Source organism: Dasypus novemcinctus, chromosome 9 (genome assembly GCF_030445035.2).
Source record: "Dasypus novemcinctus isolate mDasNov1 chromosome 9, mDasNov1.1.hap2, whole genome shotgun sequence".
NCBI classification, from domain to species: Eukaryota; Metazoa; Chordata; class Mammalia; order Cingulata; family Dasypodidae; genus Dasypus; species Dasypus novemcinctus.
Genome location: NC_080681.1, coordinates 96,589,616 through 96,857,007, shown reverse-complemented (window position 1 = coordinate 96,857,007; position 267,392 = coordinate 96,589,616). Strand labels below are relative to the sequence as shown.

Genomic DNA, 267,392 nt, shown 5'->3' with positions numbered 1-267,392 from the left:
GTTTCTGTCCGTGGTGCTCAACCCATCAGATACAGCTGAACCAGGGGCTTCTCTGAGGCCGTGTAGCCCAAACTACCACTTCAGGCTCCACGACTCCTCATATAGCCCAAATCCAATGATTTGAGTCTCCAGGATCCCAGCAGCTTTCAGTTCCTAGAATAAAAATGGAGAGGTCTGGAACCCACATGGACCTCCTGTGCGCCCTTCTTCTCCTTCCAGTCCCCCATTTAGGTAGTAGAAAGGGAGTGTTGCTCTTCCTACACCCCACTATCTACTAGGATGGTGGAGACAACATATGTTGGGGCCGAGCAGATTAATTCAACCCCCAAATAATTAAGAAGTGGTCTTCCAACGGTCAGACCCAATTTTGCTGCAAACTTTCAAGTCACTGAAAATTACAAATATAGAGGTTAAAAAATTTGCCTCTTGGTGGCGGACTTGGCCCAGAGGTTAGGGCTTCCATCTACTACATGGGAGGTGCGCAGTTCAAGCCCCAGGCCTCCTTGACCCATGTGGAGCTGGCCCATGTGCAGTGCTGATGCACTCAAGGAGTGCCCTGTCACACAGGTGTGTCCCCCATGGAGGGGAACCCCACGCGCAAGGAGTGAGCCCTGTAAGGAGAGCAGCCCAGCACAAAAGAAAGTGCAGCCTGCCCAAGAATGGCACCACCCACACAGAGCTGACACAACAAGATGATGCAACAAAAAGAAACGCAGATTCCCATGCTGCTGACAACAACAGACGCGGACAAAGAAGAAAACACAGCAAACAGACACAGAGAACAGACAACCGGGGTGAGGGGGAGGGAAGAGAAATAAATAAATAAATAAATCTTTTTTAAAAATTTGCCTCTTTATGTTGTGCAGATGCAGAAAGCAAATTAAGCCTGGCTGGACATGGAAGGTTGACTCCTCCATAGAGAAGACTAGGATTGCACTAGAGTAATCAGGGCCAAGCCCTGTTCATAAGAAAGAGGACAGAGAGGGAGGAAAGAGCAGTTGGGAGCCCTATTGTTCAAAAGGACATCTCCAATTTTTCTCTTTCCTATTCCACTCCATCTCCCCCTTCCTAGTCAAGAGATGGGCTTATTTCTAGGACAAAAGACAAGCAGGCAACAATAACATGGCAGTTATAAATAAGATTTTAAACTGTATTTTTCTTAAAGGAAATATAAACATTTAAATTACTGCCTTTGAAAATTAAGCTGGGAAACCCTTTAAAGTGATCATATACTACTATTTAGTTTTTGTAAGTCTCCACTTCCTGTTCTGTAAAGTGGGGGTGAAAATAATTTTCAGATACAACAGCAAGCAAGAGAATTACATCCATCAGCCATATGGGATCAAAGCCCCATCTCAATTAGAGGTGGACTGGGCATCACAATCCCAGAATCCTCAGGATTGGGGAATAAAATATGGACTAGAGTGGACTTACTGGTATTCTACTATAGACTTATTGGAAGAAATTACATCATTGATGTATAGACAGTGGCCACTGGAGGTGTTGAAGGTAGGGAGAGGGAAAAAGAGTGGAATATGGAGACATTTTCAGGACTTAGAATTGTCCTGAATGACATTGCCGAGACAGATACAGGACATTATATATCCTGCCATAACCTACGGAATGGAGTGGGAGAGAGTGTGAACTACAGTGTAGACTGTAATCCATGCTGTGTGAAAATGCTCCAAAATGTGTTCATTAATTGCAATGAATGAACCACACTAATGAAAGAAGTTGTTAATGTGGGAAAAGTGGGAGGTGTGGGAAGCGGAGCGTATGGGAATCCCCTATATTTTTTATGTAACATTTTATGCACTCTATGTATCTTTTAAAAATAAATAAAAAATATATTTAAAAAAAGAAAATGCTTTTCAGAGATATAGTGCAGTCAGAATATAATTTTTATATATGGCTCAGCACAGTGCCTGGCACATGGTTCTGATATGTATTAGTATTCAACTCTATGGTAATCAAGGTGAAAAAAAAGTCAAAAGAGGAAAGAAAGGATAAAGGAGGGTTTAGTGATGAGATAGGAAGAGAGACAATTAGACAGTCATAGAAGAAAAGACAGAGGAAAGGATAAAGAAAGAGACAGCTCATTGAGATGAATGTGGTGGTTAGAAAGAACACAGGACTCGGAAGGAAATGTGCTTGAAACATCAGGGCAGGCTAACTGACCAGCTGTCAAGTGGCCTTAGAGGTAATGTTTTCCTTGGTGAATTCATCATGGTCCAGACTCATAAAATTGACTTTAACAACAATAAGAGAACCTATATACTGAGAGTTGAGAAATAGATCATATTAACTTACCTCCTACTCTAGGATATGAGTCAAAGATTCAGTGTATTAATTTATGATGAGAAATGGAACTGCCAAGGGGATGAGAATGTTCACATTGCCATGTCCAGGGCATTCTTCCCCTGTAGGAAAATGTGCACAGGAAGCCAATTTCTGATGTGAAGTCTGCTGTGAGAGTGTGAGAAGAGGGAACTGGGTGGTTTAAATATTTGATGGCATCAGGCTCTGATAGCCTTGTGCCTCCAAATCCCCAGTAAGGATAAATCTGCCACTGGCATTTGAGTGACTGTACTAGAGGGCCAGAGCTAAGACTGGATTCTGCCAACATATGCTTCTCTGATTCTGATTTTTTTCTAGTTCCATTTCTGAGAAGCCCAGCTTTAGATCGAAGCACTCCTTTTAAATCTAAATTACCAATATAATATAAACTAATAAAAATGTTACAAGCAAAAAAGTACAGGGAAATGTCTCAACATTGTCAGTTAAGATTTTTCAGTTGTATGTAGCTGAAAACCCAACTAAAACTGGCTTTAAAATGAGAGCCAGTTGGTTCAAGTAACTGAATGAGATCTGTGTAGAACAGAAAAATTTTGCTTCAGGGTTATGGTAGAGTGCTAGCTCAGCACCAAACCTGGATATTCTACAAAGGAATCCAGCTGAAATCTGAGAACTGAAAAATACAATAACTGAATTTAACACAATAGATAGGTCTAACAGTAGATTAGATACTACTAATTATAGGATTAGTGAGCTGGATGATAGTGTAAAATATCCAGACTGAAATATGGAGAGAGAGGAAAGACTGGAAAAAAATATATAAGAGAGTAAGAGACATATGGGACATGGTGAAAGGTGTAATACTCATGGAATCATAGTCCTAGAAAGAGAGGATGGAGAGAATTGAGAAGATGCAAAATATGAAGAGTTAATAGTTGAAAAAATTCCAAAACTAATGAAAGACATCAAGACATATATTCAGGAAGTGCTATCAATCTCAAGTACGATAAATGCAAATGAAAATACAGAACTTCCGGAAAGATGGCAGACTAGAAAGGCATGGGACTCTCTTCTTCTCCAGAAAAATAGCTAGAGGACAGGCTGAAACTGCCTAGAAAAAGATCTTCTAGGGTTTAGGACACCAGGTGAAGGCTGAACACTGCCTAGAGGAGAGAGGGACAAAGGAGGGAAATCCCAACCACAGAACTGTGAATTGAAACCAATGGCTGTGGCTGCTGGTACCATCCCTCCCTCCCCACCCCCCAACTCACAAAAGACACTTTAGAACTCTCCGGCCTCTGGGCCTAAGACTCAGATAAAGGGGGCTCTGGGAATCTACCACCGCAGGAAAGAGGAGAGAGAAAGACACAGCCTAAGGCTGACCCTGCTTCTGACCCTCAGATTTGGTCTGCTGTGTCCCAGGAGCCCTTCCAGGCCGGGTGGGGCTGCACCATTGTTTGCCTTGGAACCAGAAAGGGAATAGACCCTCCCAATCTCCTCCTCTACTAACAGGGACTGATTATTGAATATATTTCCAACCTGGGAAAAGGGAGGGGGCTGCCACAGAAGGCTGGAGAACAGTCTCAAAGAAAGTTTGAATTACAAGGTTCATATCCTCCAGACAGGAAGGTCTATCACACTGATCCCATCTGTGTTGCAACAAATACACTTTGATCAGGAATAAGACTGCCAAAGAGCACCATCAGCTGGCAGACTAAGGAAGTGCATGTGAGAAAATGAAAAGTAGGAGAGGCTTCTGGCCTCTATAGCCTCCCTCCCCAAGGCCCTAAGAAGTGACTCTACAACCAATTACTGGGTCCAGTGCCCAGTTTTGAGCAACCAGTAGGACAATCCTAACAATCCGGGTCAGGAAGTGGACTTGGCCGAGTGGTTAGGGCGTCCATCTACCACATGGGAGGTTCACAGTTCAAACCCCAGGCCTCCTTGATCTGTGTGGAGCTGGCCCATGAGCAGTGCTGATGCGCTCAAGGAGTGCCGTGCCATGCAGGGGTGTCCCCGCACAGGGAAGCCCACGTGCAAGGAGTGCGCCCCATAAGGAGAGCCTCCCAGTGCAAAAGAAAGTTCAGCCTGCCCAGGAATGGTGCCGCACACATGGAGAGCTGACACAACAAGATGACACAACAAAAAGAAACACAGATTCCCGTGCCGCTGACAACAACAGAAGCAAAGAACATGCAGCAAATAGACACAGAGAACAGACAACTGGGGCAGGGGGAGAAGAGGGGAGAAGGGGAGAGAAATAAATAAATAAATCTTTAAAAAAAAAACAAAAACTAATTCAGGTCAGGCCAAGAATCAAAGACCAGTGAGTACACACAGCCTTCTGCCACTAAATTCCTACAAAAGAGAAAGAAATTGATCATCTGAGTAAACTACATCCTAATCAGATGCCTAGATATTAGTAAAAAATCATAAGCCATACTATGAAAATAAGACATGGCCCAAGAAAAGGAATATGTCAAAGCCTCAGAAGACATGCAGAATTTGAGAGAACTAATTAGCAAGATGCACACAAATTTCCAAAATAAAATTAATGAGTTGAAAGACAATACGGTTAAAGAGAAAAGTGACATCAATAAGACATTGGGTGAATGCAAAGAAGAATTTGAAATCCTGAACAGAAAAGTAACAGAGCTGATGGGAATGAAAGATGTAATAGGTGAGATCAAAAACACATTTGAGGCATACAAGAGCAGACAAGAAATGATAGAAGAAAGAATAAGTGATACCAAAGACAGAACAAGTAAAATTGAAGACAGAAAAGAACACAGAGAGAAAAGAATGGAAAAAATTGAGCAGAGGATCAGAGAGTTGAATGACAACACAAAACACAACAACATACATGTTACAGGAGTTCCAGGAGGAGAAGAGAAGGGAAAGAGTATTTCGGGAAATAATAGTTGAAAATTTCCCAACTCTCAAAAGAAATGAACTTACACATCCAAGAAACATGCCATACTCCAATCAGAACAAATCCAAATAGACCTACTCCAACACATATACTACTCAGAATATCAAATGTCAAACATAAACAGAAAATTCTCAGAGCAGCAGGGAAGAAACAAATCATCACGTACAAGGGACATCCAGTAAGAGCATAGATTTCTCTTCAGAAACCATGGAGGCAAGAAGACAGTTGTATGCCACAATTAGGATACTAAAAGAGAAAAACTGCCAGCTGAGAATTCTATATCCAGCAAAATTGTCCTTCAAATAAGAAGGTGAGTTTAAAATATTCACAAACAAACAGAAACTAAGAGAGTTTGCGAAGAAGAATGCACATTTGCAGAAAATATTAAAGAAAGCCTTAGAACCTGAAAGAAAAAGACAGGAGAGACAGGCTTGGAAGAGAGTATAAAAGAAAGAATAGCAAAAAGGGAAACCAAAAGAGTAAAAAGGCAGACAAAAATAAGATATGACAGATGGAAACCAAAGAATAAAATGGAGGAAGTAAATAGTGTATTTTCAGTAGTATCATTGAATGTGAATGGATTAAACTCCCCAATAAAAAGATACAGACTGAAAGAATGGATAAAAAAATATGAGCCATCCATATGCTGCTTACAAGAAACTCACCTTAGACCCAGTCCCACTCATATCATTAGAAAGAACAAGTAGACAGAAGGTCAACTAGGAAACAGAATTTGAACAATATGATAAACGAGTTAGACTTAACAGACATATACAGATCACTGCATTCAAACTCAGTGGGTTATGCATTCTTCTCAAGTGCCTATGGATCTTTCTCCAGGATAAACCACATGTGAAGGCACAATGCAACTCTCAATAAATATAATAAGATTGAAATTATACATAGCACCTTCTCTGATAATAATGGAATGAAACTGGAAATCAATAATAGACAGGAAAAAAGAAATTTGCAAATGTGTGAAGACTGAACAACACACTCCTAAATAATCAGTGGGTCAAAGAAGAAATTGCAAATGAAATCAGTAAATATATTGAGACAAATGAAAATGAGAACACATCTTATCAAAATTTATGGAATTCAGCAAAGGCAATCTTGAGAGGGAAATTTATAGCCCTAAGTGCCTATATTAAAAAAGAAGAAAGAGCTAAACTCAAAGACTTAACTGAACAACTAAACTAGAAAAAGAATAGCAAACCAGTCCCAAAGCAAGCAGAAGGAAAGAAATAATAAAGATTAGAGCAGAAATAAATGAAATTGAGAACAAAAAAACAACAGAGAAAATCAACAAAGCCAAAAGCTGGTTCTTTGAGAAGATAAATAAAATTGACAAAGTTCTAGCTAGACTAAGAAAGAAAAAGAGAGAGAATATGTAAATAAATACCGTAAGAAATGAAAGGGGGGAAGTTACAACTGACCCCACAGAAATAAAAACAATCATAGAGGATATAATGAGAAACTGTATGCCAACAAATTAGACAACCTAGATGAAATGGACAAATTCCTAGAAATGCATAACAAACCTACACTGATGTTACAAGAAATACAAGAACTTAACAAACCAATCACATTTAAGGAGATTAAATCCATCATCAAAAATCTCCCAGCAGACAACCAACAAGATGGTGGTTGAGTAAGGAACTCCTAGAGTCAGTTCCCACTACAGGGCAGTTACTGAAGCTAGCTGAAGCATCTGTTTGGGGGCTCCAGGAGACCAGAAGAGCATCCTGTCACATCCTTGAAGGAATGGAAGGAGGAGACTGCCCATCTGCAGAGAAGATTCATAAGTAGAGCACTCCATGCCATGGAGGCCAGTGCCCATGCTCCACAAGCTGCCTTGGGAGCTGTTCCATGGCTGGAATTGAAACCTCCACTTCCCAAAAATGGGGGAGGAAGAGATGGTTGGGCACCAACTTTGGCTACGAGTAAATTCAGTGAGCTAAAGTATAATCCTGAGAATAGCTAAAGTTTGAGCCTGTCCAAGACAGAAAGAGGCTCTGGTAACTGCCATCTTAACACCATGCTTGGCATTAGGGAAAGCAGGGTGGACTGAAAATCACAGTGCTGGTAGAGACTGGCTTCTTTCCATCCAGATCAAATTGTAGGTCTAGCCTAAGCCCCAGCCCCACCTCTGGGAGGGGAGAAGCTAGAGGGACCTCACCAGCCTCTCTGGGAAATTACTGGCCAAGCTGTGAAGGCCAGTGATTTTCCTACTTTGGCAGTGCAAGCTGCCCCAAGAGCTATTCTGTGGCTGGAATTGGAAGCTCCATTTCCCAAAAACAGGGGAGGAGAAGATAGTTGGCTACTGATTTTGGCTACTGATTAGTAGACTCAGTTGGCTAAGGAATAACCCTAGGGACAGCTGAGATGTGAATCTGTTCAAGTTGGCAAAAAGACCAGTAGCCACCATTTTGACTCCACCCCCAGCCTGAGGGGAAGCCAGGCCTGGAAATCACAGTGACGGTAAGAACTGGTTTCTTTCACCCAGATCAGTCTACAGCCCTAGCCTAAGCTTCAACCCTACCTCTGGCAGGGAGAAGGCTGGCAGGCCCTGCACCAGCCTATCCAGGTAACTTCAGGTACCTTTGGCTGGCAGACTGAATAATCAGAAGTCTACCTGGGCAACTGTGGTCATCTTGGACCCACCCTGCATAGATTGCTGCCCCACCTGCAGCTCCATCCCTGTCCCAGGCAGGGGAGAAAAGGGCATGAAGCCTCATTAGTCTCTCTGGGCAACTATAGTCTAGGCTTGCATGACTTGGATTATCTCACACAGCTGTGACTCCATCCTACCCCAGGTAAAGGAGATAGTTAGAAGAAGCTTCATTGATCCCTGGGGCAATGAGGGCAGCTTGAGCCTCCACAGCTTACAGCACCAACTACACCCTTGGCTCCTACTGCGCAAGCAGCAAGGGAGAAAGGGCAATAAACTAAAGAGAAAAACTGCACCCAGAATAAATATTCTAGTAAACCAGATGCCAAGACACCAACAAAAAATTACAATCCACACCAAGAAACAGGAAGCTATGGTCCAGTAAAGGAACAAAATAAGCCTCCAGGTGACATAAAGGAGTTGAGACAACTAATCATAGATGTTCAAACAAATCTCCTTAATAAATTCAATGAGATGGCTAAAGAGATTAAGGATGTATCATGCCTGTCCCAGAAGGAGAAGAAAAGGGAAAGGGGGCAGAAGGAATATTTGAAGAAATAATGGTCAAACATTTCCCAACCCTATTGAAGGACATAGATATCCATGTCCAAGAAGCACAACGTACTCCCATCCAAAAAAATCCAAATAGACTGACTCCAAGACACATACTCATCAGAATTGCAAATATCAAAGACAAAGAGAATTCTGAGAACAGCAAGAGAAAAGCAATGCATAACATATAAAGGACACCCAATAAGAGTAAGTGCTGATTTCTCACCAGAAACCATGGAAGCAAGAAGACAGTGGTCTGATATATTTAAGATACTACAAGAGAAAAACTTCCAGCCAAGGATCTTATATCCATCAAGATTGTCTCTCAAAAATGAGGGCAAGATTAGAATATTCACAGATAAACAGAAAGTGAGAGAATTTCTAAACAAGAGATCAGATTTTCAGAAACTACTAAAGGGTGTGCTAGACTAACAGAAAGGTGAAGATGGTCAACCACCACACCAGGGAACCGAGAGGACCTACAACAGCAAACAGGAGAATTGTATCCATCATCCATGTGGAATCTAAGCCCCCTCTCAATATAGAGGTGGAATGGACATCTCTATCCTAGGGTCCACAGAATGGAGGAATAATATATGGATTAGAGTGGACTTACTGATATTCTACTATGGAACTATTTTGACATAATGGAAGAAATTATAGCATTGATGTGGAGAAAGTGGCCATGGTAGTTACTGAGGGCAGAGAGAGGGAAGAAAAGATGTGATGTGGGGGCATTTTCTGCACTTGAAGTTGTCCTAAATGATATTGCAGGGACAGATGCAGGACATTATATATCCTGCCACAACCCACTGAATGGACTGGAGGAGAGTGTAAACTACAATGTAAATTATTATCCATGTGGTGCAGCAGTGCTCCAAAATGTATTCATCAAATGCAATGAATGTGCCACAATGATGAAAGAGGTTGTTGATGTGGGAGGAGTGGGGTGAGGAGGGTGGGGGATATATGGGGACCTCTTATATTTTTTAAATGTAACATTTAAAAATAAATAAAGAGGGGAAACGGACTTTGGCCCAGTGGTTAGGGCGTCCGTCTACCATATGGGAGGTCCGCGGTTCAAACCCCGGGCCTCCTTGACCCGTGTGGAGCTGGCCATGCGCAGCGCTGATGCGCGCAAGGAGTGCCGTGCCACGCAAGGGTGTCCCCCGCGTGCGGGAGCCCCACGCGCAAGGAGTGCACCCGTGAGGAAAGCCGCCCAGCGTGAAAAGAAAGTGCAGCCTGCCAAGGAATGGCGCCGCCCACACTTCCCGTGCCGCTGACGACAACAGAAGCGGACAAAGAAACAAGACGCAGCAAATAGACACCAAGAACAGACAACCAGGGGAGGGGGGGAAATTAAATAAATAAATAACTCTTTAAAATAAATAAATAAATAAATAAATAAAAATAAATAAAGAGATCATAAAATAAAATAAAATAAAATAAAATAAAATAAAATAAAATAAAGGGTGTGCTAGAGCTGAAAAGAAAAGACAGTAGAGAAAGGCCTGGAAGAGAGTCTAGAAAGGAAGATTATATCAATAAAAGTAATTAAAAGTGTCAAAAGTGGGGAAAATAAAATATGACAGATAAAACTCAAATAGGAATAAACTTAACCAATGATGTAAAGCACTTGTATGCAATGTTACAAGAAATCAAAAAAGGTCTAAATAACGGAAGAACATTCCGTGCTAAAAGATTGGAAGACTAAATATCATAAAAATGTCAGTTCTACTCAAATTGATATACAGATTCAATGCAATCCTGATAAAAATTCCACCGGCATTTTTTTTTTCATTGAAAGCATGATTATCAAATTTATTTGAAAGGGTAAGGTGTGCTGAATAGCCAAAAACATCTTAAAAAGGAAAAGCAAACTCTCATCTCCAGACTTTAAATTATATTACTGGGAAGTGGACTTGGCCCAATGGATAGGGCGTCCGTCTACCACATGGGAGGTCTGCAGTTCAAACCCCGGGCCTCCCTGACCCGTGTGGAGCTGGCCCACAAGCAGTGCTGATGTGTGCAAGGAGTGCTCTGCCACGCAGGGGTGTCCCCTGCATAGGGGTGCCCCACGCGCAAGAAGTGTGCCTTGCAAGGAGAGCCGCCCCGCACGAAAAAAGTGCAGCTAAGCCAGGAGTGGCACTGCACACGTGAAGAGCTGATGCAGCAAGATGACACAATAAGAAAAGTGACAATGTTTTCAGTGCCACATGACAAGAATGCAAGCGGACACAAGAACACACAGCAAATGGACACAGAGAGCAGACACCGGGGGGGGGGGGGATGGGGAGCAAAATAAATAAAATAAATCTTTGAAAAAAAAAACAATGAGTTATCATTTCACACCTATCAGAATAGCCACTATTAAAAAGACAGAGAACCACAAGTGTTGGAGAGGATGTGGAGAGATAGGCACATTTCTTCACTGTTGGTGGGAATGTATAATAGTACAGCCACTGCGGAGGCAGCTCCTAAAGAAGTTGAGTATAGACTTGCCACGTGACCCTGCAGTACCTCTACTGGGTATATACCCAGAAGAACTGAGAGCAGTGACACGATCAGATATCTGCACACTGACGTTCATAGCGACATTATTCATGATTGCCAAAAGTTGGAAAGAACCCAGGTGTCCATCAACAGATGAATGGATAAGCCAACTGTGGTCTATTCACATGATGAAATATTATGCAGCTGTAAGAAGAAATATGTTGAGCAAAGCAAGCCAGACACAAAAGGACAAATACCGTATGATTGCGTTACTATGAATCAAATATATATTGTGTAACATATTGTATGACATATTGCATGATTTTTTAAAATTATATGTATCCAGTACATTTAAATGAGAAATGTACATTTTATTCAACTATGTTTTTTTACTTTTTAATTGTTTATATTTTCAATTATTAAATGTACACAATAAAGTTAATTAAAAAAAAGAAAATACACATAGGCATTTCATAGAGTTCCAACTATTCTGAAAAACCAAAGACAAAAATATTAAAATCAAATAAAGAAAAAGGGCAACATTAATATGACAATTAACTCCTAGCATAAATAATAAAATGCAAAAGACAATGGAATGATATCCTCAAAGTGCTGGGGAAAAAACACTTAAAGTTCTATTCTCAGTTAATATACCTTTCAGAAATGAAGGCAGAATTAATATTTTTAGACATATCAAAACCTGAGAAAATTCTTCATCCACAGACCCACACTAAAACAAACACTAAAGCAAATCTTCAAGAAGAATGAAAATAAATCCTCCTCCAGAAAAACAATAACATGCAGGAAACAGTAAATACATTGGTAAAAATAAATGAACAATGATGGTATAAAGCAATAATGCCATGTGGAGGTTTTTTAAATCCCACAAAGAACATTTTAATAGAGCTAAATAAACAACATAACATATATACAACATAAAATTTTCCATTAAAATCAAATTTATTGATATATTAGTAAAGCATACATTCCATCCAAAGTGTACATTCATTGGTATGCAGTATAATCACATGGTTGTGCATTCATCACTTCGATCATTATTAGAGCATTGTCATTATTCCAATAATAAAAATAATAATAATACAATAAAACAAAAAACAGACAAAAAAAGCTCCACCCCTTAATAATTACCTCTCAATCTCTCTATGCTTTCCTTCCATACAAAAATTTCTCATTTCAACCACTCTCAAGTATACAGTTCAGTATGCTACCATTGTGTTTCCATTACCAAAAGTTTTCCATCATGCCAAACAGAAAATCTGTACCCTTTAAACATTAACTCCCCATTCTTGTCCCATCCCCACCGCCCCTTGAAGGACAATAAAATTTTGTAAGCACTCTTGACAGAATAAATACAGGATACCAGATGGGGTAAGGATGGAGAGGGGTGACTCTAAGATGTAAATAATCAATTCTGTATGAGAAGTGGAGGTGGTCAGGAATGATTCATAGAGGTGATGTTTGGATTGAGTCTGGAAGCAGGTTAGCAACTCAACAAAGCGATGAGAGAGAGGGGCACTGAGTACTCAAAGACATGTCATGTGGAGTTTTAAATATATGGAGAATTAAAGCACATAACAAAAATAACACACACAGTGAGAGGAAGTAAATGGAGTTAAAGTGTTTTAAAGTCCTTGCATTGTCCAGGAAGTGGAACTTTTATTTTTAAAGAAATAGCTAAGTTGTTTGAATCTAGGATGCCCCAAAGAGAAACAACCTGGTCAATTACTAAGAAAAATGCAGAACTTTTTTCTTTTTTCTTTTCTTTTCTTTTTTCTTTCTTTCCTTTTCCTTTAATTTTCCTTCCTTCTATTAATTTTTTAGATTATAAATATCATTTCTTTTTATGCCACCCCATTACACTTAAACATAGCAAGTACTTGATAAATATTTGTTTGTTTTAAAATACACAACTCAGTGGTATATATTGCATTTACAGTGCTGTGCTCCAATCATCACTATTTATTACCAAAACGTTTCCATTATGCCAAACATAAACTCTGTATCATAAGCAAAAAACATTCCCATCTTTCCCCCGCTTTCTACCCTTGCTCCTCATAACCTGTAATCTAATTTTCATCTCTATGAATTTGCACATTGTAGTTATTTCATATAAGTGAAATCATACACTATCTGTCCTTTTGTGTTTGACTTATTTCACTCAACCTTATCTCTCCAAAGTTCATCTATGTTATAGCATGTATCAAAACTTTTTTCCTTTTTACTGCTGAATAATATTTCATTGTCTGTATATACCACATTTTGTTTATCCGTTTATACCTTAATGGCCACTTAGGTTGTTCCACATTTTAGCTATTATGAATAATAATGCTGCTATGAACATTGATGCACAAATATGTGTTTAGGTCCATGCTTTCTGTTTTGGGGGGTATATACTAAGAAGTGGTGTTTCTGGGTCATATGGTAATTCTATACTTAACTTTCTGAGGATCCGACAAACTGTTTTCCACAGTGGTACACCATTTTACATTCCCAGCAACAATAGCCAATGGTTCATATTTCTCTGCACCTTCAACATTTGTTATTTTCCTTTTTTATTAATAACCATTTTAGTGGGTATTAAGTGGTATCTCATTGTGGTTTTGATCTCAATTTCCCTAATGGCTAATGATTTTGAATGTTTTTTCATGTGCTTACTGGCCATTTGTATATCTTCTTTAGAAAATTGTCTATTTAAATTCTTGGTCCAATTTTAAGTTAGGTTGTCTTTTTATTGTTGAGTTGTAAGATTTTAAAAATATATATTCTGGCTATTATCATACATATGATTTCCAAATATTTTATTCCATTCTGTAGGGTGTATTTTCATTTTCTTGATAATATTTTTTGATGTACAAAAGTTTTAAATTTTGATGAAATACATTTGATCTATTTTTGCTTTTGTGACTTGTGCTTTTGGTGCAAAATCTAAAAATCCATTACAAATACTCCATTACTGCCTTTTTTGGTATTTAGTTCCTTGTTTATAGTGTACCGTTTGGAGTTCCTTCTTCTTTCCTTTCTATATTTTGAAGTTATTTTCCTAGTTGGTTATCTTTGTAATTACAGTTAACGTCTTAAACTAATAACAACCTAGTTTGACTTGTGCCAAACTAGTTTCAGTAGTACACAAACTGTACTACTATGTATCTCCTTCCTTCCCCTTTTATATTGTTGTGTTAGCCAGGGTTCTCTAGGGAAACAGAATCAACAAGAGGTATCTGTCAATAGTATGTGATTTTATAAGTCTTTCATGTGACTGTGGGGATCCACAAGTCCAGGTTCCACAGGCAGGCTGCAACCAGGAGCTCCAATGAAAGTACTATGAAAGTTCTTGATGAGTTCTGGGTGACGTTGGCTGTCAAAAGACAACCTGGGAAGCCTCGCCGCCGCCGCCGCCCAGAGACTGCTGAGCCCCGTCTGTCCGTGGCCACCTACTCCGGACACAGAACATCCAGTCATGGATAAAAATGAGCTGGTACAGAAGGCCAAACTGGCCGAGCAGGCTGAGCGATATGATGACATGGCAGCCTGCATGAAGTCTGTAACTGAGCAAGGAGCTGAATTATCCAATGAGGAGAGGAATCTTCTCTCCGTTGCTTATAAAAATGTTGTAGGAGCTCGTAGGTCATCTTGGAGGGTCGTCTCAAGTATTGAGCAAAAGACGGAAGGTGCTGAGAAAAAACAGCAGATGGCTCGAGAATACAGAGAGAAAATTGAGACCGAGCTAAGAGATATCTGCAATGATGTACTGTCTCTCTTGGAAAAGTTCTTGATCCCCAATGCCTCACAAGCAGAGAGCAAAGTCTTCTATTTGAAAATGAAAGGAGACTACTATCGTTACTTGGCTGAGGTTGCTGCTGGTGATGACAAGAAAGGGATTGTGGATCAGTCACAACAAGCATACCAAGAAGCATTTGAAATCAGCAAAAAGGAAATGCAACCAACGCATCCTATCAGATTGGGTCTGGCCCTTAACTTTTCTGTGTTCTATTACGAGATTCTGAACTCCCCGGAGAAAGCTTGCTCTCTTGCAAAGACAGCTTTTGATGAAGCCATTGCTGAACTTGATACATTAAGTGAAGAGTCATACAAAGACAGCACGCTAATAATGCAATTACTGAGAGACAACTTGACATTGTGGACATCAGATACCCAAGGAGATGAAGCTGAAGCAGGAGAAGGAGGGGAAAATTAACCGACCTTCCAACTTTGTCTGCCTCATTCTAAAATTTACACAGTAGACCATTTGTCATCCATGCTGTCCCACAAATAGTTTTTTGTTTACGATTTATGACAGGTTTATGTTACTTCTATTGGAATTTCTGTATTTCCCATGTGGTTTTTATGTTTAATATTAGGGGAGTAGAGCCAGTTAACATTTAGGGAATTATCTGTTTTCATCTTGAGGTGGCCAATATGGGGATGTGGAATTTTTATACAAGTTATCAATGTTTGGCTTAGTACTTTGGGTACATTGTGGCTTCACAAAGGCCAGTGTTAAAACTGCTTCCATGTCTAAGCAAAGAAAACTGCCTACATATTGGTTTGTCCTGGTGGGGGGTAAAAGGGATAATTGGTTCCAGTCACAGTGTAGTTATTGTGGGTACTTTTAAGGTTTGTAGCACTTTCAGGGCTGTGGTAGAAATAGATATCCCATGGATATTACATGTCAAACCATGTGTATCTATGGAATACACAATCTCAGTGTGCACACCTTTGACTACAGCTGCAGAAGTGTTCCTTTTAGACAAAGTTGCAACCCAATTTACTCTGGAGAAGGGCAGAAACGGTTCACATTCCATTATTTGTAAAGTTACCTGCTGTTGCTTTCATTATTTTTGCTACACTCATTTTATTTGTATTTAAATGTTTTAGGCAACCTAAGAACAAATGTACAAGTAACGATGCAGTAAAAAATGAGTTGCTTGATATCCATTACTTCATGTGTATCAAGCACAGCAGTAAAACAAAAAAACCCATGTATTTAAACATTTTTTAGGTTTTTTGCTTTTGTGATTTTTTTTTTTTTGATACTTGCCTAACATGCATGTGCTGTAAAAATAGTTAACAGGGAAATAACTTGATGATGGCTAGCTTTGTTTAATGTCTTATGAAATTTTCATGAACAATCCAAGCATAATTGTTAAGAATACGTGTATTAAGTTGATGTAAGTGGAATAAAAGTTTTATGAATGGAAAAAAAAAAAAAAAAAGACAACCTGGGAAATTCTCCCTCGATGCTGGAATCACTTCCCCTTTTAAGGCATTCAACTGATTGGATAAAGTGTCACTCACTGCTGATGACCATTTCCTTGATTGATGTGATTGTAATCAGCTATCTGCGCTTTACCACTGTAGTATAGTCAATGGTGACTAAAGTCCATAAATGACCTTGTATTAGAATTACCCAGTGCTTGCTTGACCAAACAGCTGGGCAGATAGCCTAAACATCCCAATTGTTTTTGCCCCAGATTACATCTTTATACATTGCATGCCCACTAACATAGATTTAAAATGTTATTTACATTTGACAGTTAAGGTCACATGGTGGTGGTAATGGTGGTAAAGCAATTAGAAGCGAAAAGTACAATAATACAGGATTTTATATTTACCTATGTAGTTACCTTTACCAATGTTATTTCTTCTTATGGCTTTGAGATAGTGTCTGGTGTCTTTATTTCCTCCCAAAGGACACTCCTTAGCATTTCTTAGAGGGAAGTTCTTCTGGTAATGAATCCTTTCAGTTTTTGTTTATCTGCAAATGTCTTAAAATTTCTCCTTCATTTTTGAATAATAATTTTACCATATACAGAATTCTTGGTTGACACTTTTCCTGGCTTCAAGGACTTTAAACCATGGGTTTTTTTGGTTTTGTTTTTTTTTTTTTGAGTGAATGTTTTCTTTTTTTTTCATGGTTTTATTTATTCATTTTTTAAAATGTTATATTCAAAATATATGAGGTCCCCATATGCCCCCCACCCTCCTCACCCCACTCCTCCCACATCAACAACCTCTTTCATCATCGTGGGACATTCATTGTCCCATGATGCAAAATGTATTGCATTTGGTGAATACATTTTGGAGTGCTGCTGCACCACATGGATAATGGTTTACATTGTAGTTTACACTCTCCCCCAGTCCACCCAGTGGGCCATGGCAGGACATACAATGTCCAACATTTGTCCCTGCAGTACCACCCAGGATAATTCCAAGTCCTGAAAATGCCCCCACATCATATCTCTTCTTCCCTCTCCCTACCATCAGCAGCTACCATGGCCACTTTCTCCACATCAACGCTACAATTTCTTTCATTACTTTTTTTTTAACATGTAATTATAGAACAGAAAGTATCGGTGTGTAGCATTTATTTTTATTTTTATTTTTTTAAAGATTTATTTTTATTTCTCTCCCCTTCCCCCCCACCCCGCCCCATTTGTCTGTTTTCTGTGTCCATTTGCTGTGTGTTCTTCTGTGTCCACTTGTATCCTTGTCAGCAGCACAGGGAATCTGTGTCTCTTTTCTTGTTGTTGTTGTTGCATCATCCTGCTGTGTCAGCTCTGTGTGTGTGTGGTGCCACTCCTGGGCAGGCTGAACTTTCCTTTGTGCTGGGCAGCTCTCCTTATGAGGCTCACTCCTTGTGCGTGGGACTCCCCTACGTGGGGGACACCCCTGCGTGGCCTGGCACTCCTTGCGCGCATCAGCACTGCATGTGGGCCAGCTCCCACATGGGTCAAGGAGCCCTGGGTTTGAACCACAGACTTCCCGTGTGGTAGGCGGACACTCTATCTGTTGAGCCAAGTCCGCTTCCCTTCTTCCATTACTAATCACAATAGTTCCATAGTAGACTATCAATAAGTCCACTCTAATCCATATTTTATTCCTCCATCCTGCGGAACCTGGGATGGTTATGTCCACTCTACGTCTATATTGAGAGGGGGCTTAGATTCCACATGGATGATGGATGCAATTCTCCTGCTTGCAGTTATAGGCACTCTTGGCTCCTTGGTGTGGTGGTTGACCTTCACCTCCCTTTTAGCTAGCTGGGGTAAGTCCAATAAGCCAGAGGGTAGGAGTTGCAAGTCTGCTGAGGCTCAGAGTCTGGCTGTCACATGGACAGTCCAGAGATTCAGGTCTCCTGAGTATACACCAACCCCAGCAACAACCACAGACCCGGTAAAAGTAACAGAAGAGACATGTGTAGAAAGGTCACATCTGAATCCAACTCCCTCACACTCAGGAACACAAACTCCAAAGTAGGGCCAACTGACATGGCATGAGAAATCAGCTGTTAATTTTATTGGGGATCCCTTGTAGGTGACAAATTGCTTCACCCTTGCTGCTTTGTTCATCTGATTAACTCAGGATAACATCCCTTTTAATTAACTCAAAACCAACCATTTGCAACCTTAATTACATTGCTGGGATCTCAGCCATTGCTATATTGTATTGGTTAGATGCTAGTCGCCAGCCCTGCCCACAATCAAGGGGAGGGTGTGGACACCAGGAAATGAGAATCATGGGTGCCATTCAGGGTCTGCATGCCACAGGCAGAAATAGGCAAACCAACTCAAGTGAAGGGGTGAGAAGTTGTGTGGGTGCCAATGCCTCCCCATAATGAACTGGACAGCTTAGTGGGAAATGGAGTTAGGTCTCCAATACTGAGGCAGCTCCTCTTTCCTTTGGGGACCTTATCTTCTTTCATTTGGAGTCAAATGATCTCTTGTTTCTTCTCCTCTTTGTAGACAGGCTGCTTGTCTCAGCCTATTCACAGCATCATAACTTTGGTCTGCCCATCATGTTGACTTGGCATGGCATTTTCTCTGGCTTCCACTGTAGCCCTGACTGCATTGCCTTCCAACTTAATTTTAGCAAATTTTGGAGGAGAAATAGAATTGCCTAGATTGGGATAGATGTCCATTACCGGTCCAAAGAGCTGTGGTCAGGGGCACAGTGTTCAGGGTCACATGGTAAAAGGATGGCCATTTCAACAGGGGAGTGTGGATGAGCAAGCGCCCCAAGTCGTATCTTTTATTCCATTCCACTGCATAAGACCAGGCAACAGGAAATGGAGCTGACTATTCTTGCCAGAGACTTGAGCCTGCTCTAGTAGCTGCTCTGCTTTTTATAGCATTACATGTATGCCCCATGAAGACAAGAAGCTTGCTGGTCTTGTTCATCACTGTATCTTTGGTACCTAGAAGTAGTCTGGCAATTAATATGAACTCAATAAATATTTATGGAATGAATGAATGGACCTAATAGTATGATTCAACATTCCTTTCCAAATCCTCTTTCCTAGAAACTAAAATATCCCAGGGAAACAGTCAATTACTTCCCTTCTGAACTACAAAATCTGATTGTAGGTTTTCCTGCTCCCTTTTCTCAGAGGCAGGGGTCAGGCTGCGGTGGTTAGCATGATAGGAAGGGATATGTGTTCTTGTGTTCTTGTGGGAGTGGGGGTTAGGATAATTGGGGGGATTGAGATGAAAGAAAAATTCGGAGGAAGGGGTGAGATAAAGGAGCAGAAGGGCCAGGGGGTAATGTGGCCTATTTCTGTCTTGGTTGAGACCGGAGTGATCGCTTATTATCAGAACCTAAGGCTGATTCATCTTTTGGCCAACAAATTTGATCTACTGTGTCCACTGAGTCCTTCCAGGCTGGGTGGGGCTGTACTCTTGTTTGCCATGGGAGCTGGCAAGGGACTAAAGAAATCCAACTCTCTCTGTTACCCTCCCTACTGAGTGGGACAGATCGTTGAAGATGCAGAGGGGAGTGAAATTATTTCCTACACGGAAAAAGGGAGAGGGCTTCCAGCAAAGGCTGGAGAACAGCCCCTTGAATTATAAGGCTCTAAATAGCCTTGAGGCAGGATGCCCTGTCACAATGTTGCTGCTAATGCTGCTGTGAACACACTCCCACCAGGGTTTGAACTGAGAGGGCTGCTGAAGAGCTCCATATGCTGCAGATAAAGGAAGTGCATGAGAGGAAACTAAGAGTAAATAAGAAAGGCTTTTTCTGGTCTTTACAACTTCTCTCCCCAAGGCCCTTGGAAGTGAATCTGCAATCCATTACTGGGTGTATGGCCCAGATGTGAGCAACTGACAGAGACAACCTGAAAGACCAAGACCAGGTTGAACTAAGTATCAAAGAGCAGAAGTAACACAAAGCCTCCCACTACTAAATCCCTACAAAAGAGAGAGAAATTATGCATCAGAGTAAACTCATCACCATAATCAGATGCCTAGACAGCAGTAAAAACTTACAAGCCATACTAAGAAAATGTAAGAAATAGCTCAAGCAAAGGACTATATCAAAGATCCAGATGAGACACAGGATTTGAGACAACTAATCAAAGAGATTTGTAAAACTTTCTAAATTCTAATTAATAAGCTGAAAGACAACATGACTAAAGAGATAAAGGACATCAAGAAGATACTGAGTGAGCACAAAAAAGAATCTGAAAAACTGAAAAGAAAACAGACCATGTGGATATGAAAGACACAACAGGTGAAATAAAAAATACATTAGAGAGGAAGCAGACTTGGCCCAATGGATAGGGCATCTGCCTACCACATGGGAGGTCTGCAGTTCAAACCCTAGACCTCCTTGACCCGAGTGGAGCTGGCCCTGCACAGTGCTGATGCACGCAAGGAATGCCCTGCCATGTAGGGGTGTCCCCCGTGTAGGGGAATCCCACACACAAGGAGTGCACCCTGTAAGGAGAGCCACCCAATGCGAAAGAAAGTGCAGCCTGCCCAAGAATGGCACCACACACACAGAGAGCTGACACAGCAAGATGATGCAACAAAAAGAAACACAGATTCCCGGTGCCACTGATAAGGATAGAAGCAGTCACAGAAGAGCACACAGCAAATGGACACAGAGAGCAGACAACTGCGGGGTGGGGGGGAGGAGAAGGGGAGAGAAGTAAATAAAAAATAAATCTTAAAAAAATACGTTAGAGGCATACAACAGCAGACTCAAAATGACAGAAGAAAGAATAAGTGATGCAGAAGACAGAACAGCTGAACTAGAAGCTAGAGAAGAACACAGAGAGAAAAGAATGGAAAATTTTGAGCAGTGGCTCAAGGAGCTGAATAATATGAAGTGAAACAACATATGTGTAATGGGAGTGTCAGAAGAAGTAGAAGGGAAAGGGGAGAGAAAACATATTTGAGGAAATAATGGCTGAAAATTTCACAACTCTCATGAAAGAGATGAGTTTATAAGTCCAAGAAGTGCAGCATAACCCAATCAGAATAAGTCTGCATAGACCTAATCCAAGATACATGTAAAACATCAAAGATAAAGAGAAAATTCTGAGAACAGCAAGGGAGAAGCAAACCATCACACACAGTGGACTCTCAGTAAGACCTAGTGTGGATTTCTCATCAGAAACTGTGGAGGCAAGAAGGCAGTGGTATGATATAATTAGGATACTGAAAGATAAAAATTGCCAGCCCAGAATTTATTATTCAGCAAAATTGTCCTTCAAATATGAAGTTGAGTTTAAAATATTCACAAAGAAACAGAAACTAAGAGGGTTTGTAAAAAAGAATCTGCCTTTGCAGGAAATATTAAAGGGAGCCTTACAGGGGAGGTGGGGCAAGATGGCGTCTGAGTAAATGTGTATTTATACATTTATTTATATTTATACACCATCATTATCTCTCTTACAAGGAGGTGTCTGGACATTGATCTGGTGAGACTGCAGCAGAATTGGTGCTTGCTCAAGGTAGAACTGTGGGTTTTTAACACTGAACTCAGAAGCCATGGGAAGGTAAATCCCTTCCCCCTAGGGCTAAGAGCCACAGCGTTCACTGAGAACTTCCGGTTGTGGGGCGGAGTTTCCAAGCCCTGTGTTCCCCAAACAAATGAACCCCAAGCCTGTGTCCCCTGAACCCCCACGGCCCAAGTTTCACAGACCTACATACCCCGAGTCCACATTCTCCTGGGCCTCTGTTTCCCAAGCCCAGCACTTCTGGAAATCTGACACTGCCGTACCCCTCTGGATGCGGACTAACTCCAGTAGTGGGAGGGTTTAGGTGGGAGGGCAGAGGGGCCAAGGAGGGCAGGTTCAATTGTCTGGTCCCCCTCTTTTACTGAGTTTGGAGGAGCATATCAGCTGACTTGGGGAGAGCCTAGGAAGAGAGGAGAGGCGAAATCTGCTGAGAGCCCAATTTACCTAAACGCCCTGGGATAGGAAACTTGGTCTGGAAGAAGGTGGAGTCAGAAAATTAACCAGCCCCCCAGTAGCACACCTAAGGGAGAGGGACAGTAGGACGTGCTTTACAGGCTTCCAATGTCATATTTAGGGTTCCTGGCAAGGGATGGGTGCTCTCTCAAGAAATGAAGAGTCATTATTTTCTCAGGTGAGTTGGTTCACCAGGGACCCATTTGAATTTCCTACAGGAGCCCTCATGCAGCCTTCCTGCTGCCTTGGGAGAGAAGGAAGTGAAGAAGGGAGAAAGGGGGAAAGTCAGACTCCTAAGCAGTTTATTCAGTTGCAAAGAGGATTCTTCGCCTGAGGCCTTGTCTGGTCTTTTTTGTTGGTTTGTTTTCTTGTTTTTTCTTCCTCTTTATCCTCTCCACTGCCCCCTTTTTTTTCTGTTTCTTTTTTCTTCCTTCTCTTTTGCTTGCTCTGCATTTTTTCTTCTCTCTTTCTTTTTCCTTTTCTTTCTTTTTTTTATATATTAGTGCTGCAGGCAACATTTCTTATTTGCTGTGCTTCCTCATCCTCAATTTTCTCCTTTCTGTATGTACTGATTTTGGCTACCGGCGCTATCCCCTTTCCTTTACATCATTCTCTCCTCCATCATTTATTGTTTCTCTTATATTCCACCTCTTTCTGTTTAGCCCCCAATATTTCTGGCTTTTTATCTCTAATATCTCTAATTTGTTTTCTATCATTTACTCACTCTTTATATTATTGTCCTCTCTTTTCTTTTTCCCTCTCTCCTGACCACACTGACCTTTTAATTCATAGTGTATTCCTCTCCATTTTTAGTTTAATATCTCATTATAGATACTTCATTTTTTTATGGTTATAGTTATACACAACTTACATGAGTTCTATATCCATTCTCCTAGATTTCACATGGTTCTTCTGCTAACATTCACTACCAATACTACTGTTACATTTTTCTTTTCTTACCCTTTTTACTTTCTCTGGACCTAATATTTTCCTTCAGGGGAACTTAGCCAACAACAAGGAAATAGAATAAGAAGAAAAAAGTGACAAAGAGAAGACTTAACATGCACGCAAAAACAACTAATTAAACCACAAGACTAGATGAAGAAGATAATCAATAGAATAAACCCAGCAAGATAAAATGATGACCAGACAGCAATAAAGGAAGCCTTACAACCTGAAAGAAAAAGAGAAGAGAGAGAGTGTAGAAGGCAAGACTAGCAGAAAGGATAAGCAAAAGATTAAAAAGGCAGATGAAAATAAGATATGACATATGAAACCAAAGAGTAAAATAGTAGAAATAAATAATGCATTTACAGTAATATCATTAAACATGAATGGATGAATCAAGATGTAGGCTGAGAGAATGGATAAAAACATGAGCCATCTGTATGCTGTCTACAAAAGACTCACCTTAGACTCAAGAATACAAAATAGCTGAAAGTGAAAGGTTGAAAAAAGATACTCCATGCCAATAGTAGCAAAAAAAGAGCAGAGGAAGTTATACTAATATCAGACAAAGCAGACTTTAAATGCAAAAGAGTTATAAGAAGGCCATTATATATTAATAAAAGGAAAAATCCACCAGGAAGCAAAACAGTCACAAATATCTATGCACCTAACCAGGGTACCCCAAAATATATGAGGCAATCTCTGACAAAACTGGAGGGAGAAATAGACATCACTATAATAATAGTTGGAGAGTTCAACACCCCACTCGCATCATTAGATAAGCTCAATATGATAAATGAGCTAGACCTAATAGACATATGCAGAACATTGCACCCCCAAATGAGTGGGTTATACATTCTTCTCGAGTGCTCATGGATCTTTCCCCAGCATAGACACATGTTGGGTCACAAAATATGTCTCAATAAACATAAAAAGACTGAAATTATAAAAGCACCTTCTCAAATAACAAGATAATGAAATTGGAAATCAACAAGAGATAGGAAAGGGGGAAATTTGCAAATGTGTGGAGGCTAAACAACACTCCTAAACAATCAATGGGTCAAAGAAGAAATTGTAAATGAAATTAGTAAATATATTGAGATGAGTGAAAATGAGAACAAATTATCAAAACTTATGGGAAAAAAAGCAAAAATGAAAAACAAAACAAAAATACCTTATAGGATACAGTGAAGGCAATGCTGGGAGGGAAATTTATAGCCCTAAATTTACATATTAAAAAGTAGGAACAGCTAAAATGAAACTGAACAACTGGATAAACTAGAAAAAAGAACAGCAAACCAATCCCAAAGCAAGAAGAAGGAAAGAAATAATAAAGATTAGAGCCAAAATAAATGAAAAGGAGAACAACAACAACAACCAAAAAAAATAAAATAAACAATAGAGAGAATCAACAAAACCAATATCTGGTTCATGGGGAAGATCAATAAATTTGACAAACCCTTAGCTAGACTAATAAAGAAAAAAGAAAAGATGCAAATAAATAAAATCAGAAATGAAAGTTGAGAAGATATGACTGACACCACAGAAATAAAAAGGATCATAAGAGGATATTATGAGAAACTATATGCCAACAAACTAGACAATCTAGATGAAATGGATAAATTCCTAGAAATGCACAAACAACCTACGTTGCCTCTTCAATAAATACAAGAATGCAACAAACCAATCACATTTAAAGAGATTGAAACGGTCATCAAAAATACTCCAACAAAAAAAGTCCGGGACCAGAGGTCATCATAAGTGGATTCTACCAAGCATTTCAAGAAGAATTAACACCAATTCTGTTTAAATTCTTCCAAAAACTTGAAAGGATGGAAATATTACCCAACACATTTTATGAAGCCAACATTATCCTAATACAAAAGCCAGATAAAGGTACTACAAGAAAAGGAAATTACAGCCCAGTCTCTCCAATAAATATTGATGCAAAAATTCTCAACAAAATACCTGTAAAGAGCATATCAAAAGAATTATGCACCACAACCAAGTGGGATTTATTCCTGGTATGCAAGGGTGGTTCAACATAAGAAAATCACTTGACGTATTACACCACATGAACAAAATGAAGGGAAAAAACCACATGAGCATCTCAATGGGTGAAGAAAAGGCATTCAACAAAATCCATCATCCTTTCTTTTTATTTATTTATTTATTTATCCCCCCCCCCCCGCCTGGTTGTCTATTCTCTGTGTCTATTTGCTGCATCTTCTTTGTCACCTTCTGTTGTTGTCAGCGGCACAGGAATCTGTGTTTCTTTTCATTGTGTCATCTTGTTGTGTCAGTTCTCTGTATGTGCGGCACCATTCCTGGGCAGGCTGCACTTTCTTTCGTGCTGGGATGCTCTCCTTACGGGGTGCCCGCCTTGCGCGTGGGCTCCCCTACGCGGGGGACATCCCTGCGTGGCAGGGCACTCCTTGCACGCATCAGCACTGCGCATGGGCCAGCTCCACACGGGTTAAGGAGGTCCGGGGTTTGAACTGCGGACTTCCCATGTGGTAGACGGACGCCCTAACCACTGGGCCAAGTCTGCTGCCCATCACCCTTTCTTGATAAAAACACTTTGAAAGATAGGAATAGAAGGAAAATTACTCAGTATGAAAAAGGGCAGGGAAACGGACTTTGGCCCAGTGGTTAGGGCGTCCGTCTACCATATGGGAGGTCCGCGGTTCAAACCCTGGGCCTCCTTGACCTGTGTGGACCTGGCCCATGTGCAGTGCTGATGTGCGCAAGGAGTGCCGTGCCACGCAAGGGTGTTCCCCGCGTGGGGGAGCCCCACGTGCAAGGAGTGCGCCCCGTAAGGAGAGCCGCCCAGCGTGAAAAGAAAGAGCAGCCTGCCCAGGAATGGCGCCGCCCACACTTCCCGTGCCGCTGACGACAACAGAAGCGGACAAAGAAACAAGACGCAGCAAATAGACACCAAGAACAGACAACCAGGGGAGGGGGGGGAATTAAATAAATAAATCTTTAAAAAAGAAAAAAAAAGAAAAAGGGCATATATGAAAAACCCACAGCCAACAGAAATGAGACAGGTTGACAGCTTTCCCTCTAAGATCAGGAACAAGACAAGGATACCTACCCTCACTACTGTTATTAACTATTGTGCAAGAAGTTTTAGCTAGAGCAATTAGACAAGGGGAAAAGAAGGTATCCAAATAGGACAAGAGGAAATAAAACTCTCACTATTCACAGATGACCTGATTCTATATTCAGTAAATTCTGAAGTGTCTACGACAAAGCTACTTGAGTTAATAAACGAGTTCGGCAAAGTGGCAGGATACAAGATCAACACACAAATTCAGTAATGTTTCTGTACACCAGCATTGAAAAATCTGAGGAGGAAATCAGGAAAATATTCCATTTACAATAGTAGCAAAAGACTCAAACACCTGGGAATCAATTTAACCAAAGATGTACAGGACATATATTCAGAAAACTACAAACAATTCTATCACATAAAACAATTCATCACATAAAAGGGATGCTCAATAAGACTAGGTACAAATTTCTCATCAGAAACCATGGAGATGAGAAAGCAATGGTATGATATATTAAATGTTCTGAAAGAGAAAAACTGCCAGCCAAGAATTCTTTATCTGGCAAAACTGTCCTTCAAAACCAAGGGTGAGTTTAAAGTCTTCACAGACAAACAGAAACTAAAAGAGTATGTCACCAAGGGAGCAGATTTACAAGAGATGCTAAAGGGGGTGCTGCAACATGAAATGAAAAGAAAAGGAAGAGAAGCCTGTAGAAGAGTGTCGAAGTTAAGATTATTAATAAGGGTAAAAAAAAAAAGTGTAAAAAGATAATAGTAAGATAGGTCAATGGAAAGTCAAAAGATATAATGGACAAAGAAAATAATGCCTTTACAGTAATAATGTTAAATGTTAATGGACTAAATTCCCTAATCAAAAGACACAGACTCACAGAATGGATAAAAAATATATCAGCCATCTATATATGCTCTACAAGAGACTCACCTTACACACAAGGACACAAATAGACTGAAAGTAAAAGTTTGGAAAAACATATTCCACACAAACAGTAATTTTTTAAAAAGGGCTGGAGTAAAATACTAATATCAGACAAAATAGACTTTAAATACAAATTGCTATAAGAGATGAAGAAGGACATTATATATTAATAAAAGGAGCAATTCACCAAGAAGAAATAACAATAATAAATATTTATGAACCTAAACAGCATGCTCCAAAATACATGAAACACATACTTGCAAACTGAAGAGAGAAATAGATATCTCTACAGTAATAGTTGGAGACTTCATTACAACATTCTCATCTTTGGACAGAACAACTGGACAAAGGATCATTAAGGAAACAGAGAACTTGAATAATATGATAAATGAACTAGACCTCACAGACATATATAGAACATTTCACCCCAAACAACAGGGTATACATTCTTCTCAAGTGCTCATGGATCTTTCTCCAGGATAGACTATATATTGGGTTATAAAACAAGTTACAATAAATTAAAAAATATTGAATTTATACAAAGCGCTGTCTCTGATCATAATGGAATGAAGCTGGAAATCAACAACAGGTAGAGAAGGGAAAACTTACAAATATATGGAGGTTAAACAGCTCACTCTTAAACAATCAGTGGGTCAAAGAAGAAATTGAAGAGAAATCAGTAAACACCTCAAGATAAATGAAAATGAGGACACAAATTATCAAAATCTATGGAATGCAATAAAAGCAGTGTTAAGGGTAAAGTTTATAGCCCTCAATGTTTACATAAAAAAAGAAGAGAGAGCTAAAATCAAAGGCCTGACTGAACACCTGCAGGAACTAGAAAAAGAACAGCAAACTAATTCCAAGTAAGCAGAAAGAAAGAAGTAGCAGAGACTAGAGAAGAAATAAATGAAATTGAGAACAACAACAACAAAAAAAAAAAAAAGAAAGAAAATAACAAAACCAAAAGTTGGTTCTTTGAAAAGATCAACAAAATAGACAAACACTTAGCTAGACTGACGAAGAAAAAAAGAACATATAAATAGATAAAACCATAAATGAGAGGGAGACATTACTACTGACCCCAAAGAAATAAAAGAGATCATAAGAGGATACTATAAACAATCATATGCCGACAATGTAGACTAAATGGACAAATTCCCAGGAAATGCATGTACAACTGACCCTAGAAGAAATAGAAGACCTCAAGAAACTAATCACAAGCAAGGAGATTAAAATAGTCATCAAAACCTCCTAAGGGGAAGCAGATGTGGCTCAAGTTTAGAGCTTCCACCTACCATATGGGAGGACCTGGGTTCAATCCCTGGGACCTCCTGGTGAAAAAGAAGAGAAAGTGTGCCCACGCAGCAAGCCAGTGCCCACACAAGTGCCTGCATGGTGAGCCAATGCCCTGTGCAAGTGAGCCACACAGCAAGATGATGACACATCAAAAGAACAAGGGGAGAGTCAAGGTGAAGTACAGCAGAAACCAAGAACTGAGGTGGTACAATTGACAGGGAACCTTCTCCCCATCAGAAGTCTCCAGGATCAAATCCCAGTGAATCCTAGAGGAGAGAAAATGAGATGAGAAGACAACACAGACAGCAAAAACAGCAGGGTGGGAGGAGAGGAAGGGGGGGAAATAAATAAATAAATCTTTTAAAAAAACACCAAAATCTCCTAAAAAGGGTGGGAAGTGTAGGGAGTGGGGCATATGGGAATCCCTTATATTTTTTGTGTGTAACATTTTGTGTAATCTAAACATCTTTTTAAAAAATAAAATATATATTTTTAAAAACTCCTAAAGATAAACATCCCAGGACCAGATGGGTTCACAGGTGAATTCTATCAATCACTCAAAGAAGAATTAATATCAATCTCGCTCAAACTCATCCAAAAAATAGAACAGGAGGGAGTGTTAACAAACTCATTCTATGAAGCCAACATCACCCTAATTCCAAAGTCAGATAAAGATAACATGAAAAAAGAAAATTATAGAACCAATTTCTCTAATGACTATAGAGATAAATAAATAAAATACTTGCTAATCAAATCCAACAGCACATTAAAAGAATTATGCATCCTGGTTAAGTGGGTTTTATCCCAGGTATGCAAGGGTGGTTCAACACAAGAAAATCAATCAATGTAATACATCATATTACTAAATCGAGGAAGAAAATATCACACGACCATCTCAATTGACGTGGAAAAAACATTTGACAAAATCCAACATCCTTTCTTGATGAAAACTCTCCAAAAAGAATAGAAGTAAACTTTCTCAACATGATAAAGTGCATATATGAAAAACTCATAGCTAATATTGTACTCAATGAAGAAAGATGAAAGCTTTCCCGCTGAGATTGGGAACAAGACAAGAATTCCCACTATCACTACTGTTATTCAATATTGTGCTAGAAGCCCTAGTTAGAGCATGTAGGCAAGAAAGAGAAATAAAAAGCATCCAAATAGGAAAGGAAGAAGTAAAACTTTCACTATTTGCTGATGACATGATCCTTTATCTAGAAAATCTCGAAAAACTTACAACAAAGCTACTAGAACTAATAGATGAGTTCAACAAAGTGGCAGGATACAAGATTAATAAACAAAAATCAGGAGCATTTCTGCCTACTACTAATGTGCAATCTGAGGAGCAAGTCTGGGGGAAAATCCCATTTACAATAGTGACTAAAAGAATAAAATATTTAGGAATAAACTAAACCAAGATGTAAAAGACCTGTTTTTTTTTTTTTAAAAAGACTTATTTTATTTATTTCTCCCCACCCCCACCCCCTTGTTTGCACCTGCTGTGCCTGTCATCTTCTTTGTTTCTTTAGGAGGCACTGTGAACTGAGCCCAGGACCTTTGATGTGGGAGGGAGGTGCCTAATTGCTTAAGACACCTCCATTACCTGCTTTGTTGTGTCTCTCATTATGTTTTTTCTTGTGTCTCTGGTTATGTCATCTTGTTGAATCAGTTTGCCGTGCCTGCCCCTCATGTCAGCTTGCTGTCTTACTTGTCTTCTTTAGGAGGCACCGGGAAGCTCTGTTCCCTGCTTTGTTGTGTCTCTCATTTTTTTTCTTCTTGTGTCTGTTGTTGCATCAGCTTGCCATGCCTGCCTGTTGCACCAGCTTGCTGTTTTCTTTAGGAGACACTTGGAACTGAACCAAGGACCTCCCATGTGGTAGGCAGAAGCTCTATTGCTTGAGCCACATCCTCTTCCCAATAAATGACTTGTATGTGGAAAACTACTAAATATTGCTTAAAGAAATCAAAGAAGATAGGGAGTGGATATAGCTCAGTGACTGAGCACCTGCTTCCCATGTAACATGTCCTGGTGCAATCTCCAGTACCTCCTAAAAAGAAACAAATAAATGAACAACAACAAAAAAAAAATCAAAGAGACCTAAATAAATGGAAGGACATTCCATGTTCATGGGTTGGAAGAATAAATATCATTAAGATGTCAATTTTTTAAAAAAGATTTATTTATTCATTTCTCTTCCCTTCCCCACACCCTGGTTGTCTGTTCTCTGTGTCTATTTGCTGCTTCGTCTTTGTATGCTTCCGTTGTTGTCGGCGGCACAGGAATCTGTGTTTCTTTTTGTTGCGTCATCTTGTTGTGTCAGCTCTCCATGTGTGCGGCGCCATTCCTGGGCAGGCTGCACTTTTTTTCGCGCTGGGCGGCTCTCCTTATGGGGCGCATCCCTTGCGCGTGGGGCTCCCCTACGCGGGGGACACCCCTGCGTGGCAGGGCACTCCTTGTGTGCATCAGCACTGTGTGTGGGCCAGCTCCACACGGGTCAAGGAGGCCCGGGGTTTGAACCAAGGACCTCCCATGTGGTAGACGGACGCCCTAACCACTGGACCAAGTCCACTTCCCTAAGATGTCAATTTTACCCAATTTTTTCTACTAGATTCAATGCAATCCCAATAAAACTTCCAACAGCCTTTTTTAAAAAACAGAATTTGGAAGGCCAATTATCTAATTTATTTGGAAGGGTAATAGGTTCTGAATAGTGAAAAACACATTAAAAAAAGAAGAACGAAGTTGGAGGAGTCTCACTCCCTAACTTTAGAAATAAATAAAAATAAATATTAAAAAAATAAAGTATATTACTTAGCTACATTGTTATAAATAGCATGATGCTGGCATAAAGATAGATGTGTTGAGCAATGAAATAGAATTGAATGTTCAGACATAGATTCTCAAATTTATGGCAAAATGATTTTTGGCAAAGCTGTCAAGCCCACCCTACCGGACCAGAACAATCTATTCAACAAATGGTGCTGGGAGAACTGGATATCCATACCCAAAAATAAGAAGGAGAAGCCCTATCTCACACCTTACACGAAAATTAACTCAAAATGGATCAAAGACCTACATATAAAAGCTATAAGCACAAAGCTCTTAGAATAAAATGTAGGAAAACATCTTCAATACCTGATGGCAGGTGGTAAATTCTTAAACCTTACACCAAAAGTACAAGCAATGGAAGAAAACATGGATAAATAAGACTTCCTCAAACTTAAATACTTTTGTGATTCAAAGGACTTCGTCAAGAAGGTGAAAAGGCAGCCACTCGATAGGAGAAATTATTTGGAAACCACATATCCAATACGGGTTTGGTTTCCATTCTATATAAAGAGATCATATAATTCAATAATAAAAGAGCAAGCAATCCAATTTAAAAATGGTGGAAGACTTAAAAACAGACATTTCTCCAAAGAGAAAATACAAATGGCCAAAAAGCACATGAAAAAATGTTCAATATCACTACCTATTAAGGAAATGCAAATCAATATGACAATGAGATATCATCTCACACCACATAGAATGGCTATAATTTAAAAAAACGAAACAATAAGTGCTGGAGAGGATGTGGAGAAATGTGCTTCACTGTTGGCAGGAATGTAAAAACGGACTTGGCCCAGTGGTTAGGGCGTCCGTCTACCACATGGGAGGTCCGCGGTTCAAACCCCAGGCCTCCTTGACCCGTGTGGAGCTGGCCCGTGTGCAGTGCTGATGCACGCAAGGGGTGCCCTGCCACGCAGGGGTGTCCCCTGCGTAGGGGAGTCCCATGCACAAGGAATGCGCCCTGTAAGGAGAGCCGCCCAGCACGAAAAGAAAGTGCAACCTGCCCAGGAATGGTGCCGCACACACGGAGAGCTGACACAACATGACGCACCAAAAAGAAACACAGATTCCCGGGCTGCTGACAACAACAGAAGCAAACAAAGAAGACGCAGCAAATAAACACAGAGAGCAGACAACCGGGGTGGGGGAGGGAGGAGAGATAAATAAATAAATAAATCTTAAAAAAAAAAAGAATAAATGCATGGAGTTAAATGCATGGAGTTAAAACCTAGAGAATAGGTTGTTGGAGATAAGAGGAGGTGAGAAGAACTACTGATGCTTAATGTGGTATATAGGAGTTTTAATTAACTTGACTGTAAATATATGGATAATGGATAGAGTTGATGGTAACACATTAGAGTGAGTAGCAGCTGGTTTATAAATGGGATTCAGCTGAAAAGGGTAGTCTAGTAAATGTCAATCGAAAGAAAGCTGGAGAATAACCTAGGGACTGAATAATACAGTGTACCCAGAGGTGGATGAGAATTGTGGTTAATAGTACAAATGCAGAAATGATTTTCAAGAACTAGAACAGACATAGGTCACTATTGCAGGGTGGTGGGAATGTGGAGGAGTGTGGGAAAGATGCAATGACTGTAACAGATGGACTATAGTTAACAGCAGTACTGTGATATTCTTGCATCAATGCCAATGATACACTGTATTAACAAGAGGGGTTATAGAAAAATACACCAAATGTGTGCTATGGACCTTAGTTAGTGGCAATAGTCTGGTGATCTTATCTCATAATCCGTAAGAAATGTTCCACAATGGTGTGGTTTGTTGGTGAAGGGTTGTTGTATGTGAATTATACACATGTGCATGATTGTTTTGTAAGTTCACAACTTCTTTAGTAAAAATATATTACAGGGAGCAAAAGTAGCTCAGTGGTTGAGCACCTGCTTCCCATGTACAAGGTCCTAGGTTCAATCCCTGGTACCTCCTAAAAAAAAAGTGTGTGTATATATACACACACACACACACATTTATATATACACATATATATGAAAGACATAAATATAAAAGCTACAGCCATAAAACTCTTAGAAGAATATGCAGGGAAACATTTTCAAGATCTTGTAGTAGGCAATAATTTCTTAAACGTTACACCCAAGCATGAGGAATGAAAGAAAAAATAGATAAATGGGACCTCCTTAAACTTAACTACTTTTGTGCTTCAAAGGACTTCGTCAAGAAAGTGAAAAGGCAGCTTACTCAATGGAAGAAAATATTTGGAAACCACATATCCAATAATGGTTTGATATCCATTTTATATAAAGAGATCATATAACCCAACCATAAAAAGACAAGCAACCCAATTTAAAAATGGGGCAAAAACTGGAATAGACATTTTTCCAAAGAGGAAACACAAATGGCAAAAAAAAACACGTGAAAAATGTTTATTAGCTATTAAGAAAATGCAGATAAAAAAACTACAATAAGATATCATTTCACACCTTAGAGAATGGCCATTATTACAAAAACAGAGAACTATTAGTGCTGGAGAGGTTGTGGAGAAATAAGAACACTCCTTCACTGTTGGTGGGAATGCAGAATGGTGCAGCCTCTGTGGAAGACAGTTTGGTGGTTCTTCACGAAACTAAATATAGAACTGCCATATGATCCAGCAATCCTGTTAGTAGGAGTATATTTAGAAGAACTGAAAGCAAGGATGCGAACTGACATTTGTGCACTGATGTTCATAGCAGCATTATTCACAATTGCTAAAATATGGAAACAACCCAAGTGTTTACCAACTGATGAGTGAATAAATGAAATGTATATACAGGGATGTGGTTGTGGCTCAACTAATAGAGCATCTGCCTACCATATGGAGGGTCCAGGGTTCAATACCCAGGGCCTCCTGACCCGTGTGGTGAGCTGGCCCATGTGCAGGGCTGCTGCATGCAAGGAGTGTCATGCCACGCAGGGGTGTACCCACGTAGGGGTGCCCCACGTGCAAGGAGTACACCCCATAAGGAGAACTGCCCCATGCGAAGAAAGCACAGCCCACCCAGGAGTGGTGACGCAACACACAGAGAGCTGACACAACAAGATGACGCAATAAAAAAAGTGACACTGTTTCCCGGTGCCACATGACAAGAATGCAAGCAGACATAGAAGAACACACAGCGAATGGACACAGAGAGAAGACAATGGTGGGGCGGAAGGGAAGATAAATAAATAAAATAAATCTTTTAAAAAATTTATATACATATAATGGAATACTATTCAGCTGTAAGAATATATATGACAACATGGATGAAACTTCAGGACGTTATGTTGAGTGAAATGAGTCAGACACAAAAGGACAAATATGTATGGTCTCACTAATATGAACTAAAATGATGAGTAAACTCAAAGAGGTAAACTCTAGAATATAGGTTACTAAGAAATTGAATGTGGGTTGAAAATGGGAGCTGATACTTAATGTATGTAGGCTTTTTAATAAGGTTTATTGTAAATGTGTGGAAATGAATAGAGTTGATGGTAATACATGATAGTGAGTACAATTAACACACCTGATTTATAAATGTGATTATGGCTGAAAGGGGTTGTCTGTGGATATAATATTTCAATTGAAAGGAAGCTAGAGAATAATGTAGGGACCATGTAACAGTAATTTTGGTGGTGGATGAAGATTGTGGTTAATACTATGAAAATGTCCTTTAACAAAGTGTTAAGTATGTGGTGCTACATGGGAAAATTACAACTAATATAATTTATAGATTATAGTTAACAATAATATTGTAATTTTTTACAGAAATGGCAAAGAAGATATATCAATTCTAAGGGTCAATAGGGGGACATAGGGAATATGGGATTTTTCCTTTTCAAGTAATGAAAATGTTCTAAAATTGACTGAGGTGATGACAACACAACTCTGTGATGAATATGAGAGGCACTGAGTGTACAATTTGGATAGAATGTACAAAGCATGGAACTGCATAACACAATGTATGCTGTGGTGGAAGATGGGCTGTGGTTCACAGAACAAATATGAGAACACTCTCTCATGAACTATAACAAGGATATAATACTAATACAGGGTGGTTTAGGGGGAAAATGCACCAAACGTAAGATACTGGCTATTGTTAGTAGTACTGTTTTTTTTAATTTTTATTTTTAAAGATTATTTTAATCTACAATCACTGTCCAAGATCCATCCACCTTCTGCCCAGGGCCAAATAGATGAGTTAAATGGGGATGTCAAAGAGGTCATCCCAATAGCAACTTTCAAGCCTTTGATAGTGGCAAGTTGATGATGTTTTTTCATAGTTTGCAACAATTGTTTCACAACAATGTAAGGTGTTGGTAGTGGGATAATGTATGGGAACCCTGTATGATGATATGCATGTTTGTTTTGTAAGTTCACAACTTATATTATACACTTATTGTTTATGGATGTTCATGTATGAATGATAAACTTCAACAAAAAAAGTTAAAAAAAATAAAGATTTTTAAAAAGATGAAATTAGTTTAGTGTTTTTGTAGGGCTGGGAAAGGATAGAGGCATTGAGAGGTGACTGCTAAAGGGTGTGGAGTTTTTCTTTTTAGACTAATAAAACTGTTCTAAAATTTTTTTGTGGTGGTGAATGCACGACATTGTAATTATACTAAAAGCTATTGATTGTCTACTTTGGATGGATTGCATGGATGTAAATATATCTCGATAAATTTGCTTTTAAAAAAAGTAGAGTATGGGTTACCAGGGTTGGGGGCAGGTGCAAAGAGGAGGTAATGCAAAATGAGTGTAGAGTTTCTGCTTGGAGTCAAGGGAAAGTTCTAGTAATGGATGGTAATGAAGATAATGCAACACTGTGAATGTGATTAATCCCACTGAGTGTTGTGCTTGGGAGGGGTTGGAATGGGAAGATGTGTGCTGTATAATATATGTTTTCATAATTGAAAAAGAAGGAAAGTGATAATAACAAACGCAATACATGATACTGGATGGGATCTAAGAATGGAGGAGAAAAGGTTCAAAAGGACATAAGAGGGGAGCAGATGTAGCTACTCTACTTTTTTTAAAGAGCAATTTTATTGAGATGGTTTTTAAACAGTGGTCTGAGGACCAGCAAAAACAACATCCCTTGCAGAATCTCAGGCCCCACCCCGGACTTACTGAATCATAATCATTTTATTTTTTTTATTTTTTATTTTTTAAAAGATTTATTTATTTATTTATTTACTCCCTCCCCCCCACGCCCCCGGTTGTCTGTTCTCTGTGTCTATTTGCTGCGTCTTGTTTCTTTGTCCGCTTCTGTTGTCCTCAGCAGACGGGAAGTGTGGGCGGCGCCATTCCTGGGCAGGCTGCACTTTCTTTCACCCTGGGTGGCTCTCCTTGCAGGGCACACTCCTTGCACCTGGGGCTCCCCTACGCGGGGGACACCCCTGTGTGGTGCGGCACTACTTGCGCGCATCAGCACTGCGCATGGGCCAGCTCCACACAGGTCAAGGAGGCCTGGGGTTTGAACCGCGGACCTCCCATGTGGTAGACGGACGCCCTAACCACTGGGCCAAGTCCGTTTCCCCATAATCATTTTAACAAGATCCCCGAAGGACTGATATTTTCGTTAAAGTTTAAGAAACACTGCAGTGAGTCATGCTTGGCTATTTCTTATCTTATTTGCAGCTGAACACATTCTAATGGACAGAGTTGTGCAACAGACATCTTTGATGCCATGTGTCACATCTCCTTGGCCCACCTTGATTTCAGGAACAGCTACTATGGCAGGCAGAATTCTAAAGACCCTTCTCTCCAAGATTCCCATCCTTCGACTATTTAGTCAAACACTTATCTAGGTACTGCTGTGGGCTGCCTTTGAAGAGGTTACTAATCAGACTTAAAATAGGGAGATTATCTTGGGTTGTCTTAGAAGTCCTGATGGAATCTGTGCCCCATTATCTATAGCAGTAACTTCCACAATATACCATGAGTTTGACTTTTCTTTCTTCCTTGTCTCATTCTCTCTTGTTGTCTGGCAACACCTCTCAAATAACCTCCTAGCATCCAAACCTTTTTTCAAACACTGCTTGGGATAGGAAACTAGTAACGTCCACTCCATCAGCTCATCTTGAATAGGAAAAAGTGGGCAATTTATTGGAAGCATATTTCAGTGTTTCACCCTGAAATCAGGCTTCAAGGAAAACTAAAATCAGGTACTCCAAAACCTACAAATTTCTCCTTGTACCTTTCTGCTCTCTAATGACTTCACCTTTAGGAAGAAGTACATCAGAGAGAAAAATCCCAGAGAAGGATTGTAATTGACCACTCTTGGGTCAGTGTCTATAACTGGTGGATAACCCATCTTAGGTCAGAGGTGGTCAGGTGGCAGGGCCGAGTACTTGGGAGCACGGGCAATGAGTGTACCATTGTATTTCAGGGCATTTCCAGAAATAGTGGAATTATTGAGAGCTGGGGAAACCTTCCCACTAGTTTTCCATAACCATCACCACCACTCACAATTATTCCAAACTGTCACCACCTACCCCGACTCTATTTCCTCTTTAATGACTCTCAGTTTCCTTCACAGGTTCTGCTTTCTCTGCCCAGCTATAAATTCTGGTGATTTTTACTCTTTTTCATTCCATGGTAGACATTGTGGTATTCTCCCCAACATTTATTTCATTCCAGAAACTTAATCTAATCCAGTCATGGTAATTTCATCCCCCTTGGCAGCAATTGATTTGGGATGATCAGGTTTAAATCAGATTAGATCAATGAGATTCAAGGTGATGCGTGCTAGGATTTCTGGGAAGGAGAAATCAGTCTCACCATTGCCTGCTGGGTGGGAAAAGGAAGCATGCAGCTCCAACTGCCTATGGAAGCCAAGAGATCTTGTGATATAAGAGGAGCTAGCCTTAGGATGAAATCTTGATGGCAACAGCAGAGCAGTGAAGTGAAGATGTCTTAGATTCCTGATCACATTGTTAAAGCAGAACCAAGGAATCTACCTAGTCCTCCCTACCATTGGACTTCCTGCTTTATGAGATATAGGAAGATAGTCCCACATTGTTTAAGCTAGTTTGAATCAGGTATCTGCTACACTGAGCTGAAAGCATACCACTAATTCGCACTCACTAACATGAATTCTCTCAAACTCATATGTCTGGGCTCCAGGTTATCATCATTTCCCAACCTTGCTCTTCCTCTTCCAGGTTTCCCTACAATTCATTTATTTGAAAAGTAACAATTGGATGCCTACTATTCTGTCAAGGTCTGTTTTAGAACGTTCAGATAGAGAAGACAATGAAACAAAGTGCCTGTCATCATGGACCAGTGAAGGAGGCAGACAATAAACAAAACTATTTCCAGAATGAATGAAGTAATGAATAGCATAGAGTAAACTCAACAAACGTTGAGTGAAAAACGTGTCACTGTTTATGGACTAGCACACCAGAGTCTGGTAAGTACTCAACAAACAGCCCTGGGGACTGAATGCCAGACTGCTCTGGTAGCTCCTGGAGTCTAAAAAGGCGAATAGGAACAGGGGCTGCTCCCTGGAGCTCAGAGTCCAGGAAATGGCCACATGTAGTCAGCGTGTATCTTGCCAGGCTTGATGGGAACCACCTCGCTCGATTCTCAACGACTCCAGGAAGTTGTCCAGGAGAGACAGCCTGGGATGACGGCAGGCGGGAGACCAAGGCAGTCTAGGCGGTGAAAAGAGCTGTGGAGAGCCAGTCCCAGCCTCCTGGCTCAGGCTGGTCAGTGTGACCTTGCGCAAGTCGTGGTCCCGTCTTCCTTCGAGGCTCCAGCCAGTGTTTTAGCGTCTGATTCCTCGGGGTTTCCCGACTCCCTTTCCTCAGACTTCAGAGGCGTCTCGGGATGCGTGAGAGGGGAGCCGAAGGGTGGCGGACCTGGCAGATAAGGGCGGTCAAGGAGATCAGCGAGCGAAGGGTCAGTGAAGTCGGCCAGGAGGGACGGATAGGAAAGACCGTGGAGAGAGGGAAAACCGTAGGCGCTCCCCGTCTCCCCTCTGCCCCCACCCGCTTCCAAGCTGCTGTCCGGTCCTTCTCAAGTGCTCCGGACGAAGGCCATTCTCTGCCCCCACTAGGTGCCTGGACCTCGCTGCAACAATCTCTCGGCGAGCAACGCAGCTGGACTTAGGACCCTGATCCTTTGGTAACGAAATTCGCAGTTCAGCGGGGCTTGGTCTCTATTCTATCCCTCCCCCCTCAGCTCGCGACCACTTGGTCTGCGCCGCCTCCATTCTGTGTGTTGCGGGCCCGCCCGCACTGCGGGGAGAGGCGGGGAGCCGCCCACGCCGCGCTCGGCTCTCGGCGCTCGGCGTGGCCGTCTCCCTGGAACGCGCGCGGGTTGCGCTGGGCGCGGGAGCCGGGCGGGCGGCCATGGCGCGGCGCTCGGGAAGGTAGCCGGGCCCACCGAGAGCGGCGGAGGGGTCGTCATGGCCCGGCGACGGCGCCGCGCTTGCATCGCGCTTTTCCTGGTGCTGCTCTTCGCCTTTGGCACCCTCATGGGCCTGCGCACGCTCAAGGCCCCGGACGGACTCCCGGCTCTGGGCCCGGGCCTGGAGTTGGCGCCTTTTGAGCGGCGCCCGGAGGGGGCTCCTGCGCCCGCCGCCCGGGCTCCGGCCGCGCCCGCCGCGCCCCCGCCGCCGCCGCCGCCGCCCCGCACCGCGGGCCCGGGTAGCCCCCCGGGACCGGACCCCGCGGAGGCCGAGCCTGCCCCCGGGCACAGTCTGCGCGTCTACTCCGACCTACACGCCTTCTACTACTCGTGGTACGGGAGCCCGCGGCGCGAGGGCCACTACGTTCACTGGGACCACGTCATGGTGCCGCACTGGGACCCCAAGATTTCGGCCAGCTATCCTCGCGGCCGCCACAGCCCCCCCGACGACTTGGGCTCCAGCTTCTACCCGGAGCTGGGGCCCTACAGCTCCCGGGACCCCGAAGTGCTGCGGGAGCACATGACCCAGCTCCAGGAAGCCGCCATCGGTGCGTTCCTCGCCCCGGGAGGCCTGTCCCCCAATCTCGCCTTTCTTCCCCACCACCCTAACTCCCGCCGGGCCTGTCAACGGGACACTTACCCCTGAGCTTGGCTTCTCACTCTTTCCTGCCCACTCTGATCCTGCACTGCCACTCGGCACCGCCCCCACCTTCTTCCATTCAGACTCCCCCCACCTGACCCCCTGGCCTTCACAACTCCAGGCCCTTCCATAGGCGGAGCTGCCGGGAGGGCCGTCACAGGTATGGACAGCTAGGATTGGGAGGCAGTATTCATCATGCCTGCTCCGGCCTGTAGGTTTGGCGAGGGCAAGTGAGACCTGTGTTCAGACTTGTCGGGAGTCTGAGCTTCAGAGGAGCAGCCACTGGGCTGGCCTCAGCTGTCACGCCAGGTGCAGGCTGGAGCAGTGGGAAGGGCTGCTCTAGAGGCAACCTCGCCCGCGGTGCATGACGAAGGAGCTTCTTCTCAAGTACCCAGCTTAAAGAGAGTCGCTAAGACCCTCCTTGGCTGGTTTGGAGGAGCCAGGCTCACTTATTTCAGATTCTGTCACTGAGTTCTGCCGGATTTTGTAGTATTTCAGTTTATCTATCTGGAGATGGTTTGTAAGTTAAGGGGCAAAAACAAAACATTGAATGCCAGAGTCAGAGGTGAGAGGTATACAAATCAGGCAAACCTGGGCCATCCTCAGGAGCTTACACTTTAGAGGAGTAAATGTCATTTTCCACGGGAAGCAGGGCTCTTCTCCCTGCGGCACCTCAGAGGTGCGTCTCTTCTCCAGAGGTTATTCTGTGGCTTCCGGGTGGGCGTGTCATTGTCGAGCCGTTCCCCTTTGTTCTTGCTAATACTCTCGAGTGCCCGCCTCCTACCCTGACTTTTCTTGGGCCCCTTCCAGACCTGAATGCGGTTTCCGCAGCTGCTCTTTTCAGCACCGAGGGCGTGGACAGCTCCGAGCGCGCCGCCCTGGAATCTGACCTAAGGAAAGTGAACTTGGCTGGAGCCTCGGTCACGGTTTTCAGAAATCTTTGTATTGTGGTTAACGATGGTTTATAAGTGAGAGGGAAAAAAAATCTCTGTTGAGCGAGGGTATTGTATGCCTCTAGAGCAGCCTCTGTGTTGTGTCTCAGGCGTCCTGGTCCTGTCCTGGTACCCACCTGGCATGGCCGATGATAATGGGGAACCCTCAGATGACCTGGTGCCCGCCATTCTGGACACTGCCCATCAGTACAACATTCAGGTGAGTCTCTAAGAGGTGGTCAAGTGTTCTCTGGCCCACCCAGAACATGTCCCCTCTTCTGTCCTCAGGAATTCTTGGCAGTAAATAAGGAATGACCAATATGCGGGGATTGTGGTAATGGGGGAGGGGCCTAATAAATAGTACCTATATCACTCTTCTTTTCTTGAATTCTGAAAAAAAAATAGAAAATAAACCTAAATATAGGATAAATGGAAGACTAAATATCACTTTTACTAGTTAAGATGGAGGGTAGGTTGGAGGAGATTGGTACAAGAGCCAAACGTATCTCTAAATGAACTCCAGACTGAAGTCAGGCTCACCTTTGTTGTGGGAGGCAGTGCTGGACCTCAAGGAGTAGAGCACAACACGTGCTGTCAGCAGGCAGTCATGTCCAGGCATTTTCCCCAAATGTGCCAATCAACTAAGTCATTTCCCTCTTTTGTGGGAAAGGAAGAAAAATGAAGCCCTACTCCCCATTCCCGAGTCCATCACTGACATGGTTAACAGATTATAACTCATTGACACAGTTTCAGCATTCTTCTTCCCATTATTTCAGGCAGCTAGCACTCATCACTCAGAGCTGGCACATAGGTTGAAACCTATTAGCTATGCTGCAACAGCCCACCAGGAAGATTCCCAGATGCCCTGCTATGGGAGCTGGGCAAACTTCTCATCCCAAAGGCCAGGGCTTGGTAGTCTCTTGGTCCTGAAGGGCAGTGGCTGCCTTTTTCTTTCTTTTGTACCCACATTGCCAGACCCTCTCCTGAACTCAGCCTCTCATCCAGATCATGGTTGAAACATGAGCCTTATACAGTGGTGGCTGCAGTCAGGTCAGGATTGTGGCCCTTGGAAAGAAACCCACCTGACCAGTCAATCCTCTATTTGTGGCAGGTGGCCTTCCACATCCAGCCTTATAAGGGCCGGGATGACATCACTCTACATGACAACATCAAGTACATCATTGACACGTAAGACTGCTCTGGGCTGGGATTTTGTTGGGGTTCAAAATGGGGTGGGGATAGAAAGTTTGGAGGGGCAGACCAAGAGACAGAAGGGTGGAATGCCTGTGTGCCTAGCAGCAGTTTTATATTGAGAGGACTGGGTGGAGTCAGGCAAATTGGGCTTGAATTCTAGTTCTGCATCTTCCAATTTGTGATCAAAAAGCTTCAACCTTTAAATCTTCAGGGTATTACATGAACTAATATATGTGAAAGTAGCTTGCACATTGCCTGGCACATGTCATTAATTCATTCAAAAAATATTTGAGTGCCTATGTGTTTTAGGCACTAAAGCCCGTTATACAGTTAATAGGACTAGTTTACATTCTAGTATGTGTTAGGGATGCAATGGAATAGACAGTAATTAAACAGGAAAAATTAGTGATCCATATTATGAAAAAATAATGAAGAAAGCAGGGTGTTGTGTTAGTGTGTGCCTGAGAAAGTACTTTAAGGTGGGTGGTCAAGTGAACCTCTTTGGGATGACATATGAGCTAGTATCTGAATGAAGAGTCAGCTCTGAAAAGATCTGGGGACAGGCAGAAAATTCCAGGCAGAGGGCTGGCAAATGCAAAGGCCATAAGGTGGGACAAGCGTGGCATGACAGCACAAGAGAAAGGCTGGAGTAGAACTGGAGCAAAGGGTAGGAATGGTAGTAGTGTAGTAAGCAGGGCCAGATCAAGTAGGTGGGACCTTGTAGGTCACAGTAAGGAGCAATCAGATCTGAGTTACATTTTTAAAAGAGAAGAGATTAATCTTCAGTTGCAACAAATGTTCCATACCAATGCAAGGTGTTGGTAGTGGGGTGATATATGGAAATCCTATACTTTATGCATGATAATTCTGTAAAACCATATCTCTAGTAAAGGAAAAAGTAAATATTTTAAAAGAGAGAGTAGATTATAGGGAGGTAGGAGTGGAAGCCTGCAGACCAGTTAGGGAGCTATTGCTGCAGTCCAGATGAAAGATGGTGGTGGCTTGGCCTAGAGTAGGGAAGTAAGACTAGAATAAATCAATGACAGGGCTGAGGAGAGGGGGAAGGGGAACCAGGTTCTTGCTTAGGCATGATGAGTCCACCTCCGTAGACTGGCTGGATCCTAATCTGTGCTGTGGGCATCAGGAAAGATCTCATCCATGGCTGGTTCTATAGCTGTGCTGGCTTCTCTCATCATAGGCTGCCAACTCAGGCTCTTCTTCCTGCTCCTCAGGTATGGCTCCCATGGTGCATTTTACCGCTATAAGAACAGCATGGGAAAGAGCCTCCCACTCTTTTATATCTACGATTCATACTTGACATCTCCTGAGGCCTGGGCCCACCTCCTGACTCCAAATGGTCCCCACTCAATCCGCAATACCCACTATGATGGAGTCTTCATAGCACTGCTAGTGGAGGAAGGGCACACCCATGACATTCTGGCTGGCGGCTTTGATGGCATGTACACCTATTTTGCCTCCAACGGGTTCTCCTTTGGCTCCTCCCATCAGAACTGGAAAGCTGTGAAGAACTTTTGTGATGCCAACAACCTCATGTTCATTCCCAGCGTGGGGCCTGGCTACATTGACACCAGCATCCGGCCTTGGAACAACCACAATACACGGAACAGGGTCAATGGCAAGTACTATGAGACAGCCTTGCAGGCTGCCCTGACTGTAAGGCCTGAAATCGTCTCCATCACCTCTTTCAATGAGTGGCATGAGGGCACCCAAATCGAGAAGGCTATTCCCAAGAAGACGCCAACTCGCCTCTATCTGGACTATCTGCCTCATCAGCCCAGCCTGTACCTGGAGCTGACCCGCCGCTGGGCGGAGCATTTCATCAAAGAGAAGGAGCAGTGGCTGATGTGAGAGGCCTGCAATCAGGAGAAGGAGGTGCTGATGCCCCAGCCTCACTAGATGTCACAACTGGGGACTCAGCTGAGAGGGTGTAGGTGCTCACTTTCTCAGACTCAGCAGCTGAGTGCTTCTGAGTGAGCCATCAAACTTCGGCCCCTACAGAACAGACCCTGTTCTTCAGGCTGGTGTTGCTGGGGTGGTCTACAGTGACAGGAAATGAGGTGATGGTCCAGAGGCAACCACAGAAGCTAGCAGGTGACTGGACTAAGCCCAGGGCCCAGCTCCACATCAGAACACTTCAAAACCATTCTTCCCAGTTCTCAACTCTGCAGGTTGGTATGTACTGGCCACCCACATTGCTGCTTCTGGAAGGGCAGCAGGGTGTTGGGCTAGCATGTACCCTGCTCCCTTCTGCCAGCCTGTGTCTTCTCTTCAGGCCTCCTTTCCATATCCAGTCTGCCTTCTCTAAGGAACCAGAGTTACGATTTTTCTAAAAAGGGAATTCTAAGTTTAAGTTCTTCCTGGTAGATTGCTGAACACAACTACCGGGAAATAATCTGGACATTTGCACATTCATTCAACACACACCAATGGAGCACCTTGCTTTGTGCTATATGCTGAGGACACTTGACAAATAATTGTTCCTATCCTGAAGCTTATAGGATCCAGCTTTCCCTATTTGGTGTGGCCTGTAGTTAGTGCCTGGGCACAGCTGAGTTTTTCTGTACCCAGTGCTGGGAGATCAGTTCTTTTTCCTCTAGGAAAATACCTCTGTGCTACAGAGCCTACATTTTCCTAGATGAACATTTAGCTCCAGGGAGGAGTAGGACTCCCTCTCTCTTTAGCTGCCTAAACTGAATGAGGCCCACTCACTAGAGCCATCTTCAGTGCTACTGTGATTTGTATTAATTAAATATGAAGTGTTTTCCAGTAAGCATTCTTTCTTTTCTCCAAAAGACCTGATTCTGACCCCTGTCAGATTCCATGACAAATCAAGACATGGACTTGGTCTGGCAATGGGACTAGCACAATGAATAGATTTGCTTTAAAAAATCATTACTTTAAATGAGATTTCTAGAGGAATATTTAGCAAACCAGTGCTTATTTATAAACTAAAATGCTAATGGCAAGGACCTTCATTAAAAGCAGGACTGTGGGATTTCTTGGCAAGATTCTTAGGACCTCCTTGAAAATATGCATTGCAAACCTCTATACTGAGAAGTTTATGGACTCAAAACTGACTCCCAATTCTGGGAACTGGAGGGCAAGGGGGAGGAGAGGAAGTGGACCTGGTGGTCACAAGGACACCCAGCTCCAGTTAGGTAACTAACTCTAAAGCCCACCAGATGGATGGGCCGCCTCACTTATGGATTAGTTGGGGAAATCAAGGCAGGCGGGGACAGATGCAAAGGGCTGGAATATTCACCTACAGTAATTTACAAAAGATAATAACACTGAGGCTTCATTTCATCCAAATATAATTTGAAAAATAATTACATCAGCAATTCTCACTCTGCTGATGGCAATTTAACTTGATTCAGTTCTCTTGAAGGCTAATCTGTATCAGGAGCCACAAAAATGTTAATTCACTTTGACCTTAAGGAAATAATTGAAGGAAAAATAAACCATTTACAAAGACATTTAATAGCAGCATTGTTTTATATGAAATAAAAGTCGAGTTCAAATGCCCAACAATAATTTTGTTTAACATTTGGTATACATGAGTAAAGATAAAAGGTTCCTGTGAAAATATTGTATTTAAATAAAGGAGTTATAAGATCAATTAACAATAACTTATTTTATGAATAAATAAGAAAAGCCACTGGCTGAAGAGGATGGTAGAGATTTATTTTCCAATATTCTTTTATTTGGCTCTCCCCTCACGTCCAGCCCCTGCCAACTGAGCAGACTTCCCACCACTGACAAAATGATGATGCTCTCCACGAGGCCATGACAGCACAGCCCCAGCCCCACTAGTTCAGAGGAAATTGTTTGGCCTGTGGGTCTATAATCTTCCTTTTAACCTGGTTCCAGCTGCAGTAGTCCAATCCCATGCCTCTTGTCACTTGAGGCTTTGAAACAACAATGGTACCTCTAGCTCACTTGGACATTAAATGCCACCTACCAGGAAGGAGGCTCTCACTAGATTCCAAATCTGTTATTTAAATTATTACTCAATTAAAAAAAAAAAAAAAAAAGGAAAAAAATGATCTGAACAAGGTCTTCTTAGGAATGTTCTTAACCTATCCATTTGGCTTTTAACTGAAATAGGAAATTACAATTATAAATAGAAGCTTCCCATAGTAGGCTAAACCAGCAACTTCTGGGGCCAGTCTACGGTGTTCAGAAAGACATGCTGTCAAAAGGGTCACATTTTGGAGTGTAACCCCAGTGGCCTCTGCAAACGAGGCCTTGCCAGCCACCAGCCGATAGACACACAGTGTCCAGCACCAGTCCTTGGGTGCCTCCTCTCTCCTGAGTTTCACGGACAGGATCCATCTAAGGGGAGTAGGCCATACTTCTGTTGGAGGATGGCTGTAGTACTTTCCAGGGCACTGAGGAGGAAATGGAGAACAAATAGAGTCTGACTTCTCAGAGCACTGAACATACCAGGTCTGGTGATCAGGGACCTCAGAACACTGGTTTCACTGGTTTTACTATGCTCTGCTCATCAAACCCTTGGTGTAGCCTTTAAAATCCTCAAAGAGCCAGCAAACACCTGCAAACTTAATCTCACTGCATCCACCACATCTCTGAACCTGCTACACCCCCTCAGGGCAAACAGGAGTGACAATCTTCATTTTGTCAAGGCTTGTGATTTGTTTTTGCATCTCCCCAACCTCCCGCAAGTGCTACACCCATGCCAAAAGAAAGAGACTCACCAGCCTGGACGAATGATGCCAAACTTTCCAGGCACAGATAAGTCAACCACAGTTGAGCCAAGGCGATACTCAGGGCTCTGCCCATCCCCAAGTGGCCCTCCATCAATGATCAGGGACAAGTGAGGCCAGAGGTCCTGGAACTCCTGAGAAGGGCAATAGGAAGAGCATGGCTACCATCTTTGGCATCTGCAATGATGTCATCCTGCACATGGGGAATCATAAGACAAAGGCTGCGCAGGTCTAAAACAGGAGACATCTTTCCCTAAGAAGAGGAAGGAACTTCATTTAGCCAGAGCTATGCTAAAGATACTGGCTTCCTAAGACATTTGCAGACACCCCCAATTTGTTCTTCCCACCCTGTGATGAGAGCCTCAAATAGCAAATGTTTAGTAGACCGTAAAGCCTACAGCCTCTTGCTGTACCAAGAGTAAATTCCTCACATTTCTACTGTTGGGGGGGTATTAAGTATAATAATTGGGGTCCTGGATTAGATGTGGGTTCTAATGCTGGACTTTCCACCTAATCTCTGTTACAACTTGGGCAAGTTATTTTATCCACATCTGTGAAACAGTGGGCCGGACTAGATGACCACTAAAGGATCTTCCAGCTCTTGTACTCTGATTCTGGATCAGGGTAGGGAGAGGAAAACAGGATGGACTCTGTAAGTGCATGCACCAGCACTCAATCCATGGGGCTATAGGAAGGATATTCCTGGCCAGAACTGTAGACTGAATTGCTAACCAAAACAGCTCCCCACCCCCATAAAGACAACGCAATAGCATTTAGGCCTAGGAATTTGGGACAGGGGGTCATAAATACCAGTTACTGTGTTATGCAGGTCAACTGCTTAATGAAGAAAGCCTCTTTCTACCCCCAACCCCCCACTCCTGCCTTGAGTATACCACCAGGACACCATGGAAAGTCTGCCATCTACAGACTAAAAACGGACACCAAACCATCACTTTCCAAGGACCGAGCCCACTCTCTAGGTCTGAGAAAGGCATCTCCTTACTACACTTTACATTTAATTTTTTTTCTCTTATTAAATTAAGTTCAACTTCTTTGTGTCCTCATTTGTTCTAAACTATTCAGTCAAGGTTGGATTAGGATGATCCTTTCTTCAACCTGGCTTGTGGCAGAGGTGACTGAACAGGGTCAGAAGTCACAAACTGGGTCTGCCACTTACTGGCTGTGTGACCTAGAACAAGTGATCTACTTTCTTGGAGCTTTAACGTTTTCATCTTGCTTCACAGCACTGTTGTAACTCTGTATGTTCCAACAACTGCTCCCCCTACAAAAAAAATTCTACTTACCATAATCATTCCCATCATAAAGACAGTTGGAAGACAACACTAATTCTTTCCCTGGCTTCTCAAATTTTGTGATAAAACCTTTCCAAGATTCTTTAATTTGGATTTCCCCAACCCCTACACCCTGCCAACTGGACAGACTTCCCACCATCAGACCAAAAAGGAGAGACTTTTCCTACTAGGCAAAACAGAACCCCATTGGTTGAAAGGAAACAGTGTTTGGCCTGGTGACATCACTGGGGAGAGAACTGGGTTAACTCTCACCTTGACATTCAGAGAACTGGCCTGGGAGCTGAGGTTGGCACTGGTGAGAGCAAGAGGTCCCTCAAACACCTGGGCCAAGTCTTGCATGAAGGCATGGTCAGGAATCCGGATGCCTACAAGCTAAAAGACAAGGGGAAAAGGGGTCATCGGAAAGGCTGGAAGGGTGAAGGATGAGTTTGGCCTTGATCCTCCTGAAAGCCAAGTGGCCCGGAAGAATGTGGAGATCCAATAACAGAAAACCTGACTGACAGGAGTGAAGGGGTTCAGGTCCTTGTTGAGCTCCTCCGAACGTTCCATCACCAAGGTAACGGGTCCTGGCAAGAGATCTTTCAAGAGCTCCTTGGGAACCCTCACCCGGCAAAACCTGGGAAACAAAGGAGCATAACTCAGTTCATGAATGAAGGGACACCAGTGTTCCTTCTCCAAACTCCAAGCAAATCCAGAAAAGGGTCCTTGAGGCCTACAATGAGATCCCTTTGTCTCTCCCAGTTTCACCTTCCTAGGAACACCCCATGTTTGGAAACCACAGGCCTACTGTCTCTGGGGCTACAACAGCAGCTGCACCTCTGCTACTCTCAGTGTTTTTATTTTCTTCAAGGCATTCCTTACTAAACCAAGTTACCGTGTTTGTTTACCTAATTTTTATTATGTGACTATCCCCCAGTTGGCGCAAAAGGGCCAAAAAAAACCAGGGATCCTGACAGCTTCGTTCATTGTTGTGTCCCAGCTTCCAGTTCAAGATCTGGCATATGCTAAGTGCTCGATACATATTTCCAGTTCCGGATTCCTTGGTAGGCCTGGACAAGTCCCTCCCGCTCTCTGCGCCTCAGTCTCCCAAGCCTGTCACCGGAAGCCCCTCCCGCGGTGCCGCCCCCAGAGGGGCCGGTTCGGGGCGGCCTCACCTGTAGACGTCGGCCACGCTGCCCAAGCAAACGGCCAGCGGCTTGGCTTTGCAGCGGCCCTTGAGGCGGTAGACAGCGCCCAGTGCCGCCGAGCAGCTCGCCGAGCAAGCCAGGCCGTACAACGTGTCGGTGGGGACCGCTACCACGGCGCCGGCGCGCAGCTCGGCCACGGCGGCCCGCAGCGCCTCGGTCCAGCCGGCGCGCTCGGGGCTCGCGGCCCGCACGGCCCCGCTCCCCGGGAGCCGCAAAAGCCGGGCCCCCGGCGCCGCCGGAGCAGGGCTCGGCGGGCGGAGGAGACGGCCGCTCCGGGAGGAGCCCGTCGGCCCCTCACTCAATCCTACGCTGGCAGCCACGGCGGATCTCAACCCCCTGCACCGACGCGCCGGAGACATCTGCCAAGGCCCGCTTCCGGGAGGAAGTGACGCGAACGACCAGCTTCCGGTCCGGGAAGCTCAGCCCCGTCCCCACGCCGGGCACCTTAAAGAGACAGCGACCCCCAGGAGGATTGAAGGAGACCGGTGGGGACGGGGCGGGGCGCTGCTTTGCGGAGCCCTGGCGCTACGCTGGGGAGGGGGGCGGCCGATTAGGGGGCGGTGGCCGAGCCGCGCGGGCGGAGATGGAATGGGGCCCGGGCTCAGATTGGTCACGGGGGTGAGAGGGAGCCCGTCGGGTGGGAGGGAAGGGGCTGCGACCCGCGCAAGCGCCGGCCCTGACCAGATGTCTGTCTCTCCCTCTCTCCGGGGCAGGGAGGCTGCCGGCGTGGACCGCGGGAAGGCGGGGCTGGGGCTCGGCGGGAGGCCACCCCCGCAGCCGCCCCGGGACGAGCGCGCTCAGCAGCTGCTGGACGCGGTGGAGCAGCGGCAGCGGCAGCTCCTGGACACCATCGCCGCCTGTGAGGAGATGTTGCGGCAGCTGGGCCGCCGGCGCCCGGAGCCGACTGGTGGCGCGGTCAGTGCCCACCCCGAGCTGGGCTTGGGGGGTTGGGGTCTGCCCACTGGCAAGACTTGCCAAGTCCTAGCTTTCTCCAGAGGCTAGAAGAGTGTCCCCTTCGTTCTACCCCTAACCTCCTTTGATCCGGGCGAGAGGCTTTGGAAAAGTTAGGTGGTATCCAAATGCAAAGTGGCCATATCGTTGCAGGGCCTAATCCAAGGCCTTTCCTCTCAGCCTCACTTTTCTTCCTTTCTGTTCCAACCAGAACGTCTCAGCCAAACCTGGAGCGCCCCCCCAGCCATCTGTCTCCGTCAGAGGTGGCTTTCTAAAGGATGCTGGTGACGGAGCTGCAGAGCCCTGACAATCCCTGAGCGGGCGCCCTAACTTCTCTCCCTCCTGGTGACTGGACTCTGAACAACTAACTCCCCTTCAATAAAGGGGCCGGTCTTCACTGGCAGTGGCTGTTACTTGGCTCTCAGCCTGGGGTGGCAGCTCTGCTAGCAACTGGGTTCACTCCCACTTCAACCCGGCCGAAGGCAGTGCTGTGTTTTGAAATGTAGTAGCTGAAAACCCAGTCCGATTACCTGGATTTGGGCAGATCAGTAGAGCTGGCCAGGTTAGTCTGGCCTGCTCTGGGGTCCAGGTGGTGTTAGTCCGCTTGTCCATTTCATGCTTTGGTGGCTTTTAGCCCCACAAACACATTCAGCAGAGCCTTAATTAAAAGGAAACCTGCAGACTCTCCTGGTGACGGACCTTTCCTTTCTATACCCTCTCCAACTGATGGCTGGGAAGGGGAAATGGTTGAAAACTAACAACCATGGGCAGTGTTGGGAAGAAATGCCACAGATACTACCAGATTTAAATAAGCATTTAATTAGGATTTCATTAGTATTTAATATTTAATATTGCTTTTTTCAATTCCAAAAAGTTAAATTTTCACTTCTTAGTAGATATTTTAAAGTACAATATTAAGTTTATACAAAATGAGCAATTAAGCAAACACCATTATTTCACATTCTTCAAAAATACAAATTCATATTTACTCTTTTTTTGGGTTTGGAGGTTTCTTCCTTTGGAAGTACTGAACCTGTAACGTTTTCATATCGCTCAGTGGAAGTCCGTTGTTCCCATGTTTCACACTTAAATAAATTTGATAGACTTTTACATAATCCAAATAAAACTATTTGGGATTTTAAAATTGTCGCCAAAACCACCAGCAAATGACTAGTGTATGTCAAAAAAGAAGGCTCTTGGGGGCTCTTGCCTTTTCTGGCTAGAAGATCTTAGCCAGAGATTCAGCAAAAACCTGTTTCCAGCCACATACCCCAAACAGGGACTTGGAGGAGTTGACAGGGAACAGGTACAGCCATCTTGGACCCTGACCACACCCCCACATCCTCCAAACCACCACAAAGGACACAGACTGCTGAATCCAACAGAGCCCTGGGGAGGCCAGAGAGCACAGGAGGAGAAGGAGCAGGAGAAGCCTCTGACTTGGCACCACTACAAGGATAACAAGGATATTGCAAAAAACACCCCTGGGTTTTGGTGGAAAAAGGTTTTATGAAAAATTTCCCCATAAGAAAAAGAGTAGAAACTGCATTCAGTTGAGAAAGTGACACTACATTATCACCCAATTTTTGGCCCAGCAGGCACACCACCAAAAGGGCAGTGTGTGGTTTTAAACCTTGCTTCCAGTAAAAAAGCTTGTACTATGTACACATTGACATAAAGATCCAGTTTAAGTTGCATTTTTCAATGCAGACTGAGAAGCCCTCTTTTGAACAGGATGAAGTGAGAAATGCCCAGACTGTGATCATCAGGCCAAAGGGCCTGAGAAGAAACCTCCTCCCCAATTCAAGAGGAAACAGGCTAAACTGACTGACCAATCAGAAATACACATAATTCAGTTTTGCTGACCCTCCTCCCCAATTATTAAGGAATGGACAATTTCCTATCTATGTCACAACAAACCATTTGCATAATATTGGACCTATGGAAATCTTTCAACTTTGGCTGAAGTGTATTTTAGAACTCCTATATTAGCCTGAGCATTGAAGATAAAATGGGGGAAAGAGAGAGGGAGAGAAGGAAGAAAGTTACTAACAGCTTTGTTTACTGGATTTAATGAAGATTTGGAGGCCTTTTTGCTTAAGGAGCCAGTACAGGCAGTATGGGGAGTGGTATGGAAATGGCTCACCTTCCCCCGCCTCCCACTACCACCACCACTTCCCCAAACGTATTTCTGCTTGGTGGGGTATAAGAAAATTGTAAATTCCTTTACCAATATTGTTGCAGTTGCACAAATCAATGGTTTTAGTAACTCTGGAAAGTCTGTAAGATTAAGGACAACGGACGTGATTGCAAGTATAAAAGTCTAAAAGGTGGTAGGTTTCTGCCTAGGAACACCGTGTTCCTTCCTTTCAGGCATCACTTGGTTTTGGTGAAGAAGGGAATGACGGCAGGGACCAAGAAGTGATGAAAAAGGGCCTCAACAGTCAGCAGAAATATAGGACCTGCAGCAGTTCTTCAGAGAGCCTAAGGGGGGCGTCCTCGGGACACAAGGGAAGGCTTGCATAGATTGAGCAGTTGCTGAGAATGCATAATAGTGTTTCCCAATGGACAGCCTCAGTATAGGGCTGACCCAGCATTAAAAACGCAGCCAGGCCAGGACCACATGGGACAACGACCATCAAGCTACACATTATTGCACCAAGGTAAGTGCTTTGCTTTTCACACCTCAATTTAACTTTTTATTCTGAGCAAAAAATAAAACTTTGTGGAAAGTATATATATGTATATATATATATACAAAAAAAAATTGCAGCAATTGGGTTAAAGATAAAATAACCTAAAGTGCTTTTTTATTTTATTATTTCTTTAATATACCCATATGAGGTTTTGCAAACTTGTCCCTCTGGACGGACACATTCAGCATTATACAAATTCTCTCTGGAAAACCCACCCACCCTCCATTATCCCCACTGGCCCAATGCCTTGACCCTGAAAACAAAACTCTCCAATCTACCGATTCCCCCAGGGGTGGTGAAGAAAAGAAGCCCCTTGCCTTCTCCAGGGGGGTCTTCTGTACCTTAAGGCCCTTCCTGGGCTTTGTACCATGATCTCCTTCTAAAGGGGAGTGGAATTCAATTCAAGACCCCAGCTTCTGTCACCAAATTAGTAGATGCCCCCACGAGCCTGCCGTGATGAAGCCAGACTCTGCCAAGAAAGGCCAGGCCCCGTTCTTCAGGCCCCACCCAACCGCCTGGGAAAAGCCAAATTCACTAAGGCAGTCTGGCAGTACCAGTCAAATTTTCCTCACCACTGCCTAAGCCCATGAACTCCAATCCCAGGTGCTAACTAGCATCCTTTAAAGGGACACCCTAACTGGAGATGTTAGTGGGAGCTGGAAATAGAAATCTATTGGGTGGAAGTGGTTAAGGGAGAAAAAAAAAAGGTTGATTTCACTGACCAGACGTCTGCAAATCCTTTCTACTCTAGCCCTAGGTTCATTCTGCATTTGGGAAACCATGCTCTTCATGAAGGCCCTTTCTGGCTCTGGTTCAGCCAAGGCTCTCTCTTCTCCAAGGTTCTTGGCACTCTACCCACACTAGAGGCCAGGCTAATAAAAGGCAGGTGAAGAGGGAAAGAGGGCTGGAAGAGGATGGAAGGAAAGACTGCTTACTCTGTGGAATAAACCTGCCCTTCACAACCACTCACTATCATTTTAAGTAGACTCTTGATTTTTCAAAAGCTGACTGGATCTGATAGTCCCCCTTATAATACAGAGTCACCCTCAAAAGGCAGATACTTCAACATCTTCAACTAGAAAAATCAGTCAGCCTAAATGCTCTTTTAAGATGCTTTTTCATCAGCCTCAGTATCTGGAAAGCAGAAAAGCCACTGATCTGGGTGGGGTCCAACATAAGCACACCCTCACTACCCAGGAAGAAGTAATATTTAAGCTGTGGACAGCTTCAAATGGCCTTTTCTGGGCTCCTCTTTCCCACCTCAGCTCCCGGGGAGCCAGAATCCTAGGTGACTGGTATGTGGGGAGGTCATCACTGCCTTCCAATATGAGCTGACTTTGGGATCCCATCTCAGTGCTCTCTCTGAGCAGTTGTAGATAGAATAGCTACCTCAAAGCCTCCTATGGGTGCAAGGCCCAGAGACAGCTAGGGACAACCCATGTTCAGCAGCTGTTTTCCAGGAGGACTAATCCACTGTGGTAATGGAAGATTTCCTTCCTCCTTCTCAACTCCCCTGAGGTCAGTGGTCACCAGGACCCATCAACCTTTTGGGGAGAGTACAGAAGGTCAAAAAAGAAAATTCTCCTGACTAGACTCCTGGAATGAGAAATCAGTTGCTTATACTTAAGCCCATTTCTCTTCATGGCAAGAACAACATTTACCAACACTGCCTTGTTGTCTAAGTCCATCCCTGAACATCCTGGCTAAAAGGCAGGGCTTCTGGTCTGCTCTGGATACTGCCTTGACAGCCGTGAGAATGGCTCAGAGAACAGGACAGTGATAAATGTAGACCTCTTTACCTTAAGGAGTAGACAAGGAAGGCAAAATTATAGCTGCTTTCTGCCTGACATCGTTGACTCTGAAGAGAAGCCCTGTTTGGGAATCCTGCTTTGTCCTCAAAGCAAGGAAAGGTCTCTTGGGAGGCAGTAGGCCTATTCCAGACTCTGGGTCATGCCTAGCTTCTGACCTTGGTGAGCATAGGGGTTCTCTGCTAACACACTCATGACTACGTTAATATAGGGAAGTGTGGATTGTATTTTATAATTTAAGAGGCAATGACTTGGAACCAAAGGCAGACAGATGTATATTTTATACACAATTCCTCCCCCCCGCCCCCGAATTGTTTCCTATAACACAACTTAATGAAACATTCCAAATGAGATAACTTATTGCAACATTTCAGGCTTTTTGGTGGAAGGAGAATTGTTTTGTTTTGTTTTGTATTACCCTGAGTTGAAGATCATCGTTTCATGTTTTTGTTTTGTTTAGAAATCATATGACTTAAGTTTAGCACTTCATCCCTGTTTGCACTGTTCAAGGCTGTATGCAAATTCCAAAGGGGTGAGGAACAGAGGTGGAAAGGGCCAACCAAAAGCCTGGAGAGAACCTGGAACCAGGACACTACTCCTGCCAATTACACGCCACTTTATAAAAACTTTGCTACATCTGCACCTTCTCCTGATAAGCAAATGGCAGCTCTTCTGTTCCAAGGAAGCAAATACAGTTAAAGGGAAGGCAGACCACTGACAAGCTCCTCGCCTAAGCCACATGTCCACTCCAGAACAAAACAGGGATGTTCCCCAAGGAAAACTCACTGTAATCTGCAAGCCTTGGCAACCGAAAAAGATGAAGAATTAGCAAGGCAAAGACTGATCATGTTGCTTGAGCCTGCTCTGCATGCATACTGTCGCCAGATAGCAGCCGGCAAGTTGCCGGCACCCCTGCAGAACCAGATCACCTCTATAGGCTGTGGGGCAGGCTTGAAGGTACCCATTTGTGCTGACGCTGGCTGTGGGATGATCCCTGCACTATCCACCCTGAGCTCCACCAACACCAAGCGCGCAAACAACAAAGCCATCTCACCCAACCCCTGCCCAACTCACAGCTATCTGACCTGCCTTTGCCACTTCCCTCTCTGACGGAGTGAGGGTCTGGCTGAGCAAGCTTTAGGGCCAGATGCAAAAGACACACAGGGAGGAGCAACACCCAACACACTGAACTCTAATGCCCGAACCACAAAGACCCCAGTGCAAGTGATGGGCAGTATCAGATTGATGGAAACCACACCCTTTCATTTAGAATTTTTATGCATACGAGTAACCTTAATTTCCATGTTCACATGACAATAAGCAAAAGTGACATACAGTGCAGCCAAACAGTTCATTTATAACTTAGCTTTTTTTTTTGTTTTTTGTTTTGTTTTTTTTGTTTTTTCCTTTTTTTTTTCATTCCCCCTCCCTCCCCTCCAAGGATCAGTTCCTTAAAATGGATGCTCCTGGGATGTGAATAAAGAAAATACGTCTGAAAGGTGAGGATTTCAAACAGTAGGTTTCTTCATCCTTCAAATTTCTGACCCCAAGAAGGTAGGCATCACACCTTATGCCTCCTGCTCACCCTCTTTTCCTGGAGGTGAGAACATACAGACCCTTCACTTGGAGAAGCTGCCGGTCAGACCCATCTCCTCTTCTCCCTGCAGTAGTGCTTCAATGGGAATCAGATAGGACGAGGTGTCCAGGCTCTGGAGGGACAGAAACTCTGACACATCCATGGCACTTAATGTTTCAGTTTGGGAGTCTGAAGGAGTCTCTTCTTGTCTGTTTTGCTCACAGGAAGAAGGTAAAGTGGATGATGACAGGGGGACAGGGGGTGAGGAAAAAGTCTGTGGTGGTGGTTGCAGGCTGGGCCCATCAGGAGGCTGGGGGCTTGGCTCTGGAGGGGGTGGGGAGGAACAGCCCTTTCTCCTGCCGGCCGCCCGTTCCTTTGCAGAGTCCCGGCATGCACACTGACACTGACATGCCTCCTCTTGTTTGATGATGATCACAGGAACACTGAGGCCAATCTGCTGTACAGAGCTCCCTGCGAAAGAGGCGAGAGAGACTGCTCTTCAAGTAGCTGCAGGGCAAGGGCGTGAAGGACAGGGAATATAGACTAGGTCAGGGCTGAGTGCCACAGAGGCAGGATCAGCAGGAAGGGTGGGTGCCATGTTCCAGGCTTTGTAATGCTTAAAATTAGACCACTTTCCTTCTCAAGCAAAAGACCTCCAACACTCCTTATCCTCTCCAAGACAAAGTCCCCTTTCCTTAGAAAGCCACATATACAAATCTAGATGCACCCTGTGTTTCTAGCTTCATTTCCTGCCATTCTCCCCTATACCCCCCAAATAGCAGCCATTCCAGACGCCTCCCCTTTCCTGATACGTTTTTCGTACCTCTGAGGCTGTGGGCCCTTTCTTCTGCCTAAAGTACGCAAACACTGCTGCTTTCTTGGAGATCTTACTCTCAGACTTCAGGACCAATTCACTCCCCTCCTTTCCTGATGCCCCCAAGCAGGGCTTCCCTGTTTGAAGCCCACACTTGAGTTTCCTGATGCATCTTGGGGGAGTCATTTAATTTTTCTGGGCTCCAGGTTTTTAAACTATAAAGAGTCTGGATAAAAGTACCTTTCAGCTCTATAAGAGTCTCTGACTCAGGTACTATTTCTTCATTAAAAATTAGAAAAGAGTCCAGTGAATTAACAAATGCCCTCTTTAGCATTAAGTTTATTCAGACTTTTTTCTGGCTACATTAAAAGCTGAAAGCAAAAGAACCATTACCAGTTTAAAGAAGGTTAAGCATGGTATTTATATCATTAATGTGCTAACTTTCAATAGCCATGAGAATATGAAATACAATAATAAATAAACATTATAATGTGAAAATTTTAACTGATGTTGTTTAAAGGTTTTTAAAGTTTTAATAACTGAGGAGAAGAAATAATTAACTCAAGCCTCAAGGAGCCCACAGAGTTTTCTTTCTCTTAAAGCTATGCAGAGTTACATACCTGTGCTACTGGCTACTGGTACTGCAGTGGTAAAAAACACCTTCTCAACTTTAGATGCTTGCTGCTGGGGAAAAAAAAATAACATTTATGGTCACTCAAATATGGCAGCCTCCCCAACTGTAATGGACACCCAATAGGACAGAAAACCCTGTGTCTACATATTTTTGCACTGAGTCATGTTTTGTTCATGCTTGGAGATGAGGTCACTGTACTTTTGACATTCAGTGCGGACAATGTAGTCAACATTGTACCCTACTACTTGGCGCCTCCCCAGCTGCCTGTCCAATAGGTTCCGTTCCCACAGGCTCTTCCAAGGGTGCTTTTCTCAAGCTGATGGTCTTCCCAGAGGGAACCCCAGAGCGGGATGGGCTCCCTTCCAGGATCTCCACTCTATCCCCCATCCGCATACGTCTATGAAGGCTGGAAAGTTCTTTATTCCCCTTGGAATTAAACTGCATGCTAAGGGTTCCTCTCATAGCCAGAGCAGCCACTGTACAGCTCCTCATTTTGAAGGCACTGTGTTATAAGCTGCAAAGGTAAACATTAAAGGGCAGACCTCTGGAATTAGTTACATCTGGATTCAAGGCTAAGCTCCGATCTTTATTAATTGTTGATTCCAGGCAAGTTATTTAACCTCTTAGAGCTTCAGTTTCTTCATTCATAAAAATGGGGATGATAACCAAAGACTCTCCCAAAGAATCCTTGTAAGGATTAAATGAGATGATGCACATAGAATACTTGGCACATAGTGAAGATTCAATAAACATTAGCTGTTTAAATTATTAATAAGTAGGACTAGGAAGTCATGTCCATATAATTACCCCTAACACTTTAATATACCCCCTATTAAATTGGCTAAAGGGTTTCTGCTTCCTTCAAGTCTTGTTTTAAAAGGGCTTTGTCCTTTATCCTTTTAAGAAAAGAAATGCCACTAAGGTGAAGTCTTGGAGTGAAATAAAAGCTTCTGGTTTAGTATAGGAGATGACACTATAAAATAATGATGGGGAAATGAGAACCTATTTAAATATAAAAAAATGAATTATGTGTAAAAGGAATGACACTTGTTCCATGCAGCTCCCCAAAGTAGATCCAGAAATTAATGTGTTGTCTCCAGAGGTAGTTGTCACCCTGTTTCTAGCATTTAAGGTCTCTCATTATTTAGCTCTACACTATCTTTCCAGTTTGTTTGATATGGTCATACATCCATCTATACATTATCCTACTGAGTACATCCTTTCTCTATCTCATTCTTACTCATACTTCAAGGCTTACCTGACCAGTATGGCCATGTCTGACAAGCCCTTACTGCCTGAACCTCTCTTCTGGCAGCAGTGTAGTAGCCAAGAACATAAGCTCTAGAGTCAGACTGCTTAGGCTTAAATCCCAGCTTGGCCACTTATAGCTGTGTAACTTTGGGCTAATCAATCTCTCTGGGCCTCAGCTCTCCATTGGTAAAATCATACCTCCATTTCTTAGGATGTGTTGTGAACTGAATGAGACACTGCATTAAAAAGTGCTTAGTTAGCACAATGTATGACATACAGAGATACAGATATATAGACACAGTAAAAAAGATCAGTGGTTGTCAGGGAGCAAAAGGAAGAGGAGAAGGATGAATAGGTGAAGCTCAGAGGATTTTTAGGATGGTGAATCTATTGTGGATGGTACTATAATGGTGGATACATGACACACATTTGTCAAAACCCATAGAACTGCATGGCACCAAGAGTGAACACTAATTTGAAGCATGGACTTTAGTTAATAACAATGTATCAACACAATATTTGTTCAACAACTGTAACAAATATAACACACTAATGTAAGATGGTCATAATAGGGGAAATTGGGGGGAGCCAGAGAGAAAAGGGTATATGGGAACATGCCATAATAACTGCTTAAGAAGACATAAAAAATTTAAAATAATATACATAAAATATTTGATTTAATGACTGATACATGATGATAGATCTTCAATTCCAAAAATGCTTAGCACAGAGCCTGATACATAATTTAAGGGCACAATAAATAATAGTTACTGTTATTGTTATTACTTTTTATTACCATTATTATTATAATTTAGCACTTTACCTATTGGCAAATAGGTAATAGCACTTTACCTATTTAGGCATTTTAGCCTCTTTAAAGTTTAAGTTTTTATGAAAAAAAGATCATGCTTTCACTTTTCTGCATCCCCCCCAAATATCCAGCAATGATATCTGGTAAAAACTAAGCTCTCAAAAGATATTAATTGAATGACTAAGTCATTTCCTCAGTCATCAAGACCAAAGACTCTTAGAAACTGGTTCTACAGTGGGCTCTGGGAACACAGACTACTTCTCTGACTTGGCCATATCGTTCCCTCACAGCAGTCTGGCTCTGCCTTCAAGACAAACTGCTTTCCTGAAACATCCTTGAGCCTCTGCAATTTGCTGATTGCTTTCCTATTTTAGATGGTGGGATTAGATTGAGGATGAAAATATGTGTTCAGTAAGCTTGAAGGTTGTTTCTCTGCCTCCCGATGTGCAGGTACAGATCACAGCATTCCTTAGAATTATAACCACTTGTATTATGGGGGAAATGACTAAGAGAATCACATGTTTCAAGGCAGATATGATAGCCATTTTACTTTATGACATAAAAGCCTCTGAAAATGTCATCCATGTAAACACACTTCACACTGGATCCATTTAAACGTAATACTTACAATTTGTTCTTGGTTTTGCGGTGAACTGGTGGCACCATTTAATATCCATTGTAAGTTCTGTTCTCCCATGACTAAGCTGGGCTGCAGGATAGCTGTGCTGGGAGTTGGGGTGATGGTTATAGTAGGATTATTAGTCAAGACAGAGTTGGCACCCAGGGGCAGAGTCTGGACCATGGCTGGCAGGGGCTCAGTAGTACTTTGTGGTGGGGGTGGTGCTGCCACGGCTGTTGCTGCCGCTGCTGTAGAAGTCCCAGCAACAACAGAAAGTCTTGGTACAATAGGCTGCGGTGCCTGGGGATGCGGAAGAAACTCTTGATGATTAGCAGCAAACTGTGTGCTGTGGGGAACAGGCACTTCTGGAGGTTGTAAGAGAGCAGGGGGGTTGCCAAATGCAGCTTGTTGGGAACCAGTTTCTAGGGAGGGAGCAGGCGGAGGAGCAGACGGCGCTGAGGCTGGTAGTAGAGGCCGGGGTGGCTCGGAGATGCCAGGCTGCAGTACAAGTGGAAGAGATAAAGATGCTGAATTTCCTGTGGATGGCGGAACATCATTGACTGCCTCTGCATCACCATTAAAACTTTCAATCAAGGCAGCTGGCAAAAAAAAGAAATAGAAATATATATACATATCCCAAGCCTTATATGACCCGCAAAAATAGTCATTACTGGCTAAATAAAAGATAGCTGAAGTCCCCTGGGGCCAATTCCTTCCTCACTAGGAGGTTGGCTTTCTGATTTTCATTTAATGATGCCTCTGGTCAAACTATGAGGCTGCAAGATCAACCTCACTTGCTAAATGTGAGACCTATTCTAGGTCTAACCATTACGGCTTTTCTGGAAGAGAGACTAGACATCTTTTTTTGGCATGGCCAGTGAACAGACTTTCTGACCATTGTGAAGAATCTTTACGAAGAAATTTTCATTCAAACACAGTATGATCTATACATCTGAAGCTGGGTTTGTGGTTCCTACCATTCATGAACAGTGCACCATATCAGAAGAAGAGAGAGCTCACAGCTCTTCCCATTTTTAAAAAAGCTAACAAGAAACCCTCCTTTTCAAGAGCTGAGGGAAGGAGGGGGAAAGATGGAATAAAACTAAAAGGCCCATTCTTTCCTGACCCTTCACAGAAAGCCCATTTTATTTAAGCGAATTGAAATATTATTTCACTGTGCCTGTTATTCACTGTGGCAAGTACAAATTCTGTTTCCCAGGGCTGAGACATGAGCAGGAAAGCGTCTCTATTAACACACCTGTCTGTTGAGGATCTTCCTGAATTGCTGTATCATCTGAATTCTGGAACAATGATTCAAAGATGATTGCTGGTGAAATTGTGCTGAGGTCTTGGCCCTGTGTCTGATGAAAAGAGGCAGAAAAGTGAGCCTAGGCATCCTGAGGCAATCTCCAACACGTGAGAACATTTTGGAGCAGAACTAGAATGATCTTTTGATATGATTCTTGTTTCCTACCTATCATCCCTATACGTCAGACGCTGAAGATTCTGGGTCCTCAAATATTCTAAAACAGGGGTTGGCAAAATAGGACTTGCAGGTCGGCCACCTGTTTTCATAAATAAAGTTTTACTGGAACACAGTCATGCTCATTTATTTACATATTGCCTATGACTGCTTTCACACTTCAAGGCAGAACTGAGGAGTTGCGACAGACGGGATGGTCTACAAAGCCTAAAATATTTACTATCTGGTCCTTTACAAAAAAAATTCTGCTCTAAAAGACCAAATCCTAAATATAGGAGTTATTATTTTCTTTTTATGAAAATAGGATTGTATTATATTCATTACCCTGCAACTTGTTTTTCTCATGTAATAAAATATTATGAATATCTTTCAAGATCATTATACGATTTATAATATTCTAATAGTATACATGGTAATAAATCAAAGAATACAAAGAAGCTTACAATGAAAACAACAGGGGTAAACTACACTTAATCAAAGACATTTAAAAATAAAATAAAATAAATTGTAAAGGAAAAAAAGGATTATAATTCCCTGAGGGCCTGGCTGCTGATAGGGACTAAATCCAATGGCCACCTCTAATCTTTATTTAAATAAGGGGAGGAAGATAAAGGCAATTATTTTACCTCCAGTCTACATCTACCTTCCCATTTTGTACAGCAAAGGCAACTCCTAATGGAGGTCAGGCAGGTAATAAAAATAAGTGAAGTAACAGAACTGAAATATATATATGAATGTGATTAAAAGGGGAAATATTAGACTACATATAGTAACAATAAAAGTTTTTAAAAATCCATGGACTATAGAACACATACAGTGAAATCTAAGTTTAACTAATAGTACAATTATAAAAATGTGCTATTATCAATTGTAACAAATATTCCATATCAATGCAAGGTATTGGTGGTGGGTGGTATAATTGGAATCCTGTATTTTATGCATGATTGTTCTATAAACCCACAACTTCTCTAATACATTTTAAAAAACAATAATAAATAAGTGAAGCAGATGGAGGGGGGTAGGGACGGGGATAGGGTAGGAAGCTGTGGCAAATGGGAGACCAATGGCCCGATCTATTTAAAGGCTTTTTAGCTCATTGTGGTCCTGTGAATCTGCACACCTGGTATTACCAGAGCTCAAAAAAGTTCAGCAATTTGGATTTTTATGTGAAATCTGATGTGCAAAATAAAATGAAGTAATTGAAAACAACTTAAAAGCACTGTGTAGACCAAACAAAACTTGTCTTCTGGCCAAATTTGGCCCCAATGCCAACTTGTTTTTTAAGGACATTTTGCAACAGTTTCTGCTTCTAGGGGGCAACACTTTGAAGGATCACTCTGGGGCTTGGTAGAAGTGTGGTGAAGGTACCTGTCCACCAACCTGGAGGTCCCCAGAGATGAAACTGCCCACTTGAGCCAAGAGGTGCCAATTATTCTATCACAATTCTATCAACTAGAAGACGGAGGGGAAGTTCAGTAAATCTGACTGCTAGGTATGATAGAAGCTGTATTAGTCAGCCAAAGGGGTGCTGATGCAAAGTACCAGAAATCTGTTGGCTTTTATAAAGGGTATTCATTTGGGGTAAAAGCCTATAGTTACAAGGCCCTAGAGAGTCCAACTCAAGGTACCATAAGACGTACTTCCTCAACAAATATCTGTTGCCATGTGTTTAGGCAAGATGTCTATGAAGGTTCAGCCTTTCTCTTCCTCTTAAGGCTCCATGGACCCAGCTTCTTCTGATATCTGCTGTAGGTGGAGGGCTCATTTCTTTCCAGGCTCAGCTGCTCTGGTCTCTTCACAAGGTCAGCTGCTGACTATCAGGCTAATGGCTTCTCTCTCTTCCTGGGGCTGAAGGATCAAGGTTCATTCCTCTTCTGTGTCTGTGGAGCTCTCTCAATTCCTGTGTGTATTTCTTCTTCTGCCTTCTTAATTGAGTATCTGTTTATATAGCCCACCAAAGGGGCAGAGACTCAACCCTGCACTCCCTAATGATGTGGTCTAATCAAAGCCCTAATCTTGATTTAAATAAAATAAACAGGGAAGAGGATATGGCTCAATGGACAGAGCTTCTGCCTACCATATAAGAGGTCCAGGGTTCGATACCCAGGGCCTCCTGGCCCATGTGGTGAGTGAGCCCATGTGGAGTGCTGCTGTGTGCAAGGAGTGTCACCTCCACACAGGGGTGCCCCATACAAGGAGTGCAGCCCCGCGCAGGAGGGTAGACCACCCAGGAGTGGAGCTACCCACACAGAAAGCTGACGCAGCAAGATGAGGCAATGAAAGAGAGGCACAGAGAAGAGGCAATATGAGACACAGCGAACAAGGGAGCTGAGGTAGAGCAAGAGAATGAGGGCCTCTCTCCCATTCCGGAAGGTCCCAGGATAGGTTCTTAGCTACCTAATGGGAATTCAACAGACACAGAAGGACACACAGTGAATGGACACAGAGAGCAGACAATGGGGGAGGGAGGATGGGGGAGAAATAAGAAAAAAAAAACAAACAGAAAGTCTTTGAATTTAAATCAATCCAAGGATATCATGCCCAGAGGAACAGACCAGTTTATAAATATAATATCTCTTTTTGGAATTCATAAATAATATCAAACTTCCACAGAAGCTAGAGACAGAAACCTACGCAGAGTTTCCAGCTTCTGGTCCAGAGGGAGTTAAGAACCATAGATTAAGACAGTGGTCTTCAAACTTTTCACTGTGATACAAAGTAGGAAACACATTTTATAATTTATATTATACACCCACATAAAACAAAAGTCTATGAAACAAAGGATTTAATGAACTAAGTTCTTTTGTAAATTGTAAAAAAAAACAAAAAACTTGAAAATGTAAATTCTTATCATACAGAACCATAAATCTAAAAAGTATAATAAATTGGACTGAATCTAACTCAGGGGGATAAAATAAAGTCTATGAAATAGTGTTTATCCTTGCTATGTACAATGTTCTCTGAAATTTTCTATTCCGTTGATGTTTTTAAAGTGCTGATTGCGAAACACTAATTTACAACCCAATAAAGAGGTACAGCTTGAAAAACAGTGAATTAGGAATTACCATTAAGCTGAAAGCTTTGCAACTTTCTCGTGGTTGTTATTTTTGTTCTACCTGTTCATAAGTCATTATCAGCAAAAACACCGTTAAAAACGAATGGGCTTGTGTGCCTCCATAAGAAATGAACAAGAATGTTCACAGCAACACAATTTATAATGACCCCAAATTAGAAACTATCCAAATGACCAACAGTACAAAGGACAAGCTAGTATATTCACTTAGAGAGGATGAATGATCTATAACTAGATGTAACAATATGGACTGATTAAACAAAATGTTACAAGAAAGAAGTTATACACAGATGAGTATGTCTTATACAATTCCAAAACTAGGCAAAACTAATCTTAGGTTGTTAGAAGGCAGGCTAGTGACTACCTTTAGGGAGAGGCAGTAGCTGGAACAGGGGATGAGGGGGCTTCTAGTGTTCTGTTTCTTGATCTGGGTGCTGGTTCCTTGGGTGTGATAAATTTTGACCATTTATCAAGCTATATATTTATGATCTGTGTACTTTTCTTCATATATATTATACCTCAATAAAAAGATTTTTAAGATTAAAAAAAGAGAGAGAGAATTGCTGGGGGGACCATATCTCAGCCACAGCTATGCATTAGGGCAAAAACACTGGGGGAAGAGAAAGTGGGAACAGCTACCATAAGCAGAGGAAACAGGAACAGGCTGAGACTTTGGGGACTGGAGTAAAGAGAGAAAGCTGATTGAGCCATTTCCTAATAGCATCAGCCCTCCTTTAACAAAGTATCTGAGTGAACCAAAGTTCATTTCTATGGACACATAAACACTGTCCAGACATCCAAATGACTATGTCATAAAAATTTTTCATTTCGTTTTAACAATTCTTAACTTTTTTAAAGCGAAGCAAAATTAATCCTATAACATCAAGATATTGCAGCCTTTTGAAAGACTAAATATAAGAAATGCTGGATGCCAGGGGCACAATATGTAATTTGACTTCAAAAGACAGATCTCCTCTTTCTCTTGCTCATAGAAATTGTGGTAAAAAAGGCTTCCCTTTTTATAAGTACTTTATGTCCCCTTATACCAGGATATCTTATCTGGTGACCATGGGGCTCCAGTCATATGTCACAGCCCCAGCCAGGGAGTACATTACTAAGCCATTTAATATAGTGCCAGAGATTAAAGGGATATTATATTCAAAAATTTTACAGTTGTTTAGCTCAGAGGGCATCCAGTACAACCAGTATAGAAATTTCATTAGTTCTGAAATGTGAATGTATATAAAAATAATATGACGTGTTTACTTCATTCTTTTCTCTTTGTACTTCTGATTGGTTCACTTCTTTTTTCTTCTTTCTTTCTTTCTTTTTTTTTTTTTAAGTACTGGGGCCAGAAAGTGAACCCCAGACCTCATAAGTGGGAAGCCGGTATTCAACCACTGAGCCACATTGCCTTCTGGTTCATTTATTTTGATCTATCTTCAATTTAACTGATTCTTTTTTTGGTCATTTCCAATCTGTTGTCAAGCCCATCCAAATTATTATTTTTTAAATTGCAGATATCATATTTTTTAGTTTCAAAATTTCCATTTGGTACATGTTTCATAGTTTCTATTTCCCTGATGAGATTTCCTAATTGTTCAATCACTACAAGCATATTCCTTTATGTCCTTGAGTATATAATAGCTGCTTATAAATCCTTGCTCACTAATTCCAACATCTGGGACATCTCAGGGTTGGTTGCCACAGATTAGCTTTTCTCCTGAATAGGGGTGATGTTATCCTGTTTCTTCATATGTCTTTTAATTTTGAATTGTCTTGGACATTGCAAATGAGATGTTGCAGAGAGTCTGGATTCTGTTATACTTCTCTGAAGAGTGTTGATTTTGTTTGTTTTTTTTAACAAGCTTTTAAGTTAGCTTTTTAGTGGAGAGCAGCTGTAATCTCTATTCTTTAGCCTTAGCAGGGCTTCTTAGAGTCTGTCCCATGCATCTAAAGCTTAGGGGCCAGACAGAGAACTGAGCAGATTTTATACATAGAATTTGGGTCTTCCCTTTTGTGGCTCTTTTTTTCCCCAGGTTATTCCCCCTTACTTTCCAAACACAGTGGTCACTATAACTCTGTCCTTTGGTTATTCAAGCCAGTAAGACCAAGTTTTTACTGAGTTTTGGGCTACCTAATTTATTGACAATGTAGGCGATTATCCATAAAACCTGAAAACCTACACAGTACACTTCCTATCTTCCAAGTGTCCTCTTCTTCCAAGGTTACTCTACAGTTGTTGTTGTTTTTTTTAACTTATTATTTTGAAATACTTCTAAACTTACAAGACAGTTCCAAAAACAACACAAAGTCCATACAGAGAACTTCAACAAAGCCATACCCCAAGATACCCAAAGCCACCAATTTTAACATTTTGCTACATGTATTAGTCTGCCAAAGGGATACTAATGCAAAGTACCAGAAATCTGTCAGCTTTTATAAAGGGTATTTATTTGAGATAAAAGCTTACAGTTACAAAGCCATAAAGAATCCAACTCAAGGTTGCTTTCTCACCAAAGTCAGTTACCATGTATTGAAGCAAGATGGTCACTGATCTCTGCCTGGTCTCTCCTTTCCCTCCAGGCTTCCAGTCCTCTCTCTCCTGGTTAAGACTTCCTTTATCAGCTGCAGACTATCAGATGAATGGCTCACCTCTCCCCAGGGCCTTAGCTGTTTGTGCCTTCTCTTTTCTGTCACATAGCAAAGTTCTCTCCTTTCCTCATGTGTCTTCTTGAGTGAATGTTCATTTATATAGGCCCACCAAGGGGGTGGAGACTCAACCTGAGTTATGTCTTACTGAGTGGTCAAATCAAAGCCCTAATCTTAACAGGTAATTTAATCAAGGACCCCTCAACTGAATCCAATATGATCAAAGGGCACCACACCCAGAATAGATTAGTTTACAAACATAAACTTTTTCTTTTTGGGATTCATAAATAATCTCAAACTGCCATACCACATTTGCCGTATCCCTCTAATTATGACAGTTTGAGGTTCTTTTATGACTCCCCAAAAGAGAAGGATTATGTTTTTGAACTAATCCACTCCTGTGTGTGTGGGGCCTTCTCTGACTGGTCTACATCAGTGAGGCATGAATTTTCTTTCTTTCTTTTTTTTTGTGAGGTACCAGGGCTGGGGATTTAACCCCAGACCTTGTATATGGGAAGCTGGTGCTCAACCACTGAGCCACACTGGCTTCCCCAAGTTGGTTTTTTTGTTTGTTTGCTCATTTTTTGAGGAGGTACTAGGGATCAAACCCAGGACCTCCCATGTGGGAAGCAGGTGCTCAACCATTTGAGTCACATCAGCTCCCTCATTTTTTTTTAAAGATTTATTTTTTTATTTCTCTCCCCTTCTCCCCACCCCCAGTTGTCTGCTCTCTGTGTCCATTTGCTGTGTGTTCTTCTGTATCTGCTTGCATTCTTGTCAGTGGCACCAGGAATCTGTGTCTCTTTTTGTTGTATCATCTTGCTGCGTCAGCTCTCTGTGTATGCAACGCCACTCCTGGGCAGGCTGCACTTTTTTTCACAGAGGATGGCTCTCCTTATGGGGCGCACTCCTTGTGCACGGGACTCCCCACGTGGGGGACACCCTTGCATGGCATGGCACTCCTTGCGCTCATCAGTGCTGCACGTGGGCCAGCTCATCACACAGGTCAGGAGGCCCTGGGTTTGAACCCTGGACCAACCATGTGGTAGGTGGACGCCCTATCAGTTGAGTCAAATCTGGTTCCCTCCCTCAATTTTCTTATCTTCAAGTTCTCTGATTCTTTCTTCTGCCATCTCCAATCTGCTGCTGAACCCCTCCAGGGAATTTTTAATTTCTTCAGCTCCCTTTGGTTCCTTTCATAATTTTTGTCTCTATTATGTTTACTTTGTATTCAGCTATCATTTTCCTGTTTCCTTTAGTTCTTTGTCCATTTTTTCCTTTAGTTATTTGAGCACATTTAGGGATTTTTTTTTTTTTTTTTAACAAGTAATTGGTACATCCAGGTCTGGTCCTCTTCATTGAGTTTCTAATGCTCTAATTTCCTTTGCCTGGGTCATCATTTCCTGTTTTTTTATATGTTTTGTGGCCTTCTGTTGAAACCTGAACATTTTTATATTTTAATGTATTACTGCTGGAATTTAGACCCTGAGGTACCTATTCCTAAGCAGTGTCCAGCTAGTATGACAGAGCTCTCTTTAAATGCCGGGAGCTAACAAAAAAATGAAAAATGAAAAATTTTTAAAAAGGAGGAGGAAAAAGAGACCTGTGCAACTGTTTTCCTTCAGGGCTTATCCATGAACCCGTTTAGAGACTAGTACCAGACCAAAGCATAGGGACCTACCTGATCCTTTCTGCACATGCCTCTGGTCTTGGGCCTACACTTGGCCCTAAGAATTCCCCTGGTTACACAGTTCCAAATGCCCCCTCTTCCCTAGGAAATAGTTTCTTCACAGTCCCAGGCACTGCACTATATGCCCTATAGCCAGCATTCCCTTGTCCCAAGCAGCCACTTGACTGCTGTCCCACAATGTTCTGTAGGAGAGCTTGGTGAGCCACCTTCTACTTGATGGGCAAGTTATGGGACAGTGATCCCTCAGGCCACCCAGAGAGACTGGACCAGACATACATGTGCACAAGGGTTACTCTGCTCCCTCCAGAACCTGGACCAGGTATTGACACTGGGAGCACAGGCTGGCTCCAGGAAGAGCTTGTGAGGAGCAGGAAAGCAGCCAGCCAGGATGCCACAAGTTCCTACTGCTTTTAAGTAGCCTTATTCTTGATTCGGCACTCATCCTGTTCCTTCAGACCTTTAGCTATTTTCTATAGCTTTGAGAAAGATGTTTCTTCCAGTTCCTGTTGGTTGTTCAAAGCTTTGGTAGGGGGACAGGGCCCTGAGTGTCTCATTCTGCCATCTGGAATGGGCCAGGGTTTCAAGGCCTTGCCTGCTTTTGTTCGTTCTCTAATGCCTTCAGGTAGCTGTTTTTTTGTTTTTGTTTTTTTAAATATTTTGTCCAATATGTATAGTTGTTTTCTGGAGAGGGCTTGTTTGTCTGATAACAGCAACTATGCCATTACCAGAAGGAAAATTCAGGCCTTGGAGTGAATAGTTTAAAATGTAGTTTCAGGAAAGCGGACTTGGCCCAGTGGACAGGGCATCCGCCTATCACGTGGGAGGTCTGCACTCAAACCCCGGGCTTCCTTGACCCATGAGGAGCTGGCCCATGCACAGTGCTGATGCGCGCAAGGAGTGCCCTGCCACGCAGGGGTGTCCCCCACGTAGGGGAGCCCCACGCACAAGGAGTGCGCCCTGTAAGGAGAGCCACCCAGCGCGAAAGAAAGTGCAGCCTGCCTAAGAATGGTGCCGCACGCATGGAGAGCTGACACAGCAAGATGATTCAACAAAAAGGAACACAGATTCCTGTGCCGCTGACAACAACAGAAGCGGACAAAAAGAAGAACACTCAGCAAACGGACACAAAGAACAGACAACTGGGGTGGGGGGGGAGAAAGAAAGAAATAAAATATATCTTTAAAAAAAAAAAGTTAAAAAAAAATGTAGTTTCAGACCTCATTCCAGAGACATGGATTCAAGAGGCTTAGGGTAAATAAAGCCCAAGGATCTATATTTTTAAAAATGCAACAGATGGTATCACTGACCATACTTTTAGAACATTCCTGAGTCATTCAGTCTCTGTTAAAGTACTTCCTATAACATCTATTCCTTATTTATTATGCATAAACTTATAGAAAACCTAATCTAATCTGTATTTATTTACTGGGAGAAAAAGAACAAAAAAATCCAGACTCAACAATTAGTGTTGTGGCAGAGTGAAAGTCAAAGATTGTCGTGAAGGAGCCTGAATAAGCTCAGACTCAAAGCAGTTGTCCCTAAGTCACATTAAAAAGTCACGGGAATGGAAGGAAAATTTCCTAACAGAGTGAATCAAAGCAATAGCAATTAGTTCCCTAAGACAGCCCTCTGCTTTAGAAGAGGACTCAGATGGGAGATTACCTTCAAAAACTCAATGCAGTGAGTTCAAGGAAGGGAAATGACTAACTCTGACCAGACGAGTAGGGTTTGAGAAAGTCTAGGAACTGGATTTCTGGCCACATCTTATAGAGAACAAGACATTAAACTCAAGGGCAGACCATTATACCTATTTTCTGCACCACAAGCTTAGCACCTGCACAGTGCCTGTATTAATATGAATACAGAGAGAAATTTTCTTGGGCCTAGAGTCATCAAGTGAGTGACCTGAGTCAGAGGGCATAGGTATCAGAGAGAACAACCTCTTCTTTGAGAGCTCTCATCAGGAGAATAAAAAGAAAAAACTCAAATAGTAATTTGAGTAAAGGAATACAACTAAGCCTAGAAGACTTCAAAGATTGGCCTTCCTCAGTTTTCTCAAGAAAGGGAGTGCTCAATTCCTGCACTTATTTTTCTAAGCAACTATATCACAGGTATACTTACTGTATTAGAATTTTCCCTCAATTCAGAATCCGTGGACAGAAGCCTCAAATCACTCAGACAGAGTGAGTGATTTGTATCCTGTGAAAGAGAAAAAATTCCAATTGAGTCATAAAAATCAGGATTTATAATAGCATATCATGTAATAAAACAATTATAAACTCCCAAAACTTCCAAATGTCTAGATATGCTACCTGGAGAAGCATAAACTATCCAAAATGAGGGCTATATGAGTTATTTCATTTTTAAAATCCTGATATTCTTAGAAGACTCTCTTATATTTCTTATAGATGGTTAAGAAAGTAAGGGTGCTTAAGTTATCGCATGACTCAGACTCCAGAGTAGCAAACGCTACAATAATGTGAAATGAATATCTGTTCAATTGATTTTTTTTTAAAGATTTTATTTATACCCCGCCCCTCTCATTGTTGGACACTTTGTTCTCCATGTCCATTTGCTATGTCCTTTCTGTGTCTGCTTGTCTTCTCTTTAGGAGGCACTGGGAACTGAACCTAGTACCTCCCATGTGGAAGAGAGGTGCTTAATCATCTGAGCCACCTCAACTCCCTGGTTTGTTGTGTCTCTCATTGTCTTTCCTCTTTGTGTCTCTTTTGTTGTATCATCTTGTTGTGTCAGCTTGCTGCACCTGCCCACCGCACCAGCTCACCTTCTCTAGGAGGCACTGGGAACCGAACCCGGGACCTTCCATGTGGTAGATGGAAGCCCAATCACTTGAGCTACATCCACTTCCCTGTTTAACTAACTTTTAACACTTACAAAGTGATTTCATGTGTCCTCATTTGCTATTCATATAAACTTTTGAAACACTTTATATTCCCATTTTAAATATGAGAAAATTGATGCTAACACAGTGGCAGTGAACTACCCAAGGACACATAACTAGAAGAAGGCAAACCCAAAAATGACCAAACCCAAAAATGACCAAAAAACCCATTTTTCTTCCATGATACCATGGTGTCGCCATTATGGGGATCCAAGAAATCCTTAATTTGGATGGTACTAAGGACTCATTATTCAAATATGGCTGCCCAGGCTAAGTCTGAATTCTAATTCTTAGAATGCAGTCATGATTTGTACCCTTTATGTGGTAACCCTTTTCTTCTAGGTATCAGGCACTGTTTCAGGCCAGGGATACAATAATGAACAAAATAATGTTCCTGCCCAGAAACATTATTTCCTCCACATTCTAGTGGGAGAGAGGAACAAACAAACAAATTAAAATAGAGTATGCAAGAAGATAATATAGAGTATGCAAGAGTGTGATGGATGTAAAGGGGACACGGAATGCCTAAGTAGGAGCTGCTTTTTTATTAGTTAGCGAAGGCCTCTCAGATAAGGTAACATTTGAGCAAATAATGAAGAAAAGAGGGGGTGTGCTATACACATCTCTGGGGGAAAGTGTTCCAAACAGAGGGGACAGCAACTACAAAGGTCTGGAGGCAGGACTGGGCTTTCATTGTTCACGGAACCACAAGAGAATATGACCGAAGTGAAGCGGAGAGAAGTAAATGAAGTGAGAGAGGTGACCAGGTCAGATTATGTAGGGCCTTGTGGCCCATTATGAAGATTTAAACTTTTATTTTAAGTAATACAAGAAGCTAATAGATGTTATCAGCAGAGGAAGAAAGTTACTTGCCATACGGTTTAGAAAGATCTCTCAGGCTGATATATGTAGAATAGCCTGTGGCAGAGTGAGGTGGGGTGGGGACAGGAAAAGAGAAAAGATGCAAAGACGACCATTTAGCATGCTACTGCAGAAATCCAGGCAAGTCAGAAACAAAAGGATAAATATTGCTTGGTCTCGCAAATATGGACTAAATACAAAGAATAAATGCATTGGAGTTAAAACCTAGAGTAAAGATTATTAGGAGATAGAAGGGCTGAGAAGGTGTACTGATGCTTAAGGTATGTGGAAATTTTAATTAACTTGACTGTAAAAGTGTGAAAATGGATAGAGTTGATGGTAACACATTAAAGTGAGCAGAACTAATGTAGATGGTCTATAAATGGGATTGTGGTTGAAAAGGGTAGTCTAGGGATGTAAATGTCAATTGAAAGAAAACTAGAGAATAATCTAGAGACTGAATAACACCGTGAATGCAGAGATGGATAACTGTGGTTTAATAATACAAATACAAGATTGTCCTTCTATGAACTAGAACAGATGTACGTCACTATTGCAGGGTGGTGAGAATGTGAAGAAGCATGGGAAAAACACAATGAATGTAACCTATGGACTATAGCAATACTATGATATTATTGCATCGATGCTAAAGATGTACTGTTTAATAATGGGGAGGTATGGAAAAAATATACCAAATGTATGCTATAGATCATAGTTAGTGGTAACGGTCTAATGATATTATCTAATAATCTGTAACAATGTTACACAACAAAGTAGTATTTTGGTGGAGAGTTGTTGAATGGGAATTCCATACATGTTTATGATTGTTTTATAAGTTCACATCCTCTCTTTATAATAAAAACATATTTTTAAAAAATCCAGGCAAGTGATGATAGTGGTTTGAATGAAATGATCCAGAAGTGATGAGATTCTAGATATATTCTCAAGGTTTGCAGGTAGAGTGGATATGGAATGGAGTCAAGAATGATTCCAAGGGAAGCAGATGTGGCTCAAGCAATTGGGCTCCCAACTACCATAAGAGAGGTTCAGGGTTCGATTTCTGGGGCCTCCTGGTAAAGGCAAGATGGCCCATAAGGAGTGCTGGCCACAGAGAGAAGACAATAGGGGTGGGGGAGGGGAGACAAATAAATAAATCTTTAAGGAAAAAAGAATGATTCCAAGATTTTTGGCCTCTGCCCCTAGAAAAACAGATATGCTATTTATTAAGATGGGAAAACTGCAGGAGAAATAAGTTGGAAAATGTTAAGTTTGTGACGCCTAATAGATAGCTGAGTAGAGATGTTGAATAGGTGGTTAAATATACAAATTCTGGAGTTCAGGGAGAGATCCTGGTTGGAGATGCAAATTTGGGCTCAAAGGAAATACAGATGTCATTCAAATTCTTGAAAACAGATGAGAATTACTCCACTGAGGAACCAACAAGACCCAGAGAAGATGAGATCTGAGGTGACCACCGGGGCACTCCAGCATTTAGAGATTGCTGGCAGTTGTCCTTGTATTATTACAGAAACGAAAAATTGATGATCACTTAATAAATGCAGATCAGTAAACAAAGACTCTCAAATCTCCATGTTTTTTATCTGGTTTCACAGATGAAGACCTCAGAAAGCCAGGCCTCAGAGGCTGCACTATTCATAACTAATGCTATTGTCTCTCAACACAGGGGTTAAGAACTCCTCTCTGAAGCCTGACTGCCTGTCTAAATTAGACTAATTAAAAGCTATGGAATCCTAGGCAAGTTATTTAATTTCACTTTGCTTCAAGTTTCTCTGTCAGTAAAATGGGGATAATAATACCTGACACACAGAATTTCTGTGAGTGCGTTAGTACATATAAAAGCACTTAGGACAATGCCTGGCATATAGCAAATATTCGATAAATATTAGCTATCATTATTAACAAAATTACACGGGGTGGGGGGGAGATCATTTTAAAGGGATCCTTTGTTGTTTAAAAATGGAAACCACAAAATTAGAGTGTGCTATCTCTCCCCAAAATCAAAATCATACTACATACTCTAGGAACCTCATTATTCAAAAGACATCAGACTGCTTAAGTTTCTTTACCTGTAAAATGCAGGTTATAATAGTACTCACTTCACAGTTTTAACAGCCATAAGGTAAGTGCTCAATACCATATTAGAAGTTAATAACAGTAAATTTATTGCAAGATTTCTCTTGAATGAAGCTGCAGGGGGAAGGGAAATAGAATACACTTGGTAAAGAACAGGGGAAGCAGATGTGGCTCAAATGGTTTGAGTCCTTGCTTCCCACTTGGGAGGTCCCGGTGCCTCCTAAAACAAAAGAAAACAAAACAAAAGAAAAACAAACAACAAGCAAACAAATGAAAAAACCAACTCAGGGGAGCTGATGTCACTCAGTGGTTGAGCACCAACTTCCCACATATGAGGTCCTGAGTTCAATCCCTGTCCGTTCCCCCTCCCCCCCCCCCCCCCCCCCCCCGTACCTAAAAAAAAAAAAAAAAAAAAAAAAAGGACAAACTCGCAGAGGCTTGTCTTAGGCCAATGGCTTTCAAACTGTTTGGTCAGCAGGGAATCAAAAAAGGCAAGTGACTCTCCCACAGACTGTGCCTGACTCTCCAAAGATGGATGTGTGAAGCAAATTATTAATCTATGTTCCATACTCAAGTACAGATACTTCACTTTAAAGACATGAATAGGAAAACAGCCTCTAACAGCAGCTGGCCAATCCTCTGAAAGCCACTCTGAGGGCACTGGCTTTAAGAACACCTTCTCCCACCATACCTGATGGAAATGAAGCAGAGCTATTATCAGAGGCTGAAGGATAGGGAGCCTGGTGAAATAGCTGTCTTTCACTACCCTGCACAAAGATATAAATCTTGACCCTGATTGCTTCCCTCTCACCAACAGGCATATACAGAATAAATTTTAACCCTTTATTTTGATACACAAACAACTGTTGCTGTTCTGTAGTGATCAGATCAAAGCAAGAGACAAAACACTGCGTACCTCTGATCCATTATGATTTGTAAGTGCATTGTATGTGTGGCCTTTGTTATCGTGACCTTTCATGTGACTTTTGAGACTGTACTGAGTGCTGAATGTTTTCTCACAGCCATTACTGGGGCAGAAAAAGGGCCTTTCACCTGCAAAAATGACAAAGTAGCGTTATTTTGACAATAAAGTCATTTCACTGGATTAAGAAATCTACCTTTTCCCTACAAAGGGAAGTAAATATTCTTAGGATTCAGGTAACAGTTAAAAGATAGATAAGTTCCATGTTAATCATCACAGTCCTAAACTTAATGCAGAGTAATGCACAGGAAGGGCCTATTCCTGGAGAGTCTAAAAAGAAGATTATTCGTTTTCTCAAAGGATCTTTTTGAAGTTATTTCGATATTTATTTCATTTCTTAGACTGAATTCCAGAGTTCAACCCTTAGATCTTTTCACCTCTGAAAAAAACTCAAACATTACTGCAGATTAGGCTTGCTCTCTATATGTAGCTCTAAAGGGCTCAACAGCAACATAGATATTTATGGGCTTGATAAAAGTTAAAATAAAAAATAGCCTAAACTCACCAGTATGTGTACGGACATGAGTTTTAAGGTGGTGGCTTGCTGCAAATGCTTTTCCACAGCCATCGTGATCACATCTAAGGAGATGTTTAAGCAAAGAAAAACAGCAGTCATTAACCAATAGGTCTTTAATCTTCAACATCTTTTTCAAATACAAACTAAAACAAATTTTCAGAACACTAAGATCAAAAGAATGAAAACTGGTTTTATGGATGGGATTGAGATGACCCTGGAAAAGTAAGGTGACATTTTGGGTTATGATCACCCAGTATAAATATTTCTTGTCCTATAGGTAAAGCATAGGTTGAGAGCCTGACAATTTATGCCTTTTCATGACTTAACAAAACTTTATGAAGAGTGAGAAATGGAATGGAAAATCTACTGCCAGTGGAATATTAGCAATATTGATAGTGGGTAGAGAGACTCTCACATATGCATGGGAGCCTGAAACATAGTATTAGAACAGTGATCAGTCAGAATTTTTTGACAGTAAAGACTTATCTATATTCTTCAGTACTGAGATCTATTCTTTCTCCTTTACTTTCTTGGTAACCAAAGCCAGAAGTAATCTTCCCTTTCTCAGAACTCCTAAGGCATTAATTAATCTACATACTTCTTCAATGGCCCCTCTCACTTCCAATCTGGTATCATCTTTATTTGTGTACATTTGTTATCTGTTCTCATAGACTGTAAACTCTTCAAGGGCAGGGTCCATGTAGTTCTTCATATTTGCTATAGTTCTTGCACATAGAAGGCACTCAATAATTATTTATAATGAATGCTCTTCCTTATAAATGAAAATAGTTTATTTCTATAAACAGGAAGTTTCCCTAATGTATGTTTGTTTGTTTGTTTTAGGGGAGAGCACAAACGCAGTCCCCCACTACCACAAATTATGGAGTTGAGTTTCCCACATTTGGGGAAATCACAGGGTCAGCACATCTGGAGTGCAATGGATAAGCCTCGCCCTGGGAAAACCACCTTCGTGATCATGGGATCTCCCCTGCCAGGAAAGTATGCATTTTAATTTTTAATTACATATAATCATGACATCTGAAGTCCCATCTTATATTCAAGAAGAAATTCCTAGTAGTTTTAATCATCACCAAAAATAAATGCATGTGACTGAATAGAAATCAAGAGTCCCCTCAGCAACCTATGGGAGTAAAAGTAACCTAAGCTTCACAGCATCTGGAGAGTAGCAAGCCAGAATCTAACTACTCTTGCTTTTAAAGGGGCCATGACTCAAATTCTATTCCATTTAATTGGCATTGGAGTTGACTGTCCTTTGTTTCTAAGTATTCTAATAAAGAGATGAGTGATTTGAAAAGGGAGAGGTAGCATGTTTATTACATGAATATAACTGTTATCTCCTGCCAATCTTAAAAGGGCAATTTTTCATAGGCCGTTTTCAGTAATACATCTCTATATTACATTTAGGAGGTTACTAACTGATTATCTCACAATAAATGTCATATCATCATCCAAAATTATTTTTGAACATATACTGAAAGCCCAGATCATGTTAGGTGGTATAAGAAGGGAAGAAAGTAGTTGATAACTAGCCTTTCTTTCAAGCTTAGTAAACTTATACATATACCTATTTAATATACTTATTAAATGTAAAATATATTTATATATTTGACATATATAAATAAAAATGGATGATATCCATGTGTGTGTATTCATGTATATGATATTATAAAGCAGCAACTGAACAAAGAATGTAACACCTTTTGTGCTAGCCTAAGCATTTTACCCCTTAATTCCCCTTTCATCCCTCCTCCCCTTGCTCTCTCAGCTCTTGGGTAGGTATCCCTCCTCTGTGCTCAAAGCACTTTGGGCATCTCTCAGTCTCAGATGCTGTCTAGTTACTTGTTCTTTTCTACTAGATTGTAAGGTCCTAAGAAAAAAAGCCTGTGTCTTACTGCTTCTCTAGCACTAATAGAAGAACCTACCACATAAGTGAGTTTCAACTAATGCTTCTTGAAAATAAGGGGAAAAATGAGGCAGAAAGACCATAGTCCATAGAGTAAGGATGTTCCTGGAACCTATCACTACTCCTCCAATCTGCAATAGCTGGTTAAAGCTATCCTGGGGAAGGCTATCACTGCCAAAGAAAAAGCTAGAGAAAGGAGTTTTCTTTCTACTTTGAAAATGTTCAGAGTATATCCAGACACCCAGGTGAACCTGGTTTGAAATAAACAGGCCTGTAGAAACCAGCAAGACCTACCGAAATGGCTTTTCTCCTGTATGGGTTCGAATGTGCTTCCTCAGATCACTGAGTGTGGTGAAGTATTTGCTGCATCCTTCAGATTCACAGTTAAATGTTTTCCCTGTGTGAAGCCTCTGATGTGCTTTCAGCCTGGAAAATATCCCAGAGAAATTCCCTTTGTCATAAAGTACTACAGAGCCTCCCTATGTCAGCTTAATGACATTCGGGGTCAAGTACATAGGAATTCTATACACATAATATATTAGCATCCAATTTTCTTTGCCTGAAAAGAAATTCAGAAAAGCATATTTCAGAGTGGTTATGAGCATGACTCTGGTGCTAAACTACCTGGTACTGAGACCATGAGCTGGTACCAGACTTCTCTGTGCTTCGGTTTACTTATCAGTTGTGAGGATTATACTTAGCACAGTGCCTAGCACATAGGGAGTGCTTTATACATGTTAGCTATTGTTATTTTTGTTATTTTATACTTGGTGTCGAAGACTAATAGAGGTTGCCTGCTATAAACAGTGGAAAAGAGAAAAGGCAATTGAATCGGACACTCCCTATTTCCCAGGGTTATCTTCAAGGTGAGGCAGGAAAAAAGTTTTCTTCAAAGTGAGGTAGGAAAGAAAATTACAGCAGTTACCAAACCACGATCCTGAGCCAAAGAGAGATACAACTCTACACCAAATACTAAAATACCCAGGCAGAATGTCATTCCATGAGATACAAATCTAAACATGGGATATAGATATTTTTAACTAACCCAGTATATGTTAATCTTTAAGTAAAAAGTTCATCTAGTGAATTTTAAATAATTAAGCACAGCTGTGCCTTTTAAAGCCCTGAAAGTGAACATCTCTATTGTGCAGAGGGCGAGAGCTCTGCAATCCTGAGTTGCTTAGGGCTGTGGAGCAAGTGGAAGAAGAGGCTGACCTGTACAGCGTGTTGAACGCCTTCTCACAGCCCTGAACATCGCACTCAAATGGCTTCTCCTTCGTGTGCACGCGCACGTGGATCCTGAGGCTGTAGGAGGTGAGGAAGGCCTTTCCGCAGCCCTCCTGATTACAGACAAAGGTGTACTCTCCTCGGTGAGTCTTCTGATGGGTGCGCAGGTTGCCTGCTGTGCTGTAGGTGCGGGGACAGCCTTCAAAGGTGCACTGGTACCGCTTTACCTGGCATAAAGAGGATTATCTCATCAGGAGGACAACAGAGCTACAAGGGCTTAATTCCCCACAGAGCTCAGGTCTCAGGAAATGTGGACGATACAAATGGATTTTTATCATAAACACAGAAAACAACCTCTAACGACAAAGTTGGGAAATCTTCCCATTGATAACATTTTACTGGATAACAAATGATGTATAAGAGGGAAAAGAAAAACTTGTATGTAGGTAAATATTCCAAATATATATAAAAAAGGGTGTTATCTGACTCTAGTATACATCTGTCCCCTAAAGGTTGGGATATACTGTCACAATTATCTATATCCAAATAAAATCCTAACTTTGTTTTAAGGATTGATTAAACCCCCTGCCCTCTGGTGCTACATGTTGATTGAAATTAACCACCATTACACTGAGTCTAAAACATCCTGAAATTTATATACTTAAATTATCAAGCAATTATTTCCCCAGCATAGTTCCCACTGCAAATTTTCAGGTCTACAAAATGAAAACAATGTATCAAGAATTTCTTGGAATATTTGGAGTATGACATTTTTCAATCTACCAGCCTCTTTGCTTCCTTTTACCACCAAAGTTCTTGAAAAAGCAGTCTACACGTGCCTCCATTTCCTTCGATACTCATGCATACCATAACCATTTGGCATGCTGGTTTCCCTGTACTAAAATTAATTCTTTTGGTCAAACTCTTTCATCCTTCCCTATTCTGTACAATTTACAATATCCCTCATTGATGATGTTTTCTCTTCTGAAAACTTGTCCTTCAACAACATAGCAATATCATTCATCTTGGTTCTTTTCCTACTCCTCAGGGCATTCGTTCTGTCCTTTTCTGAGCCATTCCTTTCCCCTAACTCCCAAACACAGGTATATTCCAGACCTTATCTCTCATCTCCCAAATCTTCACTCATGTCTACAGTGGTGCACTGGAAACAGCATTAGACTTAGTAGCAGAAGACTAAATTCTGAGAAGTGGACTTGGCCCAGGGGTTAGGGCGTCCGTCTACTACATGGGAGGTCCACGGTTCAAACCATGGGCCTCCTTGATCCGTGTGGAGCTGGCCCATGCGCATTGCTGATGCGCGCAAGGAGTGCCCTGCCACGCAGAGGTGCCCCCCATGTAGGGGAGCCCCACGCACAAGGAGTGCGCCCCATAAGGAGAGCTGCCCAGCGCGAAAGAAAGTGCAGCCTGCCTAAGAATGGCACCGCCCACAGGGAGAGCTGATGCAGCAAGATGATGCAACAAAAAGAAACACAGATTCCCATGCCACTGACAACAACAGAAGCGGACAAAGAAGACAAAGCAGCAAACAGACACAGAGAACAGACAACTGGGGTGGGCAGGGTGGGGGGGAAGGGGAGAGAAATAAATAAATCTTTAAAAAAAAAAAAAGACTAAATTCTGGCACTATGGTCAAGTCCTTGAGCAAACTATTTCACTTCTCTGAATTTGAAGATCTTTATTTCTAAAATAGGAATATTAATGCCTATTCTGCCTGTCTCACAGTACATCCAAATGGAACAAAATGGGATAAAACATTTGTGAAAATAGTTTTAAAATTATTTGATGCTATACATATGAAGATACCAGCAGTATCTTCTCTTTAGTCTTTTTTTTTAAAGATTTATTTTATTTTTATTTCTCTTCCCTCTCCACCCCACCCCCCCGACCCTGTTGTCTGCTCTCTGTGTCCATTTGCTGTGTGTTCTTCTGTGTCCGCTTGCAATCTTGTCAGGCAGCACCAGGAATCTGTGTCCCTTTTTGTTGCGTCATCTTGCTGTGTCAGCTCTCCATGTATGTGACACCACTCATGGGCAGGCTGCGCTTTTTTCGCACATGGCAGCTCTCCTGTGAGGCGCACTTCTTGTGCATGGGGCAACCCTACACATGGGTCAGCTCACCACACGGGCCAGGAGTCCCTGGGTACCAAACCCTGGACCTCCTATATGGTAGGCAGACACTCTATCAGTTGAGCCACATCCGCTTCCCTTTAGTCTTAACATCTTCATGTGCATAAATCTCTAATCCTAAACTTTCTCCAAAGTGTCAGTCCATATCTCCAACTACCTTTTTGTTTCTTATTCCTCAACATTTACTGACCTACTGTCTCCCAGGCACCATGCTAGATACCATAGAAAAGAATGTGAAGAAGGCAAAATCTCTTATCTTTAAAGAGCTCTACTTTCCTACTTTTTTTGGCGGTACCAGAGTCAGGGATTGAACCCAGACCTCGTACATGCGAAGCTAGCATTCAAACCACAAAGCGACACTGGCTCCCCTAAGAAGCTCTACTATTAAGGAGACAGGCATGTGCACAAATTATTATACAGTGTTGAGTGCTACAATAAATACATGCCTTGGGAACATAAAGAAGAAAACAACTAACTCTTCTTAGAGAGAAAAGAGATCAGTGAAGCTTAAAAGCCAAGGTACTCTCTCTGAACTGAGGGCGGTTTTTTTTGCTTGTTTGTCTAGTTTTAAGGGATGAGTTGGAAAGGTGTTCTTCAGAAACAGCAGGAAGAGGACACTCCAAAAAGAGGGAACAGCATGGGAAATACAGAGAGAGAGAGATGAATGAATGAGCTGTGTGCAGGGAACCCACAAATACATTTGCAGTATACGAGAGATTGGCAGGAGAGGAATCTAGAAAAATAAGATAAGGCCTCCTTAGTTAAGCTAAAGAGAAGAAGAATAAATGAAGAACCATCTATAGGTTTTAAATAAGACAACAATACAGGATGGACTGGAAGGGAAAGAGAAGAGAAGGGACAGAAGTTAAGAGAACTGAAAGTGGAAATTATGTGAATTTAAGGAGGGAAGAAATGACTGACTGGAATAACTACTAGATGCTAAAGATGAAAGGTGGGGGGGTATAAAGGAGGAGAAGATTAGCTCAACCCCCAAGTTTATGACCTGGATGACTAGGATAGATGGTCACAATGCCAATTTTGGGCTGGATAGGAGGATGCATAGTGATGATGAGTTGGGTATGCTGCCAGGGCTTCCAGGTGAACTGCCTCGTAGACAGTTGGACATACAGGCTAGAAGCTAAGAAGAAAGCCTACAGCAAAAGTCTTTGGTACACAGATAATTGATGACTTTACCTGTATACTAAAGCAGGATCAGGTTCAAGGCCCAGTTCTATTACTTACTAGCTGTGTAACCTTGGGAAAATTACTTAAACACACTAAGCCTCAATATCCTTATTTATAACATGGAGGAAACAAAATCTGTCTTTGCAGGGTTGTTGCAATGATTAGGAATAATGTATATAAAGCATTTTAATATAGTGAGTGGCATACAGTAGGTACTCAGTAAAGTAATAGATCTTACAAGAGGACAAAGGAGTAACTCCTGAAAGTCACCAGACTTTAAGATACTAGTAAAAGAAAGGAAGCCCTTGGTAGATGAGTAGGAAAAAGGGCTGGAGAAGTAAGAAGAGACAAAGGAGAATGATGGCACAGAAGCCAAAAGAACAAGCATCTCAAGGAAAAAGAAATAACTCAAAATTTCAAAAGTCAGAGAAAACAAAGAAGAAATGGGGAAACTACTAGCATACAGGAATTTGCTAATGACTTAGCAAATTTTAATGGACTTATGAGATCAGAAGTCTAGATTAAGTGAAAGGTGAAATAGAGGTAGAGTAGAAACGGAAACTAGCAGCAGAAGTAGACTTTTGAGTTTATTTATTTATTTATGTAAGATAGGCCTCATGCCTATTTGGAAAGGGAAAAGTCCTGGAAGAAAAGGAAGTGAGACGTTGGGGATTTAGGGAAGAAAATTAAGGAGAGAGAGAGATGGGGAGCAGATGTAGCTCAAGTGGTTGAGTGCTTGCTTTCCATATAGGAAGTCCCGGGTTTAATCCTCAGTACTTCCTAAAAAAACAAACGAAGAAACCAACTCTTATTGGGGAGCAGACGTAGCTCAGTGATTGAACACCTCCTGCTTACTTATGAGGTCCTCTGTACCTCCTTTAAAAAAAAAAAGGCCTGGGTGGAAAGAAAAGCCTCAGGTAGGAAGAGGGACATTCCATTTCAGAGAACAGCTGAATTGAGATAAGGATGGGTGTGACTCAGGGGCCCACTCATTTTTTCTGTAAAGGGCTAGATAGTAAATATTTTAGGCTTTGCAGGACAGGCAGTGTAGAAGGAGCTATAGATAATAAAATGAAAAGCATGGCTGTGTTCCAATAAAACTTTATTTACGGACTCTGACATTTGAATTTTATACAATTGTCATGTGTCATGAAATATTAGTCTTCTTTTGTTTTTTTTCAACCACTTATAAACGTAAAAACGATTGTTAGCTCGAGGGCAATACAAAAAGTCACACGGATGCCTCAGACATAAGGACACAGTCAAGTTAAAAGTGAAAGATTGGAAAAGGTTGGAAATAGTAACCAAAAAAGAGCTCGAGTAGACTAGATAAATGTAAAATAACAATATTATAGTATATGAACAATAATTACTCAGTTCAACTAGCAAATTGTTCCTGTGATCAGTATTCTGTAAGTTTCTTCAAACAAAATAAACACTTGCTTTTAACTGAGGAGAACTGGAGAAGAAATATACTTTTCTTTAACCCTTTCTTATGCACACTTGTTAATTAAAATAATCCACCTGGATCAATAATGATTTAGTATGACTATTGTTGAAAAATATTTTGAGTTTTTCTGCTTCATAAAATTATGAGTTGGCATAGTGTTATCTGCTGTAATTCATTATAATAAGATGTGAAGAATTCCTAAATAGGAATTTGATTATCCAGAAAGAATTATGGTCTAAATGGAAATTAAATAACTAAACCAGTAATTTATTTCATTCTTAGAGATTACTATGTCCAATAGTTAGAGCTGTAATATAAAAATTAGAATAGTTATAATTAATTTCTATTAGAATTATTATTTACATGTATAAATGTTGGTTACTATACCATTTCTTATAACTGATTATATTGAATCTAACCTGGCCTTGCACTCTCTTTTAAAATATCATTTCTATCTATTTTTCTATTTATTTTACAATTTACAATAAAGGTCTTTTTTAAGAGCTAAAAAAAGACCACTGATTATATACTTTGGATAGATCATATGTTATATGAATATATCTCAATAAGTAAAACTGCTTAAAAAAGAAATAAAATAAAACTGCTTTTTAAAAAAGATTTATTTATTTATTTCTGTCCCCTTCCTCCCCCCCCACCCTGGTTGTCTGTTCTCTGTGTCTATTTTGCTTCGTCTTCTTTGTCCACTTCTGTCGTTGTCAGCGGCATGGGAGTCTGTGTTTCTTTTTGTTGCGTCATCTTATTGTGTCAGCTCTCTGTGTGTGCGGCACCATTCCTGGGCAGGCTGCACTTTCTTTTGTGCTGGGAGGCTCTCCTTATGGGGCGCATTCCTTGTGCGTGGGCTCTCCTATGCAGGGGACATCCCTGTGTGGCACGGCACTCCTTGAGCGCATCAGCACTGCGCGTGGGCCAGCTCCACACAGGTCAAGGAGGCCTGGGGTTTGAACTGCGGACCTCCCACGTGGTAGACGGACGCCCTAACCACTGGGCCAACTCCACCGCCCAAAACTGCTTAATAAATAAATAATTGTGCAAGAATAGCCAGAAATAGCAGCAATATAAACAGGGGAAACAGAGAGATTGAGAGGGGAGGAATTTCCTTGTTTGTCTATTATTAGTATTGAAATAATGAAAATGCTTTAATAATGATTGAAGTGATGAATGCACAACTATGTGATTATACCAGATATCACTGATTGTACACTGTGGATAAAATATGTGCTTTATTAATATGTATCAATAAAATTGATTTATTTTTTAAAAAACAGGGTGGGTTGGGGGAAAAATACACCAAATGTAAGATATGGACTATAGTTAGTAGTAATATTTTGACGATGCTCTTGTATAGTTTGTAACAAATGGATCACAACCTGGCAAGGTGTTGGTACATGAGTGATGTATGGGACACCTATATGATGTTGTGCATGTTTATTTTTTATGTTCAAAACTTTTACTATACACTTATTGTTCATGTATGAATGATATACTTCAATTTAAAAAAAAAGTCACATGGAAGGATTTGGCCTGTGGGCCTTAGTTTGCTGACCCCTAAAACCTGTGAGGGGAGGGGAGGAGCCCTGAGTCCTCCAGTCTCCTCTCTAACTCCCTCTCTCATCTGCCCAACCCAAAGGCAAGTGCTCTTTCTGCTCGCTCCCTGGTCATTCCTTACCCTTCTCACTGCTACTGAACTGAATTACTGACTCACCAGTCTAAGTATTATTCTTCTCATGTGTTAGGGCCTAGTTTTGAAGCCAATCACTGCCAGATTATTTCTAAAACAATGTTTTACACACGCCATCTTTCTATCCAAATGATAAAGGTGGCTGCTAGTCAAAGTCCTTCACAAGTCCTGTTTCACTGTCTATCACATTACTCTGTAACCAGCCAAAAGGTTGGCTCTGCCCAGGCCTGCGGCAACTGTACACCCCTCCCCAACTGCAATAGTGAATTCCCACTTTCTTGCTGTTGTTCACTCCTTCCTCATTATGGGAAATGTCTGGTTCCTTTCTTCTCTGCTTTTCTGAGTCTGTCTCTTTCTTCATTTCAAGCTTCACTACTTCCAAGGCACTCCACAATCACTCCATGTCTAGGTAACGGTACCCCTTTCTCAATTCCGACAACAGTTAACTAAACTACTCATCTGATATTTAGTTTATATTGTTAATTATCCTCTCATGCATATATCCTGACTACCCATCAATACTAAGAACCTCTTTTGGTGCTGCCAGATAAGAGATTTCAAAATAATCACTGACCAGTAAGAAGAACTAGGACTGTGAATGAGGCAATAAAGGAGTCTGCTTGGCTAATTATAAGGCTTATGACAATAGTCAAATGATAAGAGCAGAATTTCATTCTTCAGGGGCTACCACAGTTGATAACTTTATAAGCAACAGTACAACAAATAATTAACTACCCCTTTACTGTCTCCCACTATGTCAACCCTCACTCCCACAAGATTTTTTGAACTTGGCCAAGTCAAGCCTCCATTACATGTTCCTTTCTCAAGGAAATCTCCCTAATGCCCCTTACCCCACCTCAAACCAAAAGAGGTATCCTCATTACAGGTTTCTATAGTTTCTTTTATTTCTTTAAAGCACAAAATACAATTAGGAGTAAATAATTTACACTGTTTTCTATTTAGATGCTAAGCAGAGCAGTAGTTGGAAAACAAGGGTCATTAAATAAATATTTGTTGACCTAAATGAGCAAATGACTACTCTCAGCTGGGCTGTAAACTCCATAAGGGCAGAGACCATGACTATCCTGTTCACTGCAGCAGCCTCAGCCAGTAGAGAAGTGGGGTGGAGAGGGGAGGGAGGGAGGGAGGGAGGGAGGGAGAAACCAAAGCAGGGCTTGATGCTAAGAAAAGGTAGTGGCAAGGACACTAAAGGAATAGTTTCAAGAAGGTTGGTCAATTAGGTCAAATGTAGCAGAGATGACAGATAAAGCATTTCTTGGATTCGCCTGACTCAAAGGTCATAATTGTCTCTAGCAAGACTAGCTTCATTAGAAAGGTGGGAACAAAGCCAGAATGCAATAGGCTGAGGAGTCAGGGAGAAATGAGGAACTAGAGACAATAAATAACTACTCTTTAAAAAAACATGTCTGAGAAGAGAAAGAGGATAGAAAGTTAGGAGAGGACACAAGATTGGGGAAGGTATTTGTATTTACAGATGATGAAGACAGTTGACTGTCAAATGTAAATGCCTGCTCCCTGCCCGTGCCCCCATTATGTGCTGAATAAATTAGTAATCTATGACCCAGTCCTGAGGGAGATGGTAAGTACAAGTCATTATTCCGTGTTTTTCAGAATCATTTTAAAAACAGCATCAAGTTTTACAAAAAGGTAAAACTAAACTCAAACTGGATCAGAACAGGAAGTTGCAAAAAACATATAGGTTTTGCTGGTTACATAGAGAGGGTACTGAAACAACTTGCACGTTTAAATAAAATTAAGGTTAACCATTCATACATTCAAAAATTATGTTCCATGCATTGTATTGTTTCACTTGTGAGGAATACAGAAAAAGGGGATATGCCCCTGAGCTATGAGCTCAAAGTCAAGAGGAAAATAAAAACAAACAAGAACAATATGGTATAAGAAGTGGTAATGATATGGATGTTCAGCATACTGTGGAAGTACATAAGAGAAGTACCTAACTCAGACTTGGGCATGATTTAAGGAATGCTCTCCAAAGAGGTGATGCCCAAGCTGAATTTAAAGAACTTGAGGAAAATGGCATATAATTAATTTGCCTATCAAAATTAATGAAAGTGGGAAAGGGCTGTGGCTCAATCCGTTGCTCTACCACATGGGAGGCCCTGGATTCGCGTTCCGGGGTCGCCTTGTGAAGGCAGGCTTGCCCGCATGCCGACTTAGCAAGGTAACGCAACAAAAAGGGAGACAAGTAAGAACACAGAAGAGCGCGCAGTGAATAGACACAGAGCAGACAAAATGCAAGCCACAAGGGGGGAGGGAAAATAAATAAAAATAAATACAGACACACAGAAGAACACACAGTGAATGGACACAGAGAGCAGACAGCAAGCAAGCCACAAGGGGGGGAAATAAAAAAAATTAACGAGAGGATCTATAATAGAAACATAGTATCACTGATGATTCCACTGGATAATAAGGAAAACTTCCTCCAAGCTTATGAATTAAATCACTTTCATATTCTTGTGTGGCCTCAAACAGTTGTCAACTACCATTTGAAGGAGCACAGAAGGAGCCCAGGTTAGGTTCACTAAGGATTTGTGCTTAGTATGGAGTCTAATGCTAGGAATGGGCAAGAAGCATGACTTTCAGAGAGCTGATACAGGTTAATAAGTGTTCTGAGCAGTTCTAGCACAGAGAAATATTTAACAGAGATGACTGCCCTGTTAAATTAACAAAATCAGAGAAGACAGAAAGGTGAATGAGATAAAAGTGAGAAAATTAACCACTGGAACTCCAGGAGAAAAAAGCTTAAAAATTTTCAGAGAAGAGAAAAGGCTGTGAAAAAAAGGAAAAAGAAATAGATACTGTAACCACGTACAGCCCCATCCTCAAGAAGGACAGGTGCTGGAGTCTGTTGAGGCTCACCCCTGCATACATCGGCTCACATCCTTCCTCCACCTCAACAGACTCCAGCACCTACAATCTGACTTATTGGGCTCACCACACTCAGCTAAGATGGAGTTGAAGAAGGACAACCACCACACCATGGAGCCTAGAGTGATTACAACTGAAAATGGGAGGATGGCATCCAGCATCCAGGTGGAATCTGAGCCTCCTCTTGACATAGAGGTGCAATGGACACAACCAATCCAATGTCCACATAGAAAAGGTGGCATCGGATTGGGAAAAGTGGACATGATGGCTGATGGGTATGGGGAAAGGCAGAAGAGATGAGAGGTGGAGGCATCTTTGGGACATGGAGCTGCCCTGGATGGTGCTTCAGGGGCAATCACCGGACACTGTAAATCCTCATAGGGCCCACTGGATGGAATGGGGGAGAGTATGGGCCATGATGTGGACCATTGACCATGAGGTGCAGAGGTGCCAAAGATGTACTTGCCAAATGCAATGGATGTGTCATGATGATGGGAGGGAGTGTTGCTGGGGGGGGGGAGAGGTGGGGTGGGGGTAGTGGGGTTGAATGGGACCTCATATATATATATTTTTAATGTAATATTATTACAAAGTCAATTAAAAAAAAAAGTATTAAAGACATGTCAACTCCTAAAAAAAAAAAAAAAGAAAAAGAAAAAGAAGGACAGGGAGTCCCTGATTCTGAGTACCTGCAAATAAATGACTGGCCTAGCTATTATGGCTGTAGGAACTGCCCTTTTCTCCCTATCACTAGGGACCTCCCTTCCCTCTCCCCACACCAACTCGGACCCCATGCTGGCAATGATCTCATTTATTCAACTCCATCATAAGCAACCAAAGAGCTCAGAGCAGATGTATAAGAGTTCTGAACTGATCCTGTTCCTTCAACAGACCTATTATCCACCACCATAGTGGAATTCACATAGCTGTTCCCATGCCTCAACCCTTTATCCCTACAGAATAAATGTCATCCTTCTGTTCCTCATTTCTCAGCTCTTTTCACAGCCACAGGTCTCAGTGTCTGAGCCTCTCTTCCGTCTCAGGGAAAGTGGTATGTTACAGTGGAAAGGCAAAGACTTTGGCATCCACAAAGTCCTCATTTCAAATCCCAGTTCTACTACTTGCTAGTTACATGGTTCCATGTCTGTTTTTTAATCTGTAAAAGGGGACTAATAATACTTGTTTTATAAGACTGCTAAGAAAATTATAAACAAAACTATATTTAAGGGGAGCAGATGTAGTTCAAGTTGTTCAGTGCCTGCTTCCCATATACAAGGTCCCAGGTTTGATCCCCAGTACCTACTGAAAACAAACAAATGAGAAAACCAACTCTCACCAGGGAGCTGATGTAGCTCAGTGGTTTGAGTACCTGTTTACCACGCAGGAGGTCCTGGGTTCAATCCCCAGTACCTCCTAAAAACAAACAAACAAACAAAAACTATATTTAAGTTCCTTATACAGTGACTGGTACAAAGAAAGCACACAGCTGCTAGTTATCTCATCCTCTTTCCATTGCCACTGTAAAGTATAATAGGAGTCCTCATACTTTGCACATACAAGCCCTCAGCTTTGTCTGGTGCCCCAACTGCCCACCTTGGAAAAAACTTTCAGTGGCCTATTATTAGAGAAGTCAAAGGGAGCTGAATAGGAGAGCAAAAGATTATATGTAGTAAGGCTGGTGTTCATAGAACCCCTGCAGTTGGAATAACAAACATGGTCTCATTTTGAAACATGGTTATAAATGGTGGTTTACGTTCCAAAACAGCATTGGTGTAACAGTGTAAGTACAACAGTTCCATTAATCAGGGGTTATGGAGATTTCTGTAGGCTGTCCTGAAACCCAATTACAATTTATAACTTTGTTTCAAGGAGAATATGCTTCCAGGAGAGTTCCTGATAAAGAACATTTTAACATCACCACCTCTTTGTAAACTGGAGATCACTTCTGTATCTCCTTCAAGAACCATGTGGGAAGAGAAAATAAATGCAAGTTTATTGGGGAAAAAAACTGCAATGTACCTGACAATATGCTAAATGTTTTATGCCTATACTATTACAGATTTATATATAAATAAATCTCATTTAATCATGACAAAATACAATAGGATATTTTTATTTCCATTTTACAAAGGGGGAAATAGAGATGTTAATCATCTTGTGCAAGGTGATATAGTTAGCATATACCAGGAGCCAAGATGGAACTCAGGTCTAAATTATTCCTCTGCCGATCACAGAACAATTTTAAAAACAAGCTTGATTTAAATAAGAGGAAACATCATTAAAACTCAAGTTCTTTTTCCAGTGCCCTACAATAGCAATAAACTGAGCAATACCTAACATTTACAACCTATATAAAATATAAATTTGGGGCCTCTTATTCCTGTAGCACCATGTTTAAAAAACATGTGCACCCACAACACTCCCTGCCCTTTTCCCATGCCCGTGGGCTTAGTGACAGAAATGCTGATGATTAAGGGGGGGCGTACATAACATACATGCAGACCTGGAGTGGACACACAGCTTTAGAGCATAGTAAAAGGAAAATGCTCCCTGTTCTGGGTTCCTAGGCAACCTTGCATGAATAGCTATTAGCAGTCTCCCTACTAGATTCCAAGCCTCTCAAGGCAGGGAATATTTCTTTGTCCTTCCTAATATTTGACAAAAGTAGGTACTCAGTAAGTAGAAGCTTGTGGAGAGAATGAATGGATCTTTAACACTAGGATTTCAAGCGGAAACAGTCTCCATCTGTCCTAGTTCTGAATGGCAGTTCCGTGGGAGTTAGGAAGGGAACCTGCAAAGAAATGTAACCACAGCATGGAAAGACTAAAAAAAGTGGGTGGTTCCCTTGGGGAGTCAGCAACATCCTGGTCTGTTGGAGTGGATCACTCTATTGCCTGAAGGATTTATAATGAGAAATAAGATTGGAAGGAGGCCTCCCAAAGTAAAGGACACATTGCGAAAAGTCTCTGAAACACTGGAATCAGATTTTTCTTTTATACTTACAATTTGTTACACTGAAAAAAATCTCATCTTGCATGTGCCACTGACCACACAATTCATTCCTGGAGTTTAGAAGGACTATAGAGAAGTGAACTTGGCCCAATGGATAGGGCATCTGCCTACCACATGGGAGGTCTGCGGTTCAAACCCTGGGCTTCCTTGACCCGTGTGGAGCTGGCCCACATGCAGTGCTGATGAGCGCAAGAAGTGCCCTGCCATGCAGGGATGTCCCCCACGTAGGGGAGCCCCACGTGCAAGGAGTGCGCCCCGTAAGGAGAGTCACCCAGCGTGAAAGAAAGTGCAGCCTGCCCAAGAACGGCGCTGCACACAGGGAGAGCTGACACAACAAGATGACGCAACAAAAAGAAACACAGATTCCCAGTGCTGCTGATAAGGACAGAGGCGGTCACAGAAGAACACACAGAGAGCAGACAACTGCGGGGGAGAGGGGGGAGAAATAAATAAATAGAGGGTGAAACAGGCTAAAAAAAAAAAAAAGAAGCACTATAGTAACCTAATTCATAAAGCACCACAGTAACTGCACTTCTTGGTAAAAAAGGGTATTCTTTTCCCAATCAATGTACTGGAATACTTTGGTGTATCAAGAACATATTTGATATATGATGATTCCCAGGTTTCTTCATACTTTCTGACCAACTACTCAACAGAAAAGTGACAAGATCAGCTGGCCATGGGGGATACATTATGCTCACCAAATGTGGTTCTGACAGAGGTGTATGAACGAGTAATTACACAGCCCTAGCTGATTTTCTGGAAGGGAACAGATGTAAGAAAGTTTGGGGAACCATGGCCTGTATGTGCAAAGCAAGCAAAGGAAACACAGCTGTCTAGAAACCTGGAGTAAGAAAAGGTCTTAAACGAACAACCGTTAAGAAGCTGTTCTTCAGCAGATGCTAATATTTTCATTGGAAACTTTGCAAAGCTACCAAATCAACATAGAACCATGTTATGAGAATAAAATATATGAAATTAGAGCCAGTATTATCAGTGTCTCTGTAGTAGAAGACTGTATCTGTAGCAAGGTTCTAGTTGGTTTATTTTTATGCAAGACAACCATGAGCGAAAAAACAATGAAGTTAACTGGTAAGCCAACTACACACTTTAAGAAACAATGGAACAATCAGGGGTAAACCGGAAAATCAGGCTAAAATCTGACTCAGAAAATAAGCTGCTTAGGAAGCCAAGAAGACTAACTAGTTATCAAATGATCTGATTTCCTAAGAGATGGAGAAAAATACCCAGTTAAAAAAAGAAGAGATGATGAAACATGTTATCAAATTAGTCATATACATCAGCCTCTTTAGGCACGTCTTCTGAATGCCTAGTTATTAAACGAGATTTGCAGACTAAACATACTACTGCTTCTCCCTCAATCCTCAATCAACCCTACACTTACTGATTTAGAGAATGGTTTACAGACTATTTTAGGCTTATCCAGGTAAGTCTCATGGATAGAATGGAAAAATGTAGGGGGAGGAAAGTATAGGGAGCTAAATCCACAGCAGATTGAACAAGGTGCTCATTGTATCCTTGCCTCTGTCCTATTTAATACGAATATCAACCGTCTGAAGACAAGAATGGCAAACCAGGCTTGCAAACGGTACAGATCAATTTGCAAATAGTACAAAGTGGGAAGGTGTTGGCTAATGTAACTAATATAAGTGATTTCATAGTTGTTCTCTCTCTACTATCTGCCTTTTCTGCCTACATCAGCATTTCCCAAAATGTATTCCACAGAATACTGGTCTCTGGAAATCAGACCTGAAGAAAAGGTTTCCCAAGTCTGAAACATTTGCAAAATATGGCATTATCCTTCCTTCCTAGTCATTAGCATATTAAAGGCTCTGAGAAATCCTGTAATAAACCTCTGATTTGGTTTAATGTTTCCTAAACATTTGCTCAAGAAACACTTTTCACATAGTAATCATTAACCAAGGATGGTCTAAAGCTTAGGTTCTAAACCACATTCAAGTTTTCTATACTAAAAAACAAATGATTTCAATCCCCTTGAGCTACTACTGCCTCACAGCTCTTCTTCCTCCAACCTCAAAAAAAAAAAAAAAAAAAGTTGACACTCCCTGCCTCTTATTTCCTCACCACCCACTCACTTCTCAACTAGAAATCTAGCTTCAGCCCCCAGTGCTCTACTGAAACTCTTCTCATGATATGAGCAACTGTTCATCTGGCAAAAACTAATGGCTTCTTTTCTGCTCCACAACCCCTCCAGGGTCAGCAAGGAATATTCATTCTTCTTGAAACTCCCTTCCCTTAGCTTCCATAACCCTGCATTCCACCCCTCTCTTTAACCACTGCAATCTTCTCTGGTTCCTCTTTCTCTTTCCAACCCTTAAATTCAGACAAACTTTTACTTCTCTCTTGAGTAAACTGCCTATAGTTTGAACTATTGCCCCTCTGTGAATCCCTAATTCTAATCCCAAACCATTTCTTCAACTTCAGATCTAAATTTCCAAGGGCCCTCTCAACTTGTCTGCTTTACTTTTCTCCAAGGACCATAAATTCAATATTCAATATACTCCAAACCAAGCTCATTAATTTCCCCACCAAACTTTCTCCTCTTCCTGTCTTCATGTCTTAATGGAATCGCCATTCCCAGAGGCAGCAGGGTTAGCCACTTTCTCCTCAGCATGCCCATAGCACTTTGAATATGCCTCTATAAAATACTTACTACAATGTACTCTACTTAACTCTCCTCCTAGACTTGAAGATCCTCAAGGGCAGAAAACTGTTCAATTGCGTGGGCCCTGTACAAACATGTTTTCCAATGCACTTGGAAAAATGAACAAATCTTTCTAGTCAACATGATTTAAAACCTTTGAATCATGCCCAAGAATTACTAATTCTTCTCTCTCTCTTTCTCCCTCTCCCCTGCCCTATCTTCCCCTGTAAAAGCTCTGGATTCTTTCCACATATAACAGCTCTATCCGTAATCAAATTTAAATGAAACCCCAAACCTCTACCACAACTATCTCCCAACTGACCAATCTGCCTCCTATATCTCTCTGTTTCCAAGCTACCTCTGAAATCTGAGCAATCTTTCTAAAATGCTACTCTAATCACATCAATCCTTAGTTCAAAAACCTTCAATGGGGGAGCACATGTAGCTTAGTGGTTGAGTGCCTGCTTTCCATTTACAAGGTCCGGGGTTCAATCCCTAACACCTCCTAAAAACAAACAAACAAAGAAGAAACCAACTTTTATTGGGAAGTGGATGTAGCTCAATGGTTGAGTGCCTGCTTTCCATTTACAAGGTCCGGGGTTCAATCCCTAACACCTCCTAAAAACAAACAAACAAAGAAGAAACCAACTTTTATTGGGAAGTGGATGTAGCTCAATGGTTGAACGCCTGCTTCCCATGTATGAGGTCCTGGATTCAATCCCTGATACCTCCAAAATAAAAACCAATGGTATTCCACTGCTTCCAGAACACAGTCTAAACCCCTTAGCATGCTCTCACTGCCTCCCTTTTTTAGATCTCCACTATTTTCTATCTTTATATCCTGTACTCCCTATCTTCTAGTCCAGAGGTCAGCAAACTACAGCTAATGGGCCAAATCCCATTCACTGCTTATTTTTGTAAATGAAGTTATACTGGAACATATAAGGTTCGTTCATTTATGTATTGTTTATGGCTGCTTTTGTGTTAAAGTAGAGACCCTGTGTCCTGCAAAGCCTAAAATACTTACTTTCCAGAAAAAAGTATACTGACCTCTGTTCTAATCTAACAGGACAACTCACTATTCCCTGAAAATGGCCTGTACTTTCCCACTTTCATTCCTTTGTTCATGCCGTTACTGTCTCTTAGAAAGCCCTCCCTCTGGCTTTTTTTTTTTTCCTGCTATATATGCTTCAAGATTAACTCAAATGCCACCTTCTCCACCAAGAATTCCCTGATCCTTGACCCTAAAGTTGAGCTTCTCTGTGCTCCCAGTGCAATGTTTGTACCTCTCCTTCACAATGACCACACTGTGCCTGATACCATGATTGTCAGTGTAAATGTATTTCTACTTCTACACTATTGAATTGTTACAATCATCTTTGCAACCCCCACAGAACTTAACAGTACCTTACTTTATAGATGAGTTGAAAGAAACTTTGGCAAGCTCATATATTGGGTTGAAACCAACAATATAAAATTTGGTAGGGTGTGTGAGAGGGGGGTATATGGGAAAACTGTACTTTCTGCATGATTTTTCTGTAAACCAACAACTGCTCTAATAAAAAAATTATATTTGAAAAAAAATTTTTAGTAGGGAGATATTTCTTAAGGTTTACATGTAGGCCTCCATATTCACTTGCATAAAATGAAACTGAGGGAAGCCTGACTTAACAGCTGCATATATGAAAATAATCTAGAGCAGGGTTTCTACATCTCAGCACTATGGGCATTCTGAACCACCTGATTCTTTGTTGTAGGGGGATGCCCTGTGTAATGTAGAACGTTTAGCAGCATATTTGGCCTCTATCCACTAGATTCCAGTAGTGCCTCCCAGTACAACAACCAAAAAATGGCCCTAGACATTGCCAAATGTCTACTAGGGGTGAAATTGCCCCTAGTTGAGATATAATCTAGAGATTTTCTAGTACAAGTTAACAGTATGTTGATGCTGTTATTAAAATAAAGACTATAGATTAATTACAGTACAGTGTCCAGATTAAGAAATGAGAGTCCCATTGCATTCAGTGTTGATTCAAACTTATGAGATTGTGCTCAATTCTGGATTTTAAGAGTACTTTGGAAAACTGGAATTCATACAATCAAAGGTGACCAGATTAAAGAGAGACTGGGGGGAAATGTCATAATGGGGATATTTCAATAAATGGAGTTATTTAGCCTATACAAGAGAAGATAATAAGAAACACATGATAACTCTCTTTACACATCTAATGGGTTGTCCTGTGGGAGGAAAGTCTAGAACTACTGGGTGGGAACTACAGGAAGGCAAATTTTGGCTCTATACAAGTAAAAGCTTTCTAATAATCAGAGCAGACCAACAAATGTATTGGGCTGAGCTCTGAAACACTTGTTTCCATTATTCTAGATGTGTTCAATCAGGGACCAGATAAATTTGTCAGATGTAGAGAGATTCCTGCATAAGATGGGAAGTAGGACAAGATTGTCTCTCTCAAGTTCCTTTTAGCTCTGGATTCTAAGGTTAGCAAAAGAAAAGTCATATGTCACAAATAATAAAGTTCTCCAATTTCAAGATCTTAATTACACAAAACAAGGAAAATATTTTGCTGAACAGTTTTCCCTATTTATGTTTGATACTATCTTACACTTAATGTCTGGCATTGTAACTACCAGTGACCTATTTTTTCTATTGACCTGTAAGCAGCTCCTGGATAATGAAAATCATTACTTTTAAACCATATTTCTTTTATGCTAATAACCACCACTAATACAACTTGTACAATACTCTCAAAGCATTCTGCCATGCCTTACTTACATCAATCAAAGACGAATGTGGAACCTTATTTTAGATAACCTATTCTCATTTATCATCTCTTGCCTGAATATCTTAAAAAAGCTAGTCTTGGGAAGCGGACTTGGACCAGTGGTTAGGGTGTCTTTCTACCACATGGGAGGTCCACGGTTCAAACCCCGGGCCTCCTTGACCCGTGTGCAGCTGGCCCATGCACAGTGCTGATGCACGCAAGGAGTGCCCTGCCATGCAGGGGTGTCCCCCGCGTAGGGAGCCCCATGCGCAAGAAGTGCGCCCTGTAAGGAGAGCCACCCAGTGCAAAAGAAAGTGCAGCCTGCCTAAGAATGGCGCCGCCCACACGGAGAGCTGACACAACAACATGACGCAACAAAAAGAAACACAGATTCCCGTGCCGCTGACAACAAAAGAAGCGGACAAAGAAGAAGACACAGTAAATAGACACAGAGAACAGACAACCAGGGGGGAGCGGGGATAAATAAATTAATTAATTAAAAAAAAAAAAAAGCTAGTCTTTATTGCTTATTAAACATTCACTGAAATAATAAAGCATATTCTAGTAGATACCCATTTCTAAAACAAACCACTCATATGCAGCTCAGAGATAAGCCAAATCTAGTTATTTCATTATCAAAATTCTATTCTCAAACTATTGTGATTAGTAATGGAAGAAAATGTAGCATTGATGTGGAGAAAGTGGCCACAGTAGCTGCTGAGGGTAGGGAGAGGGAAGAAGAGATAGGATGTGGGAGCATTACTGCAGGGACAGTTGCTGGACATTGTATGTCCTGCCATGGCCCACTGGGTGGACTGGGGGAAAGTATAAACTATAATATAAACCATTATCCATGTGGTACAGCAGTGCCAAAAATGTATTCACCAAATGCAATGAATGTCCCATGATTGTTGATATGGGAGGCCTGGGGTGAGGGGGGTGGGGGGTATATGGGGACCTCATTTTTTTTAAATGTAACATTAAAAATAAATAAATAAAAAGAAAAAAAAATAAACCAAATCTAGTTATGCCAACATTAGAATCATGGATTTACCACTCAGTGAAATTTCTATTTTACTTATAATGTGGGGAACAAATTTCGAGAAATTATGATTTAATTTCCCAAAAGTTCAATGGGGCCATACATGCCAAAAGTTCTAGAAAGCAGAATGCAGTCGCAACAAAATGTGAAACATATGTATTCAATATTGACAAGCAAAACCAGTGTAGGTCCTAACCCCAGGGATGCCTTTAAAACCCAGCTAAAACTGCCAACAAGAGTTGTGCAAGGATGTTCTCCAATGCCAAATAGGCCCTCATCCCATTTTACTTACTTCTTTGCGCTTTGTTTCTGGACATTCCGACTGCAGAGTGAGGGTTGCACCTTCGATATTTCTTGGCATGGGCGTGGAACCAGGGTTTATTGTTAAATGAATCTGATCTGGCGAGATAATGTGTTGCACATAACCCTGGGACATTGCTTCATGATCTATTAGGTGAAAGCCCTCTTCACCCCCTACAAGAAAAGGCAAGTGTTCTCCGCACTGTCCATCATCATCTTCATCTTCCAAAGTGCCAGAGTCTTGCTCAATAAGAACAGTTGTCCTATCATAAACAGTTCCAGATGAGGAAGGCACCATTCCATTTTTATCCACAAACCTGAGCATCTTGTCATCGGGGGTCAGCTCATCTTCTTCTGCCTCAATGTAGATGATGTTGTTGTCTGGACTGTGTTCCCCCATGGTTCAGTGGCACTCAGCCCAACTGTGAGAAATGGAAAGGTAATGACCCGTCTGCAATAAAACGAGGTCAGAGTTAGAGCCATACCACAGGACCCAGGGGCCTCCTCAGCAGCCATGGGGCCCACCTACCCTCTCATTTAAAAGAGCAGGCGAATGCATATGAAAATTTGTCTTCTGTGGGAATAATTCTTTTTTTTTTTTTTTAACTTTGAAACTTTCAAGTCATTTTTAAGGAAAAGCAATGCCTTTTTTAAAAAACTGAAGTAGTAAGCAGCAAATCAGTTCATAAAACCATCTGAATGTGCCTTACTGCCAAAGAATTTGAAAACTGGTCAAAATACCTGAAGTGAATAAAAGAGCAAAGAGAACAACGGCTGCTTCAAGGCTGAGCTGCTGTAAATCTTAAAGTAAGAAAACCCCACTCAAATAGCCCCTAAACCAGACTATAAACTGGTGCAGTCAATGACAGAAGGAGTGAAGCTTTGAAGCCAGAATGACTACCTATAAATCCTAGATTTGCTCCTAACTACTTGGGTAACTTTTCTGTGCCTCAGATTTCTTACATGTAAGGTGATATTCATTATTCCTGTTCTCTCAAAGTTGTTATGAGGAATAAAAGAGATAGTGTATGTAAAGCTCAGTGTGACAAACAGTAGAGGAGCAAGTGTGAATTTCTTCCCTCCTTCCCAAAACAGATGTTTCAGTTTCTGGGTGGAGAGGCTGCTTCCTCATCAGGCATATCTAATGACGATCACTCCACTTTATTCTCTCCTAAAATAATCTGGTGTCAACTAGAAGCTAATGCTTGAATAGTGGGGTCTCTGCAGTGAGGGAATGAGGAGTCTTACTAATTTTTGTTTCTACAGCTCATAGCATAAGTACACTGACATTTAGCTAAATGAATGAAAGACCTGCAGATATACTGTCTTAGGCAAAACACCAAAGTAGAAGCTTTCCTGTTGTGGAATAGTGATTCTTCCTTCACCTGCAAACACTTACGTTCTACAAATGCCGTAAGGTAGACAGAAGAGAGATTTTAAAGTTAACCAGAACGTCACTTTTAGTGTTCCGACTGACTTTCCACTTTATCTTTCTTTTCTGCTTTGGGTTTGAAATTGAGCCTTTGCATAGTAGGCAGACTAGACAGGGAGGTAGTTAACAGTGACAGGCCACGGGATCGGATCCAGGAGGAACTGGCCCTACCCCTTGCTCTAGCTTATGCAACCCCGTGGATGCACATCTCCTTACATCTTAGAGCAGGGATAAGAACACCGAGGGCCCCACTGGGTTGTCCCGGCACCATCGGTGACAACGCGAAAACCAACTGTCCGGAACAAACAGACCAGGAGGTTCGAGGGTGGCAAAAGAGGAGTACGAAGGGAGAACCCTTGAGGAGGCTGGGAAAAGGGATCAGTCTGGGAAAGCTTCAGCTCAGCGCTACACGGAAAAACCCCAGACGGCCTGGGGGGCTCCAAGCCCGGCGAGGAGGGGCAGGGTCCGGGTCTCCATGGAAACAGGGGCGGGGGGCTGGATACCCATTTCCATGGAAACGGAGAAGGGGTGGGGTCCCTATGGTGACTGAACTGGGGTCTCTATCGGGGAATGCTCCAGAAGGGAGCCTAAGTCCCCCGCCCCCCGCAAAGCCCTAAACCCAGGCCAAGTGTAGTTTCTCCTTTTACCTCCGCGGCTCCCGGCAACGGCAGCAGCAGCAGCTTCTCCCCTCCCCAGCGGCACCATGATTGCCCCCACCTTCCCCTAGCGTCACTTCCGCTTCCGCTTTCCGGAGGAAGGAGGGGAAAGCGGCTCCACCTCTCCCTCGCGCTTCTGGTTGGCTTAGGCTGTCAGGAGGCTGAGTTCGAGCCTCCAATTGGCGAGCGGGAGGGGCGGGGGAGTCCACGAGGATGTGGCTAGGGCCGTGAGTTCGACTTGCTCCGGCGGCCGCAGACGCCGGAGAAGGGAGATGGACCTACAGTCACTGCTCCGAAGGCGCCTCCAGCAGGCTTGCGCTGGTCACCCTCGCCCCGGCAGGTGCAGCTGAAACGTAAGGACTAGCTAGCCATCAGAATCCCGGTTGGGACTGGCCAGGGAAGAGCCTGGAAAGCTGTGGCATTCCTGGATTTCTCACTCTACGGCCCCGCCTCCTCCTCATCACCCGTTAAAATTAATATAGGCAGGACCACCCTGGCTGGCCAGAGACTCAGTGGGGGAAATTAAGAAAGGAAGACTGGACCCATGAGGCAGAAATAGGAGTATTCCAGACCCAGCCAGAGGGAGCGCCACCATCTTTTCCTGCCATCACTCTTTTCTCCTCACACTCCTGCCCAGGCCTCCGGACCCAACCTTTTACCCCTGCAGAGTCGTTGCCCTCAACGGGACTCAACCTCACCCATACCTACAGATCACTCCCTGTCTTTAACTGTTCACATTGCCATCCTACTGGCCGGTTTTTAAAACCACGTTTTCTGCTGCTATGGAGTGTGGCGTTCCAAGGGCCCAAAAAGCGATCTTGCCAGTGCCTTCATTACAGTCCTGTCATTTTAAGCCAAACCGAATGTCTGGTACACCCAGCTGTTATATCTTCCAAGCAGCCACGTCTCGTTTTTCCCACAGTCTTCCTCTCTAGAACAGTGTGTGACAACCAAGGGTTGAGGAATTCAAGCCATGCCTGTAACATCTCTAACTTGAAAATGTGAATAGAGTCTGTTACCCGCCATAATGCCAGGTAAATGTCTCTTTGGCCCCTGACCAGCTGTCCCAACGTTTAAGCCGTAAAAGTCCAGCAGTGGAGAGCTGCCATCTCTTAAAGAGATAAAAAAACATACACAACAGCCACTGTTAAAAATACGTTTATCATCAAAATATTACACATATGAGGGAATGCATTACATACAGTTTGGAAGGGTTGCTGGCCCAGAAAATCCCATTTATTTCACCAGAAAAATAATTTCTTCAGTGTTTTCATTTTGACACTGTTACGGAAAGAGGATGTGGCTCAAGCAATTGAGCTCCTGCCTACCACATAGGAGGTCCTGGGTTCAGTTCCCAGTGCCTCCTGAACAAAACAGCAAGCTGGCACGACAGGATGGTGCGGCAAGATGACGCAACAAGGAGACACAAAGAGGAAAGAAACTGAGAAACAACAAAGCAAGGACATGAGATGGCTCAAGTGACTGAGTGCCTCTCTCCCACATGGGAGGTCCCAGGTTCAGTTCCTGGTGCCTTCTAAAGAGAAGACAAGCAGACACAGAGCACACAGCCAATGGACCGAGAGCAGATAGCAGGTACAAACAAAGGGGGGTGGGGAATAAATAAATAAAAACCAAAAGAGAACAAAAAAAAAAAACCCCAATATGGTACGTTTGATGGATATAGAGTATTTGTAGACACTGTTGCCCTTAGAGGCTGAATGGCCAGCCTCAGAGTTACTGAGCCACATCTGAGTAGGTGGGGGATAGGGTCTGCATATACACTGAGTACTGGAAGGATCTAGGGTGGCTGTGGTCTGTTTATCCAGCAGCTTCCACCTGCATTCTTGCTGTCCAACTCAGTCTCCTTTCAGGACTCCAAAAAATTTTTAAGTGATATCTGATCATGAGGAGTTCAGCCCAGGCCACAGGGGAGGCACTGACTATGCCCTGGAGGCAGGTTGAAAGAGCCTAAGAAATAAAGTTATTTTTAAAATTTCAAAATTAAAAAAAGGCATATAAATCTATCTGTGTTAAATAACTAAAGTTGAACATCAAATGTCAGTTTTACTGTGATGGGTTTTTCCCCATGTGTCCACAACTTAACAGCACTGAGTGTGTTAAGTTGGGGTCTGGGCTCAGAAAACAGGCAGCTACCATTTTTGCTTCCAACGGGAATCACACCTCCTAAGGCATCCCTTGAGCTGAAACAGGTGGGGCTGGTGAGTAGGGAAGGAGATAGGAGTCTCAGGGTGAATTGCAGAGGAACTGGTGAATAAATTCTTGAGCCTTCTTCTTTTCTGCCATTTCAAGCTTTTGGTGACCAGCTGGGTTTCGAAGCAGCAAGCTGCCAAATATGCTAGCTACATGGGGAAAAAAAACAACACAGAAAACAAATGATTAAGCAGTAGATTTGGTGGACTTGGGACCCTCCTCAACTACCTTTCTCATAATGAGTATCTCAGTTTTTGGAGATGTTGCCCACAGACACCTAATTGCTTACCTAGAACATTCTCATCCAAATGATTTTTTGCTGAATTTTTCAGCAATTCTTGCAAAAACGCCATCAAGTAGTTGAAGACATTTTTGTGGAATGTGGGGAGAGTGGAAATGACCTGAAAAAGGGAGAAGTGGGATTCGTCTCCTCATTTTATTCAATCATTTGTCAAGTTCCTACTATGTTCCAGGAAATAAATGCATGCGCCAAGTGCATGAGTAAGATCATTTACCACTTGGCACAAGTACCTAAAGAAAGGCATAGATTGAGCACTAAATATGAATTTAGAGGTTGAACTTCTGTGTGCTTTCAAATTACTTCAGGAAATAAAAGATAATTTAGTTGGGTCTTGAATATAAGACAAGATTAGACTTGCAGAGGTAGGAATTAGGGTACTTAAGACAGAGGAAAGTATTTATAAAAGGCAAGAGAAGGGAAACGGACTTTGGCCCAGTGGTTAGGGCGTCCGTCTACCACATGGGAGGTCCGCGGTTCAAACCCCGGGCCTCCTTGACCCGTGTGGAGCCGGCCATGCGCAGTGCTGATGCGCGCAAGGAGTGCCGTGCCACGCAAGGGTGTCCCCCGCGTGGGGGAGCCCCACGCGCAAGGAGTGCGCCCGTGAGGAAAGCCGCCCAGCGTGAAAAGAAAGAGAGCCTGCCCAGGAATGGCGCCGCCCACACTTCCCGTGCCGCTGACGACAACAGAAGCGGACAAAGAAACAAGACGCAGCAAATAGACACCAAGAACAGACAACCAGGGGAGGGGGGGAAATTAAATAAATAAATCTTTAAAAAAAAAAAAAAAAAGGCAAGAGAAGGAAAACAGACAAGTAGAACACATTGTGAAAAGTCAATTTTGGCAAAAGCTCAACAGTTTTAACATGCACTAAACCCAGGAGGGTTGATCAGGCTAGAGTTCAATGAATACCCCAGTTATGTGCATATCAGAATCAGCTGGGGACCTTGTAAATTTCTGGACCTCATTTATAGATTCTGATTCATTGGATTTGGGGTGAGGCTCAGAAGCCTGGATTATTGACAAATTTCCTAGATTAATCTGCTATGGCCTGTTACATATGTGAACCACTAGGCTTTGGATATTTGTTTTTAAAATTCACTGGCAATGGAGAACCATGCGTGAAAGAATGAGAGCTTTAGGAAACATAATCTGAAGGCAGTGTGCAAAACAAATTAGCAGAGAAAGAGCATGAAGGCAGGCCCTGGAACCAAGGTAAATGGAATGAGAATGGAGGCGAGAGGGTGGGTGATAGATCAACGGGACTTGGCATGTGAGGGAGAGGGCAGAATCAGAAATGATTCAGATTTCAGGGATTGAGTCACTGGAATTAAGGGTGATACCATTAAAAGAAAAAAGGGACATGAGAGGAAGAACAGGTTTGGGAAGGAATGATGCGGAGTTGAGTTTCTAAGATGCTATGTTTGAGGGACTATGTCTACTTTGTTTTCTCAGGCCCCATGAGACCCGGGGCTAGCAATGTGTACACTGATGCTTAATGCATTCCTTCACCTGTTTACTTGCTGTGTAGTTGCCAGAACACTCCAAACAGCTATAGTAAGCACTGTAACAAATGACAGGCTCTGGCAGGCTCTCCAGGAAAAGCAACAAGGCCTCGGCTACGGAATGATTGCTAGCAGCTTTTGCCCCACGGTTAAGGAACAGTTGATGCTGCTGCCTATGGTTAGGAAAAGGTCCAGGCGCAAGCACATGCCAAAATGCTGCCCACCCAGCAGTCTCTCTGTTCAGAGTTAGGATGCCAGCCTGACATCTCAAAGGGCCTAAACTGTTTGTCAGATCAATCAGGCCTTCCTGAGTTCCTGCTATATAGGTTGCTTAAAATTGTAAAGTCTTCTCTATGCAAACTTTTAAGAAAAATATAATCACTGGGGACACAGCAGTTTTGAGCCTTGAAACAGACTTCTTTCCTTTTTCTCACCTCACTTTCTTTCTCTCTCTCACACACACACATACACACACACACAGCTTAACGTCTGAAGGATACAGAGGGTATCGATCATTCCAGTATCCAAACAGTCCCTAATACGCTCAAATTCCAATCTCAGGCCTGGCTGCTGAAACAGATCTTCCTGTAAAAGGAAAGAAAATCACAAAACAATTATTTTCTCAGAAAATCAGCAATGATTTTCAGACCTAGAAATACAATCACCAGCCATGGTGCAAAAAGGGTAGTGTGAGGAGGTCCTTAAATCACCCTGGTAGACAATGTGATCTAGGCTAATATGGCTAATTCACCTTGCAGGCCTTCCCAGGCATGTTTCCCCAAAAGGACTTGCGGGTGACAAGGCATCTATTATAAAACTGTGGGTAGGGCATATGGTACACATGATAAGAAAATCTGATATAAGGGAAAACTTAAAAAGTAGCCCATTTCCTGAAGTACTATGGAGCAATAAACCAGAAAAAGAAAAACTGAAGATAATAGATGATTTATAAGCTAAAATGCACCCTAGTGCTTTATGCAGAAAAGATATGGCAATAAAGGTATTTCCATTAGTCCTAGGATACTTTATATTCATTTGTTTTATAAAATGACTCAAAGTCATATAACTGTGATAATAATAACTATATTTTATGTATTGCTCAAAAGTTACACTTTAATAATATATGTACAGTTTAAAAGCTACAGAAAAAGTAGAATAGCATAGTGCTTAAGAATATGAATTCTAGAATCAGACTCTCAGTTCAAATCCCAACTCTGCCCATTTGGAATGCTTTGGAATGCTGACCAAGTTATTTAACCTCTCTTTGCATCTGAGTTATTGTGAGAGCTAAATGAAGCAATGCCCTAAAACTTAGAATAGTGCTTGATAGATGTAACATTCAATAAATGTGAGCAGCAGAGCTGGTGTCGCTCAGTGGTTGAGTACCTGCTTCGCATGTATGAGGTCCCAGGTTCAATCCCCAGGACCACTTTAAAAAAAAAAAAAATTGAAAATAGAATATCATAAGAATGAATGTTTCTCTCAAGTGTTAGAGCTGTGAATTATAACTTGAATATGACCCCAGGAAGTTTGCCCAAGTCACATAAGAAATCCTGACTGATGGCCTGGGGCTCTCCATCTGATTCCCTACCTATGGTTGGCTTGTCAACAAGTTAGCCCCACCTATTTCCAGAAGCTGGTGAGAGTTCCTACAAAGATAGCAAGCATCCAGATGGCTTTCTAGCTAGGGGACCCCAGAGGACAGAGGAGAGAACATGCCGTGCTGGGAAGGCCATTCTGTGCTAGTTACTTCCCTTGGGGGTAATCCAGTGCTGACTATAACAATAGGGCCTCAAAGGGTTATTTATAATACACAGACATAAACCTCTGTATCCCTCATTCACTCTCTGGAGGAAGAACAGTTCTCCACAGGTTCCCTAGGGTAAAAGCTTTTTAAATCTAAAGTTCTTGGGGCTGATGATGAGCTTTCTCAAGGCAACCTGGCCTTGATCAGGTCTGACTGCTTAACCACCACCTACCTGCTGGATAGCATTTCGGTACAGGTAATCAACCATCATCCAGAGCTCTTTGGGGATTTCCATGGGTTTTTCCAACTGGCTTCCATCATCCTCAGCCTGCACTGGCATCAGAGTCTGAAAAGAAAAATTTTGACAAGGGCCACCAATGGAATTTTTGCCAGGCTAGCTTAGAAGAATGCATGATAATGGGACAGCCAACCCTTTGAAAAAGAGAAGCATCTCAGTGCCCCTAATTAAACATTCCACAGGCAAAAATGAAATCAGGTGGCAAAATCAAGGGAGAAAAGGTGATTTTTGAAAATTGGGAGAGGGTTATGTAAAGCAGGTTCAAGGAATCAGATAAAATATGTACCATCTTCTTGGAAAGGAAAAAAAAAATCATGCCTATATCATTTCACTGTTAGAACCAGAGAGATGGTGTGGTCTGGTGAGAGAAGAACACAGGCTTGGGAGGCCAAAAACCTGAGTTGAACATTCATGTCTACTGTCAACTCACCATGTGACCTGTGACAAATCACTCTCCTTGTTTGGGCCTCTGTTTTCATCTATATATAATAAGGAGGATAAAGTTCAAGAGTCCATAAATGAAAAAATGCATTGGGAAAAAAAAGAATACATATTACCATGAATCTTCTCCAAACTAGTCCCCTTTTACTTAAATTATCTCCATAGAAGCCTTTTTAGATTTTAGCAAATTTAGGTTAGGATGATAAATTACCAAGTGATATTGATTAAAAAAAAAAAAGGAATAATGTCATGGGCAAGGGAAACTTCATTATTTTAGTATTCAAGGCTGAATTTCTCTAAAAATACTAAGTGTGAAAGACTGAAAAACATGGCCACAAGGTTTTTCAGCTTTTCCATCAAAAAGTGGAGTCTGTTCCCTCACTCCTGGGATCTGGGCAGCTTTGTAACTTGCTCTGACCAGTTAAATGTAGCAGAAATGGTACTGAGTTTTGGAGTTTACGCTGTAAGAGGCCTTATGGCTTCTGCCCTTGCACTCTTGGAATGCTCTTGCAACCACTTATGGAAGCCTATTAAATGATGAGAGACCACGTGGATAGAGAAGCCCAGCAAAAAGCCAATATCAAGGCATGTGAGCGAGGCCATCTTGAAATCTGTCCCCCTTCACAGCTGCCGCCTGATTGCACCCACACAAATGCACCTTGCTGACTCTAGCAGAATAATCACATTGGAAACCCACAGAAACCAGAAATAAATTACTGTTTTAAGCCACTAAAATTTCGGAGGGATTTGTTACACAGCAACAAATAACTGATATACTACAAGCTCTAGGAAGGTTGAGGAAGTGGCTCTGGGAAGGTCAGTACAGGAATATCTTCCTTGAGTGGTTTGGCTACTACACAGTTCTATATGTTTCCTTGTGGCATGTAACTCACCAGATTTCTAATTGTTTTGGGTGATAGGTCCAAAATTGGCTCCTTCATGTAGCACAGTGTATGAATAGGAGACCCAAAACAACTGGGTAGGTAGTTTCCAGATACAGATAAAAAGTAATCCTTTCCCCTGTCCAAGTGCAAAACCAGAATGTCCTCAATTTTGTCTTCACCAGTGTTGAGTTTTGTGGCTGTGGTCTTATTTACAAATACCTCCAATTCAATTTTAATGTCAGAATCTGAATAAAAATATAAAAAGTAATGTTGGTTGGGAAGAGGTCAAGAGTAAAGGGGGAAAGATAGGAAGGAGGAGGGTATGGCATAAGGCATAAGGGAAAGGAAATAAAAGGTATCAACTGGCAAGTAGCTATACGCTCAGCACTCAGGAGACACATGAACAAGGAGTTTATGATCCAATTTGGAATACAAAAACAATAAACAAAAACATTTGAAAAGACGAATGCTATACAATTCAATTCAAGTATGAAGGAGCACAGAGAAGCAGATTTGGCCCAACAGATAGGGCGTCCACCAACCACATGGGAGGTCCAAGGTTCAAACCCCGGGCCTCAGGACCCGTGTGATGAGTTGGCCCATGCGCAGTGCTGATATGTGCAAGGAGTGCCATGCCACATAGGGGTGTCCCCGTGTAGGGGAGCCCCACACGCAAGAAGCGCACCCCAGGAGAGCCGCCCAGCGTGAAAAAAGTGCAGCCTGCCCAGGGTGGTGCCACACACTCGAAGAGCTGACACAGCCAAGATGGTGCAACAAAAAGAGACACAGATTCCCGCAGAAGAACACACACCGAATGGACACGGAGAGCAGACAACTGGGGGGCGGAGGGGGAGAGAAATAAATAAATAAATCTTTAAAAAAAAAGTATGAAGGAGCACGGTTCAAGCTAGAAAGAATACAATAAGAAAGTATGACTCGGAGCAGATGTGGCTCCAGCAGTTGGGTGCCCGCCTCCCATATGGCAGAGTCCAGGTTTGGTCCCCAGTGCTGCCTAAAGAAAAAACAAACTGACAACAGGCAAAAACAATGAGAGGGGTGGGGAAAAAGCATGAATCAAATAAGATCGAGATATCTTATTCAGTAGGAAATATAATATCATTATCAGCCAATGAATTGTCCACAAAACATGCTTAATCCCCCTGCCACATGGCACAATGCTGAGTGAAAAGGAAATGGAGGGGAAAGACTCAGATGGTACACTCCAGAGTCAGATACAACTTCTGGATCACCATCCTATTATCTTCCTCTATAAGAGTAGATAATTGGGAATTGATCACAGTGAGACAGTGAAAATGGTTCCCTTAATAGCAGGACCTGACTTATAACAATCTTGTGTTTTCTCTTCCTCTGAAATTATGGAACATAGAAACCACTACAGAGAATCCTTTTGAAATGAACTCATAATCATGTTCACTATTATTTATGGATGGCTGCATCCATAGGGCTTTAAAAAAATGTTTCAAGTGGAGAACAAAACCCAAGCCAAAAGCTTAGTTTAGAAAAATGAGTAAAGGCAGGGTAGGTCACTCCCCAAACCAGCAACCAGGAATTGGGGAACAGGGGCCTTACCTGGCAGGAGGAACCCTCTGCTGGGTTTGGCATTTAGCCATTGCTTACAGTAGGATTCTTCATCAGGCTTGTTGATGAATTCAAACTGACAGGGTACTTGTCCATTATGAATTATAAAGGATTCTACTTGCAACTGCATGTACTTCACATTCTGAAAACAGAACTGAGAACAAGCCCGAGACCAGTCAGAACTAGTATCTTCTCCTCAGCAACTTGCCTAGCCACCTTAACTGGGTTACCCTTGCCCTGAAATGAAAATGAAGGACCATCTCTTTCAAATAATGTTTCTGCTTTGTGAAGTGTTTACTTGCAAGGCCACAGCTACCAGTTGTCTGTGTTTAACCCAGAAACCCCCATACTCAAAAAACTCAAGTTGTTTTTGTAAATAAATTTCCTGAAGAAGTCAAAGTTTAAATCTTCTGTGACCAAAGACCATTTCTAAAACACCCTTCACAAATTCTACCTCCAAACATGGAAGGTCAGTCACCCTTCCAAGGAGCTTGTCATCTAGGGTATTAAAAATGCCCTCAATGACGGAGAGGAGACTGCTAAAGGGTAAGGGTTTTTCTTTTCGGAGTAATGAAAATGCTCTAATCTTGATTGCAGTGATGAATGCACAATTCGACGATAATATCAAAAGCCACTGAACATGAACTTTAGATGGATTGTATGGTGTATGAATATGTCTCAGTAAAATGGCTTAAAAAAAAAAATTAAAAAAAGCCCTCACCATAAACCTCCAATTGATTTGACTGTTTGGCTTCGTCAACTCTATGCTGTGGCTCTAACATGAAAAACCTTTAGCCCTAACTTGACCTTCCCCACTGCCCATGACTTTTCTACCTTGCCTTCTCTCCTATCAACTCATGCTTACCCAAGAAATTCAGATACAATTTAATCTCAGTCAAAGCAAATCACCACCAGGAAGACAAATCCATTGTAAAAATATGTACCAGTTACTCTAAAATCAAACAAGATGGGATCGAAGCCCCCTATTAATTAGAGGTAGAGTGGGCATCACCATCCCAGAATCCTCAGGATTGGGGAATAAAATATGGACTAGAGTGGACTTACTGGTATTCTACTATAGATTTATTGTAATTCTAGCAATGGAAGAAATTATATCACTGATGTGGAGACAGAGACCACTAGAGTTGCTGAAGGCAGGAAGAGGGAAAAAGAGGTGGAATATGGGGGCATTTTCGGGACTTGGAATTGTCCTGAATGACATTGCAAAGACAGATACAGGACATTATATATCCTGCCATAACCTACAGAATGAAGTGGGACAGAGTGTAAACTGCAATGTAAACTATAATCGATGCTGTGTGGCAATGCTACACAGCAATTAATGTGTTAATTAATTGCAATGAATGAACCACACTAATGAAAGAAGTTGTTAATGTGGGAAAAGTGGGAGGTGTGGGGAGTGGGGCATATGGGAATCCCCTATATTTTTAATGTAACTTTTTATGTAATCTATGTATCTTTTAAAAATAAATAAAAAATATATTTTTAAAAAATCAAGCAAGACACCTATGACAAGATCACCTATGATATTATTTATGCATGGAAGGCCCATGTGTGGATGAAAGATATGAGCTACAAAATTAGAGACTGCTGGTTTAGAAGATCAAGAGAAGAACACACCTAAACAACAAACCCTCTCTTCTCACCAAGTATCATCAGTATCATTTTACCTAGAAACAGCCTATGAAGAAAGATTGGAACCCATTGTCTAATAGGTGTTTCCTGGGATTTGGGGTCCTAGCAGCTCAGGGAGATTTAAGTTCTATTAATACAAGAATTTGATGTCAATATTCTTAACAGGTCCTTCCTACCTCTCTCTTGGAGAGAGACACAGAAGGAATGTTGGCATTTTCCATCTTATCCAAGGAGCGAACAATCTCCTCCAGAGTCCTCCGGTAAAGCTCTTGATTTATGACCCTCACCTGGAAGGGAAACATCATAGGCTGAGTGCTTTGATTTCTGCCCATTTCCACTTTCTCAGTATAAAGGGCATTCACAGCATTAGGAAATAGGAGTTGATAGCAACCCAGTAACCCACAGAAAGTGAGGGTTAAAAGATTTAATTAATTAACAAAGAACCCAATTAACAATATAATTAGTAGGTCCCCTGGAAGCAAAGCTTGTGGTAAAGTCAACTGCTTCCAGACCAGCAGAAAAAAGATAAGAGAGTGGAAACTTGGTTGGCAGTTCCTCCACGTCACAGATCCAGAACTGAAAGATGCTCAGAAACTATCTCTTTTGCTTGCTGCTGCTAACCATCCCACAGTGAAAAATGTTTCTTGGGGCTTGATTTAAAGCAGTGTTTTCCATGCTTTTATAACCCAAACTCTATTTAGCCAAGAATATTTTGTCAAATTTTTCCTTCTGTATTTTGAATTATATATTTTTTTCATTTTCCAATAATAAAACTTTCATTATGATATTCATTAGGCTTTTTTCTAAATATCCATACCCTCAATGATTCTGATACATCCCTAATCACACCCTTGAAAACTGGCAATATAAACACAGAAGTCATTGAAGATGAAATTCAAATAGATAATGAACAAATGAAAAAATGTGCAACCTCACTAGTAATCTGAGAAATGTTATTAAAATAATGAAAAACAATTTTTGTTGCTCATCAGGTTGGCAAAAATTTAAAAGACTGATAAAATCCAATATTGTCAATAATGTGGGAAAATAAGCTCATGCATGGTTGGTAGATGTGTAAAACAATAAAAACTACTTGGGTGGATAATTTAGCAGAATCTAATAAATTTTAAATACATTCCTCTTTGAATCACTAATTTCCCCTCCAGGAATTTCATTCTACAGAAAGACTCACATTGGAAACAACTTAAGTAATCATTGATACATACATTAGGGCTTATCACACTATGGAATAGTTTGAAGCCTTTAAAAATAATGAGGAGGCTCTACCTTAACTGACATGGAAATTTCTCCTATAGCATAGTCATAATTTTTTTTCATGGTCATCATTTGATCTCTATTACCAAAAAGGAAAAACATCCTCTATCTTGTAAACAGAAACTGAAATACTCATGTATAAATACATAAAAAGATCTGAAAAGATTCAGTCCAAAAATCAAAGGGGACTGTGCATGTAGAGAGAAATATATAATACCAGTATACCAATAGTGAATTGCTTTTATAATGTTAAAGTAATTTTTAAAAGGAGGTTCCTCATACCCAAGAGGGGAGGAGGAGACCAAGAGACAAACATGGTCTTGGTTGTGAGAACCAATTCCCCAGAGAAGGAGTACAACAGGCACCGGCTGCCCACCTACCCCAATGTCAAACTCTGAGCTGACAGGCTTGTGGTCACTGGTCTTCAGGGCCATGTGGCTCTGGTAACTCAGCTGAGTGATGTTCTTCCCTTTCCAGAGGACCCGATCACACCAGGCAGGAGCACGACATTTCTCACTGAAATGCAAAGTCCACACTGGGCGACCTCAGAGACACAGCAGCACCCACTGCCTGGCTAAGGCCCTGGCTCAGGGAAATAGCAGGGAAGAGCCTCCAAGTCCATGCAGCTAATGATGTGATCAAGCAGGAATGATTCAGATCCACCAAAGGGTAACAGTATCCTGTGGGTATCTTCCCAAAACAACTAGAAAAGCTCAGCACGAAAACACCATTCAGACGGATTCTCTACTCCTTACTCTATGGGGATCAGGAGAGAGTCAAAATGGCAACCTGAGAGTTAGCACTGTTCTTAAAATACAATGGTGAAAAACAGACTGGGTTCGAATTCTGCATCTACCACTTGCCTGCATGGAAGCTTTAATTTTTCTAGGCCTTAGTTCCCCTATCTATAAAATAAGGAAAAGAAATCATACTTACCTCATAGGGTTGCCAAGAGGCTTAAATTCAAGTAAATTGTATAGAATAGTGTGTGGCACACAGTAAACACTAATGAAAAATATATAACTACTATGTAATCACCAAGCATGAGCTAACTTAATTGGAATCGTCTCATCACCCTAAGCATAACTGAAAAGTGAATCAGGGGAAGTGGACTTGGCCCAGTGGTTAGGGCGTCCGTCTACCACATGGGAGGTCCACGGTTCAAACCCCGGGCCTCCTTGACCCGTGTGGAGCTGGCCCACGTGCAGTGCTGATGCACATAAGGAGTGCCGTGCCATGCAGGGGTGTCCCCGCGTAGGGGAGCCCCACATGCAAGGAGTGTGCCCCATAAGGAGAACCGCCCAGCACGAAAGAAAGTTTAGCCTGCCCAGGAATGGCGCCGCACACACGGAAAGCTGACACAACAAGATGACGCAACAAAAAGAAACACAGATTCCCATGCCACTGACAACAACAGAAGTGGACAAAGAAGAACATGCAGCAAATAGGAGGGAGGGGAGAGAAATTAAAAAAAAAAAAAAAGTGAATCAGTATCCAGAATTATTATGGGACAAAGGCTAATGCAGTTAAATTAGATGGGGGCAAAAAACTAAGGTAAAGAAAGTATGTAGGGGGGAAGAGGATTTGGCTCAACAGATAGAGCATCCACCTACCACATAGGAGGTCCAGGGTTCAAACCCAGGGCCTCCTGATCCATGTGGTGAGCTGGCCCACGCACAGTGCTGATACATGCAAGGAGTGCCCTGCCACACCAGTGTCCCCCACGCAGGGGAACTCCACGTGCAAGGAATGTGCCCTGTAAGGAGAGCCACCCCACACAAAAAAAGTGAGCCTGTCCAGGAGAGGTACTGTGCACATGGAGAGCTGATGCAACAAGATGATGCAGTAAAAAAGAGACACAGATTCCCGGTGCCACTGACAAGAATGCAAGCAAACACAGAAGAACACACAGCAAATGGACACAGAGAGCAGACAACTGGGGGCGGGGGAATTTTTTTTTTTAATCTTAAAAAAAAAAAAAGTACGTAGGAACTAAAACACGTCTTCTTCTATGTAGACCCATAACAAGTGTCTCCCAGAGCTTCAGGGTTTCCATTTGCTCAGCCCCCTAAAGCAACCTCTGACCTACCTGGTATCCCAGTCGTCAGAGCCAGTATCATACTTATACGTAGGCTGGAACGTGAGCTCGCCCTCTGTGAAACCTTCAAAGACTGCCTTTGCAGCCACCTGAGTTTTCAGCTATACAAAAAGATGGAAGAAAATTAAATCTCAGAATAAAAGGTCAAACCTTGAACTAGCCGAGAAAAGGAAATCAATCTGGAATTTGAACTCTAACTCAAAGGGAGGGACCCCAAGAGAAAGGTATATTGTAAGATCTTGAATTCACTAATTCCTAGAAAGAGGAGCAAGCTGGCATCCCTTCACCTATACAGTTTTTAGGGATCTTTCATGAGTGTGTACCCACATCCCAGGAGGAGTGAATACCATCTTCCTGAGATGTGTCTAGAAAGGATTAGATACCCCTGGACATAGAGTTTTTCCCTTCCAGGTATTGAACACTTCACCTGGGTAGGCACAGCAGCTCCAAATATACAGAGAGATAGAAAAACTGTGTTGTCGAATTAGTTATGAGACCTGGGGGAAAAGCTCTGTGCCTCAGTTTTGCCATCTATAAATTTTAGATATATAATAGAATCTACCTCATAGGATTGCTAGAAAGATTAGCTGTCAACTTAGAACAATCCCCAACACATAAGAATAACTAGTATCCTTCCTATTGCACTAATGCCAGGAGCTCCTTCCAAATCACATTCTCAGCAGGAGATAAAAATCATAGGTGCTGCTGCCTCTTCCCTGGAGCACCAAGCTAGACACTGGTTGGACTGGTGAAGAACTTTCAGCTCTAACACTGGAGACAGGGTCAGTTACTCAGGGGACACCACTGGCCAAATTCCCAAAATAAGATTTCCTAAAAAACCATTAAAGAAAAAATATGAAATCTTTAAAATCCAGAAAGCAAAATTACCACATAAAATGGATACTGTTACTTCAGGAAAGACCAGAAAAGAAGGCAAGAGAAGACAAGTATCAAACCACAAAGGAAATTAGAATGCGTCAGTCTAAAACACAAAGCAGACTAGATTAAAGCTGAAATGTGGATTAAAAAGAATACAAGTAACACCAAGGGAAAAAAAATGCAGAGAAAAATGAGTCAATAAAGAGAAGACTATTCCATGTAGACAGACATAACAAAGTTGGAATTTTTTTCTTTAGTTGATCTACACTGGGCAAAAAATGGGTAGTAGAAAGACTTAACCTACTGAACAACTCTGAATAGTTTTGCAATCTATTGAGAGTAGACTGAAGAAAGTCAGAAAGAAACAGATTTTCCTTGTATTGTAAAATGGCTAATGCTCTGAGAAAGAACTGCTAAGCCAAACAAAGGTAGAGAAGAGCAGATTACAGAGCTGTTTCCTACAGGAGGCAAAGAAGCTATTCAGGAAGAGCTGTCATTCATACTGGTCAAAAAAATTATTCAATTATACTAAACATACCAAGTGCCTTCTTTCTGAAAAGCTTGATGCCCTTTTAGCCCCAACTTTAGACTACTTGAGAGAGAGCACAAGCTCTTGCTCCCAAAGATAACAAAGTACCTCAAGGCAAGAGCCAAGGGAGAGACAACTATGAAAGAGGGAAATGCAATTGAAACAAAGAAATGACTGGACCACATCAGCTCCTCAGGGAAACCTCCCACACCAAGAAGAGGAGGCCTGGGATCTGGGAAGCCAAGTTTCCCTGTGCCCACACAGAGAGGCGCTGCTGCCTGACAAGGACACAGGTTGCCATCTGTACCTGGTCATATGCATACAGGGTTTGAAAGGCCTTCTCTTCGATGAGCTTTTTCACTTTTTCCACATCCAGCTCTTCTATCCTGTAGTTGAGGTCCCCCAGCCACAGGATCACACTGTGAGGACAGAGCACAGAGGTAACAGGGTTTAGGAGGGACTTTACCCCGTCCTATCCAGGGTGCTTCTGAGAGAAGGGCCCTGAGGCTCAGCCTCTTGGGAGCTGGATGGGGAAGTGATCCAGCTGTTCAGTACTTTTCTTCTCTGGTCATCCCATTTTTTACCATGTCTAACATGCTGCTTACTTAATTATCTTGGTCCAAGTTCATTAAAAACAGCTTTGATTCTCCTTGACTAATTTATTCTTACCTGGTTGAAAAGATAGTCTAATAAGATATAAAAGCAACATGATAATTTACCTCATTCTTGGGGAGAGGCAAAAAGGACCTGGGAGTCATGTGTAAACACCCAGGAGCCCAAAACCAGATGATGCCACATTGCCTCTGCCTCCAGGCACAATCTAAGTCACAGCTTAACCTTTACAGCGGAGTCTGTATTTAAGCACCACCATATTATCGGCTAGTTCTTTTTGTACTTCTGTGCAGAATGTGACAGGTATTTTATCACACCTACTGCTTTGGGAAAAAGTTAACTGAATGCTCCCAAATGACATCGCATACCCCATAAGAGCCAATATGCTCCATCTGGAGCCAGCAACCATATCATTAGAGGATCTGCACAGCGTACATATACCCCAAAGTAAATGCATCTACAAGCTAAAAGCAGACAAACTGACACTCAAGCTGCAACCACACAAACTAGGATGCTGCAGGTTCACCAGAAAGGAAGAGCTCAACTGTATGACATACTCTCTCCTAGGTTCCCTAGAGAATGCAAGCCATCCTTTCAGCTTCCAGAACACAAATGAGTTTCTGCTCAAGACATTTCCACCATGGCAGGATGAGAGGTTTCACTCTGATTATTCCCTGGCAGACACCATGGCCTCAATGGCTTCTTCGTCTTTATGAAAGAAGTGGTACAAACTTCAAGTGTTACTGTAAAGTCTGAAATTCTAATATGCTTCGTTTGCATTTAGACAAAAAGGAAGTTTTAGAGATAAACAAAATAAAGAGAAAAGACAAAAATTAGCACAAGATGCTCCAAGTAGCTGCAACTCCAGCTTTGTAAAACTGAATCAAAAGAAAAAAAGACTGTGAGTGAAGGCAGACAAATGCAATCCCTCTCTCAATTAGACATGCTTTGGGGAAGAACAGACAAAATCCTAAAACATACTTCTAAAAAGCAGGTTTGAGGAGCTCAGTCTTTACATGCTTTCCTCATCGTATTAGATCAAGATGGACCCATATTAAAATAAAAATTATACATTTTCTGGGCACAGATGATGTTTGAGAAAGATTCTAGAGGTATGCCAGATGGTAAAGCAGTTCTGAGAGATATAATCCACATGTAACTGAGAGCTGGCAGATACTGCCACTCCCGCAGTGGAAAGCCACCCTCACACATGTCCCAGACAAAATACTAAGCCTGCAACTCTGCACATCAGACACGCTGAACTCCATGAGGGAGAAGCCCAGACTCACTCATGCTTGTTGATGGTGAGAGGGGGTAGGCTTGGATCAACCTGACAAAACTGCATTCGAGAACAAATGTCTTTATAGTCCTGGTTCCTTCTCTCATATTCTTCTGTGTGGGCTGCCAAGTGGGAATTCACAATGCAGATGCTGGTACTGTGGAACAGGAACCTGATCGCCACTCCACCTTTGTTACCCTATGAAAAGAACCCAAAAGAGAGTCAGCTTACAACTAAATTGCATCAGTCATTTAAATCCACACATTTTCAAAATGTTTTTCTCTTCATTAGTCTTCACAATAATCCTGGGAAGTAAGTAAAACAGTATTACCTAAATTTTACAGTGGGAAAGCTGGGTCCAGAATCTAGCTCTCTCAGCCCAGTGTTCTTTTCACTAAATCACAGGCAAACCATATGCTCTCCCTCCTCCACATGAAGCTAAGCTTTTGCAGCAGAACCTGAAAAGCAGGACTTTATTTGCCTCAAGAGGAAGAGGAAATTGCAGACCTACTTGTAACATTCTCTCTTTTCTTTATGAGCCAACATAGTTTCTGCAACATACTTCATGGATTAAATGGAAGGATCAGCTGGAGACCCTAGTGTGAAATGAACACGAGGATGTATGCTGGCTAGGCAAATCAGCTGGCAATTCACTAAAACATGATTTATAGTCACTCATTCAAGTGCTGCTTGAGGATTTAATTTCTTTTGCAATACCAGTACCCCCAAAATTGGAATACATGCAGCTCCTGCACCGTGAGAAGCTGGGTCAAAACTTCAGGGATCAAGGCCCTCAGAGTGCCAAACATACCAACCAAGAACTCACCATCCTCCCCATGATTCCTGTCCCCACAGTCTCAGCTTCCACTTCGGAGATGTACTCTGCATGTTCTTGCTTAACATATAACAGCAACATAATCCCAACTAGTCGGATGAGTTTCACCTGGAAAAACAGAGCCAAAAATTCAAGTCATGGCATTAAATAGAAGTGAAAAACAGGAATAATAAATATCCCAAAGGAAAAGTGGTCTCGCAGCTGGCCAAGCTATTGATGTATCACTTTCTCTACATTAGGATGCACGATAATCACCTATTTGATGTACTGCGCGTGCTATGTGAAAACCAAGAAAAGCCTACAATGGTGCCAAGACCTTGCATCTTCCCTAACCAGAAGAATAACTAGGACTGGCTTACCATAACGGTAACAAAAAAAGAGAAAAATTATCTTAGAATTTCCTTATACAGTAACCTAAAACAAAGAGGGCCCTAATTCCTTTCTTACCTTTGCATATTTGGCATCTGGATGAAGACTCTCTGACACAGCTTTAAACCACTCTTCCTCCTTTGGGGTATCATGGAAAAAAAAGGCCTCCTTACTCAGATCAAGTTCCTGGAAGCTGGTAGGAGGAGTAACCAGTTAGCAGAGAAAGGTAATATGCAAGATGACAGTCTCAGATTGGTTTAAGAGCATAAATCTTAGCTTTATAGCTAATCTGCAATACCCACAGGAGGGAAAAAATAAACACTTGTTGCCAAGGAATTTACCAGGTATTTTCATGAACATCAGTTTATTTCATCTTTGAAACTAGTATCTCCATTTTACATCAGAGATCACTAGCCTCAGAGCCTGAGAGATGTTCACATAGGCACCATGTGGCAAACTGTGATCCCTACCTAGGCCTAAATAAGTTCCAAATTCTAAGCCCCTCCCACTAGACCATATGTGCTTCTTTTGAAACCCCCACCCCCTGCAAAAGTGCCTAGTACAGTGGTGAGCAAATTTTAAATGTGAAGAAAAAAAAAAAAAAGGCTGCCTGACTGATGGGGCATTTTAACTTCTGGAAGTTAACCTTCCTTTCCTGGCAAAGATAATTTTACTTGTGACCAAAAATATGTTGAATGTCTAAGTAATGAAATTCAGTTCAAGATGTACTGATTTTGACACACTAAAAATTAAATATTAGCATTTAAATGTCAAGCACAGCCCTTTAATAGTGCTAGGAATTTGTTCACCCTGAGAAAGAACATCAAACAGGGAAGCAGTTGTTATTGATCACATACTCATTTTTCAATTTCCTTCACTGCTATGAAGATGCAGTTAAATATTCATATCCCCATCCCTTTGACCACAGCTATACATTGTTGCGAAGAAACACTCACCCTACAGAGTACACATCTGGAGCCTGGATACCATGGCTTAGCCACGGCCGGAGGCATTCTTTTGGGGACTGTCCATTCACGTTGTATGTTCCCACAAAGAACCTGTCACCAAGGAGAATCAATCAGTGACTAGGGAGGAGTATGGAGATGACAGAGAAAAGCACTGTATGCAGAGTTTGCCTAGGTTCAGTCTCTCTGGCATGGAATTTTTAGACCTAAGAATATACTGTACCCTTTAGTACAAAGTTGAATAGAAGTGGCCAGGGAAGACATCTTTCTCTGTCTGCTTATAGTAATGATAAAAATACAGTCTTTAAGCAGTGAATGATGGTAACTCTCAGATTTTCTATTACCTCATTTGAAGATTATTTTTGTATTAAAAGGATATCCGATTTTACAGGTAATTTTCCATGTCTACTGAGGTGACAATATGATTTTACATTTTATTCTATTGATTTAATATATTATATTAAATGATTGACACATGTCAAATCAAACTTGCATCCCAGGAATAAATGTTTTTTTTATGGCAAAAAAAAAAAAAAAAGAATATCCTCTCTAGTGTAGACCAAAGACTGGGGCACCAAGGGATGGCTTATAGTCTGCCATGATATTTGTACCTTTTGTGATAACAACTTGAAATGTTATGGACATACTCTGAACATTCCCACTTCCCTTTAATAGCCATTATGCAGGCATAATCCCCAAAATAATTCTTGACCCTGTATACGCTATTTAGCCTGTTTTTTGTTTTTGATTTTTTTGTTCTCTATGTAATCAACATTGTTGGGTTGTGTTTTTTTTTTGTTTTGTTTTGTTTTTTTTAATGTGCCGGGGCTGGGGATTAAGAAGCAATCCCAGTATTCAAAAGGTTATTTTGCACTATAATTCACTGTCTATATGCCTAGAAATAGTGTTACCTTGTCTTATAGTCCAATACAATGGCTTAAAAAGATCTAGCAGCATCTTGGGACCTTTATTCATTTAACTTTTAGTACACCTGTCCAATAAAGTAATCAAAACATCAGGATATTGAGCCCTCTTCTGTACCTACATATCTCTCCAAATATTTCTATAACTATTTGCAAGTTGTGCCACTCCCACTATACTGCATCTACTGCATCTTCATGGCTAGAAGAGGATCAGGATAAATGCTTGCTAACAAAGAATGAAAGGAATCACTCAGAAAATGATGAGAGAGATTCTATAGAATGATTTGCTTCCAAATCTAGAGTTTGGGACAAAGTAAGTGTCAAAGAGAAAATTAAAAATTTTAAAAAAATAACAAAGAAAAATAAGTCTCAAACAGGTGAAAGATCATTTTGATTTGAAAGCATGCTAAGACTTAGCTACCTGAAGTTCTGGATGTAGGAGTAATCCTCTTCTTTCTGGATTAGGTATGATTTCACAATTGTATCTCGCAGCCCAAACTTTTGCATTGACAAAATATGAGCCTTGTCTGATACCATGATAGTGGAGGAGCGAACCATTTCAGTAATTTCAGACTTGGATTTACTCTGTCTATTAAAAACAAAAACGTATCATATTTTGATGAGTCAATGACAAAATACATGAATATAAAGCTAAAAGTCTCCACTCACAAGCATCTGAGTCACAGAAGTCTAAAGAGGCCAAAGTAAATTTTATTTACCAAAACAATATTATTTCTATACAGAATTAAGTGAATTTATATGTTGTTGATTGTGAGGTATAATCTTTCTGGAGAGTTTCCTGAAAATAGATTCACAGAATCTCACACCAGAAAGGGATCTTGAACGTCATCTAATCTAATCCCTTCATTTTTCAAATGAGAGCAATGAGACCCATTTTTAATGATTCACCCAACTGGATGGTGGCAGAGTCTGGGTTAAATTTCAGATGTGACAGTGCTCTTTCTGGACCTTAATGCTCATATAACAAAACTTAACTTGATACTTTGACCTCTTCAAATCTTTTACACAGGAATAATCCAAAATAAAGAGAAAGGTAGGGAAACGAATGTGGCTCAAGCGACTGGGCTCCTGTCTACCATATAGGAGGTCCAGGGATGATTCCTGGGGCCTCCTGATGAAAGGCAAGCTGGCCCGCATGGCAACCTGGCCCAAGCGGATTGCTGGCCCGTGTGGAATGCTGGCCCATGCTGGAGTGCTGGCCCATGCAAGAGAGCTAGCCTGCACAGAGAGGTGGCACAGCAAGATGACGCAACAAAAAGAGACACAGAGGAGAGACAAAAGGAGCGCAGCAGACCAGGGAGCTGAAGAGGCGCAAGAGATTGAGTGCCTCTGGCCCATTCCATAAGGTCCCAGAATTGGTTCCCGGTGCCACCTAAAGAGAAGACAAGCAGACACAGAAGAATACACAGAGAGCAGACATCAAGCACAAAACAATGAGGGGAGAGATAAATAAATGTTTTTAAAAAAAGGCAATTTTCATAAAGGTATTTATAATCAGACTACAAATTACTCAAATGTCAACACTAAAAGTTATACAAAATTTGACATATTTATCTAATAGAATCCTATATAATTACTCAAGAAATTTTTGTTGAAAATGACAATGAATTAAGATAAATTGAGCGCTTAAAACACTTTCTCACTCATTAAAAGCCACCTAAGTGTTGGATATTACTATCATTATATACATACTAATTAAGGCCATGTAAAAATGTACTCTGTATGCTAGGAATGCTCAAAACTGAATTGAGAATGATGGTTCTAGCTACATTTAAAGCAGGGTTCTTAACCTTTTTTTGTTCCATGAACCCCTTTGCCTTCTTATAATGTAGTGGCAGATAGTTTTATGACACTGGACATTGGCAAATCTTTAAATTAAATTTTAGGATTATTCAAAATTGCATTTTATGACATTCCCATAATTTCAATACCTGATAACATAACATGGTTTAACATCTGTTCAAACAGTCATTTTCAGCAACATTTAGAAATTTGAGTTTTCCCACGGAGTCATAAAACCATCTCTGCCACCCTTACCAACCTTTATGCATGCAGAACATGCTATATCAAAATAAAAATCATACTAAGTCCACACTATACTGTGTATTATTTAATAAGTACGTCACACCCTCGCCAACACTCCCCACAAGAATGTTTTTTGAATTTTCAGTTCAAGCTCACAGACCCCTCAAGGGGTCCGTGGACCCGTGGTTAATAACCCCTGATTTAAAGGTAAGGGATTGTTCAATGCTGTTTAAGTGCATAATTAAAACAATGACACAAATAAGAAAGTGAAGCTTTTATTTGAACAGATGATTCTGGCTGTGACCAGTAGGGAGGACAGGAGTACAGACTAAATGTAACAGCACTTCAGATAAAAAAGGCAATGCTTAAATGGTAGTTTCCATTTGGGTTGATGGAACAGTTTCGGTATGGATGGTGGGGATGACGGCACAGCATTGTGAACATAATTAACACCACCAAATATGTATTTTGACATGAGTAAAGGGAAATTCTGGGTTGTATATATGTTACTAGAACAAAAGTTTAAAACAAACATAGGACTGTTCAACACAAAAAGTGAACTCTATTGCAAACAATGGACTATAATTAACAGTACAATTATAAAAATGTGCTTTCACAAATTGTAACAGAAAACTCATGCAAGGTGTTACTAATTGGAGGAAATATTAGAAGTCTGTATTTTATGCATGATTTTTCTGTAAGCCTATAACTTCTCTAATAATTTTTTAAGTGTAAATTTTAAAATGAAAAAAAAAAAGGAAGTTATTTCAGAGTTAGTATGGCAATTTGAGATTATTTTATGAATCCCAAATAAGAGAAAGACTATATTTGCAAACTATTCCTCTGGGTGTGTTACTCTTTTATTTCAGACTCTTTGATTTTCAGCCCCATTCCCCCGTTGTCTGCTCTCTGTGTCCATTCACTGTGTGTTCTTCTGTGTCTGCTTGTATTCTCTCATTAGGTGGCTCCAAGAACTGATCCTGGGACGTTCTGGAGTGGGAGAGAGGTGATTACTCTCTTACACCACCTCAGGTCCCTGTTCTGCTATATCTTCTTATTTTCTCTCCCCTGTGTCTCCTGTTGCATCGTTTTGCTGCATCAGCTCTCCATGTTGGCTGGCACTCCTGCGTGAGGTGGCATTCTCCCGTGGGCCGGCACTCCATGTGGGCCAGCTCGCCACGTGGGCCAGCTCGCCCTCACCAGGAAGCCCTAGGCATTGAACCCTGGACCTCCCATGTGGTAGATGGGAGCCCAACTGGTTGAGCCACATCTGTTTCCCACTCTTTGATTGCATTAAATTCTGTTGAGGGGCCTTTGATTAGATTCCTGATAAGATTGCTTTAGGGCATTTTTTTTGCTTGCTTTAGGGATTTTGATTGGACTACATCAGTGAGGCATGACCCAGACTGAGTCCCCACCCCCTTGCTGGGTCTAATATAAATGGACTCATGAACAGATACAGAAAAAAGGGAACTGCCATGTTTGATTCTGCCATGTGAAAGACAAGACTCCGGTTTTGCCCACAGCTGAGGTGCAAGGAAAGAATGTCTAAGAGACAAGCTCTATGTCTGGTTGCTCAGAGCTGAGCTCCAAGAGAGGTAGATTTTGGAGAGGAAGGCAGAGACTGCTGCAGAGATTGGCAGCCTCTTGCTTCTCCACATGGCAACACGCTGAGCTCAAGATAATCCATGTAACAGTACTAAGCACGGTGCCTGGCATATACAGCCAGTGTTCAATACATGTCAGATATTATTAAGACATTTCTTTGGCCAGTTACCCTGTGATAACTTACAGCATGTGCAGTAATTTAGACTTCAGTTCTATAATGAGGATAATCTCAATCCTAAAAGGTACAAAATGAAGGGAGAGTTGTATTACCTTGTAAACAAGTTTTCTGATTTATCTTGACTCCAGGAACTTTGGTCTGAAAGCAGACCTTTCCCATCTGGCCTCAAACTGTCAAAGCTAGAACCACCTAAGAGAAGAGGGAAAGAAATTAAAATAGATATATATACACTTTAAAATTATAGTCTAGGAATTATTGGTAGTCCAAATATTGCTCAAAAGCATAGGAAAAGCCTATGCCAGTGTCTGGGTGAAGCTCCCAGAACATGAAAAGGGGGGGGAAGGTAGTTTATCAGATATCTTCATTGCTGGAAAAAACTATTCTGGCTAGTCTTACTCCCTTTTCTTGGAGTCAGGACGTATTATAGAAAGAAAAAAACTATGAAATTTGAAAACCTAAATTCTATCACCTGCTCTATTATTAACTGACCTTTTGACTGAGCAAAAAACCTCTTTTAATCCCATTAACTTGGCCTGGCCTGTCTCCCTCCTAGGTTTACTGTAGGAAAAAGTGAGTTGACATGTGAGTAAGCACTTTGAAAGCCATAAAACATAAAAGATCACAATCTTATTACCACCTACTGCCAATGAGACTTCAACACCAAAGAGGAAAAAGGCAAGGGTCAAAGAACTAAAATTGGAAAGGGTCTAAGTGCTCTAGGGAATGAGAAACTTTTGTTCCAACAAATTCCCTTGAAAATCAAAACGCCTGAAGGCTCCCAACAAAGAAATATTTTGGGAAAGTTTTTAAACCAAGATAAACTTGAAAATTAATCTTCAATAGCTTCTTGGCTCCTTAAAAGCCAAATCTCTAGTCAACAGGGAACAGCAGGAAAAGGCCACAGAGAGTTGCTCCAATATACAAGTCACAGGCAGGATCAGTGGAGGCATCAAACACCACTAAGAATTTTGTGCTGAAGAATATTGCTAAACATGGATTTTTCAAACACTCAGTCACATGAAACAGAAAATAGTAAACAAGTAAACTTTGAAGTTGATAAAAGAAAATCATCTGAAACATGACAATTATTGCATTTCCATGTTTCAGTCAGTGGAGCAGGTATAGCTCAATGGCTGAGTGCGTACTTCCCATGTACGAGGTCCCAGGATCAATCCCCAGTACCTCCTAAAAAAAAAAAAAAAAAGTCAATGGCTCCAGTCAATCACCAATTTTACTTCCTAAATGCCTCTCAGATCAATATATTCCTATCCCCAGTGTCTCTGTAGTTGTCCAGGTTACCAATACCTTCCTTGAATGACTGCAAAAGCCTCAACTAGTCTCCCTTTCTCAACCCACTCCACTCTCAATCCAATCTCTACACTGGCAAGAGGATCATTTGAAACAGTAAATCCGGAAGCAGACTTGGCCCAATGGTTAGGGCGTCCGTCTACCAAATGGGAGGTCTGCGGTTCAAACCCCAGGCCTCCTTGACCCGTGTGGAGCTGGCCCACGTGCAGCGCTGATGCGCACAAGGAATGCCCTGCCATGCAGGGGTGTCCCTGTGTAGGGGAGCCCCACGCACAAGGAGTACGCCCCATAAGGAGAGCTGCCCAGCGCGAAAGAAAGTTCAGCCTGCCCAGGAATGGTGCCGCATACATGGAGAACTGACACAGCAAGATGATGCAACAAAGAGGCACAGATTCCAGTGCCAGTGACAACAACAAAAAGTGGACAAAGAACATGCAGCAAATGGACACAGAGAACAGACAACTGAAGGGGAAAAAGGGGAGGGAAATAAATAAAATAAATCTTTAAAAAAAAAAAAACAGTAAATTCCGTTATATCACTTAAAACCTTTTAAAGGTGGGAAGTGGATGAGGTTCAACCAATTGGGCTTCCCACCTACCACATGGGAGGTCCCAGTTTAGTTCCCAGTGTCTCCTGGAGAAGGCAAACTGGCACAGAGGGCAGGCATGGTGAGCTAATGCAACAAGATGACGCAACAAAAGAGACACAAAGAGGAAAGATAATGAGAGACACAACAAACCAGGAAGCTGAGGTGGCTCAGGTGACTGAGCACCTCTCTTCCACATGGGAGGTCCCAGGTTCAGTTCCAGATGCCTCCTAAAGAGAAGATGAGCAGACAGCAACCCCAAACAATATGTGGGGGGTGGGAAGAGGTGGGTGGAATAAATAAGTACAATAAATCTTAAAAAAAAAAAAACACCTTTTAAAGGCTCCCCACCATCGGAAGCCAAGGCTTCTACCCAGTCTGGATCATGCCCAGCTGTCCAGCCACCACAGTCCTCTTGCCCCCTACCTCCTTGAATGTCTTACTCTAAGCACAGTAACAGGGTCCTGCAAACATTTTCTGTTAAGGGCCAGATAGTATATAGCTTAGGCTTTGCAGGTCACACAATCTCTGTCACAACTACTCTGCTATTAGTGTGAAAGCAGCTATAAGCATGACTATGTTCCAAGACAATTTTATTTATGGAAACTGAGATTTGAATATCATATAATTTTCACATTCTCTTTTGATTATTTTCAAACTTAAAAAGGTAAAAAACATTTTAAACTTTTGGGCTGTACAAAAACAGGTGAAGGACTGGATTTGACCCATGGACTGTAGTTAGCCAACCCAAGCTGCAGGCCACATCTTAAAGATCACTCCTGGGATCGGATGAGGCTCAAGTAGTTGAGCACCCACCTCCCACATGGGAGGTCCCAGGTTCAGTTCCAGTGCCTCCGAAAGAAAAAAACAAAAACAAAAAACAGACAATGAGCACAAATAATGAGCAAACAGACAAGAGGGAGTGATCTCAGGGAGGAAGAAAAAAAAGAAAAAAGATGACTCCTTCCAAGAAGCCCTCTCTGACCTGTCCTTGACTGGTCAGATTCTCTGACATTGATATTCTCACAGTCCCCTGTGCTTCCCCATCATAGTCTTGATTGTTGTGTTTTGTAACTGTCTCCCCTGTTAATACTGAGCTTACAGAGGAAAGAGCTACATCTAATTTATTCATCATTGCATCCATATCATCCAGCACACCACCCAGCACATTATTAGTGGTTCAGTCACTCAACAATTCAATAGAGAATACTGGATGAAGGAAGAAGGGAACCCAAATCCCTTTGTACCTTATAAATACATAGCATCAAAGTTTAAATGTGTAGCATTCTTTTGGAATGTTTTGACTAATCTTCCCATTGTCTTCGGCATATAACAAAAGTAAAAGGAAAGAACTAGAATATGTTGTTTCTACAGTGTTAACAATCTCTTGATTTGTTAGTTGTATTTCAGGAAACCAAATCCCCACTGAGGTGGGGACCTAGGTAATTTTGGAAATGAGGGGAGTCTGTAAAGCTAAGGACAAAAGGAACTGTACAGGGAAGCAGATGTGGCTCAACCCCTTGGGCACCCACCTACCACATGGAAGGTCATGGGTTCAGGTCCTGGTGCCTCCTAAAAAAGAAGACAGACACTGCCTCCTGCCACAATGAGCTTAGACACTGCCCCCACCGTAACAAGCAGATGCCACAAGCCAGCAGATGCTGCAGCCTGCGGGGAGCAGATGTGGCTCAGGCCGTTGGGCACTGGCCTCTCAGGTGGGAGGTCCTGGGTTCGGTTCCTGGTGTCTTTTGGAGAAGGCTAGCAAACAATGAGCAGACAAACAAGAGACCATCTGGGGGAGAGGGGTACAAATAAAGTAAATAAATATAAATCTTTTTTTAAAAAAGGAACGTACTCTAATTGATAAACTTGTTTCCCATGGGGGCACAGGTTAACAATTCCAAGACCACTATATGTCGAATCAAAAAATTAAGTAAATGGATGGAGGGAGCCAGGTTTCTCACTGCTGGAGTAGGAGATTACAGATAAGCAAGGAGAGGAGGTTAGAATGATCCATGTAGCAAGGGATGAGAGTTTGGAGACTTCACTACCAACTCAGGTTTAGCTTAATATTAATATGACTGTAACACATAGAACTACTTATAGATAAGTATGCACACATGTATTTGCTTGCTCATAAGCTGAGAGGGCCCAGAAGCAAGGATACCCCAGTAGCAATGATCACACCTAATGCCCAGATGGTGGTTTCTAATATCATTCTCCAATAAAAGAAACCAGGCTCCTTGGAGATATGGTTGATTCTAGGACTGAGGTAGGAGATATACAATATGAGCCTGGAGTATTATATAGTGTCATAAAGTAAGAAAGTACTTAAAACAAAAACAAACAAACCCACCATCATGAGGAAATGTAAAAGGGACAAAGGAGCCAATTAAAAGAACTCCCAATGACCAGAGCTGGAACAATTCGAACAACAAATAAAATAATATTGTATTATAACCCAAGTATAAAATAAATATCCATGAGTCCATACTGATAAGAAATGAGAGAATAAATATAAATGGAGAGGAAAAGCTCCCATGCAGAATTCCAAATAATACATGCAGAAATTCTTTCCCCAAGCAGGTGGGACACAACTCATCCTTAAATGTGAGCTGCACGTAGCAACTTCCTTCCAAAGAGCACAGTGTGGAAAGGGGAGAAAGAATAACGTGACAACAGAGAAGCCTAACAAACATACTTGAGCCAGGTGACCACGATCGACAGCAACAGTGGTAAGTCATGCTGACAGTATGTGCCCTGACGTGATGTGATGAGAATGACATTTCACCCCTGTGGTCTTCCTACAGAAACCTACAATTCCTGTCTAATCATGAGAAAAACACCAGACAAACCCAATTTGAAGGTCACACTACAGAATAACTGACCAGCACTTCTCAAATTTGCCAGGGTCATTAAAAACAAGCAAAGTCTGAGAAACCATCACAACAGAGAAGCCTAAGGAGACATGGCGACTAAATGTAATGTGGTGTCCTGAGATGGGTTCTGAAACAGGAAAATGATACTAACTAAAGACTAAAGAAATGTGAATAAAGTATGGACTTCAGTTAAGAATATATCAATATTGGCTCATTAATTGTGACAAATGTATCATATTAATGTAAGATGGTAGTAAGAGTAGAAACTGGGTTTGAGGTATATGGAAACGTATGATCATCACAATTTTTCTATAAATCTAAAACTGTTCTAAAATAAAAATTTATTATTATTTTTTTAAAGCATACCAGGGACTGAAATAAAAACTCTTGGAAAGGCTTACCTAGTCTCTGCCTCACCTCCCATTATCTTCTCAACCCTCAGCAATGGAGTTTTTGTCTCCACTACTCCCCAGCAATTGCTTTTGTTAAGGTTACTAGAAACACCCATGTTGCCAAATTCAATAGTCAGTTCTCAGTCTTCAGCTGAATTACCCACCTTTGGCAGAACTTGGTAGATGACCACTCCCTCTTGGTAAACACTTTCTTCTCTTGGATTCCCTGACAGCTCTCGCACCTCACTGGCAATTCTTTAATCTTGAAGGCTCCTGCTCTCCATCCCCCCACCCCATCCCCTCCACATAGGACTCTTCTCTAGCTCTCCTCTTTCTCATCCAAGTTCGCTCACTTCATCTCAGGGTTTAACCTACAATGCTGATCGCTCCCAAATTACATCTCCAGCCTGGGCCTATCACCTGAGCTCTGGATTCAATCCTACTTTCCCTCTTAGTCTTCATCTCAGCAGGTGGCACCAGCATTCAACCAACTGCTCAAAATAAAAACCTAGGACTCATTTGAGACTCCTCTCTGTCCTCCCTCACATCTCACACCTAATTCATCAGGAATTCTGGCAAGTTCCACCTTCAAAAATAAACCCAGAACCTGACTGCTTCTCACCATTTCCACCACTAATCATTTCAGCAAAGCAACTATCAGTTGTCACCAAGACTACGACAGCAGCTTCCTAACGTTTCTGCCCTTCCATTTTATGCTCCTCTAGTCAGTTTTCCATATAGCAGCCAGAGTGAACTTTGGGGCGGGGCGGAAGTATATCTGATGAAGTAGCTTCCCATACTCAGAATAAGAGCCAACCCCCTGAAGAGAGCTGATAAGGCTCCACCTAATCTTTCCTCCCATGCCTTTCCAGCCTCATCCACCTTGCTCTACCTCTCTGTCTACTCTTGCCACATTTATTTCCTTTTTTGCTATTTCTAGAGCATGTTAAGCTCATTCCCAACTCAGTCTTTGATCTTGCAGTCCATCGGCCTCAAATTCCTTTCCTCCAGGTGTCCACACTGTTTACTCCTTCACTTCATTCAGGCCTTGCTCAAATGTCACCTCCTCAGAGAAGCCCTCTCTGATTATACCATCTTAAAAAAGGCCCCACCACCCTGCATCACTCTGTCCTCTTACTCCAAAGATTCCTTCTTGGTTCACCATCCCCTTAGGGTCTCAATAATTTTTTCAAGGTGCCTGTCTATAAGCCAAAAGAAATACCTAATGATCTGTTTAAGTAGTTAGGGCCAAATAACTTAATGAGTGTTTAAGTCCTAGGAACTTAGTAGAGTTTGAAAAAACAATAAATAGAAAAATATTTTTATTTCTTCTGAATAACCACAATTATTTACTATTGAGATATCTGTGCCTGTTGGGCAAAAACAATTTCTCAAACCTTGGAATCAGTTTGGACATGACCACACACTCATTGCATGTTCCACGCTGATATTTGCATGGTACTTGTTTTCAATCGTGGCTACCACCAAAAACTCAGCTTTGCAAAGATATGTCATCGAAAGGAATATGGCATCATCTAATATTGAAACTGTGAACTCCCTCAAGCTAGAAGTTTACTCCATGTCCAAAAGATGTCAAGTATCTCTGTTTACCTTGAAAATTTTTAAATATTCCAGTGTCCCTGTGATTCACTGCAGAATCCCAGGGTGCTTCAGCACATACTTTGAGAACCACAGCCTTTCTTGTTTTATTTCCCATACTGCTAATGTTATTTGATATTGTTTTATATTTATCCACCCATTTATTGAGATATTATTTCCACTAAAATATAAGCTCTATGAGGCAGAGATTTTGTTTTCTTTATTTCCTGGGATGTAGAATGGTGCCTGGTGCACAGTAGGTACTCAGTGGGTTGAATGAATGAAAGAATCAGGAATCTTACATTTAAATCCAGCTACGCCATTATCTTCCTGCGTGACTTGACAAGTTATTTCCTTCCTTTAGACCTTGTTTTCCTCATCTATAAGATGGAGACTTTAGTATAAATATCCCATGGGGCATTTACAATATGCAAAAGTACCTGTACTTTCCATACCAAGGAATTAGGATTCCGTACTCTGTTTCTGCATGGCAGTGCTTCCTACAGGCTCCCTCAGAGTTTTGTTCCTGTGAGTACTTCGTCCAAACAGTCTGGACATACACCTCCTAGGCACACGAAGTTTGGCCTGTGGATTCTGCTTACCCCCTCGGGTGGCTGGTAGGCTGATCGGAAAACTGCCTGGGAGACACGCATCTTTTCAAAGCTCTCAGGCTGTGCCTCTCTGGACTTAGTCCAACAAAGACTGGAATATCTTCATTATGACTCTTTATATGGAAACTTTAAGGCATGATTTGGGGGATTTCCAGCCACAGGGCAATCTTCTCGGAATCTCTTCTCTCCAGAATCTCGTCCGGAAGCAGGCTGTAGGCAGCTTTTTCACCATCACACAGCTACACGGTTCCCTCTCTGTACACAGCTTTCTGTCCTTTCTCCCCACCCGTTTCCCTACTCCTGCTCTGCCCTTCTGCCAGCCTGATACCCCCCAGTTCTTCATCACCCAATGTCATAGGTAACAGCTGAGATTTTTCTTTTCTTCCTATGTTCAGCCATTACACCCTACAAATCCTCTTTGCTATATATGTTTATACTTGACCCTCTATCCCCACTGCTACACCTTACTTTGGGCCCTTAAAACTTCTGGGAAATCTACTTAAGAATTTCCCTGCCTCCATTCTCACCCCTCTCCAATCCATTCTGCCAACATTCTAGAGACAAAACACAAATCTGAGCAGGTCATGCCCTTGAGAAAAATCTCTCAGTAACTTACATCATCTTTAGAACAAGGCTCAAACGTCTTGAGTATTGCGTGCAAGGACCTTTATATTTGGCCCCATCTCCTACTCCTTCCTGACTCCAATCTCTCCTCCCCTACCCCCCACTCCAGTCACACCAAAACTATCTTTTCCGATGTTTCCCACTCAACCCCACCCCCTGGTCCTAGGTAAATCCTAATCACCTCTCAATCCCAGCTTCACATGGTGAGCTTCAACTCATCCTTCAAGCCTCAACTCAGGAGTCATTTTCTTTCAAAAGCCTTCTCTGGCCATCTCCGTACGGTCTCACACACATAGTGCTTCCTCTATCAAGAACTATTATCATAATGGAACTATAACTGTTTAACTGTGTTCTTACTTGTCTTACCTCTTTAGCTAGACCACAAGCTTCTTGGGAGCAGAGACTGATGCATTTTTCTGTGTCCCAGGCTAACCGCAGTATATGGAACCTACCAGACAGTCATTTAAACAGTCACAGTGCAGAGATTAAGCTCACTGTGATTTCTGGATGAGTTCTTTTTGATTACTTTTCATACTTACAACTGAAACCATTTATCAGTAAGAACCTAACAGGTCAACTATAGCAACAATTTCAGCTTAACCTGGGGGTGCGAAAGTGCAGAAGTGTTCTACTTTTCTTGCAAATTCTGTGTACTGCCCATCTTACAGAACCCAAACCACTCTCACACCCCGTATGAAGCAGACAACGTTGACCCTTGAGGCTCCTCTCTCAGCCCAAGCTGCAGAATAGCCTAACACAGAACCATAATCCATTCTCTGGAACCCTTGGGACCAAGTGTATTTTGAATTTGGAGGATTTTAGAAAGACAATACATTATCTTTGCCATATATTATATAATACCATCAGCAGAGTCGGAGGCAACATCTAGTAATCAAACGCTTTAATACTGCACACCATGCAAACGACAAACAGTGACACTCCCTGAGGTTAATAATAGTCTCATGTCAGTTCAAGCAAGTTTACTGCTATGAGTTTGGGCCAAACTTATCAAAAACATTTTTTTTTTATCTTCAGAGCTTTTAGCACTTTAGAATTCCCCATAAGGGATTGAGGTCAGTAGTTAAGAGCATGGCCTTAGGAAAGCCTGGAAGGGAGTACACAAAAATGTTGACAGTAGTCATTTCTCAGTGGTAGGATTTCTTTTTCTTTTTGTTTTTATGTACTTTCAAAGTTAATTATAAATGGCATTTTTTTTTTTTTTTTGTATAATAAAAATACACATATACTAAGTGCACAGGCTTTGGAGTCAAAGACTTAGGTTCCATCTCTGGCCCTGCTACTTATTCACTGTGTGATTTTGATCAAATTATCTAACTTCTTCAAGCCTCTGCATCCTCAGCTGAAGTAAGATAAGAGTGTGGGCTTTGTCTGTTTGCTGCCTTCTCTTCCCATGCTTAACTCGAGGCTGTATCCTTCACTGCAGAGCCTAAGGGGCTCTGGAGGCCAAGTCAGACCTGTTGGAGGTCCAGATCTACAAAAAATATATAGGAGACAAGGCCTCAATTTCAATTTCTTGTTGCCAGGCCTACCATTGACTTGGGGTCTCAGATTTTTCTAAAGCACAGCCTCAAACAAGGAAAAGAGTAAATTCAAAATCAAAATACAAGTAGGTCATTTTTTTTGAAAATTGTGCCAGAGGCTACAACATTATTTCATAATTCACAGCATTATTTCTTCTCCTCCACTAGGTCTTCTAGTTACGCATAAGTATACGACCCAAGATCTAGACCAGTGCTGTCCAACAGAATTTTCTGTGATGATGGTAATGTCCTGTAACTGCACTGCCCAACACAGTAGCCACTAACCACACTTGAAGAGTTGAAATGTGGTTAGAGCAAATGACAAACTAAGGTTTTAAATTTTATTTTAACTAATTTAAATTTAAGCAGCCACAAGTGGCTAGTGGCTCTGTACCGGACAGGGCAGATCTAGACCCTCTCCTCTACAAGGAAATACCAGCCATCACAGTCAATTCTAAACAGAGCTGTCCAACTCTGCCTGAGCTCAGACCCTCCCGTGCCTACTGGGCAATTCCACAGGATGTTTTGCGTGCAGATAGGTCCCAGGTAAAACTGTGGTTTAACTTCTAGGCCCTTCTTCTGAGCTCTCCCTTCTCTTACCAGCATCATCACTCTTCCATCAGCCAGGCCTGGAAACCCGCCAACCACTTACCCCTCTCCTTGGGCCCCCAGAGCCAGTCAGTCACTAGACTCCTCACTCTCACAGTCGGCTTCTTCCACGCCATCAGCTCTTGTTATTTCAAGAGCCTCCTAAGAGATCTTCCCATTTCTGCTTACTGAATTTAGTCTTTGGATTTGTCCAGATTAAACTCTGATTTTATCTCTCCCTACTCTAAATCTTTCAGTGTTATGCCACTGCTGGCAGGTTAAGGTCTAAACTGGTTAAACTGGCATGAGGCCCTTTCCAAATTGGCCTTCTCTGACTCACCGATCCATCAGCCAAAGGCAGCCCAATCTAAACAGACAGGCTCCCCACACGTGCCACCTTCAAACCTGCTTCCCTGCCTCCTGACACCTGCTTTCTGGCCACCTCTGCTTCAGAGCCCATCCTCAAACCTGACCTCCTTCGTGAAGTCTTTCCCAACCATGTCAGTCCTCAATAGTCATTCCTTTAAATTCTAAGGGCCTTACTGTCTATATAGCTTGTCTGGGACTTTAAAAGATATTACAGTTTTTTGGAAAAACACTTTTTTTTTTTTCCTGGAAAAAGGCCTGGACTTCGGCTCCGTTCATTAACTGATATGAAACTTCAAACAAATTACTGAATTTGTTTCCTCATTTATAAATTTACAGATAAAATATATATGGGTCAAGAGCTTAGCATCATGTCTGGTGTTGGGGATTGAATCATGTCCCCCATAAAGACATGTTCAAGTTTTAATCCACATACCTTTGGATGTGAACCCATTTGTAAGCAGGACCCTTTGAAGATGTATCATCAATTAAAGTGTGGTATAACCAAACTGGATCAGTGTGGCCCTTAATCCATATTACTGGAGGCCTTATTTTAAAAAAGCATGAAGTCAGGAGAAACCAGAAGTTCAGACACAAGGAAAGAGCTTGCCATGTGACAAGAGTCAGAGATGCAACTCAAGGAACCTCAAGGGTTGTAGCAAACCAGCACCAGAATGCTACAGACTTTGGAGGGAAAGCGTGAACTTGCTGATACCTTGATTTGGGACTTCTACCTCCGAAACTGTGTGCTAATAAATGCTTGTTGTTTAAGCCAACCCATTGGGTGGTATTTGTCATAGCAGCTCTGCCAAACTAAGATACATGTTATACAACAGACACTCAGCATCCTTGGTATTTTTCCTTATTCTCTATCACTCCTAATTCCCAACTGCTTTGAAGATGACTACCATTTATTGAGGATCTACTAATAGCTAGATCTGGAACTAAGTGCTTCGTGTATTATTTCTGATCAATTATTGGCCTCATTTTACAAATAAGGAAATTGAGACCCAGCGTAGATAGCAGACATGTCCAAGGACACAAATTGGTGCCGTTAATGGCACAGAGCCAGTAAATGGAGCAGTCGACACTAGCTTGGCTCCAAAGCCCACAGCCTCTTCTTTTGCAGACATGAACACAATATCTTCAATGAGACTATAAACTCTGAGGGGTAAGTACTATATGAAGAGAAGGGTTAAGATTGCTTGGACAACAAAGCAAAAGTACCCCCCAGTCTCCACAGGATGTGTGTGGGGTGTGGCTGTCACTACTGGGTGGAGATCATGGGCCTATCCCTCCTCAGCATCTACTTGACAGCTTTAAGAGGACTTCCTATGCCCTCAGTCACTGGGCCTTTGCATTCCATCTTCAGCACACTAGAAGAACTTGTAAAACCACGAGAGAAAACCATGTACTCCGAAATACCCAAAAGTTCAAACTAGGTTAGTTCAATGCTGCCAGCGACACCAAGCTGTGCACATACCTCAAGAGGGCTCTCTCAGGCTCAGACAGGGCAGCACACAGCAGTGGGATACATTTAGTTCACAGGGAGATAAACAGATCCAGATCTAACTAACCAGAATACAAGCCAGTCTGTGCTGATGATAACGATGATAACATTATCACTAGTAACATTAATAGCAAATATCTCAGGCTGACCACATGACATATACTGTTACAATCACTTTACATATATTCAATCCACACAGCTACTCTGGAGTGGCTGATATTACCTCCACTTTAGATCAGGAAATAAACCCAGAGAGGTTAAATAACTTGTCCAAAAGAACGAAGAGGTACAGACAGCCAGGATTTAAACCTAGGAAGTCTGGATCAAGAGTCTGTGCTCTTGGGAAGCGGATGTGGCTCAACTGATAGAGCATCTGCTTACCATATGGAGGGTCCAGGGTTCGATACCCAGGGCCTCCTGACCTGTGTGGTGAGCTGGGCCGTGCGCAGTGCTGCCACGCGCAAAGAATACTGTGCCACACAGGGGCACCCCTGAGTAGGGGTGCACCACATGCAAGGAGTTCACCCCGCAAGGAGAGCCACCCTGTGTGAAAAAAGTGCAGCCCACCCAGGAGTGGTGTCACACACATGGAGAACTGATGCAGCAAGATGATGCAACCAAAAAGAGATGCAGTTTCCCAGTGCTGCCAGATAATGCAAGCAGGCACAGAAAACCACACAGCAAATGGACACAGAGAGCAGAAAACAGTGGGGGAGAGGGGAGAAAATAAAATAAAACTTAAAAAAAGAGTCTGTGCTCTTAACCAGTAAATTATTTTACCTCTCAGAAAGCATTTCTGGGGAAGCAGACTTGGCCCAATGGATAGGGCATCCGCCTACCACATGGGTGGTCTGCGGTTCAAATCCTGGGCATTCTTGACCCATGTGGAGCTAGCCCATGTGCAGTGCTGATGTGCACAAGGAGTGCCCTGCCGCGCAGGGTTGTCTCCCGCGTAGGGGAGCCCCGCGCGTAGGGGAGCCCCGCGCGCAAAGAGTGCGTCCAGTAAGGAGAGCAGCCCAGTGCAAAAGAAAGTGCAGCCTGCCCAAGAATGGCACTGCACACACAGACAGCTGACGCAGCAAGATGAAGCAACAAAAAGAAATACAGATTCCCAGTGCCACTGATAAGGATAAAAGCGGTCACAGAAGAACACACAGCGAATGGACACAGAGAGCAGACAACTTGGGGGGAGAGGGGGAAGGGGAGAGAAATAAATTTCAAAATTTTTTAATCTTAAAAAAAAAAGAAAGCATTTCTGGCTGAGAAAATAACTTCAGCAAAGGCATGGTATCATCATATGCTCAGAAATAAGTGGTAATAAGTAGTAGAAATGAGTAGCCTTGTTTGGGAAGCATAAAGGACTATAAAGAAGAGTGATGGAGTTAGGGTTCAAGCACACAAGCAAAGCAGATAACCTGAGTTCCATTCTCAGTTCTCACTGACCAGCTGGGTGACTACAGGCATGTTACCTACCCTCTCAAAGCCTCAGTCTCCCCAACTGAAAAATGGAGCTCTTCTTACAGAACTTTCATGGCACAGTGTGGGAACCATGGACCCATAGGAAGTGCTCATTAAATGGTAACTACTAATAATTATAATAGTTATAATAGTAATTACTCTAGGGCTGAACTGTAAGACTTGGAATGCCATGTGGAATGTGGATTTCACTCAATAGGCAAAGGGGAGCCTAGGTGTTTACCTAGTAGATAGTACACAAGGCAGGGAGCTCTTATTATAGTCATAAACTGAATGATCCCCGTTACATGGGGCACCCAGCATCAAAAAACAATGGAAAAAATTTATTTCTCCCATTTCAACCAGGCCACCTCCTCAAATAATTTTATTTTCTTAAAAGTCAAATAATCATGCTTAGTTTCCTGTCCCTCCCTTCCTTCCTCCCTCCCTTCCTTTCTTTATTCCTTCATTCCTTCCTTCCCTTTCTCCCTTTCATTACCCACTAGCTCATGGTTTAAAAAAAAAAGTACCACATATTTCCTTGGCATTTAAAATGGAGAGAAAGAGCTTTAAAACACATCCTATGCCCTGCAACCTGCGAGCCCTGGACTCAAAATCCCACCCAGTGTAAATCCAATTTAGGTTAGTTGGAGTAAATATGATCAGTTTAGCCTTCAAGGAGGAAGACTACAGCACAATTACATTAAAGCAACAGATTAGTGGTGATAGGCCATTGGAGAGATGACTTTTTCCTCCAGCACCCTCCCTTCAAGGCAACTTCTGTGAACAATCTGTGGACTGGTGATAAAGCTGAAAGAGAAGTGGGCAAGAGCAAACCAGGAAGATGGGTGGAGTGGGAGGGATCAGGGGTGCACAGCATGCCCAAAGAGGAAGAGGTCAGTAGTTCTTCAAGTAAGAAACACTTCAGGCTATGAATTCTATGAGTCTCTACAATTCAACCAAAGACAACATTTTCTGAGCACTTACAAATGTACAAGGCATCAGGTGGTATTTGGGAAGGAGAGAGGTTGCAAAATGCTAACAGCAAATTTGAGCTTTAAAAAATGTAGCTAACTAAGTGCTCAACAAAAAAGTGAAAAAGTACAGAGCCTTATCCAGAAATAATAAGCAGGCAAGTTTGAAGAGAAAATGAAAGTGAACTATGGCAGATAATACTAGAGAGGGGAGTGGACCAGGCTCTACAGGACTTGAACTCCACACTAAGGATTCTGAACTTTATTCTACAGGCAGCAAGAGGGATCCAACATTCAAGTTCCTATACAATACAGTAGGACATGACAAAAGTTATGGAGTAAAGAGATCCCCAAAAGTAAAAAAATTTTAAAAAGAACAAAAATAAAATAAGAAGAGATCCCCCAGGGAAAGGAAGACTTAAGCTTGTAAGGACACTATTGTAATAGTTCAGGTAATAGAATACCAATAGGAACTATCAGGGTTTTAAAATGTGGGCAGGTAAGAGAGGCACTGCAGGAAAAGGACAGAAAGAGTTTGGTTATTACACATGAGAGGAGAGGAAAGAGTCAAGGATGGTGGAAGTTTTCAGTGACTACATTAAAGGAAAAGAAACTGAAGGGAGGGAAAGAGTAATGGAGATGAGTATAGGCCACCAGTTTCTAAGCTCCTGGATGTAGACATTTGCAATATTTCTCTCTCTCTTTCTCTCTCTCTCTTTCAAGGTACCAGGTGCCGGGGTCTGGACCTAAGACCTCATATGGGAAGCCGGCATTCAACCACTGAGCCACATCGGCTCCGAGTTGGTTTTATCGTTTGTTTTGCTTGTTGTTTGTTCTTTTTGTTTTTTCAGAACCCACAGAGAACCTGAGCTACATGGGCTCACTGCAATTTCTAACTGTGTTTCCCAAACAAAGGAGCTCCTAAATAATTTAGCCCTACTTAAATCCTGTATGACCTTCCAGGAGTCAGATGCTAATCCCATTTTACAGATAGAAGAGAGGAAAATCAAGAAATACATCTAATGTACCAAGGAGCAATAATGAAAAATAAAAATTTTAAAATCCAGGTCTTTACCCACTTAGACACACCCTTTGTTCAAATCCTCATCATCAACCTTCCAAGAAATAAAGCATCTTTTCATTCAATTCATATTTGCTAGTTTTATTTCATATGTGTACCACTGGTACGTATAGAAAATTGCTGCAGTATATTTTAAGTAGCAAAGAAAAACATGTAAGTCAGCTAGCTTCTATGTTCCAACACCGTCCTTGCTCTTATAAATATTGATATCTCTCTTTCCCTGAACCATTGTCCCTGAGGATTCTTCTGTGCAAAGCTCTAATTCTAATGGAATGTTTGTAGGTCACCTCTCTTGTTGCAGAATCCCACTGTAGAATTCCAAAACAAGTTGTTTTCAGGTGAAAAAAAAAGACTTCAGGGGGTTCTCTTGTACTAGAAACAAACACAGATTAAATGGGACAAAGAAAGAAAATGGAGAGGGGAACAACAAAAGGAGGAAAAAAATGGACACAGTTCTCTTTTTCAAAAAAACAAAGTGACCCAAAATCAATTTATTTGCTTAGATGACTGCAGAGCTTCTCACAAAGGTAGAAATGATGGAGTGGGTTTATTTCTACCTCCAGGATAAACAGAAGCAAATTAATTTTCCTCGTGCTAAAAGGATATGTTAGAAAAATTTTACTTATAAATACTGACAGGTCAAGGTTCTAGAACTTCAGAACCTAAATAAAATCAAAATAAATAAATAATAAAAATAAAATTAAAAAGGAAGAAAGAAGAGAAAGAGAGAAAGAAAAAGAAAGAGAACCAACCAACCCAGGGACTATTTTTCCAACATTCTCTTTGGCTTCTGCCCTGATCATCTAAATTACCCTTTATGCTACCCCAAGATATAAATAGCATTCATTTCCTTTCTCAAGCCAGACACACTTTAATGCTATGTTTCCTGGGTCCAGGGGAAAAAATACTCAACACATTTCTCTAAATTTGAGTTACAACAAAGTTGGCTCACTTTGAATCAACCATGGAATAAGAAAACCACAAGACCAAAATTAGTTTGCTATTACCACCTAGTTAAATTAGCGCAGTCATAACAACCTCAGTGGGACATCTGAGTAGCTGTTTCCTTTCTAATATCTAGCACAGAATCCTCCAAAACAAGGACCCAGGTCTTTGCATGTGCCGAGGATGAAACGCAGGTGAAGGCTTTACCCAATGACATGGATAAGCACCGAGCCCTCTGCAAGATTCCCCAAGGGGTTTTATGGATAAGAGCACCTTCAGTTGTAAGATAGAAATAAGGAGGCATTTCTCACAAATCAGAGCCCATTCTTTTTAAGGAGAAGTTTAAAAGGAAGCTCCACAAAGAAGTTAAGAGCAGTTAAATTAGGGAAAGAACAGAAAAGCCTCTGCTGACAACAGCAGTCAACGCAAGGTGAAGAGGCTCTGCGAATTGTAGGAAGAGTCTGGCACTCAGCAGAAGCACTGCATCTCACCTCAACATCACAGCTCAGTTCAAAGCCAAGGGTGCGAACCTCAAGACATGGGCTCCAATTTGAAACCAGCTTCATTTCACTTTTCTACTACAGTCCCTACCAAGCTGGTCCTAAGCCCTGAATTCAGCAGAAACAATTCAAAGAAAAGAGCAGTTACTTTGGAGAGAAGCATGCAAGTGAGATCTTTCTTTCCTCCACCACTGTAAAGACCAGATACACCTTGCCCCCCCACATACTTAGGCTTTAAGGTGCTCTTGCCCTTCACTAACCCACAAGGACCACCTGCTGGGTCAGCCCCCATCCTCTTACCTCCATTATGGACCATCAGACCCTCTCAGGGGGCCAGCTTCAGCGAGGAGCCTTATTTCTCCTGCTGTGCATTGCAAATAGCATTTTTAAGCAGACTTTTGCCTTGGATTGGTTCCCAGGCTATCAGGAAGTGGATACTTAGATCATTTGTATATAGGAAGAGCCAAATCCACTACCTGTTTCTCTTGGTGTCTAGCTCATCCTGAGCATCAAGAGGTGGTCCAAAATCCAATGGATGTGTCATGATGATGGGAACGAGTGTTGTTGGGGGGGGGGAGAGTGGGGGTGGGGGGGTGGGGTTGAATGGGACCTCACATATATATTTTTAATGTAATATTATTACAAAGTCAATAAAAAATAAAAAAATTTAAAAAAAAAAAAAAAGAGGTGGTCCAAAGAATAGAAGATGTATCTCTCCTCTGAGATTAGAACAACTCTGGAAATGTTGATGACCTGAACCGACCTGGGGACTTGGTACCATTTCATACTAATTTTAACAGGAGCAACTTAGCAATTAATAGCATAACTCCATCTACTGTAAGGGATTACAATGGGAACAAATTCTTTTAAACTAAAAATTAAACTTCAACAATAATTCCTCAGCAGCAAGTGGCTAGTTTGTGTGTGTGTGTGTGTATGTGTGTGTGTGTGTGTGTTTAAAGGAAACAAAGATTTCCCACCCAGGCACAGGTAACTGGCTTCAAACCTGGCCTGACCTCTCTGAGGAGACCTTCCTCTGCTGAGGGAGTGAAGCACTCCAACGGCCTGGTTCTGGTGTACTAGCTGAAAAGACAGAACCCACCTCTTTTTGCTGCCATTGGGCCTGTCCTCCACCGACTGTCTGGATTCTGGCAGCCTCTTTGCAAAGGAGCAAGGAGAGGGTATGCTCTTAATCTTAAACTCTCACCCATCCCAGTACCACAGCCCAGAATGTCTTGGAAATTGTAGCAACAGCTGCCTCAAGATCAGCCCTTCAAGGAAGCTCTGAGATAAGCCCAAGATGCAAACTATCAGCACCATCAGATGTTTTAATCGCTTCTTGCGGTGGCTGCAACAAGGAAAAGCATAAGCACGGAGGAAGTCCTTTGCTGGCCTGGGTTCCTCTCATTTGACAAACTCTTGTGCAATATGGCTCCCTCCTCTTCATAATTTCCATGCCTTGTAAGAGCAAGTGGAGTGTTGGCCCACACTTTAAACAGCTACTTGACACTCTTCATCTCTAGCAAATATATGACAAAAGCCGCACAAATGGGCACTAGTGGCCATGCCAAAGCTCACATGTGACCAGAGCTGCTTGGACACACCCAGGGGGCAAACACCTGGGAGCCCTTGCAGAACACTTGGGGCTGGGCAGAAAAGACAGGTCTGCATGTCCTCTGCATGTCCACACAGTGGACTGACCCAAATTTCAACCCTAGGTCTCTCACTCTCCAAAAGACAAACTCCTGCTCAACAATGGCCATCTGTGCTGCACAACAAATCCAAGGGCTGGGTGGAAAAAACCTAGTTCCTTTCACCTGTAACCTCACCCGGGACTCCAGTCCCAGGGTGGAGAAGGCTCCCCTGGACTCCAGCTACGCTGGCAGCCCGATCTATCAGAGGGGCTGAGGGCAGACCAGAGGCCCTCGGCACCAACACTCGCACCGTAGCTCACCCACAGGAAGGCTCTGTCAGAGAGGGTGCACTCACACACACACACACACACAGGCCAGGGTGAAAGCCAACCAAGCTCGGCGGGTGAAACGGGCTGAGGTGCAGCGACAGCCCCGGGTTCACAGGGCGAGGCAGGAACCGGGCTACCACTGAACCCCAGCCTCGGGTTTCCGGGGTTCGTCCTTTTCACACGACCCGCTGAGAATAACTGAACCATCCCCACAGGACTTCAGCCCCGGGCTCCCCGCCTCGGCAGGGCCCGGACCTTGGTCTTCGCCCCGTGCGGCCACCGGCCAAAACGCAGCCCCTGCCAGCCCGAGCCCCGAGCCCGCCTCCAGCCTCGGCCCTGATCTCCAGCCCCGCGTCCCACCGCCCGGCGGACCTGCAGAGTCGCGCTCGCGAGCGCCGGCGGCGGCAGACATTTCCCGGCTCGCTTTCTCCGGCTCTGCAGCCCGCCGCCCGCCCCGCTCGCCCCGCCCCCGAGGGCCCGCCCCCGCGGCCACCTCCGCCAATCGGAGGCCCGGCTGCTCCGCCGCCCCGCCCCGCCCCTAAACAGAACGGAGCCCGCCGGCTGCTGCTGCTGGGCCTCCGCTCGTCCCCACCGCCCCTACCGGGGCGGGAAACCGTTTCCACACCAGGTCCCTGGGACCAAGTTCCTACCAAGCGTCACTGGAGACTCCCCCTGCAGCTCCAGCTCCGGCTCCGGCTCCGGCTCCGGCTCCGTGCACCGGTATCGAGACAGCCACAGGAACTCAGGATCTGGGGTCTCTGGATCGAAGCCTGGGGCAGGAACATTGGGGAACACTGAGCCACGTGCTTCAAGAGCCGGTTCCACCTCTGAATAATTACAGGACCGTGAGCAAGTCGATCAGGAGAGTCTGTTTTCCTTGTGCACATGGTTGCTCTGAGATTCAAATTCGATAATAAATGCGAAAGCAGAAGTGCTTTTCCAAGGCAGTGACCCCCACCGTTCTCCTGACCTTATGATTCTCGACCAAGGTCTGTGTTTTATTTTTATTGCCTCTTTTAAACCTCACAACAAAATTTATGAAGTAGGGTATCATTATCCCAATTTTACATATGAGGCAGCTGAGCCCAGAGAAGTTGAGTAAGTATCTAAGGTCACAGTGAATGGCAGAATGGGGCCTTAAACTGATGTCGGTACCAAGGAGTAGGGATGGGGCCAAGTACCCCTACTCTCCATTAGGAACTCAAAAGCCATCCCAAACAAACACACACTTCTAAGGAAAACATTGCGTTTTCTATGAAATATACTTTCACGACAAATCCTCTGGTTCCTCCTTGCAACAAGATTACCATTCCAAAGGCCCTCTTTCCAAGAAATTCTTGAGCCACCTCTGCCCCTGACTCAAATACAAGTCTGACTCCAGCTGTTAACCACTAAGCTGTCTTACCCGCTCTGCTTACAGAACTGCATGGACCCAGCCAAACTGAATTGGATTTGCAAGGACTTCATAATGAGGAGCCTGGGGTTCCAGTCCTGACTATAGCACTGCCAGATACAGCTTTTAAATTGTTTTTCAGCACCTGTATACTACTAAACCATTCTCAGCCTCATCAGATCTTCACAAAACCCTTGGAATAGTAGGTGAAGTAAATCCATACTTCCATGGTACAAATATGAAAACCAAGTCCTAAAGAAATAGAATATATTCTCCACATTCACACCTAGGAAGTCGCAGAGCTGAGATCCGAACTGAAATCTCTGGACTGGGTGGGCTTTGGAGTCAGGTCACCTGGGGTTCCAAACCTGGCTCTATTACTTTCATAGCTGGGTAACCTTGGGTAAGTTACTTAATTTCTCTGTGTCAGTTTGCTCATCTATAAAACAGGATATCTAGTCCTTAATATTACTCAAAAGACTCAATAGGAAAACATGGTTGTTGTGGGATGTCTAGAAAAAAAGTGTCTGGCACATAGTAGGTGCTCGATAACTAATTCTTTCTCCAACTGTGATCTCTTGGCAGGCACTTCCATTCTCTGACCTCTGTCTCTTTATTTGTGAAAACACAAGGGTTGGTCTGGTGGATGCGCAAGGGCCTGCTAGCTCTGAGAGTTCCCTCTCACCAGGCTCCCCATCATCATGGCAACTGCTGAGAGAAGCTGAGTTAGTGCAAAGTTTCCCTGCTGGTTACCTGGGTGTGGATCACAGAGGGAAGAGCAGGGAAGAGCCCCAAAGAGGGAAGTCATCCTCCAAAGCTCTCCTTCATTCTCATGGCCAGGTTCCAAACTCTGTTCATCCATTCAACAGATATTTACCAACTGCCTACCACGTGCCAGGTGTTGTTCTAAACCACTGGGGATAAAGTATTAAATACAACCCAAACCCACTGCCCTCGTGGTGCTTTGCGGTTCTCATCACTTTGACCTCCTCTGTGTCTCTCCAGTTCGTCACCACTTTCCCATTTCCATCACCAATGTCCTGGTCCAAGCCTCGTTCTTTTGTGCCTGAATCACTGCAACATATTCCTGTTGATCTGCCTCCTCCTTCCACTCCAGTTACCAGATGTATTTATCCTGCGCGGTCACTCTCCAGTTTAGAACTTCTGGCCCCAGGAGTTAGAAGGCAAAGTCCAAGCTCTTTTTCAAGACCCAGGAGCTGCCCTCTGCTGGCATCTCCTAGCTCTGCACTCTCTACAATGTAGAGTCTACACCCTCCTCCTACACGAGCCCCAACAAACCACCTGCTTTTCCCTCCTGGAAAAACTCTTGTTCATCCTTCAAGTCTCAGCTTAAACAGGAGCTCCTACCTGAAGCCTTCCTTGAGACTTGTTCCTATATGGGAAGGGGAGCATAAACCAAGGAAGCGCTAGAGCAACATGCTCAAGAGCTCAGGCTCCCATGTAGAACTATCAAATACAGTCTAATCCTGGCTACACTTTACCAGCTAAAGTGCACTCAGGCAAGGCACTAACTCTCTGAGCCTCAATTTCATTATCTGTAAAATGGAGACACTGACAGTACTTACTTTGTAAGATTGTGGTGAGGATTAAATGAGATAATGTATGGAAACCTCTTAGAACAGTTTTCTAGCACTTGATGAATCAACAATGGGTGTTAGCTAACTTCTGAGCCCTCTCGGACAAAGGAAGGAAAGACTTTCTGGGCTCCTGCTATGGGCAGGGTAGGGTCACATGTGTTATATCATTTCATTCTCACAACTCTATGAGGAAGGTACTCCTTTCAGCTACAAGTCTACAAAAGACAAGGTTCAGGGAAGTGAGGTGGCCTGCCCAAAGTCACACAACTAGGGAGAGCAGAGATGAGTTTCAAACTCAAGGGTCTGTGGCACTTCAAAGCTCCTGTTTTTGGCTGTTCTTACTATTTTTAAATCTCCTACAACTACTCATAATAATCACAAACTCAATCTTCTTATTATTTTAAGATTTAGAGATCAATTTCTCCCTGGTGATAGAATAAATTTTAAATTCCTTAACCAGGCATTCAAGACCCCATAATTTTTTTCTCCCTGACACCCCGTTTGCCTCCAAAGCCAATCCTCCTCCTGGCATAGCAGGTTATTAAGCTGGAGGCTCCCGAGGTTCAGGCTCAAGCCCCCCCCTGCCCCCATTCCTGCAGAGACAAGATGTTAGCTCAAAAGAAAACAGCTAAGAGGATTGGGTAAACACCCAAAGCCCAGCACCTGGTGGCTAGGATTTGCATACTCTGTGACGGCTCCTCTGCTCTGTGCAAGCTCTCCTTTACCTGCCTGGCTGATCTCCATATCTAAACAAATTTTGACCTAGAGGCCATTAACCTCTCACTGCTTGACCACTCTCTCAGCTGCAGTGGGCCACAGAGTAACAGTCAAGGGTAGGAGAGGCCATATGCCAACCTTCTCTTGGTCCTAGCTACAGTTGGCAGAGAGAGAAAATGGGCCTCTAGAAGCTGCTGACCCTGGCAATCAGAATCACAACCCACTCTTTGCAGCCCTACCCAGAGCCAGGAGGGCAGAAGGACCCTACTAGAGTAAAAGCTCAGGTCCAGAAATGGGTCAACAGAAAAGCAAACACCATGGTTGGCTGGTGGCCTGAGGGTACTGCAGCCTCCTGCCAGCACTTTGAGAGGGCACAGAAAGCCTGGAGTGTGAGTCTGAAAGGCAGAAAGTCAACTGGAGTGGTCAGCGCCCAGCCAACCCTCCCCCTGCAAGGAGCCTGGGGTCTTGCCTACCTGGACAGGCCCTGGCGACTTCCTGGAGGAACATCCTGGTGTGTGAGCCAAAGGGGAGCTGGAACACGAGGCTGAGCTCCACTGTATCCAGCTGAATGGTCACATCTGAGCCTGCACAAAGGAGTCAGGGAAATGAGCTCTTGGCTGCCAGGAGGTAATTGCTTGGATGTCACCAAATGGAGAACGAGCAGCCCAGGCTCCCCAAGCCTCTTTGGTCCTTAAGCAACTCACTCAAGGCTGTCCCTGGGGCAATAAGGGAACCCACCATACTCTCAGCTGCAAATTCACATCACCCTTACTTTACAGATGGTGTAAACCAAGACCCTGAAAAGTCGACAAGCCTCTCCACAGCAGTACTAGAAGGAACTGGAAGAGAACAGGCTCTCTGGACTTTTAGTTTCTTCCCCTCCCAGGCACTGTGCTAGGCACAGGAATACCATGGTGGAGAGAACAGACATGGGCCCATGTGCAGGAAGCCAGGCTGTGGAGGGCACCTTGTTCATGGCAGATGCCCAGTACCCAGCACACAGGGGGTGCTCAAAAACATGCTGACTTTTGTGTTCTATATATGTCACCACAATTTTTTTAAAAAATCGGTACTTAACAACAACAACAACAAAGATGCTGAACTAATGAATGAGTAGAAGCAATCTAGCAGAATAAGAGTACAGGCTCTAGAGTCTAGATTCTGAATTAGAATACTGGTTCCATCACTTATAAATTGCTTTATTTCTCTGGGCCTCAGTTACCTTTCCTATAAATGGTGATGAAAACAGTGACAACCTCAGAGTTACTGTGCGTAAAGCACAATATGATGTGAGCAGAGGTTTTAGCTTAGTGCCTGGCATTGATTAAATATTCTATTTGATTATTGTTGTTGTTATTGTTATTATTACAGACTAGCAGAGAAGACAGGCATTAAATAAGTTATTGTAAGTAATTTAATCACTCTGAGTGACAGAGAGCTGGCAAGAAGAAAAAGGAGCGTGTATCAGTGATGCAAACAAATTCAGGGGTTCAAAGATGGCTTTCCAGGGGAGGTAAGTGTGAACAGAAGCTCTGAAGGATGATTTGGAGTCTGCCAAGTGAAAAGAGGTGTGAGGGCTTTCAGAAAGAGGGAACAGCATGTGCAAGGGCTCCATGGTGAGAACATGTCAGGTTTAAGTAAACGGAAGCAATCCAGAGGGCAGTAAGCAAGGAGAGAGATGGGACATGAGGCCAGGGAGGTGAGCAGGGCTCCGATAGCATTATACTTAGCACAGTGAAGATATCAGGGTGTCCTGGTACTTCACCTCATTCCTCTTTCTCTGCCGGTCCTGTACCCCCTGCCCCAACTGGACCCAGACTGAGAGGACCACTCACCAAGGATGTAGAGTCCACCATCAGGGGATACTGTGGGGAAGGAAATGAGAATGTCCTTAGCCATTGAGCACCCCAGCCCTAGCTCTGTCCTTGCTTCCACAGGTAAGTGACAAGCTGCCCACTGGCCCTCCACCAATGGCAGAGATGACCTGGGAAACCCAGGGGGAGAAGGCCTCACACCACCTCCCCCCCCCCCCCGTAGTACCTTCTTCCAGCGTAAAATCCCGTGAGATTGGCACTATCTGGTCCAAACAGACATCGTCCCCGGTAATGGCCATCCTCCGGTGCGTGTATAGGAAGAGGCTGAGGGCAGAAAGCAGAGGTGAGGACAGGGCCCACTGGCCATGTCTCGGCCCGTCTGGAGGCCTTGGGGTACTCCCCCCTTGGTCCTTAGGACTGTGCTGGTCGTGCCCTGCCTATGAACACTCCTCCTGCCCTCTCTTCCCATGGGGCTCATTGTAGGCTGCTCTTTTTATGGATGAGGTCATCAAAGCTGAACTTTTCTTTTGTGGGGTGTCCCTGCTTTAGTAAAACCCGTGCTTGACCTACCCTTGCACAGTCTAGCACTGTGTGTGAGAGAGGTGGTGCAAGCTCAACCACTCCCTTTCCCTCCCTGGACCTGGCTCTCCACCTGTAAAATGAGGGTGGTGGATTAGAAAGTGTCTCAGGTCCCCTCCCTTCCAGCTCAGAGACCCTAAGGTTCACTTAGTAGCTATGAGACCTTGGACAAGTATTTCTTACTCTTTCTCAGCTTCAGTGTAAAATGTGGGTGTTACTAGGCAGCACTTATCGAGCACTTGCTACGCTCTACGGTGTTTTAAACACTTTATATGTGCTAACTTGCTTTAATCTTGACAAATTGAGGTACAGGGGGGTAAAACACCTTGCTGAAGATCATGTAGCTTGGAAGTAACAAAGACTGGATTTGAATCCAGACAGTCAGGCAACAGAGCCCAAACTTTGGACCTCCGTGTTAGAGTGCCTCTTCTCCAGGAGCTTTCTCATTGAATTGTGAGGGTGAAACGAGTTAAGGCATGTGAAGGATTTCGGATAACTCAAGTCCATAGTAAGGATTCAAAAATATTAGCTATCAGGAAGCAGCTGTGGCTCAGTCGGTTGGGCTCCCGTCTACCATATGGGAGGCCCTGGGTTCACGTCCCTGGGCCTCCTTGTGAAGGCAGGCTCGCCGCACGCTGCGGAGAACTGCCGGCCTGGGCACCGTAGAGTGCTGCCCAGCCCTCAAGCACCGCAGACAGCCGAGTCAGCAAGGTGACGCAGCAAAAAGGGAAACAAGCAACAACACAGGAGAGAGTGCAGCGAATGGACACAGAGAGCAGACAGCAAAACAAGCTGCAAGGGGGAGGTTGGAAATAAAAATAAATACAGACACAGAAGAATGCACAGCGAATGAACACAGAAAGCAGACAGCACACAAAAATCCAGGGGGCGTGATAAAAAATATATATATATATTAGCTATCGTTATTATAGTTGTTCTAGAAAACTGTGACCCTGCCCTAAAGGGAAGGTCGAAGTTCTGCCGGCGGTTACAGTGAAGGATAACCCCGTTCGGCCCAGACAGGCAAGGATCCAACCCCTCACTTACGCGTGTTCCTGGCCACCGAGTTCCAGACGGTAGCGGACGAGCCCCAGGAGGCGGCTCTGCCGACTGTCTCCCTCACACAGCACGCCTTGCACAGCCTGCTGATCAGGGTTAAGGGAAACCAAAACCGGAGGCCAAATCTCTCCCAACCCAGGCCCTGCCCCCTTCCCTGCCCTTTACTTGCTCACCCAGATTCACTGTGTGACCTTGGGCAAGTCACTTTGCCTCTCTGAACCTTCCTCATCTGTGAAATGAGGATAATATCCTTGACTTCACAGAGGAGTTATGAGGATAACTGAATATTTTAAAGTGTCCGGCACAGAGTCCAGCACTGAGTAAATACTGCTTTCCTTCTCCGCCAGGACATGGAGAAGGGAGAGAGCAGATAGGCACCCAGGCACCTTCCACTCCACTGGCGGGTCCCAGGGCTGGGAAGGATATGATGATGCAGTATTCCCCCTCAGCCAGGGTCTCCTGGATTGCCACAGACTGGTCCATGCCGGGCAGACAGACACACCCTGGGGGAGGAGAGATGGACGCCCCCTTTGGAGCTGCCCCAGAGGGCTGGCAGGCGGGAGGGAGGGACCTTTATGGGGGGAGGAACTCGAGGGGAGGCCTGGTCAACCCCCTCACATCTTCCCTAGAGCGAGGCGCTGTCAAGTTCCTGGGGAGGGGGCCACGGCCCTTTGCCCCTGGTGGGACGTGCAGTTTATTGTGCCGCCCTGTGTGAGGGCGTCCAGTTGTCCCGAGTGGGGTTTTTGTGGGAAGTGGGTGCTTAGACCCGTTGTTTGAGTGGGGGTCCCATGTTCCACTGCTCCAGGGATGGGATTCTGCCTCCCTTTTAGGGGGAGCAGTATCAGTTATGCTGGCGCCTCTCTGAGAGGAGTCTGTGGTGGTCTCCGTCAGACTGGGGGGCATATCCCATGACTCTCAGGAAGGCTGGGTCCTGTTGCTCTTCCCTGGAGGGCGGGAAGGCCATCCCATTGCTCCTTGCCCCGCACCCCCGCCCCGCAGGCCCCATTGCATCAGCCACAGGCCAGGGGGTGTCCAGTTCTGACAGCCACAGTACAGGGGTCCCCAGCCCTCACCTTGCCCGCTCCCTCCTGCCTAGCACTGCCCTGGCTCCCCAGCCCCCTGCCATTGCCGCTTACCTCCGTAACTGTCACCGCCCGGGGCGGGGGATCGCAGCCTGGGGCGGGGGATCGCAGCCTGGGGCTAGGCAGTGACTACGCTCCCCATAGGGCCGTGCGCTGTAAGCTGGGCAGCCAGCCTACGAGTCCCAGCATGCCCCTGTAAATCATGGGGGGTGGGGGGGGGAGGAGGCATCCCGTTAACCCCTTAGGTCCTGGGGTGCGCTGGGAGTCCTCGTTACGGAAGGTTTTTCTATTGAATGCTCTAACCACCCCACCAGCTCCGAACTTCCCTGCTTAGGACCTGGAAGAAGCCGGTCAGTTTGCCTTAAGGGAAAAGTAATGTATTTTTATTTCCTCAATTCCTCCCACTTCGGGAAGCAGGGCTCTGGCCTCTCCTAGAACTGTCCCTTACAAAACTGACACTCTATCCAAGCTTACAACACTTTGAAGAACCGTTATCCTAATTTTCCAGATGGGGAATCTGAGGCTCAGAGAGTTTAAGCAATTTGACCAAGTCTCACCCCCTAGCAAATGGCAAAACTGGGACGTGGCTGAAACTGACTCCGAGTGCTGTGCCATTTATCCTGCCAGTTCCTTTCTTAGCCTCTGCCATCTTTAAATGAGGACAAGCCAGTCCCACCTGCCTCATGGGGCTGACATGAAGATAATGGATGTGAGCACACTTTCTCGAGTGTGTAGCAGGGGCCACAGGCAGGCTATGGTGACTTACCACGTGGAGGCTGAGTCCTGCTTTCCCGGGAGGAGAGGATACATGGGAGAGGGCCTCCCAGCTCTCACACATCCCAAGGATGGGCTGTGTGGTTGCTCAAGGCCCCTCCCCTGATTCACCTGGCCATGTGCCCTTGGGCAAAGCCTTTCTCCTTCTGTGGGCCTACGTTTTCCCATCTAAGATAGGGAGGTTGTTCCAGATGAACCAAAAGGACTAGGAAGCTCAGATAAGGGATTTTAGGATACAGCTCTCTCAGCCCACTCACCATTTCACTCATCATTCCAGCACAGTTTCTGGTACAGTTAGCCCTCAAAACAGGTTTCTTGAATTAATGAATGAATTAATGGTTGAAGCTTTGACTGAAGCAGCAGCAAAATGAGCCAGACCTGGGAAAGCAGTGGCCATTGCTACTTCTCTCCAAGCCTCCTCCTCACTCCTGCCTCTCCCTAAGCTGGGAGTTACCCACTAATGACCAGTCCGACCTGACTTGGTACATGCAAGCCCCTTTAAAATGGATGGCACCCTCTCCCCAGTCTTCTCCTTTCTCTGAAAACATCCACAGCATAGATGGAGCTCAAGTTTACTTAGATTTGGTTTCAGAGTCATCTGGGGAGGTGAAGAGAGAGGGGACTGATTCAGGTTCTTTGAGATCAGGAGGTTGAGAGTCACTGCAGGAAAGTAGGGGACCCCCAATTCCAACCCCACTCTTCATGGCAAAGGCTGAGGAGGTGGGTCTGGGAAAGTGGATGGGGCCAAGCGTCCACTTTTTACAGTTGAGGAAACTGTCCCCAGAGGACTCTGAGGTCCTCCCACTGGGATGGGGGTCAGGTGAGAGGTGGTTCTGTTCTTTCGGACAAACCCCAGCCTCCCCTTGGGATAGGGGTAAGGCCTAGCCCCCCGGAGGGCACCCCATTCAGGCACTGGCCCTGGGCGGCGAGGAGTGAAGAGCCTCCAGTCCAGAGCGACGGACTTCATAAAGCTCTTTCACTAAAGCCGCGGCTTGGGGAGTCAGAGCTGGGAGTGGGCCTGGGGGCTTGCAGGGCCTAACGCGTCTTCCTGGCTGCTGCTCCCTGATTCTGCTGGCCCAGCTAGGGGAGCAGGAATGGGAGCAGGGCGGCATGGAGGAGTGGCAGCGCAGCCCCAGCCAAGGCCCAGGGCACAGGGCCCCTGGCTGCTCCTGGGGCTGCCCGGCTGATGGGCAGGTTCCCGTCCAGGCGGAGGCAGCGGCCTGGGGTTGAAGCTGGGCAGCACTCCTGGTAGCAGGGCTCGGCCACACTCCGGTGACACCTGGGAATCCCTGCCAAGCAGGCCTGACTGCAGCCTGCAGCGTGGCTAGAGCTGGACCGTTTTAGCTGCAAGCGATCGGACCGCCTCAGTTTGGGCCCCAGAACTTGTCACTCATCCTCCAGGTGTGCACTCCTCCACTCATTGAGTCAGGCAGTGTCAGTTGGGGTCATGAGCTGAGAGGAACCTCCCTGATCCCTAGCTCCCTCCCGACAAGGTCAGCCAGCCAGTCCCCAGAGGATATGTGGGCTAATCAGAAACAAGGGGCTCATCCTGGAGACTTGGAAGATTCAGCTAAGTCAAGCACACTAGACCCTAGACAGCCTGGCTCCCAGCAGGTCTGGCTCCAGCCAGATTCGGCTACTACCCTACTCCCTCCAGGCAGGAAAGAGAAGGCCCATAGTAATGAGGGAGGACAGCACCCCAATCCTTGGAGCACTCTAGGGGCCCACTCACAAAAGTTTGAGTCCTCAGGACACACGGACACAGCTTTCTGCCCTTCGAAGCAGTCACTGCCTTGGTGGGAGAAGATGGCACAGACCTTCCCCTGGAAGAGAGAGCAGGAGGAAGGTTTGAGGAATGGGGAGCTCTGTTCAGGGCCCCCAGAGGGTAAATCCAGCGCAGAGGCAAGGCTGAAGCCCCATCTGTGCCTGTCCCACTGGTCAGCCACCCTGCACTGTCCATTCCTGCCTCCTCCTCTCAGAGCAGGAGGGTATGAATAAGACACTCACATTTTTCTTGGGGGCTAGTGAGGTGGTGGTTGCCAGAGGTGGAGTTGGAGGCAGTTTGTCCTCTGGGATGGTCAGGTGGCCTAGGTCTGGGAGCAGAGCCGAGTGACCCGGAGAAGTGCTGTGACATCTCCACTGGGGAGAAATTCTTCTGCAGAGGGAGGGTATTTAGCATGCGGGCAGCTCTTCCTGCCACCTGGACATACACAGGAGCTGGGCTCCATGCTTCCTTGGTGCTTGGATGGGAGGTGTCAGGATAAGCTGGGCTGAGGGGAAGGTGCTGAAACTGAGAGAGGGACCGGGAGGGGGGTGGAGCACTGAAGGTAGACAGCTCCGACTTGGGGAGTCAGTGGGGAGGGTAGATGTCAGAGGTAGGGGACCAGGTGAGGGTTAGAAGTTAGGGTTTAGACAGAGATAAACTCAGAATCGAGAGAGGTTGGTTTGGATTAAACTCTGATTTGGGGGCTTGCCAAAGGGCAGGGTTCAGATGCGGATGTCAGTGGGTGAGCAAGGGTCAGAGCTGAGGGGGAGAGGTGGGAGGCAGACCGCAGAGCTTATAGGTCAAATGGAGTGGGAGTCAGAGTTGGGGGGCAAAGGAGGAGGGGCTCAGAGCTGTCGACTTGTGGTCGTATCTCACCTGAGGCTGACTCCTCAGGCACCAGGCAGAGCGGCTGGCTACTGCAGCACTGCAGCGTGCAGGCTCCCAGGCTGTGTGTCGAGCTGTTGGATGCCAGGCAAACACTGGAAGTGGTTTCATTTCCACCCTCACACCTGAGGCTGCACTGGGCTGTGTAGTAGGAAGTGTTGAGTTGAAGCAGCTGGGTGAAAGCAGTGCGAAAGAACTCAGGAATCAAATTCTCCCAGCATCTCAAATCCTGATACCCTCTCTCCCCCTTTAGCAGCTTTCTTCTCAGCACCTTACTGTACCTCAATGCCAGCACCCCTTCCAATGGCACTCCTCCCCTGCCCCTGAAGTAGCCCCCTCCACCGTCCACCCCTTCACACAGGGTAGCTTCCCATCTGGGTCCGCATAGGACCCCCCAACCCCTCACCTCACAGTGGTGCTCCCCAGGTCTGCACTCTACCGTTGGGTTGGAGAACTTTGCCTCCTGGTAGCACATCTCTCTGAAGCAGAGGAAGCTGTGGCACCCCTACGGAAGGGTATGAACGCTGTGGCCCCATTCCCATGGGCCAAAGGCATTAGGGAGGCTCTCCCGTCCTGCCTAAGCCACTTACCTGGGCAGGGGCAGGGGTCAGCTGACTTCCCACCAAGGTCGGGGCTACCAGTAAGACCAGCAGGAGGACTGGTAGGAGGAAAAAGAGAGAGGGAGCCACTGCAGGGTGTAGCCAGGTGAAAGGTCACAGGTCAAGGATAGGTCACGCAGTGGTCAAGCTGGAAGAGCTCATGAAGTCGAGGAGGGGGTAGTCCCGGGTCCAGCCAGAGTCGTGGGTCACGATTGGCCATGGGGTTAAGGAAAGGCTTGGCTGAGGCAGCTACCTCTGAGCAAAGCGGCATCATGGCTCCCACTGGCCTCAGACACCTTCTGCCGAGGCGTTGCCGGAGTTGGAGAGAGTGAAGTGTCAGTTTTGGGCGGCCCGGATGAGGACTACAGATTCCCATTGCTACACTGTGCGGAAGAATAAACTTAGGCTGGGGAACAGGGGAGGTCGACCTGCAGGGAATAAATAGTCCCAGGGGCTGGACCTTGCTTCCCACAGTTCATATAGTCACAGTGGCACCGAGGTAGGCACAAAGGGGCCTGCAGCCTAGTAACAGCCCCGCTGAGAGTGGTTGTTGTTGGCATGGCAACAGCAGCATCCCTGGCCCAAGGGGAGACGAGCTGGAGCAGGTGCAGTGACAGGAAAGAGACATCCGGTGCCTCTGGTCTGGCCTCATTTGCCTCTGACGTAGAAGTTCCCCAGTGTGTGGGGGGTGTCAAGGTCAAGGTGATACATTTCCTCCGAGGCCAGGGCAGGGAAACCATGAGTCACAGAGAGGGTCAGAAGTCAGGGCTCACCGTGTTCAAAAGTTCTTCGGGATGCAGGTCCCACTTTCTGTCCCTAAATTAGAGTTGAGCCAAAGGCAGGATATTTGTATTCCAGGCCCTGCCTTCCCCAGCACTGGGGAATCTGACCAGGAAGGGTAGAAAACTGCTGCAGAGGGGAGACTGGGGCAAAGTTCCCATCGCACAGTCCACTTCTGGGCACAACCCAGCCCTCAACATTCCCAGGGCTAACAGGACACTGGCTCTCCTGCCCTCACGGCTGTGGTGTTCCATCAGCACTCAGATCTGTGTCTCAGGTGACAGTTGCCAGGGTAATGTGATACCAAAGAGAGCCAGCTAGGTACCCTCTGGCCTGGGCCCCCTCAGGCTCAGGATCAGATGAGGCACCCTGAACTCCTTAGCAATGAGGGGCCACTTCTCTCTCCACCTTCACCCCATACTTAAGCACCAGAGCCTCGGCCTTTCTTTTGCTCTCTCTCCTCTAATGCTACATTCCAGAAGCAATTCTCATCAGGTCAGCACTTCTCCAAGGGGACTTCAGTCTCCAAGGGTGAACGGGTCAAGAGAATGGCCCAAAGATTCTTTCTGGGCCCCTGGGTCCTGGCGAGAGGATGGAGTAAGGGCCCATGCCACACAAGCCCCCATTCCTTCTCCCCTATTTTGGGTAGGTGAGGGAGTAGGGGCAGCTCAGGAGGGTGGGAGCCAACAATCACTCCCAGACCTAGGCCACTCTTGGCAGAATGAGGGCTGGGCAAAACCTAGATAGTTACCTCCTAGTAGGCATTCATTCTGCTCCTTGTCCATCCACTTGAGTGCCACTCCGTGGCTAGAAAAAAATGTATCCAAATTCCCTGTGCCTCACCCCATCCCAGCCACAGACTTACCTGTACACTTGAGGGTGTGGAGAGCAGTGAGTGTATGTGCAAGTCATGGGCAGGTGCAGCCCCTGGAAGCTGGCACTTGCCCCTCCTCCCCTCCAACCACTTGTCCACTCTGGGAGTTTCCTCTGATGTTGTTGCCATTGGAGATCACAGGGGCCACAGGCAAAAGAAGGAAACACAGCCAACTCCAGAATGCCGCCAGGAGGGAGAAAATAGAGCCCATCCCACAACATCCCCCTGGGAGGTGCTGGATTTGTCTTGATCAGAAAGCTGGCCGGTAGACAAAGCTCTCGGAAGGGAGCAGAAGGGGCGGCCAGAGTGCCTCCCAGGGCCCCCTGGAATGGCAGAGCCTGTCTGATTGACAGTAGAGGGGTGGTAGGCAGGGAGAGGTCACAGACCCACTCCTACCATGAAAACCATCTGACAGATGCAGGGAAAAATCTCAGAACTTGTCTACCCCCTACTTCCACAACCCACTGGTTACTTTTAGCATGCTTTCTTCACAGAGCATTCCAGCACAAGTTGATCCCAGGGAGGGCAAAAGAAGGGAAGTAGAAAGTGTTAACTGGTTGAAGCTGGACACAAATTTGTTTTCCTCAGAAGTGGGGAGTTAGGAGACTCCTGCTCCTGGGACATTCATACCTGATGAACCTGTGGGTGTGGCAGTGCCAATGTGGGGGTCAATCCCAGGAACAGCAATCCAAAACTTCCTGCCCGGGCTGGGAGGGACAGATGTTCCTGCTTCTCCTTTGATGGAGAATCTTTCCGCTGGCTGAATCACCTGTTCTTGGAGCCCAGGCAGCACTTCAGACTCCATCTCTAAAACCCAGGAACCAAGGATAGACTTCTGGGAATCAATGAATCCCTGCAACTGTGTGTAAAGATTTGTGTACGGGGGAAAGTGGACTTGGCCCAGTGGTTAGGGCGTCCGTCTGCCACATGGGAGGTCCGCAGTTCAAACTCCGGGCCTCCCTCCTTGACCCGTGTGGAGCTGACCCATGCGCAGCGCGGATGCCTGCAAGGAGTGCCCTGCCACACAGGGGTGCCCCCCCGTGTAGGGGAGCCGCCCAGCACGAAAGAAAGTGCAGCCTGCCCAGGAATGGCGCCGCCCACACACGGAGAGCTGACACAACAAGATGACGCAACAAAAAGAAACACAGATTCCTGTGCCACTGACAACAACAGAAGCGGATAAAGAAGATGCAGCAAATAGACACGGAGAACAGACAACTGGGGTGGGGGGTGGGAAAGGGAGAGAAATAAAATAAATAAATCTTTAAAAAAAAAAGATGTGTACACACACGTTTTCCTAGGGAGAAAGTCCAGTTATCTTTGTATTTTTTTTTTTAAGATTTACTTTATTCCCCCGCCCCAGTTGTCTGTTGTGTCCATTCGCTGCGTGTTCTTTGTCCACTCCTGTTGTTGTCAGTGGCACGGGAATCTGTGTTTCTTCTTGTTGCATCATCTTGTGTCAGCTCTCCGTGTGTGTGGCGCTATTCTTGGGCAGACTGCACTTTCTTTTGCGCTGGGCGGCTCTCCTTACGGGGTGCGCTCCCTGTGCGTGGGGCTCCCCCATGCGTGGCATGGCACTCCTTGCACACATCAGCGCTGCGCGTGGGCCAGCTCCACACGGGTCAAGGGGGTCAAGGAGGCCCGGGGTTTGAACCACAGACCTCCCATGTGGTAGACAGACGCCCTATCCATTGGGCCAAGTCCACTTCCCATTTTTGTAATTTGATACTAAAAAGATTAAGAACTACTGAGCTAAAGCAAGAGCAAAAACTCTACCCCTCCTGCCTGTTCAAGGCGCTCAGAGCTGAAATCCTTGTTCTTCCTATAGCAGATCTCATGAAATGCAGACTTCAAGGGAGTCACCTCTGAGGGGAATCCCTTCTGACCTGAGTTTGCCTACCTCTTGGCTATTAGCTCTGTGCCCCTCAGGGCTGGATTGTTGGTCATGTGGCTCTTCCTGCCTAGAGGCTGCTTTTGAGTCTCCTTACCTCTGGCTTCTGTTCCCACCATCTTGCTTCCACCAAAGTCTCAAGGCTTGCAAACAGAGCCATGCAAAGTACCAAAGGAATACCTGAATGAATGGAATGTAACAAAGAAGCCTTTGCTGCGACACGTAAACCCCAGGTTCCCTCCAAAGTTGTTCTAACACACAGCTTACAGACTGACTGTAGTTACCTGGGCAGGGTGATGGCAGGACACCTCAGAACCTACCCTCCACACTGGGAAGTAGAACAGGTCTTCAGGATGTCATGTTAACCCTGAGTCCCAGTTGCCCTCTCCTAAAGAGGGAGCTCTGAGAAGTGTGACGGCTAGAAAGTAGCAGGGGCATTCATTCTTTGGTAGTCCCAGTGTTACTACTATTCCAGGCTGGAAGGAAGACTCCTCCCCATATTTACCATTTTTGAGGCTTTACCTGTCTTCCCAAATGGCAATGTCTCCTTGCATGTTGGGCCAGTTTCTGGTAATCAGCGTTTCTCATTGGGATAATTAAGTTTAATTATCCACTTTGCTTCAGAAGCTCAGGCACCGGAGAGCTTGTCCCACTGGTTTAAGCAACTGGGGAAGCTGAAGCACAAACGCGCACAGGAGTTGCCCACAGGAAGGAATGAACCAGGAAAGAATATGCCAACCCAGGTGCAGTTCCACAGGGTAGAGGAAGTGAAACCTTACTGCCATGGAGATGACCAGGGTATTTGCTAAGTATGTGGGAGAGAGCCAGTTGTGGAGTTGGGATTTTTACAAGCTGTATTAAAGAAAATCCAAAAAATCAAAGGTGTGAGTGCTGATGGGCAAGAGGGGCTTCCGAGGAAATCCTGATCTGAAGCAAGCCCCAGCCCTCAAGGCAACAGTGCATGTGAGCCTCTTGGCTCCCTGTGTACTTTTCACTTGGGATACCAGGTTCAGATCCCAGGGCAGCTACTCAACTCTACCCAAGGTGTTGGGTATCTGGGCTTGGAGAACATGAGAATATTAGCCATTTCTACAGTCAAATGGGATCTTGTAGAAGAAATAAGCAGACAGGATCACCCTAGCATTGCCTCTCATTCTGAACTAGCCGCCAGTGTGTGCCAGACTGCCAAGGTATGGGAAGGGGTGTGTGTGTGTGTGTGTGTTGCAGACCCACCCCCAAACAACTCAACTCCTTTTTTTTGCCAGCCCTGCTTCCATTGTGTGCCAGACTGCCGTGTGTGTGTGTGTGTGTGTGTGTGTGTGTGTGTATGTGAGGGCTGCAGACCCACCCCCAAACAACCCAACTCCCTTTTTTTTTTTTATGCTATATATAAAAGGCAAACCTTGGTCCCACAAGTTTGTGCCTAGGAGAGGCCCTGGCTGACCCTTTCAATCCTTGTGCATAAATAGCTGATTCAACCAAGGGCAGGGCTTATCCTGAGGTGAAGTTCATTTGGGGAAGTGGCAGCAAATGAAAAGAAGTCAGATTTCTCTCATAATATATAACCTAACAGGCGCTCATTAAACCTTAGTTGCCACTGAAGTTGGTGAGAAAAGAGTGGAGAAACATTGAGAACTAAAGGATTGAATTAGTCCAGAATCCTGGGTTTCAGAACCAGACACATTGAGAACAAGGGCTAGCTTTATTTCCTAACAGAATCTTTTTTAATATAAAAGAAAGATAAAACACATCTCAACCCTGCCATCTGCCAGCATGCCTTGTTTCTACAAGATACATGCTAGGCCACAGACGATGTAGCAAAGAGTCTTTAGGAGCATTTGGTTGGGAGAAGTAGAAAAAGCAGACCTCAAGGAAGCCTGGGCAAGCCCAACAGCTAAGATACATCCCTGAACACTAGAGCAGTCCTTGTCTTTTCAGATCCTCGTAAGTCTTCTTATTCACAACATTCCCACTGGAGTCTTCATATTCTTCCTAAAAAGGAAGGGGTACACTTTGTCAGCCACATTTCCTGGAGGAATGTTTGGAAATAGTATCTGAGCACCTGAGCTCACCCTGGCCTGATTCCACAGCATATCTTGGTACTGAGATTGGTATTCGTTTCTTAATTAAAGTTCCACTAGAGAATTAAGCCCTACTGCCGTAAGGCATCCATTGTGTAGCATGAACTAACTTCTCTCCTATGCATCTAGAATGGTACTAGGTGTGAGCCATCCTTGGAATATATGAGAAAATAGTTTATTCAAATCACTTTCTGCATTTAAGATGAGGAGCCTAGCTGAGGAGGGCTGATCTAAGACAACTGTTTTCCAACAGTTTCAAAGAACCCTAAGTTTCTAGCAAAGAGTCCATTGCAGGGGTTGAAAGGAAGTCTAAGCTCAGTCAAGAAGAAAGCTGAGTATCCCTACTTCCAGAGAAATTTTGCTTTATTCTATTTTATATATTTAAGTTCCACAGTTTGTTTGAAGAAGGTTTTGCTGCTAAAAAAGGCTGAAAAGAAATTGAACCAACTGTCCGTCACTGCGAGACTCTGGGTGAGTTGTGAGCACACTTCACATGCAACCCTCCTCTCTGAAACCTGCTGCTCGGGGATGGCTATCTCAAGACCAACAAGGAAGCCTCCTCCACCCTGACAAGAGGATTAGCTCTCATCAAATGCTTTCTCAAAGCATATCTAATGTGTGATACGAGTCTCAACTACTTGGCTTATGGTCCCAATAGCAGGCAAGATATTGGGTATTTTTGTTTGCCACTTCAAAGTAATTTTCAATAGGAGAATACAACCTGTCTTAAGACACAGTTTTAAAGTGTGACATTAAATATCTCAAAGAAATTAGGCTTAGATGTCAAGAGTCAATTTATAGATATTATCATATTGTACTCGCTACTGCAGTGATCCAGGGACCATGTTCACCTCCCTTCTCCATGGTGAGGGAGCGGTCACTTGATGCTAAGCTTGACTTTGCCCTTAATCCTAAACCTGTACATCAGTACCCACCTCAGTGTCAGGCTGCCACCGTTCTGATGCTTTCTGCAGTTTCAGCTTGGCCCACACTGCAGGATGAGAAACAAGCAACAACAGGATTTACTAAGTATCCACTGAGTATACAATGTTATAACACACCCCCATTAGGGTGCCCTGGGATGACTCTGCCCTTGGGATTTTTGCCAACCCCAAAGTGGAATTTTGATTCTGGACCACCTGTGAACAAACTCCGTTCCATTGCAAAATATATCATTACCTTTGTTTTGCTGTTAGAGAAAAGAGGGATCTAATATAACCAAAGAGTTCATCAAATAGAGAACTGATACTCTCAAAGGAGGAACTTAGGTAATGTGGAATAATTCATGGGAATTTGGGGAAAAAAAAAATGACCGTATTGTCTTAATATTCATAATAGAAGAGAAAGGGACCATAACTAGACATTGTCAAATGTTTACTCAAAGTTTGGTGCATGTATTTAAAAAACTTCAGAGGAAAAAAAAGACAAACTATGATGGATAAAAAATCTAAAAAGATAAGACAGCTGAAAAGATACTGGAGACATTAAAAACAAAATTTTGATAGTATAATAACAACTTATCCCAATGAAGACAAAAAGGGAAAGACATCTAACAAAACCCCCATAGCTTTAGACATGTGATTAGACATGTACACAAAAGAGGACAGATGGAAATTATAGAAAGAATGACAAATCTATAAGAATGGTGTCAAGAAGGTAAACTTAGAACAAACGGCTACTCCGCATAGACAGGATAGATCAGTTCGGTAAGCTGCTAGGGAGGAAGGCAACAAAACATTAATAGATGACGGTGAGTGGGCAAAGCTACCTAATTCCTACATGCTTCCATTTTTCTGTCAGATTTGACAAGATTAGAATATAGAAAGCTGAAGCCTTAAGATGGGTGAAGAAATCATAAATTATATATGTGAAAGTACTTAGTTTTGTGCCTAATATAGGTGCTCAACCAAACTCTTTTCTTTCCTTGTTAAGTGCATTAAATTAGCTAATACCTTCAGGAGCAGAAATATGCACATCAGAAAGGAGTGGAGAATTCATCACTTGCTTACTATGTGCCAGGACAGGACCCTTTCATATTCTTGTCCAGGCCATTCAGAAGTCCAATATATTAAACTAAGAGAAGTACTAAAATGCTGGAGAATGGAAATGTTGTCATGATTAAGAAAAAAAATAAAAGGATGTAGGAAATGGTAGCAAGATGTTAATTCTTCAGAAAAATCTGAGAGAAATTAGAAAAGAATATGATCACTGCTAAGTATCAGAGTGGGTTTGCTAAAAGTAAGGCAAGAAAACTAGTAGAATATCCTGTTTTGGATGGGATATCTGACCTAATAAAAAGCCAGAGGCACAGTTGGCAAAGCAACTGCTCTGATAGGTAATGAACCTATATTTCATTAATACATTTAAGTCTCATTGTTATTATAGATGAGATGGTGATATTTGGACTTGACACTATTAGTTATTTGTTAGTTAGATACAGATCTAATATATACTGGTAAATGGAGGTCTCTGGTGGGATGGTGGCAGTTCCATAGGGTGCTTTCTTTGGCTCTGTTTTGTACAATTTTTAAGTTAAAAGTCTGAAATCGACAGTGCTTCACAACATCATGATATAATTACCTCCTATAGAAATGCAACTAAATAATATATATTAAGACAGCATTTTCAGCAAAAGAAATGAATACAAATAGAACCATTAATATACTGAGTCTAAAAGGTTTAGTATTCCTATACAATTAAAGTATTGATGACTGCGGTAAAATACAGTCAACATTTGGATAACTGGGGAAATGGTCTAAGTCTATTATTGCAGAACAAGTAATTTCAGATAATGGGAAATTATTTTCAAAATCATTTTGAAATTATTTTCAAAAAGAAAATGGTAGTGATTAACTAGGTTACACTACTGGGTTTGTGAGGCTCCAATAACACAAAACAAAATACATACGAGACTGGCAAAAATATAAGATGATTAACTGTAAATATTAATGTGTCCCTATTGGAATTAAAAACACATACATAGAGGATTGTGGGAAGATAGCAATGGACTAACAGGCAGAGCTGAATGCTCTCACAAAAACAAAGGAGAAAAAAACAAAAGCTGTCCAAGAGATTTGCTTTGGGGTCAACAGACCAGGACAGTGCTACAAAACTCCCAGTGTGAGGAACACAGAAATGGAGAAAGTGAAACAGTGAACATTAGTTACCAAGCATCAGTGGCAGCTGGGAAGGGCTCCCCTCCCCCACCCCCAAGATATTAAGCTGGGGTAAAACCATTGGCTCACTGCAGCCAACTGAGAGGAATAGACATATTCATTCCTGTCAGCCATTTCAAGGGACAAGAGGGGAGGTCGAGGTGCTTTTCTTCAGTAAATTTGGCCAGCAGAACCAGCTGTGAATCAGCTCTAGAGAGTCAGCACAGCAACACAGGAAAGCTGAGACCGAAATACCGCAGCGGAAAGGTGTGCTAACTAGCACCATCTGCTGGTCAGTCTGGAAATTGCATGGATAAAACCTTCACGCTCTCTGTATCCAACCCCTGGGAGAAAATCTGCACCCCACTAGTGAGTCCCTGGCCCAATTCTGAAAACCTAAGCTGAGCAATATTAAAGACTGAGAACAAGTTGAACCAAATATAAAAAAAGCTGTGGGGGAAAAATAGGCAAGAGAGAGAAATTGACCATCAGAGTAAATTAGGCAATATATTCAGATGCCTAGACATCAGTAAAAAAATCACAAACTATACAGAAAACCAGAAGAGATGGCCCAGCCAAAAGAACCTACCAAATATCTTGAAGAGATACAGGATTTAAGACAATTAATCAGTGGTAATCACACAACTCTCCTAAATCACTTCAAAGAATGTAAAGAAAACATGACTAAAGAAATAAAGGATATTAAGATGACACTGGGAGAGTATAAAGAACAATTTGAAAGCCTGCAAAGAAAAGTAACAGACCTTATGGGAATGAAAGACATGATAGATGAGATTAAAAATACATTAGATATGGGAGGAGTGGGGTGAGGGGGGTGGGGGGGTATATGGGGTCCTCATTTTTTAAATGTAACGTTAAAAATAAATTAATTAATTAAAAAAATACATTAGAGGCACATAGGAGCAGACTTGAATTGCCTGAAGATAGAATTAGTAACTTCAAAGGCAGAACATCGAACTGGAAAAGACAGAACAGAAAGAAAAGAGAATGGAAAAAATGGAACAGCCTCCAGGAATTGAATGACAATGCAAAATGTACAAACATTTGCATTATTCATGTCCCAGAAGGAGAAGAGAATGGAAAAGGGGCAGAAAGAATACCTGAGACAATAATGACTGAAAATTTCCCAACCTTTATGAAGGACATATATATCAATATCCAAGAACAATGCACCCCAAATAGAATAAATCCGAACAGACCAACCCTGAGACACCTACTATTCAGAATGACAAATATAAGAGATTAAGTAAGGATTCTGCAAGCAGGAAGAGAAAAATAAAGCATCACATACAAGGGAACTCAATAAGATTAAGAACCATTAGAAACCATGGAGGAAAGAAGAAAGTGGTACAATGTATTTAAGAGAATGTATAAAAGAGAAAAAATGCCAGCCAAGAAATCTGTATCCGGCAAAGGTGTCCCAAAAAATGAGAGCGAATTCAAAGTCTTCCAAGACAAACAAAAAAATGATAGAATATGTCACAAAAAGACCAGATTTACAAGAGATACTGAAGGGAGTGTTGCAGTCTGGAAGGAAAAATCAAGGATGAGAAGAGTTTAGAAATGAAGATTATTAGGAAGGATAAACTAAAGGATAAGAAGACAGACAACAGAATGGTATGACAACAGAGAACTGAAGGACAAAATGGATGAAGTAATGCCTTTACAGTAGTAACACTGAATGTTAATGGACTGAATTCCGCAATCAAGACATACACTGGTAGAATGGATAAAAAAATATGAGCCATCTATGTGTTGTCTACAAGAGACCCACCTCAGACATAAGGACATAACCAGGTTAAAAGTTAAAGGTTGGAAAGGGTATTCCATGCAAATAGTAACCAAAAAAAGAGAACAGATACATGTAAACTAACAATATTATAGTATGTGAACAATAATTACTCAGTGCAACCAGCAAATTTTTCTTGTGATCAGTATTCTGTAAGTTTCTTCACATAAAACAAACACTTGCTTTTAACTGAGGACTGGAGAAGAGATACATTTTTGGACATGTCAATTTTTCTTTAAACCTTCTTATGCATACTCATTAATTAAAATAATCCATCTGGATCAATAATATTTAGCATGATTACTGTTGAAAAAGATTTTTTGAGTTTTTCTGCCTCATAAAATTATGAGATGGCATAGTGTTATCTACTATAATTCATTAGAATAAGATGCAAAGAATTCCCAAATAGGAACTTGATTACCCAGAAAGAATTATGGTCTATATGGAAATTAAATAACTAAACCAATAATTTATTTCATCCTTAGAGATTATGTCTGACAGAGCTATAATATAAAAATGAGAATTATAATTAACCTCTATTATATTATTATTTACATGTATAAATGTTTGTTGCTATACTATTTCTTATAATTGATTATATTAAATCTAACCTGGCCTTGCACTCTCTTTTAAAATTTGTAATTTCTTTAATTTATTTTTCTATTTTATTTTATAATTTTACAATAAAGCTCTTTTTAAAACAAAAAAAAGCCATTAATTATATATTTTGGATAGATTATATGGCATATTTACATATCTCAATATAACTGTTTAATAAATAAATAAATTGTGCAAGAATAGCCAGAAATAGCAGTTTCATCCAGAGCATATTTTGATGATGCTCTTGCATAGTTTGTAACAACTATATCAAAACAACGCAAGGTGTTGTGGAGGGGTGATATATGGGACCCTGTATGATGTTATGCACGTTTATTTTATACGTTCACAACTTTTACTATACACTTATTGTTTATGTATGTTCATATATGAAGATATACTTCAATAAAAACAAACAAACAAAAACCCACATACACAAAACTATGAAATTAAAGGCCTGAACATTGCAGAAAGATTAAACTGGCCCACATCTGGAGAGAGAATCACTTCTTTCCAAGCATACATGAATCTTTAACAAATCATTGATTACTTGGACACAAATATACTATATAGTTTAACTACTGAATTTTTAAAAATCAGAAATAAATATCCTTAATAAATGAAGCTGTGAATATAACATGTTGAAAAAGGGTGTTCCCTGGCCAACAATTATGCACATGAAAAATGCTCAAAATCATTAGATATCAGGAAAATGCAAATCAAAACCAAAACGGGAAACCATTTCACACTTTCAAGGAGGCTTTTGGAAAAAAAAAAAAAAAGGAAAATAACAAGTGCTGACAAGAATGAAGAAAATTGGAACTCTGCATTGCTGGTGAGAATGTAAAATGATGTAGCCACAATGGAAAGCAATAGGGTGGTTCCACAAAATGTTAAATATAGAATTACTGGATTGGGTGTAGTTCAGTGGTTGAGTGCCTGTTTTGCATGTATGAGGTCCAAGGTTCATTCCTCAGTTCCTCCTGAGAGGGGGGAAAAGAATGACTTTTATTTTGCAGTACTTATAAACTATAACGTAAACTACTGAACATGGTTAGTAGCAGTGCTTCAAAATGTGTTCATCAATTGAAAAAACTGTATCACACTAATGAAAGATGTTGTTAATGGGAAGAAGGGTGTGAGGGGGAGAAGGTGGGATATATGAGAATCCCCCTGTATTTCTGATATAACATTTATATAATCTAAAGCTTCTTTAAAAATAAAACTAGAAATATATATATATATAATCATATGACCCAGAAAGCACACTCCTATACAGCAAATATAAACCAAAAACAGGGATTCAAAGAGATACTTATACACCAATGTTCATAGCAGCCTATTCACAATAGCCAAATGGTAGAAACAACCCAAGTGTCCATCACCAGATTGGTGGATAAAGAGTATTTGGTACAGAAGAGGACTTGGCCCAGTGGTTAGGGCATCCGCCTACCACATGGGAGGTCCGCGGTTCAAACCCCAGGCCTCCTTGACCCGTGTGGAGCTGGCCCATGTGCAGTACTGATGAGAGCAAGGAGTGCCTTGCCACGCAGAGGTGTCCCCCATGTAGGGGAGCCCCACACGCAAGGAGTGCGCCCCATAAGGAGAGCTGCCCAGGGCGAAAGAAAGTTCAGGCTGCCCAGGAATGGCGCAACAAAGAAACACAGATTCCCATGCCACTGACAACAACAGAAGCGGACAAAGAAGAACATGCAGTAAAATAGACACAGAGAACAGACAACTGTGGTGAGGGGGGGGGAAGGGGAGAGAAATAAAAAAATTTTAAAAAAAGTATTTGGACATACACACAACAGAATTGGGTTGTAAGAAGAAATGAAATTCTGAGGTATTTGTAAAACGAATGAAGCTTAGGTGAAATAAGCAAGACACGTAAGGACAAATATTATATGGTTTCACTTATATAAAATATCTAGAAATAGCAAATCTGTAGAAAGAAAATAGATTAGAAGTTATCAGGGGATGGTGGGGTAGGAGAAGGGACAGTAGTTGCTTGCTAGGTATAGAGTGTAAATTTTGGAAATTTTTAATTAAAAATAAAAATAAATAAATGAAAGCTTCCAATGGGGTTCTTACAGAATGAGATATGGCTCTAAATGCCTATATTAGAAGAAATAAAGAAACAAGGAGAATAAAGAAGTCCTTGCCTGAAGAAACAAAGTCACAAAAAGTATTCAGCCACATTAGCAACTTGGAGAAAAAAAGAATCAAACAAGTGGCAATGTTATAATGAATTCTCAGGTAAACTTCTTCAGTTATGAAACATTTATTTTGCATTTGTAAATATTTAAACATTTTATTAATATATGTAATATTCTTTAAAACTTTTGGGCAAAATGAAAATTTTAAGCCATAACGGTAAAACATGGCATACTGATTGTAAAATAAAGAATATAACAACATCAAAAAGAAAAAAGAAAAAAAAATATTACTAGGAGAAAGGAAATAAAACCAAAACCAGAAATAAACACTTGGTTTCCTACTTTGTCATAAGAAATCAAGAAATCATGTGGCTTACTATTAACTAAAGAAACTTCTCAGAGGTCCCTTTGTATGATGTACTCACTGTATAAACACAAATGGTTTCAAAAGAAAGAGAATGTCGCATGTAATCCAATCCATTTTATGTCATAAATATTGTTTCAATCTCTAAACCTGACAAAGACAGTGCCCCAAAGGAAAACCATAGGCCCATATGATTTATGAACAGATACATGAATTCTAAACAGAATCCTAACAGGATACATAGCTGCATTAAAAAATTTAATATAGGGAGGTGTGTGGAGCTGGCCCATGCACGGTGCTGATATGCACAAGGAGTGCCCTGCCACTCAGGGGTGTCCCCCGTGTAGGGGAGCCCCACATGCAAGGAGTGCGCCCCTTAAGGAGAGCCGCCTAGCACAAAAGGAAGTGCAGCCTGCCCAGGAATGGCACCGCACACATGGAGAGCTGACACAGCAAGATGACACAACAAAAAGAAACACAGATTCCTGGTACCGCTGATAATGATAGAAGTGGTCACAGAAGAACACATAGCAAATGGACACAGAGAGCAAACAACTGGGGAAGGAGGGAAGGGGAAGGGGAGAGAAATAAATAAAAACAAATAAATAAATCTTAAAAAAAAATTAATATCTATCACCCAAGAGAATATAATCCAGGAATGCTGTTGTATCCAATAACTGGAAAAAGAAAAAGTGGTAAAAATGTTATAATTATCTTTTTTTTTTTTTAAAAAAAAGATTTATTTATTTATTTAATTTCCCCCCCTCCCCTGGTTGTCTGTTCTTGGTGTCTATTTGCTGCGTCTTGTTTCTTTGTCCGCTTCTGTTGTCGTCAGCGGCACGGGAAGTGTGGGCGGCGCCATTCCTGGGCAGGCTGCTCTTTCTTTTCACGCTGGGCGGCTTTCCTCACGGGCGCACTCCTTGCGTGTGGGACTCCCCCACGCGGGGAACACCCTTGCGTGGCACGGCACTCCTTGCGCGCATCAGCACTGCGTATGGGCCAGCTCCACACGGGTCAAGGAGGCCCGGGGCTTGAACCGCGGACCTCCCATATGGTAGACGGACGCCCTAACCACTGGGCCAAAGTCCGTTTCCCTGTTATAATTATCTAAACAGATTCTGAAAACTTTAATAAAATTCAGTAACATATTCTGTTTACATCTATTTTAAAAATTAGTACTAAGCATTCTTTTTTGAAATATATTAAATTCATGAGCCAATCTTAAAATGAATGTGCACACCAAGGAACCGAGAGAGTCTACAGCTGCAAGCAGGAGAGTCCCATCCATCAGCCATGGAGGATCAAAGCCCCCTCTCAATTAAGAGGTGGAGTGGGCATCACCATCCCAGAGTCCTCAGGATTGGGGAATAAAATATGGACTACAGTGGACTTACTGGTATTCTACTATAAAATTATTGCGATTCTAGCAATGGAAGAAATTATATCATTGATGTGGAGACAGTGGCCACTGGAGTTGCTGAAGGCAGGGAGAGGGAAAAAGTGGTGCAATATGAGGGCATTTTTGGGATTTGAGTTGTCTTGAATAATACTGCAGGGACAGATGTAGGACATTACATAGCCTGCCATAACCCACTAAATAGACTGGTGAGAGTGTAAACTACAATGTAAACTACAATCCATGCTGTGTAGCAGTGCTCCAAAATGTATTCATCAAATGCAATGAATGTACCATACTAATGAAAGAAGGTGTTGATGTGGGAGAAGTAGGGATTGTGGGCAGTGGGGCATATGGGAATCTCCTTTTTTTTTTTAATGTAACATTTTGTGTGACCTATGTATCTTTTAAAAATAAATAAAAAACATATTTTTAAAAATTAATGTGGATGCATGAGTATCTTTTCCTTTAAAAATAGCATCTAGTCAAGGATGACATATCACCTGCTCTTATTTAATGCAAGACTCAGGATAATGCTAAGGATAGCTATCTATGAAGGAATATTAAATACATGGAACAAAACAAATAAAAGTATCACCTTTGATATGGCAGCTGACATGATTTTAAGCCTAAAATGATGCAAATACACTAATCCTGAGGTATTAGGAAGTAATAGATTAACTCAGGTATATCAGTGATATATAGCTAGAAAATACATCTAAAAATGAAATCGCATTAAAAAATGCAGTGTTGTAACTCTATATAAAAGTTTGATACTATTTTAGTTTCCTTTACCAAAGTGAAGGACAAAAATAAAAAAGCTAATTGCAGAATTTGATAAGATGCATTGTGAAATTTTGATCAGAGGGAACCATATGATCCTGACTGGTAGATTATTAGGAAAAAAGAAAGCAACCCACAAAGCTAACTGGACCAAGGAAAAAAAGCAATGAAAAAGTCCCTAGAATCCAAGGGCTAAGTCAGGATCAGGGAGCTCTTTAGAAGGTCATTTCTATTTGGCTCTGCAACAGGGGATTTGAACAACCCCTGAGTTGGTAGCCAAGGGTGAGTTTGCTGAGTAAGAAGCTGAACAGACTGATGAGCACAACTGACACTGCCTGTAATTTAACAAAGTAAAGGTCACTTTTTGGGATGGTAAAACCCCTTCCTCAGTCTAACCAACATGACAGGGAAGTGAAAACTAGAAAGAAAAAAAAATCAGTGAGGAAGAACCTAATGGCAGAAAAAGCTACCACGGCCAGGAAAATAGGAAGCCTATGGCAAAGGTCCACTGGGTGCTTTATTTTTTTTTTCTCCCTCCTCATCCACAACGTTTTTTTGTTTGTTTGTTTGTTTTGCTGTATCCATTCGCTGTGTGATCTTCTGTGTCTATTTCTCTTTTTGCCTTCTTTTCTCATTTTCTCCTCTAGGATTCACCGGGATTCGAACCTGGAGACCTCTGATGTGGAGAGAAGTTCCCTGTCTCTTGCGCCACCTCAATTCCTTGGTTTGTTGCGTCCCTCCTTTTGTTGTGTCATCTTGCTGTGTGGCTTGCCATGTGGGCCTGGCTCACCATGCGGGAACCGGCTTGCTGTGTGGGTGTCCACGCAGGTCGTGGGTCACCACGCAGGTCGCCATGCAGGCAATGGCTCACCACATGGGTCGCTGCGCAGGCACTGGCTTGCCGCGTGGGCCTAGCTCGTCCCACAGGCAAGCCTTTACCAGGAGGCCCCGGGGATTGAACCTGAGCCCTCCCATACAGCAGATGGAAGCCCAATCACTTGAGCCACATCTGCTTCCCCACTGGGTGCTTTAACATTACAGTTCTTCACAGGCACTCTGCTTCTCTTTTTTTCCAAGAGGTATATTTTGCTGTTGTATTTCTGTGAATCTGCCCTGTCACCTCAGAAATAAGCTTACTGAGACCATTTCTATTTTTTCCTTCATATCAGTGGTTAACACAAAATTAATTCAGAAAAATATATATATAAACATTCACTCAAAACCTCACATACAGGGAGTTGGGAGAAATGATCAATACTAACTCATTTCCCTCTAAAATGCAGTAACTGTATGACTGTTCAAGCGTTTACATATCTACAACCTACTGCCCTTGGACTTCATCAGGGAATTGGGACAATGAGTTGTAAGAGTGGCCATGTGATCTGTACTAGGGAAAAATAAATTAGAAGTTTACTTACAGGAGACAGCATCTTCAATCTGTGTCACATTAGCAAAGTGGGCAGTATTTGGAATGCCCAAACACCTCATGCCATGGGCATGACGCCATTCCTGGGAGAAGAGAAGTCAAAGGACATTGTGAAATGAGACTAGTTGAACACGGAGCACTAACTCCCTTTTGTTCATAAAACCTAACCTGACCCTTTGCTAAAGTTTCTGCCTAAAGGGAACATTCCTTTTGTAGCTGATTTTTATGAACAACTGGTTTGGCTGACAAGAGGAAGATATTTGGAAGAAACACTGCATTATTTGCCTCACTGAACTGGTTTATAAAACCTAGATTCTGGAACCGGAAGTCTTTCAGACAAAACCTCTGTGTCATCATCACTGAAAGCATCACAACTCTAACCATGCTGTGGGAGAATCTGATGTAGCCCTAGCAACCCTCACCACCAGTACAAGTAAACTCACTTAAGGCTTACTGAAGGCAGGTCAGTGCATTTTGCAAAGGAGAAGACTGTTTACCAGGTATAAGAATGGATGTGAAAAAGGGAATTGACAGACTGACATAACGACAGTTTTGGCTCAAGGAGGCAAACTACATGGGCTTTATCCTATATGCCAACTCCAGCTGACTGAGGAGACAGTGTTGAGAAAGATTCAGAGGTCAATCAGGGGCTCAGCAGGAAAAAGCTGATCAATCAGTAATGTTTGTCATGAAAGAGGGAGAAAGGAATTCACATAAATTTGCCATCCTCAGTCTAGAAAGTCTTTTCCATTCCATAAAATTTCCCTCCAACTGACAAGAACGAAAGACAAAAAAGAACCAAATTGGGTCCATTTAGCTGGAGAACCATCCAGATAATGCCTTGTCACAAGAATAACTTGATAAACATCATCCCCTTGGTTTCTTTTTTCCAAAGAAGCAGAGGCCCATGTAAGTCCCAAAGAGGGAGATATGGTTAGCTCCTTCTTTGGACCCAAGTATTAGCAATGGGGTATAGAGAAACATCCAAAGGGGAGATATTACTCAAAGATCTTGTCAGAATGACAAAAAGAAAAGAGGTAGTACAGCAATCAAGAGCAAAATCAAACAAAGTTCAAATAGCAGAGGGGTAGAATGCCTTGAGAAACTGTCTCAGGTATTATTCAAGGCTGGCACTGGTGCTAAAAGCCAAATGCCATATGTTTGATATTACACCCACTTCCTCTCTGATTCCTCTCAGGCTGCTCCTATCCTCTAAAGTCTCACTCAATTCCCAGGAGAGATGACTCTGAATTCCTTACAGCAAAGTGTCTCTGGAAGGCCTTGGGCCCACGGTAGGTGTAGTTTCCACAAATCTCACAGTTGTAGTTGATATTTAGGCCATGAAGTTTATATAGCCAGTAGGGAATGGGCTAAAATAAATCAGATGAGAAACAGAATTAACTTAATATCTGCAAAAGGACAGGCTCAGCAGCTGAAAACCTGCTTCCAAAATGGGGAATAGGAGGTGGGTACGGGTGCTGGGACTTACTTTGCCATCCCAGCCAAGGGGCAGGTTTTTGGGGTTGTAAATGATCTCATTTTCTTCATCTTCACTTTCACTCTCACTGATCTGCTCTTCCTCCTCCTCTTCTCGCTCTTCTCCTGTCCTTGCCTGCTTGCGTTGTACATTTTCATGAGTGAGATGTCGCTGTTCCTAAGGCAGGCCCATAAATGAATGGGAAAGTAAGACAAAAGTATATAACAAGAAGGGAAACTTCCTATTATTTCCCCATAAACCCTACTGATCCTTCACTTCCAAGTATAAACTTTTTTCTTAAAAAGGGAGAGTCTTGCCTTCACATTAGAACTTATCAACAAACCCTTTTTAATCCCAAAGGAAAAAACTCAAAAGATTTTAGGTCTCTTGCTTAAATTGTTTGCCTGAGGCCACAGGCTATCAGAGAACATCAGAGAACAAAAGTCTCATCTTTTCTGTCTCGAAAATACTTCCTGAACCAGTCCTTTCTTCTCCTTCCCACTGTTGTTGCCCTCACTTCCTAACCTGCCTGGAGTCTCTCCCCATTCCATTCCAGCTTCCATTATGCTGCCAGATTTATCTGCTTAAAAACCAAATCGAGGGAAGCAGATGTGGCTCAACTGATAGAGCACCCACCTACCATATAGGAGGTCCAGGGTTCTATACCCAGAGCCTCCTGACCCTTGTGGTGAGCTGGCCCATGCGCAGTGCTGCCGCACACAAGGAGTGCCATGCCACGCAGAGGTGTCCCCGGTGTAAGGGTGCCCCATGCACCAGGAGTGCGCCCCGCAAGGAGAGCCACCCAGCACAAAAAAAGTGCAGCCTGCCCAGGAGTGGTGCTGCACACACAGAGAGCTGACGCAGCAAGATGACGGAACAAAAAAAGCAACAAAGTTTCCCGGTGCTGCATGACAAGAATGTAAGCAGACACAGAAGAACACACAGCGAATGAACAGAGAGAGCAGACAATGGGGGCAGGGAGGGGGAGGGGAGAGAAATAAATAAAATAAATCTTAAAAAAAAAATCGAGGGAGTGGATGCAGTTCAAGCAGTTGAGCTCCTGCCTCCCACACGGTCCCAGGTTTAGTTCCCAGTGCCTTCTGGAAAACAAAACAAAACAAGCAAAACAAACGAAAAAACCAACTCCAGGAAGCAGATGTGGCTCAGTGGTTGAGTGCCAGCTTCTCACATATGAGGTCCTGGGTTCAATTCCCAGTCCCCCATATCTCAAAATAAAAATAAACAAAACAAACAAACAAACTATATCAAGCAGCCAATTCTCTTGCTTAAAGAAGTGCTGTTGATTTCTACTGGCTTCCTACTGTTCACAGAACAAAGTCCAAATTTCAAACAACTCTATTTTTTCTCTGACCACTCCCTTCCTCACAAGGCACATTCCAGCCACGATGAATTTCTCATTAGTTTCTGAACATATAGTTTCTATTGTTAATGTACCTTTGTGCTTGCAGTTTCCTCTACCTTGAACATTTTTATCCTCTTTCTACTTAGGAAATTCAACCTCAGTCTATTATGGCATGTATCACATTTTACAACAATTATTGTTTGTCTCCCCCAACTGTAATGTGAGCTTTTGGAGGGCAAGAGATTATACCATACTCATTGTTGTATCCAAAGATTTAACACAGTGCCTGGAAACCAACAGACATGGATAAAAGGTGAAATAACGTTAAAGTCTTATCCATATACAATGAGAGCAATTTCTGGAAATTATTTTGGCTAGAATTGGTTCAAATTCCAAAGAGTATGATGCCACCTCCTGGCAGGGAAATCAAAGTGTTCTCAAAGAGGAAGAAACTAGTGGGTACACCTCATGTCAAGGGCACAAATTAGCCCCATCTTCAGAGGACTGGCAACTCAAACTGCTATCCACTCAGGCAAAGCCCAAGTTCACTGTAGAGAATATTGAAGTGTCCCCATGTCCTATGTCTTGCTAGCCCACTTTCAATGAAAGCAGTGCTAACAGAGTGAACAAAAAAGGTTTGGGTGGACCTCAAACAGGACAGAATAAAAAAAGTCCATGGCAAGTGGCAGAGGTATGTAAATTTCTTAGGAGATAGCCATCCAAGCCAGAACCATCCCACTCAAATACCACCTGAGCATCTGCAAAGGACAGGCTCAGAGCAGCTGAAAATTGTAAAATGCAGACATTAGCAGAAAGGCTAAACCTTCTCCAGACTCCATCTTCTACCTTTGCTTCCCTGAAGGAGAACTCTTTTCCTCCTACTCCTTCCCCTACCTTCTCTCAAGGGTCTTGGTCAGGTCAGGCCTTTTCCCACCCACAGCTCACTCCTTACCTCCTTCTTGAAAGAACAGTCAAGGAACAGCAGAACCAATTTTGTATCACCTATGTTCTACTCCTAATAAGTTTCTCACAATCTCCTGACTGTGAGTCATAACCTGAAGAGTTGCGATGAGTAACCTTTCTCTTACTTGCCCTCTTAGTGCCTGCATCTTGGGTTGCCCCCCTGGTATACGGGGCAAAGAACTGGTACTATGTTTGATGCTATATTTAAAAAAAAACGGAGTCCTATTCTCTATGCCAGGACCTGAAAGAAATCCCTGGCCCCATGGGAATAGGGTGATTTGGGAATATCAGCTAACAACTGAATAGGAACTTACTGAAGGTCCAAGGACCCCCAGAGAATAGTTTAACACCTATTACCTTTTCTTCTCCTGAACTTTGAAAAAAAATATCCTGTCCATAGATAGCTCACATCTATCTTATTCCTGCACCTTCTAGCATTTAAAGCCCTCAGTAGAGTCAGTTACTCACCCCAAGAATCTCCACATATTCGTAGATCTGGGCTTCTAAGAAAGCAATGTCTTTGTTCCTTTCAGTGTCTCTGAGAACAAGAAACAAGTTTTATCACTCCAGGGTTCATTACCTAAGACCTTGCTCCCATATCTGAGAACATTTTCTCCAAAGCTGCAATAAAAATGCACATGAGAAATATCACACAGTTAAAACAAAAGCTCTGCTGAGGTCAAGACTCTCTCACAGAAGTGCTGAGGTTATTTTTCAGAATGTGTATAAGCTTCCTCTTTGCCCTCACTCTGGAAGAAGTATCAAGATTATTTATTTTCCCATGTTTATATGAGCCCTTTCTTCTATGTGATATAAAAGAAAGACCTCTGGAGTCAGGCAGACCTGGGCTCAAATCCTGGTCCTGCTATAAAATTAACTGGGAGACAGTAGACATATTATGTAACACTTCTGAGTCCTTATCTGTACAAATTCAGGGTAACAATTACCTTTCAAGATTATTGTGAGAATTATAAAAAACATGTATTAAAAAATGCCCTGTACAAGGATGTGGTTCAAGAATACATTCAAGGAAAGTGCATGTAGCGCAGGTGGTTGAGTGCCTGCTTTCCATGTATGGGATCCTGGATTTGATCCCTGGTACCTCCTAAGAACAAACAAACAAATGAAAAAACCACCTGTCATTGGGAAGCACATGTAGCCCAGTGGTTGACTGCCTGCTTCCCATGTATGAGGTCCTGAGTTCAATCCCAAGCACCTCTTAAAAAAATTTCAGTCAATTGTCATTAGCAAAAATAGCTTACAAAAATGTTTTTTGAACCTAATTAGCCTCTCTGCCTCCATAACCTTTTTTTTTAAAAAAAGATTTATTTATTTATTTATTTATCTCCCTCTTCCACTGGTTGTCTGTTCTCTGTGCCTATTTGCTGCGTCTTCTTTGTCCGCTTCTGATGTTGTCAGTGGCACAGGAATCTGTGTTTCTTTTTGTTGTGTCATCTTGTTGTATCAGCTCTCCGTGTGTGCGGCACCATTCCCCGGCAGGCTGAACTTTCTTTCGTGCTGGGCGGCTCTCCTTACGGGGCATACTTCTTGCGCGTGGGGCTCCCCTATGGGGGGGACACCCCTGCGTGGCAGGGCACTCCTTGCGCACATCAGCACTGAGCATGGGCCAGCTCGACATGGGTCAAGGAGGCCCAGGGTTTGAACTGCGGACCTCCCATGTGGTAGACAGATGCCCTAACCACTGGGCCAAGTCCGCCGCCTCCATAACCTCTTGAGGAAACAAAAGGTACCTAGAGCACCATTCAACATTAGACTTTATTCATTCTCAATCACAAGGACAGATTGTCCTTGGTTTTCTATCAATGGTGACAGCACTATCTATCATTAAGAGAAATAAAGGATAGTCTTGATCTCCATGAACTGAGGACTATAAAACAGGCTTCAGAACCTCAACTGTTGTGCTAAAAATTTGCACTTACCGCTTGGTACCCTTTGACTTGGGATTTTTGGCAAACAGAGAGGTATCAAGTGACTCCAAAGACTTTCCTTTGGTGCTAAATAATCTCTGGGCTCGCTCTTCTAGGGTGCTAGGGAGACAAGAGAGGCAAAGCATTTCAGGATTAGTTTATCATACAGACTTGCTTATTTTTATCATGTGGGGTAAAAGAAGGAATGGAATCAGAATCACCTAGAAGACCTTGCAAACAGATAGTAAACAGTTTAGAAAAAAGAATCTCTTACCCACCACATTTCAGGCCTAAAGCTAAGAGTGCAGATTTCAATCTGTCCAAACCCAGGGAGGCCAACTCCTGTAAAAAGGGGACAAGTCAGAATATTAGATAAACAGATTTAGGAAAACAACAAATGCTCAAACCCAGGTCTTTGCAGGTTGGTGCGTGGGTGTTCCTGAGACAGTGCTAAGACTACACATTTCACAGCTGATCTCCTAACAGTAAATCCAAATATTCCAAAGGACTGAGCCTATGGTTAGTTCATACTTAATCATATTAGTACTGTTATATTACCTCCATTAGAGCATAATGTAGTTAGAATTATTAATACACAGCTTTCAAAGTAGTTATATAATTTTTCCTTCTTTTTATCTTTTCACATACTTTGCAGTAGCTGGGTCCCAGGAACTGGTGTCTTATAAGTCATAACATGATCATGCCATTAAAAGCAGGAGAGCAAGCAGAGCCTCTAAAGGTGGATGGGCAAGCACAAAGCAATGGCTGCAGAAAACATACCTCCCAGGAAGAAAATGCAGAGAGGTCAAGATGGGCTCCAGCATGGGTCAGGGCACTGCTTGTTTCTTTCTGGCAGGATGAAAAGCATGACTTTATTAAGATCCGGATTTAGGATGAAGGCAATAGAGCCATCTAAATTATCAGGTGCTGGTTGGACCCCATATTATATATATTAATGAGTTCCTACAGGAACAGGGCAATAAATATATATTCTGTTCTCCCCTTGAGAATTAAGGAAAAAGTCAAGTTTATTCCCAGGAATCAAGATATATAGTATGGGGGGAGTAGATGTGGCTCAAGGAGTTGAGCACCTGCCTCCAACATGGGAGGTCCTGGGTTCGATTCTCAAGGCTGCCTCCTAAAGAAAAACAATGAGCAGACAAATGAGCAAAAACAACAATAAGACAATGAGCAAAAAACCTAAACAAAACAAGGAGCTAAGAGAGCAAATAGATGAGGGAGCCAACTCAAGGGGGCAAAATAAAAAATAAAAGAATAATTTAAAAAAGATACAGTGTAGAAATACCCAACATATCTTTTAATCAACTTTTGATAAGTAGGAATCACACAACAATAAGAAGTTGGTTGGTGAAAATCTGGAGCCCAGTCAATGGCAAGTGGGTTCTGACAAATCTTTTTCAAAGTACATAGAGAAAATGTAGCATATCTGGCAAGGAACATCTAGCAGACACAACTGATAATGAGGGAATGAGCATCTAATGACACAGACAGGGGAAGTGGAGGTGTAAGATTAAAGTAAAATAATTAGTTTAATTCCCTGGCATGTCCTCCACCCAGACCACCACTGAAGCTTACCGGCCATCCCGGAAAGGTACCATTCTCCCACTTCTTCTCAAACTCAATCTGAATCTTCCCAAAAAGTTCATTCTGATCTTGGAGGGGCTTCACCCTATCTGTGTAATCCTGAAGGTACTCAAGCAACATTTCTAGGTATCTATAGAGAAACACACAATGCAGAGAAAGCAAACAGGGTTTCTATTTTTGATATTGTTATGGTCTGCAGAACATATTTGCAATTCCAGTAATACTCGTTTTTTTAAATGAGTTTACAACTGATTTTTTCCCACAACATGTCATTTTTTTTTAAGATTTATTTATTTATTTTTATTTCTCTCCCCTTCCATCACCCCAAAGTTGTCTGTTCTCTGTGTCCATTCGCTGTGTGTTCTTCTGTGACCACTTCTATCCTTATCAGCAGCACCGGGGAATCTGTGTTTCTTTTTTGTTGCGTCATCTTGTTGTGTCAGCTCTCCAAGTGTGCGGCGCCATTCTTGGGCAGGCTGCACTTTCTTTTGCGCTGGGTGGCTCTCCTTACAGGGCGCACTCCTTGTGCATGGGGCTCCCCTACGCGTGGGACACCTCTGCGTGGCAGGGCACTCCTTATGCACATCAGCACTGAGCATGGGCCAGCTCCACATGGGTCAAGGAGGCCCGGGGTTTGAACCACGGACCTCCCATGTGGTAGACAGACGCCCTATCCATTGGGCCAAGTCCGCTTCCCTCAACATGTCATTTTGATTCTGACCTTCCCTACCTCCTTTCATCCTCATGATACAATTCCAAATACTAAAGTCTTAATCCCGCAAAAAAAAGGTCTCAAGTAAAAAGAAAAGAGAAAGAAGCTAGGGGAAAAAAAAGGCTAGGGGTGCAGATCATGAACCAGGGACATAGTAACACAAACATAACTTCCCACTTACACACCTGACCCAAGCACCTCACTTCAGTCACAATCTGAGAAAGTCTAATTTTCTCCCATTAAATTCTAAAAACAGTGAGGGTCCCTGAACTTCCTTCTATATCCAAAGATAAACTTAAGAAGAGTATGGGGATAAAATTGCAGATGTGCCCAGAGACATATTCTTCCAGAGCCAACGAATTACAAATGTTTTAAAACATTATTCAAAACTCCTATTCTCCAATAAACCTGAAGTCATACATGCCTTTCAGGCAAAAAACTTCAAAACTTTGCTCTCAAATTGTCATATTAAATAATCTAACCAAATCCAGCAGAAGCCTAGAAGCTATTAATGCCTACCTCTTATACTCTGCATTCTTCCTTTCTTTAGGAATGTCAAACAACTGGTCAAAAATGGATAGATATGTGATATAATCCAGCTTCTAAAAAGAGAGAATATAAGATTCAGTGTGTGTTTGCTCCGAGTTACAACATAATCTCCTGTAAGTAAGATAAAAATTCAGTGTTCTTAAATAAAGTAACAAGGCCTGGATCATTTTAGTCTATTTCCCATCATTCAATCCCTACATTAAGTGCAGTGTTTATTCCCCTGGCCTGAGCAGAAGAATATCAGACACATAATTACCTCTGCAAAATAAAGGTCAAGTTAGTAAAGAGTAAACTAAAAGAACCACTTACAGAATACTTATTGTATGCCAGACACTTAGTTCAGGACTTCGATATCCATTATATCTTAAAATAAAATACTGAAAGGTGCCATTTATTTACTCCAAGCACCTCTGTACTAAGTACTAAGGATATAGCAGAAAACAAAACAGAAAAGGTGTCTGCCCTCATGGAGCTATGTTTTCTTAGAACTCCATGAAGAATTTAATCACCTATTTCCTTGTGCCTTTCTGAGGTTGTCCTATTAAACCTCATCTCTTGTAATAAGTTATTATCTTTTAGTGTCCTGTTTATACATTTAAATAGTCCTTTGCTAGCAGAGATTATGTTTTTGTATCTCCCATATACCTATAGTGCGTATACATAAAGCAGAAACAGTTATTTATTTTGGACTTAAGGAAAATTTTGTTTTTGCAAAAGTAATAGGTTATATTCATTGTGGAAACCTAACTTAGATATTGAACATGGTATCATTCCAAAAAAGCTTATCACATCTTAAATATTACAGTTATAAAACACAAGAAAGCTCCTCAGGGTCCTGACTCACCCCTGGAATCAGAACCGCCTTCCCATCTCCCATGCTTTACCTCAGATGCCTTCAGGTTAATGTATTTGAGGTAACAGTCATGAAGATCAAGGTAACGACCATATCCCTCTTCATCAGTGAACTCCACCAAGTCTGAAGGAATCAAGAGATATCAATGATTCTTATACGAAAGCCTACTCTCTCTCAGACTAGCCTTTTTCAATAACTGCTAGTTCCTTGTTTCATGAGGCATTCCTTAATCAAAATGTCCTCCCTATGCTGCCAAAGTAAACGGACCTCAGCTTTCCAGGCCAGTGAATATGAGCTAGATTAGCACAAAATGAACATTTCGCCCAAGGCCAATTTTGAATGTTAATCTAGCCCAGAAACCAGCCAAGAGAAAACTAGCAAAAGAATCCAACTATACAAATCCAGAGGCAGAAAGTAGATTAGGGGGAGGGGATAGAGCTCACGTGTTTAAGCACCTGCTTCCCACATATGAGGTCCCAGGTTCAATTCCCAGGACCTCCTAAAAACAAAACAAACAAAGAAACCAATTCTCATTGGGAAGCGGCTATAGCTCAGTGGTTGAGTGCCTGCTTCCCATGTATGAGGTCCTGGGTTCAATCCCTGGTACCTCCTAAAAAAAGAAAGAAAGAAAGTAGATTAGGGGCAACAGGGAGGGGAAAGAGGGGGATTGAGGAGTTAATACTTTTAATGAGTAAAGAGTTTGTGTACTGGGTGACAAAAAAAATTTAGTAATGGAAAGTGGTGATGATAGCAAAACATTGTAAAAGTAATTAAAGTCACTTAGCTGTGCACTTAATAATGGTTAAAACATCAAAATTTATGTTATATATATAATCACCAAAATTTTAAAAAAAGAAAGAAAGAGAGATAACCTGACTATAAGTTTCTCAGGGGTCCTGTTTTCCAGGGCTCAGAGAGCAAACCTGAGCTCTGTCATTAAAGTGCCTGCACTTTTGTTAGTGCTGGAAAGATGTTAAATACTACTTACTTTGTGCCTCTTCACTTGGATTCTCTCGAGCCTTTAAGAGCTCCTCAAATTCCACTGACATTGGCACACAGATCTGAGACAAAAAGAAAAAAAAAAAAAAAGAAACGCTCAGGGGATCCTTTATAAAAGTTGCAATATCACAGGAATGGACTATTCAGAACGTTGGACAACTGATGCTTTATTATGATCTTGATTTTTCAACAGGGGCCAGAACTCTTCTTCAATGATCATAACCCCCGCCCCCGTTTTTTTTCGTATTGTTTGACTAAAAATTGCTAAAGTAACACTAGCTCATAAAAACCCAGCTCATACAAAAAGATTGTGAAAAATGAAAATTCTCCTTTATTAATTTTCCTTGAAAGAGGTAACTACTGTCAACACTCTATAGTATATATTTTCAGACATTTTTTTTTGCCATAGATTCCTAAACTTTGTTGTGCCCGCAGGATCTTTTAAAAATCTTGATGCCCTCATCATACCTCATTCCAATTAAAGCAGGAGGGGGGATTAAACATCTGTACTTTTAAAAGATCAGGTGATTCAAATGTGCAGCAAAATTTGCAAACCACTGTTCTATGTATTTAAATATTTTTTATATAAGCATACTCTTGCATGCATGCAGAAGGTTTTAATTTTTATTTTTACAGACTTGCTTTCTCACTTAATCTATCTCCAGTGTACTTCCAATCATTTATTGGGTCATTTATTCCTCATCACCTTTCTACCAGGGTTGGAATAAGGTTAATGCACCAGAATGATGCTCATATGCTCTCTTGGTTAGCAGAATTCATACTCTGCCCTTCCAGAGAGATGGGTGTGTGTTTGCGTGTGTGTGTTGGGGGGGGGTTCCTTCATCTACTTTGACACTACTTCAATTTGATTAACCAAATGGGGAACTCAGGAGCAAAGATTACTCCCGCATTGGGCAGAAATGGCCAGCCCCTAGATCTGCTATTGTGCAGCACTACTGGGAGCTGCCCAGAGACAGTGTGGCCTTGGTTTAAAAGCTGAGGGGAATCCTGAAAGCACTATAGCTTATAGGCTGTCCACTAGCTACATTCCTTGCAGTTAAATGGCAAGTTCCTTCCTGAAGGGACATCTGAGTAATGCGCCTCCATCTTTCTTACATCATTCCTTTAGCATGCTTAGGGTATGTTTGGAGAAAATATTAAGGTTATACCTCATTTGGGTGCTTCCGGTGGAATTCCTTTATTTGCTTGAGTCTATTATAGAATTCAGCAAATTCATTGGGTCCTGAAATGGCATTGAGCTCCTCCTTCCGTAACCTGCAATTTCAGGAAAAGTACAAATACAGAGTAGGAAGTCAGTCTTTTAACCATAGTTCCTAAGAAGCATTAACTTCTGGATTGGCTGTGACTACACTTACCCATCTTTATCGTCATACAAATCCCTCAGGTTCCCACTGACCTCCATATACCTCTGAAAGGCAAATACAAACCATCAGAATGAAGCAATTTATACAGCTGTAGAGCTAAGCAACCAACAAATGCTGTTTCCCTAGTCACAGCCCAGGGAAACTTTAGGAGATGTGATGTTAAACGTTCTGGTGCTTTCTAGTACCCACTGAAAGCCCCAGTTTCTGATTTGTTTTTAAAATTGGATTTGAAGGTTACCTAAGATTCATTCCCTTTAGCTAAGCAGAAGTTCCCACCTGAGACCAGCAAAGATAAAAAGGTGGACCAAGAGTGACTTTCTATATTTCAATAAGCTTGAATGAGGAGTACACAGGTTAACTAAAACATTATATAGGGAAGCAGATTTGGTTCAACTGATAGAGGGTCTGCCTACCACATGGGAGGTCCAGGGTTCAAACCCAGGGCCTCTTGACCTGTGTGGTAAGCTGGCCCTCATGTAGTGCTGATGTGCGCAGGGAGTGCCATGCCATGCAGGGGTGTCCCCCACGTAGGGGAGCCCCATGCACAAGGAGTGCGCCCTGCAAGGAGAACTGCCCCAAGTGAAAAAAGTGCACCCTGCCCAGGAGTGGTGCCACACACACGGAGAGCTGACGCAGCAAGATGACTCAACAAAAAGAGACAGATTCCTGGTGCCACCGACAAGAATACAAGTGGACACAGAATACACAGGTAATAGACACAGAGAGCAGACAATGGGGTGAGGGAAGGGGAGAGAAATAAATAAATAAATAAATCTTAAAAACAAAACAAAACACATAGCTCTCTTTGGATCCAAAGGACATTAACTAAGATGGCACACCTATAAAAACTCCTCCAAAAATTTTAGAATCAGATGTTTCAGAATTTTTTTTAAAAGGAGTTCAGAAAGGTACCATATATTATGTAATAACCCTAGAGGAAATTTGGGGATGTCAATAGTTATGAACAAACACATTAGGCGGCGGACTTGGCCCAGTGGTTAGGGCATTGTCTGCCACATGGGAGGTCCATGGTTCAAACCCCGGGCCTCCCTGACCCGTGTGGAGCTGGCCCACGTGTGGTGTTGATGCGCGCAAGGAGTGCCCTGCCACGCAGGGGTGTCCCCCGCGTAGGGGAGCCCCACGCGCAAGGAGAGCTGCCCAGCGCGAAAGAAAGTGCAGCCTGCCCAGGAATGGCACCGCACACAAGGAGAGCTGACACAACAAGATGACACAACAAAAAGAAACACAGATTCCTGTGCCGCTGACAACAACAGAAGCGGACAAAGAGCACACAGCAAATAGACACAGAGAACAGACAACTGGGGTGGGTGGGCAGGCGGGGCAGAGGAAGGGGAGAGAAATAAATAAAGTAAATCTTAAAAAAATTTAAAATAAAAAAATAAACACATTAATAGTTCCGTGGTGAAACTTAGGAACATTTATTAAGTGGGATAAATAAAGACCATAAGAAGTCTCTCATCTGTTCAGGTCAGGTTTTGCTGCCAAACAATTACCAAGAGGGAAGCAGATGTGGCTCAACTGATAGGGTGTCCACCTACCACATGAAGGTCCAGGGTTTGATACCCAGGGTCTCCTGACCCATGTGGTAAGCAGGTTCAAACGCAGTGCTGCCATGTGCAAGGAGTGCCATGCCATGCAAGAGTGCCCCTGCGGAAGGGTGCCCCATGCACAAGGTGTGTGCCCTGCAAGGAGAGCCCCCCTACATGAAAAAAGCGCAGTCTGCCAAGGAGTGGCACCACGTACACAGAGAGGTGACCCAGCAAGATAATTCAACTAAAAAGAGACGCAGTTTCTCAGTGCCGTGGGATAATGCAAGCAGATGCAGAAGATCACACAGAGAGTGGACACAGAGAGCAGACAACGGGGGTGAAGGGGAGACAAATAAAATAAATCTTGAAAAAAAAACAAAACGAAAAAATTACCTAGAAAAAATCTTGCTTTTCAGAGCTTTTTGGGGTTAGGGAATTTGGATAAGGTACTGAGGGCCTGAAATACTGATTATCTCCTACAAATCAGAAGCTCTGACTGTCTTTTAGTCCTTTCTAAACAGATTTCAAACATCTGCAAAAGTAGAGAGCACAGTATAATGAACCTTAGTTTACCCATCACCCAGCTTCAATAATTATCAATGTTTAGATTTTCATTAGTTTTTAAAAAACTAAATGCATTATCACTGGGAAAACAGTTTGGTAGACAAAAATACTTAAAAACACAATATTCTGTGAGGAAAATAATAACATAGGATATAATAATATCCTTCCCTTCATTCTCTTTTGGAGGGAAGGATAATACCTTGAGCCTGAATCAGTGACTCCTCGCACAGCTATTATTCCCACCAACACAGGATGCTACAAGAAAAGGGGTTGTTCCCAGTAATGAAGAATCACTAAGAATTTCCCTTTCAGAAAAGAGAGGAAGGACAGTTCAGCACCCTCAGTTTGGGCAGCTGCACGGACATCTGCTCAAAGCAGAGAACTCTCGACTGGCCAATCCGGCTACCTTTGGCCAAGGCTCATGGTGAAAGTTCGGCACCCCACCCCTTCTCTTCCATCACCCCCGATCCCTCCCAGACCAAAGAAAGGCGCACAGAGGGGCACTCACATCTTGCATGGCTCGCGTGCGGTGGTCAGAATTGATCTGGTCTCGGAGCTGAAAACAAACGGTGACACAGAGGCCGTTAGTCCTGGAATTGGAAAGGCCGCCCCAGGGCGGAGCTTACCCGCCCAAGTCTTGGCGGCTGAAGCACGGAAGCCTCTGGGACGCTGGGCCCCTGATGGACATTACCAAGGCTGGAGCTCGGAGAGTAAGCCCCGAGAGGAGATAGGGGGCGGGGCGCAGGGAATGTCTGAGGGCCAAAGAAAGCTCTCGGAGGCTAAACACCGGGCTAGGAGTCCAACCTAAGCTGTAGCCTCTGCGCAGGTCCCACTCACCGTGGACTTCTTGGTAAGCATCTCTTTGGCCATGACGTCCATGAGCCGTTCCTTCTCCTCATGATATCGCCGCTGCTGCTCCAGAATTGTCTCCATTTTCCCTTAGTCGCTGAACCTCAATTCAGACCACCGACGCGGCCGGAAGCAATTCCTGCCGCCTTGCGTGCCTGCGTCCCCACGCAGCGCGTCCGGTGGCAACAAAGTTCCGCACGTGCCGGAAGTGCCTCGGGGACTTCAGCCAAAGTGAGCACCGTGAGGAGACAGTCTGTTGCGATAGCGGCAGTGACCTCTGCTGGTCTTGGGGTTGGTGGAGCTATGTTGGGAGGTTTTCAGACGCCTCTGGGGGGCGTACGGATATCCAGGAACGCCAGATTGAACTTCCTAGGCTTCCCGGGCTTCCTGGGACTTCCCGGGTCTGCGGGCTGGCAGGAAAACTGTTCTGAGGAGTGGTTGAAGAGCACGGGATGGGAGCTGGGACGCGGGAACTTGAGTTCCTAGTTTTCAGTATGACTTCTAATAACGTTTTTCACATCTCTGGACCTCTGTGTCCATGTCAATAAAATGGGGATGATAGTTTTTTGTTTTTTGTTTTAGTAATTTACATATGGAAAAAACCTAATCGTCTGCCGGGAGAGGTCTGGTTAAATAAAATAAGGCACATACAAGCACTGGAATGTTTTATGAAGTAAATCTAAATGTCCACTCGTAGGTGATGAAATGAACACATATGTCCATACAAAGACTGCCTCATTAACGTTCACAGCAGCATTATTCATAACGGAGAGAAAATGGACAACACCCAAAAGTCTATTACTTGGTTAATGGATAAGCAAAATGTGGTATAGCTATACAGTGGAATTTTATGCAGCAGTAAAAAGTAAGGAAGGAGAAGCAGATGTCTCTCAAGCGATTGAGCTCCTGCCTACCACATAGGAGTTCCCAGATTGGGTTTTCAGTGCTTCCTGGAGAAGATGAGCAAGACAACGAGCTGGTGCAATGGGAAGTGTGGTGAGCTGATGCAAGAAGGAAACACAAATGAGGGAAGACAATGAGTCACAATGAAGTAGGGAGCAGAGGTGGCTCAAGCAATTGAGTGTCTCTCTCCCATGTGGGAGGTCCCAGGTTCGGTTCCTGGTGCCTCCTAAAAAGAAGACACAGAGAATTCACAACAAATGGACACAGAAAGCAGATAGTGAGCACAACAAGGGAGGGAATAAATAAATCTTTAAAAAAAAGTAAGTACTGATACATGCTACAATGTGGATGAATCTTGAACACATCATGCTAAGTAAAAAGAAAGCATACAAAAATGACATGGTGTATGAGTCTATTTATATGAAATTACAGAAAGGCAGTACTGTGGAGACAGAAAGTAGATGAGTGGTTGCCTGGTGTTGGAGGTGATACGGGACATGACCTTACCCATTAGTGGTCTTTGTGGGAAGATGGAAATGTTCTCAAATTAGTTTGTGGTGATACTTCCACAACTCAATTTATTAAAAATATTTTACACTTAATGTGGGTAAATTTTATGGTATGTAAATTTTACCTCAATAGAGCTGTTAAAAATCTGCATGATTCTTATGGAAAGATGAGTAAAAAAAAAAAAAAAACCTAGATGCATAAAGAGGTTATTTCTGTAAGGATATTAAAGTTATAGTAGACAGTGGTTGTTTTGAGGAGAGAACCTGGGAGTTATGGAATGAGAGAATTTTTCTTTTTATATATATCCAAAGGAAAGCTTGAAAAGTTTTAGCATACAGATATATCACTTTTTCAACTTAAAAGGAAATAAATACATATATGCAAATGCATACTTAAAAAAGGACTAGGAGGGAGCGGATGTGGCTCAAGCAGTTGATTGCCTACCTCCCACATAGGAGTTCAGGGCTCAGTTCCTAAAAACAACAACAAACAAACAACAAGCAAACATGAAAAAAAAGAACTCAGGGGAGCTGATGTGGCTTGGTGGTTGAGCACTGGCTTCCCACATATGAGGTCCTGGGTTCAATCCCCAACCCCAGTACTTCAAAAAAAAAGGGACTAGGAGGCTATAATACACAAGGTGTTACTAGTAATTTACCTTTTGTTCTCTTACTTTTTGGAATTCTCCATTTTAAAAAAGAAAAATGAGCATGCATTTCTTTTTGTGATCAGAAAAGTTATCTTTTGGTTTTTAAGAGATTGAAAAAAAAGGGGATAATGATTCTTGTCTTGCTTACTCTTGGGGTTGTGAAGACCATATTTGTGTCTGAAAATTTAAACAAACCCCAACCTTAGAAGATGCCAGGCACAGTTTTCCAACTGGGACTTTTTCCTGGGCCACTAGGAAAGAGGAAAGAAATCTCCACTGGGAATTGGAGAGACTCAGAGTGTTTGTATTTTGGGGGGAAAGGTTTACGATTTACCATATTTCATCAAATACAATATGCCATCAAATGTAAAACACCTTATTTTATGATTCAGAAAGCAAGCAAGCAAAAGCATTGTCATATAACTGTGATACATTTTTGATTATAAGAGGCATCCCAGGGTTTGAGGTGTTAAATCTGAAAAATGTTTATCTTGAAACATATGGTATAGTAGCAGCATTATCTCTTCCTCTTAGGTGGTTGGACCACCTAAGTGCCACTATTCTGCCTCAAAAATGATGCCTCTCTTCCCCTAAGCCCTTCTCCATCCCACCCCATCAAACCAGTCACCAAGTTCTCTTTTCTATTCTGCTGCCTCCTGCCTCATCAACTCTCACCTGGACCACTGCCTTAACCTCCTAACCTGCTTGCTCCTCTTATCCCTCCAATTCATTTATGCCTCAGCTAGAGTGGTCTTTCCCAGATTTGGACCACCTCACACTCCTGCTTAAACATTTCCATTGGCTGCATTACCCACAGGGTGAGGTCTGTTGAACTTAGCTTTGGGCTTTTCATGTCCTGGGTTCTGCCTGCCATTTTAGTAGCCTGGCACTAATTCCAAAGTAAATTTCTTGCTGCTACCCCAAAGTACCATATGTTTTCAGGCCTCCAGGCCTTGCACCAGGTGTTTTCTATGCATGGTCTACTCTTTCTTAACAAGCGTTTATTGAACATGTAGTAAGTGCAAGGCCCAGGGAATGGTGCAGTGAACAGGCCAGGCACAAGCCCAATCTCCAGAGTCTGATGCAAGAAACAAAGAGAGATAAACATGTAATTATTAACTGTGGTAAATGCACATGGTAGGCATTCCTTAGGTTTCTTGAAAATGTCAACCACTGCCTCAGAAAGTTTAGCATTCAAATGGGGCCGCAAGGCAGTATAAAGTAGATTAGAATCCTGGGTCTATCAGTGATTGCCTCTGCAACTTCGGCCGCTCACTGTGAAACCTAAGTAACAATGCCCGCCCCTTAGGATTTCTGGGAGGATTTAATTTGAGATACATGTGGTCACGCGGTTTCCGCCACCGGGAGTGGGCCCCTGCCTCTCCCTCCAAAAGCGCCGAGGGTCGGCCTGAATAGAGGCCTGGGACCCCACCCCCGAAGGAAGGCTGCCGGCGTGACTCCTCGTGCGCTTTAGCCCGCGCGAACCACGCGTGTGCACTACATTGCCTCCGACACTGACGGCGGTGTCCCAGGCTGTGGACCACGAAGAGGGTGGGGAGGGCAGGGGTGTCGGGCGCTGGGGTGACAGGAGCAGGACTGCACCTCATCTCCCCACTTTGGGGGGCAGACCCCGTCGCTCATTCCCGGCCCCGCTCGTGAATCACAGAGGGGGGGCATGACCCATTCATGCCGGGAATCGGATCCAGATGTTGCCGCGGCGAGTGCAGCTGCATCCTTGCCTTTTTTGGCAAAAAACGTGCGGCCGCGAGCAGATCCTGTCGTTCCCCCCTCCCCCCCCCACCCTCCCGCCCGCCTCCTGCTACTCCCGGAGAAGAAGGGAAAGGGCCCGAGGGTCTGGGTCCAGACCCGGGATCAGGACCCGGCGCCCTGCGCTATTTGGGAAGGGGGCTGTTCCAGGCAGCGGAACCCCACCCCCACTCAGCTCCTGGTCGGGAACCTCCCACAAGGAGGAAACACCGCCCCTCCCCCCCCCCCCCCCCCCCAATACACACACATCCCCCGCTCCCCACATGTAGTTAAAAAATCCACACCAGCCAGAGGGAAGCAGGCGAAGCTGGAGCCGGGTTTGAGCTGCGCAGGATCCCTTCCTCAGAAAGGATCTTCCACCCAGTGTCCCAGCAACCCCCTCACACCCCCTCCCACCCCGGTCTACAGGGCCCTGCCGCAGGAGGACCGGGAAAAGCCTCACAATCTACCGTCTGCAAAGGAAACTTCCTAAGCCCTTTCACCCTCCACACACACAGGCCTGTGCTTCCTCACATGTCTTTATTGCAAAACCTGGAGGGGAGTGAGTCACGTCCACCCCACCCCATGCCCTCTGCCCATCTCTGGGCAAAACGGAGCTGAAATGAAATGAGAAAACACTTGATGGACTCAGGCGAGGCAGCACCCTGCCCCCTAAGATCCCCCAACCAGCAACCCTACTGCTCTGCTGCCTCAACAGTCACAGCCCTGGTGATTGGGGGGTGGAGGTGTCAGGCCTGAGTACAGTTCACTTTTGAGGACTCTTTGGGCACCCATAGGAGACCTAAAGTCTTTGGTGAGAAGTCTAGATGTAAGAGGGCTTGTGTTCCAGAGTCCAGGTGTGGAGGGCTGGGGCTCTGATTTGGGTGGGTGAGGGAGCTGAATTCTAGAGTCCAGGTTTGAGATGGGAAGGGGGCTTGAATCCTAGAGGTATCATATTAGCCCGGTGTGGGGGCCCTCCGTCAGAGAGTACCAGTTTAGGGGATATTTGGATGGGGAAGCTGAATCCTGGAGCCCAGGGGAAGCCCCATTTTGGGGAAGGGCCGGGTCCCAGAGGTGGATTAGAAAGGGAGCTGCAAGTCCTGGAGCCCCGCTTCAGGAGGGCCTGGGCCCAGAGGCCCTGGCTCAAGGCCCTGCCTGGCTGCAGCCCTGGCACAGCACTTGGTCTCCGTCGGGCACGAAGCCTTGGCCCACCAGAGAGGTGGAGCAGCGGGCGCAGGAGAAGCAGCTATGGTGCCAGTGGCGGTCTTCGAAGGACACATACTTGCCCCCGCCGAGTCCTGGAAGAAGGCTGGAGGTTAGTTCTGCAGATCTCTGGGGGTAGTCCTGCCCCTCAGCCTCACCCTGTACCAAGTCCCACTCTCTTACCTGCATCCTACCCACCCTGTTCTTTGACCCTTGTCCTACCTGTGATGGGGCGCTTGCAGCTGCTACACTTGGGTGCAAAGAGTTCCCCAAAACAGGCCACGCAGTAGGGATCATCATCCCGGGAGGTGAACTGCTGCCCTGCCAGGGGTGTCTGGCACCCGGTGCAGACCAGGCATTCTCGATGCCAGGGCTGGTCACGGTACGTCACACCACCCTGTGTCAGCGTCTGTGGGGGGCAGCATCTGTCAGCGATAGGGAGTGGGGATACCCATCCCACTACAGAGCCTTACTCACCCCCACCCTCGAATGCAGGGGAAGTTAACACTTCCACCCACTGGCCCAGCCCCCACCTTGCTGCAGCGGGCGCAGCGGGGTGCAAACTTGTTCTCATAGCAGGGCACACAGTAGTGGGCACCCTTGTCAGGCACAAAGGAACAGGAGCCCAGTGGCTGCTCACAGCCGCTGCACAGGAAGCAGTGCTCATGCCACGTCTGGCCTCCATACTCCAGCTTCCGAGACCCTGTGGGAAATGGGTGTCCCACTCAGAGGCTGTATCTCAAGCTCCTGAGGGCCACCCTCTGCTCCCCCCACAGGAAAGTCCCCAGTGCTCCCAAAGTCTAGACAGGATGGGGTCCATGGCATGCATCAAGACCCCCACCATTGTAATGCACATGTCCCCTCCAACCTCCTCCCTCAACTCTAGAAATGATGGTACAGCACACGCTAAGCCCCACAAACCAAACAAGACGGTTTGGGCATATGTTAAGCACCATATGTACCAAACTATCTCAGCACACACCAAGACTCCATGTAGCAGGCATGATGTCTCAAAACATGCTATGCCTGTATACACCAAATACGATGGTTTAAACACACATAAGAACACCACACATACCAGGCAAGAACACACAAAGTTCTCTCGCCTTGGGTAGGATAGGTTCAGTACATGCTAAGCCCTTGCACATCCAGGCATGCCATTTCCCACACATGCAGTGTCTTCCCTTATTAGGTATGGCAGGTCTCCCACATAATAAACCCTCTGTATTTATCTCTGCACACACTAAGCCCTGATGCATCAGGCATGAGTGTTTCAGTATACCTTTAGCTCCGACATGTACCAAACATGCAGGTCTATATACATGTTAAGCCTATAGGTGTATACCAGCCTGCTAATCCAGTCCACACTAAGCCCTCAGGAAATGTATGAAGCTTGTCAGTTCTTGTACATTGTAAGCTTTCCAGTGTATATTGGAGTGTGCCAGAGTGTGTACACACTAAGCTCCCAAGGGCATACAAGCATGCTAGATGCTGTACACACTAAATTTCCAGGGTCACACTACGTGTGCATGTCTTTAGACAGCAAACCTCCAGGTATGCAAACAGGGATGCCAGGTCCTTACACATGCAAAGACCCTACCCAGATGCCAGGCATGCTAGTCCCTGCACATGCTAAGCCCTCAGGGAGAAGCCAGGCAAGCCAGTCCCTGCACACGATGAGCCCCAGAAGATATACCAGGCATGACGGTCTCCCCACAGGCGGAGCACTGCGAGGAGAAGGCACTGCAGTAGCAGTCGTTGCAGAGCAGCTCATTGTCCTGGCAGGTGAAGGGCTCATCGGCCAGGGAGCGCTGGCAGCGGCAGCAGCGGAAGCAGCCCTCGTGGAAGTGGCGGTCTTCATAGAACAGCTCCTGCGGGGAGCACAGCAGGGACACTGGCACCTGGGCCTGGTGGAGCCATCCTTTGTCCCCTTCTACCAGCTCCCACCCACTCCCTGCCCTGTCTGGTCCAGTCCTCACCCTCGAGTCATGCCCGATTAGCTGTTGGCACTCAGCACAGGTGTTGGCAAAAGTGTTGTCATAGCAGGGTACGCAGTGGGGGCCGCCGTCCGTCTGGATGTACTTGCGGCCATACAGAGATTCGCCACATTTTGCACAGTCAAAGGCCTCGCTCATGGTGGCGATGTGGTGGGGGGCCTGTTAGGAGCACAAGGTGGGGCAGGGGTCACTGAGGGGACTGTGGCTTAGTCCCTTGCGAGAGCTCTTTGCATTCAAGAAAGAGCAAGGAACCAGGCCTAGGAAATGTCAGGTCAAAACAGGGGGGCCTAGAATGGGTGTTTCTGGGAACCCAGAGCCCTGTATGTTTATTTCTATATTTAAGGGTGAGGGTAGGAGGGGGTTAGGAAAGAATCAGGAAGCAGAAGTTGTTTTCTTATCTAGGCCCTGGCAGATCAGGGGGGAGGGGTTTTTTCCTGGGTCAGTGACTCATTTCCTGTCCCAGCTCGAGAGTTTTGTCCCCACTGTCCCTGCTGTCCCCAAGGTGGCAGAAGCAGAGACAAGGAGTCACCCACCCACCCCCATTCGAACAGCACACTCCCACCCTCTCCTAACTCCCAGGAAGAGGCCTTAGGGATGTGGAAACTCTATCCTGAGCTCTGGAGTGAGGGCCTTAGGAATGGACATGTACTCCCCCTGGTGCCCTCCTGATCCAGGAAAGGGTGGAAGGATGAATGGTGGAGGAAGCCGGTGTGAGAAGTCAGGCCTCCCCTCCCGGGAGAATCAGCCAAGCAACAAGAACCCAAGAACCTGCTTTGGTTTAAGCAGGAAGGAAATCCTGCAAGCTGGACACAGCTAGGCTTGCCCAGCTGGCCACTCTATCCTCATCCCCTTCCACCCCTGCAGGGTCTCTGGTCACATCCAGCCTGGCCAGCCTGGGCTTTCAACATCTGCAGCAGCTGCCACAGCACAGATGGCCAGATGTCAGGTTTTGCCAGCCACCAGGAGAAAAAAGGAAAATGAGTTGCCTAGGGAGGGAGACGGGAACTGGAGACAGACTGAGAGTGCAGTGTGCCCCCCACCTCCCCCTGCCAGGCATCAGCCCTGGCAGCCACTGCTGGCTGATCCATTCCTGGGTCATTGTTTCCCTCCCCCTGCCTCAGGGAGAGACAGCCTCTCCCCAGCTTTTCTAATTTCTAAGGGTTTGGAGCAGGCAGAGTGAAGAGTGAGGGAGTGAGAACCACTGAAGACATTTTCTCCCCCATTTGGGCCCCCTCTTGGGTGGAGAGTGAGGCAAAGGGGGAGCCCTGAGAGCTGTGGCTGCAGACTCCCTGCCCCCCACCAAACCTCAGACACTTTCCATTTTCTCAGGAACAAAGCATGTTTGTGGGATGAGGTCATCCACACAGCTGCCTCTGGAACAGGAGCATGGGGAGTAGGGAGGTAGGGAAATGGGGTCCCCACTCCCCTCTGCTGCCCCTGATTCCAGTCTCTAGCCCCAAATCTGAGCTCCCACCCCTGGCCTCCTCCACCATGAAGCCAGCTCTCCAAGGGCAGGGATCTGGAATGGGTGGAGAGGAGCAACCGGGACCCATTGGAAGGGGCCGAAAAGCCTAGACGGGATGTTCCCACAGCTGCAGACGAGCCTGGGGAAGCTGGAAGTTAAAGGAACCCCTCAAAGCCTCCCCTGTCATTGGACCCCAGTGACTGGCTGTCCCCAGAGCCTGCCCTGGCTCAAGTTGAAGGAAAAGCCCTACTTTTTTTAGCCACCCCCAGCGGGAAATTCTCACCAGCAAGCACGGCTCTGGCTGGGAGCTCAGACTCCAGGCGCCAGCAGCCACCCCAAGCCTGGAAGGCCTGGCTCTTCAGAAGGGGTGGCTGTGAGCTCTCAGCTTCCGGTCTATACAGTGCAGAATACCTGCTTTGCATCTCAGGTCAGCACATGAGGCTTCTAGGAGCTAGGGGACTTTAGAGCAGGACTTCTGCCCCTCCCTCTCAGTCCCCTCCTCCCCACTTAGGCCCGGGTTTCCTCTGGCCCAATAGCTGAGCCTGGTCTGGGCTGTGGCCACTGGGCAGCAGGGGGTCACACAGGTGGAGAAGCCTGTCCAGAGAGTGCCCTGAGCCCTTTCCTTCTTTCCTGGCTTGGCTGGCAGCAGCAGTCACCTTCCCAGGCCCAGGCTAGCCCTGGGCCCGCCCCCAGGGGGGCAGTCACCATTGTGAGACAGAGGTACCCCAAATAGGGTATGGGTGTGGCTTGTTCCTTCCCAGAAGCCCCTGGTCTGTCCATCTGGGCTCTGGTGAGGACAAAGTGAAGGGCACTATCAAGGCCCACCTGTCTCTTCTCATCCCTCTCCCTCCCTCCCCCACCCCTTTCCCTGGCAGGGTTAGGGCACTGCAGGCACTAGAGGGAGTCAGTCTTGTATTCCTTCCTGGCTGGGGCTGGGGAGTAAATGCTCAGTCTGCCAGATGGCTCTCCGCCCCTGCCCCCACCAGTACACACACATACACATCCTGACCTAGACACACACACCTGGCACCTCCCAGCAAACTTCCTGAAGCTCAGAATGGCTGAACACTGGGCTCTGGTGTGTGGTGTGGAGATGTTTAAGCTGTGAAATCACAAACCTGGGTTTGAATCCTGGCTCTCTCACTTACTAGCTGGACAAGTCATTTAAACTCCCTGAGCCTCCTTTAAAAAAAAAAAAAAATCTGGACATTCTCAGAATAAACCCAGGGAGAGAACATAGAGAGAAGCCCAGTTCTTCTGGGGGAACAGAAAGAAGAGGCCTCAGGCCCACTGGGCTTACTGAGGAGATCTGTGGGGCCAGCGGTAGCTCCACCCCAGCCACCCTAACTCCAGTGAGCCTCTCTTTGACACCACCCATGCAGGGACACATGTGAATATACCGGCCTGCTCCTTTTCCTCTCACAAATGCACCCACACACGCCATCTTCTCTGATCTCACCAAAGGCAGGCAGGAGAGATTATCCTGCTCGTTTTTATAGATGAGCACGAGTTGGCCAGGGAAAGGGCAGGGGCACGACCAGTGTCACTCAGCTAATCAGAGACCCCAGGCCTCCTGCCTCCCCGCCTGGGGTCTCTTCCCTGCTTCTCTCCCTGGAAATCCCTTGAGAGGACTGTGGTGGAGGGGGTAGTCAGAATTTAAGGGCAGGGGACAGGGGATGCTGGGCCCTATCCCTGGAACTGGAGTTTGGCTCTTTTCCCCGTTTAACCCCCAGCTGCCGGTTTGCTACTGGAAGACATCCAGAGGCCTTTCCAATTACCCAGGCCAACTCCTCAACACTTTTGTTCCCCCTTATTGCTCCCACTGTCCAGGAAGGAGGGCCAGGGCCAGCCGCACAGCCGTGGGTCAAGATCAGAACAGGACCCCCCCACCCCAGCTCCCAGGAGCTGACAGGAGGCTTAGGGGAGAAGCCAACTCCCCAACTCCCCAACTGCCTCACCAGCTCCCAGGCACCAACCGCAATCTCTTCCCTCCCTCTCTGCTCACGGGGGCCTGGAAGTCAGAGCAGTTAGTGGGAAGGGTGGGGGCAGACAGCAGGACCCAGCAGTTGCCCTGGGGACAGGAGAGGGGCAGTTCATTCACCCCAGGTCCCCAAGGGCTGAAGCAGAGTGTCCAAGATTTGAGTTTAAAAATAATTCAGGCTGTCCTGATAACTGTGTGTCCAGGGGGCACCTTCTTGGTCTCAATCTGCCTGTCTCAGGTCCTCTGCTTCCTGAGGCCTCAGCGGACTCTGTTTCCCCACACCCTTGCTTCCCCGTATTTCCTGGCCGGGTATCAGGGTCTGCCTTGGAAGCTACCAGCTCGCCTGTCCCTCGGCCTCCATTAAATCTCAGCCCCTCGGTTTCTAGCTCTGCCCCACAGCCGCTGTCTTTATGTTTTGGGGGTCTCTGTATCCCCAGCAGGCCATCTCCAGGGGGGTGCCGCCTCTCTGGATTTCTCTCTTGCTCTCCCAGTGCCTGGTTGTCTTGGTTCTCAGTTTCTCTGCCTCTGGGCTTCCAAGGCTCTACCTCCGTCTCTCAGCATCTCTCTAAGTCTGAGCGTCTCTCTCTCTAGTCTCTGAGTGTCTCTGTAGGCCTCGCAGAGGCAGATTTACCATGAAGCTAAGGAAGCCTAAGCTTCAGAGCCCCAGCGATGTGCTCACCGGGGTCATATGCTTTTCCTGAATGTGCTCCACAAAACCCAGATCCGCCCCTGCGCCTTTCTGCCTCGGTGACTGTGCACCCAAGACTTTGCCCCGTGCAGCCTCCCGGCTGCGGCCCCGAGCCTGAGCCTGTCGCTCGCGTCGGTCTCCGCGTCTCTCTCCACCGAGGTTTCGGTCAGCCTCAGTTTCTCCGACCCTCCCGGTGTCCGCAGGCCAGAGTCAAAGTCTCTCTCTAGCCTGGCTTTTCCCTTTCAAACTTTGTCCCCTCCCCCGCCCAAATCTCGCAGCGGCCCCCGCCCCGCCCGGCGGCCCCGAAAGGTCCAGCCGGGTGTTCAGCGCCCCCGGTGCGTCCCGCTCCAAGCGTGCTCCCCGCGCCCGCGGCAGGACCCGGGCGGGGGGCGGGGACCGCGCACCGCAGCTGCCCTTAACCCTTGGCGGGGGCCGGGATTCGAAGCCGAGCCCCGCGGGGAGCTCACCTCGAAGCGGGCGGCAGGAGCAGAGCTCAGCGCCCGCGCGGGTGGGGCCGGGAACCGGGGGCCCGCGTCCCTCGGCGGCTCCTACCTGCCGGCGGGACCGCGCAGGGACGCAGCGAGCTGCCGGCGAGGATGTGGGCTGGAGCCGGACTGTGGGCTCGCGGGAGCTCGGCCCCAACCCCTCCCCGAGGAAGTGAGCGCGAGAGCCCGCCCCGCCCGGACCCCGCCCCTGGCCCCCCATCTCGGCTGCGGGGGGCCAGACCCCGCCCCCACCTTCCTTTTAGACTGGAGCCCTCCGCCCGCCCCCTCCCCGGCTCCTCCCAACCTGGCTCTCCCGGTCTTCCCCAGCGGCCAGGACCCTGTCCCTGCCCCCTCCCTGAGCTATCCGCGCTCCCTGCCACCTCCCCCCGCCCCAATTCCCTCAACTGTCAGAGGTGGACTGCTGTATTCAATCCCAGGAAAGGAGCACAGGACCAAGCAGACCAGGGGCCGTTTAGGGACTGAAGAGTCGTGATTCCCTCCTCGTGACCCCCCTACCCCAATTTACGAGGTCACAGCCCGAGTGTGTGAAGGAGGCCTAAAGCAAGCCTGCAGGCGGGGTGGTCTTGACTCTGCTTTCTTGGCCCCCTGACTGAGGTGTTCTCAGGAAACACCGTGTGAAGAGAGGGCCTGCCTGTAGGGCCCTGACCTTTAAAGGGCTTTATTCCACAGCTCTGAGGAGCCAAAACAGAGCTAACCACCTTCCCTCCCACGGCTGCATCCTGGCAGGAGAAGCCCTGCCTCTGTTTCCAGTGCCCAGGAATAGTTTTGACCTTTGAGGCCCAGGAGAGACCCTAATCCTTGGCCCCATGATCTTTGAGCTACTCCGGGAGGGAGGGGTGAGAGGAGTGTGAGGGAGGACAATCCACCCCCCCCACCCCCCCAGTCTCTGACCCTCAGGCTGGCTTCCTCTCTGTGCCAGAGAGAGAGAGCTTGTGCCTGCCAGGAACACAGGGCCCCTCCAGGTCCTTGAGGCCACCCCCCCTGGGATCCTCAGGCTTGTCACTAGGAATAAATAGCCTAGGTCTGGAGGGGTGGGGGAGGGAGGGAGGAGGCTCTGCTGTACTGTTTGCAAAACAAGAGACAACAAACCAACCCTTGAAATAACCTCCAGTATCTAGAGTAGAGATTCAGGTGCCCACTCAGGGCCCTCCCCACCAAACGCAGGCTATATCCAGCAAAGTCTTAGAGCAGAGACCTTCTCGCTCCCTGGCTGGGACTCCCAAAGATGCTGCTCTCTCAATTTTGCATCACAGGCCTGGATTCCTGGGTCCCAAGTTGCCTTTGAGGCCAAGTTTCCTTTCATATATAATAATTGCAGATTTACCACTACGGTTATCACTCCCTACACTGTAAGTTTTATGAGGGTGGGTGCTGGGTCTATCTTGTTTACTGCTGCATTCCCAGTACCTGCTCCAGTGTCTTGTACGTAATAACTACCTGATGAATGAACAAATTAAAGACAGTGCTTCAATTTGGACCCCCGCCCCCAGGTTTGGACCACAGACACCTGCTATCTGGAGTCCAGGGAGCGAGCAGCCAGCCCGTGTGTGGGCCTCAGAGTCCAGGGACGTGTCTTGGAGGTGTGGAGAACTCCCAGCCCTGGCAAATACGAGGAGGCCCCTGCCAGGTTTGAGGAGATGGCAAGAGGGGGTCTGTTCAGGGTGAGGGGTGGCAGCCAGGAGTAAAGATAAGGATCCTTCAGAAAGGAAAGTGTTGTGAATGAGTAGGAAAGGTGCTGGCTCAGAGGCAGAGTGCTGGAGTCTGCTCTTTGCTCATGGTTTAAGTCTCTGCTGAATAGCATTGTAATAATAAAAGCCAAGATTTCCGGAGTTCTTACTTTGCACAGTCCCTGCCTAAGCACTGCATATATTAACTTGATATGAGATATGTATTTTTATGCCCATTTTAAGGATGAGGAAATGGAGGCACAAAGAGAGAAAGTAACTTGCCCAGAGTGACGCAGCTATTAATGGTGAAGCTGGGATTCAAATCCAGACAAATGTCAAAGCTGCTGTGAAACTCCTCCCAGAAACCCCCTGAAGGAAAGGCAGCCACCAATTATAAAGCCGGAAAGATTCAGCAAGACCCTGGCCACAAGATCCCATTTGGGGCAAGATCCCATTTAGAATGAGGTCCCATTTGGGGGTAAGGGGAAGCCCCAAATACCTTCAAAAGGCCTCACCATGGGTCCCTGAGAACTAACAGGTGGGGTAACCAATCAAAGTAAACAGCCCCTCCCCCAAATTAGGAAGGGGGGTTGGGAATAATAACTTAATAAAGGTAGCCCAATAACCCCACTCTCTGCCTAGAAGTGCCCACATTTACACCTTAGGTGTGTAATTCTGTTTTTGTCTCCCATTTCTCAATAAACTACTGGCCTAACTAAAAAAAAAAAAAAAGACAAACCTAAAACCACTTATGCCAAAATGACCTTACCAACAGGCTCCTCAGCCTTTATGGCCACATAACCTTTTTATTTTATTTTATTTTTTTATTTATTCCCCCTCCCCCACCATTATCTGCTCTCTGTGTCCATTCGCTGTGTGTTTTCCTGTGTCTGTTTGCATTATCAGGAGGCACTGGGAATCTGTGTCTCTTTTTGTTGTGTCATCTTACTTTATCAGCTCTCCATGTGTGTGGCACCACTCCTGGGTGGGTTGCATTTTTTGCACAGGGCAGCTCTCCTTGTGGGGTGTACTCCTCGCACATGGGGCACCCCTACACTGGAGGCGCCCCTGGGTGGCATGGCACTCCTTGCGCACGGCAGCACTGCATGTGGGCCAGCTTACCGCATGGTCCAGGAGGCTCTAGGTTTGAACCCTGGACCTCCTATATGGTAGGCGGATGTTCTATCAGTTGAGGCATGTCCACTTCCCCACATAACCTCTTTAAGCCTCAGACTCCTTATCTGTTAGGAGTTGTTGACTACCAACACATAGCATTGTGGTGAGGAGTGAAGAGTGCACAGTAGTATGTAGTAGTTACCCCCCCCAACTCCCTCCCAACCCCCACCCCTCTCACATCCTTTCATGATCAAGTGCGAAAGTTCTGCTGCTTGGACTTGTAGTCAAGAGGCCAGAGAAGATTAGGAGATCCCTGGTTCAGTCTGGCCTGGGAAGGGAGACTGAATTAGGGGAGGGGGACTGTGTCCTTTTCCCTCCCCATTTCCAGCTCCCCAGTGGGTTCACATTTCCCTGGCCACTCTATTTCCTTTGGGCCAGGAGGACGGACATGCCCCAGGGGATCAGCCACATGGACTCTGTGTTCCTGTTCTCCATCCGTCCTTCCCCGTCTCTAGGCAACAGGTATCTGAGCTGGGGCTGGAAGCAGAGCCCAGGTGCTGGACGACTGGCTTTGGGGTGAGTGGGATCAGCAGTCTCTTCATTCATCCAGGAGGTCCTCGCACAGCCTTCCTTGTGTCATTGTGGAAAGGGGCTTGCTCAAGGCCCCCAGTTGTTCTACCTACCTTGGAGGGGTTCTGGGTGACAATTGACAGGCACCTCATGGTTTCCTCTGAGTGCTGAATCACTCCCAATGTGTGTAACCACAAGCCCTCCTCCCCCAGTGAGAAAACTTCCTTCCTTCTTGGGGTGCATTGCTCTCTGTCATAGCTAGGCTGTCTGGAGCCCTTGTAGGCCTCATTGCTTAGCAGATATCCTCTTTCAAATTGCCCAGAATCACTTTTCTCTGGATGCCAAGCCTGACAATGGGTCTGTGGGTGGAGAGGGTGAAATGAGTGACTTCCACAGAGCACTGGCTGGGGTGGGAGTGGGGTGGAAGGATAGAGCAGGGGGAGAGCTAACAGGTTGTTAAATGCACACTGTGTACAGGATGCCATGCTCAGTGCAAGCCATTACCTCCTTTAATACTCATGAAAACCACATAAGGTGGTTACTTTACAGAGTAAGAAATGAGGCACTGAAAGTTTGAGAACATGGCTCCACTGTGGATGTGCAATCCAAATCTAGGATTCACACCAGGGTCCCCTCCAGTGCATGGAGCTGCCTTCTCCTGGGTATGCCTGCCACTCAATGCCTTCTGCAGGGGAAGTGACAGTTGTGGCTGGTGTTGCCACCTGGTTACACTGCCTGATGGCTGGGATTCTTAATCTGGCTCATTACTGGATCTTGGTTATTTGTCAATGAGATGATAGTCCAGCCAGTGTCCTCACTCCCTCTCCTTCACGTTGAAGTGGGCCTCTGTGCTGCCTAGTGGGGATCTTAATATAACCATGCCTTCACTGAGTTGTTGATTGTAGGGGTAGGGAGTAGGTGGTGGTGGTGATGATTTATTAATTTACAAATACTAACTGAATGTCTACCATATGCTAGGTACTTGGTCTAGAGATTGGGGATACAAGCAGCAGATAAGACAGATATGATCCTTGATCTCATGGAGATTACATTCTAGTGAATGTGTATGGAATAGAAGAAAGGGCCAGAAATAAGGAAAAAGGAAAAAAAGGAAATAAAAACACCAGACTCAGACTGTGGTTTTTTTTGTTTTTTGTTTTTTTTTTAGGTATAGAGGCCAGGTATTGAAACTGGGACCTCATATGTGGGAAGCTGGCACTCAACAACTGAGCTACACTGCCTCCATGGCATTCATTTTTTTCATTTGTTTGCTTGTTTATTTTTGTTTTTAGGAGGAACCGGTGATCTAACTGGGACCTCGTACATGGGAAGCAGGTGCTCAACCACTTGAGCTACATCTGCTCCCTTAGACTGTGCTTGTTTTTTTTTTAGATTTTATTTTTCCCCTCTGCCGCCCCCGCCCCTGCCCCCACCCTGCTGTCTTTTGCTGTCTGTGTCCATTCGCTGTATGATCTTCTGTGTCCATTTCTCTTTTTTGTCTTCTCTTCTTATCTTTCTCCTCTAGGATCAGAGGGATTCAATCCTGGGGACCTCTGATGTGGAGAGAGTTTCCTTGTCAATTGTGATACCTCACTTCCTGGTCTTTGCTGCACTTCACTTTGACTCTCCCTTTCGTCTCTCTTTTATTGCATCATCATCTTGCTGTGTGACTCACTTGTGCAGCCACTGGCTCACCACGTGGGCACTCAGCTTGTTGTGTGGGCACTCACATGGGCACTTGGCTCACCATGCGGGCACTCGGCTCACTGCGTGGGCACTGGGTCATCGTGCAGGCACTCTTTATCTTCCTTTTTTTCACCAGGAGTTTCCAGGGATCGAACCTGGGTCCTCCCATATGGTAGGTGGAGGCCTTAACCACATCTGCTTCCCTAGACTGTGGTTTTTGAAGACAGTAAAACAGAGTGATGTCATAGAAAGTTCTGTTTTGTCAAATGCAGTGGAAACTCCCCAAGGAGAGTCCATTTGAACTGAAATCTGAGGGCCAAGGAAGAGCCTACCAAGTGAGCATCAGGGGATGATGGTTCCAGGCAGAAAGAAAAACAATTTCAGAGGGCTTGGGGTGAGAACGAGTTTTTTTTTTGTTCATGGAGCAGAAGACGGACAGTGTGACTGGGGGAAATGAGTGAGATGAGGCTGAAAATGTAGGTACTGGCTGATCAAGAAGGGACTTGTCTTTCCACGGTTAAGTAACAAGTGAGATGGAATTTCATTAATGCAGATGACCCTAGTTGGGCAACACTTAAGCCCAGAGGCAAGAAAGGACTTTTCACATGGCAGATCTCAGCTACTTTCAGCTCTTTCATGTCTACTGGAAACATGTCTTTCTGGTCTACTGGACTGACATCTCCAGGACCTGAGGAGAGGACTTCTTCAGAACTTCTCAGCTGCAGAGCTAATCCCTGTCATGTGTAATGGACTCAGTTAGCAGAACCTACTGAAGGTCAGCTTCATGTTAGGGAAAGGAAACCAAAGGCCTCTGGAATGCTCTGCTGTCCCCAAGCTTCTCTTTAGCCTTAGAGGCAGGTTTGGTGATAATAATAACAAGAATAGCTCCAATTTATTGTGAATTTGCTAAGGGGTGAGCACTGCATTAAGCACGGTACATATATTATTTCATTTAATCCCCACAACGATCCCGTGGGTAGAGTATTATTATTATGTCCATTTTACAGATGGGAAGACCGAGGCTTAGAGATGCTAACTTTGCCTTGTTTGGTAGCAGAGTTAGGATTCTAACATATCTCTGTGGTCCACGGTCCTAACCATTACATAGTATTGCCTCTGACACTAATTCTATCACATAGGGGAGTGTAAGGGACTCAGAATTTTATAACCACTGCCATTATGTGATCCCCTTCAACCGTTGTTCACAGCTATGACTCCTCACACTGTGAACCCTTGACAGCCCTTTGAGGCAAGCAGTGCATGCTATTATTATCCTTGTTTTATGGATGAGAAAAATGATGCTCATTAAATGAAGTCAAGTGATTTGCCAGAAGCCACATAGCCAGTAAGTGGCAGAGCCAGATATAGCTTTAAAGACTCTTGTCTCGCTATAAAGTGCTCTTCCCAGTACACTGTAAATAACACATCACCCTTAGCTTTAAATACACCGCCCGAATGGCGCAACCGGAGCAGAGGGTTGGGGGTCGCGCATGCGCAAACGCCTAGCCCCGCTCAGCAAGCGAGCAATGTCAGCCACGTGTTCCCAGGTGCCAACTCGGAGCTGAGCGCTAAGGCTCACGTGGACCGGCTCTGGCGTATAAGAACAAGCTTCTGTAGAGTCATGAGGCTAGACCTAAGAAACTACGCTTCCCAGAAGGCGCCTGAGGAGGCAGTCTTACAAAAGGACGTATTTCCGGAAAAGCAGGCCCTGGATTGGCTGGAGAGAGGAAGTGGGCGGTTCAACTGTGGTGGCTGCGCCTGTTTCCGGTACGGACTGTGGGCTCGGCTGCTGAGGCGGTGTGGAACCGCCTTCGTCCACGGAGTTTTTCTTGGCGTGAGAAGATATGGCGGCGGCTTTTCGGAAGGCGGCTAAGTCCCGGCAGCGGGAACACCGAGAGCGAAGTCAGGTAGGACCGCCAGCCTCCATGAGTGCTGGCCCATGGGCCCCAGCGCCTGCTTTCGCCCCAGCCTCCCCGGTTCTGGCCCTGGCTGTACTTAAATGCTGCATGTAAATGAATGTAAATGTATGGTAATACCACCAGCCTGATTAGGGTGGAGCCTCACGGTGGGAGGGACTGGGGCCCCTCACTGCTTCCTGGTCTTTGTGGATAATCAGACCTACCTTGCAGGGTTTCAGTAAAGTAATTAAGTGAAGATAATACCAGTAATGTACTTGACCTTCCCTGAGAAAGTTGAGGTCAAAGCTGATAGAGCTTGTAAGTGGCCCGACTGAGATCGGAATGTACATCTAATGCTTGGCTCTGCTCGCTGTATATGTGGCCGTGACAGAAGGGATTGGTGTAATTAATACAGTGTCATCATCATGCGTGGGCTTTGTGGTTAATGAAGATATGTCATGTATGATTATGTTTATGCTTCACCCTGTAATGTTGGTGTTTTCTGTCCCCATTGTATAGGTGAAGAAACTGAGGTCCAGAGAGCAAAAGTGTGTCCAGTCACAAACCTTAAATTCAGGCAGAACAGTTGTAGGATTTTTCTAGAGAGTGTTTCTTTGTGAAGAGATTGAATGGATATTCAGAATTTCTTAAATGTAGAATCACGTAATTCACTCTACTGTTCAGGTTTCAACATATTTCAGATTTAGAAAGGCTCTTGGAGATACCTGATCAACAGTCATTTTATAGATGGGGAAGTGAGGGGAAGGGATTTATCTAGTGCAGATTGGCTAGAACTAAGATCTCTTGACCACAGTTTGGTTTTCCTACTTAAGACATTTTTCAGACTTTTTTTTTATTGTATTTTTTTGAAGATACATAGATCACAAAAAATGTTACGTTAAAAAATATAAGAGGCAAGATGGTGGCTGTGTGAGCTTGCCTGGGCCCACTGGATGGAATGGAGGAGAGTATGGGCCATGATGTGGACCATTGTCTATGAGGTGCAGAGGTGCCCAAAGATGTACTTACCAAATCCAATGGATGTGTCATGATGATGGGAACGAGTGTTGTTGGGGGGGGAGAGGGGTGGTGGGGGGGTGGGGTTGAATGGGACCTCACATATATATATATTTTTAATGTAATATTATTACAAAGTCAATAAAAAAAAAATATAAGAATTGTGACTAGTGATAGAAGAAATTGTATCATTGACATGGAGAAAGTGGCCACAGTAGTTGCTGCGGGCAGGGAGAGGGAAGAAGAGGTGTAATGAGGGGGCAGTTTTGGGCCTTGGAGTTGTCCTAAATGATATTGTAGGGTCAGATGCTGGACATTATATATCCTTCCATAACCCACTGAATGTACTGGGGGACAGTGTGAACTACAGGGTAAACTATTATCCATGTTGTGCAGCAGTGCTCCAAAATGTGTTCGCTGAGTGTGATGAGTGTGCTACAATGGTGGGGGAGGTTGTTGGTGTGGGAGGAGTAGGGTGGGGGGGTGGGGAGTGGGTTGTATGGGAATCTCTTATTTTTTTTTTTAATGTAACTTTCTATGTGATCTATTAACTTTAATAAGAAAAAGTGTTAAAATATATAAGAGGTTCCCATATACCCCCCTTTATCAGACCTTTATTGCACACTTGCTGTGCCTGGGAGCAACAGTGTAATTTGGCACCTTTAGGAGACTTAGATGTGGATAGATCCAAAAGTAATAATAGCTGTAAGTGCTCATGTGTGCTAGAGCCACACAATATGCAAAGCACATTCATATCTCATTTAAGGCTTAAAACAGCCATGTGAAAGTAGATACTATTATTTTTTCACATTTTTAGCTGAAGAAACTAAAGGTCATCTAGGTTAAGCAATTTGCCCAAATATATGCAGTTCTAGCAGGCAAGTGGCAAAGCCAGGAAACAGGTGTTTTGACTCCAGAGGCTACTAAAAATTGAATGAAGAGGCAACCTCGTAAGAGATGGCACATAAAAAAGACCAACTGAGGAATCTGAGTAGGAAGAGTAGAGATGATAAGAGAAAGCATTTTGGTGAGACTTGTTAGACTTGGAAGGCAATGATAATAGCTGTCACTTTTGAGCACTCAAAACTACGTGTTAGACACAGTCCTATATGCTTTACAGTGATGATCTCATATAATCCTACAGCATACCTATGAGATAGTTGTGGTTTATCTTCATTTTACAAATGAGGAATGTGATGCCTAGAGAGATTGAATAACATGTCCAAAGTCAAAATTGTAAGGGTTGATTTGGATTAGTAGAGAAGGGAGAGGGGCTTTCCAGGCTGACTTTGAGCACAGCGTGGATCATTTTCTCTGAGCAGGAATAAAGGGTCTTTGTGGGACAGGTGATGAGAAGGCCATGGTGGAAAAGTGGGTAAATACATTGACAAGACTGTTCCCTATTGGGATGAAGTTTGGACTTTATCCTGTAGGTCCTTCAGTGAGGCAGTAGGAGAACTGTTGAAGATACTTTGTATGGAGAGTGTGTGTGTTATAATGTAAACAATATTTCAGATGCAATGCTAGGTTTCCTTTTATAATGCAGATGTACATCCAAGTGAACATGACAAAACTTGAGACTTCTGCCTCATATTGCTCTTTTTTTTTTTTTTTTATTTTTTTATTTTTTTATTTTTTTATTTTTTTATTTTTTATTGACTTTGTAATAATATTACATTAAAAATATATATGTGAGGTCCCATTCAATCCCACCCCCCCACCCCCCCTCTCCCCCCCCCCCCAACAACACTCGTTCCCATCATCATGACACATCCATTGGATTTGGTAAGTACATCTTTGGGCACCTCTGCACCTCATATACATTGGTTCACATCATGGCCCATACTCTCCTCTATTCCATCATGTAGGCCCTGTGAGGATTTACAATGTCCGGTGATTACCTCTGAAGCACCATCCAGGGCAGCTCCATGTCCCGAAGACGCCTCCACCTCTCATCTCTTCCTGCCTTTCCCCATACCCTTTGTCCATTATGTCCACTTTTCCCAATCCAATGCCACCTCTTCTATGTGGACACTGGATTGGTTGTGTCCATTGCACCTTTATGTCAAGAGGAGGCTCAGATTCCACCTGGATGCTGGATGCAATCCTCCCATTTTCAGTTGTAATCACTCTAGGCTCCATGGTGTGGTGGTTGTCCTTCTTCACCTCCATCTTAGCTGAGTGTGGTAAGTCCAATAAATCAGATTGTAGGTGCTGGAGTCTGTTGAGGCTCAGGATCTGGCTATCACATTGTCAGTCCAGAGATTCAAATCCCCTAAATATATCTTAAACCCCAACATTAACTGCACCTCCAGCACATTAGCATGAAAGTCTTATGAAGGGAGATCCCATCTGAGTCCAGATTCATCACACATAAACACCATTTCCAAAGAGGGGCCATCTGCCCTGGTAGTTAACCCCATCGGCCATGACCATAACTCCCATGGGTCTCTTTAGCCCTCAAAGGAACCAATATCTGGGGGTTGTATCTGCTTTATCTGTCTCTCTGACTCTGCTCAGTTGTGCATGAGGGCAAACCTTCTGCCAGCCTCCAGACTCTTTTTTAGAAACTCGTAGCCATCATATTGCTCTTTTGACACTTGAGTTTTCCCTTTTCCACTCTCAACCTTTCATTGTCTGTTATAATTAAAAATTGTCAGGGGGGCGGTTTGGAGTGTTATTTCAAATATTTGGTTATTTACTGTATCACTTGAAGGACAAAATATGAGAAAGGTGACTGTTAAAAATTCCACCCAAATTAACAAGTTTAAACAATAGAGAAGTGAAGTTATGCAGAAGTCAAAATTATTCAAAGCAGAAAGGGATGCTCTAGTGAGGTGGTGAAGAGCACACCTGTGCTCTAGATAGAAAGGGTTCTAGTTCTAGCTTTGCCGTTAATTAATTCTTCGTTCTTGGGCATATTGTCCTTAAACCTCATTCCCTTTTTGGAAAACGGGTAATAATAGTGTCTGCTTTATTTACTTGCCACAGTTGTGGAAACTAAATGAGATGGTATGTAATGAGTTTAGTACATTGCCTTGTAATAGATTAAGTGCTTAGTAAATATTGTCTATTATGATGATGGAGGCAAGCATCTGGCCCAGACCCTAATTTATAGTAAGTGCTCAACAAATTGTAGCTTGCTAATAACACGGTTTACTCTTTATATCATCCATACTATCTAGGTTCTGTGTCAGAGAAAGTGTTTCCTGTCATGCTTGATTTTCTCTCATACCTTGTAGCACAGGCAAGTAGCAATAACAGTAACAGTAAACATTTGCCTGCACCTGCTGTTTGCCAGGCTGCAGCCACCTCCACTTACAGAGGCTCATTTAACCCTCAAAATAACCCTGTGAAGTAGGTACCATTATTTTACAGTTAGGAAACTGCAACTCAGAGAAGTTAAGTGACTTGCACAAGGTTACAGATTGTTAAAAAGTAAAGCTTGGACTTGAACCCTAGTCTCCAGACTTTAAATTTAGCTCTCTTACCACAGTTGCCTCCCTGCTACTATATTTTCCCTTCATAGTAGTTTATAAATCCTTGGATTAAGGTTGTAGTAATTTTAGTACAACTGGCAACTGCTTGCTTAGTGCCGAGTCATTGTTTTCTCTCTCTGTCCTTAATAGGCCAAGAAAACTACTATGGGACCTCTTGGCACCTGTGTGGTCACTCTCATCCTTGTACAGAGCCCAGTTGGGGGAGGGAAGGGAGGGAAAAGGGTAATGGATTTGGTTTCAAGGACGTACATTTACTGAGCACTCTAGAGACCCTCAGTTCTCACCATCAGACGTCATGTTGATTTGAGTGTATGTTTGCTGAGGAAACTAAGCACTTTTTTTTTGTCTTTTGTCTTCTAGCCTGGCTTTCGAAAACATCTGGGCCTGCTGGAGAAAAAGAAAGATTACAAACTTCGTGCAGAGTGAGTTCAGTCTCTGGTGGAGGTGCTGCCAAGAAGGCTGCGCTGCAGCTGAACTGCCTGAGTGTCCAACAGGGGATAATTTCCTGCTGTTAAGGAAAGGGCCAAGGCTCTGGCAGCCTGTCAGATACTTTTTTGTGACTCCTAACTTTTCTCTTTGTTTAGGCAGAGTGATATTTATTTAACTGTAGTTGCATTGTGAAGTTTTTTTATTATGTTGCTCCAGATCATTCTCTCATAGTGACTTTGATTTGCCTTTGCCTTGGTGTTTGAGCCAAAAGCTGAATCTTTTTTCTCTCCCTTTTCTTGAAGTGCAAGATATAATCTAAAATTCCATTTGTTGAGTCTCTTACATCACCATGTGTGTGGTATGGAATGAAGAATTGTGAAAGATGGATTCATGAGACTGAGCGTGGGTGATAATGAACTCTGAAAGCATTTTATAAAACAATTATCCCTATTCTTCTTCTTCTTAAGCACTTTATTTGCAAAACATATTATGATTATTTATTAGCCATGCATGTCAGTTGAGGTCCTTCTTATGCTTCTGGTACAGATGGCGATGGATTAAGTGGATTGCTGTGGGTCCCAGCGTTTTTAAAGCTAATAATAACAATTGGGTGCTGATACTGGGCAAGGTAGCATTCTAAGAGATATACAATATTATACTCATTCATTCCAGCCAACAAACTTCTAGGGTAGGTTCCTATTATCCCCATTTTACACATAAAATTAGTATGTAGTGGTTAAGTAACTTACCCAGGGATACTCAGCCAGAAGTGGAAAAGTCAAGTTTTGAACCCAAACAGTTGCCTCCCCTCCCCCCCAAGTGGGCTCCAGAGTCCACGATTCTAGTCGCTATGCTGTACTGCACTGTATAGTTTCTGAATTGTATTTTGTTCCTTGGTGCCCAGGCTTACACTAGAACCTTGTCTAAGGAGTTATTAATCATCCTTTGATTGGCGTCTCCTTGTAATGATATGAAACGTGTGAAGTGGGGACAGTTAATTTCAAATAGGTTTGGTAGGTTTGTTAGATTGTGGACCCTCCAGAGACAGGACCCCAACGTCAATGACATTGTTTATCAGAACAGTCATTGCTTTGGCTTTTTGGGTTTCATTTTGTGTGAACTCTTGCATACCTGTAAAGTTTGCTCATTGTGTTCTTTTTGCTATGAACCTTGTTTAATCTACTTTTTAGTGACTACCGAAAAAAACAAGAATATCTCAAAGCTCTCCGGAAGAAAGCCCTTGAGAAAAATCCAGATGAATTCTACTATAAAATGACTCGGGTTCAGCTCCAGGTGGGTGCCTCAAACCAGTGGTCAGTTGGTGTTTTGAGTTCCAATTGTTGGAAAATAGGAATGGGGGGAGATGGACAGGAAGGATGACTGGCCTTAATTTAACCCTTCTCTGATTGGTCTTGGTGGTCTTGGTCAAGTCAGGATCCAGGGCAAACCTGCCTCCTTATGGGCTGCATGCATTTCTGTTTCTGCATACTAATTGTCTTTTACTTGGAGCCATTCTAAGATTGGTTGACTGGAGGTGCTAAACTGAATGTGTACCTTGGGGGCTATTGCCATTAGCATATATAGCATTTGGTTGACTTGGTTCCAACCATGAATTATACCAACAACTTAATGATTTTAATCTAATAGCAAATGTATCTTTTCAATTTGGATTTTAGGATGGAGTTCATGTTATTAAGGAGACTAAGGAAGAAGTAACTTCTGAACAGCTGAAATTGATGAAAACTCAGGATGTCAAATATATAGAAATGAAAAGGGTTGCAGAAGCTAAGGTAACAATTGAAATTCTTTTTTATGCGTTTTTGTTGGCTAAGAAAGGAAACAAATCCATCAAATCTCAAGTCATAAGTTGATTTCTTCTGGCATATAAAATTTTAAAGTGTGCTTAATCGTGATAATGAATTAGTAGTGTAATTAGCATGGTGAAATAGAATTCAAGTTTGGGAGTGAGACAGACCTAAGTTGAAATCTAGCTTTGCCATTTACCAGCCCCATGGTTATAGACAACCTCCCTGAAGCTGTTTCCCCATTTCTGTCTCATAGGCAATTTTGTATAATGCCTAGCCGAGTATCTGCACTAAAATTTACCAAGCTTGGTAAATTTTAGTGCAGACAAATCCTTTGCTGCCTGGTGATAATGATGTGCAATGGACTATAATTTTGGAATTCACTTCGGATACCCGAGAAGAACCCAGTATAAATTGAGAAAATATTCTTTTTTCTAGAAAATCGAAAGACTAAAATCAGAGCTCCATCTGCTGGATTTCCAGGGGAAACAACAGAACAAGCATGTGTTCTTTTTTGATAGCAAAAAAGAAGGTATGAAATGTTTGAAGGTTTCCAGGGCAATCTGGCATTTTGGTTTGTGTTGTTTGGTGTTAGAGGCAGACTTTGGGCAGTGCTTTAATTTTTTAAAATTTTATTTTATTTCTCTCTGCACTCCCCACCCCCGTTGTCTGTTCTCTGTGTCTATTTGCTGCGTCTTCTTTGTCCGCTTCTGTTGTTGTCAGCGGCACGGGAATCTGTATTTTTTTGTTGTGTTATCTTGCTGTGTCAACTCTCCAGGGATCATTTCTATAGTTGGACAGTGCTTTAAAAATCATCTTAACTTTTAGTTGAACAGTTTGATATTGCAACTCACCTGCGAACAGCCCCGGAACTAGTCGACAGAGTCTTTAATAGACCTACAGTAGAGACCTTGCAGAAGGAAAAAGTGAAAGGAGTTACCCATCAGAGTAAATTGAAGGTAATTTTCTCTGTTGTTCTTCAGATTTGAATTTGGAGGAATCTCAGTTCCTTTTTTGTCACTGCATTTAAAGTAATTATTTGTGGAAAACTCACTAAGTTCCCTCAGAAAAATGGAAGGGGGACATGATGATATGCTGATGGGGATGAAGGTGAAGGAGGATTCCTTCGTCTCTCGAGACTGGAGGATATGCATGTAGCATAGTGATCAGGATCCTAGGTTCTGGCCTGTAGATCTGGTTTTGAATCCTAGCACCAACCCTGTGTTTTGTGCTTTAATGCTTGTAACAGATGCCAGATGTTCTTTAAAATGCACAGAAAGGAGGGGACACCAAAGATTAAGGGGTTTGGAATATTTCGATAGTCCACCCTTAGCAGTGAATACACAAAGCAAAAGATCTTTTTATATCGTGCTAATGATTATAACCAAAATTTTGTATTTGACTTTTCTTTTATGGTGCTTTCCATTATACCGTAACTGGATTTGTGTAGTAGACGTGCTTTTTCTCAAAGCCTTCTGGTTGAACTCTCACTTCTGACTGATTCGCTTTTAAAAAAATTGCTGTCAATGTGTTTCAAGCAGACAGCTGTTCTGTTTTGATTTGAATCATTTACACTGCATCAGCTTTGCTTCCAATGTTTAATTTCACAGCAGTTTTCTCTAGCTCAGAGGCAGCTAAACTTGCTTTAGTAATATAAATACTCCTAATTAGTTTGACTATATTGGGTAATCCCATAAATTTGACAGTGTGTGCAATAAAGTGGAAACAAAAGCTGTCTGAAACCACTGCTGTGAGACTATGCTAGAATCGGTGAATTGTTGAAGTCTGACGCCCAGTAATATTCCCCCCAATGTACTTCCAGCTGAGCAGCTGGTTGACTAGTGTTCTTGTGATAACCCTGTTTGTCATTTAGTTGTATTTTCAATTAGTTGTGTCACTGATACTTCTCAGGTATCGTGGAAGTCCCTAGAAAGATTAGTATCCCAAGCTTGAGTGTAGAATAGCTTGGCTTGAGAAGTTGGGAAGGTTTGGGAAAGTGTGGGTCTTGTCATTTTTATGTAAAAGTTTTGTTTCTTTTGATTTGTTTAAAGCAAAGTTATTTTTATTAAGGGGCTGCTGATGGGTAGGTTTGGTGTGTAACGAGGAGGAGGTGGGCAGTCCATGAATGGGTTTCAGGAGGTCTATGAACAACCCAACTCCCCGCCCCCACTGAAATTTTTGCAAATGGGTATATATGTTTGCACACATTTGTAGAAAGACATATGCACATTTATCCCAAGAAAGGATCCGAAACTTTCATCAGTTTCTCATAGGTTTATGATTTTCCCCAGTTTAAGGGCCATTGGTATTTGAAGAGTCATTACCAGTGTGAATTCTCAGGACAGCTTCTGCTGAAAAAGTTCTTTTGCTCCTGAGTTCTGAGGATTCTCAGTTCTCAACACTCTGCCTGGTGTCCCTTTTTCTCTTTTCCATTCACTTAGTTTCTAGGGTTTCCAGGACTGGTTCATCCCCTGCCATCACCTCAGATAATCAGGGAGCTCAGACACAAAGACTGAAGCAGTTTAATGTAGTAGTGGAAAGATTCTTGGGATTTGTGAGACTTACTGCTGACTCTATTCCAGGTGAACCCTGTGTCATTGGGCCTCAATTTCTGCATTTGCAAAACGGCAGGTTTTGATAAGATGGTGTCTGAGGGTCCTTTCACCTCTAGAATATAATGTTTCTAAAACAGACAACTTTATATAGTATCTCACTGTGCTGATTCTGTAATAAGAAGGGAGTCGAAGCCATTTGTGTGTTTGGCCTTAAGTGGATTAAAAATAGTTTCTTAATTTTTATTCTTTTAATTTTATTGAAAACGTGTATTTTCTTCTGCAGCGGATAGCTAAAGAAAGGCAAAAGCAGTATAACTGCCTGGCACAGCGGATTGAACGAGAGAAGGAATTGTTTGTTATTGCCCAGAAAATTCAAACACGCAAAGATCTTCTGGTGAGGAAAGAGAAGGCTTCGACTGCTTTCTTTCTCGTTCTCTTTTTTTCTTTCTTGTAAAGGTCTTAACTGAGACTGGATTTCATCTGTGTAAATCAACCCCAGTGAAAATGTCTGCTCCTCAGGGGCAGTGGTTTGAGCCAATGTCTGTAACTCTGACAGTGTTGAAATGTTCCTTGATTAAGAAGGTAATAAGGGGGTTATTAGTCAGTGCTTTGGAACTGCAAAGGATAGGATCGGGTAGCATATGAACTTTATAGCTTATGAGTAGCTATCTGTAGCATATAAACAGGTTAACAAAAACGGTGCATGTCACTCATTGGTGTTTAAAAATAGACAACATTGTGTAGTTAAATAGCAGAGCTAAGGAATATAAGATAAGGAATATAAATTTCATATTATTATTCTTTCTTTAAATGTCACATTCTTCAGCTTTATAGATTATTTAGGTCAGCTTTTCTCATCAGGGGTTCTGTGAAAGAACTAAGCCCTACCAAAAAAATCATCTGGGTTCTATTTTTTCCCCAACTTTTCGAAGAACTGTACACAGCTAGTAGTACCATTATAGATGCCCAGGAGAGAAGTTAAGTCATTGCATGTAGGGGGGCCTTAAAGCATTAGAACTTTGTCTTTCCTAAACTTTGAGAAGGGCTGAATTAGGGATTTTTAAATAGGTAGTTTATTAATTTTCCTATTTTATAAAATCCTCTCCTATTGTTTACTGGTAACCTTTTTACTCTTTTGTAGGATAAAACTCAGAAAGTGAAGGTGAAGAAAGAAACAGTGAACTCTCCAGCTATTTACAAATTTCAGAGTCGTCGAAAACGTTGAAGTATTATAGATGAGTTTTGTTATTCATTCCACGTGAACAAGGATTCTGGTTTTTTTTCCTTAGTCACTTCAGATTTCTTAAGTCCAGATGGCATGTTTTTCTGTTTGTAGCCATAATTTATTGTAGATTTGACTTTTTTTTCATTATAAAAATTTATATTGATGTATATCATTCATACATAAATATACATAAACAACAGATGTATAGTAAAAGTTGTGAAATTAAAAACAAAAATGCCTAACATCGTACAGGGCTACCATACATCACCCCACCACCAGTACCTTGCATTGTTGTGAAACATTTGTTACAAATTATGAAAGAGTATCCTCAAAGTATTACTACCAACTATAGTCCATATCTTACATTTGATGTCTTTTTCCCCCAACTGTATTATTTTTTTGTTCATAAACCATACAGTTTATCTAAAGTGTAGAATCAGTGGCATTTGGTATAATCACAGAGTTGTGCATTCATCCCTTCAATATTAGAACATTTTCATTACTCCAAAAAAGAAAAAAAAAGACAAACCCATATGTTATAATGCTATTAATTATAAATCCTCTTGTAGATTTTACTTTTTTTTTTATGGGTTGCCATTTAAACTTTTTTTAAAAATTTGTTTTATTTCTCTCCCCTTCCCCCCCACCCCCGCAGATGTCTGTTCTCTGTGTCTATTTGCTGCTTTGTCTTCTTTGTCCGCTTCTGTTGTTGTCAGCGGCATGGGAATCTGTGTTTCTTTTTGTTGCATTGTCTTGTTGTGTCAGCTCTCCATGTGTGCGACACCATTCCTGGGCAGGTTGTACTTTTGCACTGGGCGGCTCTCCTTTTGGGGCATACTCCTTGTGCGCGGGGCTCCCCTATGTGGGGGGCACCCCTGCGTGGCATGGCACTCCTTGCGCGCATCAGCACTGCACGTGGGCCAGCTCCACACGGGTCAAGGAGGCCCGGGGTTTGAACCGCGAACCTCCCATGTGGTAGATGGACACTCCAACCACTGGGCCAAGTCTGCTTCCCTCTTTTTTTTTTTTAAAGGAGGTATCAAGGATTGAACCCGAGACTTTGTACGTGGGAAGCGGGAGCCCAATCACTGTGCTACTCCTGGTCCCCTAGATTTTAGTTTCGATGTCTTTCTATAAATTTCATTAAAGTGTTTTCCCCCTTTTTATTGTTTTGGGGTGTGAAATCTCTCTTAAACGTAAAAAAAACTTGTGTTCATTATGTAGGTCAAGTAACTTCATTACACCAACTTTGGAAAATAGATTAATTTAGCCCTAGTCCCAATACTTGTTTAAGAACAACAAATATTTATTGTATACTTACTGTGCTAGGAGCTGGAGCTATGGAGGTGAACTATGAGCATTCTGGTTTATTTCCTCTGTTTTGTAAAGCCATGTACCACCTTTGCTTATGTTTTTGTGATTTGTACAGTAATTTATATCCTGCATTTTTACCTAACATGAATCACTGACTTATAGGTTTTTTGTTTTTAAAAGATTTATTATTTCTCTCCCCTTCCACCCTGCCCCCCAGCCCCAGTTGTCTGTTCTCTGTGTCTGTTTGTCTGCTTCTGTTGTCAGCAGTACGGGAATCTGTGTTTCTTTTTGTTGTGTCATCTTGCTGTGTCAGCTCTCCGTGTGTGTGGTGCCATTCCTGGGCAGGCTGCACTTTTGTTTCATGCTGGGTGGCTCTCCTTATGGGGTGCACTCTTTGCGCGTGGAGCTCCCCTACGTGGGGACACCCCTGCGTGGCACGGCACTCCTTGTGTGCATCAGCGCTGTGCATGGGCCAGCTGCACACAGGTCAAGGAGGCCCAGGGTTTGAACCATGGACCTCCCATGTGGTAGACGGACGCCCTAACCACTGGGCCAAGTCCGCTTCCCTTATATTGTTAAATCACTAAATTTTTAAAAAGTAATATATGCTCATAGTAAAAATTAAAACACATTTTCAATAAATGTTTTATTCAGTGGATAGTCTGATTTTATTGGCTATTTAGGTGGCTTCATAAATTATCCAAGGAGGAAGTTTTTTTCTCATACTTTTCCAGCTGGTAGTACAAATAGAAACCCATGGAACCAGGAACTCACAGAGGCAACTCTAGTCACAAAGCACAAATCAGAAAAGACCAGGCTCTCTGTTCCTGTCCTCTGTTCTGGTCAGCTTGTGCTTCCAAGGCTGAAAAAGGCTTAGTAGACCCCCTCAGTCTGTGGGTACAGAGCCTAGGGTATGCATGGTAGCTTCCTTTTCCTGGAGTTTCACCCTTCTCTTCCCTGCCCAAATAGGGATCGTAGGCTGAGGCCTGTCAGGACAGGACTGAGCATGTATAGACTGGATGTGGTAGGAGAGCAGAGCAGGAATTTGGGAGGCTTCTCACACCTCACCAGTGCCTTGAAGAGGGAACAGCTGTGTGGATTTTAAATGAGTTTTTATTTGTAATCATTGTTATTAAGTGCCTGTGATTTCCTGGTTCCTGTACAAAGCCTGGAGTGAAAGCCTGTCCTCAGTGTGTACCAATGGAATTTGGATCAGTCGACCCTTGAAAACAGGAAGAATGGCCCAGGAAAGAAGCCTGCAGCTTTTGCCTCCTGGAAGTGCTTCCCAGTTTGTGTTTAACTGCCTACCTGGGCCATGCTGAGCTCAGTAAATGTTGAGTCTCAGGACCTGTAGGTCCCAACCCAGGGAAGGGGCGTGTCATAGCGGGGTGGGACAAAGGACTGAGCAGACCAAGGAGAAGTCTCTTTCAGGGGCAAAATGGCTTGATATTGTTGCTCTTGCCGTTTTATTCTATTCTGGGGTGGGGAGAGGTAGTAGAGCCAAAAATGTCTTGTGAAGCATACTGCCCGCACAAAGGTACATCCACTTCATTAGGCTTTCACATAGACATCACCCACAATCCATCCCTCAAACAGGTACATGCACACATCACTAGGGTTTCATGTACACAGGGTTCGCACAGGTAGGTGCACAATGATTCTTGAAGAGGTACATGCACAGGCCACAAAGCAGGGAAGTCCATCCTCTTGGAGTACCGTTTACGTTCCAGGCCAGGGGTAATCAGAGAACTAAGGGGATAAGGCTAGATGTCCTGAATTGCTATAGACTGAAGCCTGGCTGTGAGGCCCAAGGGTTCTAAGGGAAGAAATTGGCTGCCCATTGTAACTGAAGACAGAGGCTCCAGCCTCATTGGTCCTGAAAATAGGCCAAGGTTTTGATGCTTTGACACTCAATGGGACCTCTGAGGCGGCGGACTTGGCCCAGAGGTTAGGGCGTCCGTCTACCACATGGTAGGTCCGTGGTTCAAACCCTGGGCTTCCTTGACCTGTGTGGGGCTGGCCTATGCACAGTGCTGATGCGCGGAAGGAGTGCCCTGCCACGGGGTGGCGGGGGGAGGAGCCCCACCCCACATGCAAGGAGTGCGCCCTGTAAGGAGAGCCGCCCAGTGCGAAAGAAAGTGCAGCCTGCCCAGGAATGGCGTGCACACATGGAGAACTGACACAGCAAGATGACGCAACAAAAAGAAACACAGATTCCCATGCCGCTGACAACAGAAACGGACAAAGGAGATGCAGCAAATAGAGAAGGAGAGAGAAATAAAAATAAATCTTAAAAAAAAAAAAGGGACCTCTGAGACTCCTGGCTCATGCTGGGGAAAGGGAGAGAGCATTGTTCTCTTAGGATCCACCTGTGCAGGCCCAGGGAGTGGCTTGGGCTGTTGGTGGTATCCTGCCCTGGCTGTGCCAAGGGAATTATGGGCAGCCCACAGGGATGGGGAGCATTTCTGTGAGTGAGGACTCTTGTCAGGTTCAGGTCTGGACTGCCTCCCCCTACCCCCAGGTCTGCCCAGCAAAGAGTCAACAAGAGCAGCCTGGTGTCAGGTCTGTTGCCATGCTTAAGGGTCCTTCTAACCAAGGTGGGAGAGGTTCAAGCTCTAGCTTTATTCTGGAATAAAACCTTTTACTGACTCCTTTTATATTTAGAGGAAACCGATTCCTGGTGACAGGCTGGAAAGGGCCCAGCAGGTGGAGCTGCTGCCCCTTTGCTGGGATTAGATTTGCAGGGTACTGGTGTCCACCCACCCTGTACACTTTACTTCTGTCAGAAGCTTCCTTGTACTCCGTGGGTGGTTTGTGTGCATTTGTCTGTTGGATTTAGTGCCATAGGAGAAAGTTCCTATGAAAAAAGATTTTCTCCTGATCTTGAGATTAGTTTGACCCGTAAGAAGAGGAGGCAGAAAAGGGCTTTCCCTGTGGAGTCATTTGTAGTCTTTCCTAGGGCTCTTTCCTTAAAGGTTCCATCAAGACATGGTGAGGGTCTCCCCACGTGCAGTTTTGAGTGTTTGTTTATATCTACCCGTCTCTCCCCATGCTGCTGGCCTTGGGGCATTGAGCAATTAGAGCTGCACGTCCCCCAGCAGGGAAGGCAGCCAGCAACACAGGCTTGCTCTGCCTACCTGTGCAGGCTGGTGAGGCCAGGGCCTGTTGGGACTTGAAATAGTGAGGCAAGTAGGTGTGTGGTGCTGGTCTCCTTTCCTCCTCAGACTGTCCCAGTGTGTCATTTCTAGGAGCTTTACATACAAAGTGTAGGGGGAGGATGGGCTGAAGCTTGAATGTGAGCCCTAGCACAGAGCCCCAGGTGACTGGAGGAATTGGGGGCAAACCTGAGTACCGCATTAGGAGGGCTGAGCCTGCAGATTGCTAAGGCTTGTGCGGCTGCCTCCTGGGGTCAGAGAGTGTGCTCTCTCCAGCCTGCCGGGTCACAGGGCCTCCCTGTTGGCAGTGCTTCCACACAGCTTCATGGGTCAGCCTCAGCAGAAAGTGCAGGGAATTGTCAGAGAGAAGCCATGAAACGATGAGAGGCAGAGATTCCTTTCCCAAGCCCACTCACTACCTTAGAGTTAGGAGGCTAGAAGAGGCTGCCCAGTTCATGCTTCTGCTTGTTCTCCTTTCCTAAACTGCCCTGGACAGAGGGGGGGGTGGGGGGGGGTGGGGATCTCACCTGCTTTTTAGACTACCTACAAGGAATCTCCCTTTTCCCCATTCCTGGATCCATTATCATTACATTTGGGAAGTCTTAATCTCTCCTAACCGAAGTTTATAACTTTTTACTTGATGGAACCTAGTAATGGCAATGACCTCTCTCGTATAAGGGGAGCAAACTGCTTGGTGTCCTTCAGCCATATGATCTGAGCCCTCCGCTTCTGCAAGGGTGGAGGTAGAGGCCGGTCCAGAACAGAGCCAAGGACCTAGCTATTTCTAGGCAAGAGGGATTTATCCTGGGGACTGCTGTGTTTGGGGGTAAGAAGAAGAGGGAAGGAAACCCTTTCCTCTTCCTGTCTGTGACCTGATGGCCATGCTCAGATCAAAAGTGTTAATGAAACTGTAGTGCCCTAGAGGCAGCTGGGACCCGCCTCCCCTTCCCCTGACTCATTTACAGCTTTCTCCCACTTACCCCAAAGGCTTCTCTCTGAGGTGACAAATGCTGGGGTGGTAGTGGTGGTGGTGGTGGTGATGGTGGTTTCAGTTTTCATGTTTTCACATTACCCAGTGAGGGGGGGAAACCCCAAAAAACAAAACCTTTCCAAACCAAAAAAACCCGGCTTCTACAGCAGAAACGAGTCTTAAAGAGTGCTGAAAATTTCCCCATCCTCTCTCCTCTCTGCTTTGTGACACTGAGGCCAGTGATGGTGGGGGTTAAAAGGAGGGGGTTGGAGCCAAGCTGAGAGAGTACTGGGGACAGCCCCTATGGAGGTGGCAGCACCTGCCAGCCTGCTGAAAGGCAAGGGAGGACCTTTGCTGGCTCCTCCAGTTTTGGCTCCTGTGGCTTCTAGTCCGTGGGGTCTGGGGCTGCCAGGTCAGGATGGGGAGGGACCAGGGAACGGGGACATCCTCTCTCCTCCCATTTCACATCCAGTAGCTGATTCCACCCCCTGGAGTGCTATGGGAAAGGGGTCCCTCCTTAAGCACAGGCTCTTTGGGACAGCAGTGGTGTGAAGATAGAGGCTCTGGGTGTTGCCTCTTGTCTTATGGGCTGGTGGCATTACAAGCCCCCACCGCCTCACCAGGGGTACACGGCCTATATGGCAGATGGAGACTAGGCCGGCAGGGGCTGGGTGGGCTTTCTATTCTCAGCCTGGCTAATACGACAACCAGAGAGGCAGCGACAGGGCTAAATGTGTGCGTGGATGTGTCAGAGAGGATGTCCTGGCTTTGCCAGGCAGCTCTGGGGGAGAAGTAAAGAGGAGACCCCAAATGGAGTCTGTATCTTGGAGGCTCACCTGAGTTTGTGGTTTAGTGGCAGCAGGTGCTCAGGGCGCTGGTGCTGTCCACTTGCCTGGGCTTCTGGAGCTGCCTCTGTCCCCTGGAGCTGCCTTGGTTAGTTCTTCAGTGAAAGGGATGGTCCCTGAGGGGGGAGCCTCCGCTGCCGCTGGAGCCTGGTCTGCTTCACGCAGACCCCTGCCAGAGCTGGCGGCCTGGGCAGCAGCTCCTCCCAGAGGCTGCGCCCGTTTATTATGCGCTCCTGCTCCCTCACTGCTCAGGCAGGCAGCGGCCTTCATTAGCGGAGGAGCTGGGGTCTGTTTTGGCTGCCTCATCAGCATCAGTGAACTGCGTCCCTGCGAGATTTGATACAATTTAATTAACCTAATTAAAAGCTCTGATTGCAGAGATGATTGGGGTAGCGCCAGCAGCGACTGCATATTTATAATGAGCTGCAAGGTGTGGGACCGCAGCCAAACGCCACGCATCCTAATGAGCGGGAGCCGGGAGCCAGGGAGCGGGAGCGGGAACGTTTATTTTTGGCAACAATGCCCAGTTCCCCCCTGCCAGGGAGTCAGAGACCCAGGGAGCAGGGAAGGACCTGCCCACCGTGCTCTTCTGCACGAGGCAGAGCACAGCGTGTGCTCTCAAAGCATTCCTGGGCCTTCCGGCGCCCACCCGAACACCAGTGCCCGTGTCTTCTGCTGGCGGGTGGGGGCTGGGAGCCCCGCAGGGCACTTCTCCGGCCTCTTTCCATCTCTGGGACTCAGGTGCGCTTCAGAACCACGGGCCCGTGTGTGAGGGGAGTTGAGGCTCAGCAGAGCCACCACATTCCAAGGCTTCAGGGTTCTTGGGCTGTCTTCAAACTTGCCAAGGAAGAGTCAGAGGCTGATAGGACCAAGGCTGAGGGGATGGGTGGGAGTCAGGTAAGAGTTTGAATGTCCATGAGTGAGGGTGAGGGGCCTGGGCCTGGGGCAGGCAGGAGAAACAGGAGAGAGAAACCTTCCATGTACCCTGGAAGCCCCCATTGCCCATCCCAATCTCTTTGCTCCTTTCCCAGGAGCCTGCCCTGGAGAAGGGCAGCTCCCCTGGACTTGTCCTCTCTTCTCCCACTGCTTCTGTCTGGGGAGTCTTGGTTTGTCTGACTCAGCGTTTCCGCTGTAAATCACATCTAATAATAACGAGAGTTAGAGTGGTGGCAGAGATGCTGTGGGTGAAGGGGGCACCCGTGAGAAGGGGCACACATCCACAGGGGTAGATGTGTGCCAAGCAGGGAGCACGCTCTGGGGAGGCAGAAATGGGGGCTGGGCCCTGAAACCCACCCCCCAGGGGCCTTTGGGGGAGGAAGGTGGGAGCAGCCCTCGGCTCCACCCCCATCCCTGCTCTGGAGCTTCTGTAGGTCATGAGCTCACCCAGGCTGGCCCCCCCTGGTGCTTTTGAGTGCTGCCAGGACAAGATGAGATTTGTCCCCAGCCCACCTTGCAGAGCTGCAGCTGTTTAGCTCCCTTATCAATCTTCTCTGTGGGTTTAATCATCTCTCTGTCATCCTGCTGGGGCAGCCCTCCCTTTCTGGAGCCCCCAGAGGGGTGGGAGCGTCCCAGCCCAGCTTTCCTCCAAACCCCCTTCTTTAGACACAACCATCTTTCCCTACCTGACTTCTCTTGTTGGGGACAGAAGGTGAGCCAGGGTGGCTTTGGCCCAGGCTTAGTCTCAGGAGTGTGTGTGTGCCCATTTTTGTAAGGCATAGGCAGGGATTAGGGGTGGTAGCGGTGGCACTGGCAGAAAATCTGTTTTAGGTGGTTTCCCAAGATCTCTGACTCCATCCCAGGACAGGTAGGCAGGGAGGGTCTAGAGGCTGGTGATGAGTTCCTTCAGCCCAGATCCAGCAGATTCTTGTGAGGGCAGGGGGCATAGTACCCATCCCTCCTCCTTCCTCCCTCTGCCAACCCCTCGGGAGCTGTGTCCACCCCTGGCTCTCCAGCCAGCCAACTCTGGGCTCCTTTCCTGGGTGGGCCCAGTGGGACCAGGCCTCTTTGGAGCCTTGTTAGGGCTCAGGGGCCCGTGGGCTGGAACCATGAGCCCACAGCTTTGCGTGCATCTTGGGAAAGAGGATACCCAGGCGTCAATGGAGCCTGTGTTGTGCTCCAGGCTGGGAGCCAGGGCGCAAGGGGCTCTGGTGCCCATCCCAGTGCTGACGCGCAAGGTGACCTTCAGGGCAACTCTTTGGCCCTCTGGGTTTTGCTCTTTTCCCCTTCTCTCCCCCCAGAGCATTTGGGGAATGGGCAGTGAAGGAGTGGCAGGGGATGGTATCTGTGCCCCCTCAGAGGGACCATGGGAAAAAGGGCCCTTCCTTTCCTGCTCTCCACTCCCCACTCCAGGCACTCAGTGCAAAGGGAATGCCAACTCCTCCCCATTTCTCAAAAGGGAATGTAAAGTCCCAGAGAGGACAAGGACCCGGCCGAGCATCACCCAGCTCATCCTTAGACACCCTGAGGGGACCAAAGCTTCTGGAAGGGCACGGGTGGAGGGTGCTTGTTGGGTTCAGTGCAGGCTGGGCTCCAGAAGACAATGGCATGTTCATGGGGCTTTGGTCCTGGTCTCACATGACCTGACCGGGGGCTGTGGGGACCGCACGTGGCTGGGCAGCCTGGGCTGACCTTTGGTTGCTGGCTAGGGAAGAGAGGAAGCCATGAAGCTTTCCTGCCCACTCACAGCCCTGGGCACTCTGCCACCCCCACCCCAGGCACTGCCCTCTGGGCACACACACACTGTCTTCCACCTACCTCCTTCTTTTAGTCCTTCTCTTTCCTTCTCTTTGTTCCTCCATATGTGAGAGTGTGTGTATATTGTGTGTACACACGTGTGAGTGTGACGGGAGAGACACAGAGATGGAAAGACAGTGGGAGAAGAACACCCCTTTATGGTATCTTTTCAATCAGGGATAAAGATCTAGTTTCTTCCATCGTGGGGACAAAACCAGGGATGGGCCAAAGTATATGTGCATGTATGTCATGCATGCATGTGCACGGGCAGGTGTGGACATGTGCACAGGGTAAAGGAAAAAGAAGATTTTATTATTTTTTTTGGGGGGGTTTGTGTAACTATTGTAGTCAATTGAATTAACTACAAATTACCATTCAGTGAGGAAGCCAGGCATACCCATGCACACACTCACGTACACACACACGTTGAGTGTTACACACAGACAAGGTATACAGAGGGAAAGTCAAGATAGAGAGGGAAAGCAATATACTCCTAGGTACACCTGTGTTTCTTGAAGGGGTTTGGATTTATCTGTCCCTCTTCCTCCTTGCTCTCCAAGATATTCAGGGGGACGTAACAATGGGGGTTAGCTCGAGAGAATATTCTCCTAAAGTCCCCGGGGGCTTGAGGGCCAGGGCCTCTGGGATAGGCATCAGGTCCACAGTACTTGAGGAGCCCATGCTGACTCTGTCGTCCACCATTACAAATACCGTGTGAAGATTTTTTAATGAGTCCTCCGATTTTCCTGCTCGGGCCAGGCCACCTGTACACCCTCTTGGGGGCCCTGCTGAGTGTGCAGAGGGAAGCTAATCCCAGACCTGGGGCTAGATGGGATGGGGTGCCCAGATGTTGGCAGGGGGCGCCTGCAGGGAAGAAGGGGCAGCACATCTACCCTCACTCTTACTCTCTGAGCTTCTCTCACCAAATGAACAATTTCTAGTTGTTTGGCTGCGGATGGTTTCTGGATAATCCTACCTTTTTCTCCTCGCTCTCCCTCTTTGACCCCCCTCCCCACCCCCAGATATAATCCTATTAATCTATTAAACCCATTGGCTCCTGAGAAGGTTGGGCAGGAGTGGTCCTTAGAGCTAAAGCAGGAAGGGCAGGGGCTGGAGGGCTGGGCTGGGCTGGGGCTGGGGCTGGAGCAGGGGTTTAGAGCTGAAGCCGACCTGAGCGTGGACTCACGAAGGGGTGTTGGAGGTTGGGTAGGCCAGGCATCTCCTTCCATCTTGGCAGGATTCTGAGAAGCCTATTTTTGGAGTCCAAGGCGGATGTTCTCCTCCAAAGAAGACAATGTTTAGTGTCTGCTCTCCCCTTGGAGGGGCGGGTCAGGTCCCCTCCCCCAGCTCCCTACAGCGGAGCAGAGTCATATATCACTGAGGGGCCGGGGCTCCTAGATGTATTGCCCTAATACGTCGCTATAGCAACCCCACTCTAATCCTGCATTATTCTAATGTGGTCCCCCTCCCCACTGTGATGTATAGCTTGGGCCTCAGAGCTGCTAGCCCCCTTCTCCGAGAGTCTGCTCCAAGTACCCCAGGGATGGCAGGGTCGGAGCCCGGCTTGGTGGCCTTGGGCCCCGTCCTGCTTCTCCTCTCCCTGGGCATAGGTCCCTTTGTGAGGCTGGGTGTGGAGGTGGGGCTAGGCCCATCAGCCCACCCGCCCGCCTGCCCGGAGAAGGGAAGCAGCAGGCCATGCATCCTTGGCCCTGGCACACGAGTGCCTGACGCACCGACCCACGCCAGCCTACCCGGCCCTGGGACCTGAGGCCTTCGGGTTGGGGGCCAGGGCGGGACAATGGCTGCATTCCGGCTGTCGGCCACAGGCCCCCATTGTCCCCATGGACACTGCCTGCTTGAGGCCGCAATTCTGTCCCTCACCCACGTGGGGCGTAGGATGCTCCCTGGACCACTCCCCCGGGGCCCATAGAGGGGTGATTCATGGGGTGGCCAGGACAGAGCAGGCCCCAGCTGTGCCCAGATTCTGGGGGACATGAAGGGGGTGACTGAGGGTTGTTTGTGTCAGGGGAGGAGGAGTTGAATAGCCACAGGATTCAGGGCCTTGGACGCCAAGCCACGTCATCTCCTACCCCTCCTCATGTGTGGGCCGGTCAGAGAGGCCCCATTGTCAGAGCAGCAGGCCCACCCAGGCTGGAAGGGGAGTGAGAACCGAGAGGGGGCAACCTTCGCGCTGGGAGGGCCCACGGACTGCCCTTCACACTACATTGGTGGGGAAACAGAGGTCCAAAGAATGGCAGGATCTTGCTTAAGGTCACACAATTAGGTGGTGACAGGTCTGGGACTAGAACATTGCCCTGTGTCTCCCAGGGCCAAGATGCTGCTGCCATTTCTGGCAGAAAACTGAGTTCCAGTGGTAATCTTCAGCTATGGCAAGAGTTAAGCACCTAAGTTCTTTCCTCTCCCCCACGTCCTTTGAAATTTCTCTAGTTTAGGCCAGCACTTGGCACCCATGGAGCTAAGGGGAGTACCAGGCCCATGCAGAGACTATATTGACTACAACTTCCCTGGAGCCCTGAAGAACAGAACATGGCATGCATGTTCCCAGTGCTTGGACATACATGATTCATGGGGGCAACAATAGATTTAGTCCCTTTATCTCAAACAATTGCTTTACGTGGGACCGCCCATGCCTACCCCACATGACTGAGAAGCAGGTTGGGGAAGAGGCTAATCTGGGAGTTCCTGGTGCTCAACACAGGACCTGGCTGTTAAAATGGATGAATGGATGAGTGGACAGGCGGTTGAATGGGTGGTTGAGGGGTGGATGGATGAGTGGATGAGTGGATGGATAGGTGGATGCGTTGATGAATGCATGAGTGGATGGATGGAGGATTTGTGGATGGGTGGATGAGAGAATACCCACTTCATATATGAAGGTCCAGGGATGACAAATGACCCAACTTGGGTCAGCCTAAGAATGAGGAGGTACCTGGCCCCACCTTGGAGGCTGAGTTGCTCTGTGGTGTAGACTGGTGGTTAACCTCTGGGCAAGGTTGGAGTGGAACCAGGAGCTGGTGTCAAAAGGAATCTACAGCCAGCCTGGGTCCCACAGTAGGTGGTTCCATAGGGTCTAGGGAGCTTGATCCTGAGCTGACTCTTCTTTGGTGGGGTCAGAGGAGGGGGTAGGGGCTGAAAAGGTGCTAAACAGGGCAGGAAAAAACACGAAGATTCAGGAAGGGGGAGTGGGTGGGGTCTGAGGGCCCTGGGCTTCAGTGGCTTTGCCTCCTCAGGATCAGCCCTGAGCTGGGAGTCACCCCCCCAGCCCTCCAGTCTAACTCCTTGTTCTTCCTGACCCAGCCTCACAGTATCATCTTTTACAAAGCCTTTCTTGAATCTCTGGGTGTTGTTCCCACAGAACGCAGTACGGGAGTCTTAGGACTCAAAGGGAATTCAAGACACATTTACTGGATACGTGGAGTTGGCATAAGGAGTCAGAAGTGGGGAATGGTTTGGGAGACTGCATCTGCCACTAAACTTCTGGGTCATCTTGAGCAATTTCCTCTACATCTTTGGGCCTCAGTTTCCTCACGTGTGGTCTGGGGATAGCGAGCTTGAGCCTTTGTGTCCAGAGTGGTTTTGAGAATGAAGGGAAATAATTCTGGGGGGAAAAAGCATGAGGCATTGTTTTTCTGCCCTGCTGCAGCCCAGCAATAACATAATAATATATATTGTACATATAAAATTATTTTTATAGCTAACAGTTAATGTGTACTTGCAATGTGCCAGGCTTTCCTCTAAGTGTTTACATATATCATCTCTCATTTAATCCTCACAGCAATCCTGTGAACTAGATACTCTTCTTATCTTCATTTTACAGTGAGGAAACTGAGGTATGGAGAGTTTACATGGCCTGCCCAAGGGCAGATAGGTGTAGCTGGGACAGCTGGGATTAAAGCGTGGGTGGGCTCCAGGGTTTAGCTGCCCGACGTGGCTGTTCAATGGACTGATCAGGAGGGCTCCCTGACCTTGTTGGTGACCTTAGACAAGTCACTCAACTTCTCTGAGCCGCACAGGATTGACCTGGTTTGGGGGCGGTGGAGGGGGTGAGTGATCCTGGCCAATTTACTCCAACACTCTTGGTCGGCAGATCCTCTCTCCAGTGGGAATCTCCTCTGTTTTGGGCACCCCCCCCCAAGTAATGAATACCACTGTTTACCACCCCTCCCCAGGACATGTGAAAAGAACACAGACCAGGGAGTCGGATAAAATGAACTTTATCCCTGGTTCTATCATTAACTAGTCATACCATCTTGGACAGGTCACTAAAAACTCTGGGGGTGCCAGTTTTCTCTTCTGTGAAATGGGAATAATTAATGTGAGATAATAAAAATAATGCACAAAGTGCCAGCTAAGTATTATGTCAGAGTGCCTTTGACAGAGTAGGGTCCATGGTGAAGGTTCATTACATTTTGTTTTCTCCCCTTTACGTTTGTCTCTGCAAAATGCCCTGCCCAGGATCCAAATAAAACAGCTTCATTCACTGGTCACCTACTTACACTAAGCAGTATACAGACATTACCCCATTTAATTCTCAAAACAGCCCCATTGTAGAGGGGCTGCCACTGCCACCATATCAGGAAACTGAGGCTCAGGAAGTATAAGTTGCTGGCCTAAGGTGACACACTGATAGGAGGTAGAGGTGGGATTTGTACTCAGGTCTGTCTGATGCCACAGCCCATGTGCTTCACCATTCTGCTCTCTGCTTCCCCAAGCCATGAGTGGCTTCTGTAGGGAGAAGGCAGGTGCCTCACAGTGGCTGAAGGGGTGCTTGCTGGAGGGCCGGGACTCTCCACGAGCTGCTTGGGTCAGCGCTGCCGGTGGCTTAGCAGAAGGAGCTGTAAGGAAAGGCCAAGGAGGCGGAACATCCAACCCCAAGCAATGGGAGCAGCAGCAGTGCATAGTCCAGGCCTGCTGCGGTTCTTGCTGCTGCTCAGAGCTGAATAATCTGGAGCCTTTGAAGAAGGATTTCTGAAAAGCCATCAGGAGTGAATCATTGACTTAGGGAGGCGATGAATCAACGGGGAGTTCATAAAACGGCAAATGAATCGGGTGTGAGAGTGGCGGAGCCACTGCTATTCCCCAGAACCCTCCGGGGATGGAGAGCCGAGAGAAAAGAAATAAAACTAACACGGGGCCTCCCGCCTGCCGCAAGCCCCAGTCAGCCCCTCCTTCCATGTGGGACGACCGAGTAGGGCAGAGGGACGAGACCCACTGGTGGGGGCAGTGGGGTCCTCAGCCTCCTGGGTCCAGGCTGCGGGTGTAATTAGCAAACGCCTTTTTTCCTTCTTTTCAGGAGCCCTCACAAGAAAGAACACTGATTTTGACGAACACCCAAAATAATGTGAGATCAGGCACCATGCATTATGCATGAGGTCTGATTTAACATGAACATTATTTCTTGTGTACGAGACCATATGCCTCCGTGCTGTCTCTGCAGCCTAATAATACCCAGACCCACCCTGGTCAGGCTCAGCCGAGACATGTCCACTGGTGGGAGTTGGGGGGTGGGCGGTGGGGCTTGAGGCAGAGCCCTCCTGGCACTGGGCTTATCTGAGCAGAGCCCACTCAGATGCCTGGGCGGTGGGTGGAGGTGGGAGGTGGGTCGTGCCCCCGGCGGAACATCAGGGAGCTGGGGGTGGGTGTAACTGTGAAAGTGCCACTGTGTGTGTGTGTGTGACATCAGGAGCCTGTGACTAGGTGATGCTGCGGGGGGTTCACATGCTCAGTGGCGTGGCTGCGTGTACAGCGCTGAGGTTTGACTGCAGGAGAGGGATGGTGGCAGGAGCGGGGAGATCTAATTGCTGCGTGTGTTTGTATATAGACACGCATATGTACGTATGGGGGTGTGTGTTTGAAAAATAAGATCACACATACATACAAACACACAGCCTAACGTTAATTATCTGAAAGGGAGCAGGAAGAGATCTGGGAGGAGCTGGGACAGTGACGGGCAGGGATGCATTTGGAAAGTGGTTAGTGGGGCAAGTGTGTGGAAATCCTGCAAGAAGGGGCCCCGTCGGTGGTGTGTGCTTAGTTAAATATTCCATGTGCGAGGTAGCTGGGAGCTCCCAAGAGCTCAATGCCAGAGGCCAGAGAGCTGGTCCTGGACAGCTGAAACACCATGTGGGTGTGACCACGGGCGTGTAAGTGTGTGTGCGAGTGAGCCAGCCAGCGGGAGTGTGGGACTGGGGTATTAGCAGTCCTGAAAGGAGTGAGGGTGATGAGCAGGACAGAGATTGTGGGCGATGGCGAATTTCCAAGTGGATGTGGGATTCTGTGGGGTGGAAGATGATGAGGGAAGGGTCACGAGGGCAAGTGTGTGCAGGAAGCAGGATTACTTCTTTCGGAGGCTCAGGTTGCCTCAGCTCTAGCTGGCACTTCTTGCAGAGCAGCCGACTTGAAGCCAATTTTTTTTGCGGGGAACGTGCGACTCTGAGGTGGCCCTGGTGTCTGCTCCCACGTCCCAGCTCAGGGACCAATAGAGGGCAGTCCTTCCACATGGAGGCCTCCGAGGTGGCAAGGGAAACCCCTGACTGCCAGTCAAACTCCAAGGCTTTCAAACATGCCGACAGCTCCAGCTGCCTCTGGCCTCGGTTCCTAAGCCTGGGTCGATCCTCTCAGCTAAGCTGTGGGCAGCAGCTAAGGCAGGTGACCATCCTCCTCTCTCTCCTCATCCTGCTCAGGTGGGGGCTTTGCTGGGGTCTCCTTTCGGAAGCTTACGCCATGCTGGGAGGGCTACTGGGAGCGGGGCAGCCTCGCCATGGGTGTGTCACGGGGGACTGATTCTCCATCTCCACATGGAGGCCCAGAGCCTCTCCAGGAAAAGCGAGTTGCCAACAGCTCTGAATGGGCAGCTGTCATTGGGGCACCCAATCGAGTCCTGGGCTCAGGGGGTAACTGGTCAGGATCCAAGCGACCTAACGCATTGACTAGTGTGTCTTCCTGGGTGGGAGGTGGGGGTAGATGAGTGTCATTGGGACTCTAAGAAAGACCGATAGGGTGAAGCTCCCTGCTCAGGGTAGGGCGTCTTCTGCCTCGGTGACCACAGGTGACCACGATGGCTACCTTCCTCCTTCCTGGGCCGGCCAGCCTCCACCCTGCAAATACTCTCCTGGCTCAGTGCTGTGTGGATTTTCTTTTTTCCCCTCCTACCTCTGGGAGTAGCTATGGATGTGCTCTCAGAGTGGCACACACGGATTCATACACCACTACTCAGAGATTCCTGTGGGGTGAGTAAAGTTCTGACTACCAGAATCTGGGGCTGGATGACCACAGAAAATAATTTTGTTCAAACGAAAATGGGCAGGAGATGGAATCAGAAAATTCCCTATCTGCAAGGGAAAGCTTTGGCTTCCTCTGAAGTCAGTTCTAGGTACATTTGCCTCTCTGGAATGAAAGGTAGTCTCTCCTGAGCTGGCAGGTAGATACACATACATATGGGATGGAGAAGCTGTGGCCCGGCCCAGAGCTGACAGTGCCTTTCCTATACTCTCTTCTATCCAGGGAGGAAGACTAGATGAAAATAAAATAAACTATTCCTCTATCGTTTTCTCCCTGTATAGTCGAACGTGCCGAGGTTCTTACCACTCATCCCCAGGCTGGAAAATGGGGGAAGAAGCCCCGGACTTCGGGTTACCAAGGGGCTGGTCAGTGGATGGCAGCCCCAGGAGGGAGTCTCATTCACCAAAATCCTCCCAAAGTGGAGAATTTTCTTCCATCCCTTTTTCCACTTTTTTTTTTTTTGTTCTATTCCTCAGCTGCAGCGGCTCCCTCTTGATAGGCCGGCTCCCTCTTGGTAGGCCGTATTGTTTTGTTGTTTTTGAGTTGACTTGCTTAAATAATAAAGCTACCCTCTTGTACGGGATTAAGCAGACAATTAGGAAATCAATCAATCAATTGGTGTCAGCTGCAGGCAGGGGCCAGTGAAAGGCCCATCTTCTCAGCTGTCCTTCCCAAGCTCAAATCCTGCTGAGGCGCAGCGCGGGTGCGGGGAGCTCTGAGCTTGATTTTCTTCCATTTCAGGGCTCGGGGACTGGGACACATCCAGGAATGGAGAAATAAGGAGGGAGTGGGGGAAGCGTGGGCCCGCTTCGGAGAACTTAGTGGAGCAGGAGAAGAGAGGCTGAGGTCGAGGGGCCAGCAGCTCCCGGCAGGCCGAACAGCCACCAGACGGCCAGGGAGTTCCAGGATCCTCTTTAAAAAGTGCTGGGAGGTCCACTGGCCTACCACCTGGGGAACGGCTGGGACACTGGTGCCAATTACAGGGCTAATCGCTCTCCAGGCTGGACTGAGGAAGGAAAAATAATAAAGGAGTAGCACGCAAGAGGCTGGGCCTTTGAAACAGCGGCACCCTTTGTATCTGCAGAGGCAATTCCCCCTAAGATTGAGGAGCAGAGCCCAGGACAGCCACCGGGAACTCTCCGCCCAGCACAGTCCTCCTGAGGCCCTGCATCTGGCCAGCGACACCAACGTGGGGGCCGGGGAACACCTCTCTGGGAAGCCTGATGCCGCTGGTTGGAGCTAGGGCCTCTCACAAGCCTGGGCTGGGGCAGCTTCCCAGGCAGGAGAAAATGTAGACAGCTCACTAAGGGATACGACTTTTCCCCAGCAAAGTGATGGTGCCCTGGAGCTCTGGCTCCATAAAGAGTAAAAGAAATCTCACGTGGCCCCTGCTGGAAGGGGAAGCACTGCATTTGTGGAGGAAAGAGGGAGAGTTATTGGAAATAAACAAGCAAGATCTAGACTGGGACGCTGGTAGTTTTGGATTTTGGACCATCCTGACTCTGGGTCTGGGGGATGTTGCTCAAGGTTTGAGAGGGCACAACTGATAATGTCTATCAGTCGCTCCTCTTCTGGCCGCCGTGGGGCTCTCCCATGGGCGTCGGCCTCACTCCCTGCCGGGTTCTTAGATGCCCCGCCCCTAGAGAGGGGATGTCAGGTCTGCCTGGCAGCACCGAGGTCTGCGCCCCTATTCCTCCCCAAGAGAAGTTGGGGCAGGTGGTTTGTTTGAAGAGAAGTAAGATTGGTTTTGCCCAAGCAAAGAGGGAGGGCTCCCTCCCCAGCCCGACTCGGCTGGCGTGGGTCCATGAAACCCATCTCCAGCTAAGCTGTTACAACTCCGTGTGGAGCCAGGTGGGCCCTGTGGGGCATGGTGGGGAGACACGGAACAGCGAAGTGCCCCAGGGTGAAGTGAAACCAAAGTCACGGGTTGGGGTGTCGGGCAGGGGATACAGGGGTAGGCTTCTTCCTTGGTGACGGGCAGATGTGTGGTGCCTGAGGAACAGTTGACCCAAACTCAGTGTGGTGCCTGTGATTCACCGCCCCAGGCCCTGCCTGGTCTGGCCGTGAGCGACTCTGTCTGTGGGAGGGCGGATCCGAGGCGGCGTCATCTTCCCTAAGCTCATTCATTCGAGGCAGGGGCAGACTGTTGTCCAAGGGTCCTGCTATGGCCTGGAAGGTCCTCACGGTCACCTTCCTCCAAAATCTTCCCTATTGGGGTCAGGACTTTAGGGGAGATGAGCCAGGGTGTCCCATCACTTCACCCTGAAAGCGACCCAGCCCTGGCAGTAAAGAGGACAGGACACAGCCCTGGGATACATGTTTATGTGAGTAATAAAATATTTACTATAACATAAATATAAAGGGAACTTCCCAGTCTACATTATTATTTTTGCAATAAAGATACAAAGAATGCACCCAAACATTGTTCCAAAAAAAAAAAAATTAAATTTCAAAGGGTATCGAACAGAACAAGAAACGGAGAAGGGGAAGCTCCAAACACATCCAGAAAATAAATAGAGAAGGGTCAGAAATCCGGAAATAATATTAAAATATCTTTTTCGGATTAGTTGGTGTACAAAATCCTGGGGTGGGGGAGAGGGCGACCCGGAAAACCAAAAATAAAAACCAAGCACAAAATGTTTCTTCTCCCCGCCAGTGTGTACATATCTCACATATTTACATGGTTCCCACCTCACCCCAAACTTGGGCAATTTCTCTCCCTACCTCCCCCGCAGCATCCCGCATCCCGGGGGTGGGGGCGGGCAGCGGCCGGGACAAGGGGCAGAGGAAAGGGGCAGGGCATCAAGCAGAAGGTTTTCAGGGAACGGCTTGTTTCTACAGTCGGTTACAAAATACCTCCAACTTTTCTAAGTTTCGTTTGTCGATGGGCAGGAGCGCCGGGCCTCGCGGGGAGTGGGGGCCCCCTGCTGTGCGCTGGGCAGTCTGCGGCGGGGACGCAGCCCCTTCCCAGCGCCGGTGCGTGGGAGCACAGACCCCTCCGGCGTGGCCGGGAACCGACCCGGGGCTCGGATGAAACGAAACGAAAAATGAACGCTCGAATTTTTTTTGTTACTTTTTGTTCTTTTTTTGTTTTTGTTTGTTTTGCTTTTTGTGGGGAGGACAGGGGCAGGTGAGGGGCAAAAAATAAATTAGGCTAGATTAAAGCTTTGGCTATTTCCTGCTTTATACACAGACGCGGCTCTCACGGCCTCCCCCGCTCCGGGGCCCCGATAAATACAGTAGACAGCGATTTAAATTAAGGGCGCAGGCGGAGTTAGAAGGACCCCAGGAGCCGAGAGGCTCCCCGAATAAATAAAAACCGTAAAAAACCAGGCCCGGAGGAGGGACAGGGGCGCATCCTTCTGGGAGAGAAGAGGTGTGGAGCGGATAAAGTGGCAGGCCCCCACCCGGCCCCGCGGGTTCGGCGTCCGTGCCGGGGAGACAGGCCGGGCAACTCTCCTCTCGTCGTCCTCTCTCCCGGGGACTCCCTTACCCCGCCCCGCGTTACCTGTCGCTGTGGGGAGGCCGCTGCCGGGATCCGGCCCCGAACAGCCCTGGGGGGCAGGGGCGGGGGTCGTCGAGGGGCTGGGGGCGGGGAGCAGGCGTCCGGCTCCTCGCTTCTCCGGGTCTCGGGCGCCGCAGCCCGGCGGCTATCTCCGCCGCTCGCGAGAGACGGGGGGTCCGGGCGTCTGGCTTTGTTCGAAAGTTTCTGGGCCTTTTCTTTCTTTTCTTTTTCTTTTTTTTTGTAAAATCCAAAGCGACCGAACAAAAAGAGTCCAGGCCGCGCGGGCTGCATGCCCGCGCCTCGTTGCGTTCCGGCGGGGGCCCGGCCCTCGGGGTCACTGCACAGAGCCAGGCAGTGTGTGGTGGTGGTGGTGGTGCAGCGCGGCCGGCGGCGGCGGCGGGGGCGCCGAGGGCGGCGACGCGCCGCCCCCGCCCGGCCCCAGCTCGCCGGGCGCGTATACGTCGTCCATGGGCGGGTGGCCGGCGCCGGCCGCCGGGGTCATGCGCTTCTCCTTCTGCCGCCGGTTGCAGAACCAGACGCGCACCACCTCCTTCTCCAGCTGCAGGCTGTCGGCCAGGCCGGTGATCTCGTGCGCCGAGGGCTTGGGACACTTGAGAAAGTGGCTCTCGAGCGCGCCCTTGACCCCCACCTCGATGGACGTGCGCTTCTTGCGCTTGCGGCCTTGCGCCGCGATCTTGTCCAGGTTGGTGGGGCTGCCGCTGGACGAGTCGGTCTCCTCCAGCCACTTGTTGAGCAGCGGCTTGAGCTTGCACATGTTCTTGAAGCTCAGCTGCAGGGCCTCGAAGCGGCAGATGGTGGTCTGCGAGAACACGTTGCCGTACAGCGTGCCCAGCGCCAGTCCCACGTCGGCCTGCGTGAAGCCCAGCTTGATGCGCCGCTGCTTGAACTGCTTGGCGAACTGCTCCAGGTCGTCCGAGCTGGGCGCGTCCTCGTCCGAGTGCTCGCCCACCGACGAGCCACCGCCGCCGCCCGCGCCCGGGTGCAGGTGCGCCGCCGCCGCGTGCAGACCGCCCGCGTGTGCATGTCCGTGTGCGTGTCCGTGGGCGCCCAGGTGCGGCGGCGGTGACGGCTCCAGCTGCGCCTCGTGGCCGTCCTCGTGCAGCGCGTGGTGCAGGCCCGGCCCCGCGCCGCCGCCGCCAGCCGCCAGCATCCCCGCCAGGCCGCCGCCGCCGCCCCCCGGGTAGGCCGCCTGCGCGTACAGCCCGAGCGGTTGGGGCTGGTGGCCCCCACCGGCCCCTGGCGACGGCGACATGGCTGGGCCCAAATGGTGCGCTGTACCGCCCTGCGCCCACGCCGCGCCCGCATGGGCCGCCCCCTGGTGCACCAGGCGCGCGTGGAAACCGCCACTGCCGCCGCCGTCGTCGGCTCGACCGGTGCCGCCGCCGCCTGCCTTGCCGTGTTCCAGGTGCGGGCCCCCGGCCCAGTCGCCGCCGCCGCCTCCTCCCGTGGGTAGCCACTGGGGGTGCGCGAGGCCCACAGGGTGGCCCGCGCCCGCGCCCAGCCACTCGTGGTGCATCAGCTTCTGCACTTCGCGGTACGCGGCCCCTGCGTGCAGCCGCTCAGCGGCCGCTGCCGCCGCTGCTGCCGCCGCGGCGTCCGGGTGCATGAGCGGCCCCGTGCCCCCGGCTCCGCCGCCCGGGCCCCGCGGGAGGTACTGAGCGGTGGTGGCCATGCCGCCCCGCGCCCTGCACCGCGCCGCCGCCGCCGCTCCGCTCCGTCTGCGGGCCCCGCCGCCGCGCTCCGCCGGCTTAAAGCCCCGACCCGCTCAGCGCTCCGGAGCCCCACCCCGCCCGGCGCCCATTGGCTGCCCGCGGAGCCACCTCCCGCCCCCCGGACCCGGCCCCCCGCCCCACGCGCCCGCCCGCCGCCGGGCCCGGCAGCCCGGAGCTCACCATTGGGCCTCGCTCCCGGGGTCCCGCGCGCCGGCCAAGCTGATTGGCCGCTGGGGCTTCATTCATTGCCCCCCTACGGTCCGCGTACACACTCACGCCCCGGGGGCGCGGCCGCCACGTGGGGAGTGGCGCGGGGGTGGCGCTGGGACCGCACCCCCTCTCATACCCGGCTGCGTGGGCCCCACACTCTCCCGGTGCTGGAGACTCCGAGCCTGGCCGGTCCCATTCTCCGCGCGGGCCCACTTCCCGCTCGGATCCCGCCGGGACAGCCAGAGGAGGCGGCGGGGATTGCGGGCTCCGGGAGGCGCTCGGGCTCCGAGGAGAGGCTCAGCCGGGTGCTGCTCCCGCCGTAGTGCCGCTGCCGGCGGGCCGGGATTCCCGCGGGTCTCGGTGGCTGCGAGCGGGAGGCAGCACGAGTTCCCGGCTGGGTTCCGGCGCTGCCGCTGCTCACCTCGCCTGCCTAACCGCCCGCAGTTTCCAGCGTGCACAGACCTCTCCTCTGCGTGCCGCCCAGTACTCGTCTCGGTTTTCCCTCTTATCCCTCTAGATTCAGCGTCGCAACTTCGCCCGACCTTCGTGACCCTGAGAGCGCGTCGGGCGCGGGCCGGGTGAGTACCGCGCAGCTCGGGCGGCGGCGCGGCGGGCCTGCGGGCCCCAGCTGTGCTACGGAGACGCGGGTATCCGGGCCGTGCCAGGGTTGGGAAATGAGAAGACCTGGAGGTGGAGGGTGTGCTCTGGGCATGCCGGCAGGGGTGATGGGTCCTGGGCACAGGGGCACCAGTCCTGCCTCTGCAGCCTTCTCATCCCTTCTCTCCCCGCCGGCACATCTCATTGGACGGGGTCACGGCGGGGTCATGCCCGAGGGAAGCTTGCTCTAGGTGCTGACTGGGGTTTGGGAAGGGCAGCTGTTACTTCAGAAATCCACACTGCAGACCAGGAGCTGTCCAGTCTTGCGCACAGCGCTAGGCTGGCTACAGCCGAACTTGCCCGGGGTTGCTGGAAAGGGAATTAAACAGGAGGCCTTGCTGGAGAGGCGGGCGTGGAATTCACTTACTTCCTCAACCCTGCAGTTCTTTGAGGACTGCCTGAGGAATCCCTAGCGGCCTTGAGCCTAGCTGGAGCTCTCAGTCTGTGCCTTTTTAAGCCACATTGGGCCGCAGGTCCGGCGTCAGTCAGCTGGAATGGATGCTTGGGTCCCAAGGAATCCTTCAGCTGCCAGCCTCCCCTCTTTCCTCTCCCTGATCTTGCCTCGAATGGATTCATAGATTGCACGGCCCTGGGGTTCCAGATCACAGGACTGAGCTGAGGGCCCTGCTACTGTGTGAGGAAAGGTGATTGGCAGACTCAGGAGGCAGCTGGAGTGGGGAGGATCTCAGAGTGGGCTGGGTTGACAGTGGCAAGGGTCATCGCAGGCACAGACTGGGCTCAGCTGGGTTCTGAGCACAGCTGGAGGACCAGCCTCTGTCTAGCCCCTAAGGGATGGAGCAGGGCAGGGTGGGGAGGGTCCTGGGCTGTCCATTGGCCACTGTACTGAGTAGGCACCTCAGCTCTTCCCTAGCTGTGGGAGCTGTCTTGGATCCCTGCGTCTGAACCCAGCTAGGGATGCTGGGCTTCCCTGGACTTTGTCCCAGGAAGTGGTCACCGGGAGGCAGCCCAGGACCTCCTGGTCCACTCGCTTCTCTGGCCCCTCTCTCAGACCAGGAGGCAGGACCAAGGCGAGGAAGCCCTCAGTAAAGGCTCATCTCACTTGACATTGAATCTTGGGCTTCAAACCTGGAGCTGCCACTTCCTGGGCAAGAGTAACTGGTTTAGTCTCTTTAGCCCTTGCTTTCTTCCTTGTGAGTTGGAAATACCATACCATAAGCAGCCTCACCTGTTGGAGGGTGGTATGGGATAATAGGTGTGAAAGGCTCTCAGGCAGGACTTATTGCACTAGGTGTTGGGTAAGTGGGCAAACTACTCCTCTCTCTAACTAAATCCCATTTTCTTCATCCATACATAAAGTAGGATTGTGGAGTTTTGGACCAGTTGACCTCTAAGGCCCTTCCAGCTCTGATGGTTTGTGTTTCTATGAATCTGTCCCATTTCCTGCTGGAGGAAGGGAAATGCCTGGACTTTGAACAGGTAATGTGATGTCCAGTCTTAGAATTGCCATTTAGATTTGAAGAACAGCGGCCAATGGGCATGGTGCTTTATAACATACTTTTACACTCAGCATTTTATCTGTGCCTCTTAGCTTAGCGAGAGACCAATGCATAGGTAAGGGAACAGACTTCTCCAGGGCACAAAAGCAGCCCTCAGTCTCCCTGCTGCTGTGGGATAAGTTAGGGTGCCAGTGGAGCCCAGTTTGGCCTTCTCAACAGAGAGAGCTCATGCCCTATCTCTGGCAGCTCTCTGGGGGGCAGGCCAAGGCTGCTGGGGCTCCCAAGGCTGTATTTCCAGATCTGTGCTGAATTGAGGGACATACGCAGAAAAGCAGCAGTCAGACTCTCAGGTTCCCCACATGAGCTGGTTATCCCAGCAAATCTCAGCCCCAATCCCATTACCCTATTAGCAGCCACATGACTTTGTGCAAGTTGACTGTCAGGGGTCTCAATTTCTTTATCTTAAAATAGAGACAATAATGTCTGCTTCTCAGGATTGCTCCAAGATTCTAAGGAAGAAACAAAGCATGTAATTTAGATGCCCCGTAAATGGCAGAGTTTGCCACTGGGGTGTGCAGCACTGTGAACTGGGAAAGGGTGAAATTTTTTTCTCCATTTTGGAACTTTTAGACCCTATACAATGATATGGTTTTGGTCTTAAGCTAAAATTTCCTTGTGTTTGAGAGTTAAGTTTCCCTCAGGACATCTTGACATCCTCCTCACTCTTGGTCCTGCAGAGTCTGTATGGGAATGTTGAGGACTTTGACTCAGCCATTGGTGGAGACAGCTTCAGCCAAACAACCCCTCTATCTAGGAGCCCCACTGTCACAGACCTGCAGGAGAACTTGTCCTCAGACACAGATGGACTCATGGAAGTTACCTGTCTCTTGCAGGCACAGAATGGTTCTGGCATGCAAACATATGTGCATGGACACAACAGCACATAGATTCATACATGCAGCCTGCCACAGGGACAGATACACACACACAATGGGGAACATGGACCTGTACAAGTAGGCTGAATATTCATAGTCACACAACCAATACACAATGAGAAATACAGGCATGTGCATGAACAGGGACATACTCAGAACTCACAAATGGGCTGAAATAGGCTCAAACAGCCCTTCCTTCACTGACACAGAAATATGAAACCTGCCAGCTTTGGGGTCACAAACACGGAGATGCTCAGCTGGTATGGTGATCCATACAACTAGGTGCACCCACCTATTCCTGTGTTCAAGCTTGCAGAACTGGCTGCACACTCTCTCGATGCACACAGACACAAGCCCCCCGCACCCCATCACACAGACACACAGACACACACACCCATAGCCTATAGGAACTAGCAGATCTACACAAGGGACCAGAATGCAGAGGAAGGGGCCATACCCAGCCTGGAATTAGGTCCACATCCTTTGGCAGCGCTTGTCTCAAAGAAGCAGGGAAACCCTTTCTTTTCATATTATTTTCACCCTCTTGTCTGTAGAGGCAGCTCTCAGGCAGTCCGCCCCAGCCTCAGAAGCCCTGGGCCTGCCTCCACCGCAGGGGTCCCTGCCCGACTGGCCCCTAGACCAGGAGCAGCATGGGCTGGGCTTTCCCAGAGCAGTGCCACCTCCGTGGGCCAGCCCTGGTGTGTGACCAGGCCTGTTTATTTGACACAGGTCACCGAGCCTCCAGCAGATGGGGCCCGCGCAGTGGGGGGTCCCCGAGCTGGGAGGGGCTGCTGGAGAGGTTCTTTGCAGGGATAAAGGGCTGCACCAGCTCCAGCCCCATGTACTCGCTCTGTGAAGCCGCGGGCCACACGTACCAACCTCCCCCCTCCACACTCACACTCTGCCTGATGGATTCGGCTACGGCCGCTAGACCCCAGTCCCACTCAGGAGGCAGGCAGTCGCCACCAGCCTGCTCCTGGTCGCCATGCCCTCTGATAGTCCAGACGCACCTCCTAGGCCGGCGAGCCCAGGCAGCGCCACGCGGAGCACAGCCTTTGGGAGGGAGAAAAGAGGCACGCGGTCTTGGGCAGCACCTCCTGGAGGCAGCTGGGCCGGCCAGCTTCCCCACTCTGGTCTCTGTGCCTCCTGCTCTGGATTTTGTCAGGGAGGATTCCGAGTCCTGGAAGCTTTGAGAGCTGAAGCAGCCCCACGGCCTTTCTTTTCTTTGCTGGGGAAGATAAGACACTCCACCTGGATTCTTTGCAAGCCAGGAATGCTGAGAAGAGCTGAAGAGGAGAGCAGGGCTTGTGGGAGAACTGCTGGAGGCGCTGGTGCCTTAGGGCGCCCTCGCGCGCGCGCGCGCGCGCGTGTGTGTGTGTGTGTGTGTGTGTGTGTGTGTGTGTGTGTGTCGGCTTTGAGTCTTTGTCCAGGGCTGGGGGTGGGGCAGGGGTGAGGCAGCTCTCACCGCCCACTGCCTTTCCCTTCTGCCAGTCTTCTCCTTGTGTCCAATTCTTGCATTTTCAGAGTGCCTGGCTTGGGAGTCAAAGGTCCCGGCTTCCCTCTTGGCTATGATTCAGACCTGCTGGATGACGTTGGACCAGTCCCAGCCTCCTAGTGTCAGTGAACCTCAGTATCCCCGACTGTAAGAGAGTAGGATGGTTTCTGATGGGCTGCTTGAAAAGGTGGAATGAGATCACTGCCCGGATGAGAACTTGGAAAGGGAATGTGTGGCTTGGTTTCTCTTCCCGGCTGCCTGGGGATGAGTAAGAGGCTGTTTGGTCAGGAGCAGAATCTGTCCGTCCGCCAGCCAGTTCTAGCTAAACAGTGTCAGGAGTGAGCACGCCCGCTGGGGTTCGCTGCCCTGCTCGTTCTGGGCTGGAATATGGTTTTCACTGGAAGAGTCCAGCAGGGTCCTGCCTGTCACAGACTCCCAGCCTGGGGGTGTGCCAGGGTCATCTTGTCCATGTGTTGCTTCAGTGTGGGTTGGTTGTGGTTAGACAGATGCACTGTGCTTGTGCCACCCCAAAAGCTCTCCCCACCCCGGATGTGATTTCAGGCCCCTGCCTCTTCCTCTCCAAACTGAGTTGCTCCAGGTGGCCAGTGTCTCTTCTGTCTTTCCTGCGCTTGCTAGGGCCTGAGATTGAAGAGGGCGTGATGGGGGGGGGGGGGGGGAGGGGGGAAGGGGGCACTTTACTGCCTTTGGCCTGGGAGAAAAGAGCAGTCTCATTTATTTAATCTGGAATTCCCTATCTCTCTCAGTCTTGGGGAAGGGAAGGAAGGATGGAAGGCGAGATATCTTTTGGGCTGAACTTCTCCTTGCATTTTTTTTTTCCTGCCACAGCGGGAGGCCTCTGGGGGTGGGGTTCCTCCCATTGCATCAGTGGAATATTCAAATTAGGGGTGGGCAATTGCTCTTGAAATTTACCTCCACTTTTAGCAGAATGGCAGCCTCTAAGCTGGTGTTAATACCCACGATCCGGTTATGCAGAACACGCTCTCAGCAAATCGGTAAATCATTAGGGAGGATTAATCACTCTGAAAGGCTGGGGCTGGGTTTTGGTATTTTTTTTTTTTTTTCCAAACACTTTTTATCTGGCTGGCTGCAAAATCTACTACCATAGGGTGGGGTGGGAGCAGAAAGTGATAATTTAAGTCCTTGTCATCATCTCTAGAAGACTGACGTGTCTTCCTGGGCCTGGGTTTGACTTTGAGACCTGATTGAGGGGTGGGGGTGGGCAGCTTGGGTGGGGTGGGGTGGGGGAAGGGAGGGGAGTTCCCTGGGGCTTGTGTATGACAGTGTTAACGACAGGGTGTGCTTGGTAGCGTGGTGTGCTTGGTAGCGTGGTGTGCTTGGTAGCGTGGTGTGCTTGTCTGTGTGGTGACTGTTTTAACACGCTTGCCTGAATTTCTGTTTGTCTTTTATAGAGGCCTATAAGTGTTTGTGTGCTTGTGTTAGTGTGCTTGTACTTGGTTTGTATTAATGTGTGTGCTTTAGTGTTTGTAATTGTCAGACAGTGCTTCCGTTTGAGTGTTTTCTTTCCCCTTAAAATTTGTTTTATTAGAGCAGTTATAGGCTTACAGAAAAATTATCCAGAAAGTACAGAGTTCTCACATAGCTCCCTCCCCCCAGATTTCCTTATTATTAACATTTTGCATCAGTGTGGTATCTTTGTTACAATTGATGAACCAATATTATTATAATTATACTATTAACTGTTGTCCATAGTTTACATTAGGGTTCATTCTTTGTGCGGGATAGTTCTATGCTTTTTTTTTTCTTTAAATTTGTTGTGGTAACATTTTTGAAACATAAAATTTCCAATTTTAACCACTTTCAACTGTACAACTCAGGGGTGCGCACTGCCTTCACAATGTTGTGCTATCATGACCAGCCTCCTTTACCAAAACTTTTCCATCACTCCAAACAGAAACTCTGTACCCATTAAGCACTAACTCCTTGTTCCTTATCCCTACCCCCACCCCTGATAACCTGTGTTCTAATTTATGACTCTATGAGTTTGCTTATTTTAATTATTTCTTATAAGTTAGATCATACAATATTTTTCCATTTGCATCTGGCTCGTTTCACTGAACATGATGTTGAGAGTGGTGTTAATGTGAATTTACCCTTTGGGGATATTGTTTTAGTCAGAACATCCCGGCGAGTGGGAGCCCACACCTCACCTTCCTGAGGCTCAAGGTAGCACTGAGGGGAGGAGGCTCGAGCTGGAGGAAGTCCCAGCAGTCGTGTGCATGGGGCAGGGTGGGAGGAGGGAAGGCATGGGTCAGCATTTTATTTACCTGTTTGTGAACTGGTTGCCCTCAGGAAGAGACTTATCTAAGTCAAGCGGGAGGCCTCTTGGGGCAGATGGGGCCCGGCTCTCACTGTGACACCCCCAATTCTCCTATCCCAGGCACATTGCTGCCTCCTCCACCCATGAACCAGGGGCATGCGACATCTCGCGGTTCCTGAAGCCCTCCTGCCGAGCCACAGCACACACAGCTCTGGCTCCTGAGTGGAGCCGTGTGGCCACCAGGGGGGAAGCTCTCTTTACTCTAGACCCCTGCTGCCCCTGTGAGGTCTCCTGGGAAAAGAAGATCATTCTTCCAGCCGGGACCGAGCTGACTAATGGGCCAGCTTCCTTTTCCCTGTCTTTCTCCCTAGCTTTGGAACAGTAATTACCTTCAAATGACCCGTTAGCTCCATTTCCAGGGCCTTGGCAGAGTGTACGTGTGTGGGGATGAGGCCTCCTCTTAGTCCCAGAGTGTGGGATTTGAGGTAGGACTTAGTGGCCTGGTGCTCACATCGGGCCACTCATCTCCGTGTGGTGTGCTGCTGTCCCCAGTCTCCCCTAACCCTTCCCTCACACAGGGTCATCTTGGTTAGTCTCTCAATATCTACCACTCCACAAATGGCCCAGGCACCCTCTTCTCCTTTATGTGGACCTCATTCATCGCTCCACTGTGTGGCGTCCCTCCATGCAGTGGCCCAGCCTGGATTCAAGTGGAGGACCAGAAAATTACACAGCTCCTTGACTTTTACAGGCCAGGAAGGCCTGGGGAGAGTTGGCTGGGGTCAAGGGTGGCCTTCCGCTGCTTTCTTGGGGTAGTTTCTGGGGGGTGGAAGGCAGAGAAGGAAGACTTAGGGATTATATTTTCCCAGGGACCTCTCAGCATCTCTATCTCTAGTGGCAGACATCTGTCTGAGCTTAGGGTAGCATCTGCCTTCGCTGGAGACAACATCTGTTTGAGGCTGGAATACCTGGCTGAGCCCAGCACTTTATCTGGCCCAGGGAAAACTTCTATCTGGGCCCAGGACATGTGCCTGAACGTGGCACAACATCTGTCTGTCTGGTGCAACATCCTCCTGGCCTGGGGGCAATGTCTGCTTGAGTCCTGGACATCTGTCTGACTTGGGGACCTCTACTGAGCTTGGAACAATACCTGACTGTGCCTGGGGATGGACTTGTCATTGCAGATAAAATCACCTCTGATCTTCAACTTTGGTTTGTAGCTGAGAACAGAGTGTGTGCAGGATTTGTGTCTCTGCTGTCCTTTCTACCAGGGAGGGCCTTCAGATGGAGTGCCTCAGTTTACCTGCAGTTGTAGGCCCATTGGCCTGAGTGCTCATCTCAAGGGATGGCCAAAGCCCACACATCTGGTATCTCCTGGAAACCAAAGTTAAAGGACTGTGTAAGGGGAGTAGATGTGGTATAAAATCTGGTGATTGGTCTAAGACAGTTCTTCCTCCCATCCTCTGTTAAGTCAAGTTAGGATGCTCCTCCTAAGACCACGCTCTGACATGTCAAGAGACATGTCAAGTGACTTGTCCTCCTGAGAGAACTTCCATTGTTCCCTGTTGTGTCCATCGTCAGGTCTAAAGTCCCAGGTTGGCCCGCCCCCACCTACCCTCTGCCCTCATGTCTGCCACTGCTGTCACATGCCCTGTGAACCAGCAACAGTGAGCTTCTGTTTCCTCAAACTCACCAGGCCCTTCCAGAACTGCTCTCCTTCCTTTGCACATGCTCTTCGCTCTCCTTGGAATACCCTCTCCTCTCCTCCCTCTGTAACCTTCAAGTCCCAGCTCAAGGAAGGCTTTTTGCCTCTCTCTAGACTGTCACAGCCTCTTCCCTGTATCTGTGTGTATTGCTCGAGCATCTCTGTGTTAGTGTTTACGGGTCTGCGTTGTCATGAACTATGTGTGTCTGTCTCTCCCACTGGAGTGTGCGCTCCTCTGGGGGCAGGGCTGGCTCTGTTTCACCCATCTCCCAGCCCAGTGCCCAGTCTCTTGTGGGCACCAATAAAGAATGCCTGTTGAATGACCACGTGGTTGTTCCATGGTGATCTCATTTCTTTTTTCTTTTTTTAGTGGAGGACGTTTGGGTGATACTGTAGACACTGGATTTCAGTCTCAGGAAAAGTAATGGAGGGAGTTCAGTGGTTGAGTGCCTGCTTTCCATATATGAGGTCCTGGAGGTCCAGGGCTCAATCCCTGGTACTTCCTAGAAAGAAGGAAAAAAAAAGCAATGGACTTTAGAAAAGAAGGTATATCAACTTATTCATACCTGGTTGGTTGCCTGTAGCCAAAGGGGGTTGAGTAGTGGGTTTAGAGAGCCCTGAAAAGGGCCTTCTGGGGGTTCGGTCTGTGGCCCTGTCCTGCCCAGTGTTTTGTTTTTTTCTCCTACGGCCAAGACAAAGATGTACAGGAGCCAAAGGTTCAAAATGCTTGCTGCTGACAGGAACTGAGAGGAACAGTGGAAATAAATGCCTCTCTCTGGGTTGTGGGGATGTAAGGAGGACCATCTCGGGGCAAATGTCAGGACCTTTAACTGGGTTCAAACCCAGCGCCTTGAGGGTAAGTGGGCGAGCAGTGTGGCTCGCTTAGCTTGTGTGGAAGAATTACAGGGCTCCTAGTTTTGCTCATCCTGCTTGAGAACTAAAGCCACATAAGGTGATGTTAGTACAAACATCATGTCCAGAGCAAAGGTCGGGCCTACCTGGCATCTGGCCCGGTTCAGAGGGATGCTATCCCCCGGAGAGTGTGGAGAGAGGCCAGAGGAGGGCGGGTGTGGAACGAGGGGCCGTAGCTGAGGAGAAGCCAATGTCCCAGGGACGTGGTTTCTGCTGACGGGGCTTCTATTCCACCAATCAGGGGTGCCTGTATCATTTTGCTGCTGATAAAAGCAAAAATTCATTACCTCAGAAGTGTATGAAAGAGAAAGTGGAAGTCAAGTCCTCTGTTACTAATGTCCTGGGGCTGCTGTAACAAATTACTGCATACTGGGGGCCTTAAAACAGCAGAAATGTGTTCTCTCACAGGTCAGGAGGCTAGGCTAGAAGACCAAAAGCGAGGTGTTGGGGGGCGAGCTCCCTCTGAAGGCTCTAGAAAAGCCTCTTTGCTCGCCTCCTCCTGGCCCCTTGTGTCTGCTGGTAGTCCTTGGCTTGACGCTGCATTGCTCTAGTCTCTGCCTCCGTCTTCCCTTGGCATTCTTCTTTGTGTGTCTGTGTCAATCTCCCTCTCCTTTCTCCTATAAAGACATCAAGTAATTGGAGTCAGGGCCCACTTTAATCCATCATGACCTCATCGTAACCTGATTTCATTTGCATAACCCTATTTCCATACAGTGTCACAGTCGCAGGTCCTGGGGATTGAGTCTTGAACACATCTTTTTTGGGTTATAGAAGTCAACCCACTATATCTTTCCTTACTCTCTCTGCCTCCCTCCTCATAACTGCTCCTATTGGGTATGTTTCTCCAGAACTTTTTTTTGTGTGTGCAGACATACATTATTTAGTAATAGCTAAGATTACTAAGTCCTTACTATGTGCAGGAATGGTGCTAAGTGCTTCTACCTGGGTTTACACATCACATCTTCACAAAAACTCCACGAGGTAGGTGCAGCTATTATTCACATTTTACAAATGAAGGAACAGGCTTGGAAGTTGAATAACTTGCCAAGGCTATCCAGGAAGAGATATACATACTTTTTTTTGACAAGAGATGAAATGGAACCACAGTACATGTGGTGTTTTGTAATGTGTTTTTTCACTAACAATTTTAGTGTGGATGTGTGTCTGTATTTATCGTCTACATCATTATCTATCTAGCTCATCTGTGTATTGTCTATTTGCCATCTATTAATCATTTATCTGTAAATCATATTTTTGTGAATACCAGCTCCTTATCCTTTGAATGACTTTATAGTATTTAGTTGCAGAGAGGCACTGTGGTTTTATTTAACCAATCCACTATTGATGGACATTTAGATAGTAGCTCCTGTCTTTGCCTGCCTGCAGGGCTGTCCTGGGGCTCAGGGAGCAGATAAGGTCTCTGTGACCCCAGGAAACAGATTTCAGGCCAAACCAAGGACGTTTCAGTGATCCAGGATTTTGGTTCCACTTTCTCAGGGACCACTTTGTCAGAGAGTTGGGGTGGACCCCCAGCCCCATCTGTTACACATGGAAAGCTGTGAAATAGGACGTACCCAAGAAATGGTAGGAATTAGTACTATTAATAGTAGTCACAATAATTATTAATATTGCAAGGATTAAATTAGATGATAATGATGATGATGATGATAATATTATAGGTGCTTACTAGTGCTTCGTATCATTCTAAACATTTGTTACCTCATTTACTACCTGTAGTGACTAGTGAGGAGGAGAATGCTTAGCATGTATTAGGTAACCAGTAATGGTGGTTGATAATCCTAACTTGGAAGTTCTAGGATCTCAGATGATAAGTCTGGGATAGTCAGCAGAACCCTAGATGCTGAGGCTTATGCCAAACCTCCTGAACTGCAGGCAGCCTCCTCCGTGCCTTGAGGTGCTGACTCAGCAGTGAAAGATGCAAATTCTTACCTTGGTTTGCATATGATTTACACATATTTATTTATGAATATCTTTGATTAATGTCAAAGTGCCTGGTGATTTTTCTGCTAGGCTGCAGGGCCCTGCAGAAGGCATGGCTAGTGTGGACTTGGCTGTGGGCTCTGAGTATACGTGTGTCAGTGTCTATGTGTTCAGTAGATAAAAGCAAGAGTTGTGGGTAGGTGGATGGTGGCTGCAGAGCCAAATAGGGGGCAGACTGGACCTTGGGATTCTGGAGTGGGAGATGTGGGCAGCTGATGGGAATAGGAGCTGTCAGCATAGGGCAGGGTCCAGCTATGAGGCTGGGGAGCAGGGCATGGGATAAGTGACTGGGGGCCCAGAGGTGGCCATGGTCTTGGAAAAGCCAGCATGCTGGGCAAGCCTTCTGGGTGGGAGCTTGGACACAGGGAACCGGAATAGGATCTGGGGGCCAGGGAGGACCCACAGTGATGGTGAGGGTATGGAAACAAGGCAGGAACTCAGATGCAGAGCGAGTGCTCTCTGCCATCAGGGTCTGAGGCAGGAACTGGGAAAATCTGCCTATCAGTAAGGATGTTCTGTATGTGCCAGCAGTGCCCAGCCCCATGCTTGGCACTGTGGAAAGACCAGTCCCATCCTGCAAACCTGGGCCAGGGGAGGGGGCTGGTGACATAAGGTGGGAAGGGCAGGACCCATAGCGATTGAAAGTTGCATGCCTGGCACCATGGGCCACTCATATCCGTGTTCTCCTTTAATCCTTATAAGGGTCCAGAGAGATAGTGGCGGTCTTACCTCATTGCAGAGGAGGAAGAGACTCAGAGAGCTGCAGAAACTTGCCTGAGGTCACACAGAAAGTAAGTGGAGGAGCCTGGATTTGGGCCCAGCTCTGCTTCCTTCCAGAACCCGACCACTTAGCTAGTTTATTTTGCCTTGGCCAGGTGTAAAATGAGGATAATACCTACCTCACTTGGTTGTGCAAGGGTTAAATGAGTTCAAGTGTGTAGAGAGCTTAGCACAGAGCTGACACACAGTAAAGGCTTCTCTTAGTGTCCTGACAATTAAAACAAATATGATACAACAGATTGGCTTAGCAACAGGAATTTATTGGCACAGGGTTTTCAGGCTTAATGAAGTCCAAAATTAAGGTGCCAGCAGGGCGATGCTTTCTCCCTGAAGAGTTTGGCATTCTGGGGCTAGTTGCCAGCAGTCCTTGGATTTTTGGCTTTTTGTCACATGGCCATGTCCTCCCCTTTCCCTTTCAGTTCCGTTGACTTCCAGGCTCTCTGGCTCCTCCCTGTTTCTTTCTCTGCATAAAGTCTCTAGATAGAGGATTAAGGCCTATCTTCATTCAGTTGGCCACACCTTAAACTAAAAACTACGTCTTTCAAAAGGTTCTGTTTGCAATGGGTTCACACCCACAGGAGTAGATTAAGATTAAGAGTATTTTTTTTCTGGGGAGTATTTTTTTCATTACGCAACCTACCACAGTACCAAATAGTTTGGTTTTTTTTCTTCCTTAAGTGGTAGAGCTGGAATGCTTCAATCCTGGTCCATTGGACTCTGCTGTTTGCACGGTACTATGGTTCTTGCCAAGGCTGGTTGTGGGAGGGCTGGTGGAGAGCAGAGCATGCTCTCCTTTATAGGTTGGAAGAGCCCTTGCCACACGTGGACATTAGTGGCCATCAGCATATGGGTGGGACCACCTGCCAAGCCAGAGCCTGTGTCAGCTCAAGCCCTAGCCCTGGGTAGAGCGAGGACACTGAGGTTGCCCAGTTAATATTGCCTGCATGCGTGTGTGTACTTGGTGAGAGTCTTTGGGGAAGATGTGCTGACTTTAGGGAGAGTGGGGAACTCCACCAGCAGCCTAGCTGTCAGGGCCCTCTCTTATTTCTAGCCAGAGAGATCTGAGTCAAGTGAGAGAGTGAATGATATGAAGATGTGTGGAAAATCACTCCTGGCAGATGTCATAGCAAGTGCAAAGGCCGTGGGGTAGGAATGAGCTTAATGTGTACATCTTCTACAGTAGCTGTAGAGATAATATTGACTTTATCTTCTAGTGTTTGAAGTAGAAAAGTTAAGTCGGGGCAGAATTAATTAAAAAATATTTAGCATCTGCTTTGTGCCAGGCACCATCCTGGGTGCTGATGCTTAACACTACTGAGTGTTTACTGTGTCCCTAAGCACTTTACATGTATTATTGTAACTCGTGTAATCTTCATGGCATCCCAGCGGGCTTGGAACCCTGGGGACACAGTTGGGCTTCTTCTGATTCCTCAAGCCTCTTCCAATTTCCTAGTCATCTCAGGAACCCAGAACAGGCCCAGGACCCCGCAGGGGGTGAGGTGGGGTGGTCTTGAAAACATCATTGCTTATGGTCTCTCCTGTCTTGTCTGGGCCCTGCCTGGGATCAGGTCCTGAGCTTCCTGGAAGCCACCTAGTAGACTGAGGCTAGAGAGGGTGCCCAGGTTTAATCCCCATTAAGCCAGGCCTGCCATAGAACTTCCCTCTCCCCAGGGGGCTCCCAGGAATGCCCTCCCTGCACCTCTCTCCCCTACTTAGCCCCTCCACTTAGCTCAAGCACTGTCTAGTGGGCTACTCTGTTTAGGCAGCCAAGTCCCAGCTCAGGGCTTAGGCTCCTGGCAGGGAGAAAAGAAGTTTCCATACCTCTTCTGATTCTCTGATTAGACTGACCCGAAACACTCTTGAACTTCACTAACTGCTGGAGGCAGGAGGGGTGATGTGAGCCCTGCTTGGTTCTCTCTGTCCTTTCCTTCAGATGGTTGGTTCACAAGGCCTCAGCCAGGGAGGCCAGCTCAGTTCCCGACTACCCACTGTGCACCCAGCCTGTGCCCATGGCCTGAGCTCCTGAGTCTCTCCTGGAATGGGGGGAGGGTAGGGCAGAGAAGGGGAAATAGAAAAATTGCTCAAAATTCAGAGGCCAGGAAAGAAGCCTGGCACATGGGGCAGGGTAGGATTTAGTGAGATTTTGATGAACAAATAAACCAAGCAAAGGGGCTTTTCTGGGTGGGATGAAGGAAAAGGAAGATCTTATACCAGTGGGTTGTGCTTACCTAGATACCGTGACTCATTTGTCTTTCCGTCCATCCATCCATCCATCCATCCATCCATCCATCCATCCATCCATCCAGGTATTAATACTAACTGAATGCCTAATGCATGCCTAATACAAGGCATGCTTAATGCTTATTGATTGAAGAAAAAACCCCACATCAAGCCAGAGAAAGGGACCCAGAGAGAGGCAGGGACTTGGAGAGAGACACACATGGGGTGGCAGAGGGTTATAGAGATCAGGGGAGGGGAGGGGAGGGAAAGGAAATGTGGAGGCTCAGAATGACCAAGGTGGAGTCAGGAGAGAGAGGGAAGCTTGAGGAGGGTCAGAGCAGGGAAGGGGTGTCTAGCATGGACAGGGAAAAGGGGCAGGAAGTGGGGGCTTCAGGGGAACAGGACCCCCTAGGGCCGGAAGTCTGGGGAGTAACAATAGCTCAACAATAGCACCCTACTATGTGGATCGCACCCCACAGTGAACAGAACTTTTCCACTTGCTGAGGTTCATTCAAGCCGCACAAGAGCTGGCTGGGATGGGTTGGGGTACCCAGGACAGGATGGCAGCAGGGATGCATCCTTAGATCTGGGATCAGGTGGGTGAGATGGGTCCCACAGGGTGGGGGTGTGGGGGTGGTGAGTGGGCTTGAGCCCCCCGCTGGGCCTGGGTCCTGCAGAGACCAAGACCTCCCAGCTGAGTTCCAGAGGCTGGTGTGGTCATCGCTGGCTTGGCTTGGGGTTCCTCCACCGCCACACTCGTGTCCTTCCTGGGAGGAAGACGCTGTCCACCTCAGTAGGCTTCTTTGTTGTTGCCTCTTTCCTGGCTGCCCACCCGTGGCAGTCGCTGCGGTGCCTGCCCAGATCCCCCTTCAGGATGGAGGTGCCTGTGCTCCCGGCTTCTGGGAGTGGGTTGTTGACGGCTCGCAGCAGGGACTTGCTCTTGGTGGAGGGGGCATGATTTGCCCAGAGTTATACCACTTGCCTGGGGACAGCCTGTGTGGAAGGACTGGTCATGGGCAGGGAGAGGAGGACAGGCCGGCTCTCCTCCCTTCAGCTTGGCTCCCTTCCAGAGGGCCATCCCAGCTCCAGAGCGCCTCGTGCGATTGGCTGAGGGCTTTGTCGCAACTGCATTGCAGATCAACCTCTCCCTTTGCCCAGTCCTGCTTCCCTCACTTCCTGTTGTTCCTGAGAGTTCTGCCCATGATGCTTCCTGCATGCAATCTCAGAGCCTCAGAGTCTTCCAGGGAATCTGACCTGTGCCCTCACTCTCCATCAGGCACCAGCCTCGGCTCCTCTCACCCCCGCAGCCCCTCTCATCTTTGTTCTCTCCCTAATCCTCATGCCTGTGAGGTGGGGCTGGAGTCTGCGCACAGCTCTGTGTGTGTGTCTGGGAGATGGAGGAGGAGGGAATGTCCCTAGGCAGAAACCCCCTCCCCATTTCCAGGAGAACAACCACAGGGACCTGGTGCCCTATGGGTAAGGACATGTGGTGGGCGCTCGGCGGCCTTGAGTGGCGGTGGCCGGGTGCCTGTCAGCTCCCGCCTCGGAGGCAGGAGGAGTGGTGGGTCAGGCTCTGGAACGGCTGCCTGGTTCACGTGTTGGTCCTGTGCCAGGTGAAAGCTGTGCGACCCTGGGCAAGAAGGCCAAACTGCTTCCACGTGTGTACAAGTACTCAGACCACGAAGTGGCATGTAAATTTACCTATTACAGTATTAATATTAATAATAATTATTATTTTAAAAACTCTTTATTTTGAAATACTTTTTTTTTTTTTTCAGGAGGTACCAGGGATTGAACCCGGGACTTGTACATGGGTGGGAAGCAAGCACTCTCAACCATTGAGCTACACCCACTCCCACTGAATAGTTTTAAACTTATAGGACAGTTACAAACATAATACAAACCCCATACAGAGAACCACAGCCTATTCCATGCCTCCAGATACCCAGACCCACCAATTTTAACACCTTGCCACATTTGCTTTATCATTCTATCTGTCCATCAGTCTGTTAATCCATCTATCTGTCTATCTATCTGACTGTATTTTCAATCCATTTTCTGAACACTTGAGTGTGGGTTGTATAGATCATGCTCCTTGAACTCTTAACACTGCCATGTACATTTCCTAAGAACAAGGGTATTCACTTATCCAACCTCCTTTAAGTTATCAAGTTCAAGGAATTTAACATAGATAGAAAGCTTACAGTCTATATTCCATTTTTTTCATATGTCTCAGTAATGTCCTTTTGAGCCTTCTTTCCTCCCTTGTTAGATCCCATCTAAGATTACGTATTACCTTAAGTTGTCATTGTCTTCTTAGTTGTTCTGTCTTTTCTTTTTATATATACATTCCCATATATATATAACATAAACTTCCCAATCACAACACTCCTAAGCATACTATTCAGTGGGATTTAATCACTTTCCCTATGTTGGGCTACCCTCATCACTTTTCATTACTATAACTTTCCTATCTCCCTACACAGAAACCCTACACCCATTATGCACTAACTCCCCATTTCCCTTGCCCCTCACCCTTGGTAACCTGTACTCTAATTTCTGTCTCTATAAACTATGTATTCTCCAAAAATTTTTTTGAAGTTACCATGGGGCTCAAATTTAATATCCTAAATCTATCACAATCTCATTTGTTTTGATACCAACTTCAATAGTATGCATAAATTAAGTTCCTATACCCATCTAGCCTTCCCACCTTTCTGTAGTTCTTGTAACAGATTACATGTTTATACATTATGAGTCCAAACTACTGATTTCTCATTACATTTTATGCATTTGCCTTTTAGGTCCTGTAGGAAGTAAAAAGTAGAGTTACAAGCCAAAACTACAATAGTACTGGCATTTATATTTACCCATGTAATTTCCCTTACTGGAGGTCTTTATTTCTTCATGCCGCTTTGATCTATTGCCTATTGTCAATTCCTTTCAAGCTGTAGAACTCCATTTAGCATCTCTTGTAGGGCTGGTCTAGTGGTGATAAACTCCCTCACCATTTGTTTGTCTGTGAATGTCTTAATCTCTCCCTCTTTTTTTAAAATTAAAAAAAAATTTTTTTAGGAGGTATGGGGGATTGAATCCAGGACCTCGTACATGGGAAGCAGGTGCTCAAGCATTTGAGCTGCATCTGCTCTCTCTCCCTCATTTTTTTTTTAAAGAATTATTTTTTATTTATTTCTCTCTCCTTCCACCCCCTGCCCTGGTTGTCTGATCTCTGTGTCTATTTGCTGCATCTTCTTCTTTGTCCGCTTCTGTTGTCAGTGGCATGGGAATCTGTGTTTCTTTTTATTGCGTCATCTTGTGTGTGTCAGCTCTCCATGTGTGCGGCGCCATTCCTGGGCAGGCTGCACTTTCTTTTGCACTGGGCAGCTCTCCTTATGGGGTGCACTCCTTGCGCGTGGGGCTCCCCTACACGGGGGGCACCCCTGTGTGGCAGGGCACTCCTTGCACATATCAGCACTGCGCATGGGCCAGCTCCACATGGGTCAAGGAGGCCCGGGGTTTGAACCACGGACCTCCCATGTGGTAGACGGACGCCCTAGCCACTGGACCAAGTCCACGTCCCATCTCCCTCATTTTTGAAAGACATTTTGCCAGTTAGAGAATTCTTGGTTGGCAATTTTTAACTTTCAGCACTTTAGATGTGTTATCCCACTAGCTTCTTGCCTTCATGGTTTCCAGTGAAAAATTGGCACTTAATCATGTTGAGGCTCCCTTTTCAGTGACGTGTTGGTTCTCTCATATGGCTTTCAGAATTTTCTCTATCTTTGGCATTCAACAGTTAGATTATAACATGGCACAATGTGGATCTATTTGGGTTTATCCTGTTTGGAGTTCATTGAGCATCTTGAATGTATATATTTTTGTCTTTTGTGAAACTTAGGAAGTTTTCAGTCATTATTTCTTTAAATATTCTCTCTGTCCCTTTCTTCTCCTTCTGGGACTCCCACAACATATATATTGATATGCTTGATGGCATCCCACAAATTCCTCAGGCTCTATTCACTTTTCTTCATTCTTTATGCTCCACAGACAAAGAGGATTTCAATCATTTATTTTCAAGTTCACTGATTCTTTCTTCTGCCAGTGTCAGTCTGCTATTGAACCCTTCCAGGAAATTTGTCATTTCTGTTATTCTGGTTTTTAGCTCTGTTTGGATCCTTTTCATAATTTCCATCTCACTATTGATATTCTCTTCATGTTCATCTATCATTTCTCTGATTTCCTTGAGTTTTTTTGTCCATGTTTTCCTTTAGCTCTTTCAGCATATTAGGACATTTTTTTTTTAAGATTTATTTTTCATTTATTTCTCTCTCCCTGCCCTGCCAGTTGTCTGCTCTCTGTGTCCATTCGCTGTGTGTTCTTCTGTGTCTGCTTCTATCCTTATCAGCGGCACCGGTAATCTGTGTCTCTTTTTGTTGCGTCATCTTGTTGTGTCAGCTCTCCGTGTGTGCAGCACCATTCCTGGGCAGGCTGCACTTTCTTTCGTGCTGGGCAACTCTCCTTAAGGGGTGCACTCCTTGTGCTTGGGGCTCCCCTATGCGGGGACACCCCTGCGTGGCACAGTACTCCTTGAGTGCATCAGCACTATGCATGGGCCAGCTCCACATGGGTCAAGGAGGCCCAGGGTTTGAACCGCGGACCTCCCATGTGGTAGATGGATGCCCTATCCATTGGCCAAGTCTGCTTCCCTTTAGGAACATTTTTAAAGTCTTTGTCTGGAATGTTCCAGGTCTGGTCCTCCTCACCGATGATTTAATCTTCTTTAATCTTCTCCTTTGCCTGGATTGTCACTTCCGGTTTTTTTGTTTGTTTGTTTTTTGTTCCTCACAGTCCCGGGCACTGGTCTGTGTATCCTACAGCCAACAATCCCTTGCCCCAGCTAGCACAACTTGACTGTGCTCCCTCAGCATTCTGTCGGAGAGCTCTCTGAACTGCCCTGCTGGGTAAGTTCTGGGATGGCAAATCCTTCAGGCCACCACCAGACATATTGGGCCAGACACACATGCTCCCTGTATGTGCACGAGGATTATCGTGCACTCTCTGGAACCAGGATCAGGGATCTGCACTAGGATCATGGGCCAGCTCCTCACTGAGTTGGTGAGGGGTGGGAGAGTGGTCAGCCATGGCACAACAAGATCCTACATCTTTTAAGAAGCCATTTTCTTGATTTGGGACTTTCCCTGTTACTGCAGCCCTTTAACTGTTTTCTGGAGCTTTGAGAAAGATGTTTCTGCCACTTCATGCTGGTTATTCAAAGCTTCTGAGGGGGATTGGAATCTTGAAGCATCTCACTCCACCATCTGGTTTGGGGTGGTGCCCCACAATTATTATTTTTGTTATTCATAAAATAATACCTGATCACCCAGGTTGGTGGAACTGTATAGCCAATATCCAAAAGATGCACTCATGTGGGAGGAGGAATCATTTCCTTAAGTGAGGAGTCTCATGTGTTTGCCTGTGTTCCCATGACCTTGCCTAATGCAAGCCCCTCAGTTTGCAGACAAGACCTAAAGAGGATGACCAAAGATCACACGGTGCTTCTGGGTGTCTGTGTCCCAAGCTGGGCTCAAGGCTAAATCCTCAGCCTTCTGGGGCAAGCCTCTTTACTCTCCTTTCTTGGGATCCAGGGCCAGGGGGTGGGTGGTGTCCTGTGGTACCTCAGGCAGGTGGGCTGTGCTTGCTTCAGGGCTGGGATCATCTTAGAGGTGCCATCCTGTAGCTTCTCCTCAATGGCTCCAAGATCATTCCCGTTACCACCCCCCATTTCTATTACTGGGTTTGGGGCTGGGCTCCTTGAGTCTCTAAGGGATCAGGTGAGAAGTTCTTGAGGTTCTAAGGCTCAGCCCTTGCCGCTGTGCCTGCTGCACAGACAGAGTCTGTGTCATAAATCATAAAAATACCTAACAATAAGGGTGATTATTTGCCGAATACTCCATTGCATTCATAACCCGTTTGCCCTCACAGTGATCCTGTGAAGTAGAACCTGTTCCCTCCACTGCTGCCACCAGCCCTAAGGCCCACCCTCCCACACCTGGATTGTTGTGATCACCTGTCACCTGGTCTACCTGCTTCCACTCCTGCCCCTCTAGAGCTGTGCTGCCCAATACAATAACCCCATATAGCGATCAGGCACTTGATATGTAGCTAGTTCAAATCGAGATGTGCTGCAAGTGAAAATACACACTGGATTTTGAAGACTTGGTATGGAAAAAATAGAATAGAATAACAGGTATCTCATTTCTACATTTTTATGGAATGACATATCTTGGCTATGTTGGGATAAATAAAATATATTATTAAATTAATTTCACCTTTTTCTTTTTACTTTTTTTTTTTGATGTGGCTACTAGAAAATATAAAAGTACATCTGTGGCTTGCATTGTATTTCCATTGGACAGCACTGCTCCAGGGGCTGTTATTGACACAGCAACCAGAGTGAGCCCTTAAATTGTAGCTGGGACATGTTCTTCCTCAGCTCACAACCTTTAACTGCTTTCATCTCACACAACATAAAAGCCAAGTCCTTACCATGGCCTTCAAGGCCCTAAGTGATCCCACCTCTTGTTTCCTTGCAGACCTTACCTCATGCCATTCTCTCCCTTGCTCTCTGTGTACTATCCACACTGGCCATCCTGTAAATCTTTAGAATTGTCAAGTTTGTTCCTGCCTCAGGGCCTTTGCATTTGCTGTTCCCTCTTCCAGAAATGATTTTCCCACCTCTTCACGTGCATACTCTCTCACTTGATTCAGATCTCTGCTCAAATGTTCCCTCCCCATGGAGTCCTTTACTGTCCACTCTGGCTAAAATACATGCCTTCTTGTTTCCTGAGAACATTTATCCTCATGTAAAATTATGTTCCAGGTTCAGTTATCTTACTGAACAGTTAGAATGTAAGCTTCATGAAGCCAGGACTTGGTCTTCTTTATTCACTGAAATATTCTTCATGGGAGAACTAGACCTTGAATAGAGTAGATGGTCAATGAATACTGGTTGAATGACTGAAATTTACCAATGACAAAACTGAGATCCAGAAAGATGAAATTGGTTGCCCAAGATCACACAGCCAGGCAGGGACAGGGTTGGGAATAGAGCTCAGGACTTTCCCAGGCCAGAGCCCCCCATCCTCTCCCTACGGGTACTGCCTGTAGACTCTTCCCCTTCTCTTGGTCCCCTCACGTGGGAAGCACACGTGTCGCCTTGGGAAGAGGGGACCAGGCTATGGAGAGATGGCAGTCTCTAGTTTTCTGACATCTCTGATTTTCTGAGTGCTGGAGGCTTCCACACATAAGGACCTCGCTGCTTCCGCCTCTGGGCACCCAGACTCACTGCGGCGAGGGTGCGGCAACAGGGAGGTAGCACAGGGGTGTACTCGCTCAGGGCTCAGGCAGACACTCCCTGCCTAATGCTGGGTGTGGGGCAAGGGAAGAGCTCATGGCCATGAGTGAGGAGATGCCACCTCATGGAACTTGGGTTTGAGAAGACAGCAAGAAGGAGAGGCATCCTACATACACGCCATGGTGGCTGGAGTAAATTGCAAATCCTTCTGCTCAGCCAGCCATCCACCTCCTGGCCTACCTCCCTGCCCACCACTCTGGGGGTGGGAGTACTCTCTGGGCCAGCTAGTCCTTTGAAGGGTACCTTGTCCAGACTGAGCAGCTTTGGAGCCTGGGATGCTCTTCTCTCTCTCTTTTTTTTCCTGCTTGGTGAACTCCTACATATCATTCAAGTCCTAGCTCAAATGTCCCTCCCTTTTCTAGACCGTTTTTGACTCTCAGGCAGAATTAGTCCTCTTCTGAACACCCAAATGGCTCATTGTTCCTCCACTGTTCCTGCACTCACTGTTTATTTTGTGGTTATTTTCTTGTACAACATCCTCTCCTACTATACTGCAAGCTCCTTGAGGGTGGGACTGTCTTGTTTGTTTCCTTTCCAGCCTGGGGCTTGGTAATGCATAGACTTTAGACTTTCATCATCATCACTGTCATAATTTCATTGGACTTGGTATTTATTGATGTGTTCTTGGCATGTGCTAAATGCTTCCCCTGAACCATCTCATTTAATTCTCACCATGACCCTATAAACTATGTGCTTTATTATCCCTGTGTTACAAATGAGGATACTGAGGCTCAGTGAGGTTCACAGGGTTTACACTGCCAGAAAGTGCAGAGTTGGACTTGAATTTTTATCTTTTGACCCTTAGGCCATTGTATCATTTGCTTTATGTGACCAAGGGGTGAAATGACCTTCTATTCTCTATGGGCAGTAATTCAGGTGAGTCTGCAAGGAGCCGGGAGGAGCTGGGCAGCAGATACACTCTGGGAGGAGGGATTCCCATTATTCCTGTGGCTGGAGAACAGGTGTGTATAGGGCTCAGAGGGAGGTGGAGGAGAACAGAGGGCCCAGATCAGAAAGGACCTGGGGAAGATGGTGATTTGGACTTGGGCCTCACTGAGTTTTGGGGTGCCCATGAGGCTTCAGCATGGAAATGCCCTGTGGCAGTTGGATGTATGAGTCTGGAGCTTAAGGGAGATCTGTGCTGGAGATTTGGGGTTGTTGGCATGTGACAGATATAACTGTGGGAACTGGGGAAGGGCCAGGGGAGTGTGCGATGTGAATAGAAGAAAATGTCAAGAACAGAACTCTGGGGACCCCCTTCATTTAAAGGGCTGGTCGAGGTGAGGAGCTGATAAAGAAACCTTGGAGGGCCAAACAGCAGGTAGGAGGTGAACCAAGACAGAGGGCTGCTGTAGACACCTTGAAGGGGTCCCATGAATATTTGTAGAATGAGTGAATGAATGAACAAATGAAGGGAACGATGCATGCAGGTGGGAGCTCTGGGCCCGCTGTGTCTCTCCGCTGATGGCCCAGAGTCAAGGCTCCTCCTCTCCACTCTGCCTCATCCTCTCCACTCTGGCTCCTTCTCTCTGCTTTGCCTCCTCCTCTCCACTCTTGGATCTGCCCTCTGCTCACCCCATCCTCAGGGAGCTAGGAAGAGATTACTGTCCTTATATCATAGGTAGGGAAACTGAGGTCAAGAGAGGACAAGGGCTACCCAGACACCCTGGGTGAGAGGCTGGCAGTACAGGGATGGGGTGGCAGTGCAGGGACAGGGTGGTGAAGGAGGGTGCTTCCCTGCCCTGGGTCTTAGTGCAGGCGTGTTCCTGGCAGAGAGGGGGCTGCCATAGCAGTGGAATATCTTGGAATCCCATCTCTGCCCTGGGGTTTCTCACAGAAGAAATCCCAATGGCACTTGGAAGACTCTTGGAGATTGCCTAGTCAATCCCTCTTTTTATAGATGGGAAGATTGAGGCCCAGGGAGAGGAAACTCACCCCAGTTCATAGTGATAGAAACAATAATAATAACAGCTACCATTTAGTGAGCACCTCCTACTTGCCAGGGGTGTCATCTATCTTTTTGTTTTTTCCTGCTATTTCCTTTGTAATTTCTATTCTTGCAGATGAAGAACCTGTGGCTCAGGATAGTCAAGTGATTTGTCTGCGGTCACACAGTAGGCAGGCCTGGGCCCTGATTCGGACCCAGATCTGTTTGACACCGAAGCTCGGTTTCATTCCTGTGCCCTCTGGGCCCTCCCAGATCCCAGGACACAGGTCTCCTGCATCCCAGGACAGAAGATTTTCTATCCTGGCTGTAGTTTCTGCAGGACCCCAGCAGTGACTGAGAAGGGCCACAGCAAAATGGAGGCGGGGGGAGGGTTTCGCTGTCTGGTCGTGAGTGTTGGACCTGAAAAAGCAAATGGGAGAAAGAAGGAGGAGCGGCTCCCCGACTCCCGCCCGGTGTCCAGCCAGCCGGGCCCCCAGCAGCCTTGTTCTCTCCCTCCCCGGGGGCTGGAGCTGCCTCTCCACCTCTTCCCGCCTGCCTGAGCGGGGCAGAGCTCGGTTTCATGTATTATTAATAGCACTGCCAGCCTTCCTGTTTTCATGCTGATAACCTGCAGGGAGGGGGAGTGGGAGGGAGGGAGAAAGGTGGCAAACCCTGGAGATTCTAGGGCCCCTCCTGCCTCGCTAGAGCAGCTCTGCGGGGGCTGGCCCAGCCCCAAGTCTCTGAAGTTGGCTTCCAGAGCCTCCCCCATCTGAGCCCACAGGAGGGAACCAGGGCTCTCTGGAGGGGGCTCATGCGGAAGGTTAGGAAGTGTGGCTCTGGGAGGCGCTCGGCCCTTCACTCCATCTAGGACAGCGAGGCTCAAATGCCCTTGGCCTTCCCCAGAGGAAGGTGTGCCCTTGTCTGGGTGGCCGCGGGGCGCAGGGCTGAGGACTCAGGTGTGAGCTGGCCTCCCCCGGCCTCCCACCCATGCCTCATCTCTTCCCTTTAGAGCCCACCTCGAAGGCCAAGGGCAGGGTACGGATGGAGCCAGCCCCTGCCGGGGTCAGGGTGGGGTGGCATAAAAGCCGTCCCCTGGGCCCCTGCACAGCCTGGAGGCGCTCGTTTGGGCCTGTGAGTGCTGATTCTTCCCAACTTCTTGCTCAGTGGCATTTCCTTGGAAGCCTGAATTCGGTGATGGTGGGAGTGTTTACACCGCAGAAACTGGCAAATGCTACAGACCAAAGACTCCCGCCCCCAGAACCAGTGATTAAACGTGTCCTGGCAAGCCCTGGGGACAAAGTAGGGAAGGCTTTGCTTTAACCTTGAACATGCCCATACTCCTGCCTTAGGCCTCTGCCTAAGATGCTTCCTGGAATTCTTTTCTCTTCCTGCTCTGAATCTTTAATAACAATAATAAAAGCAGCTAACATTTATTGTGTGCTTATTAATTATGTCCTATTTTAAGAGCTTTATAAGTATCAATTCATTTTCTCTTTACTGCTCTCCAATGTGTACACACTATAATCATTTCCATTTTACAGATGAGGCACAGAGAGGTTAGGGAATATTGGAGGTCACACAGCTGCTAAGTGGCAGAGCCAGGACCCATACCTGGCTCAGGGGCCCTGGGCTGCAGCTACTACATTGCCATTGCCTCAATGCAAGAGCCACTTGTGGGCTGCCTCCTGCGGGGCTTTCTGGCTGTCCTGGCATGCAAGGCCTCCTTGGCTGACCTCCTCTGTCATCTCTGAGGTGCTGTGCATTGAGCACACAGAACTGCCCAGGTTTCTATTGTCCCTCTAGATGCGGAGCTCCTCGAATGCAGGGCCTGGGTCTATCCCTCTGTTGCCCTCAGGGCCCTGGCAAGGAGCAAGCACTGAGGCCCCTTGCTGAACGAGCCACTAACGGAGGGAATCAAGGGGAGCCCTTGGCACAATGCCTGGCAAATTGTAGTTACTCAGATGTGAAGTGTCCAGGAAACACAGCTATGGTTATTAGAGAGCAGGCTCAATCAGGCAGCAAAACGTTTTTGTTGGTGCCTTCCATATGCCAGGCCTTGGTTCTGGGAGCTGGGAATGACAACAGCAAACAGGCAGACAAAAATCTCTGTTCTCTTGGAGCATATATTATAGGGGAAAACATGCAATATACTAGAAAAAGGAGTAAAATATAAAATATTTAGTGATACATGCAAAGAAGAAATAGTAAAGCAGGGAAGGGAGATGGGAAGAGCCAGGGGAAGGTCAAAATTTTGATTGGTTGGTTAGGAACCTGTCAGACTTCACCGAGAAGGTGATACTTAGGGAAGTGAGGGAGCAAGCTCTGCTATTAATAGGGGGAAGATCATTGTAGGCCTTGCAGAGGTCCTGGGGTTATGAAGGGCCTTGGAAGAAGCAGGAGCTATGAGGGAAGGGAGTAGGAGAAGGCTCTGCTTTTTGTAGCTAAACATGGCCTTGCAGCTCTTGATGGCAAGAGCTTGGGCTTTTGTAGACCCAGATGTAGCACAGAACTGCCTCAGTTTCCCCTCTAGATTCTTGCCAGCTGCTCCCCTGTCCTGGCTATAAGAAGTCCTGTCCTGAGCGCACTGCTGGTCTGGAATGGCACCACGTTGCCCTTGGGTTTCTGCTGCCCTCTTGGCCCACCACCTTGCACCTCAGGGAACACTGGGTTTATGGTCTGGTGCACCAGGCGCTAACCCCTGGACTGGCCGCTCCTGGTTTCCAGCCACTCCTCTCCAAATTCTTGAGGTCCAGCCTCCAGGGACAGCCTTCCCAAGAGCAATACAGCTTTCTTCTCAGAGATGGTGTGAGGTCCAGGCCCTGGAGAGGCTGGCAGTGCAGGGATGGGGTGGGGAAGGAGGGATGAGCTGGCTGGTGAGTGCTCCTCGAGGGGAGGTGTGAGGTCAGTGGGCACAGGGGACTCTGTAGGGGTCTCTTACCTCCTGAGGACTGCTAAGTGGACGTAGTGCCTGGGCAGGGAGTATGTGGACTGGATTTATCTGCCCAATGCCACACCCCACCCTGGAGCCCTAAGTGTTCAGCATCGTAAATAAAACCCGCCCAGTAAATCTCCCCTGTAAATTTTCTGCAGAGAATTTCATTACTGGTCTCATTTCCAGTTGTTAAGTTTTAGTCCGATTTAGAGTCGTCCTGATGGCTGTGTAAATCATGCCTGCACCCTGGGGAGTGTGAACTCTGGGGAGAAATCACCTCTGGGCCTGTGGGGGTGACAGCTCAAGCCTGAAGAGCTGGACCCCAAGGGTCTCCTGCCAGGCTGTCCAGGCAGAGGGGGGTTGGCTACTGGCATCTTGCCCTGGAAAGGAGCTACCCCTAACAGTGCCTAACACATACCAGGAACTTTACACACATTGTCTTGAAACTTCACAAAGTCCTGTGATGTAGGAATTACCCCCATCTTAAAGAATGGGACCAAGGTACAGAGGGGGAGGTTTGTACCTGGCATGGCCTGGCTTTGAACCCAGGTTTATCTGATTCCAAATCCACTGCCTTCCCTGCCTGCTAGCTTCATGGTTGGAGGATTGTGTAGAGAACCTGCACAATGCCATCCTTCTATGAAGCATTCCTTGGTTACCAGTTGGAGTCAATCCCCCTGCATTAACTGTGAACCACTGTGGGGGCCTTTGTC

At 45.1% G+C, this 267,392-nt stretch overlaps 10 protein-coding genes, 2 long non-coding RNA genes and 2 other non-coding genes across 21 annotated transcripts; 6 read left to right on the top strand and 8 right to left on the bottom strand.

Annotated features, from left to right (window-relative positions):
* The first annotated feature begins 14,341 nt into the window (after window positions 1-14,341).
* LOC131279793 (14-3-3 protein zeta/delta) lies at window positions 14,342-15,255 on the top strand. The gene has a single exon (XM_058303856.2). It carries the CDS (start codon window positions 14,422-14,424, stop codon window positions 15,157-15,159), a length of 738 nt encoding a protein of 245 aa, XP_058159839.1. The 5' UTR covers window positions 14,342-14,421; the 3' UTR covers window positions 15,160-15,255.
* Window positions 15,256-39,472: 24,217 nt separating this feature from the next.
* MANEAL (mannosidase endo-alpha like) lies at window positions 39,473-45,906 on the top strand. Its single transcript, XM_058303853.2, has 4 exons — window positions 39,473-40,191; window positions 41,326-41,435; window positions 42,327-42,403; window positions 43,642-45,906. Exons 1-4 carry the CDS (start codon window positions 39,642-39,644, stop codon window positions 44,276-44,278), a joined length of 1,374 nt encoding a protein of 457 aa, XP_058159836.1. The 5' UTR covers window positions 39,473-39,641; the 3' UTR covers window positions 44,279-45,906.
* Window positions 41,205-50,109, bottom strand: YRDC (yrdC N6-threonylcarbamoyltransferase domain containing). Of its 3 annotated transcripts, none has more exons than XM_058303854.1 (5): window positions 49,625-50,109; window positions 48,972-49,086; window positions 48,723-48,842; window positions 47,149-47,291; window positions 41,205-41,605 (listed from the first exon to the last, which is right to left on the bottom strand). In XM_058303854.1, coding segments are annotated over exons 1-5 (771 nt in total). In that variant the 5' UTR covers window positions 50,017-50,109; the 3' UTR covers window positions 41,205-41,604. The 3 variants fall into 3 exon arrangements, 2 of the variants coding, with proteins under 2 accessions (XP_058159837.1, XP_004467160.1); XR_009187247.1 differs by lacking the exon at window positions 41,205-41,605 and adding an exon at window positions 45,907-46,821 and having other exon boundaries at window positions 47,149-47,410; XM_004467103.4 differs by lacking the exon at window positions 41,205-41,605 and adding an exon at window positions 45,907-46,821.
* A 20-nt stretch (window positions 50,110-50,129) lies between these two features.
* C9H1orf122 (chromosome 9 C1orf122 homolog) lies at window positions 50,130-51,295 on the top strand. Its single transcript, XM_058303855.2, has 3 exons — window positions 50,130-50,275; window positions 50,371-50,572; window positions 50,820-51,295. Exons 1-3 carry the CDS (start codon window positions 50,241-50,243, stop codon window positions 50,913-50,915), a joined length of 333 nt encoding a protein of 110 aa, XP_058159838.1. The 5' UTR covers window positions 50,130-50,240; the 3' UTR covers window positions 50,916-51,295.
* Window positions 51,296-51,404: 109 nt separating this feature from the next.
* MTF1 (metal regulatory transcription factor 1) lies at window positions 51,405-101,612 on the bottom strand. Of its 3 annotated transcripts, none has more exons than XM_004467108.4 (11): window positions 101,519-101,612; window positions 99,432-99,861; window positions 80,211-80,449; window positions 79,290-79,421; window positions 77,060-77,133; window positions 76,489-76,625; window positions 71,837-71,914; window positions 62,076-62,178; window positions 60,827-61,416; window positions 58,123-58,186; window positions 51,405-57,159 (listed from the first exon to the last, which is right to left on the bottom strand). In XM_004467108.4, exons 2-11 carry the CDS (start codon window positions 99,837-99,839, stop codon window positions 56,732-56,734), a joined length of 2,253 nt encoding a protein of 750 aa, XP_004467165.2. In that variant the 5' UTR covers window positions 99,840-99,861; window positions 101,519-101,612; the 3' UTR covers window positions 51,405-56,731. The 3 variants fall into 3 exon arrangements, with proteins under 3 accessions (XP_004467165.2, XP_004467164.2, XP_012383915.2); XM_004467107.4 differs by having other exon boundaries at window positions 99,432-99,890; window positions 101,519-101,607; XM_012528461.3 differs by having other exon boundaries at window positions 58,123-58,183; window positions 99,432-99,890; window positions 101,519-101,607.
* LOC111766226 (U1 spliceosomal RNA) lies at window positions 77,912-78,074 on the bottom strand. The gene has a single exon (XR_002798323.1). It is a non-coding gene; the product is annotated as a U1 spliceosomal RNA (small nuclear RNA).
* On the top strand, window positions 90,959-91,034 carry TRNAG-ACC (transfer RNA glycine (anticodon ACC)). Its single transcript has one exon. It is a non-coding gene; the product is annotated as a tRNA-Gly (tRNA).
* A 1,057-nt stretch (window positions 101,613-102,669) lies between the features above and the next one.
* On the bottom strand, window positions 102,670-153,095 carry INPP5B (inositol polyphosphate-5-phosphatase B). Of its 2 annotated transcripts, XM_058303851.2 has the most exons (24): window positions 152,981-153,095; window positions 152,271-152,347; window positions 151,833-151,927; window positions 150,433-150,530; window positions 150,228-150,257; window positions 148,866-148,976; window positions 145,335-145,454; window positions 125,855-125,951; window positions 122,352-122,519; window positions 120,999-121,100; window positions 120,121-120,235; window positions 119,665-119,781; window positions 118,849-119,036; window positions 117,255-117,366; window positions 115,531-115,640; window positions 113,822-113,957; window positions 112,343-112,453; window positions 110,502-110,664; window positions 108,921-109,156; window positions 107,521-107,634; window positions 106,042-106,126; window positions 105,549-105,676; window positions 104,028-104,139; window positions 102,670-103,887 (listed from the first exon to the last, which is right to left on the bottom strand). In XM_058303851.2, the coding sequence occupies exons 2-24, from the start codon at window positions 152,325-152,327 to the stop codon at window positions 103,772-103,774; spliced, it is 2,721 nt and encodes a 906-aa protein (XP_058159834.1). In that variant the 5' UTR covers window positions 152,328-152,347; window positions 152,981-153,095; the 3' UTR covers window positions 102,670-103,771. The 2 variants fall into 2 exon arrangements, with proteins under 2 accessions (XP_058159834.1, XP_058159835.1); XM_058303852.2 differs by lacking the exon at window positions 150,228-150,257.
* On the top strand, window positions 129,502-141,338 carry LOC105746963 (uncharacterized). Its single transcript, XR_001119159.3, has 2 exons — window positions 129,502-130,391; window positions 130,467-141,338. It is a non-coding gene; the product is annotated as an uncharacterized lncRNA (long non-coding RNA).
* A 9,082-nt stretch (window positions 153,096-162,177) lies between the features above and the next one.
* Window positions 162,178-189,230, bottom strand: SF3A3 (splicing factor 3a subunit 3). Its single transcript, XM_058303850.2, has 17 exons — window positions 189,051-189,230; window positions 188,722-188,769; window positions 186,091-186,143; window positions 185,884-185,989; window positions 184,704-184,776; window positions 183,747-183,838; window positions 182,833-182,915; window positions 181,593-181,731; window positions 180,777-180,845; window positions 180,271-180,338; window positions 180,009-180,116; window positions 178,537-178,606; window positions 175,755-175,919; window positions 175,525-175,635; window positions 174,258-174,348; window positions 163,511-163,566; window positions 162,178-162,486 (listed from the first exon to the last, which is right to left on the bottom strand). The coding sequence occupies exons 1-17, from the start codon at window positions 189,144-189,146 to the stop codon at window positions 162,409-162,411; spliced, it is 1,506 nt and encodes a 501-aa protein (XP_058159833.1). The 5' UTR covers window positions 189,147-189,230; the 3' UTR covers window positions 162,178-162,408.
* A 4,166-nt stretch (window positions 189,231-193,396) lies between these two features.
* Window positions 193,397-200,864, bottom strand: FHL3 (four and a half LIM domains 3). Of its 3 annotated transcripts, none has more exons than XM_004467110.4 (6): window positions 200,757-200,864; window positions 196,053-196,229; window positions 195,770-195,944; window positions 194,607-194,776; window positions 194,296-194,482; window positions 193,397-194,168 (listed from the first exon to the last, which is right to left on the bottom strand). In XM_004467110.4, exons 2-6 carry the CDS (start codon window positions 196,206-196,208, stop codon window positions 194,014-194,016), a joined length of 843 nt encoding a protein of 280 aa, XP_004467167.1. In that variant the 5' UTR covers window positions 196,209-196,229; window positions 200,757-200,864; the 3' UTR covers window positions 193,397-194,013. The 3 variants fall into 3 exon arrangements, with proteins under 3 accessions (XP_004467167.1, XP_012383919.1, XP_012383920.1); XM_012528465.4 differs by having other exon boundaries at window positions 200,672-200,858; XM_012528466.4 differs by lacking the exon at window positions 200,757-200,864 and adding an exon at window positions 197,819-197,959.
* Window positions 200,865-207,490: 6,626 nt separating this feature from the next.
* UTP11 (UTP11 small subunit processome component) lies at window positions 207,491-220,148 on the top strand. Its single transcript, XM_004467111.5, has 8 exons — window positions 207,491-207,656; window positions 212,525-212,586; window positions 213,784-213,886; window positions 214,270-214,383; window positions 214,837-214,930; window positions 215,227-215,357; window positions 217,237-217,347; window positions 218,095-220,148. Exons 1-8 carry the CDS (start codon window positions 207,594-207,596, stop codon window positions 218,176-218,178), a joined length of 762 nt encoding a protein of 253 aa, XP_004467168.1. The 5' UTR covers window positions 207,491-207,593; the 3' UTR covers window positions 218,179-220,148.
* Window positions 220,149-224,943: 4,795 nt separating this feature from the next.
* LOC131279915 (uncharacterized) lies at window positions 224,944-228,577 on the bottom strand. Its single transcript, XR_009187415.2, has 2 exons — window positions 228,366-228,577; window positions 224,944-225,336 (listed from the first exon to the last, which is right to left on the bottom strand). It is a non-coding gene; the product is annotated as an uncharacterized lncRNA (long non-coding RNA).
* Window positions 228,578-236,822: 8,245 nt separating this feature from the next.
* Window positions 236,823-239,713, bottom strand: POU3F1 (POU class 3 homeobox 1). The gene has a single exon (XM_004467113.3). It carries the CDS (start codon window positions 239,693-239,695, stop codon window positions 238,337-238,339), a length of 1,359 nt encoding a protein of 452 aa, XP_004467170.2. The 5' UTR covers window positions 239,696-239,713; the 3' UTR covers window positions 236,823-238,336.
* Between the last annotated feature and the right edge of the window lie 27,679 nt (window positions 239,714-267,392).

Bases quoted from the DNA above. Each gene is read 5' to 3' on its own strand.
- LOC131279793 (XM_058303856.2), top strand. From the start codon at position 14,422: ATGGATAAAAATGAGCTGGTACAGAAGGCCAAACTGGCCGAGCAGGCT.
- MANEAL (XM_058303853.2), top strand. From the start codon at position 39,642: ATGGCCCGGCGACGGCGCCGCGCTTGCATCGCGCTTTTCCTGGTGCTG. The intron at 41,436-42,326 runs GTGAGTCTCTAA...TATTTGTGGCAG, and splicing joins CCCATCAGTACAACATTCAG to GTGGCCTTCCACATCCAGCC. The intron at 42,404-43,641 runs GTAAGACTGCTC...CCTGCTCCTCAG, and splicing joins ATCAAGTACATCATTGACAC to GTATGGCTCCCATGGTGCAT.
- YRDC (XM_004467103.4), bottom strand. From the start codon at position 50,016: ATGTCTCCGGCGCGTCGGTGCAGGGGGTTGAGATCCGCCGTGGCTGCC. The intron at 47,292-48,722 runs GTGAGAGTTAAC...TGCCCTTCTCAG, and splicing joins CCAGTTCTCTGAATGTCAAG to GAGTTCCAGGACCTCTGGCC. The intron at 46,822-47,148 runs GTGAGTCTCTTT...TTTCCTCCTCAG, and splicing joins GGCATCATTCGTCCAGGCTG to TGCCCTGGAAAGTACTACAG.
- C9H1orf122 (XM_058303855.2), top strand. From the start codon at position 50,241: ATGGAATGGGGCCCGGGCTCAGATTGGTCACGGGG. The intron at 50,276-50,370 runs GTGAGAGGGAGC...TCTCCGGGGCAG, and splicing joins GGCTCAGATTGGTCACGGGG to GGAGGCTGCCGGCGTGGACC. The intron at 50,573-50,819 runs GTCAGTGCCCAC...TGTTCCAACCAG, and splicing joins CGGAGCCGACTGGTGGCGCG to AACGTCTCAGCCAAACCTGG.
- MTF1 (XM_004467108.4), bottom strand. From the start codon at position 99,839: ATGGGGGAACACAGTCCAGACAACAACATCATCTACATTGAGGCAGAA. The intron at 76,626-77,059 runs GTGAGTTTAGGC...TCATTTTTGCAG, and splicing joins TCATGTCCGTACACATACTG to GTGAAAGGCCCTTTTTCTGC. The intron at 57,160-58,122 runs GTATGTAACTCT...CCTCTTTCGCAG, and splicing joins ACCAGTAGCCAGTAGCACAG to GGAGCTCTGTACAGCAGATT.
- INPP5B (XM_058303851.2), bottom strand. From the start codon at position 152,327: ATGGACCAGTCTGTGGCAATCCAGGAGACCCTGGCTGAGGGGGAATAC. The intron at 150,531-151,832 runs GTAAGTGAGGGG...TTCTGCCCTCAG, and splicing joins CTCGGTGGCCAGGAACACGC to CCTCTTCCTATACACGCACC. The intron at 107,635-108,920 runs GTGAGTTACATG...TTTTCTTTTCAG, and splicing joins CCAAAACAATTAGAAATCTG to ACTCTGATGCCAGTGCAGGC.
- SF3A3 (XM_058303850.2), bottom strand. From the start codon at position 189,146: ATGGAGACAATTCTGGAGCAGCAGCGGCGATATCATGAGGAGAAGGAA. The intron at 188,770-189,050 runs GTGAGTGGGACC...GTTTGTTTTCAG, and splicing joins TGCTTACCAAGAAGTCCACG to CTCCGAGACCAGATCAATTC. The intron at 175,636-175,754 runs GTAAGTCCCAGC...GATTTATTTTAG, and splicing joins CCCTTGGCTGGGATGGCAAA to CCCATTCCCTACTGGCTATA.
- FHL3 (XM_004467110.4), bottom strand. From the start codon at position 196,208: ATGAGCGAGGCCTTTGACTGTGCAAAATGTGGCGAATCTCTGTATGGC. The intron at 194,483-194,606 runs GTGGGGGCTGGG...TGCCCCCCACAG, and splicing joins GCTGCGCCCGCTGCAGCAAG to ACGCTGACACAGGGTGGTGT. The intron at 194,169-194,295 runs GTAGGACAAGGG...GCCTTCTTCCAG, and splicing joins CTGCAAGCGCCCCATCACAG to GACTCGGCGGGGGCAAGTAT.
- UTP11 (XM_004467111.5), top strand. From the start codon at position 207,594: ATGGCGGCGGCTTTTCGGAAGGCGGCTAAGTCCCGGCAGCGGGAACAC. The intron at 207,657-212,524 runs GTAGGACCGCCA...TTTGTCTTCTAG, and splicing joins AACACCGAGAGCGAAGTCAG to CCTGGCTTTCGAAAACATCT. The intron at 213,887-214,269 runs GTGGGTGCCTCA...TTTGGATTTTAG, and splicing joins TGACTCGGGTTCAGCTCCAG to GATGGAGTTCATGTTATTAA.
- POU3F1 (XM_004467113.3), bottom strand. From the start codon at position 239,695: ATGGCCACCACCGCTCAGTACCTCCCGCGGGGCCCGGGCGGCGGAGCC.